Raw genomic sequence first — 238,009 nt, 5'->3', positions numbered from 1 at the left:
TGATCAATATGTCCGTAATTTTTTACACTTCCATTTTTTCAGATTTGTTATGGGTTTCCACATCAAGAAGGGAAATAAGATGGTGGTTTAATAGAATTATTCCTGTTAAAATTGGATTGTGTTTTGTTTTAACAATGAAGTATAACCCTTTAAAACGTCTATGTTTATCGGCTTCGTGACTATTATAATATAATATATCCTGCTGGCAATTCTGTGGCAACACTTTTAAGGATACCATTTGAAAGCCTTCAGAAGATAATTACATCTCACTGTAGCCTAGTTTTTTAATGACAACAATCATGCCAATAATATCAAAACATTTTAGACAGATGGGTGATTCACTTTAAAATATTGTTTTACACAGAGACATTTTATGGAAACAAATTGTGTATCAACATGTTTTGCAAACAATTTTGCAATATAATAAATCGGAAATAGGGTAAACAGTGGCCGACTACAATCACAGTCGATAAACAGAGACATCTAGTGGTATCTGTGTGGATTGCAGCCAGATTACAGGTTTGATGAGGGACACAGGATCAGTCACGTGAACACGCCACATGTATGTGGCTTACTCTGCCCCACGATGGCGCTACCATCCTGCTGAATCCAATAAAAGACGACAAGGAGTGGTATCAAAGTAAAGGTAAACGTCGGTTTAAGTGTGTGTTACTTGTTTTATGACTATAAACTGACTCATGCAAAGAATGGTTAACAAAACAACAGAATCACAATGCAGTTTTTACCCCTCAGTGATATATGGAAATGACATGAACTAGTTACTTTGCTTTTAACATAAATAAGGGTTTCCATATATATATATATATATATTTACTTGTTGGGGAAAAAATCCACTCAAAAAACATATTAAATTGTGAAATGCCATCATCTTGATAAGTTGTATTGCATCACTGTTACAGTAGCAGATTATGGGTTTATCATGAGGAGATAAGGAATGAATAAAACAAATGTTACATGATTTCATTTTTATAGGGATGGTAATGATTGTGCTGGGTTTCCCCTTCAGTAACCTTAAGGTTACAAGATATGTATTCATTTTACATTGAAACAAACTTAAATTAGATCTGCCAACAGCTCATATGAAATCAATGGTCAAACACTAATTTTCTTTCTCTTACACACACACAAACAAATATTGCTATATTCATACAGCATGTACATATTACTAAATTTACCATGTGTTAAAAAGAATAAAAAAGTCAGTATTAAAAATGGCAGACAAATTGTACACATGTACAATAAGGATTGCTAGACAAGGACAGTATCAGCTGAAAATCAGTTTCTAAAGATGGCCTAAAATTCAGCTAATGAAGCAGAACCCACCAAACAGACTCTCTGTGTAACTAACATCATTAAAAATACAGATATTTGCTCTGTGATGAAGGGATATATATTCTCTTAATCTGACTGTCTGTAAATATAAAAATTGAACTTTGCCTGGTTTGTCAAACAATCTTATTTACATTCATCCATTGAAATAAACAGCTTGAGATTTTTAATGAGCTGATGGATAAGATTTAAACTTACTGGTATTTTTTTTTTGTGTGACAGTTGGCAAACACTATTTTTTTTTAACAGTGATCAATATCTATTATAGGATTAGGTTTCACTGATAGATATAGTTTAATGGCCTCTTAACTAAAGTGAACTGACCAAATGTGGTGATATAAAACAACATCTATTATCTTTTTATGTTAAACCTTTAGACCCATTTAACTGAAAACGACAGTGTCACAACCATGTGCTATTACTCACTGCCCCACTCCCATGTATATGGCCCTAACTGCTGACTGAAAAAAGACTGCAACAGAAAGTAAAATAGTGAGGACAAAAAGGACCTGGGATTAATGGCATCCACCTCTGATCTGTGTTTGAAAAACAAAGTTTGACATGTTTATATCATCACTGACTATTCGTAACTTCAAACCGAAAGTATATTGGCATCAGATCAATGTTTCTTTGTCTTCGGCATTCTCAATGCCCATTCATCCAGAGATAAACACACACATACACACACACACACACACACACATATGCACGCACCCACACACACACCTGATGTTTGACATTATCATCTTGGAATATTTCTGTTGAAATAAAACAGATCACCACTGAGCATCACGTGATGCTCAGTGGTAACAGCAGTCAGATGTAAGTTATTTGGTTATGATCCAGAACAATTCCCTTCCAAGTAAAAGGGCAAAGGCCAAAAGTGTTGGCTACACGCAAAACTACATAAAGCAATAATGAAAATAAATACTTTTTCCCCCTAAAACTGTTTAACTAATCTACAGTACTATAATTATAGTATTAACTTTGTATGGATGTACTCAATTGAAAACATTTTAAATTTAAAGAATGACTTGCTTTCTTTTAAACTTCCCTCCTCCCTTTTGATATGTAACCTAAGAAAAATTATGAAGTCTTTAAAATAAAGAAATACTGGATTCAGGTTCTACATAAAAAGTGACCAAAGTGATCTTCTTTTACGAAGAAAAAGAATATTCTTTATTAATTGCTAACGGGGAAATTACTTTTATCACTCACATTACACACACAGGTTGATATACATACATGAACACATACACAAACAGAACTACATGCAGGATGGGAGAGGGAGAGTGAAGGGGCAGATAGGGGGCTGTGCCTTGCTCAAGGGTACCTTGGAAGCACCCAGAAGGTGAAATGGGTACTGCCTCTCCAGGTACCAGTCCAGGCTCAGTATTTGGCAAGTCATGAACGCTACTTCAATCACAAAGCGTTCATGGCAAATAAATATGAAATGGTTAGATAACTGTTGGTCAATGAACAAAAAAAGTTTGGAAGGTGCAGAAATCTCTAGAGAGGAACCTATGATATGTTTGATTGTATTTATTCTTTTACATTTGATGTAGAACTAAAACATAAAGACGTTAGCAAAGGGCCAGTGTTACTGCTAGAGATGACACTTAGGTTATCTCTACTATTTGTCCTGTTTCAAAACTGCAGACATTACAGCAATTGATGACAACATAGCGTAATCTCAGGATGTATTAATCTGATTTACAACCGTTGAAGGTATGCTACAGTTTGATCATAATCTGTATATGATGCAACAGTGTGTTTTTAAAAAAAGTAAGTGTTAATAAGCACATGCCAGAATGTGATCAAATAACATGAATGTGTAGCACCGTTGTTACTCAATTCACATTTTACACACAGTAAGTAAAACATGTTTATTAATATGTTGCACATGGACAAATCTTTTGTGCAAAAATATAATGTTTGTTCTGGGAAAAGTTGAAGATGTATAGCTGGAGAGATTTTCTGACCACTTATTAAGGGTCTTTCATAAAAAAAGATACTTTTAACATTCTAATGAATTTGATATTGTCGCCAATGTATGCTGGCGCTAATAATACCAGTTTACTGAGAATAAATGGCTAAAAATCTCCTGTTTCCTCCCTTAATGTTTCTCCTTGTCTCTCATCCCCTATTTACTGCTTACACTGAATTGTTGTCTTATTATGTCCAGGTGTTTGTAAATTTCCCGTTAAAATCGTTATGTCATACTGATTTCTCAGGAACCGGTGAGTTGGATTCCAATTAAATTCAATATGTTCAACAGAAAATTCCTCTATGACACCTTTCTTCTTTACCGTTTTGTGAGGTTTCAGAAATGTGGAAATTAGCAACGCAACACCATGGATCAATGATGTCACTGGATCCGTTTTATGTTGTAGCAGTAAAATAGAGGGGTGAGGGTTCAGTCCTAATGAAGTGTAATTTGCTCCAGGGGATAGTGATAGCTTCTTGGAAGTCAATGTGAAAGCAATACAGATCAGGTTGCGGCTAGACTGGTATTACAAACTAAAATTATGAAAGCAGTCTAGCAGCACTGTTCTGCACTTTGAGTAACATTTTAAGTTAATGGTGTGAATGTCTTTTGCCAAGAAGGAATATTGAAACAAAGGAAAAGACTGCATTGTTTTGTATCACTGACGATGATTCCTGAAAAGTATCCAGAGAAAAAAACTAAATACAGACAGACTTCGGCAATAAGTCCCCTCTACTGCATCTGGTGCCAGAGAAACTGGAAACTTTTCAGCCATCGGACTCTGGAAGTCAGATCTACTTAGTTTCAGGAGAAAAAGAAAAAAATTCAAGTGAGATGTTATCGTAGCCGAGTTTACTTCAATGCAAATTATCACTGGTATCCTGTTGTGTGTACTGAAGAAAACGTCCTTGTGATGAATGCACTAGATTAACAGAAGGTGACTGCAAGACTTTATTTTACTTTCAGTGTTACCTGATCATGATCCTGTAGAGATAACATCAACATTTTGATATTAACTTGATTGTGACAATGTGTTCTGTTGTTATTCTGAGTGGCTGTATGCATTTATACAGCTTGCTAGCATCAGAGGAAAAAATGAAGTGTGTGTTTTCGAAGAATACGAAGACGAAATTGTAAACTGGATTTCGACTTCACCTGAGTCCTGTCCCCTCAGCCAGTAGCATTGCCAATAACATGTTTGTTGAAAAACTTACAATGTTTAAAATACATATCCCATTTGGATCTTTTATACCTGATGTATACAGTATATACAGTTTAAGGTCAATATAAATGAGTTGACTGAGTGTATTTCTATCGTGCTGTACAATGTAAAGTACTTTGGCCATATTCTAAACTGCAGATAGTAGACAGTTTAAAAATATTTTGGCCGAGTTCATGTTTGGTTAGGATAAATTGGCCAATTTGGTGTCTCGGTAGACCCTGAGTTAACAGTCCCACAAGCAGTTTATATGTTTGTACTTATGCGGTACATTATTTTTTTCATCACCGAATTTAAACGGGTTACACAAAAAACCTAGTGGTTATTTTCACATAGAGACAAGTTTTTCTTTTTTTATATTCACAGCGAATAACTGCCATATTTGACGAATATTTGTTGTGTAGCAATAACCAACTGATAAAGCTAATGTTAGCTTTGGTGTAAACCCATATAGAGTTAAGGGTAAAAGACAAAATAGGATATAGTTGATAATTGATATCTAACCGGACAGTTAAAATGAGTAATTAGGATTTAACTAAATGTCTTAAATAATAATCATCTTAAATAAAATGAGGTTTTATGACCCAAAATTGTAATTTATGTTAGCCTAAACAGATATTTCCCGCTCATTTTGAACTTCATGAATATAACAAAAACATGTACGTCTTTTTAATATTTGTTATCCATATTTTACTGGATGTTACCATGGTGTGTATTTCTCTTCTCTCTAACATAACAGCATACAGGTATTGTACATGCTTTTGATTCTGACTGTGGCTTCTGCTTTTATTCTATTGTGCAATGGGTAGATGTGTGGCTGGAAGTGCCAGCCAGCAGAAAAAAAGGATTTCCTGTCACCACTGCAGTCTGACAGCACATGTTAACATAGTTTGATATGTTTTCATTCTGATCAGTGGTGTGTAGGTGTTTGCTATGGGGTTCTCCCCCAAAATACTATAGAAGGAGATATTGTTGCACAGCAAAAAGAAAGTGGTTACCCACCACAAAGAGAGAGGAAGACTGCTGAATAATTACTGTAAAGGTCACACTATGCTTACAGTAACTTTGCTAGATTTTGTAAATTGAAACTGTGCCTCACTGCCATGGGATGTCAATGATCACGTCAGATCATTCACATTTGTTTAAGTGTGATTGCTGTGCCCATGAATACATCACACTATGGATGTCTTGAGGAAGGCAGAGTATGGCAGTGTTAAAAAGATGGGCATGTTTCTAGAGGCAATTACCTGTCATAATAAGGTTTCTGTCAAGTTACTTGACAATTATCAACTTAATCCTTATGCAATATAAAAATGGTGATGTCCTGTAAGCAGTGTATTTTCTGAGTTACTAAGGAGTTTAATTTCCTATATTCTTTAGGAAATATATATAATAGACAATGAAAAGTAAACATTTCAAGGGACTCTAGTGTGGGATTTCCTAGAGTTTATTGCTATCAGGAAAGGGTTATATGATGTTCAAATGGCGTTGTATTTTGTGTCAATACCCAGCCCGAGGAACTACGTCGTCACAGCTTTCAGTTCATAGAAAAAGACTACTTTGATATGGTCTCTTTTGAAATACAGTATGGTTCCCTATTGCTTTAATTCTTTTTGGATTCTCCGTTAACTGGGAAGATAAAAACCTTTTTTTTCTATATTTCAAGTTAAAGAAAAAGGAGTAAATAACATTGAAACTGGTGATGTATTCTTTTAACGGAACTACGTTTTATTTTAGTTTAACCATGAAAAAACCCTTAAAGATTTTTCTTTTTTTTGTTCCTAAACGTAACCATTGCATTATCACACCATGAACAATTTTTTCACAAGGGATTAGGGAAGAAATCATGGTCTTAATGATTGATTAAGTGATCGGTGATTATAAAAGCTCAACTATTGTTTATTAGCTTTGTCTTAGGGAAGTCAATTGAACAATGAAATACAAATTCCTTATTAATCATGGGACTCATAAAAAATGTCTTTATGCCCTCAATGTTGCTGCATTATTCCACTTTTCAATCGTATACTAGTATGAAAAGACTTGCAAAACACTATAAATTATAGAAACAATATCTTTAATATGCTACATCATGTAAATATAAAAGTATCATCAAAATAGTCTCTCACATATAAATTCTCAACATCTTGTTTCCAAAAATAAACTACAAAGACAAATATATTGTACAAAAAAAGAAAAACACTACAAACAGGATAAAAAGAAATACATTTTTAACACAGTTGGTACAATTTGCAAGGACAGTACCTGTCTGCTGGTTTTGTATCACAACCAAAAGAACACAGATCGAGTTGCATTTTTATTCCAGTGCTAATTGACAAAAACCTTAACAACTTTAGATTAATGTACTTCTGTGTTGTACAGTATGTTTTGGTTGTCAAAAACATTTACTGCAAAGGTTTGTACGTAAGAAATATCAGAAACATTCAAGCAAAATAGCGATTTATGGTCTTTTAGTGGCCTTTGGCTTGGTTTAGCACATTGTGTCTTTGAGGTTGCTAAATTATCAAGAAAAAAGGTTCATTATATAAGAATGAATTGAGTAATGATCCAAAAACGGTGCTACACATTCAAGTTCTTTGATCGAATTTTGGCAATTGCTTATTACACACAGTTTCAAGAAACCTGATTTTCCCTTTTTTGTATTACAAATAAATAAAATAATTCAAACAGTTAAAGAGCAGGAGTGGTTTGTGCCCTGTTGTTCATACAGTGTTTACTTCCACTCGCTATACACAAGCACCCAGAAGCTCAAACATGCTTTCACACAAAGTACAACCTCGCTCAAAACAACAAGTGAAGACACATTCACAGGTTTGTGCCACGGTATTGATCCTGAGTCCATTTCTCATTTTACTAAGAGATCAAATTTCTTTTGAAACACACACACAAAACACTAACAGAAAAAACATACTAAGATACAACTAAATAAATAAAGATGACTTAAATTTCCAAAAAGGTAATAAGTTAAAGCACAACAAAAAGTAATCACTTCTCTACCTGAGTGAAAAGAGTTTTGTATAATTCACAGCTTATCAACATCCTCCTTCATATTCATTTTTGAAACTAAGTTTTAGGAGGAAGTACAATCACTGAATACCCTCGCCCAGTCTTTGGAATGCTCTTCTTTTGGTGCTGTGCTCATTGGATAATATACGTTTTTATTCCCTTTAATGCCCTTCATGGACTTTATGTAGGGAATTTTATTTGGCTATTTTTTTTGTTGATTAATGGTAATGATGCTGTATGTCCCCTCTCAATCTTTTCTCACTGTCCTTCTGTCTTCACTGTTGGCCATTGGTGGAGATGAACAACGCTGGCCCTCTCCTGATAGGCTCGTGGAGGTGAGTGGTGTGATGTAGTTATGGCTGATTTGGTGATGGGCATTGCTGGAGCGTTTATAGCTGCGGTCAGAGCTTTCAGCAGTAAGGTGGCTTCCTTCTTGTCTTCTTTCCCCTCACCCTCCAGGGTACGAGCCAACCAGTGCTCCACCGCTTCCTCCACCTGCATTGCCGATGCCGACTCAGTGAGCATGTCCGCCTCTTGGCTGGCATCAAACTGCTCCACCATCTGCTTCATGTTGACATTGACGGGTGCGCTGGAGTTCGCCATGCAGCAGCTGCACTGGTGGATGCGTAGAGAGAAGCGGTTGAAGAAGGCCTGGTCGCAGAGCTGGCAACGGTAGGGCCGGTCGCCGCTGCTGTGGAGGCGACGGTGCAGTTTGAGGTGGATGTACTGGGTGAACTTGGTGCCGCACAGCTTGCACTGGTATGGCCTTTCCCCGGAGTGGAGGCGCAGGTGTGTTTTCAAGTTGCTGGTGCTGCTGAAACGTTTGTGACACACCTGGAAACACAAAAAGAACATTAAGGCTTTTGTGAGCAACAATCACGTGAGTTATTAACACCTTAAAAAAGTAATTGATTGTGTTTGGAAATGTTCTGGATAAACTAATCAGTGCAGAATGATTGTCATATAGAGTCAGGGCTGACCATGTAATTCCAGTTCTTGTATAAAAGGACTGCTTTTCTCTTTTTGTTAGTATCAGTTTATCCTCACCCTCAACTCTCACACCCACATAGTCACACTTTTTAACAATAGCATGACAAAGCGGGTAATGGCTCATTGAAAATTAAGCACACTGCCTTACCAGAAAGTTAGGTGAGTCAGAGAGCATTTACGTTTGTTTCCTGGTGAGGTTTTCACACTATCGCTTTTACATCAACTGGTATGATCAGCTTGTAAGAAGCATGTAGAGAGAGAGAAGAAAACACACTCCTTAGATCAACATACCTGACATTCATGTGGCTTCTCCCCCGTGTGGACCAGGTGATGTTTCTGGAGGTGGGCCAGCTGAGTGAAGCTCTTTTTACATAGGTTACACTGGAACGGTCTCTCACCACTGTGCACTCGAAGATGGACCTACAGAAAATCGAAAAAGTAATTAGCACTGGTGTCAACTGGTGTCCAGAATTTGGAATACATTCAATTTGAATATAAACTCTAGCAGAGGAATGGAAGTTACCTTGAGGTTTGACAGCTGTCCAAAAGTCTTTGAGCAGATATTACATTCATACTTGATCTTTCCATTCTGCTTCTGCAGGGGGTAGGGCAGAGATTTATGACCATGGCTGTTGCGCGTTGGTTCACTTTTGCCCGTGGCTAGGCTTAGATTCATGGCTTCTTCGCAGCTGGAGGAGGACTGCTCAGTACACTGATGCTGACTGTCAGGCTTGGGGAGTGGGGAGAGCTCTGGAGTGGCTGGGGCACCTCTTGGTGGAGATATATTTGGTTTAAGTTCTTTCAGACCACCCTGTGAAGACATAGGGTACGGGATGGACACTGGCAGCAGATTAGGTGGGCCGATAGGTGGATAGGGGATTCCGTCTGTGCCCGGATAGCGGCTGTATCGAAGCGATCCTCTTGAAGACAACATCCCAGGAAAGGGAGGCGAGTACGAGGGGAGGAGGAGTCGAGGATAGTGTGGGCTGTAGGGAGGAAAGAGCTGGTAATTGGGTTGGATGGGTCTCGATTCGGGGTAAAGAGGGTAAGATGAAACACCTTCCCTGTAGAGGCCATGGAGGTGTAGAGGGAGACTTCTGTGCTGAGATGGCAGCGCAGGATGGGGCTCTGGTAAGAACGGGTGATTTAAGACCTGGCTAGGCTCTCTGTGATCGGGCTCGGGGGAAGGAATTATCCCCTGGTCTTCTGAATCTCTCTCATACCCCTCCATCTCAACCTTTTTGCTAAAGTCCATGATCTGGTCATCAGGAGTGACTGGCGGAGTGTCTCTCTCCAAAATCTCCACGTCGATCTTCTCCTCTTCATCTTCTTCCCTCTCTTTTTTCACTTCTCCCTTTGTTCTTTCTGTGAGCCAGGTCTTCTGAGGTAGGTGCTGTTTGGTATACTCCGACTCATGGTCTTCTTCAGAACTCCAGTTTTCTGTAAAATAATAAAATCAAAATTTAGTATTCTGACAGAATTGGATACGACATCAATAAATACATAGTGAGTTTAACACACGAGCACACACACACACATCCGCCCACACACTCTGCCCACAGAATGCACTCCCTCTTATGGTAAATGATAGTAGTTTCAATCTGAGTTGTAAATCATACGGTTATCACTGGTTTCTATTTGTCTATTACAGTAGGGATTTTAGTGGGAGAATGGGTTGGCGGTAAAGTGTGTGGGAGTCCATGTGTCATGTCATGCGGCTTGAGTTTCTTTTGCGAAACCATTTCTGGGTATAGCTGTCTTACTACTGGCCTTTCTTCTTTTCTTTCTTCATGAGAATGTCTCACTATCCATTCTGTGGTGTTCATTATGAGAATTGCATTTAGGGTCATGTAGCTCTATTTTTACATGGTTTGGCCAATTTACAAAAAATTATTTGTTTATTAAAGCGCTATTGACATCTTTTCTAATTATACCATACTGTTTCAAATGTTTGCTCCTTGTTTCCTTTTGATTTTCGCTGAATATGAAAATAAGCATTGCTGTCCGAAACTTCAACAACCAGTACCCGAGCTTTCAAAACTAAATTGCATTCAAAATAAATATAACAAAAGTTAAAACCCTGGACTTGAAAGGAAGGTGAAAGCTTTTAAGAGCCTATAAATGTATTAAACAACGTAATCATACTACCTTAGAATTAGTCATTGCAATGAAAAGGAACCCATCTGGTGTATCCAGTTGGCATTAGTCACCAGACTTTGTGGTAACAGACAATCATTCTGGATGATGAGGGTATGACTTGCCATTCTACTTATAGCTGAAACCAAGTGACTCACAAAGGTACTTTGACCAAACACTTTTCCCACTAGATATCGCACTGCTGCATCTATGTTTGTGTGCGTTACCATTATCTTAAATATTGGCCTGAGGTCTTAACAGAAAGGTATAAAATCTCCTCTCACATGAATTCACATTCAAGTGATATAGATATCATCTCCTCACACAGCCCTTGTGCTTTGCGTTTAGTCACGGCCACAGATCTAAATCTGTCTTTTTGTCGTAACAAGAAACATAACATTATTTTTGGTGTGTCATTGTGCTGACTTGCCATCAAAACAGTTGATGAACAGCTGTCATTCATTCCCTCTCACTGAATCATTCCTCAGCAAAGCATGGTTCTCAAAAGCATTAATCACAACACTTACTAAACACTTACATAAAGAAGCTCTTTTATTTTCTGTTCCTACATATATTTGTAAATCTATCGCAGAATACCATCACATCCTAATCCTAAAATTAGAAATTCTTCTCTTGCTCACTTTTTTTGATGTCTTCATGCTGGCCGCAGAGCCTCTGGGCAAACTCTTGGCTGTACCACACCAGCAGCTCCTGATTGGGCTCTACCGGCCTGATGGTATAGAAGTAGATGTCTCTGCCATTTTGGCATGCCACCAGGTTTTGTTCCGGCGAAGAGTGGGCCGGGTTGACATAACGCATCCAGTTGCTCCTGTGGACGTCATAGCCATCAATGAAGTTTTGAAGCTGCCCACTGCTGTAAATCTGAAGGAGAAGAAAAAGAAGATGTGATTAAAACATGGACGCAAAACACTTAAAGCAACTGATTTGTCTTCTTCATTATGACAATTGGTTGTGTATTAAAATATTAATGTAGCAATTGATTAAAATAATGATTTCATTTCATCTGTCGTATGATGATGCTATAATTCCTTGAGTTTAGAAATTAGATTTGACAAATTTGATTAAAATCCACAAAATGTGAAAAACATTTATAAAAAACTATTTGAATACATTTGTTTAATAAAGAAAATAATCACCTCTGCCATGTACAGTTAAATATCCTATAACTATCAGTCACAATATCTGTTTCTCCTTTGCGTATTGCTCCGCTCTGTGTGTCCTCAGTGTGTGTGTGTTTGTGTCTGTGTCACTGTGTCTATTTGTAGTAGACGAGCATGGAGGTGTGGCCGGTGTCTTAATAACGTTGTTCTCTCACGCTCCCTCTTTCCTCATTTTCTCTTTTCGTTTCTCACTGTTCAGTATTGATATGTCCTTTTGTTTCAGTGAAGGTAATGGATAATTGCCATTGGCGCAGTTTATCATGGCTTTCTGTGGAAAAAAACCATGCATTGGCATATGAAAACAAGCAAGATAAAGTTGGCTGACAGGCAGGTCTTGGCAGACAGCCAGAGACACGCACACTCAGGCTTGCCTTAGGCAGCACGTCCGCTGCCGCCCTCCACCTGTGTCACAAGGTTGATAATATAATCACGCCTAGAGTATGTCAAACTTTCACTATTGCAGTAGTGAAACACCCCTTGCAAGGCTTTACACGAAATAAAGCCGGAAGGAAAACACGTAGGGTGGTAACAAAAAGTCCTTATGGGAATTGACTCAGCAGAATAGAAAATTTCCTAAGTGACATAACCTGGATGAGAGACAGAAAAGAAACATGGGACCTCAAGACTAAAGGGGACGAAACAAAAGGATTTTCTGAGTGTGTACGTGTATATTGAACAATAGTCCCTTCCTTTGTGTCACACTGGTGACAGCGCAGAGTGCCGGTAAAGCTGTGTGAGAATGGATCCATTGTTACGTTTACCAGCGCACAACTTCCTCTAAAAGTTTTCAGCAAAACCACTGTACATGAGAGCAATGTGTGTGAAAGCATGTTTCGTTTCTTTATTGAGGCACTGACTGGGACTTGGTGTGAAACTTCTGTTTCTGAGCAACCAACGTCACTTTTTTTGTGAATAACAGAGGAAGAAGAATCCATTTCACCAGCTACTCTAGACTTTCCCCTTTCTGACCAGTATCACACTTAGCCAGGGTTGCAGTATTTATGTGATTTTATGTGTTTATTGCATAGATTCATGTTTATGTCTATGCATTTCCCTTACCCTCCAGAAGTATTTCCTGTTGGCCTGTTTGGGAACGTTGTCTTTGGTGTAGATGACTCCTTGCAGAGGGCCAAAGCGAGTCCCCTGAGGAATGTATTCTTTGCTGAACACGCCCATTACCTGGAACACATACCAAATACATGATTAGATTGAAGTATATTTCTCATTATAATATACACAGCAATTCAATGCCACAGGGGCAAAACATTCCATGCATTATTTTTTACATTTCTATACCTATAAATAAAATAAAGTGCAAAACATGTATTTCTCAATTGTTTACATCTATCACGTTGTTGGCATGACTTGCAGTTCTGTTGGCTTTGCCACGTTGATCCAGACAGCTCTAGAGCCAAATTCAAACCCACAAGGTGACACATTTTCAACACTTACAAGCTAATCGAATGAAGAGAATTACACTTTCTCTGACCTACTCCACTGATCTCTGACCTGTTCTCCTTATAAACACGTGTGAGGAACACGAGACAGAGAAAGCACTGTCACCTGTTGTTTTTCTTGTGAACTTTATCAACACTTGTCTCATTTATAGAGCATTTTAAAATTCAAAGTAGACAACACCACACTTTTGATAAGTCACAAAGACAAACCAATCAATTTAAAAGATCATTCTGACTATTCTTGCTCTTTAGATAGGTTGTTTCATTGTCAAAAAGCTTGATTGCAAAATGTATACCTATAGATGTAGAAACACCTTTGCCTATAGGGGGATAGATTCTCAGGAACATGCCTGTCATAACTTATTGCAAAATTGAAATGTGCAGTGGATTTTCTTTACTATGATGAAGCAACTTTTTTCCTAGAAACACTTAATCTTCTCTGTCTTGAGGTCATTTTTGAGAGAGTTGGATAAGAAAGATTGTGTGTTTAAACATATTTAATCATAGCGATGAGTTAAAGGATATGTCAGTGTCCTCTTTGTTGTGCAGAGTAGCGTTATGAGTCAAAGTGCACAGGCTTGGGGTCAGCCCTTCTCAAAATGAACCCAAACATGCACACACATACGCCATCAGGCAGCAGCATCTGCGGCATACACACAGCCTTCGTGTCTTGAGGAGCTTTGTATTCAACCCCCCCCCCCCCCCCCCTTACCCTCCTTTCCTGAACCCCGCGTAGATAAACACACACTCTTGTTCCTGCAAATAAGGAATTCTAATTCAAACTGGTCCTAAAACTTATAAAGCAAAAACATTTTTTTTAAATGGCAAACACATGAACTGAAGGGTTGGATTTAGTAAATTATGCTTTGGCAGTCAATTAAAAGAACAATAGGTCGATGAGGTCACTTTGTGTGTGTGTCTGTGTGTGTGGGTCAAGCAACTGTGGTAGGCAAGTGAGGTGATTCCTAGATGCGATGAACCAGTGTGACAGGGACATTGTGCTTTGCTGGCGTTGCGTGACTAACGAATCACTGTGGCCACTGCTGCTGCTAACCGCTCAGTACAGCCAGGTTGGGAGGAAAGGGGGGGGGGGGGGGGGTGTTGAAGAACGGAAGAAAAGAGGATGGGCATTCATAAATGGACCCACGCTATCACACTCCTGATCGCCCTCCTTTTCCCCTGCCTTCCCTGTTCTTTTCTTAACCCTCTTTAAATAGCTTGTGCGCCTGCCAGGTTGTGGCCTGGTGGACGCACACGCTGCCTGGCCGGCTGCCTGTCCCCAACGAAAGTTAATCATCTGGTTTTAACCTAAATCCCCCAACACACCCTCCTCTCCCCACCTTCTCCCTCCCCATCCATCCCCTTTGCTGCCTCTGCCAAGGCTCACTGGCACCCGTTGCTAACGCCCCATCTGCCACGTGCCCCCTCCGCCCTTGTGTGAATTTCCTGGCACGCTTCGAAACAAATATGGGAAGAAAAAAAGGCTTAAAAAAGTGTGAGGAAATGCAAACAAGTTAACCACATTTTCAGTTTTTATCCAGAATCTTTAGGTTTGACTGCCAAACTGAAACAAATACAATTCGCTCACCTCCAAAGTAAAATCCCCTCCAAAGTTGCCTTACGTTAAAGGTGATACATGCATGTGCTACTACCCACTAACCCACACAAAGGAGGGACTGTGTTTTAACATTACAGGAAATTCACTTGCTAGCTTAAGCTTTTGCGAGTCAATGAAAAAGATTCACATGACAACATCTTTAGGAACGGAAACTACTCAATTAACAAGGGACAAGTTTAAGCACGCAGATTACTGGCAAACATGTGAATGTGCACACATGCTTGTTTTCAGGTTTTCACTCTTATCTGATATCTTTCTGACTCGCCCTTTACATATGCATTGAAATACAAGAGGACACAACTATCTGGCAGGTAGTGTTTGATGGGGGTACGGTAAGGGTTAGGGTTAGGGTATTATATAAAATACAATTAAAATAAATTAATTCTTAGATAGCACTGCAACACATGAGCACAATCAAATGACAAATCATGTTGGGCTGCAACAAGTGTGAGCGTGTGAAGTGTTTTGGATAAGTGTTTGTCCCAAGAAGGGCTTGGGATTTGAAATGAACCCTCAAAGTGATTTTTATCAGATTGCCCTGCATGCCTTGTCCTTGCAGAAGTAAGAAAGATGAGAGTCTGAGTACTTGAAAAAAGGAACAACAGCAGAAAGTGTTGCTGGGTTTATAGAGAAAGCGGAAGGGGACAAACGGAGACAACCACAAGCATTAAGTGTTGAACTTAACACCAAGTACAAAACAAGTGACTGCGTGACATCTTTCTCTCTTCCTTTCTGAGATGATGATTCTCTCTCTATGTATAGTAAAAAAAATCCCTTGCTTTGAGACATGTCCAGGCAGCCAAACAGCTGACTCTAATAGTTCAAGGGGTTTTATTTGTATTTGCTGACTCACTTGAGTGGGAGGGACGTGAGAGGTAAATAGGACAGGCATGGTTGTCAAAAAGAAAAACAAGGGCGGATGGAAGTCTTGATCCAATATAAGATCTCTTCGTAGAAGCCATCCTTGATAACTTTCTCTGTGGGCATGTGTTAGTGTCCTCAGTAAGGGAGTTTTTTCAAATGCAACAATATGTGCATGACACAGAGGTGCACAGAAGCAGACATAAGGGTGACATCAAGAAGTTAAGGTGGTCGGAAGACCTCAAATGCCCCCTGACCTCAAGCTGCGAGTAGCCTCATGTTCACAGCAACTTATCCAACACACACACACAGACACACACACACACACACACATTGTGCACTGTACTGTATGTGCCAAGAACTCATTTGTCAGCAGATCTTTTGTTCAAGTTATCCTAATGCAGATGGGCCAACAGAATATTATGTAACACAGAATTCCTATTTTGAATTATAAAACTTGAATCAAGCAAAACTGAGCATTTAGGACCGACAACCATAATCTTGCATCCAGTTTAAAAAATAAAATATATATATTTTTTAATATGCTGGTTAAATAATTTAAAGAAGTTGCTGCTCTTACCTCATTGTCTGTGCTGTACTCGAAGGTGAGGTTGCGTGGGATGGAGGTCATGGCTTTGGGCAGGCTAAAGCTAGGGTCCGAAACCTGGTCCGGCACAATGTAGGTGCAGTTGAGGACAAAGTCCAATTCCCTCCACCTGCTCATGTCTCCTGCAGTGCTCTCCAATTTCATCTTGACAATATAGAATCTGCTGTAGTCGATGGATTCAGGCTTTAAAGCTTCAATTTGGTCTTTTTGGTTGAGGTTGCTTTGGTATAAAAGTACTTTGTTTTGGTTGGGAAGAAGCCTTGTCTTAGGTACGCTGGTTAAAGATCAGGATCTGGAAAAGAAAGAGAGAGAAAAACAATTTAGTGCCATGGAAATCAACTCTTGTCATTAAGTTTGAATACAAAGTACAAGTTTAGATCAAACAAAAATATGCAGTACAAAATAAAACCTCTTGTATAGCGTGTTATTGTGACTTGCCTTTTCTTTGAAGTCTTAACCCAACAAAAACTGACAGCAACATTATAAAAGTAAAACAAAACAACAGCAGGTAAACCTGAAGTTTAATAGAACTTATCTGAATATTTTAAGTCAATTCAATCTATGGCAATCCATGAAATCCATGTGTTTTTTCCAATATTTAAAAATGACTTATTCATTATTCAGGCAGCCAGTTCCATTCATAAGGAGCCAAAGTCCTTGACACTTGGTCAACTTCCCAATGCACGGCATTCAGTTTGACCAGTCATTTCTTATGAGGCCAGTAGGTCAGTTTGTTCTTTTATAATTATACTATAAATAACTTAGCTATTTATAGTATAATTATGCCTTTTCTTTCCAAGGCTATCCTTGCAAGCAAAAAATAAATAAGAAGATATGACTTACTTTCACACATTCATTCAGCTGTAGGATCCTCATTTCTATGGCTATGTCATCCCTTGATTGTTATTTATCTGCTGTCCCCTCGTTGTACTCTCTTCTTTCTCCAGTGTAGTCTTGGGGGATTCCTGTGAGTTAGATCCTTTGGGTATCCGCTCTTGAGATGTGACCCCTCTGTCACTGTCACCAGAAACTCATGAGCCTGGATTGCGCCAAGCTTTATTAGCCCGGCACTCCGGCCAATCACAAGCCACTGCGGTCATGTGATTGAGCCATCTGACACACAACTGTTGGTTTCGGACAACAACATCAGTGACGTGGTACACTTGACCAGCAAAGGGCTGTTGTGATGAATGCTCGCTCACACACACACACACACACACACACACACACACACACACACACACACACACACACACACACACACACACACACACACACACACACACACACACACACAAAGAAGACATGTTAATGAATGAATAAAGGAAGAGCAGATGGCTGGCCTGTTGCCACTGAAAAACACACTCATAGACTTTTGCTTGGTTTGGCACTTAATGAGCAATCTGCTGCCACTGTATCTCCTTGACCTACATCTCACTGTAGAACATATTTAACTAAGACCTATAAGACCCCTGCCACACACACACACACACACACACACACACACACACACACACACACACACACACACACACACACACACACACACACACACACACACACACACACACACACACACACACACACACACACACACACACACAACTATTTAATTTCTGAACTTTTACAAACACATGAGCACATTTGTTTTTCTATATTTATTTAAGAAGGTATGCATATATTTTCAAAAGTAAAAGTCCCATAGAGATAGATGCCCTGTGCTGATTTGTGCGCTTCACTCATCACAGGTACAAATGTAGGGCAGGTCATACCAGCATTCTACAAAGATACTAAGTCACCTGTCTGGCATTCCCTTTACTTTCAAACACGCGCACACATACACAGTCTAAATATATGCAGTGCCGGTTCATCTTACATGGAGCTGAGCATAAAGATAGCAAAGATAGGAGAAAGCTGTTAAACCAACATATGGAGGATAAAAATAAAGGACGTGACTCTACTATTTGTGGAGATGTTGCCTGTGTTAGAAAGCATATGTGTAATGTTTGCATAATTGAAATTCCCAGAGAAACCCATGTGCTTTTGTGAATTTATTAACGTAACGTGAAATAAGATAACATAATTTGTACTTTATTTATCCCAAATCAGGAAATGTTTTCATTGCAGCAACATATAAAGAAATTATTGCACATAATTTGAAAAAAAAGAGTAGAAAATAAACAAAAATGTCAAAAAAGAAATGTCAGGCGCATTGCTGGACTCATTTCCTAAATTATTTGATTTTGGTTAGAGTGCGCTGATTTTCAGTTTTATAGTTCAACAAACCATTATTAACACTTTTTACAATAAAAAAAAACTATTCCCTGTAAAGCCATGGAGAAAATATTTAGAAGCTTAGACAATAGCAAATCCTAGAATTATTCGTCCTTTGGTTTCTTGAAAGCAGTTTAAAATCCAAGTTATTAGTATTATTATTAAGATTCCAGGCTTCAAATAATAGAAAAAAAAAAAAAAAAAACGTTCCATGGGAATGTAATTTTTTTTTTCCCATTCCCATTTGTTAAAGCCATGTCATAATTTCAAACTTTAAAACTGTGTTTGTGTACAAAACAAATACCCTTCCTTTTCTCCCCCTTTCTTTCCTAACTTGACTGGTGAAATACTAAATTGGCTGCCATATGGCAAGACCGCTTTTCCAAAAGTGGAGCTTTGCTGCCCAGTGTGGCGTGGGGGTTTATGGTGGTGGTAGAAGGAGTGTGTATGTGTGTTGAGAGGGAGGGGAGGTTAGGATTTGGGCTCTTTCACTGGCCTGGCTGAGCTAATTTCTCTAATTTGCAGACAGTCTGGGCTCAGGCTCAGGGCTCAGAGGCTAAAGAGATGACACTCCAGGATAGCAGGCTTGCCGACTCATCCCACTCCTGGACACACATCACATCCGGGATGTCAGATAGATCCAGACACAAGTTTTTTTCGTTACACTCTGGGCAAAGGGGACTTGGTGTACAAAGGGGGAGGGAGGGTTGTTATGCTCCCAGACCAGCCTAAAAGGATAAGTGGAGGTGAGACCTGAGGTCAGCCATAATGAAGCTGTCTGAGACAGAAAATCAGACAAAATAATGTAACCTACCTTAGACATGCTAAGACTAAGTTAATGGTACCTGGGTGTTTTGTAATTGTCAAGAAGTTAAATGGACACCTGTTGCCAATCAATTGCCAAGCCAAGTCTCTACTACTCTGGTGTCAGCAACAGTGCAGAGAAAGCTGCCACCTGTTCTACCAAAGGCTAATTATGAAAGAGAGTTGAATTGACTGCTAGTAAGAACTTACTGTGTCGATGAAGAGACCCAGTGCAGTATAACATGGGGCTTAAGGTGTGGGAAGTGCACTAAATTGTCATCAACACTGTGGACACTTTGGACATGTATCGGTTTTGGCCCTATAATTTTGTTAAAACTGTTCTTAAATAGCTCATCCCAGAAAAAGCTAAGAAAGAAAAAAGTTATAGGAGTTTAGCTGTGCAATAAGAAAACACCCAATTCATTGCTAATGTAGACAAAACAATGCATATTGTCCAAAAAGTAACTAAGACCTAGGCTGAACATGAATACAGTATATAAATGAATATATAATTACCACCTAGCCTTCTAAGCCTTCTATGTGGTCGACTCAGCAGTAGCTTGGCCTATACCTTTTTGATAAGACCAGTATACAATTTTTTCTTAGACCTGTTGATTCCTAAAATCGCATATGTTGAGAAATGTTAATTCATGATTTTCCATTAGCCCTTACTGTATGTCCTCAACAGTTTTTGAAATAGTAGGTTTCCAACCAATACCCTTGGAAGTGTAACACTTAAGGGTGATCGGGTCATCCAACAAGCACAAATTAAATGTATTGTGACGCATGCCAATGGGCATATCTTTGCAATTAAATTCAGTAAAAAACAATAAAAGGCATAAGGTGGTAAATAGTTCTAACATGTTCCCTATAATATCACTTACCCCTTTAACAAAAAAACAACAACAACCTTAGACTACATTCAATCTATCATGTTCGGCCAACCCACATAATGTTTATGATAGTTCAGCGAACCTTTAATGTAAAAAGAAATACATGACATAACATGTGAAAGAATTTAATCATTAGCATAGTACAACAAAGAATGAATGGGCTTTGCACGTAGTAGATCTGTCTCCCTATGCTCCAGGAAAACAAATAGGGCAATTAGGAGAATAAAGTAAATAATCCTATTGTTTACCCATCAATAACCACTGATTCCTACAACTAGCAGCACCCCAAGCCCTATTTAGCTACACATGTAACCCAACCAATGGGCAATCAGCTCATGAAATGTGTGCAACTGCACCTTAGCCTAATTAAATCCAAGTTTGATGGTGAATTCACCATAGAAAATCAAGGCTAAATAAAGAGAGTTATGAGGAAAACAGCATAAATGAAAAACTTGTATTATTTTTGGATAAAGACTTCAACAATATAAATATATTGTGACATTTGTAAATAAATGAAGCAATTTGAAGTTATATTATTATTTTACAGACACACACATACTACCATTAGCTTTTTTTTTTTTTTTCCATGAATCTTAATTTAAACATATGAATAGGTAGCACTATGATTTATTACAACGCTTAAAGACAATACAATGCCTTTTATAGAACCTCCAACCAAAAGCAAGGTAACACAATGTGATAAAAACGTGTTTTGCTGTGCTGTATTTCTGTGGAAGTACTCACTAAAGACTTCAGATCCAGTGACAACAATAGAAACATGTGACAGCTCACATGTTTGTTTACACATTCTTGATCATGAATCACTATCTGAGTACACTTTTCCTATGTGGTGGAAACATGCCACTCCCCGAAAAATATGAAACTCATGGCAGTGTTTACATCAGCCACTCTATCCTTCTAGGTTTCTGGGTGCCCCCAATCCCTTTTATTCTATTGGTGCTCCACTGACTTGGTGTTTTCCAGCTCTGCCTTGGTAAACAGTAAACAGCTGAGCTGCTGATCGTAAAACAAGAAAAAGAGGATTATTTGGCGGGTAAGACATTGTTACTGTGGTACTGTAATTGTTGTCACAAGCAACAACCACGTTCACTTGATCAGGAAGAAGATGGCCTATAGGAAGTAGCCATAGAAACATCACTTTTCAGGGGTTGTTGTTTACTGAGCTTCAACAGCTTAGTTTTCCATAAGATCCCTTTAACCAAAGGGATAATCCCTGCTGGCTGAACCTTAAATATGTAAGATTACATTATTGCATTTCAATAAAAACAACCATGGGCAATTGTTTTCTTTTCCTGGAAGCATATTTGCTTTGTTAGGGTCTTTTTCTGATTGAGTACAGCTGTTTGGTAGATGGTCCACCAATTGCTATCAGTGGGAAATCCTTAAGTCATAGTTGGTCCATGGCTTACTTTTTTTTACATTTTTCAAAAATGATTTCTCACCATTTTCCTTTAAACTATTTTGGTCAACCAGAGGTTTTTTTGTTTGTTTGTATCTCTTTATTCTGTGTCAACTCGTAAATACGATGCAATTCCAGTTTAATTTTCAGTTATACACATCATGTGACGTGGCAGACACAGTCTTTGTTAAACAATTTGGAACTTGTTCAACCGGCTAACTTGCTACTGGTAAATCCCTGGAAGATGCCTTTGTGTGTCAAACACAAGTTAAAGGCAGATAAGAACTGCTTTCAAGCTTATTGAAGCAATCATGTTTACATATGGTCTGGGAAAAAATGTGGTATCTATAGGTCAAGGGGTGAACATATATAATCCAGGTATGATTTGAAACACAAAGCATATATTAAATTTTAATGTAACATTTGCTTTAATCCTTGGAAGAGGGCAACACTGGGGTCATGATATGTGCTGTCAAATGTTTGTTTCCATAGGGAGGTAAAAAGAAATCAACGGACCTAAATCTTTTCTCCATCTGTCTGAGATTGGCTCAATGTTGTTTATGTTTGTCCTTTTGCATCTCCTCCTTCCTTCTTTTCCCTTTTTTTAAGTGTTAAACAACATCACATTTTAAGAAGGTGCTGTTTAGATTTGTGAGTGACGTTCATTCTTCTGCAGTGCAAGTTAGTTTTCAGCAAAGTGTGAAATACAAAAAAGGGGTTACATCTTCATTTCAATAAAGTTAATACATTATTACATGTGAAGTGTGAACTGCAACAACCCATTAACATAATCTTCAAATGTACTTTTCTTACAAAATCCCATGCAGAAAAGGACAAACATGTTTTAAACAAAGTCAAACTGGTTTTTGACCGTACAATGACTTAAAGACATGCTGTATTACATTTTGGCTGGCTTTTTGGTATTGTGATCAAAGAGATGGTAGGCACATATTAAAGTTAGAATTGACTTTCATCTTATGCCAGGCATTTGTATTAGCTCTAATAACCATTACATAACTCCTGCAGATATATTACATTGAAAAAACGGGTTGTAGGCAGCACACATGGGCAGATCTATTGGAGGGAAAAGCCACAAAAGTATTCAGAGCATGCATTTCTGTCCTTGTCCCTCCGCCTTCAAGGTTAAAAGTTGCAATGAGGAATGACACTGCAAAACTATAACAATTGTATTGGAACTGTGCATGAAAAGCACAAGTCAGACACATTGCAATCCTGTGTATACAAAACAAATGTGTAACATGGGAAATTCAAAACATATTTTAAAACTGACACTTTATCAGACCTCTGCATGTCTGCGTTTCCTTATAAGGTTAACAAAAAGAGCTTACACTTTCTCACCATCATTTCTTACAAAATGCCATAGTTTCTCAGATGTTGATTGCCACAACCCAAAATAAACCTCTAATTTTCACACCTCCTCTCGGTTGCATGCCATCATCACAAAGGAGGAAGGAAGAATATGTGCAAGCCTGAAGCCTCAACAAACAACATCCTTCTCTGCAATCAGTCTGTTTACCATGCATAACATAGCTTTTAAACCACAAAAGTCCCTTCTATGGTATAGAAGGGACTTTTGTGGTTTTTGAACAATTCAAATTTCATCTGAGATGATGAGAGTATGTATGCTTTTTGGAAAAGGTGTTATGAGTTGTTTTTTTACTTAATCGCCCACATTTAACAAACAACCGTTGACTCCTTAAATCCAGCACTGTACATTTACATGTCACTCTTCCACAAATGCATGCATTTTCCGAGTATTGATGTTCATCTTGCTGTTACTCGCAACTTCTGCTCTTTTAAGTCTCTGCCGCAATGTCTCTTCTTCTTTTTATGAAAAGCATTTTAGCACTTATGTGACAAATATGTGCGAAATAAGATGGCCTCTTATGAGACGTATCTGAAACTTAATGCTGTGATTCTCTCAGTTTAGACATGTTATTTTTCGCACTTGTAATTGCAGAAGAGTTTGGATGCACCTGCATGGATGGTGCAGCATAGGGCCAGTTGGGGTTATTTTCATACTATTTTCACAATTTATTTCTCTTACAATATATATATTTTTGCAGATTGCATTGTGCCTTGTATGCTTCAATTTGTATTCCTTAGTTCTGCAGTCTTATAATTGAAATTTAAATAGATTAAATCATAGTGTGATCTCTTGTTCCTCCAAAAAAAGATGCAGACAGGCTGAAAAATGATAAGTTTCAACATTTCAACATTGTAATTAACCCCCAAATTTAAAATGCAAATTTTTCCTCATACCTGAAGTGCTATTTATGAATACAGATTATTTTTGGCTGAGTTGCAGTGTTGGGGATATGAGACTTAGAGATGCCGACTTCTGTCTGTGAACCTTTGTCCTTGCTGAGGGCAGATTCACCTCAGAACTAGTTTATTTCTTATGTAACACCACACAGTGAGGGTTCTTGCCAAACTAACAGCTCAGTCAAGAAGTAAGCCATTTTTGTTTACCATAGCAGACATCTCAATAGCCAATATATCCAACACTGGGTATCTCACACCAAAACCATCTAGATTAATAAACAGCACATTAGACGAAGAATAATCATATTTGATTTTCAGGTGAACTTTCTCTTTGAAGCTGAGAATAAAGGCTAGTTCTGTGACACAGGTCTGTATTTTATTTAATGTAAAACCCTCACAATGTTAAGTACAGTATTGAGGTAAATGTATATTGCTTTCCCAACTACTATGATGATTGGTCATTGGAAAAGAAGGATAGTATATAATATATCTTACACCAGTAGATACATATTGGATTAATTGGTAAATATTTTAGCTTGATGCAGATGTTATCTATATCTGCTACTACATCATTTTACATTATGTAGCATGCGCGTACAAATTATGATTTATTAGCAAGTGCATATGGCTAATTTGTGTTTTATAATTCTTCCTTAATCCTTCCATGCCATTCAATTATCTGAGGGTGTTTATCTCAATCCCCTAATTTCTGAAGTAATGAGACTCCTACAGCCTAAAACCCTAATTATTGTTAAATCTATCCATCCCCATGCAGCACATGCAATTATTTTTGGCAGTCCAAATCATATGCTCCAACAACACTAAAGTGAGGGGCCTCAGAGGGTATTGGGAGACTTAAAGACAGTGTGATGGGTAGAACAGGGCCAGGAAAGGGGTGATGTTAGGGTGTAGCAAAGTCTGCACGCTTTTGGCTTGTGGTTAACAGGTGGGCCCATGCGACACAGCCCCCACCACAATCTTACAGACCAACAGCTAATGAGAGAGACTTTAGCCAAGATCTGTCTGGCAGACAGAGAAGGGGATTTCAGCACCAAATCCAGCGGATCAATAAAAATGTCTGCTAATTAGGCTTTCCAGAAAACTAGGGGGGATGGGAGGGGTTGAGAGTGAGACAAACAAGTAGGAGAAGATGAAGAAAGGAAATAAAAATCATCATCGAGGCTGATTCAAATGTCTGGACAGGTAAGGAAAAACATGAGAAAGGCGTGCCTTCTGCGGATAATCAGGTGAAGCACACTCAGTGACAGCTCACCTCGCTCTTTGGTTCAAAACAACGTTCATTTGGGAATCTCCCTCCGTCCCTCCGTCCCTCCGTCCTCCCTCCCTCCAACACTCTCTTCCCCAGTCAGAGGCCTCCTCCCTTGCCACAGCGATCAGTTTCTCTGACCCCAATCCTTCTCCTCCTCCTCCTCCTCCTCCTCCTCCTCCTCCCATCTTTTTTTGCCCTCCTCCTTTTCCCTGCCCCTCCTCCTTCCTTCCTTTGGACATCACCACTTTGACCTGAATCTCCACATTTAATCTTCATCTTCTTCTCGTCTTTTGGATAACAATCAACCCCCTAATTGTCTTAATCTCACTGGTCTTTTATTGTCCCCGGGGCGTCATGCATGCTGCAGAACAAAAACATTAACCACAGATCAATACTTGGCATCAGGCCGCAACTAGCACCACGGTCTTTATCGATTATCACTTATTCAAGGTCAGGCTACGCTGCTCATAGATTTAATTAAAATAAAAAGAGATTGGGGTGTGACAGTTAGATATACAAAAAAATATCTTTGTTGTTTATCGAAGAAAGATGTATCATATTACATTGAGAGGGGGTATTATTATAGTCCTATCATTAATTCAATATCTTTTTTTAATAGCGGACTATATTCATAGTGAACAAGAGATGTATAGTAGAAGGGATAATATATTAGGAAATGTGAGAAAAATATTCATATGTTCAGCCTATTTGGATTAAGTCCAACGCAGCCGCACAAACCAGCAACTGTAAACACATTCTTCTCCAAATCTCACCCAAGCCTCTTGTTATGCTCTCTATAAAACAAATCTTTACATCGTCAATTTCTAAAATGAGAAGCTTATGGACTAGCACTCTCAGTTATATTACAATACGACTTTGGACCCTGAGCCAAAGATATTAGCTGCACAGCGATGTTAAGCCCAGGATCAAGCTAAGGTTAGGCCCTGATTTGTGTATGATTTTGAAATGACAACCGGGACGATAATCAAAATATTCAGAACAATAACGGATTATCTATTCCAGTGGCTGCACTCTGTGCCATCTGCTGCGGAAGGCAGGGGGTGAATAATGTTGTTCACGTGTGTATATGTGTTTACATAGCGGCACATATTCATATACTATTTCTATTTGCAATATAAAGATGTGTGTATTTGTGGCTTTGATACTATATTTTCTAACATCAGAATATGACATCTGAAATCCCCTTTTTCCTAATTTCTACATTTAATTAAGCCAATGCTTTTATCTAAAGCCACTTACATACACATTTTTACCCTAGACTTGGCTATGGCAGCAGTTTGGTGTTCAGTATCTTGCTCAAGGACACTCGGACATGTTGAATGCAGGGGCAGGGTATCGAAACCAGGGGCCTTCCCATTGGTAGACGCCAATTAACCCATTTATTTCTTTGTTTTAACTTACTTTTTGTCTTTAAGACAAATAGACTCAACTTTGTCATTACCATCCTCTTTTCCACTTTTACATCATCAACATATCAGCCCCTCCACTCCCTTCCTCTCTCCTCTGTGCCTCTCTCTCAGTGGGTGAGTCTGGGGCTGCATCACAGTCAGAAGACACTGTCTGACTCGGCTCTGCTGTAATCTGACATGGCTAATCTAATCTCTCTGTCTTCGCAGATTGGCAAACTACCTGGGTATTTCCAGCCAATTAAGGCCCATCTGTACAGCACGCCATGCCCAGCCAGCATGGTTGGGCTGCTGCAGGGCTCAGGCTGTCTGAAGCTCAATATATCTGCTTCCATAACAGCCCATCTGCCTGTCGCTTGGCCTGGTCCACTTTCATCCCCCATGGCCCCAATAATTAGGGATCCTCTGCCTTTACTGCCAATTAAAGCACTTGTTGCCATACAGTTGTTAGATTATCAACAATGTAATGATTCATCATTAAGTGAGTTTCTTTGGCAGCAACATTTGTATCATCATTTTTTTGGCAATTCAAAGAAGGTTCCTTTTTTACATAGCACCATGACAAGATATTTTATAACTTACATTTTTGTTCAAGCATTTGCAGTGGTAAATGTAGCAAAGAAAAATGACAATATTGCTTTTCTTTAAACAGCCACTTTAAAAACAATAGCAATTTAATCACAATTCATCATAACATTAATTAGGTGTGGCTTTTATTAGTGTTGATTATCGTTTTTGCAACGGAAATGAAGAACTGGATACTTTTGCACTGTCAGTGCACTTTAAACTCTATGACCTATCAAACATGTCAAATGAATTACATTTTTTCAGACAAAGACTGTTTTCCTTTTTCTAAATACAGTACAAACAATTTGAACTTATCATTGTTGAGATTTAAACAGATAAAATGTGTTTTATTGTCCTGCATACACTACAAAAGTTGCTCTTTGTGTATCCGCTGACTGCCATATAATGAGAAACATAACTATCAAGACTGAGAGGTAAATACACTGAAACAAGGTCAGAGGCCTTCTAACAGCTTATTTTCTCATCGAGCCAGTCTCACTTAATCACCTTAACTAAATTAGTTTGAAAATTAGCCATCTTTCTAACTCCCTGTCCCACCATCTCTCCCCTCCTGTCCGCCCCCTTTTCTCCCCAGTCGTTTTCACAGCTTTGTGGATTAGACAGATTACACGTCTGAAACTCTGTTTTTCCTCTTTTCTCTGTTTCAGTCCCTGTCCCTACATTTTGAAGGGGTGTTAATCCAGGATGCATATTATCTCAACATTTTGCTCTACCTTCATTTATTTATCACCATAACACAAAAACAGATCCAGTGATGGAATGTTATAGGATCATTATGTGAGGCAAAACCACAGTTACACTCATTACCCATGATGTATTGGAACAGCAGTTGGGGAATAAAGCGAAGCCCTGTAAAAACAGAACGTGCAATAAGTTTTGGAATTATGTGGTGTGACATTTAGGTGTGGCAAAGAAATAACGTGGAAATGCCTTCAAGTCCGGACAGCACTCTGCTTTGTACTGAAAATGTGGATGTTCCCCAACAGAGGAACACATACTACTTTTGGTTTTAAAGTTAATTGGCAGCCTTCGCTCTGGCATATCTCCAGATGCATGTGCATGTGTGCAACCTACAGGTCAAAACTGTATAGTGTGTATAAATTGTGTGTGTACTTAAAAATGCATGTGCATGTGTGCACCTACCTGTGTACTGTGCGTGGTTAATGTATATATGCATATAAAAACAGAGTGAAAACTGAATTTCCCCCTAGGGGGATTAATAAAGGTTCATCTTCTTCTTAATGCAGGTGTATTTGATGACAAAACAAAGGCTTTTGTTGTTCAATGATTCACTTTTACCAAGGAATTACAAGAGTGTGTTAAAAACGTTGAATCAATTATTATGACAGATAAATCATTCAAGTCACATGAGAAGAACATGTGCCAATGATATGCAAGCAGCTTCTCAAATGTGAAGTTTGCCGACTTTTTGTATGAATTTAATTGAACATTGTTTAGGTTTCATGTAGGGATTTGAAACTCACAGTATTAAGTTGTAGCTTAGTAGAGTCCAGTATATTATCTTATATTATAGCACTTGTTTTAGCCATAAACTGTATCAAAGTGATCACGTGCATATGCTGTCATATACTGCATTTTGCACTAAAGAACATCTTGCACTACCGTCAAACTGTGTTGATTGTGTCTAACATATGTATATATTACTTAGTTTTTGTTTTGTATACCCCTTTTTACCCACCCTTTTTTTTTCTAGGCTCTTATCTTTTTATGTTATATGTTCTTGTTATATTTGCACTGTGGGACTGCCAGAAACGGTATTTCAATTTTCTGTATAACACGTGGAAACTTTGACAATAAAGTGGACTTTGACTTTGATACTGTCATCAACCAGAGCATGCATGCATACACGCCTCCTTTTCTGTTTCATTATTAGCCTACAGTGGTTATTGAAGCGTTTTGCTTTGAGGTTTTTGTATTATTATTTGTGTTATGATACCAAATGACAATTTTAATAGTTATAAATTGCGCAAGTGGTATACATTAAAATAATAATAGATGCGCGCACTAACGGTTTTGGTCTTTTTGGCTTTCCATATTTCATGACACATCACTTCCTGTATGAAGAGCAAACGCACACGGTTTGTTAAAACGTGTGTGTGGTGTCTGTTTTAAAAAAATGCTTTCACTTTCACTTAAAGGCTCCATTGATTCGGTGAAGACGGTGCATCTAGAACACACTTAAGGAAACAGGAAAACTTTAGGAAACTCTGCAATGGCGTTTAAGTACCCGACTGCTCGAAGAGATGAGAGTAAGGTCAGTGTCGAAAGTCCTGCGGTGAACTTTCTTTCTGTCTGTTTCCTACTCACAAGTAGGAAAAGCGAGTCCAGGAAGAGAAAGACACGTTATATCGGTGGTGGTGGAGGGTTAGAGAAAGGCAAATGGCTACTCAGTGAAGAAACAAAAACAAAACGGTGTAACCAAAATAAAAACGTTCTTCGTGTAATAACTGGTTTCGAAATGTGTTGATTCATGCAGGTGAGGTAAAAGCAACATTGACACCCCACGAGGCAATTCCTCAGTGGAACCACATGTTTTGCACTAAAAGTAACATGTTTTGTAATGTGTAACTCAGGCCTTTCAAAACCCAACATGCGTCACTTCCTTTAATGGTATCACAAGTAGATGAGGACGTGACCTTGCACAGAGAGTATATTTTTATAATGTTTGAAACTTGCACCTTTGCCATCCTACACAATTCTGCTGTGTTTGCATGTGAAACATCAGTATCACCACTTCATTGACTGAGTTATTGCCAGAATTGTTCACGCAGCGGTTGAAGAAACTACACAATTATGTTACAAAACACTGGGAAATAAGCAATGACAGCAGTAAGGCAAATGTGCTTGCGAATGAACAATCAGTTATCCATTTTACTGCTTTATGGAAAATTACAAGTATTCATTACATATTTTAAAGATACACATTTTAGTACGAATGATAAACTATATACTTTACCCAAATGTCATTACATTGCCAACACCAATTTTGTTATTCTCAGACTTAACAGATTGAGTTTTTTAAATAAAATAAAAATGATCATACTGTTTTTCTAACATAACTCATATCAACCCCGATACATGACTGTGATTTGTGACAGAGTTTAGTGTACCAATTGTCACCATACATTTTTTAAGTAGTATTATTTGCCCAGACATTTACAGCTTTAAACATCTGTATCAAAATCGTGGAATTAAAATTCTGAACGTCATATACGGAATTGAACAGATCTTTTCTGCTGTGTCTTACACATGGTTGTCATTTTAAACTTTAAGGGATGGACCCTAGATTAGATTTGATTCAAATGTTGTCTTCACAAAGTGTACAGGTACTACAACTAAAAACAGTGTATCAAAATTAACAAAAACACCTGCTAACATGATGACAAGTAAGGTGAAATTCTCAGAAATTATGCAATGCTTCTCAACTAATGGGGATTACCTGATGCAATTGCTGGAAACCTAACAAGAACATTGACAAAGAACCTTCCCACCTGTGAAGCAGCACCCTACATTCCTGTGCTGACAAGCAACACGTTTAAAGGGCAAATATAATATGTTTTTGTTGTTTTTACCTTGCAGGTGGATGACTATCATGGTACAAAGATCTGTGATCCCTACACATGGCTGGAAGACCCTGATAGTGCAGAAACCATGGTATGTATTAATCTCTTTCAGAAAGTTGAAGCAGTGTCATTACCAAAAACATCCACGGAAATTCCAATCCCTCCTCACTCTTTCCGTCTGTTCAGGCTTTCGTTGAGGAGCAGAACAAACTGACCATGCCATACCTTGAGCAGTGCGCTGTCCGGGCTCAATTCCACCAGCGTCTTACTGAGCTCTATGACCATCCCAAATACAGCTGCCCTTTCAAGAGAGGGAAGAGGTACTTGTAAAAAAAATAAGCATTGGTCAGACGGAAAAACACTTACAGGGCAACTACTTTTTATACTGCAGATGTGAAGTTAATAAAACTATACAAAAATGACAATCACCTTTTTATTTCAAGGTACTTTTACTTTCATAACACGGGTCTCCAAAACCAGCAAGTGCTGTATGTGCAGGACTCTCTGGATAAAGCTGCCACTGTATTCTTTGACCCAAATAAACTCTCAGAAGATGGCACTGTGGCTCTGAGAAGTGAGTCAAACTCCAGGCAAATATTTTGCATGTTATTATAATGAAAAAGATGTGTGGGCTGAATCCATCTTTCTTTTCTTTGTCCCTCTCTCTATCCAGTGGGCCGCCTGTCAGAGGACTGTGAATATTTTGCATATGGTTTGAGCAGCAGTGGTTCAGACTGGGTAACAGTGAACTTCCTGAAGGCTGACGACCTCACCGTACTGCCTGATGCACTGGAGAGGGTGAAGTTCAGCTGCTTGGCATGGACCCATGATGCCAAGGGCATCTTTTACAACTGCTACCCGCGGCAGGAAGGCAAAACTGATGGTTAGGAACACAAACTGCTTTATCCGGAACAAAACCTATTCCAAAATAATTCAAGACTAAACCCCTCTGTTTTTTTTTTCCTCACTAAAGGCACAGAGACTACATGCAACATCAATCAAAAGCTGTACTACCACGTCATCGGCACCAAACAGTCAGAAGATATTCTGGTTGCAGAATTCCCCGAACATCCCAAGTGGCACAGTTCAGTCACCGTAAGTCCATGCTCATATAGAACCACTTTTTATAATTTCTTATTTGCAATCGGGACCGTGGTGAAAGAAACAAGCAGATCCTTTATTAGTGTAAAAGTAAGTTCCTTTTATCTTTCTTACCTTTTTTCCTCCCTTTCTCCTTCCAGATATCAGATGATGGCAGATACGCTGTTCTGTCCATCACTGAAGGCTGTGAACCTGTCAACCAGCTGTGGTACTGCGACCTTCAGCAGCTCCCCAATGGCATCACAGGTCTGTATCTGAGTGAAAAATTCCCAGCAGACATTTAAGCGTTTCATTAATACAACAACGCATATATTTAATTGAGAATTAAGAACAGTCTGTTTTGTTTGTTAGAATCTGATGCTGGACAAGATGCAAATTATGTCTTGGAGGTATATAAGCATTCATTAATATTATTGATCCCAAAAGTGATCTGAACTGGTGGTAGACAGCAACTACTTCTTATTTTTGAACAACATTTTTATATGATACCTGCTCAAGTATTTTGATGATGATATTGAAATCATGCCACAGCAGAAACGTAACTTTTAGTCAAAACAACAGGATGTAAATATAGCGAATTGAATACTGAAGAACATGAGACATAAAGTGTTTGTTTTTGCTTTTGGGTGGAAAATAAACTAAAAATGTCTCTTGCCACCTGTCTCGAGAAAAGTCGGGGAAAGTACTAAACCTTGATCTGCCATGCTGTGTTAGTTTCTTGAACTTGGAGAATTGGACTTAGGAAGTCCTTGAACAATTATTGAATTTTTATATTTAAGAATTTGGAAACCTTGCTTAAAATATCTTGTTTCGTTTGACCATAAGTCCAAAACCCAAACATATTCATCTACCGAAAAAATCTTCTTTTTTACCTGTCCAGTTTAAACCTTCTCAATTTCATATTGTTTAACTGGGAAGTTTTAGCAAACTGTCCTCTATTTGATCAAACGCTGCTTTTTCAAACATGGATTGATTGAAACCCAGGCCTGCTTTCGAGTGTACATTTTATAGCAGCAATAGATATTTCTACAGCTTCCTGGAACAAAATAAATGTGCTGTGTTAGCAGAAACGTGGTTAATGCTGTTGACTCATCAGTTACCTCACCAGAAGGGGATGTTTCAATATTCACTTAGCCACTTATTTTCTGCTTCAGAAAGTTGTCTCACAGGGGAATTTTGACCCATTCTAGTTTAAGCCAATTGGGAAAATGTACTATTGGACATTACAATCCATTTTATTTCAGGTGTTTTTGTTTGCTGCGCTAGAGATTTAGTTATTAAAACTCCCAATGGTCAATGCAATAGATGATAAACAAACACGATGCACCTTTTTTATTTCACATTTTTAGTCATTTTATTTATCTTCTCCTCTAGGCCTGCTTCCATGGGTCAAACTTGTGGACAACTTTGAAGCCCAGTACTCCTATATCACCAACGAGGGAACCGTGTTCACCTTCCACTCCAACTTTGACGCTCCTCGCTACTGTCTCATCAACATTGATATCCAGAAAGCAGACAGGCAGCACTGGACTGCCCTCCTTCCACAGCACGACAAAGATGTCTTGGGTGAGCGAAAAGGCAAAGTCTGCTATGAAGTCCACCTGTTCAGTATCAGTTTTCTACAGAAGAAGTCCAACACAATGCAAAGTTCACACAGCAGTTTGAGTGACGATGTGTAAAACTAATCTTTGTTGTTTGTTAAACAGCTGTGGGTTTGTGTAAGAGCATGTGAAAACTCCATCAAACTTAGAAATGCGTAAATGGCATACACGTGGTGACAAAGTTCCACAATTGAGCTCCTATAATGTTGCACAAAAGTTTTTCACAGACTATCTGTCCTAATGTTTCGATGACAGTCCAACCACAAAAACTGGGAAGTTCTGCTGCTGTGGTGGAATATGTCCGTCAGAGGGAACTCTGCTAAAAAGTGAAACTTGGCCCAGAAGCATTTTGTTTAAATTTGTTTTGGTGTGAGTCATAAATGACGGTAACTGCACCTAGAGACTACTAACACAGCAAAATAATGAATACAAATATAGTAAACCCTTGTTATCATATAAATTAGGTCTTCATAGTGTTGTGTAAAAGCACTTAATTCGAGCTTGTGGCTGCATACAAATACTAAATGAAATTTTATAAAGCTTTTATTTAATTAGATGTTTTTATACTGCTTGAATTCTGAATATGGTAAGATGTAGCTTAAGTGAAATGATACCGAATGCTGCTAATATCACATAATACATATTTAAGAATATCATAAATCATATCAATACAACATGTTTTTTAAATATGTTTCAATGAATTAGTTATGTTTGTACAGTATGCATGTCCTGTCTGGATAAAGCAGAACTAATACACTTGTTGCCATGGTATCAAGCAGTTGTGTGTATGCATTCGACAAGTTTTACTGTAACAAGTTGAGTTACATCTGACAATACGTTTTTTATGGCTCTTAAACAGATCTTTTAAATAGCCTCATTAAAGGTCAAGTATTAGTTCACTTATACAGTGGGGAGAACAAGTATTTGATACCCTACCGATTTTGCAGGTTTTCCCACTTACAAAGCATGTAGAGGTCTGTATTTTTTATCATAGGTACACTTCAACTGTGAGAGACGGAATCTAAAACAAAAATCCAGAAAATCACATTGTATGATTTCTAAATAATTAATTTGCATTTTATTGGATGACCTAAGTATTTGATCACCTACCAACCAGTAAGAATTCCGGCTCTCACAGACCTGTTAGTGTTTCTTTAAGAAGCCCTCCTGTTCTCCACTCATTACCTGTATTAACTGCATCTGTTTGAACTCGTTACCTGTATAAAAGACACCTGTCCACACACTCAATCGAACAGACTCCAACCTCTCCATAATGGCCAAAACCAGAGAGCTGTGTAAGGACATCAGGGATAAAATTGTAGACCTGCACAAGGCTGGGATGGGCTACAGGACAATAGGCAAGCAGCTTGGTGAGAAGGCAACAACTGTTGGCGCAATTATTAGAAAAATGGAAGAAGTTCAAGATGACGGTCAATCTTCCTCGGTCTGGGGCTCCATGCAAGATCTCACCTCGTGGGGCATGAATGATCATGAGGAAGGTGAGGGATCAGCCCAGAACTACACGGCAGGACCTGGTCAATGACCTGAAGAGAGCTGGGACCACACTCTCAAAGAAAACCATTAGTAACACACTACGCCGTCATGGATTAAAATCCTGCAGCGCATGCAAGGTTCCCCTTCTCAAGCCAGCGCATATCTGAAGTTTGCCAATGACCATCTGGATGATCCAGAGGAGGAATGGGAGAACGTCATGTGATGAGACAAAAATAGAGCTTTTTGGTCTAAACTCCACTCGCCGTGTTTGGAGGAAGAAGATGAGTACAACCCCAAGAACACCATCCCAACCGTGAAGCATGGAGGTGGAAACATCATTCTTTGGGGATGCTTTTCTGCAAAGGGGACAGGACGACTGCACCGTATTGAGGGGAGGATGGATGGGGCCATGTATCGCGAGATCTTGGCCAAAAACCTCCTTCCCTCAGTAAGAGCAGTGAAGATGGGTCGTGGCTGGGTCTTCCAGCATGACAGCGACCGGAAACACACAGCCAGGGCAACTAAGGAGTGGCTCCGTAAGAAGCATCTCAAGGTCCAGGAGTAGCCTAGCCAGTCTCCAGACCTGAACCCAATAGAAAATCTTTGGAAGGAGCTGAAAGTCTGTATTGCCTAGTGACAGCCCCGCAACCTGAAGGATCTGGAGAAGATCTGTATGGAGGAGTGGGCCAAAATCCCTGCTGCAGTGTGTGCAAACCTGGTCAAGAACTACAGGAAACATCTGATCTCTGTAATTGCAAACAAAGGTTTCTGTGCCAAATATTAAGTTCTGTTTTTCTGATGTATCAAATACTTATGTCATGCAATAAAACAAAAATTAAAACAAATTAATTACTTAAAAATCATACAATGTGATTTTCTGGAGTTTAGATTCCGTCTCTCACAGTTGAAGTGTACCTATGATACAAAGTACAGACCTCTACATGCTTTGTAAGTTTGAAAACCTGCAAAATCAGCAGTGAATCAAATACTTGTTCTCCCCACTGTACTTCTTATAATATTGTTCTATATCTTGGTAACCATAGGTCGTTATAGGGATGGTGGTGGTTGTGGGCATCAGGCTGTTGAAAAGTATTGTACCAAATTTAAAGTAAAAAGTCACTTATTCATCCGTTTATTCTGTGTTGTCCTTGCCTTGACAGTAAAAATGCAGTGTTTTTAGCACCATGGACATCTGCTGAGTGGCCTCCTGCACTCACAGACTTAACACTTATCATAGATTAGACTGCCCCCTGCTGGCTGTTGATGATATCTCATATTGTTACAGTGAAAGAATACATGGTGCATACATGTATGAAGTCTTTGCTCTACCTATCTTTGATAAGCATCTTTACATGTGACATATCATGTAATGTCGCTAATCAATAAGGTTGTGTGCAATCCAAAGCCATTGTATTTGGCTTCATCCCAGGATGAGATTAGTTATTATTAGTAAGATAAATAGCAGAAAGGAAGTCGACAGAGATAAAAACATTTTAAAAAAAGGAAGCAAGTGAACATTTTCTGTGGGATTAACACCAGCTGAGGGATGAATAAAGGATATCTGATTCACATGTTGTTATGTTCACTCTCTAACACTTCTTTTGAAATCCCTCTTCAGGCCTCGTCTCCTGTCTGAACCAGCGCCACCTGCTGGTCAACTATGTGCATGATGTGAAAGACATCCTGCAGGTGTACGAGCTGTCCACAGGCCGGCTGGTCATGGATCTGCCGCTGGGCGTCGGCGCAGTGTTAGGAGTGAGCTGCAAGAAGAAGCACTCAGAGTTCTTCTACAAGTTCACCTCCTTCACTACTCCAGGTAACCATAGCGTTTTAGTGTCACAAGTTATTGAAACTAGTGCTATAAAATCCAAACGTAAAACTATACACCGCAAAGAAGAATTGCCAACAAAGCTCTTAAAAAAACTGTTAAACTATTAGCCTTAAATCCAACATGTTCATTGTTTAAATAGCTTTTTTATATTTTCACAAGTTTTTAACTTTTTCTTTGAAATAGTGAAAAATGCAGTTGGTCTTCTTAATATCCAAAAGTAAAATAAGGGATGTTTCAATCGATTTTTTAAAAGAAATATGTGCTTTGGAAATTTCAGAATTACCTAGCAGCAAATTATCCACTACAGAATGACACTTTGTAGTGTAAGCCTTTTAAAAAAAATAAATATTTTTGTTCTTTACCAGCCGCCATAATTCATTTGAACTATTGCGATTTGTTAGTGTCCTTATATTTTATGCATGAACATGGCGTATTAATACATGATTCACTTCATAACATAGATATACTTTCATTATTAATAATAAATAAATGTATATATATTTTTACTTTCCTTCCTAAATGAACTTACTCCATTTGTCTCACTTGTAATATTTGTTTTGTATTAAGGGGAACGGCCAAGATGGTTTGAATCCAGGAATTCCCTTATCGTATACCATAGCATATTATCTGACTTATCTAATTATAACAGGGAGGAGGCAGCTTCTTCCATAGTTACTGTAAGAGGCTCATTAGGGCGAGGCATGCCAGGGAGTTTTATTGCAAATTAAGATTTGAGATCCCAGCAAGCATGTAGCTGGACTTAGTGATACATCTGTATTCAGGATTTCAGCAAGGGTGTCTCCAAGTAAATCCCAAAGAGATTTTAAAGCCGGACAAATCATTTAAAAGTCATTTAGAAATGCTGGTTGAAAAAACAATCCTTACATTTAAAACGAAACACGATACTACATAACGTGTCAGCGTTAACTTAATGATGATTGTGATGGTGTTCTTGCTCGTCATCAGATACGTCAATAGTCCCGGGAAAGGGTTGACCCCTGCATTACAAAACAACTGTCATGCACTACTCCACCATGGTTTTAGAAGTAAAATCTGCATAATTATAAGCAACCTCAAGCTTATGCATTCTCGCATCTGTAAACTTGACCCTCATAGCCAGCAGCATATACAGATGTTTAAATGCTCTCGATTGACCTATCTTGACATGTAAAATGTTCTCGTTAGCTTGAGTACATAAATGTCACCGTCATCAGACATTCAATCTGTAATCAAGTGCCCAAGATATTTAGTTTTATCATAAACACATGGCAAAAATCCAGGGATAAAACATTTATTTAAATGGTCGGTCGTTCTTGTCCTCTTAATCTATAAATCCTGACAGCACTGTATAGCATTTTATTGCACGTCTTAGTCGACCTTCTGAGCACGTAATCAGCTGCTATTTAAATACTGCAGGAGAGGGAACATGGCGGATCGTTTGCATTCATAAAATAGTTTATCTGGGTGTGACTAATCATACAGACACTTTTACAGGCTCTTAGTTAGTCAAATAAATCATGCATGTAGAGAAGGCTGGTGAAAGTAGCTCCCTATATAAGTAAGGTTGTGTAATTTGGAATGTATGTCAAATTGTTTTACTTAATATGAAAAATGTGTTACAAAAACTGGTCCATGCAATTAGTTATACACAGTCCCCTCTTATTGATGTGACCTCTGTTCTGTGCTGCCAGGTATCATTTACCACTGTGATCTGAGTGACGAAAACCCCCAGCCCAAGGTGTTCAGGGAGGTGGAGGTAAAAGGCGTCAAGCAAGAGGAATATGAGACCAGCCAGGTAACTTCCTTCATTTAAATGTTTTATTTATGTAGATCATATGTCACCATGCTCAAACTTCCTCATTACTATTTCTTACTGCTGTTATGTCTTCCCGTCAGCTCACAGTTAACTCAAGTTCATGTTGTCTTTATTGCATCTAGTGAGGGCATATTCATGCTATGATGCAGACTTCCCAGAATCTGAATTACTATGAATGAGGAAGTGGTGAAAGCTGTTTGTGTCACTTATCAGAAACATAGTTGATGTGCCATTCACTAACACAGACATTTATGGTAAAATACAGATAAAAGTACATAAATAAAACAGATTTATTTTACCCTCTCTTATGTATCGGCAGGTATTCTATCCCAGTAAGGATGGAACCAAGATCCCCATGTTCTTAGTTCACACCAAGGGCCTGAAGAAGGACGGGACTCATCCTGTCTTCCTTTATGGCTACGGAGGCTTTGAGGCTTCCATCCAGCCACACTATAAGTAAGTACACCCATGAATAAACTGAGGGTAACAAAACAGAGCTGCCATGTTTCTTCTAAAACAAATCCTCTGCTCTCAAAGTGATGTCTCTGCTGCCCTCCTGTGCATTATAATATCACATTAACCAGCGAGGTTATACATGATTGCAGAGAGGATGTCTGATTGCCTAGCCCGGCTGTGAGAGTGAGCTGATTGTTGGATGTTGCCACGCTTGCAAATGTACCTGCCATTGTTGGCTACTTCAGAACAGGGACACGCATATGAGGGTCTACTTTGTGTCTGATTTCTCTGTAAATAACAGGCAAATATATGTATCAGTGGTGCTTTAGAAACACCATATGAATACCTAATGCCCAATGATAAAAAACAACGCTTTGCGTACCCTACACAATCAGCACAAATGTACCATGCTTAACTATAGATTAAACACAAAGGTGGTGTGTTATTATAATTTACATGTTGAGATTGTCGAAAAAATTGAATATGAAATTAATTTACTCTTTCTGTGCCGTACTTACTCTGTTTTTGCTAATTCAAATAATAAAACATCCTTTTATGTTCAGTTTTTTGACACCATTGTATGCATTTCTTTGTACATGGCTTTATTTTCTCTGTCTGTGATCAGTGTTGCTTACCTGCTGTTTGTGCGCCACCTGGGAGGGATCCTGGCAGTGGCCAACATCAGAGGGGGTGGCGAGTACGGCCTCACCTGGCACAAAGGTACAGACATCTATGGAATGCACTTAAAGAGACAGAACTGTGCTTATGAGTGTGTCAGAACGTGTTCATTAGAAAACATTAGTGGGTGTGGTTTAATGCTACATGTTCTGTTGTGTGTATGTGTTTGCAGCTGGCACATTGGGGAACAAGCAGAACTGCTTCGATGACTTCCAGTGTGCAGCAGAGTATCTGATCCAGGAGAAGTACACCACGGCCAGCCGCATCGCCATCAACGGAGCCTCTAATGGAGGACTGCTAGTGGGTGAGTGCAGGATTCACGGTGTGTGTTTAGTCTGACAGCCAGAGACAGAGAACAAGAAAAGGTATGTGGATTTTAAATATATACCCTGGAAACTAGTATATATCAGCCCATTATTTGTTACATTAAGGTGTTAAAATCTTAAAGGTGGGGAAACCCTCTGCCTACATTTTTGGTGTAGCTTTACATCTTTTAATGAAGCTTTACCCAATCTCCACTATTGAATTGCAAACTAGAGGCCTCACAATTTGGGATTTAGCCAAAAATATTTATATTTATCATGTTTTTAAGGTGACTTATACAAATAGCAAACTCCCTTTTAAATAATAACTTGTGCATAGGTGTTGCGTGTACTATTAGTGTGTGTGGTTGAGAGTGAAAGCAAAAGAAAGGAAAAAGAGGTTTGTGTGAGTACAAAGTCAGAAGTGGAACTATAGCTTGTTCAGTGTGTGTACAGTTTATTTTTTGGAGGAATAAATGCTACAACTCAGGACCCATTTTGATTGCAACCTGCTGCTTAAAGTAAAGGGGGTTAGCTTCAACGTTAGCGGCAAAAATTTGGGAGACTCACTGGTCTGTTTCTAGTCCCAGTTACATTCATCAAAATGCTTTCTTTATATTACATCTTTGGCATAATTGCTAATATCAAATTCATCTAACAGCAGTTAGCTGCTTAGCTTCGATTAATCTTCTATTAAACAGCACATTAAGCAGTGCTTAGTCACATCATTTACCAAAGGCGGAGCCGCCATATGGCATCCCACAAACTAAGCTAATGCCTTCCTCCCTGGTGTGTAAGCAGCCATTTAGGAGTGATTGTGTCCTACAGTGGGAAGTTACGGGGAGGTATGTGTGTGCTTGAGTGTGTATATTTGAAGGGATTTGTAATACATATTTAAATGCACACACAGCTGCATGCGTGAACCAGCGTCCAGACCTGTTTGGTTGTGCTGTGGCAGAGGTGGGGGTGATGGATATGCTGAAGTTCCACAAATTCACCATCGGCCACGCCTGGACCACCGACTACGGCTGTGCTGACGACCCGGATGAATTCAAGTGGCTAATCAAGTAGGAAACACACAAAGCAAATCACTTACTTTATATTCATGAGGACGTGTTGCAGTTACTGATCAGTCAGACCAACGAGGAGTAGATGTAGCCCTCTTTATGCTAGACACAACATTTATATTTAAATATTAAAAGTAAAATAATATAGATAAATAAGTCAATACAAGGAAATAAATGCTTTAAAGCAGCACGTAAGGAAGAAATAAAAAAGGGAATCACATTATAATAGTATGTGATGTTTAATGATTTGAATAATTCCTATGCCGATCATCTTCCTGTTATTGGAGATTAGTTTTGAACACCTAACTTAAGAGCAAGTTATCTCCATGTGTCCATCTGTTCTTCCCAGGTTTACACTCACCCACATATGCCCAGAAATAACTACAGAGCAACTGCTTCACACTTAAGTCCTCCCCATCCCCTCTCTTCTCTCTGAATCTCTCACATGTTCCTCGCGTTTCTCACCTCCTCTCTCCAGGTATTCTCCTCTGCATAATCTGCCTCAGCCACCTTACTCTGGCCCCCCCTACCCTGCCGTCCTGCTTCTGACGGGAGACCACGATGATCGCGTGGTGCCCCTCCACACCCTGAAGTACTGCGCCGCGCTGCAGCACGTAGTGGGCAGCAGCCCCGGGCAGCGCCAGCCTCTGATGGTGAGGGTAGACACCCGCAGTGGGCACGGCGCAGGGAAACCCACCGCCAAGGCCATCCTGGAGGATACGCACATCTACTCCTTCATCGCTGAGACACTGGGGCTCAGCTGGAAGGATTAAAGAGGGCGGTAAAACATTTTCGTAATAAGGGATGCTTTTTAAGGGATTAATGGTTTTTAAATTATTTTTTAAGAATACATACTTTTACTTTTAGTCAAAGTCAGAAAATTATACCAGTTCATTGAACGTGAATCATTAAAGGAAGAAAAAATAACCAATTACTAAAGTGTGATAAAATATCTGAGATACTTACCATAATGCTTTTTTTGAAATAACTCTTGACAGTAATCTTAGCCAATGAAATACACAAAAAGATTAGGCATTTGTTTGGAATGCATATTGTAGATCTGGAATAAATTGTATATTTAAACTAAAGCATTTAAATAAAATCATTATGTTCACTATGATATGAAACATGTGTTTTAATTTGTGCGTCCCAGTTTTAAATATTTTTCTTAACAAAGAAATATAATAAGATCTGAATTGTTCAGCGTCGTTGGTGAAATAATAACTTGTATGGAGTAGAATTTGCACTATCCCACTGTTTGAATTAGCTGAAGTTGTCAGACATATTCGTACAAAAAAAACTTGTTTAACTTTACAAAATGTTAAACTATTTTAACAAGGATCTTTCCCCCCCATGAACCCTTCTGTTAAACCACAATTTTCTTTAATATTTTATAATATTGTCAAGTTTAGTAAATACCATATTTATCTCTAAAGTGTATCCTCCTAAATGTAATAAGAGGAGAGGTATCATATAATAGAACACGTTAAAATTACGTGGAAGCAAAATACGAGTAGATGACCTAAGTACATGTATTGCCTCAACACAGTTCTGAACACAGCAGTCGTTTCTGTAGGGTGCAGTTTAAACATATTTCACCAAGTGGCAGTATTGGACTACAAAGAGAAAACCCTGCAATAGAGAGGCTGTACCTGACGCCTCAAGGTCAAAGGCTGGGTGTCATTTTAGTGTCAACTGCTGTTGCTTCATTTAGGGGGATTGTGTTGAAAAGAAAAGCACGAACAGCAGGATACACTTGGGTAAATCCTTAATTTTGTCTATTTGTTGGTATATCTGCATAGCAAGTGGGAAATTAAATCACTGGCAGATAGATAAAGTAGGATACATGTGTATAGAACAGCAGATGTGGAATGTGGATGTTTATGAGGGGGTGTAGTTGTAAAGGAAGATGCAAGTAAAACTCTTTAAAGTTTGTGCAGAAAGGATAGGGAGTGATGATAGACGGCAGATATGTGTGGAGGCAGCGAGAGGCAACATGCAGACAAGCGGAGAGAGACTGAAAGTGCACTTATGGAGAGACTCAGGAGGCGCCCAGACAGACGGGTGTTTAAACTGTCAAAGGAAAAAAAACAGAGATAGAAACTCTCTGCCAGCCAACCGCAGAGAGTGAGAGAACTTGTCCGCTCGGTCACTCAGAGTTTAATCTCTGCTCAGTGGGAAGTTCTGATTTCGTCAGACTGAACCCCCGGCCTTATCTAAGTACCCTCTCAGTGGAGAGATATGATGGGAAAAGGAGAGGGGAAGGCTGCTGCTGCTGCAGGAGGATTTGCAGACAATGACTCGTAGCCACAGGGGCAGAGTGGTTGAATGAAGACAGGGAAGACAAAGCCAGTAATAAGCCGGACATATGAGAGACAGAGACAGCGGTTTAAGACCAAGCAGGAGAAAGAGCTGAGATGCTCTTCTCCACGGAGTGTCCCCAAGGATCGAGGAGGCTTTTGCTGCTTCATTTCCTTCATTCTCCCCCTCCATCACCTCTTGAGCTCACTTCCTTCTCATTGTACCGGCACACACAGCCTTCACAGCTCTGTTCCTCTGGAGAAAAACAAGCTTTTACCTACAAAAGCCTCACCGTCTCACACTCTCGCAGGTCCCCATCCTGTTCTCCGTTTGTTTACTTTACTCCCTCCATAATGCAGGGATTAATTTCTCAAAGCCGATTTGAGCTGCGGCACGCTTTGGAAAAAGAGCGGAGAGCACAACTTTTGTGCTGGGGGGAAGTTTCCCCTTCACACTAGCTTAGAGGTGGACTGCGCTCCCCTTTATGCCACTTGCTTTAATCTTCACATGGAGCAGAGGGAGCGAGGGATAGAGGGAGGACAAGAAGGGGAGAAGGCTCTCAACACACAGCCGGGAATCACTAATGTCTTTAGGTGTCGTCTGCTTTCCCATGTGCCCCTTTGAATCCTTTTGCTCCTTTTGCTACCTCTCTGGGCTTTTTATTCCTCCTACATCACGGACTTATTTGTAGTCTTTTTCCAACTGCAATAGTTTCTTTTGTTATGAAGTTGTATCTCCCAGTGATGAAGTAGATCAGAATGTCTGGTTTGGGTAAAAAGCTGTGTGATGATTGGGCCGCTATGTTTACAGTTAAATTGGGTTTATTTATGAACCAGCCTACTATTTTTTTTAACAAGGAACTGTTGATTTAGTTCTCACTATCTGTTCCTTACCGGCATCTTTAAATCACATGTTGGCCCAATGAACAGTCCAAAATGTATGTATTCATTTCATGATGATATAAAATGGAAAGAAGCTGAAAGACTGATGGCAACGGATCATCATTTTCATCAAATTTTTTAAAACATGAAATTTAAATGATATAAACTAGAGACACCTAGAAAAAAAAAGAATCTGGAACAAAAAGTTTGCATCTTCGCTTGAGAATTTACTCAAAGATGAAATCTAAACTGGAACTGATACATTTTCCCATCGATCAACTGATGATTTTAGGTTTACCACAATTTAGAACAACTATCTATACAATTGTCGTTGATAACGATTTCCAATTATTGATTCATTGTCTAATCGGTTCAGCATTAGAGGTCTTAGTCCTGCTGTGGTTTTTGTTTTATTGTTTCAAGTCAAATCATTAAAGCAAATCTGCCACTTGATGATATACTTCAACCTATGTGATTCATATTAAATGTATTTGAATGTCCTCAAAGTTATTTGAAGGCCTTAAACATGTCTTGATTTAGATAAGTGATGGGTTTCAGGTACCACGGTCTACATTTTGCATTTCAAAAGAATCCCTCCCGTCTCTCTGTCCCAGTCTCATTTACAGTGAATAAACAGGCATATCTGATTGAAGATTTATGCTCGAACCGTGAGAAGCCTGACAAAATACCAACCAACACAAGCCACCGAGGAGAGTTACTGTGGGATGTGTTGTTTGCATACTAAGACATCACACCCATGCTAATAGCATGTATTATATTGTATAGCAGCTGCTAAGATGGCTCATGACCCTGAACAGCCAGGAGTCAAGTGTTAACGCTGTTAGGGTTTCATAATTTATTTTATGTAGATTTCAGCCGGCGGCTATTTCTCAGATTGGGTTTTTGTATTTTATGTCCAAATACAGTAGACTGCTTAGAATGTCAAGTTGCAACTACACGTTTTAATTATAATTCTGAAATTTGTCCCTTCAAATAAATGATAGCACATTTAATTAGAGCTGCCTGGTCACATTCTTTTGTGTTATAATCTTGATCAGCCAGACCTGTAAATAAGGTTTTTAGGGTTTTATTCACCACATTTCTTGTCGAAAACAAGCAAGAGATTCACAATAAGTGTCATATAATGAATTATCCAAATCCAGTGTTACTGCAGCAGGAGTTCAGATGCCGCTCAGCCAAGGTGTGCTAAGCAGCATCTGAAGGAGGTGGTGTTTGAACGCGGGGGAGGTTTATAAAGCTGCAGCCAGCGATGGCTCCAAGATGAAACTCATTAAGTCTCAAACTCCAATCCTCTACTCCAATAAGAATTTAATATAAAAAGTATGGATTGCTGCTGCAACTGTATAATAAATGAAAAAGATCTCACTCTCAAATGTATGCCTGTGTACCGCCATCGCACAACACACATATGCACATACACACACTGACCCATGCGAGCGGGCAGCTCATTGACTTCTACACACCCACAGTTCACTCCAACGCTAACTGAATTTGCATTTACAATCATTTCCCATACGCAGTGCTTCTAAAGGTGGGCGTTTTGTAATAAAAAGTAAGTAATATAACCTTAGTAGAGAGAAACTCAATAAGTTCACATGGTAGAGGAGAGAGAAAACCATGACCATGAAGTAGGCCAGGAGAGGCGACTGCAAGCTGAAGTTGTGGTAAGAGGATACAGGGTAATAACCCCATAGCACCTCGATAAGCAAGTAGCACGAGGCCTATGTAGAGTGAGCTCTAAAGAATCAATGCAGAGGTGAAGTCGAAGGTTAGACAAAGTTTTTCATTTTGACCCCTTACAACTAAAGTGTTCAACTGTTTAATGCATTTCCCCCGTTACCTTAGGCAAGATGCAGAAACAAAAGTTATTCTAAAGAGTCGATTGATACAGATCGTAAAAAAAAATGTTCCTCACTTTTAGTTTAGATTTTGGCTAGTTTTTTTATGGATATCAAAGAAGTTTGTCACCAATCCAAAATCAACGTTGTAACATCTTTACAATTAAACAAATCTGTCGTTCCAGAACAAAAATCCCTCTAAACACTCCTTAAACCTTGTGGGACTGGAAACAGGTTTTTCTGATGGATCTTCTTTAGTTTAAATTCAAGGTTTTGTATAGCACAAGTTGAAATGTTGTTAACTGCAATTTTATTGAGATGGAAGCATACATCAAGGACATCTCAAAACCTGGCAAAAGGAAATGGTAGAAAGCAAAGAAAGTTTATCAACATTCAGTTTTTCTCACTAAAACGTATTTTGTTTATCTTGATGAATAAAAGGTAAATGCAGTCCATATATAAATCTAAATCTACACATCCAACTGTTATTCAAGTCCTGAAGATTTCAGTGTGGTGGCTCAGAAATAAATCACAATATGTGCAGCAGAAACAAATTGTGCACATGAAGGCATATCATATTCTCCTTTATCTGCATACTGTCTATTAATGGTATATATTTTAAAACACTTTATGGAAGTAAAGCTGATGAAGACATTTGTAATTGCACAATGACCTACCTGCTGTTTTTGTAGTTACTCTGATAGGATGAGCATTACTCTCAGACAGCAGGTTGGAGTTTCCTGAAACATAAAGTAACATAGTAGTACATCGAAAAAATTCACAATAATGTTGTTTTTTGTTTTAACACCCTAAAATATTGGTATCAACAGTCCAGTATCAGTCTTATCAAATGTAGAATGAGACATAGTAGAAAAGGAGCAAAAACAATTGTTTGTATTGGAGATTTTTTATTTTTTAATAACACGTTTCAATATTGCAACAGCCATCCGATTTTCTTCTAACAGGTAAAAATCATCAAAAAACTAACAAAAAAACATTTTTTTTAAAATTTTATATTCCAAACAGCTTTTCTTGGCTATGGCCCTAAATTCAACAAATAGAACCCTTACACAGTGAGCAGATATTATATTCAACACATCGTTTCTCAAACAAATTATAAAAATAGATTTAGCATTTTCAAGTACATATTTACAGTATTAAACATATATCATAATGGTCACAGTAACAGAAAGAGGGACAGAGGGAAAGTCTCATTCATCGTGTTGAGAGGTCCAGTTTGTGTGAAAGCTTCTGTATGTGTGTGTGTGGATGTAGTCTTGTGTGTCAAAAGGGACCATAAGTGTTTGTTCTGATATTTTATGTGTGATTTGATCTATAAAGATTTAATTTGACAAAACGGATACAGAGAAAGTAGCGTACAAGGAGAAAAAACTAATTTTGTTCCAAATACAAACCAGTTACAATATTTCAGTCAGAAATGAAGGTACAGTGGGGCAAAAAAGTATTTAGTCAGCCACCAATTGTGCAAGTTCTCCCATTTAAAAAGATGAGAGAGGCCTGTAATTTTCATCATAGGTACACTTCAACTATGAGAGACAGAATGGGGGAAACAATCCAGGAAATCACATTGTAGGATTTTTAATGAATTAATTGGTAAATTCCTCGGTAAAATAAGTATTTGGTCACCTACAAACAAGCAAGATTTCTGGCTCTCACAGACCTGTAACTTCTTCTTTAAGAGGCTCCTCTGTCCTCCACTCGTTACCTGTATTAATGGCACCTTTTTGAACTCGTTATCAGTATAAAAGACACCTGTCCACAACCTCAAACAGTCATACTCCAAACTCCACTATGGCCAAGACCAAAGAGCTGTCAGAGGAGACCAGAGACAAAATTGTAGACCTGCACCAGGCTGGGAAAACTGAATCTGCAATAGGTTAGCAGCTTGGTGTGAAGAAATCAACTGTGGGAGCAATTATTAGAAAATGGAAGACATACAAGACCACTGCTAATCTCCCTCGATCTGGGGCTCCACGCAAGATCTCACCCCGTGGGGTCAAAATGATCACAAGAACGGTGAGCAAAAATCCCAGAACCACACGGGGGGACCTAGTGAATGACCTGCAGAGAGCTGGGACCAAAGTAACCGAGGCTACCATCAGTAACACACTACGCCGCCAGGGACTTAAATCCTGCAGTTCCAGACGTGTCCCCCTGCTTAAGCCAGTACATGTCCAGGCCCGTCTGAAGTTTGCTAGAGGGCATTTGGATGATCCAGAAGAGGATTGGGAGAATGTCATATGGTCAGATGAAACCAAAATAGAACTTTTTGGTAAAAACTCAACTCGTCGTGTTTGGAGGAGAAAGAATGCAGAGTTGCATCCAAAGAACACCATACCTACTGTGAAGCATGGGGGTGGAAACATCATGCTTTGGGGCTGTTTTTCTGCAAAGGGACCAGGACGACTGATCCGTGTAAAGGAAAGAATGAATGGGGCCATGTATCGTCAGATTTTGAGTGAAAACCTCCTTCCATCAGCAAGGGCACTGAAGATGAAGCGTGGCTGGGTCTTTCAGCATGACCATGATCCCAAACACACCGCCAGGGCAACGAAGGAGTGGCTTCGTAAGAAGCATTTCAAGGTCCTGGAGTGGCCTAGCCAGTCTCCAGATCTCAACCCCATAGAAAATCTTTGGAGGGAGTTGAAAGTCCGTGTTGCCCAGCGACAGCCCCAAAACATCACTGCTTTAGAGGAGATCTGCATGGAGGAATGGGCCAAAATACCAGCAACAGTGTGTGAAAACCTTGTGAAGACTTACAGAAAACGTTTGACCTCTGTCATTGCCAACAAAGGGTATATAACAAAGTATTGAGATGAACTTTTGTTATTGACCAAATACTTATTTTCCACAATAATTTGAAAATAAATTCTTTAAAAATCCTACAATGTGATTTCCTGGATTTTTTTTTTCTCATTTTGTCTCTCATAGTTGAGGTATACCTATGATAAAAATTACAGGCCTCTCTCATCTTTTTAAATGGGAGAACTTGCACAATTGGTGGCTGACTAAATACTTTTTTGCCCCACTGTACCTTCTCTTGTGAAAATCTTTGATAATCAAATAATGCCCCAATAAACTTCCTCCCTCAAGTCTCCGGTATTGAAAAAAAAGGGGAGATCGCTGTACAGGGAGATTTCTGGGATGTATCTGGGAAAAAAGTGCAACCACGTAGCATGGCAGAGCCCGATATTAACAGCAACGCAAAATTCAACATGATAATCCAACATTTACATAGAGAAAAAAAAGTCCATATGACATTCCTTAATACTGTATTCATACTGCAACACACACACTGTAATGTATACAGAGAATCCAAAGATAATGGACCTAAATTTTAACCGTACCAGCTCCAGTGTTCAAGAATACACAGATACTGTGTGCTGACAGTAAAAACCCTCCAGTGTACAAAACTACTCATTTGTTCAGTTATAAACTCAGCAGTAAAATGAAGAAACAAAACAAGAACACAACTGCTTCTTTTTTTTAAATACTATAAGTTAAATAACCCCTCTTAACCTCTTCTTTACAGCGGCTTGTGGTACAGTCTGTAAACATAAATAAATATGGATAAATATCTGAATCTGGCCATCTTCCAGAATTAGCCCGTGCTCTATACAGAGTAGTGAGAGGAGGATCACGGTATGGAGTAGGCATCCAGCAGGGTAAAGGGAGAGTTAAGGCCGATATATGGTTCGACGTAACGCAACAGCCGTGAACATTTATAGTTCTGCATCAGATTTACGTGACGCAATGCAATTCATCGCTACTACGATATGGGGCGCAATGTTTTTTGTAAAGACTGACCAAGATTCTTTTGATGTCTATCGTCGGCGCTCGTTGTATTTGTTTACCAGACGTTCACCAGACACTCTTCTGCTTGGTCTTTATGGATTGTAGGAAAACGGGGAAAAGCAAAATGACGTTTGTCGTTTTAGCGGACCAATCACAGCACTTACGGCTACGTCGCCTCAACGCAAGGTTACCATTTTTGGGAGGTGCACGCAACGACGCAAGGAGGGCCCGAAACGATGCAATGGGTCCGTAAGGTACCTTGCGTTGCGTCGACGTTGAACCATAAATAAGCCTTTAGATGTTTTAAATGCACAAAGTAAACAACTGGAAAGAAGAGAAATTTAAAAAAACGATGAAAGTGAAACAGACAGTGACGCGCAACAAATTAATGAACAATCAAACACACTTTTTCAACCTTTACAATTATATCCTGCAGCTTTTGTTTGACCATCAGTAGCCCCAAGGGAGACAAAAAAAACAGTTTGACGTTCCTGAACGTCCTCGGACCTGCTGTAGCTGTGTTCATCCCGTCTGCACACTGTATATACCACTAATTCATTGTATGCTATGCTAGCCTTTTTGAGGCATCATCTAACCTCACTCTTACTGGATCCTTGAGATGGGACAGCACAGTCTTCTTAAGCTACTGCAGCCATGTTGGGTCATCAGAAACCTCTGAAATCAGCTCTGACATACATTGATATGATTCTTTATCAGAGCAGTTGATCCAAGGCCAAGGAAATAGTTCCTGTTTTTAGTCAATCAATGTTGTGTTAAAGGGAAATTCTACCCTTATATTTTTCCTTTAAGCACTAGTCGGCAGTCCGACATCTTGGAGGTCAGTTTCACACAGAGAGCGTCCTGCTCAGGTAATATATCATCTGCCTTTACGCACTGATCCAGAAGCAGCATGATTGAGCTGACATTGTTATTGAAGTGCAGATAGAGGTCACAAAAAAAAGTCAAGTGCCATCAATCCTCTGCTGTCCCCTACGGCAACAGGAACTCATCTCTGAGAGGTTTCATAAAAATAAGGAAGAAAGGAATCAAGGAAGGCATGAGGACGTGTGGGAAGGAGGAGTAGATAGAGTGCAGCTAGCTGAAAGATCTGCTCTTCTTTCCTTCAGACAGGAAGAGTGCTCTCTCCTTTTTCTCCTGTTCTCTCCCCCATCATCCATCTGCACACACGTGGGTCTGCAGGTGCAGGTTGAGAGCAGGCGCGTCCCCCTGTTAGTTAGACCTGCACACCGCGCCCGTGCATTTGAATGACCTGCGCTCTGAGGGTCTGGATGGCGGCCAGTATCAGCTTCTGGTGCTCAAGGGAAGTGATGCCAAGACTCAGCACATCTCTGTGGACACACACATCGAGATGTACCAACAATGTTATTCAAATGTATTTCACTGGATTACATAAGAAAAACATGTTTCTAATGATAATTTATCCCCTGAGAAAATATTTCCCCAACACTAAGAACTGTTAGACCTTTTTGCAAAGACAAAAAATGGAATACTGTTGTAGCAGAATTACCATGAAAAGACCCTAAAAACATTGTGTATTTAAGAGTAACCTAAGAGCAGCATAGTAACAATGTTTTCTTTTAGAAACTATAATTTCCTAAAGCCCAAGTCAAATTCATAACATCTGTATCACATAAGACAAAAAATGCAGCAAATCTGCACAATTAAGAAACCAGAACATTTAATTTGTTCATGCAGTTTTGTTTTTACAGATCTGTTCTATATTATCTCAGTGAGCCACCCAACAGGAAATGAAAGTGTCAGTGAGAACGTAGAATAGAGTCACTCACTGGACAGTCATCCGTGCCACAGACTCCAGGTAGCAGTATCCCGCAGCGGTGAAGTTGTCCTTGTATCGGCCCATGTCCACCGCATCCAGCCACTCCCCCACAGAGTTAAAGGCTGGGAAGGAGTGCAGCGGCCTCTCTGCGAGCGTGATGGAGGAACTCAGGGTTCTGGAGAAGAATACATTTGTTGTTGATTGGGAAGATAGGAAAACAGACTGTACCCTAGTGACTTTTTTTGCCACACCTTACTGACATCCTGTTTTTTTTCTATACTTTTGTTTTTTTGTTCATGATTTTCTGTGCATACTAAGCTGATCTTTTTTTATGGCATTCTATCGTATTCCGTGTAAATGATATTTGGGGCATACTATGTTTGGCCATTTATTAATAAAACAATTCTGGCATACTAAGATGACTTTTGGTCTTTTTATGACAAACGGTCATTCTATAAAATGCATTTTAGTGATTTCTTTTATACAACAAACTATGGCTTATTTTATGGGTTAAACTATACATTTTTTATGTTGGCATCTAAAGCTGATTTCTTCAATTTCTACACACTATAGTCCAACCAGAATGCAGCCCAATCATCAAAAGCATCTCAAAGTATCAAGGATTATAGGTCCTTGTGCACATACTCTCTTTACTAGGAGATTTGAGCCTTTTTTTTTTGACAGTAATTGATCATTGATATTGGGTAAAAAAAGATATGATCCCACAACTAATCAGCTACTGTTTGACAGTAAGCATAGACAGTTATTAATGCCCCAGTACCTGCGTGACAACGTGGAGGACCCAATGCCATCGGGGGAGCGAATGCTCTTGCTGAGGGCTGAGTGGATCTGGCTGAAGCTGGGCCTCTCCGTTCTCTCCTTCTGCCAACAGTCCAGCATCAGCTGGTGGAGATGTGGGGGGCAGTTTACTGGAGCCGGCAGCCTGAAACCATCCTCGATCGCCTTGATCACCTACAGCAAATGCAGAAAAATACAAAAATATATACAGTATGAGGTAAGAACATTTAGAAGTAGTTTTGCATGTTTGTGAATGGTTAGGAAGAAAGGGGGATGTTTTGTCATACTTAAAAAACAACAGTAAGGTATTTAAAACCTTTTTTGTTCCTTTACAGTGACTAAGTTGCCAAGAATAAAGTCTTTTGAAAGTAGAGGTCATACTCTGTGTAGAAAAATGCTGGTGTTTTCATTTTCTTGTCACTAATTACACCACCATATATTGCATCTTTTTTCTTTTTTTTGTAATTGAGCAAATTGAGGCAGCATCCTTTAAGGTCATCTTGCAAATCAGCAGCATATGCAAAATAAACAGATTTCAGCAGAGAGATATTGCTGGCCTCAACAATATGAATTGAAAACAAATCTGCTTTTATGTCCCGACTTAAACTACAACAAAAAAGGGAATACAAATACATAGTAACGAGTTTAAAGGGATGTGCAGAAAGTGAACAATGCTGAATTCAACAGGGCTGCATGACTGTGTGTGGATTTAAAGGTCAGGATATTCAATGTCACTTCACAGGATATTTGATGGGGTATTACAATCAAATCAATCCTATCAAGAAAATATTTGAACATTTTAATAATAATAATAATAATAATAATAAATTAATTTTATATAGCGCCTTTCAGGACTCTCAAGGTCGCTTTACAAAGAGTGTGTGTGTGTGTGTGTGTGTGTGTGTGTGAGTGCGTGTGTGAGAGTGAGTGAGGGTGCAAGTGCGCAGGGCGCCAGGTGGGGTTGTGAAGCGGTTAAAGTCCATAGGCCTCAGAGAAAAGGTGTGCCTTGAGGTGCTTTTTAAATGAATCAACTGAGGGGGCACAGCGGATGTGTGGGGGGAGTTGGTTCCACATGGTAGGGGCAGACACACAAAAGGCCCTGTCCCCAAAAGTCTTAAGTCGGGTGCGGGGTACTGCCAGCTGGTCCTTGACAGAGGACCTGAGGGACCGCAGGGGGGTGTAGGGGTGTAGGAGGTCGGAGAGGTAACGGGGGGCAAGGGCGTGGAGGGACTTGTAGGTGAGTAATAGGATTTTGAATTTGATGCGGAATTTGACAGGTAACCAGTGGAGCTGCATGAGGGTGGGGGTGATGTGCTGCCAGGGCTTAATGCCAGTTAAGACCCTAGCAGCAGAGTTCTGTACATATTGCAGTCTGTCCAGGGTTTTTGAGGGGAGACCTGTGAGGATGGCATTGCAATAATCCAGGCGGGTGGAGATGAAGCAGTGAATGAGGGTTTCGGTTACTGAGGCTGAAAGTGAGGGTCGGAGTCTTGAGATGTTTTTCAGGTGGTAGAATGCAGATTTAGTGATGTTGTTAATGTGGGACTGGAATGATAGAGTGGGGTCGAGAATGACACCCAGGTTGCGGACAACGGGTGATGGGGTGATGTAGCAGCCATCCACTTCCAGGAGAAGATCCCCAACCTTCCTGAGCAGTGGCTTGGGCGCCACAACCATGAGCTCAGTTTTATTGCTGTTGAGTTTGAGGAGGTTAGAGGTCATCCAGGTTTTTAGTTCTTGCAGACAGTTGATGAGTGGGCCAGGTGGGAGCAGAGTGGAGGGTTTGGTGCTGATGTACAGTTGAGTGTCGTCGGCGTAGCAGTGGAAACTGAGGCCGTGGTGACGAATAATTTGGCCGAGGGGGAGCATGTAGATGGTGAAGAGGAGAGGGCCGAGCACAGATCCCTGGGGTACGCCATGATTGACTGGGGCCAGGATGGAGTTGGCATCTTTCAGGGTGACATATTGTTTGCGGTTGGAAAGGTAGGACTGAAACCAGGAGAGAGCTGAGCCCCTGAGGCCGATGAGCTCAGTGAGACGGGAGAGGAGGATGGAGTGGGACACTGTGTCAAAGGCTGCAGAGAGGTCGAGGAGGATGAGGATGGAGATGAGGCCATTGTCGGCGGCAGTGAGCAGGTCGTTAGTGATTTTAATGAGGGCGGTCTCGGTGCTGTGTTGAGTTCTGAAGCCAGATTGGAGGGGTTCAAAGAGCTCATGGTGTGACATGTGATGTTGAAGCTGGGAAGCCACTGCTCTTTCCAGAATTTTACTTAGGAAAGGAAGGTTGGAGATTGGACGATAGTTGTTAGGGTCGTCAGGGTCCAGACCGGGCTTTTTCAAGGTGGGAATGACTGCAGCTGTTTTGAAGCCTGAGGGCACCACACCAGAGTCCAGTGAGCAGTTTATGATGGCGGCAATAGAGGCAGAGATGACAGGGAGGCAGGTCTTCACCAGGGTGGTAGGCATGGGGTCCAGCTGGCTGGAGGAGGTCTTCGCTTTGGACACCAAGTCATGCACCTGGTCAGTGTCCAACATGGTGAAGGAGGAGAGGCAACACTGCAGTGGGCAGGCAGTAGGGGTGTCGGCACCAGGATGGTGGGGAGAAGGGGGGGGTGGCGTAGAATATTGCAGAAGGTGATTATGAATAGTTTCCACTTTTTTCTGAAAGAAGTCCAGGAACCTGGAACACAGATCAGCTGCATCAGAGGGTTGGGGGGAATCAGGAGGGCGCAGTAGTCGGTTGATTGTTATGAAAAGCTTTTTAGGGTGGTTTTGTTGGTTATTAATAAGTATGGAGTAGTAGAGTGTCTTCGCCTTCAAGAGAGCCTCCTTGTAGTCCCTGATGTGGTCTTTGTAGGCCTCATGGTGTACGGTGAGGCCAGATGTCCTGTAGCGCCTCTCAAGCTGGCGGCCGGCTGCTTTCATGAGGCGGAGCTCAGGAGTAAACCAGGGAGCGGGGCGTGCAAATGAGACCAACCGGGTTATGGGAGGGGCAACTGAGTCCAGACTGAGGGAGAGAGCAGTATTGTAGTGTTCCACCAGACCATCCACGGTGGTGTTAAGAGGGGGAGTGGCCAGGTGGGTCACAAGGGTGGAAGACAACAGGGATGTGCAGACCTGTTTGGTTTTCCGAAATGTGATGGTTCGTTTACTGGGCTGACTGGGAAGGGGCACAGAAACAGAGAATGAGATGGCGAGATGGTCCGAAATAGCCAGGTCATCACACTGGAGATGACAGGGGGTGATTCCAGTGGAGCACACAAGGTCAAGGGTGTGCCCCTTGGTGTGTGTTGGAACATGCACATGTTGCGCAATACTAAAACAGTCCAATAGTGACAAAAAGTCAGAGGCAAAGGGGCAGTTAGCCGAGTCCACATGAATGTTAAAGTCACCCATTAAAATAGTAGATGGGTACATGGGGCAGATGGTGGCAAGCAACCCGGAGAGCTCTGACAAGAAGTGGGTGGAGGCTTTAGGCGGCCGGTAGATAAGCAGCACTTGGAGCTGTGTAGCGCCTGCCAATGCAAAATGGAGACTTTCGAAGGAAGTGGAGCTGACTGGAAATTCTTTGACCAGTATATTAGATCGATGAATAACAGCTAGCCCACCACCACGGCCAAGGCTACGGGCCTTATGAAGATACACATAGTCTGGGGGAGTGGCTTGGTTAAGAGTTACGAAGTCCTGCTGGCTCTGCCATGTCTCTGTCAGACATAGGAAGTCCAGCTTTTTATCCAGAATAACTTCATAAATTAGTGGGGCTTTGTTATTTAGTGAGCGAGTGTTTAATAACATAAATGTGGCAGCCCTATTCATGGAGGCAGCAGCAGGGGTCACAGTGCAATTGATGGGGAGCAGAGGACACCGGTTGACAGCAAGTGGGCGTGGTTTGTTATGATGACGTTGCAGCAGAGAAGCGGTGCACCTAACTGAGGGGACAGCAAGAGTATTATCCATGTAAACAAACTTGTGCCTGGCAGCCCTATGCACGTAGCGGGGGCGACGAAGTAGGCAGAGAGATCTGATGACCTCAAGACAGTTCGGAGAAGAGAGAGTGCTGAGTTTTAGAAGTTCAGCCGCAGAGTAGAGAGTCATGGCAGCGAGACAGCGCATCCTAGCTATCCAGCTAAGAGCACCAGAAAGTGTTAGCCTGCTAGCGCGGCGGCTAACTACGAACAGGAAAACTTCAGCAAGACTATTATGGAGGAGGCAGTCCGGGTGAACCAGGTCAGTTGCAGCACTGTTGATCTGTGTCAAGCAGGGTATCCGTAACACGAACACTCTCGTTGGTGGTAGTCCACAGATCGTCTTGAAATGAATGAAAAGTATACGCAGATTACACAGGCTGACGAGAATGTAGCGACGCGAGATTGATGCCTACTAGTAAGCAGATCAACTCGTAAACAACAGCGATTTGCAAATCCCTGTAGCAGCAACCTGTAGACCCGCGATTCAGAGGTAGGAATCCAAGTTTGGAGTCTGATAATTTTAGCGAGTTGGAGAACTTTGGAGAACTGAGAAGCGGCGACATTCACGCCAGCGTCCTCTCAGCCGCCATTGACTTCCTTCAATATGCTGTTTAATTTCCTTTAATACAATATGTTGCAGGGCTATGAATAAAACAAAATAAGGAAACATTACAGATGAAACAAATAGACCACCTGAGCCACTCTTAGAGATAAGCTACAACATACAATGAATCCTTTTTCTACCATCCCTTGTGAAACCTCACTGTCTTCAAATAGCAGAGCATAAAAGCATCCCTCCAGACTCCCTCAATGATCCTCGCTTCTCCATCAAACTAATGTTGTCCCCCATTCAAAATCCATTCAACAACACCTGATGAGAGATTTACTCTGGGAGTAGGATGAGATATGTCCTACTCCTGTATCACTCAACGAAACACAATCTCCTGAAAGCAGGAAATAGTAGCATGATCACAATAATGACCTCCATCAGCGGCATTATTTCCTAAAACACTCTTTCTTTTCTCTCCACTGCCCACCCCACCCTCCTCTCAGCCCCTTAAGCTCCTATCTCACTAAAGAGCATTCAGAAAATGCTTTTCAGAATTTGACATTTCCATTTAATCAAAGCGGGGAGGTAAAGGTTACGATGGATCACAGGTGGACAGGCCGAGCAACAATTATGTCATGATATAATGTATCAATTTAAAGTGGACTAATGTGCCTGCCGCTCTACAAGCTTGAACTTTGCCCTCTCTATTGGCAAGTTTGATAATATGAACCGGGTTAAGAGGAAACGTCCTCTTGCTTTGTGAAAGGGCACCACAAAGGAATCTATTTATGTGCCTGCTTAATAACTCGAAAGTCGAAAATGGAACATGTTAAAAACGTGTTGCTTTTTAACTATGACATAATGACCTTTCATGCAGATCAGCATCACTCATTCACTGAAACTTGAGAAGCATTTCTTCCTTCAAAAAGTGAAATAAAAACAACATATTTTTTGAAGGACAAATACCAATAGAAAAACTGAGCACCCGCCCACATTGACTTGTAAAGTACAGGTTTGTGGCAACAAGCAGTGGTGTCCTGTTGACTGGACAATCTCTTCAACCCTCAAATAGCAAGAGCTTTACATTTCCTGAAAGAGGAATTTTTCCAAAAGGATTTTTGAACACTTTTAAGAGCGGGATGGCACTCTAGGACAGGCGGAGGGCCACTAGAAAGGGGTCAATGCGTCCTTAAGAGAAAACAGGATTGGTCATGGAGCTGATGCAGACTTAAAGAGGGGGGCTTAGGCATGGCCAAAGCTTTCAGAGGTACTGTGGCTTTCTTTTAATAAGATCCAAGCTAGGCATGGATACAGAGTTCATTGATAGAGGGAGGTGAAAGAGAGAGGGAGATTGGTAAAGTGCAGATAATCTAAAAAAAAATGGAGGGTGGAATATAAAGGACATGACTGGGGAGCTTAATAAAAAGCACCACACACACACACACACACACACACACACACACACACACACACACACACACACACACACACACACACACACACACACACACACACACACACACACACACACACACACACACACACACACACACACACACACTTACATCCTGGTTGCCCATATCCCAGTAGGGTCTCTCTCCATAGGACATGACCTCCCACATGACGATGCCGAAGCTCCAGACATCCGAGGCGGAGGAGAAGCGGTGGTACTGGATGGCTTCCGGAGCGGTCCACAGCACTACACTTTTGCCTCCATGCTGCAGGGGGGGGGGGGCAGAGGTGAGACGTGGAGGAAAAGGGTGTGGAGAGTTCGTAGAAGTAAAGCTTTAATATTCTCTTTGAACAGCTTTGAACATATTTTTAGTAGATCAAAAGAATCGTTAGAGGTTCACCTTGAGTGGAACCCAAAAATATCCAGGGAAATAAAAGCCCTGGAATATATATTTTTTCATCTGAAAGCTTAATTATATGAACTCAACTGAACCTGACATGACGTGTTAACTCGTTTAAAAGTACACCGGTACATGTGTGAACTTTTTACCTTGGTCATTAATAGGGAAAGTAGAATGTAAAATAAAACTTCCTGGCTGCACGTGTTTTAGTTCTTTCCTTACCAGTGTGGTGTAGATGGCCTCTATCTTGTCCTCCTGAAGAGGTCTGAAGCCAGAGACCTTGCAGCCCAGGTTGGAGTTAACCAGGACCTAAGAGAGCATTGGTTACATTTAGAGAGGAAACAAACCCCGTGTGAGCTCACAACACCCTGGTGGGTAAAGCTTTTATCGCACCAGTTTACAAATTGATGTTTACAAAAGCAAAGTGCCCTGTTTTTCCCGCAACGTGCCCACTGCATTTACAGTTTGAGAGACAGTCTCACACAGTGAAATCTAAATATGACAAAAAGATCTTGACAGTATTGGTAGTTTCAATTTCACAAATCAGGCGAGGGATTGTCAAAGATGCTTGCCGCTTCATTTGAAAGACCTGAAAAAGCCTGAGCCATACATCATCCATCTGGTCTCCTCCCACCTTACCTTGTGTGCGGCCAGCCTTTTGTGGATGAAACCCATTTCGGTGAGGTACTTCATCCCCGATGCCACGCCGGTCAGCATATCCATCAGCTGCATTACACTCATCTGGCCCTCATGTTTCTGGGGTTCAACAGAGACAGAAATACGTGAAAAAGAACAGGGAGCAGGTGAATTGGAAGAGAAATGAAAGAAAAGAGAAGGAAAACACAAGTCGACTGTATATGTTATTTGTGTCCAAAGAAAGGGTACATTTGCTACTATAGTACAATGTAGGGCTCACTGAGCTGAATCCCTTTATTTGGAGAATAAATAACAAACTTGTATCATTATAAACCATGCCACAGTGGTTCACAGAGCAGAGGGGCACGATAACAGTTCACAGAGGTTTACAGCATATTTAGGCAGAAACACTCCATTTGTGCTGTTAATTATGGTGCGTTTCCCTTATTACTGTAATAAGCACGAGTACTGCTGCCCTAGGACTGCGCTGTAATAATAGAGGATTTAAGATCATTAGAACAAAATGCCTTGTTTGTGAAACGGCTGGGAAACACATGATAATGATGAGGCTACGTTTTGCTATTAAACATGGAGCGTTTAGGTTACACTCAGACAAATTGCACAAAAAACTCACCCTGAGGAAGGAATCTAAGGATCCGTTAGTCATGCTCTCCACAATGATCATCATGGTGTTACCTGGAGAAAGACAAAGAGAGTATAGTATTTACATAAGTTAAATTGAGGTAAAAATGGAGAGAATAGAGGGAAGAAGGGAAAGTGAGAGCGGTAATAGAGACGAAGACACACAGAGAGGGAGGGGTGGGGAGAACGAAGTGAGTGTGGTCCACTTGGCAGCACGGCAGGCATTGTGCAAAGCCATTCCTCACCCAGTGAACTGTGGTGAAGCCAGGAGAACCTGTGTGCTTCCCTGGCTGTCTCAGCAAGTTTAACGACCCTCAAACGCTCACACACACAGTGCATGTTCGTATACACTGCACACATGCTCACACACACCCACACACACTTACTGCCCAGGCACAGATGGCAGAGATCCAGCAGTGCTATGAAGTGAACAGAGGAGGAAAATGAGACTGCAGCAGTTGGCGTAGAGAGGAAACCAAGAGAGAGGAGGAGTGGATTATGGGAGGGAGGGAGAGAGAGAGAGAGAGAGAGGGGGAAATTAACCTTCATACTGAAGATATGTAAACAACTAAAAACACAAACACCTAGTTGTGTACAAATGCTTTCAATCCCTGTTTGCAGGTGCATAACACAAATGATAGTTTGGTATTATAATATCCGCAAATCAGGGTGTGCCAGTATTACTGATCTTTCAGGAGGCTATTTGGAAAGGTTGCCAACGACACGGGGGAACAGTGAGTCCGCACAGAGACACTGCCATGATCCGCAGGTCATCTCGTAATTAATGCAAGAGAGGAGGAGTTTAACTGTGTGCTGGGTTACACAGAGCTACAGATACATTCAACTACAAACAAATTGAGTTCAAAAGTTATTAGAATTAATGGTGTTATTAGACCACCTGCTGCATTGTATTTGAGAGAGTATATATAACAGAAATGCAAACGGAGAAAAACTAATTGTTATGATTTGTGTGAAAAATAATTCATCATCCATATACAAAGTCATACACACTTGTCATCGACTATTATTAACAATTTTACGTGAGTATTTCCTTTATAGGTGTCCGTCTATTCCATGACATTTCAGATACTGCACACTACATTTATCTGCCAGCTAGACTTTTCTGGTTTCAAGATTTAACATAAAAAACAGAAATCAACGTGGTTATAAATTATGTTTATTTCACTTTTAAAACTTTTTTTCTATCATAATTCTATTTTTTTATTTTATAATTTACAACTGTTAGTTAGTGTATATATTTACTAAGGATCTCAGTACTTCTTCCACCGCTGCATACAAACCCTGAAACTGCCTGTAGGAAGCTGGATGTTTACTCTTAGATGAAAGAAGGAAGCTTTCCCATGTAATGGGACACACCTACATTTCTATGTTGCCTTGAATTATGGTGAGAGGACGGGATGATTAATGAGGTGGGCCAGGTTTGGTAGAGGGACTGGAAAAGAGTTAGAATCTAGGGGGGGGGTAAGTGATGTAAAGCAGGTGATTTGTACTCTAACACTATGTGGGTGTTTGTGCTGTTTGTGTGCATGTGTGTGTGATTCCATGCCAAGTGATGCGGCAGGCAGGTGTGTGTTTGTGTGTGTCTGTGTGTGTGTGTCTGTGTGTGTGTGTGTGTGTGTGTGTGTGTGTGTGTGTGTGTGTCAATGAAAGCAAAAGACAAAATGAGCATATGGGACTACCTTTGTACGTGTGTGAGAGCATGCATTGGAGTATGTGTGTGTGTGTGTGTGTGTGTGTTTGAGAGTGCACGTGATGGTGGGAGAGATTGGAGTGGATCTCAGTGCCCCGCTGGGTCTCTAGCACCAATTACTGTACCCTGCACATCTGCTGCCATCCTACTGAGCGCAGTGTGTTTGGGCACCTTGCCCACACACACACACACACACACACACACACACACACACACACACACACACACACACACACACACACACACACACACACACACACACACACACACACACACACACACACACACACACACACACACACACACACACACACACACACACCATGCTGAGCATCACTGCGGCAGTAAAAAAAACTTCACAAACTCTTTAAAGCTTCTCCCTTCACCTGCCATTCCTATTAACCTCTACCTCATGTTCTCCGTCGCTCATGTCTCTCCTCCCCTCAAGTTTTTCTCCCCCTCTCGGTCCTTCCATCCTGCTTTCGCTCTAGGACCTCAATTGCTATCTGTCAGTGTAAAATGGGCCTTGATGTAGCTCAGCTGCTGCTAGCGTTGGAATCTATCTTGCGTCCTGCTCTCTAGTCTTCAACCTTTTCTTCTTTTCCACAGTTTGTCCCGCCCTCCTCGCTGAAGGTGTTGACCCCCCCAATGTGTGTAATATTGAAGCAGTCAGGTTCTGCTCTTCCCAATCATCTCTCCTTCTCCTGCATATGCTCGTCTCCCAGTTTTCTTCCCATCTCGCTTCATAGTTGCCAACAGTGGTGACCCCCTCTGCACGTGTGATATTGGAATCCAGCTCCATTGTTTACCCCTACAGCCTCTGCTTCCTTTTCCCTTCCTCCAAGGCGATGGAGGCGACGAACCCACTTTATGATACTAGAGATGGTCAAACTCTCCCATTTCTCCTTGATCCTCGGAGTATTTCCTCCACTTCTATGCTTCTTTTCATCTTCTCCCGCTCACCTTCCTCCCAAACTGCCTTTAACCTCCTGCTTTCTGCTTGATCTCCCTCCCCACCCTGCTTACCCGTGGTGATGACACCCTCCAGCCGGATGATGTTGGCGTGGTCAAACTGCCCCAGGATGCCGGCCTCGCTTAAAAAGGATCGCCGCTGTTTTTCAGAGCAGCCCGCCCTTAAGGTCTTTATGGCCACGGGCAGCTCCCTCTTACTGGGCAGCTTCAGGCAGCCGCGACACACCTCCCCAAAGTCACCTATAGGGGGAGACAGACAATCAGAGCTCATGATCCCTGTTGATCACTGAGAAACCAGAGATAGCAGGGAAAAGAAAAGGGCATGGTGATGATATGGAGTAATATCTGTGTAAAGATTAAACAAAAGAGGGATGAAGAAGAGGGAGTTACACAGTGGTGGGAATACGGAGTAGAATCAAATGGAGAAAGACAAGGAGGAGCAGAGATGACGCAAATGAACAGACACTGTTGAGGGAGAGCGAGACATGAAATACAAAGGGATCAAAGAGACATCAAAGATTGGCTAGGGTGCAGGTGAAACAGCAGAACATCGAGTACAGAGAACACAAACAGGCAAGCTTGATTTTGGCAGATCATTAAGTTGCAAAACTGCTTGAACTGGTTACTTCGATTTTTCTCATGGCAGGTAAAGGGAAAATGCAAAAAAACCTGAGTTACCTCAAGATTACAGCAGGTGTGCTAATGGCTCAAATTCTGTTTGCCTGCCTTCTTCATGACTTAGCCTACTTTTTCTTGCAATGGGAGCAAGGTTATAAATAATTTTACTTTGGTTGAAAAGGAGAAGAATTGCATCACTCTATTGCCAGTGTGCCACTCATACTTATGATATATGTTTCCCAGCGAAGTGCTCAGGTACAAATGTAGACGATTTTTTGACTAAAGTCAGCTTGTAAAACGGATGTAAAATGTCTTCTGTAGCTCTGTAAAGGGCTTTCTAAAGTCTTTAAAAAATTACGATATCATTAGAGTTTTCTTAGATTGGTTATAAGGCTTATGACATATGCCCTCAGGATGCAGAGTTTGAAAGACGGGCATTTACTAGGCAGGCGTTTGACCCATACTGAAAAATTCAACTTATGATATATCAGCTTTTACTTCTTTGAATTACAGAAGTACCCCTTTTTTAGGAGCAAATTCAAAGAATTGAAACAATCCTACTTTGTTCCTACACAGTAAAAAATGGGTTGTTAATTTTTCAGAGTTAAGTTATTTAAAACTAGATAGTGTATTTCCATTACTGTGAAGAGTAAACTTGACCAAACAGTAGAGTTAAAGATGAGAGTCAAATTCTGTGTACATGCAGTGAAAACATTTACTCTACAGCGTGATGAATTCCCTTCCAATATTCCCGCCACTGTTTCTGAAGTTTTGTAACCTGCACCACGTCAGAAACTGCTCCGACTGGAGAAAGACGCCGTTTGGTAAGTAGCAGTCCTGTGTTTTCAACATCAAACATATGTATTTAATGTAGCATAGCCTTGTTGCGTAGATGTTGATTGGGGTTAGTTAGGCTACTTTTACCCTCTCTACATTGTATTGTAAACTCCGTCGGTAACGTTCGAGTGAGCCGGTTGACTAGGTTAAACGTGGGGTGAGCTTACCATCAGCTGCAACACTATGGCATATTCATTTTAGACAAACGTTTTTTCTCTCAGTTAAATTGACCTGCACATAGAATTTGTAATCTACTTCTGTAAATGCCATTTTGTACATGTAATAGGTTATGTTAACCACAGTATAACAATCAATTTTGGATGAGGGCAAATTGTGTTAGCCTTGACGCTAACTACTACACAATGAGCTTGAGCTGGCACGCTGGAAATCATCTCTCCCTGTAGACCTATCGTGGTAATTCTATTTGAGCATTTGTAGGTTTTCACCATCTAGCTAGATATTTTTCCACTAACGACCAACTTTTTGCAATATATTGACGACGATGGACGATTGTAGGCTTTTAAAATTTTATGTTAGACGTGCATAGATAGATGTAGTTAGCTAATCAGTATCACTGACTTCAAGTTCAGATGCATTTGACTGCAATACCACGTTAAGAACTTGGAAGTAATATAGTTGATAACGAAATTGAAATGACACATTTCAGACTGTAATTGCTTGTTAACACTTTGCGATGTATAGGGTAGTGATGATTTAAGTTGTTCTGCCGGGTTGGTGACGTTAGGTTAATGTACCAAAATGTTAGCAAGTTAGCTTGACAACGTGGTTTCTGCCCAATGTGACTTTAACGTAGCATTACCAAAATGTTAGCAAGTTAGCTTGACAACGTGGTTTCTGCCCAATGTGACTTTAACGTAGCATTACCAAAATGTTAGCAAGTTAGCTTGACAACGTGGTTTCTGCCCAATGTGACTTTAACGTAGCATTACCAAAATGTTAGCAAGTTAGCTTGTGTAAGAAATGTTCGTTTATTTGAAGCCCAGGAGACGGTTTAAAATAAAGAAAGCAAAACTCCCTTAAAAGTTATAAAAGGAGTGTTTAATAAAAGGATGCAGTAGTAGGCCTTACAAAAGCTTCACAGCTGTGGCTCAATAGCCCGGGACACGCGTCCACAGGCCACTGACTGAGCGGAGCTCATCAGTAGTTACTGTCTGGCGGTCCGGAACAAAAGAGAGCTCGATTTCACAATCCTTACATGTTTTATAGAACCACCCCTTTCCGACCATACAATAAACAACTTCAAAATCAGACGCGCCCCGCTGTCGTGCTCTCATTGGTTGGTAGCGGGGGGCTGGATCCTCCTCTATAGGCTGACGTCGTCGGGGGCGGGTCCTCTTATGACGTCACCGTCGCCATCTTGTTAGCGAAGTCCTGGAGCTGTCATCTACGATATTCTATTATGCAATTCTTAGGAGGTTTATCAGTTATTAAACAGGCAACTGTATCATTGCAGCACCAATGAGTGAGAGGTAGAGGCGGTGTGTTTAGTATGCAACTCCACTGGTCCTTCTCCCTCTACTCATATATACAAAACAATATTAGCTTTATGCTATCTGAGGCTAAAAACAACATCCTGTAATACTACCGGAAATGGACAAATATGATCCGTCCAGAAACAGTGAATTATCTTTTAAAGTTCCGCTCTAATATATTGATTATTTCTAACACTTGACAACGTGGTTTCTGCCCAATGTGACTTTAACGTAGCATTACCAAAATGTTAGCAAGTTAGCTTGACAACGTGGTTTCTGCCCAATGTGACTTTAACGTAGCATTACCAAAATGTTAGCAAGTTAGCTTGACAACGTGGTTTCTGCCCAATGTGACTTTAACGTAGCATTACCAAAATGTTAGCAAGTTAGCTTGACAACGTGGTTTCTGCCCAATGTGACTTTAACGTAGCATTACCAAAATGTTAGCAAGTTAGCTTGACAACGTGGTTTCTGCCCAATGTGACTTTAACGTAGCATTACCAAAATGTTAGCAAGTTAGCTTGACAACGTGGTTTCTGCCCAATGTGACTTTAACGTAGCATTACCAAAATGTTAGCAAGTTAGCTTGACAACGTGGTTTCTGCCCAATGTGACTTTAACGTAGCATTACCAAAATGTTAGCAAGTTAGCTTGACAACCTGGTTTCTGCCCAAGGTGCCATCATTTGCAAGATGTTATGTTCTCGTGCTTAATTTGTGCCTGTCTGAAACCAGAAATAGTCTTGAGTTATTTCAACAATTGCTGAATTGCAAAGAAAGTCATTAGGAAGACTGAAGGTCAGCTAACAAGTTTATTTGCACCCCCTAAATTAGCCTATTGGTACCATAACTCCGTGAGTGTTTATTAGACAATTACGTTTTCTAATAACTTTGCTCTGATTCTTCAGAGAATATTTTGATGGATATTAACAGTTATTCAACCTTCCTTAAATTTTACAGAAAATGCTGCTGCGTGTTTCGTTTGGTGGAGAGCAGAAGTACATAAAGCTGCCTGAAGTAACATTTGGTGATTTCTTGAGAGAAGGTAGGCACTTAATTTGGATTGAAAGTAGCCTAATTTGTTCAAGTTGCAATTGCATATTGCAATTATTTCTCATCAGAAATGTTTGTGCACTATTTATTTATTTTACTTAGTGAGTATTAAATTTAACATCGATGAAGATAGACGGTTGGACATCAAGATCCATGACCAGTCCAACACAGAGGTCGACGCTGAGGTTTTTGAGGAGGTCGTTAAAGAGTCTCAAGGACCTTTCCTTGTTTCATTGGCCAATGAAGCACCTGGTAATTGCTGACTACTTGCATATGACTGTACACACACATGGTTGAAGTGGATGTATTGAACTATGAAATTGCATTTATATTTCTCAATGCTCAGGTAACCCTCAGTCCACGTCATCTCCACGCTCTACTGCATCTGAAGACACAGTGATCCTCAACTTCTCTTTGTGTGACCCAGCTGAGGAACCAGTTGCAGCCGGAGGAAGTCAACCTAAAAGGCCTTGCCGCATCAACTATGAAGCAAAAGCTGTGAGTAGTCAGTGTGTGCGTGTGTGGAGTTTGAGTCACATGTTTAATTTGAGGTGCATCGTATTTGTATCGTAATTTCCAAGACATTTTAAAAATACAATACTGCACATTTGATCCCTTAGCTAATTGAAAAAATCTTGACGACAAAGCCTGGAGGTGACCGTATCATGGAGGAGTATGCAAAAACAAAATCCATTACAGATTCAACCAGAAGACAGCTAATCAACATACTTACCGCAGAGATGACAGAAAAACATGGGTAAAATAGATTCAAATACGTTATCATGAGACATTGTTTAAACATTATTGCAATTGTTGTTTAGGTTATGTTGTTCAATGCTATCTATGAATGTTGATTGTTGAATACACCAGGACATCTCCGCCCCGGAGTGTGAGAGTGATGTATGCACAGGGGATTGTCGCTCTGTTTCCATATCTTGAAGACCCATCTTCACAGAATGGCTATGTAAGTAAAGGTTTTGAAATATATTTGCCCTTCGAACTGCTGATATCATATGAATGTATATATCACACTGTGCATACATTATACATAGGATCATTACTACGATCCTGAAAGGGGTTCAGGATACCTTGCATGGCGGTTGAAGACTATTCAAAGAAAAGCTGCAGAGGAAAGAGGTCCAGCAGTTAGTAGATCTCCTAAAGGTAATATTTATCATGAGGTGGAATTATCAACCTGTGAAATGTGTTGACAGGAGGATATAAAACTGTGTAGTTATAAAGAGTAACAACAAAATTGTCTTTTTCTAAAGTTGGTGGTCCAGGCCATGGGCGTACTAGACCCTTTACTGCCGACCAAGTCCTTACTGACGAGGAAGTGGAATCCGCTATCGCTGTGTTGAGACACACTGCTGATGAGTACACCATCCGTGAGAAGATGAAAGTCACTTTCAGTTATCGCCATGCCATGGTCAATGATAATGACAAATCAGCAGAGGTCTTCTCAGTATTTCCACGGTTCCTGGACACACCAGGACTGGTATGGCATCTACATTCATTGAATACTGAGACATATTGTAAAATGTAGCACAAGGTACCAATTCCTCCTTTTCTTCTTTTTTTCTTTTTCAAACTACAGATAGAACAGGATTTCAGACTTATGTTTGGTGAGCAGACTGCCAACAATTTCCTGGAGAGGTGGCCTACCACTTTCAAAGCAAAAGTAATTAAGGAAAGCCATGGACTGGTCCCCTCCACAGACCTTCTTGATTTGATGCGCAACGCTGAGACATCTACTGAAGTCGAAAATGGTATGTCTTTGAATGTTAAGAAGCATGTTGCTAAATATATTGAGGATGGTGGGAAATTATGGCATAATGTTAACCTGCTACTTGTTGGCCTCTAGGCTGGGACAGTGACATGTCAACCATCATACTGCTGCTACATCTGCTACCGCCATCCGCACAGGGACGAAAGAGGCCAGGGAAGATCTCAGCATCTCATGCAGTAGATCACCTCATCAAATTCCAAAAGGTACACTACACTAATATTTAATAATTAATCAAACATCAATTTCTTCTCAAATTCTTGAATCCTTTAATTGTTTGGAGTGATCTCATGTTATTGTTTAATTTCTAATAAATAGTGTTGTTGAATGTGTTTTGTTACAGACGGGAACAAGCGTGCAGCAGCATCTTGACACCATAAGTCAAAGCAGTCAGCCCTACCTCCTTGCTCAGGGACCCACAAAAAGCAGCATTACCTCCTTCTTCATTGCTATCGACAAGCATGCACTTCCATGCAAAGCAACCAGCGCAGTCGGAGCCCTGGATGAACTCTTTAAGGCCCACTACGTCTTTTGTACATCTTACAGTCCTGTGTTGAATAATTTCTTCACTTTTTTGCAAACCACCATTTACAGCATTGATGTGGGGGAAACGAAGGAAACGCCAAGAATCGCAGAGTTGCGAGTGCGAATGGTGCGTTAAACAATGAGGTGCTTTCTTTGCAGCAAAGAACTTGGTGAGGCAAAAAATCTTATAAAGCACCTCAAAGTTATACATGGACTCTGTACAGGAAAGACTCTTCATCTTAAATGTGGCGAAGTGGGATGCTCACGTTTTTTTAATAGTTTTTCGGGTTTTAGGAAGCATCTTAACAAGTCCCATGTGAATAGTGGTTTTAATGTTGTTGTTGAAACTGAACCACCACGTTGTCAAAGTGTTCTAAATAGTGATGAAAGTCCTGCAGAAGAGCCATATGAGGCTGAGGTTGAGTCAGAGCAAGCGTTATCCTCAGAACATCTTGTAAATAGTTGTGCCTCTGTCATTTCAGATCTTAAGGCAGCAGGTGTAGCCCAGTCTGTTATTAATTCAGTTGTGACCTCTATGGAGGATATTGTGCAGGATATACATGAGCATGCTAGAGAGTCAGTCATCCAGGGTGTTTTTCATGATCAAAGAGGAACTGAATCATGCAAGAAAGTTGAGGGATGTTTTGACCAATTAGAGAATCCATTCACAGCTCTAAATTCAGAATACAAACAATCAAAATTTATGACCAGCAAATGGGAAACTGTGGAGCCAGTGGAGCTTGTAATTGGCTCAAGATTTGACTTGAGGCTCAACAAAAAGACAGGAACATATGACCAAGTAGTAGTTAAAGACAAATTTATGTATGTTCCAATTTTATCGACATTAAACTCAATATTTAAAAGTGAACATGCCAGAGAAATGCTCAAAAGCCCAAATATAAGTGATTCAAAACTCAAAGATATTTGTGATGGCTCTTTCTTCAACACTCATCCTCTATTTTCAACAGAGAGACACACTGTACAGATTCAAATGTTTTATGACGATTTCGAGATTGCCAACCCCTTGGGGTCCAAGAAGGGAGTTCATAAAATGGGTGGTATTTATTTTACTTTAAGGAATTTCTCACCGAAGTGGAATTCTATTTTGGCCAATATACATCTTTGTGCCTTGTTTCATGCTCAGGATATAAAGCGTTACGGTTTTAGTGCTATTTTAGATCCTATTGTTTGTGATCTCAAACAGTTAGAGAGTAATGGCATTGATATTCCATTGTATGGTGGTTGTGTTCGTGGCAGTGTTATACAGGTGACTGGAGATAATTTAGGCCTACATAGTTTGTTTGGTCTGGTTGAGAGTTTCAGTGCAAGGTATTGCTGTAGGTTTTGTTTAGCCGAAAAAGAGGACTTCCAAACTGAATTCTCCGAAGAGTCTCCCAAAATAGTGTTGCGTACCAAAGAGGCCCACAGTGCTCACTGCCAAGAAATGGCACATAGGCCTTCTCTTCCTTATGTATTTGGCGTGAAGAGATCATGCTTACTAAATTCACTTACATATTTTCACACAACCGAGAACTACTCAGTTGATGTGATGCATGATCTTTTAGAAGGTGTGGCCCAATTTGAATTAAAGCAGCTGTTTTTTTATTTGAAAGAAAAAATTACACTGACAGAACTGAATTCAAGAATACTATGTTTTGATTATGGATTTACAGAGAGATGTAATAGGCCAGTGGCTGTGAATTTAAGTGCAGAGTCTAATGATTTGGGACTAAACGCAATTCAGTCATGGTGCTTGCTGAGGAATGTTCCCCTTATATTTGGAGATTTGGTAGCCTCTACAGACCAACACTGGACCCTGCTTTTATTGTTGTTACAGATCGTCAACATTGTTTTCTCGCCCATTTTATCTCAAGGCTTATGCGTGTATTTGAAACATTTGATTGTTGAGCATCACACACTGTTCAAGGAGGTATATCCTCATAAAAGACTGTTACCAAAACATCATTTCCTGATTCATTACCCTAGATGCATTCAGAAAATAGGACCTGTACTCCATAGCTGGTGCATGCGATATGAAGGTAAACACAATTTTTTCAAGACACAGCTTAAGTCCTTTAAAAATGTCACCAAAACATTGGCCAAAAAGCACCAGAATCATATGGCACACAAGTGGCGATCCTCAACAACCTTCCTTCGCTTGGACATTGGTCCAGGAAAATGTGTCTCTTTAAATATGATTAAAGGTGGTTCAGTGATTGCTATGCAAATGAAAATGTCCAATTGTGATAAGGTTATTAAAGTGACGTGGGCTAAGCACAATGGATATGTATACCGCCCACACCTGGTCGTTTGTGGTGAAGTTGAATTTGAAATGCCACTGTTTTACCAGGTCGAATCGGTTGTGATTATACATGAGAAACCGGTGCTGCTCACCATTCCTTTATTTACTGTAGCTTTTAATGAACATTATTTTGCTTATGAAGTGACTAAGACAAAAAAAGAATGTGTTGCCTTTAATGTTGATGATCTGCCTTATCAAAGGCCTTTTGACCTAAAAATGTCATGTGGGGAAAATGACACAGCAATGTACATTGTCCCATACTGTTATCTCTAATCAGGCAATAAAAGGTGTGATACAGTACCCGATTGTGTGTATTGCCTTATATATTACAGCAGTTAAGAATTATTACTATTTCATTCATATAAAATAAAAAAATATATACACTTAATACGCACGTAATTTAACCATATTTAGAGTAGAAAACTACTCTATGTAGTGAAATAAATTTACTCTGACAGTGTAAACATCACAGTGTAAAAATATATACACTTGTGTAATTGAACCATATTTAGAGTAGAAAACTACTCTATGTAGTGAAATAAATTTACTCTGACAGTGTAAACAGATCACAGTGTTAAATGTTTTTACACATTTCATTGTTAATTTTGACACAAAATGGAGTAAAATTAACTCTGGAAATCTTACACTGGCTATAGAGTAAAATTTACACTAATTTCGAGTGGGACCAAATGTTATCTGACAGAGAGTTAAATTCAACTCTTAAGGAGTAAAATTAACACTAGGTTTTTTACTGTGTACACGTACCTGTGTGCACAATTCTCTCAATCTTGATGCTCGAGTTGTCCAGCTCCTTGGCGAATGCGTGCACGGCCTGCAGCAGGTCCTCGCAGGTCTCCGGGTCGATGTAGGTCCTCCTTGTCGGGATCTTGACTGAAAAAACACAAAGACATAAGACATACCTCACCAAAAATGGAATTTGGAAGTGTGCTAGTGAAGCAAAACCTTTCTATTGTCCCAATAATCAATAGGCAGCAACACATCATTTACGGTCCACATGCTTGTCTGCACAAAGAAACACATTAAAAGATAAGAGTCTACGGTCCCAGCAGCAAAAAGATAAAAGAGAGCCACAGTCAGATTCAGATACCATTAAACTCTGTATAAGAAAATAAAAACAGATAGCTAAAGAAATGTTTTGTTGCCCTGGCATTACCTTTCTCTCAACACAAGGCACAACAGTTCTGATGTCTGCGCCGCTTTATGCTACAGTCAATGCTGAAATTGGTATCTCTGGCTCCTTCAACAAAGAGTTTCTCGCTGTATGATTGTTGAACATTAGACCAAAATGTTGTGTCTGGGAAAAGGTTCTTACTCTTTGATCCAGCGACTAAAATCAATACCTCAGTTTTATTATTGATGTTTGAGATAGCACAAACATTTTTCTGCTATCAAACCCCACAATAACTGTGGGTCTACAGATTGGTCAAGACTTACCAATCGTCGTCTGATCGTTAAATAATGAATAATAGTTGTTCTCCCTCTGTTTAAGCTTGTTGTGTATTCATAGAAAATAGTGAAAACAATAAAAGTATATAACAGATTCAACGCTGTTTGATGTGTTCAGGGTCTGGGTTGCATCTTACTAAAACAAAGCGGAGGTCGATAAAAAGACGGACATTATTCATAGCATGCTTTAGTTTAAGGTTGTAAAGATGTTCCACGCAATTTCAATGATCCCCCATCGTAACCCGAATAGAATGATCCTTTGTTTTTATAACCATGTTTTCCCGGGAAATGCAGTGATTTGTTGTCTCTGGTTATAATTATCAAATATAACACATAAGGAATAATAGATAGGCAATAGCTCCAAAACAAATTGTATGAATTATTTTTTCAATTAGTACACAACGCTTATGTATTCATAACTCTATTTCTCAGTTTTTTGTTGTGACCTTGCGAACTGCAGAGGCAGAGAGAAAAAGCCGAGATCAAAAGCTCCGACTGCTTAAAATCTGACTTTGGGTTTCCTCCATGCGGCTTTACTCGATCACAGGGCTCTTCCACAGCTTTTTGTCTTCGCTGCTTGCCTCAAAATGTTATCTCACTCAAACACACACACACACATATGCAAAATCACACACACACACACACACACACACACACACACACACACACACACACACACACACACACACACACACACACACACACACACACACACACACACACACACACACACACACACACACACACACACACACACACACACACACACACACACACACAATATAACCATCAGGAAGAAATTGGGACAGGACATAATAGACAATAAAATGCTGAGGCAGGGAAACCTTAAAGTGACAGGGTACTCGTAGTTGGTTTGCTGCTTGGTTGTCAGTTTTAGAGCTGGGGTACTGGTGCTTACCATAAATAAAGACAGCTTAGGCCAAAAATTATACTTTTAACATGACTTTATGTCCTTTTACCAAAATGAGACAATTGATAAATAGCCTAGTGAGTATAAAGTGATGCATGTTGGGCTAAATAACTTGTTAACATCAGTATAATATAAGAATACAATTGAAAAACAAGTTTAAATTCATAATAGATTAAGTATTCAAAGAGAAAAGGTTAATATTAACAATTACTGTGGCTTAGGGGTGGGCGATATGAGGTAAAATTCATATCACGATATTTTTCACTGTCCAGACGATATCGATATTATATCACGATATATGAGGGGAAAAAAATCTGAATCACATTTGAATAACCCTTCCTAGTTAAATGACATTAGTTGAGGCAAAATATGTATTTTAACATCATAAATCGACTTGGCTTACTTCGCCGTAAACTCTCTCCCGACATTCCAAGTAAAGTTGAGGCAGGCATTTCTGGCTGAAGTACTTGTGGCTCGGGATCTCGTACCTTGGGTCCAGAGTTTGAAGTAACTTTTTGAAACCCACTTTCTCCACAGTTTGGATGGGTACCATGTCCTTTGCAATGTGATGGGTTATAGCCTCCGTGATGTCTCTCCATTTCTTGCTTGTCCGCTCATAGCGAGTACCGGCAGCGAATGATGTTTGTAGTGATTGCTGAAGCGATTGAGTGGAAGTCTGGCTTGTCTTTGGTCGAGCTCCTGGGCTGATTGCTTCTCGCATTTTGATGCAATCTGCATATTCTCGTACATGCATCGTTTTAAGGCAGGGGTCACCAACGCGTCGCCCGCGGGCGCCATGGCGCCCTCGAGGACTACTTGAGTCGCCCGCGAAGGCCTGTTCTAAAATAGCCTAGTTCTCACGTGACACACAACTTTATTTTATTCGTTGTTAAACTTTCTATTATTTTTAAATATATTGCATTGCTTGTAAGAAGATAACAATATGCAGTATGCACGCATATAAACATATGCCTACTTATAAAACGTAATTTGTGTAAAATAAAATGCTTCAGATTACGTAGATTGGACCTAGCTGGTCTCCACGACAACCGTTGCGTGGAGACCGAGTCCAGTCAGTGCAGTGAAGCGAAGTCAAGATGAACGGATGATTACAATTTAATCGAAAACATGGCAGAAAAAAGAAAGAGAACGTATTATTTTCACGGTGAATGGGAGCAAGAGTTTTTTTTTACCACTGTAAAAGATGCCTGCGTGTGTCTCATTTGCCGGGCGACTGTGGCGATACCAAAGCGGCACAATGTTGAGAGGCATTTCAAGACCTGTCACGCAAGCTACCATGCTAACTACCCACCGGGCAGCGCACTACGAGTGGAAAAAGTAAGTGAGCTAAAGGCAGGATTGTGCAAGCAACAGTCTTTTTTCACAAGACCAGCTAAAAAATCTCAGAAAGCTACCGAAGCCTCGTTCAGAGCAACAGAACACCTGATAAAGAAGAAGAAGGCATTTACAGATGGAGACCTTTTCAAGGAAACGATGATGATAGTTCTGAACACTGTGCTTAAAGACGAGAAATATGGGAAGGAAGTGCTCTCTTCTGTAGCTGATGTTCAAATGGGGGCAAGCACAATGGTCAGGAGAGTGACAGCAATGTCCGACAACTTGACTGATCAGCTGGACCAGGATCTCAGGGAGTGCAGGTGGTTCAGCATCCAATGTGATGAGTCCATCGACAGCAGCAGCACGGCGCAGCTGATGATGTTTGTTCGGATGGTGTTTCAAGATTTCTCTACAAAAGAGGAACTTCTCACACTACTCCCCCTAAAAACCAGCACAAGGGGGGTTGATATCTACAACGCGGTGAAGGAGTTTTTCAACAACAGAAACATACCACTGGAAAAGCTGGTGTCGATTACCACCGATGGGGCTCCTGCGATGACCGGACGGCATGCAGGGTTCATCGCGCTCTGTAAAAGCGACCCAGCGTTCCCGAAATTCGTACAGTACCACTGCATCATTCACCAGCAGGCCTTATGTGCAAAGGTGCGTTTTCATTTTGTATTTTATTAATTTATGTTATCCTTGTTGTAGGCCTAATATCCTATTTGTAATTATGAGTAGGCCTATTGGGCATATTTTACGCATCTGCTTGTAGACCGGCCCCTACTGCGCTTTTTGGTCGTTAGAGTCAACTTCATAGTTGTGATACGGCGCTATATAAATACATTTTGTTTTGTATTGTATTGTATTGTATTGTATTGTTATTGTTTTTAAGTGCTTTGAGTAAGAGTGATTTTATTTTATTTTTAAGGTGATCGGCTTCGAGCACGTAATGACTCCTGTTGTGAGGATCATAAACAGCATCCGTTCCAAAGCTAAACAACACCGAAGTTTCAAGGTGATGTTGGCGGAGCTGTCGGCTGAATATGGGGACCTGCTTCTCCACACGGACATCCGATGGCTCAGCAGAGGACGGATTCTGCTCCGGTTTTTGTCGCTGTTGAGGGAGATCAAAGATTTTATGAAATCTAGAGACGAAGACACATCGCTGCTGGAGGACGTTGCGTGGCTACTAGACCTGGCATTTCTGACGGACATTACTGGAAAACTGAACAATCTGAACTGTGCGCTGCAAGGCAAAGGTAAGACTGTTGCCGACATGATCAGTGCTTTAAATGCGTTTAAAGCACAGATGAGCATTTTCTCTGCGCATTTACAGAGAAAAAAGGTGCTGCACTTCCCCTCTTTGCAGATGGTGCTGAACGACAATACCTCTGCGTCTGAGATTTTTGGCAACGCTGCCGAAAAATACACTCAAGTCATAAACAGGGTTGGGCAAGAGTTTGAGAATAGGTTTTGTGACATTGATAAACTTGAGCCATGTGTGTCGTTCGTTTCGAATCCATTTATAAACGTGGACACAACGTCCATTGCTGAGCAACTAAGTGCAATGTTCAGCTTGGATGCTGGGCAGGTGGAAATAGAAATAGTGACACTGCAGAATGACATTCGCCTCAAAGCCCACCAGGCTGCAGCAAACTTTTGGGGCCTTGTTGATACTGAAAAGTACAGTGGTCTGTGCACAGCAGCAATGAAGGTTGCCAGTCTGTTTGGGTCTACCTATCTTTGTGAATCAGCCTTTTCTGACATGAATTTCATAAAAAACGAACACAGAACACGGCTCACTGATGCACATCTGCAAGACTCACTCAGACTTGCAGTGTCAAATTACAGCCCAGATTACGAGGCCCTGGTTGCCAGCATGCAATGCCAGGCTTCCCATTAAAACTTATGAAAGATTGTGATGGATTAAATAGGCCTATAAATACTTTTGTTTAATGTTATGTTGTTCTGTTTGATGGTGATTACAGTGAAATAGAAATAAAGTGCTGATTTTGATATTTGTCTGTTTCCTTCCTTTTTAAGCCATTATTGATAATTAGGCCTATTGTGCAAATTTGTTAAAATGAGCAGTGTCCTCAAACAGGTGAATATAACTAATTAGTTTTACTATTAATAATAACATACAATTAAAGGTAAACCGCGCAAATTTGAAGCGTACCAAATTGGTAGCCCTTCACATTAATCGGTACCCAAGAAGTAGCCCTCAGTTCAAAAAAGGTTGGTGACCCCTGTTTTAAGGTGATTTAATAAATTGGTGGTGTTTCCACCTTTCGCTAAAACAGCACGGCGACACAATTTACATAAGACATTTTTTTGTTCGAGGTCGGAGATCTTAAAACCGAACCAGTTCCACACGACAGAGGTGCCCCCTTTCTTTTTCACCAATTCGTCATCCTGCACCTGGGTATTCTTTTCTGCCTGTTGACTCATCTTTAATTTTCAATGTCTGTTTTTTCTTCAATGTCTTCTTCTTCTTCTTCTTCTTCTTCTTCGTCGTCGTTATCTTCTTCTTGTTTTGGATCCACTATTGCAAGCACTACTTCCGCGCAGCAAAAAATGCTTGCAACGTCCGCTCATAAAAATAGGTCTACACCGTAAATCCTCAAATTGTGGCCGAGTGCTTTTATTTACTTAGGCTGCACATCGCACTGGCCTTTATTTGGGGCAGGCTTGTATATGGACCGGGCCTTTATTTGTTGCTTACCTTCTGTTGTATTGTATTACTTAAATCAAATAATGGGCATAATTACAGTAGGCTAATATCATTCACTGCATATGCATTTAGCGTTGTGCGTCTCCTCACTGAAAAACCATTCCGCTCAAGCCAGCCCCTGCTTGCTAGAAGTTACGAAATCAGTCACGGGGGAAAAGATTTCCAAAACTTTGTTCTAAACACGCTATTATGCTTATCGCGAACTAAAAAATTACGTTTCACATCTACATTCATGATTCTACTAGACATCGTGATGTCCTAAAATAATGTCATGATTTTGATCGTTTAAAGTTGCTTTCGCGTTGCCTGTGGAGTCTGGATTGTTCACACGTCTTGCATGCCCTTATAAGGAGCTCGTGGAGCGTTTTTGTATGGAAATTAGGTGCACGAGAACTCTGTGCACAGCTGTTTTAATGCATTCATTAATCCAGCGGAGATCTGTTGTTAGGTTAATCTTCCGAAGCCCGTTTGAATATACTTCAGAAGACAAAGAATGTTCGACAATGCGACCCAACATGAACGCCAATTTATGAATTTATGAATACCGCGGTATCAACGATATCTCAAAATTCATATCATGGCGCAGCACAATACCGATTTTTACTATCATACCGGTATATCGCCCACCCCTACTGTGGCTTATTTTTTTCAATGCCCTGTACAAAATCTTTTCTGTGACATTAATGGGACAAAACAATTGTAAATTTCCGCTGACATTTTAAAACAGCGAGTGAAAGTGACACCAACTGTTTGACTGTACAAAACAAAAAGAAAGGACCTCCAGGTTTCTCAACGGGCCTTTTGCTTACTTTATCTACTGCCAATTGTATTGAGCGAACACCTAGCAAGTAAACTATCCAGCAGATAGCCAATAACCATTTACAAATGGACTTACGTTCTCAATGAGATGACCTTTGACCCTGATTAATACATGTTAGGACCATTTTTCCAGGAAAAAGGTCTGGTAGTTTTCCCATAAGCTGGGTTGAGGCACTGAAATGTGATTACAGCTCTGGATCGACAGGAGAGATCCTATACTGGCTGTCTCATAACGGCATATTGATCACACACACACACACGCACACACACACACACACACACACACACACACACACACACACACACACACACACACACACACACACACACACACACACACACACACACACACACACACACACACACACACACACACACACACACACACACACACACACACACACACACACACGTCAAATAATTGAGCAAATGAAACCTATTCTATTCAAGGCCAGGGCTGAGTGGAAGATCGAAGACTCTTTTCTGTCAAATGGGGTTTTCAAAAACACTTTGTAGCTTACAACCAGCTGTGCAGTACATACGTAGCACACACACATTAATAGGGCGGGCTCACAAAATGAACAATATCATCTGGAAATATCTGTAAAAGCTCAGATATGCATATGACACACACACACACACACACACACACACACACACACACACACACACACACACACACACACACACACACACACACACACACACACACACACACACACACACACACACACACACACACACACACACACACACACACACACACACACACACACTTCATTGGCTCTGTGGGTGATTAGTTTCAGGGTTAACTGTGTCACTGCCATGAGTGATGGAGGGGAAACTGAAGCATATTCACATTTGGCTGCATAATTTTCAATGGACCACAGGTTGAGCATGCCCACCCTCAAATATTTGTATTCTTAACCTCTATCACGCATTTTCTTTCTCCAATTTATTTCCCCCGATACATTCTCTCTCTCTGTAATTGAACTGTGACTGATATCTAAAAGTGGTCTATTAATGGAGATTGCAGATGATCCTCCAACGCCCCCCCCCCTCCCCCCATTTTGCGTTTCTAGGTCACACTCCGACATAAAGCTAATGTTCTGAGCCATGACACTTGTGATGAGTCTCTCCATCTCTGCCAACTCACCTAATACTTCCAACTCTCTACCCTCTCACTGCCCACTCCTGTCTCCCTACTCACACTCTCATTTATCCGCTCATTCTCACTCATCCTTTCCTGCATACGGTCAGGAATGTGTTTTTGAGAGCGTAGTAAGTGAAAACATAGGAGGAAAGAAGAAATTAAATCAGGCTTACATGACACTCATGAGAGCTTCAGTCACAAAACATAAAGTGTTGGAAAAAGAGGACAAAAAAGTGTCTTTCTGCCTATTTATCCTTGTGTCTGTGCAAAAAAGAGAAAAATTGTATGTGTGAAAAGCTGGCCAAATATGTGTGTGTGTGTGTGTGTGTGTGTGTTGCGTGCTTGTCAGCTGTTGGCATGTCTTTGTTTGGGCAGATTTAATTCCTAGCCGCATGGCTTCGGCTCATTATTCATCGGGCGTAGTGCTCCAAACCTCTCCAGAGGGCTCAGCATGCTGGGAGATTAAACAACGCAAATGAGCACGCACACACACACTGAATTTACAGAACTGTGTGTGTACACACACACACACACACACACACACACACACACACACACACACACACACACACACACCACATTAGCAAAACGTTGGCACATGCACTTACACACAAACACGGAAATATATGTCGAAATACTTTCAATCTGCCTCTGTTAAACAACAATGGCTATTGAGAGCTAAAAATGTACAATCCTGTTCTACATATTCTATAATGTTTAACCAGGGTTTTTTGAAATATTTTCTGACGCCTGCCAGGTTCTGGAGCTTTAACCCTCTTTCTCCTCCCCTCCCCCCAGTTTCCATCTCTTTTTATCTTTCCCGTCTTCCTGATTTCAATCTCCCCCCATCAAACTCTGACGCACACACACCACCTAATGGAGTCTGTCCGTGTGGTCCGAGTTGGCTAAGCGTGTACTCAGAATTAAGAATTAGGGCCGTGGTGTTACTCAACGCCTCAAAAGTCATATGTAATGTATGTTCACATGCATTCCAGCACATGGAATCTTAAACACAAAGCATTTAATCGGCAGATTCCTCCCCCTTTAAAAAGAGATTGAACACAAAGTCCCATAGTTGACGCACGCACACACACATCTGTGTACAGTAGGCCCGCCAGTTCAGTATTTTTGCCCTCCCAGGAGAAATCAGCCTTATTGTTCCATTGTCAATGTGTAGGCCATGGATGAATGTAGGAAGAAAGTGTGGCAGGCCCCAACATATTTAAAATGCAAGCTGATGTGAAGAAAAGAAACTCAATGTGCGTGAATGTGAAATAGTGGTCATATTACAGCCTGTCAGAATAATGCAGGTCTTTAAACCAACTAAGTGTGTGTAAATCATAGTCAGCCCTTAGCGACACACGTTTGGGGTGAATTTTTCAAGTTTCATGTTTTGTTTTTTTTGTAAATTAGTAGCCATAAAGCATAAAAAAGCATCAAAATAGAGCAGGTCCGGGTAGCCTAAATGTTTATGTTGTTACAACTACATCCCTTTGCTTGGCCGAAACCGGAAAGTAGCATTTTTATTTCATAAATGTGAATATATGTCTTTAACTATGTTGTTTTAGGTGAATACTGTATGTTACGTATAGATAGGGGGATATGCTTGTTGTTTATCAGCAAGATCACTAAACCGCACCACCTAATTATTACCGTGGGCCCGCCCTCTCTAATGAAATGCCCACCCATGGATTTAGGTCTGCTGCTGGGTCTCGTGTACAGTAATAGAGTTATCAGCGGCGTCACTTACACTGGAAATAAAGTTCCTCGTCGCCCTCTTGAGAAGCCTTGCTGTAGCCGCATTGTCTGTGAAAGGAAACAAAGAAAGCCGTCAGACAGTGTTTTATCCCAGTTGGCAGACACAAAACAAATACAAGCATCAGATACTGTTTATCTTGCATCGTAACAGATTATATGGAATGTGCAAGAACTGTGAGATGAGAGAAAGTGTTGAGGGTGGAAATGGAAAGGATACGGAGATGCATTCAGAGAGACCCCTGATGCGACGGCCCTGATGAGCAGCAGAAGGAGCCTGAATAAGTGGAAATCCTGCCTGATTTGACTGAGCGAGTCACAGATACACACCGATAGGTTGCGAATAGATACTCTATTGTTGTTTCACTCCGATGGAGTTTTTATGAAAAAGATGAAAAGACACACACGAGGGCCACAGTGCTTTGTACACGTATGTGCACACACTGTTATCTCTCATCCTCTGTCGCCACATGGGGTCCAGAGAGGAAAGAGCTCTCTATGATCTGACTGCTGATGGCTTTTCAGCTTAGAGGACAACTTGGCTCTCACAAGCACGCACACACAATCCATAAAAACACACACGGATACTGTAAGTGAGAGATTAACAAGTGATGAACAGACATTCTGGATGGCCATGCTTACTTTGGATTAGAGTGAGGGATGAAAAACAAGACGAGAGGGATAAAGCCAAGGAATAGAAGAAAAGTGTTTTGGTATATCAGAGGTTCATTTCACAAACAATGTTCTAAGACATATTATGTATACAACCCAGACATATATGAAAAATAAAGGTCAAAAACACTTTGGCAGTGGTCTTCCACAATCTGATGAACTCTTTGCAACCTTGAGTTTACATTTCGTGGCGTATACGGCATGTTTTTATATATGCAAGCATCAAATAGGCAAGTGAAAGCAGATCATTATTTTTCTGGCTGGTCACCATGTTTTTCAGGTTTTATAGACAAAGGTGTCTGTACATAGTGAGTTCGATGCGTGACGTTGTGTCAATAGATGTGGATGTGAGTGTGAGAGAAATATTATATCTGCTCAGGGTGCCATGCTTTGATGCAAATGTCAGAACACATCAGCAATTCACACAGCTTCGATGAAGTTCACAGACAGCCTGTAGTGTGGATGTGTGTGTATGTGCACATGTGAGTGCGTACATACATGCGCGGATGTGTGCGTGTGTGCGGGTTTTTGTTTTGTGGTGCTTTTGCATGTGAGTGTTTGCATGGGGAGATGTGATAGAGGCTGAGGCCGACACATCCCTCAGCCTGTGCAGCGGCAGGGTCTGAGACAAGGTTAGGACCCTGTCTGTCAAAACACACCAGCAGACACATGCAGCACAGATCCTCAGGGCAGGAGATATCAGACAGGGGAGAAGAGACAAGAATGGATAGATAAGGGAGCACAACGCAATGGGAGTGAGGGGGGAGAGATGAGGACGGAGGGCATGGCGGGTACCAGGAGAAACAATATGCCAGAGACCTAAGGCGGGGCAAACAGTTAGCATGACAAGAGGACAAGGGCAAAGCAGGAGATAAATCATTGAGAAAGAAATGCGAGGAAGTCGGGAGATGGGGAGGCAGAGGAAGTGACAGGAAAATAGGAGGTTACGGATAAGAGGGTAATTGGGCAGAAGGGTATGCAAGGAAGGAGAAATAGTTGAAGAGGCTCACAGAATAGCCTATAAAGTACGCGGTAGGGGGCAGAGGAAGAAGCATAGAGAGCAAGAAAAGATGCTTGTGTGGAGTGCAGCCGAAAAAAAAGGGTTCTTGAGATTAAGGGAGCAAGGCAGTGGTGGAAAACTGCAGCAAGGACATACAGCAGGATGTAGTGGCAGAATGACAATTGAGCAAAACAGCAAGCAGAAGTACAGAAATAAAAGATTTAAGGGGACAAGTCAAGTTATATGAGAGACGTCAGGAGACAAGGAGGCATTAAGCCTTCGGAAAAAAGGAATAAGGAATAAAGAAATAATTGGCAGAGCTGCATGGGGGCAAAGTCGCATGACTTGATTTCATTTCCATTACGTTTTTTGAAATGTCACAGATGCGACAAAAATGAAATGGCAGATGCAAAGTAGTTCTTTTTGGAGGGCCTCTTCTTTTTGGATATGAATTCAACGGTAACAATCTCCATCACATTATCCATTTCATTTCATATTGTGGTAGAGCACAGAACTGCGGATATATATGGAATTGGGCCAAACAGCTTGGAAAAAGAGGGAAGAAGAGGAAGAAACCTATTGTCATACTCGTGGTAGGAGGAAAAGCTTGAGAAAGAAGAAAGGAAGAGCAGAGGAACAGAAGAGATGGCGGGAAACTGGGAGGAAATGAAAAGAGGAGAAAAAAGGTGGGGCAAGGGGGTAGGGAAGAGGGGAATGCAGGCATGCCAGTGTACCTGGGCATCAGTTGTGTGAAGGGAGGAAGAGGAGAGAGAAGAGGAGGAGGAGGAGGAGAAGAGTGGAGAAGGAGGTCGAAAGCAGCACCACGCTAGCAGGAGTTACATTGGAGGAGCTCGAGCTGCTGGGAAAAAAACAAGGGAGGGCGGGGGGGGGGGGGGGGGGGGGGGGAGTGCCAGTGTCAGTTCTGGCTCTTTTCATTACTTAAAAAAAATTGTCAACGTCAAACACAACTTTGGAGTGATTCATAGATTCCTTCCTTACAAATAGAATCATAGGAATATGATTGATGCTGCCAAGAAAACATGCTTGAATTATTAAATAATTATACATGGCTTACCAAAACTATGACATGCTCTATTTTGAAAATATCGCCTTATGTTTTTTAATCCAATGCTAAATAAGTTCCAACTTTTTGCTTTTGACTACAATGCTTCACCACTATTTTATTTTTAAATGTCAGACTTATTAAGAACCAGATGGCAGAAAGAAATGTTTTGGTGCCAAATACTAAAGATTCTTGCCCAATTCCATCACTGTCAGATTAGCCTCGTCAAATGTTAATTTTGGCACAAAATGTCATGTTTGATTTAGTCGTGGTCCTTTGGAGAATTTCAAAACTGCATTTAATTTGAACGCATAGTGCATAATGATAGAAAGGGAAGCTATAGTATTTTTTCTCCAGCTTTTACATAGCAATGTAAAACTTAATGAGAAAGGCAAGCCATATTCTATATTATCTATAAGATTGAAATAAAAAGTTGTCATAATGATTTGGGCTGACAGCATTAGCACTAGCCTTTTCTACTTGTACAATATGCATTTAAATGGATTTTCTCTGCTTGCCGGCTCTGGTTTTCAGGAAAGAACATTAAAGCAGAAGAAAGGAATGGATGCCATGTAAATGAGGCCTATTCATTGCCTGCTCTTTCAATTCCATATCTGACTCCATCTCTAAAATGAAGTGCCCTTATGGAATAATATGAATAATAGGTGAGACAGCAGGATTAGAATCCTAGATGACAGGTGAAAGTACAGCAGAGAGGAATTAGGCCAGAAAAAAGATTTGTAGGGCAAACATATTAAAAAAGAATGGGGAATTTCATAAAGTTGGATTCATGACTTCAAAGCGGTAGCAACATTGTTTTTTGTTTCATTGCTGGGAGCTGCTCCTTGAAAATTAGGATTACTGTAAAACCTACTGAAGCCTTTCCTCCATTTTCTTGCACAAAAGTTAAAGACATTATAGGTTTGTCTTAAGAATCAATAACCAGATCCTTACTTTCAAATAAAGTACTGATTTATTCATTTGTCACTTATGAATATTAAATGGCGTCCCATTTCCAATACTGATGCAGAGCCCTTTGGAATGACAGGTTTAGCATTTAAATGGAGGATGTCTGTCTGTGCTGGTGGGGTGGGGGGGGGGCTGTGTGAATCACAAGAGCACTGATCTGTACGAGACACGAAGGAAACTACACCACAGCGCTTGGGACCTTTTCTCTTGGCCTGTCCGTCTCTCCCTCGTCTGATTGTTTCCCCTTTCAGATCCCACTTTGTGTCGCCAAGAGTCAACGGCCCTATGAAATGACCCTCTGCTTTACTTCCAGCTTCTTTCTTTTCTCCTTGATCTCCTCTCCGTCTCCCGCTGCTGATAGCTTGCAACCCGCTCCCGAGAGTGAACACACACTCAATCAGAAGACACACACACGCACGCCAGTGAGGCCAGTGAAGGGAAAACAATCCCCACCACTGACCAGTCAAGCCTGGGCTTCCCGGAGAATGTTTGGGCAATGCCCTGGAACTCTGGCTCTATCAAAGTCGGTCAGGCACCAATGGAGTGTGTGTGAGTGTATGTGTGTCTAAGGGATGGTATGAAGTGTCAAGATAAGGTATCAAAGAAAGGAAAATAAAAAGTACTCTTTTTGTCCCATCATAACTCTCCTCACTTTTTATTCCCCACAGTGTTCTACTTGAGAGTTCTGAATAGCGTTTTGACTCTCACTGAGGACACATCCAGCTAGAGAAGTCCAGGACACGCTGTCCATGAAAGCCACATCAGAAGTGCAATGGCATAGCACCTCAACCACGCAAATAATAGTATGAATTTTAATACAGACCCTAACCCTAACCTAAAGAGCAAATCTTGCAAACAATGTGCTAAGAGCAAAATATGTTTGAATACAATCTTGACAATACTAATATTTGTGCATTTTAAAAGGTGTAGACATTTCTATACCATAATAACTTTCCATTGCTCAAGAAAAAGACAGAATGTTAAGAGCTAAGAGGTCAGTAGCTCCAGTTGAGGAAGCATTTCTAAAAAAATGGCAGCTAGTACTTCTTTGATTCATCGATTGGCAGAAATACTGCAAAATAGGACAGTGGTGCGGCATTCAGTACATCACAAACTGTCCCATAGAGAACAAGCGGAAAATAAGCCAGTGTGTTGGATTACATTGAGTCAGACCCAACCTGCCACTGACATGTCCTGCCATGAAACAGCTAGCAGATTTGCTATTCCAATCTGGATATTAACGCATTCAATTTATAATACAGTGAGATACTTGAAAGATTTGTCACAGGTATTGATTGACATTCTCAGTAGCCATTAGCGCTAAGTGCGTGTTACGCCCTCTACACCAAATGTCAACCCAACATTAACTACTTGCACTCTTGTCGAGGACTTATTGTTACCACAATTTCCCTAATGCCAGGAGATTTTATCGTCAAATCGGACAGTGATGAAGACAACCATGAAGAAATTGTATTTGAGACCACTGACTATTCTTAAAAGCTGGCATTATTCTGATGAAGTGTGTTTTAGTAAAAGGTCCAATGCATTCCTTAAGTGAGTGCTGTCGCTTGTGTCCGTTGCCTTCATGTGTGTGCAGTGGGACTCATTTGCATGTGTCTGTATGAGCGGGCAGCTCGATGTAACTGAGACCCCTCCAGCTGTGGCCGGGGTCTGGCTGTCTCTGCAAACAAGAGAGCATGGTAATTGAGGCATCAAGCCATTCCCTCTTTGTCTCTATGCAAAACTCGACAAGCAAGTTAATGGTCCAGCGGCGATGAACAATGGAGACCACTTTCAATGAATGCAGTGATGGAAATAAAAGGGGAAAAATATACATTTTATTATTCATTACTAGGCCATGCTCAAGGGAATGACACTGCTTCCCTTGAAGAAACAATGCAATAAAATACTTATATGTGTGTCGTAAGCACACGTGTGTGTGTGTGTGTGTGTGTGTGTGTGTGTGTGTGTGTGTGTGTGTGTGTGTGTGTGTGTGTGTGTGTGTACGGAACAAGAGAATGCACAGAAACAATGCAAACAAATGATTTCACAATGCTTTCAAAATCTTCTTGGACAGAAATCAATACAGTGCTATCCCAAATGAAGTGAAAAAAAGTTTTCTAGACATGTGTGTAACTGTGTGGGAGGAGATGTGTGCTCCCTGTGTGTGTGCTTGCATGTGTGATGGAGTGTACACTAAAAATTCTGTAAGTGTGCTATCTGTGTGGGCGTGTGTGAGCCGAGCTGGCAGAATATAGACTTGGACAGGAGTCAAAGAGCAAAGCGTTTGCAACAGCAAGTAGAAACGCACTCTCCCAATGTTTATCTGCAAAACTGAATAAAACATGCAAGTGTATGTCAGGAAATACTCAGTGCGGTAAACAAGACGATAAAACATGCATTAATGCACCTGTGATTCAAAGAAATGGCAGCATTGAATTGAGACAGGACTGTATTGAGTATCCTGCCTCACACTGTCTACTGCTTGTAGATATGCTTCTTTTAAGATCTGTTGTTGGAACGGTTTTATTGTTTGTTACTTTAACTGTTTTTATGGTCTTATTTTCAATCATTTTTGATTCTTGTGAAGCACTTTGTGATTTTGTTTAAGATGCTATACTTATTTAAACGTCCTTACTTATTTTACGGTCTAATAGACCGATAAACCTCAAACACCAATTCATTAATGTGAAACCTAATGATAAAATTCAAATAAACTAAAAATAATGCTTAGATTTAATATTTGTATGTATTGTCTTCAGCATTGTATCGAACCACTGCCTAAACTTACTTTCAAGATAGCCCCCAGAAACAAACTTTTAAAGTAGTACAAAATTGGTTAAATGTTTATCTACTTAAATGTATATCAGCCAATGCAACTGCCAGAAAATATCCAATATTTTGTGGCTTCTTCTCTTTCATACAGTAAGTTCTGGCCCGTTCAAAAGAGCTCTCTTAAAAAAACAACCAAAATTCTGGTTTTGACCAATCAGAATTGTAGACAAAATGCATATATTTATTGGAAATGTGTAGCAATATTCTCTCGTGAATTTATTTCTTAATAAATTCCCAAATTAAAGTATACTAAGCTGCCACTTTAAATGAAAACAGTGCTTGCTGCAGTCTAAAACCTCTTTTCCTTCAGCCACATACTGTAGCTCTCCCAACTGAAAGAATCTGGATGTAATTAAACTGAGCTGTATGTTGATAAATCAGTCATTTTGACTATGTCCAACTACTTGTTTCAACTTTCTTTAGATGTTTCTAGGTTTCCAAATAGTCTTATCAAGACATAGTGAAACAATGACTTTGGACCGTCCACTCTTATTATAAAAAGCAAAAACGAGTTTCTGAAAGGCAATCTATGGGTCAAGAGTAAACCGTGTGTCAGCGGTTATGTGTGACACCGCTTTAACCTCTCTCTTGTCTTCTTTGCTGTTTCATAATTCCCCCTTCTCTATGTGAAAACTAATTAGATAGCAAAGAACTATGAAAGCCTGGCCAAAAAATGATCAAAGAAGGTTTTGACCCTACCAGCGTTTCCGCCTCGACGCAGACTCCACCATTATCCGGCTGATTACTTTATGTAGCATATTAAACAATGTGGTTATCATGTCATTTCAGCTATACTCCCGCCAGTGCTGCACACCCCTCTCACAAAGGAACTTCGTCTGTCGCTGGATTACTATAATCTGGATTATCATGGAGTATCGTGTGTCAGTTGACTGAATATGGGATTGAGGCTTTGATTGACTGTTTGAACACATGTGCGTGTGAATGTATGTTTGTGTATCATGCTTAGAGTATTAAAATCTGATGGTTGAGCCATAGGGAGCCTATAGTGAATAATACATGTTTAGCATCTGTGTATACATTCATACCTCCTCCAGATGAGCAGACCAACCCCCATGGAGAGCAGCATGATCAGGGCGGCCACAGACACGACCACGATGATCACCACTGGATTCTGTTCGCTGGACGCCAGTGCCACTAGAGATAATAAAAAAACACTGATTACACACTTGAACAATGATACACAGCTTAACTGGAATGGGAGTGTAGCTAGAACACTAACAGGAGATGAGATTAAATTATAAGGTCATGACCTAAAAGGCCCAATCCATTTCATAAGCAGTTGATTAAAGTGGATTGTAAACTGCTTTTCAGTATTTTCCAAAGCTATGACCTCCCTTCTCCTAACACTAATATCATCTCTTGGTGTATTTTACAGTTTGAAAAGCATTGACAAACAATCTGCTGCTCTAAAAGGCCTGAAAGGAGCATAGATAATATGACACTATGTGTTTCAGTCTTGCTGTTTCAATAATATTACATTATCTTTATTATCTGATGAAGTTTGGAAAGTTTGCAGGCTGTATTATAATTGTAGATTTTCACATTTCCATGTTTTTAATAGTCAATTTGAGGACTTCTAGTCCATGTTGGTGTAAAAGTTTTAAAAAGTTTGTGCAAAGCCAATCCCCCTAGACACAATGATGGTATTATTTATTCATTCAAATTCAGTTTGTTGTTGACTTAGTAATCACTTGTATGATTATTAAATACAGCAATCTCATCTGCTGTTTCCAAGCTCCAAAATGTACTTTGAACTTCAACAGATCTTCTTACTTTACTATCCTGGAACACAGCCAAAAACAAATCTCGAGCACCTGAGTGCAAACACTCACAGAATAACATCTTCCCCTCTGTATTGTAGCATCGCACTTGCCAGTTTTTATTGTTTGCTTACAATCAACCATCAAATACATATCATTGACAGTTAAATGTCACGTAAATGTGATCATAAGTTCATATTCAGTGCGCTGTCAGGTCACTCATTTGACTCTTGATCCAGCCCCAGGCGGATCTGAATAAACTGAATATGCATTGTCTAAAGAAAAGGAGCCCTGCAGCTACGAGCCCTGACCCTGTAGCAAAACAAAGAAGTGCAAGACCCCGTTCGCTTGAAAACAAATGAATAATCTTTAAGAGCTGGTCTTTGGCCAACTATTGAAGATAGTGGTTGTGCAGGGCAGCTCTCGTGTGTGTTACGTGCTGAATGTTCAACAAATCCCCTTTCCTGGATAAATAAAAGGTGAAAGACTTTATGAAAAGCAATAGGGATAAAACCAAATAGACACAACCAGACCCTGAGGTGACCGGGAACATGGTATCTACTCGCACAAAGAAGAATCATTTCACACCTTACTGGTAAACCTGTGCGTGTTCACACATAATCTCAGTCATTCCCCATCTCCGTCTATCTCTCACTCTAGCCTTATAGTGAGGGCTGGCCAAGTACCTTCACAAACCCCCCCAACCCAATCTGCCTGGTGGTGCTGAGACGAGGGGGTGGAGAAAGTGAGGAGGCGTAAAACGGCTACTCACACTCGCCAAGTGTTTGCAGCTCCAGGGGAGCGCTGTACGCTCCGTAGTCAATGGGTGCTGGAGAGGAGGAGGATGACGACGATGAAGAAGATGAGGAAGAAGTTGAGGAGGACGAAGAGGCGGAGGATGACAGAGGGGAGGAGGACAGGGACGAGGAGGGGGCCGGCGTGGAGAAAGGGCGGATGAGGAAGACATATGTGGTGCCGGGTTTGAGGTTGTTGACACTGATCCGTGTGGCGGCTGTCTTCACAGTAGAATAACTCTGATCCTTTTGTTCCTGCGGAGAGACAAAGTGAAGTGAGACACAGAGAAAAACAAAGAGAACGGAAAAAAAGAGGAGTGAGACGAGTAGGTGGAATCCATTTGTGAAATGCCTTGTTCATTTCCATGGCACTGTTTGTAACGCCTGGGGCCGTGCGAGACTATTTTGTAACCAAATCAAGTTCTTTCGAATCGTTTTTCAAAGAGCCAGACAAAAGTTTTCAGACATTTAGCCAAGCCAAGCTGAGAACTTCATTAACCCGCTTTAATAAAGAAGTATGACAGTACGCTTTGAAAATAAATGATGTAAAAACCGAGACATTAATAAAAAACACTATTCCTTAGAGAGGCGTTCAGAAAATAAATCCAAGATGCAGTAATTTCTTTATCTCCATTACAATGACTCACAGTAGGTGACACTCTGGGGGCAGTGCGTAGGTGACACATTAACATAATTACTCCACTTGTTGTCCGATATGTTTGTTTCCCGCCTTCTTTCAACAAATAGTCCTTATTGTGTATCTGCACGCCGTGCCTCTGCATGTCAACGAGATCATTCCAATAGAAACTGAGCCTCTGTAACAGCTTTGATGATAAATCGGATTTAATAGTCACAGTAAAATAAGTGAAAGTGAGTTTTTGAGTGGGAACAATGCCACTTACATTATCTTTATTGCCTTTTCATTTTAATGCACAGGAGTAGCATGGCACATAGAGGGTAGACCGAAGCGGAACTAACGTCAGAGGGAATGAAATAAAGACGGATTAACCGAAGAGAATGGCAGCTCATGTTTAATGTGGAGTGAGCTAATATAGACATAGACAGAGAAGAGGAAAAAGCAGGGAAGATAAGTGGAAGGAAAACAACAGCAGACTCAGCGATGACACTCAAAAATGTCAAATTATGAATAAACTGTTATTTAATCCTTATGAGTCATCACAATTGTTGTTCATTATTGCGGTGTGTAATCCAGATAAAACACTTTTCTAAATAAATTACAGTGCTATCGAATGTTTAACAGCTCCATGAGAATCATTGCTTTGAAACTGCAAAAGAAGGAAGCGACAAAAAGGCTGTATACTGACTAAGCAATGCCATATTTCATACTTTAATAGGATCTTTGCTGCAGTGTAGTTGTATTGCCTTTTCATTTCATGGCCTGCCACCAATTTTCCTGTCCAACTCTTATTCTTCATCTATCCTTCACCCTCTCTCCATTTTTCTGCCTCCCTCAGTGGTATTTTCTTCTGCATCAAGCCCCACAAAGCATCTTCTTTCATTTCTTTCCATCACCATGCTCTGACAAGCATCCTCTCCACCAAGTCATCTTCCCTCATCTGTCCCTAATACGCTCTCTAACCTTTTCTCTCCTTCGGTTATCACACAGGCACATCATTCTTTCCAGATTCTCTCCTGTATCCCTCTTGTTATCTCTTTCTCCAAGTCTCTCCTAACCCATCCCTCCTCTAAATATTTCCCTGTTTTTTTCTAAATCTGTTGGAGTGAAGCAGCGAGAAGCAGGGCTTTATTAAATATGGTGAAGCATAGAGAAGAGAGGAGGTGAGAAAACGGGTGCGAGTGTAACACAGCCCAATACAAAGACCTGGCGATGCCAATAAACGCGGCGTATGAAAATGGAGGAGTGTGAGCGTGACAGCTGTGGTTTACGTGCATGACAGATTTACTGTGAAGACTAAGGCTTGTCGATGGGGCGGCCACAATCTGACTAAGTGCTATGTTTAATGAGCCAGATAAGGCCGATGAAGTTACAGTGTTTATCCATAAAAGCAAAAGAAAATGTGGCAGTAATATGGACTCAGGGTTATACATAATTGGCCCTTGAAGTACACAGAAAATAAATGATTTTTTAACAACATCTCAGTAGTTAGCAATTCAAGAAAATGATTTGATCTCATGGAAAGTGTTGTAAAAATACCACATCTGATTTTTTCTCAGTCCTCATTTCACCATCAAAGCAAGTACATTAAAAATAACCCATAATGGATTTCGCTGGCACACTAGCATGCTGCCCCAAAGCATAAAACATGAAGATGTTGGTGTATGCTGTAGCCATGGATACCAACTGGAACCCAAGTGATACTAGATCCGTGAGGTTGTTTTGGATATTGATAATAAAGGGAGTTAATACTCACATATTGGCTTTTAATTACTTTTTTACAACGACACGTTACATAAAGATAAAACCGTAATGCTATTTAACAAACCATCAGCCTTTGGTTGAAAGAAGCAAACGTTTAGGAGACAATGAGAAGTCTAATCAAAAGGCGGTGGTACGTTGCATTATGGGAAATGTAGGATTTGGTAGATAGAGCTTGACCCACACAGTCAGGGTTACTGAACAGGTTCTTATTACATAGTGACCCCTGTATACAGCGATACGGTTACATCTGCGATAAGACAACACCACTCGGATTAACAATTTGTGTACTTATACAAAATGGATAAAACCCCAACATGTATTCCCTTTATATTACTTTATAGCTTCCCTCTGTTTAGTTGCTGGATTCTAACAAATATGTACGAAGAAAAATTGTTTCCTGAATATAAAAGCCTTGGTTAGTTATTTAGCATAACAGCAGTAGAAAAAGACTTCTAGTTTATTTACCTTCTCGTAGTATTTGACCTCATACTCGGTACGGCTGCTGTTTGGGTAGGAAGGCTGCCTCCACACCAGAGTGATGCCCTTCTGCTCGATCTTTTCCGCTCGCAGCTCGCTGATCAGAGAGGGTGCTACAAAGAGGTAAAAAGAGGGAGAGAAAGAAGAAACATGAAATCGGAGATTTTGGTCTCATTCAATATAAATACAATAGCTTGAAGACTGTTCTCAAGCATATCAGAAGCAGTCTTTACTCGCTTGTATTTCCAGTTTTTTCGTGCAGGCAAAGGTCAAGAGAGGGATACAGTACAGTTCTGAAGATTGCTCGTACTAGGAGGAATCGCCAGAAAGCAGGAATTGATACCTATACAGTGTGCACTATGGTATTCACCGAAGGCGAGACAGCAAAAGAAGAAGAGAGAAAATATAGATTGAGGGCACGAGAGGACAGCTGGGGAAGTCCAACATGATGTAAGGAGAGGGAGTAACAAAACAAAAAGCAGAGAGGTAAGATTATTTATTGAAAAGGAGCTGTGTCAAAGCAGACAGCTTCATCGCAATCCATGGCGTACGTTTCTTTGTCTGAGTGTACACATGGCATTGAACAGTGCTCAGTACATTGGGACTGACAATGGATCAATACAGTTATGGATTGACTGACAAGACCGCATCGACACCAGACTAACGGATGGAGACATTCGCAATCCTGAGTCCCTGTTTCCTCCCTGTGTCTCTCAATTAAACCCTTTCAGACTCAATCCAGGAGAGCCGCAGTGAAATTAATCCTGACAGATATTACATCTCTTATTGATCACAATAGAGGAACAGCATAGAAGATGAATTATACGGGACAAAGATCTCCAAATGTGGACGCAGAGTGTAATGGTTCGCTAAGCAAACAATTTCATTACTGAGGAAAGCCCAGTTCTTTGTTTCACTGTCAATATATGACAGGCGTCTCGTAGGCAAGCAACCCCCACTCTGGCTTAAGTGCTAATTAGGCCATGTATAATAAAGTAGAAAACAGGTTGTCACTCGAAAATACTACGAAAATAAAGTGGTCCAGTTATTTTAGACAAAAAAAGCATGTGGCCATTAGGCTTCCAAGGTTACGTTTCCTGTCATTGTTTTCGTCCTTTATGACAATTATTACTGTTGTTTTACTTACTCGATTTTCAAAAATCATCATCAATCATGGACCCATGATTTTCTCCATCATTGAGGCCATTCTCCTTTTTCTGTCCCTGAGACACATCCTGTTTGTCTTTTTATCCCTTCTCATTCCCCTCTCTATCACCCGATCAGTCAACGGCTCATCTTTTCTAGCTTTTTCTCACTTCCTGCTCATCTCTTTCCTGACCTTTAACCATCAATTCATCTCCTTCCGCGGTGAAAACAGCTACACTAATGAATAAGTTCTGCCTGTCACTCACACACGAACGAAAATGTGTTCACACACACATTTAAACATAGAGCATCTGCAGCTCCTTCAGTCCTACTCTGGAACAGTAGGGGAATAGAGTCATTTTAGGCAGCAGATCAAAGACACACTCAATCCGCCTCTCACTGTCCATCTCCATCTGTCTGTTTTTGATGTCTGAAACACAGTTATTATCCATTATTCATGATGATTTCTGTGAATTTGTGTGGCATTGCTTTTACCATTGCCACCCAATCAGGCTGAATGGAAGAGGAAGAAAGCCAATGTAGTGTGATACACCAGTGTGTGGTTGTCTCTCTGCATGCCTACAGAAGGAATTTGGCTTTTTAATAAAATTAAAATTAAAAACTGACTCCGTTTTTTACTAGAAAAGAAAGTATAAAATTGCAAATTCTGAATAATTGAGTGAAAAACTGTTGAGCAAGTTGAAGAGGCCATTAGTGTTTCTGTGTTTGGTTGATGTATTTGCTTCCTAGGAAAGGGATCAGCCCATCTAAACAGCTAATGTCAGCATTTATAGAAAATAATAAGAAATATCATAAGTGCCTCATAGAGGTTTAGTGATTTTATCTATGCTTATTTGGGGTTTCCCTTTAGTGTGTTACATTGATTTATGTGTATGTAAATGGTCTGCAAAGGCAGTAAAAATACCCACAAAGCCGGCCAGCTAACCAATCAGAGCAGACTGGGCTCTGGTTTCATATAGAGGGGGAAAAGAGGTACTACAGCACAGGCAGTATGAGAAAAATAAAGAGCTTTTTGAACATTAAAGCATGGAGACATGTCACAGTAAATGCAGAAAACACCTATATGAACCTGAGAATGAGCATATATGGCCTCTTTAACAATTCAATATGACATTTTATACATTGCGAATTGATCATTGTGCCATTTCTCTTCAGGCTCATGTTTATACTGGTTATGCAAATAACATAAGAAAAAAACACATTATCAATATAGGCTACTATATATTGGCATACTATGACAAATAAAAATTCCCGAGCGAATCTCACTTTTATTGTCCTTTGTTTGGCATTTCTCTCATCTTTGACAAGGCAAATGAAGAGTAAAGTATAGATGAAATAGATTAAATAAACATGAAGTGAGATTAAAATATATGTTGTAACGAAGCATTAAACATACCCTCAGAAGAAAACTGGCTCGAGGGGTCACTGTAATGTTTGTGCTGCATTACTATTTCCATGCCCGAATGTAAAGATCTTTGAAATACACAAATACATATTCAGTGTGTGTTCAGAAAACTCTAATCATGCCAATTAGTAGCTCTTTGAAAGTCTGACTACTTTGCTTTGAGGAATCAAGTCTTTGTAATTCCTCCACATAATGCAACATAAGCGGCAGATACATACAGTTAGCCGCTGGGGGGGGGTTGTAGAAAGGCATTGAACAAGAAGGAAAGATGCTAATGAACAGTAAACAGGAATGTAAATAAACACTCACAGAAGGATTATTTTTTAGTGAATAATGAATATGTGTTAGACTACAGCACGGCTCATTAGAAACTAAAGCAATCACTGAGAAACAGGGAGAAAAGGAGAACATATAAATTGTACAGAAGAGATGGGACGATAGTTTAGGACAAACACCAAACAAAGTCAATTCAAACAGTGAAAAGAGAAACTCAGTTTAACACTCTAAACCATGAACACAGTGTAAACCTGCTCTCTCCATCTACAACAGCCGGCTGTTTGCTTCTTTTTTTTCTTCCTTGTGCTGAATTATGCATAGGACTGGCGCCTGCCTCCAAACCAAATCACAGCTCAATCTGACACTTAAAAAACAGGTGAGCACAATTTCTCGGACGACACACTCACACACACCCTCCTGAAGGCTAAAATGTATGTCCGTTAAACTGTTTCCAGATGAAGTGCGGAAGTGTCCGAACTGTGAGCACAGTCTGTAAATGGGAGGGATTATTTATAACTGCAGTATGGTGTTGTATTTGTACGTGTAATTGTATATGGTACAATATACTATATACAGTGTGCACTAATAAATACTAGACTTTTATAACTAACCAGTCCTTAGGTCTTACCTGCTCATTTTAAAGCTCTTAAATCGTATTTATGATGAAATTTGGAAGAAATGCCAACCAGAATAATAATTTGTTATCGACATTATCCAAAAATGTATTTGAGGAAAAAAACTGTTGGGGATCAACAGCACAATATCAGTATCTATGAGAAATGTGGACATAACTATGTAGCAATAGTTACTGTGTGGATATAATACTTTCCAAGACATACACACACTCAACTGGCATATTGGCAGATACTGTGCGCCCACTCATGGCACACACAAAAGTGAATGGCAGCAAATGGTCGGTAGTGTTGGTTTTGGCGTTGTATTTGAGAGGAAAAAATCAATGTGAATGCCTTCCGAAAAAGCTTTTACGCTCTCTCGCACGCACACACACACACACACACACACACACACACACACACACACACACACACACACACACACACACACACACACACACACACACACACACACACACACACACACACACACACACACACACACACACACACACACACACACACACACACACAATGATTTTCACAAGTAATATAGAAGATGAGATGGCCTAGTGGGCAATACGCCTTCCCAGCTCTGCTGTGGAAGTACACAGCAGACGTTTTAAAGCCTCATCATACAGCAGAAATCACATGACAGACACACCGATAGGCACTAGTCACAAAGACGGACAGCTTCTGATAGGATCCAGTATGAAAGCTTTGCTGTACACACACCAATCATAGTGAGAGATAATGATCTGTACACTTCAAAGAGACACTGTGATGAGAGCGAAAAGAAGTAAGGCAGGGGGAAGTATGAAGTTTGGCACAAAATTGCAAAAAGGGAAGCACAAAGCTGTACTTCTCAGTGATAACAATTCTATAGGCTGTGAGTAGAAGCTAGGCTGTGTATCATTTAGGTTTTATAGATTCAGACCCGACTCATCAGATAAGTTTTTGTTGAATCGGATTGCATCTCTATATCCTTTGTTGGAATCCCAAGGCCAGACAAGCGGAATTTCTGATCCTTTTTTATGAAGGACAAGGTATTTTAAGATTATTTTTGGTTACGAGAAAAACACCCTACTGCATATGCTATGCACTACTTGCATATGCTATGCAGTAGTTAAGCATAACCAATCTTAAATTATCACCACTACAAATGGTGAAAATTGCTTCATTATAGTAGATGGACTTTTTTTTCCCTTTTAATTAGTCTCAGTGATAAAAGTTATAACAGAATGTTGATACCAATTTCTGTGAATTCCATGATCATAGATCCCTGATTCAATACCACGTTCAAAAAACGAATTCTATGTACTTCAATACTCCTTGTATCTGTTTGTCTCTATCACCAACAAATTTAGAGTCCAATCAACATTCATTTTTCTTATCTCTCTTTTATAAACTCTATTATCACCGTGACTAAAGGATCATTTTCACTGAATTAAGCTTATAAACATCCTAATGTAACTTAATGAAACCTCCATAACGTTAGTTTTAGCTCTTTCACTTAGCCCAGCATGACTGTGCTGCCCATCGGCCGCTAACAATTAACAACTACTGCTAACTAGCTTTCATTGTGCATATTACAACTTGGATATAAAGTTTGCAATGAAGCATTCTCAGGGAAAAACACAACCGACAGAAGCTCAGATGCTTCTAACTTGCTCCAGAAATTAAATACGCTAGATTGAAAAGCATGTTTCTTATGAGTCCTTAGCTTCTCATAAGTTTCAATTCAGAGTCTTCAACTTTTTACTACCCACTCCTGCAGACACTGGTGGCTGTATGGCAGCTTTTTGCTCAGGTCTCTATGGCAGATAAACCCATGAATAGACTACAGCACAAAATGGCAGCCGCAGCTGTAGGCTCTTGCATGCTTGTGTACCGAGGCAGCTGAGGTGCAACTGGCATCTCAGTGTCGTTATCAAAGGAGACAGGCAGAGGAGCTGTTCTCCCCAGGGGCATCCCTGAACATCTCGCAGGCATTCTTCACTTTTTCTCTTTCTCACTTCTTTGGGGCTCTCTTTTTTCTCATAACCAGTCCTCTCTCCATCTTTGTTCTCAGGGGAATCTGCTGTTCCCCGCAGGCTTGTTTGTGCCTCTGATGACATCCATCTTATCAGGAGGGGGTTTCATTGTTCTATTTCTCACCATCTCCACCTCGCGTGTAACTTTACGCTCTCCCGTGTGCCTTCGCATATTAAAGAGAGAGTGGGTGCATGTGTGTTCGGAATGAACATGGTACAGTGAAAGTGAAGCAATAAGTTGTGTAGCCAGGAAATGATTGAGAGAGCTGTTTCTGTCAGGCCTGTTCATGTTCAAAGGGTTAATAGGAAGAAGGGGCGTTGTTCCCTCTGGGCACAGCACCAGTGGCTTCTACCTGGGGTTAAACGGATAGCGCAACGATTTATGTGACTGACAGCGGAGGAGTGGGAACATTTAGTTCCTTGTGGCTTGTCTGTCCCTGGGGCTTTTTATACACCCACTGCCGCAAGCATTTCTGTCAGTAGTTCCTAAATCCCTGTGGAGCGTGCGTTTGCATGTGCATTTCTTTAATAAAGTCATTCAAGTTTCAAAGTTGTTGCCTGGTTAACTTTTCAAGCGATTTTTCTTCTTGTTATTATCTGTCAAAAGTTTTGATTGATGCAAAGTGCTTATACTGTTTGTAGCGGCAAACACACCCTATGAGTTATGCCGCTGAGAGGCTAAAAGTTGCTCTTTGCTGTGACACGCTCCATAGAAGAGTCCATGGTCAGTTTGACTACATCGTGTTTAACAAACAAACAAATCAAACAATATCTTACTCCGGACCACACAGTCATCCACAAAACCGGCATCCAACAGGTGACCTAAATACCAATAAACCACACCCATGTTACAATTGCCGAAAGTTCTTGTGCAGTACCGTATGTTACTGGGTTCACAATAGGAATTTTTTCAAGATTTCTTCAAAGTAGATTGAATAGAAATTATGTAAGAAAAGGAACCTTTATTTCTCTAACAACAATATAGAAATATGGGATGGGGTAGACAGAGAGAGCAAAATAATGCATATATTCATTTGAAAGTAACAAAAAGACTTAACTTTATTATAAACAGAAGCCCAAATCAATCAATCTTCGACACCTTTTTCCTGTTCTGACTCAGGGAAGGCAAAAAAGTGCGACACCCTTGATTTGAAACAGTATGGTGCATCCTCTATATCCAAATCTTAACTGGCATGTATTCACATTTTGGTACAGCGAGTGATGTGGGTTACATAGGATGTCGAACAAGCTAAGTCAAGAGAAGACAGTGCCCTGTGCTATTTTAAAACAGTATCATGATTTATTTTTCCTGTCATGGATTTGAATCTTTAGATATTTGCATTAAGATTTAACCGCCTCAGGATGTATCGTTTCATGCCTATAATGTACCATTGCATTTACTGTAGTTCCTCGCTAGAGTGCAATCCGATTTTCAAATATCCTGCTGATAGACTTCAATCTGATGCCACAATCCTTTTCTACACACTTTCAACTTCCATTTGTGTGTGAAAACTACTGCAATATCTTCCCAGATGGGAACCTAAAAGCAATGCAGTTCTTGTTCTGCCTGGATTATATCAAATAATTACAAACCTGTTCTGGGCAGCTCTTTGATGTAAGAAGAAAGCAGGACATTGAAGAATAACATTTAGCTCTTAAAAACGTCCTTGATTCTGGATCAAACGAGAGACTTAAACTCATGTAATAGTATACTACAACATAATGGTAATGGAAATACACTTGAGAAACAATTTCATAGCTTTGAAGCCTCCCATAAAGGCCTTCAAAAACAGCATTTATAATATTGTTGTACAGAAAGGGTTTTTTGTTTTGACGTGTGAAATGTGGATTGCTGAAATAAATGTTTAAATACTCAGTTTATAATCTCAACATCTTCATTTCTCCATTCCCCAGGTGGTTATATGTGCATGCATGTGATTGCATCCTAATCTAATGATGCTGTATATAAAAACAGCTTCCCCACCCAGGTCTCACTATCTGGCAGCAAGTCTTGCTGTTTTAATCTGTGGCTATCAGCCTGCCCCAGCAGTGGAGCGCTATCTGGCAACCTGTCCTCGCTCACGACTAAATCTAATCTGCCATATCAGCATCCAAGCGCCTGGACGCCTCAACCTCGAATACATAAATGTACACACAATTATTACGCTCGGCTCCAAATAACCAAAGTAGGAGCATATGGTAGAAGAGCAGCAGGAGGAAAGGGAGAGTGATACAGTGTTATCCCGGATCATACCTCAAAGGCGAGGTATGTAGCCACAGACAGGAATTATCTGAGGTTATTATCATTCATATCAGTAGAGGAAGAAATAAGATGTGAGGTGTTTAGAAGGAACGAGTCTAGGTGTAACACACACAGTTGGATTTTTTGTCTGTGACAAGGTCACATTTCCATCTCAACTACAATATTATATGTTGCAGGGACTTGATCCACCTAGGTACATCTGTGTGAATGTGTGTGTGTGTAACGGAAAGGAGCGTCTCACTGATCAAATGATTAAATGTGTCAATGGTTGGTGGGTGGGCGAGAGAAAGACCAGAACAGAGTGTGAACAAGCAAGCGGGACAAAGAGTCTCTCGCTGTATGACATATTCAAAAGGGCCCGATCAACATAATCCTGCTGTGCAACAAATACCAGGATCGAATAAAGCTTACAAAGGAAGGATGATATATTCCTGCACACACATGCCTTCAAAGTCAGATGAGAGGATGTGTGGTCCTATAAGAGGATGCTTTTATGGGAAAAGACAAAATAAGGACCTATTGTATGTCAAAATAACAGCTCCTACCTGTTGACTCTGAGGCTTACAAATATGTCAAATCTGGCATCCCACACTCCCACCATGGGACAGCGACTAGGGCCAACTTGCTTAAACTGCTCCTGACAGCTGCTCACTGACTGATTCTGCAAACTCTTCAGGCCCAGTGTGCTTTAGCCGACAGGCATTGGCATTGGATGATCACGACCCATCCGTCAAGACAGACAGACTCTGCCTGAACCTCTAACAAAAAAAAACACAGGCGACACACACTCGAAACAAACACACACACAGATTGGCTGACACAGGCCAGCTGCAGGTGTTCGGCCGAGGGGGTATGAAGAAAGCTATATCTGCCCCGACAGAATTGCAAGGAAAGCAAATGCAAGCGACCATAAACTCAAATCTCTACAGCTTCTATACTTCTGACATAGTGCAAAGCAAACGTGTTGAGAGAGGTAATCTTAAAAAGTGTAGGCTATTCTGGGTTTGGAGAATGCAGTGCTGGAGAAAATGTTCAGAGCCATTACTTAAATAGCAGTAGTGCAATAAAAAAAGTCCTTCAATAAAATGATCACTGAAGTAAATGTAATTACTATTATTTAAATCTACAACTGAAAGGAAAAGTGGCATTTTGATGTTGTAGTCGATGGAGATGGTGCACATTTGACCTACTTTTTACACAGTACTATGGCCACAGCCACACAGGGTGTTCCATTACACTGCAGCCCCCCCTCCACTAGTTTTACCTCATTTCAGTTGCAGTTAACCACACCAACAATTATCGCCACACATTTGATTGAAATGGTAAACCTTTTATTTCAGCCGTGGCCGAGGCAAAGCAGCGGGTGTGGGAGAAGTTCGGAGAAGCCATGGAGAAGGACTTTCGGTCGGCACCAAAGTTGTTCTGGAAAACCGTCCGACACCTCAGGAGGGGGAAGCAGGGAACCATCCAAGCTGTGTACAGCAAGGATGGGACGCTGTTGACCTCAACTGATAGTGTGTTAGGGCGGTGGAAGGAACACTTTGAGGAACTCCTGAATCCAACAACTCCGCACTCTATTTTAGAGGCGGAGCTGGAGTATGAAGGGGGATCAATTCCAATCACACGGGGGGAAGTCACTGAGGTAGTTAAACAGCTCCACAGTGGCAAAGCCCCGGGGTTGGATGAGATCCGCCCAGAAATGCTGAAGGCTCTGGGTGTTGAGGGACTGTCATGGTTGACACGTCTCATCAACATTGCGTGGAAGTCGGAAACAGTACCGAAGGAGTGGCAGACCGGGGTGGTGGTTCCTCTTTTTTAAAAAGGGGGATCAGAGGGTGTGTGCCAATTACAGAGGCATCACATTAGTCAGCCTCCCCGGGAAAGTTGACTCCAAGGTGCTGGAAAGGAGGGTCCGGCCGATTGTCGAACCTCAGATTGAAAAGGAACAATGCGGTTTTCGTCCTGGTCGTGGAACGATGGACCAGCTTTTCACTCTCGCAAGGATCCTGGAGGGGGCCTGGGAGTACGCTCATCCGGTCTACATGTGCTTTGTGGATTTGGAGAAGGCGTATGACCGGGTTCCCAGGGAGATACTGTGGGAGGTGCTACGGGAGTATGGGGTGAGGGGGTCTCTACTCAGGGCCATCCAATCTCTGTACTCTCAAAGCGAGTCGGACAGCACGTCGGACCGATTTCCGGTGAGGGTTGGCCTCCGCCAGGGCTGCGCTTTGTCACCAATCCTGGTTGTGATATTCATGGACAGGATTTCGAGGTGTAGTCGTGGGGGAGGGGGTCTGCAGTTCGGTGGGCTAAGGATTGCACCACTGCTTTTTGCAGATGATGTGGTTCTAATGGCTTCATCGTTCTGTGACCTTCAGCACTCACTGGATCGGTTCGCGGCCGAGTGTGAAGCGGCTGGGATGAGGATCAGCACCTCCAAATCTGAGGCCATGGTTCTCAGCAGGAAACCGATGGACTGTCCACTCCAGGTAGGGAATGAAGCCTTACCCCAAGTGAAGGAGTTCAAGTATCTCGGGGTCTTGTTCTCGAGTGAGGGAACAATGGAGCGTGAGATGGGCCGGAGAATCGGAGCAGCGGGAGCGGAACTGCAGTCGCTTTACCGCACCGTTGTGACGAAAAGAGAGCTGAGCCAGAAGGCAAAGCTCTCTGTCTACCGGGCCATCTTCGTTCCTACCCTCACCTATGGTCATGAAGGATGGGTCATGACCGAAAGAACGAGATCGCGGATACAAGCGGCCGAAATGGGATTTCTCCACAGGGTGGCTGGCATCTCCCTTAGGGATAAGGTGAGAAGTTCAGTCATCCGGGAGGGACTCGGAGTAGAACCGCTGCTCCTTCGCGTTGAAAGGAGCCAGTTGAGGTGGTTGAGGCACCTAGTGAGGATGCCACCTGGGCGACTCCCTAGGGAGGTGTTCCAGGCACGTCCAGCTGGGAAGAGACCGAGGGGTAGACCTAGGACCAGGTGGAGGGATTATATCTCTTCGCTGGCCTGGGAGCGCCTTGGAATCCCCCAGTCAGAGCTGGTTGATGTGGCCAGGGAAAGGAAAGTTTGGGGCTCTCTGCTGGAGCTGTTACCTCCACGACCCTGATGGAAAAGCGGGAGAAGATGGATGGATGGATGGAACTTTTAGTTGCTTGTAACCTGACATTATTTTGTTTATTTCCCCACATATTAGCACAGCTAACACAAGTATTTGTTTGTGTTGTTAACTTTGTTTGTTAGCCGTGGTCGTTAGGGGAGGCTACTTCAGCAAAAGGTGTGGCTGAGGGCTGATGACTCAAAAATACTGCAAGCAGCTGATTGGGACAAACTGGGACAAACCACATGTCATAGTTCCATGTCAAAGGGGGGGATTTGGGTTTTGTCTGTCTCCTCTTTTCTCATCTTTTAATTGTAATTATCCCCCCTTTTCCATTTGGTTTGGATGAGCCACTATAATGCATTGTGTGTCATTTTTGCAGGTCGGTTAGTTCAGTAAACACTTGTTTAGCTGCTATTAAATGTATTAGAGTTGTTTTCTGTTGACCTCTTTCATAGGCCTAGTTATTAAATATTCTTGGTTTATAATATTTATTTTTGAAAAATTAAAAGGAAAAACAGTTTGTACAACAACTGCTGTGTGCTGTTGCCTTATTACTTGGTCCCTAACATATAGTTTGACAGTTTAATATATAACGACACATTTTATTTCCTAAGCATTTTATATAATTTCCACGTCAAATTTTCATTTATAGAGTTAAATTATAAAGAAAGCTGTCATATAGAACAAAACAACAAAAATAAGTCATTGCCACTGTTATTGTTTTGACCTTGAAGCGGTTTGTAGCAGCATGACATGGAAATACATGGACAATTGAGAACAATTATCTTACATTTTTACTACAGTACAGTACTCAATTCATGCTACTCAAGTAGCAAAACTCATTTTTTTTGTCATCGGTTCTATTTCAAACTACTGAAAAACGCCGGAGTGATTTATTGATCGGCCTCTTTCTGTAAGTGCCAAAACAAAAACGCAGTGTGTTTTGATCTTTTTTTGAAATGCATATAAAAACTTTTATGAATGTCGAAAACGGTATAAATAAAAACACAATGAATGACAAAGAGGTGTGTCTGTTTGTGCGTGATGTTAGTGTGATGAGCTGAACTGTCTTTCACCCACTCAGAGGAGTCCTCTGTCATTCAGAAAGACAGCTGCATGTCTACACAACTTTCTCTCTCCGTTAAAAACAGCAGGACGCCGCCACGCTCCCCTCCCCTCCAGCAACACACCGCACAAAAAAAGAAAGATGGCACACATAAACACTGCCAAGCTCTTTCAACAGAGGCACAATAAAGATCTCAGAGGGTATTATACGAGGAAAATGACAGATGAGATTTTTTTAAAAAGTTTTCTTTCTAGTCTCTTTGTGACGATAAGAGTTTGTGTGTTCTTCCCCTTCTGGGTTCCGCAAAAGAAAAGCATCAAAGACAGCCCTCGAGCCTTGTATAGTACTCTGATTATGAGGATAAGATGTTGAGTGTGTGTTTGTGTCACCAACTACCTTCGAGCTTTGTTTTTTGTTCCGGAGTGAACGCCACAATTCCCCGAACAACAAGTAAGAGCCTGTAAATCCACATACAGAGCACACATACTAAAGACCCTGAGAGTGCCTCTTCATAGACTCCAATTATAAGCCAAGAGGTAGGCAATTAAAATTCCCATCACAGGGTGAAAAAGCATCTTAAGTGGCTGGGCTATAGTCCTGAAAAGTAGCTTGATGACTCTATTCATTTGGTGCCTGCTGAAGCTTCACCTTCCCATCACTTCTAATTAAGGAGGCAAAGAGGATCCAAACGCCTCAATGCAGAGCGCTGGTGGCGGGGGACGAGGGGAGAGAAGGTGGAGCGGTGATGGGGAAATAAAGAGGGTATTGGAAACGAAATGACAAAGGAGTAAAGTTTTGTACGGTGACAGTTGAGGAGCACTCATTCAGAGGAAGGGAAGGGAAAACATTACCTGACACTTTTCCCGTCACGATGCAGGGGGAAGTGCAGTCCCAAATTAATTCAGACTCATATTTATAAATATGCAAACAGTCAAACTGAAATGGTAATCAGAAGTCAATCAGAGTTCTGAGACAAATCATGAAGTGACACGAAGGAAGTGAGAGACAAATCTAACCGTCTTATTATTCAAACATCTATAAATGAATGTTCTCTATTCATTTGACCCTACAGATTTTTTTTGTAGGTCTTAATCTATCAAAGCACTGTTATATAGATGGGTAAAATGTTGACCCTTTATTTTAGGTTTTCCAATTTAATATATGTTATATTTGTACTCCACTACAATTTAAAGCCACATTTTGTATTTTTACTAAAATTAATTTCTAATGGTTTCAAATCTTTATTCCATTCATCATAGCAGTGTCTCTTATCATTGTTTCTAAAGCACACCTCTGCAGTATCCGCCCCCAAAAAAAGAAATTGAGAAATGTGTCACTTTTGCAACATATTATTATAGCAAAAATAAATAAAAAATATGCCAACCTTACTCAACATGAGACCTTTTATTGTTGTTTTATTATATTTTTGCTAGTACATTTAGCTGTACTGGAATAATTAGTTTAACATTTTGCTTTAAAACTTTTACCTAAGCAACTGATCTGAAAACATCTTTCTTTTTTATTCTACCACATTGCCTCCAATGTCTGCCTCCCTCAACTTTACATCTTTATTCCTGTGTATTTTAATGGAATATATACTGTGCATCTCATTTCTTGTTCGCTTGCTCCTATACGTCTCTGAATCTTTATGTTCCTTTTATATTTCCTCGCTTTTATCTCAAGGCCTTACGGCCCTCGTCTCATCGCCTGACTCCTGTACCCACGCACAAGAACTCGTAGATGTACTCTGTATTTGTTGATAGCACCATATTTAAATATATACAGTAGCTCTATAGTTTAGCAAAAGAAATTCAGTTTGCACACCATTTTTGAAGAAAAATACAAAATCTCTTTTGCTTTTTCTCTGCACTGCATGCCTCCTTCCCCCTGCACCCAAAAGGCATTCTACTCACAATGCTAGCGCTCACCTCTCCCCCTCCCATCACTTTTATATATTCATCCCTTTTCCTCTCCTCCTTTTATGCATCCACCTCTCATGTAGCACCGCAGGGACCAGGCATCTAAAGCCCAGCCAGTAATCCTCTCAGGATATTGAAATGCCAATCCTTCCTCCTCCCTGACCCGCACCTCCACCCCATCTCCGCAGCCTTCCTGCATCCCTCTCTTCTCCCCTGCCTCAGCTAAAGCGCTTTGGATGTACCACTGGGGGCCAAGACATTCAACCCAAGGGTGTTATGACCAGACAGACACAGACACAGACACAGACACACACACACACACACACACAAGATGTCATTATGGCATCCTTTCTGGGCCATCCACAAATCAAGCATGAAGCAATGCACAGAGCGTACAGCATGCAAGCATTGTAGAGCACATACATGAAAATGTCGTCACACATGTATGGCATGGCACACACACACACACACACACACACACACACACACACACACACACACACACACACACACACACACACACACACACACACACACACACACACACACACACACACACACACACACACACACACACACACACACACACACACACACACACACACACACACACACACACACACACACAGTATGTGCATCCCTAATCCACATAAGGGGCCCCATGAGCCCAGGGCAAAACTGATCCCCTATTTACCCAGCCCATGCCCCATCTCCTCACGCAACTGCAGCCGTGTTTCTATCCCCCTCTCTCCTCTTCCCTTTTATGCATCAACCCATCCTTGACACACCATGCAAAAACTCCCCCCTTCCCCTTGGTGGCCTGGGGAGTCCTGATAAACCCCATCTGTCTGGAAGAAATCCACTCCTCCACCGTGCATGTGCAGGCATTAAGTTCCAAGAGATGAATTCAATTTGTATTTGGGTTTAATGGAGGGCTTTAATGTCACTAGATTTAATATAGTATTAATCCTCTAAGAAAGAAAATCTAAGTATATGCATGGATGTAAAAGGAGTCCCTTAGTGTCTATCTGTGTGGTAGTTTCCATTTTATTTCTTGGACGTAATGTAGCACCCGTTAGCACCTTACCTCCCCTACTCAGATGGTGCCCTTTAATCCTCAGGCTTTCTTGGCCCCTCAGCTGCCAGCTTAACCACACCAGCCGCTGCTAACAAGCTTACCATGCCCAGAAAAAAAATAAAAAATGGTACAGTAATAGAAGAAAGGGAAAGATTTGAGGAGAAGATAGATAGAAGCACAGGGGTAAGGGCAGCTGTGATTATGTTGGTACAAGCAGACAGGCAAAAGAGAAAGGGAACATGGTGGAATGAGTGGTTGTGGATTATGTGCAGGAGGAGAAGGAAGAGAAATTACCATCTAAGAATAGTGGGTTTATGGGGAGAGCAGGAATGGATAAGGTGGAGGGAAATGAGGGAGGAAATAGGAGGTAAAAAAAGAAGAGATCCGAGCAAAGAGGGAAGGAGGAGGCAAAAAAAAGAAGAAGCAAGAGGTAATAAAGAGATGATGAGGTGGCGAGAGAAGTGAGAGTGTGTGTGTGTGTGTTAGCTTTGTTCCAAATCCCTGCTGCAGTATTCATAAAGGTCAGTGAGTTTTGATGGTGTAAAACCTTAGTGTGGAAGTGCAACCACATGTACAGACAAAGGGTTGGAGTCTTCTTGAGGATGTTTTTATATTCTGTACTGACATGGCTCCACAGGATTTACAGCGATGGCTCCTGAAAGTAAGCTAACCCACTTTAAAGATCACTCCCATCCGCAACAGTGTTCTATGTTATATATCTATGATACGATAATAACAGGTCAAGCCTGAAACTTTTCTGCATCAAAGCTGCTTGCAACATCAACAAAAACAAAGGAAACAGAATTTTAACAAAACAATACAACTACGTTAAAGACCCTTTAACGTATGTCTGATCTGGGATCAAACTCCATATTTTATTTTAGCGTAAGCGGATGCAAGAAAAAAAAAGAGCTTCAAACTTGATACTTGGGGGACGCTGTATTTCAGATTGAATGGTAACAATTCATATTCACTGTTCAGGCCATGGTTTGGGCCAGAGACAATATTGTCCAGCTAAAACATCTTATTATGGTAGATTTATTTATAGAGTTCCTCATTGGGCCTATCCTGTAGCAAATATAATGCAGATGCAGTGAATTCTTATGGGTTTTAATTTAAGCTAAAAGTGAGCAAACACATTTTGGTTCTGTCCCTTTTTCTCTTGCCGGCCTGGAGAGATATTTCAAATGCTGAAAGAGTTATAAATTGAAAGTGCGTATTGTAAATGAATGCGTATTGAGCACATGTAGTACTTGATAGGTTTAGTTCATTCAAAACAAGTTCATTATTGGTTTCCTGCATGGTTTTTGTTTACCGTTGTAAGGATTTTTTTAAAGATAGGGACACCAGCTTGTATATAATAAGGTTTATTACAACAGCATAGTATCATACACCAACACGGGCGATGCGGTGTCCCCAGAGCCAATTGTGGAAGTCCCCCGAACAGTCTTTGTGCATACACTTTATAGGAGAAATGTGTGTGTGTGTCAAAATGCGATGTTCTATGAGAATGTGTACCCAAATAAGGTGATCTATACGTTCGTGCACGATGACTTGCGCGTACCCTAAATAAGGTGAGATATCGGTTGTCTTTGTCTTACTCATCCCTGGAGGTCTTCTGACATAGTCCAGGGGTGTGTTCTACAACCTCCTGTCGTACCACATCACTCTCTATGACCTCAGGGAGTAAACAACTGTATATGAACTGATTTAATATACCACCTAGGCAATAACTCTGTATGCCCCACTAGGTGACCTAGGGCATCTTTAACGTATTCCAGATGTTGTTTTTCACTCTTGTTCCACCCAACCTTCCTCTGACCTCAGGCAGTATCTGCCCTGGTATATCTCCAGATTTAATACACCACAATAGAAATACTGATGAAGCAAGAAGTATTATACTAACCTAAATGCTTGAGCACACACACATTCATGCATTTCAACCTCACTTGAGCATCTTGATGCAACAGGGATGAGGTAACCTTTAGTTTGCTAGCTGTTGATCTGGAGAATGCTTTTCTGGTCTTGTGTCAAAACCACAGGTCTTTAACAAAATCTGACATGCAAAGGGTGAAGTCAGGGCAGGTAAGACAGGATATGTGTAAAGTAATTCAAAAGCACATTTCAAAATCCAATATCAGCCCTGTCTCTCACCCCCCCACACACACACATACACACACATGCAGCATTAAACACCCCTCACCAAATGTCAGTCTAAATCCTCCCTGACACACAAAGTCTACTGAAACCCCTGCAAACACACTCCTCTAACCCCTTGTCCAATCCCTTTGGATGACAGGGTTAGCGGGACAACTCACACCCCAATACCCCATAATAACCACAAATCAGCACCATGGCAACTGCTGACAAGACAGAAAGACAGAGAAGGGGAGATAAAAGGAAGAAAGGTTGAAAGAACTGCGGGGACGGGGAAAGTAATCACCACAGGTTTGTCCTTTTCTGATATAGTGTCCCTAACCTTGGAGCTAGGGGTTTTTACCTATAGCTAAATCCCTTTACACAGCTGGAGCTTGTTAGCCATGTTAGCTTCAGGAGGGCTATCATATATTTCAACTGATATCAGATAAAGGGTCAAGTGTGAGCAGACACAACATATTCTTGTTAACAACTGCACGAAGCATGAGAATAATTTTTGTTTCTCCCTAGTTCTCAAAAAGACTTACACTGTAAAAAAGAAAACTTAAAATTGTTGGCCTGAAAATTGATAGAGTAAGTTAACTCAACTTGAAGTAGTTAACTCAACTATATTTATTAAGTTGCTTGTGTAAAGTTTTTAATTTCCCAAGTTAAGTTGGACATTTAAAATAATGGATTTAAAGTAAGCTTTGACCGGTTTCCTGATACACTTTTGAACTCTGAAATTCTACCACAGTAATTGAATGTACATTTTTCAGTTGGTTGTGAGTTGATTACCAGTTAATATGGCGCAGTGGACACTAAAAACTCTAGTGGAGACAGTCGCCTTTACATTTTGAGTTGTCCTAACTTTTACATTTTTGAACTGCATAAACCACAAACACTAAATTAATTGACAAAAATTCAACTTTTATAAGATGAAAATGATATTCTGTGTCGGTTGGATTTGTAAGAAGGCAAATGTTTGCTAAACGGCTAGCTATAACAACTTAAATTATGTACATTTCCCCACTCTGGGACTAATAACGGGTTTCTGATTATGATTATTGTGTCGTTATTCATTGGTTGTAGGCGCTGTGTTCGTCTTTGTCTTTCTGGCAACCTTATCTTGAAACAACAAGTCACTCATGTTGACAGACCAGAAATAAGATGCAATACAAACACATAAAGCCTTACTCTAGCCTCTCACTCCTCCGGATCTGGATGTCCAGATGTTCCTCTTACATAATATTTACAGTTGGCCAACAAGAGATCTGGGCCATTAAGAAGCACGCGCATTCATTATAAATACCCCCAACAATCTCCTTAAAGCCACCATCTTGACCTCAGTGATGAACCAGAACATCAACAACTCAATGCCTGTTTTTACATGTATTACGCCCTTAAATTAATAAAGTTGGGGTTCATCATAACAATTTGTTTCAGCTAACTAGATTAGAAACTGAAAACCGTACTGCATGCAGCTAGCATCGCAGCACTCACATATGACTAACAGCTTTCCATTCATTATGCAGCTCATTTCTTTAAACCAATTTCCAATCAGTGGCACAAACACTCCTGCCATTCTCACTTTTTCATTGTTTCTCCATCACCTGCTTCCTCGCACATAACTTCCCAGTCCCTCTGCCCTCATATGACATTTAGATCATTATACCATTCCTGTCTTATACCATCTGCATTTGCAAATGAAGGATTTGCAAACAGAATTATGCAAAAAAGTAGAGTGATTGTGAGCCTTCAAGCCAGAGTCTGTTCTTATATTTCCCAGTATGTGGTTGCTCTCTTCACTCTTGAAGTCCTCCAAATAATGCTGTTGCAGAGCAGGGTGACAGGGTTACTTGGCAAAGTGCTTTTCAAGCCTCTGGCTAATGGCCTCCTGAAGGCTTCTGCTGATGAAAATGAGATCACCTCCACCGGGTGAGACTTTTTTGCTCCGTCTGCAATGACTGGCACAGTACGGGGAAGGAGTCTGTGTTGCTAAAAACAAATGAAAACCAGTCTACCAGATGCACATTTGGTTACATAATGCCTTATGTGTTTACAGAACTGTATGTTGATGCATGCATGTGCAGTGTTAACAAAAATTACAAGCGTAATCAAAGGCCACTGAGTGTCTGAGTGTGCATAAATCTATTTATGAACATAGACTTACATAGCACATGCAAGAGTGGCCATGTATCTTCGTCTGTGATTGTGTATGCATGAATTTTGTGCTCGTTTGTAGGAATAGGCAGCCAACCCATGATGAATTAGTAACTATGTCCTCGATTGTTAAGAGAAATGAATATACCTTTATGAAACCTTAACTTTAAGGTGCTTTTTCACAAAGCTAAGGCGATAGATGTATTGTGTGAGGCTGCCTTGTAGTAAATGGATCACAAGAGATTACATTCTGTAAAGAACAAACCCAGAGCGAAGATACTCTTTTCCCCAAAGCCAGGGTTTTAAACATCAGCACAAAGCAAAGGCAAAACACCACTGTTGCATCTTAATCTCCTGAAAAACAAATACTGTCAAATAAGCAAGATCATTGTGGACTTTCTTAAATGTGGCCTTAATAAAAGATATTCAAATTAAGAGACACATGCAGTGCAAGCTCATTTAAAATTCATTTATAGCTGAGCTTCCAAAGTGTTTCCCCTGAAGTACATTCTCTTCATCTTCTTTTTTGGAAATGCAGTGTGACCTCAGTCTTGCTCAGCTGTTTTCCTGACTGTGCAGACATGTCATGTGAGTGAATTTATGTAGCGCATGTGGTTACTCTTAAAGGTCAAAGTGGGACTTACCTGGTAGGCTTGTGGACACGTTGACCTGGGTGTAAAACCGCTTGTTGGGCAGCAGCTCTGACACTCCGTTCAAGGCTTCCACAGTGAAGGTGTAGTTGGTGTTGGGGAGGAGATTGACCAGGGTCACCGTCCTTTCCGTTAGCCCCACCTGCTGAGGGACAAAGCCTACACTCGGCCCACACGGCTCACACTGCCTTCCAACGCATCTCCGGCATCCCACGCTGTAGGTCAGATCCACCCTGCCACCTGTGTCGGATGGTGCGGCCCACTCTAAGATCAGCGTGGACTGCTTCAGGGTGTAGACCAAGTCTCTAGGTGGGGAGGGGGGCCCTGGAGAGTAAGAAAATTGCATTTTGGATCATTGTAACAGTCCTGTAGTCATTTTTTTTTTAACCAAAAAAGACACACAGAGACAGAGAGGGCACTGTATTCTCTCTTTGAAAACATCAATAATTAATCAAACACGTCCTCGCTTCTGAATTTGTTATGCAGCAATTGAAGAGGATTTGACATTTTATTTAATCATGGCATGCCTATTATACGACCCGGAGCGATCAGAGCAGCGGTATTCTGTGCTCTGAAATATTGCCCTCAAAGAATACTTCTTGTTATCGACTTATTGTGATCTCAGAAAATGTAAATGTGGGGAAGGGCATTTATGGAAAAGAGGCTTGATAATAGGATAAATGAAAGCAATAATATGTTTACATGAAACACAGTTACCTGCATGAGAAGAAAATGCTCAAACCTCATTTTGCTGAAGCGTGAACATTTTCACATGACTTATTACGTATTATGATCATCGGCTCAGTTTATACATCATGCGACAATAATCATGTGTTCATCCAGGATATGATATGATATGAAACAATTGGTTTGATAAAAATCATTTGACCTTAATGGGTAACGGCAATTGAACATGTGTAGTTGTTGCTTTGATATTCAATTACTTGGGACATTATTTTTTTTGGGCTGTGAGAATAAAAAGACATAATTTTGGATTTGGATAAAAGAGGGTTTATTGATGATGCAGAAAGAGAAAAACACTTAATAGGACTAGGACACAGTAGATGTGTTTGGATGACCTACTGTGACATTACCTTGTGTGTGAACATGTGCATGGATAACACATTTTCCCATTATGTAGTGATATCGACAGTGCTGCGCGGAACAAATCCTCCACTTACCAGAAGTAAATAAAGGTGAGGTACCATGGAGAAGGTATTTTAACTCTCCTGGAACATCTGTGTGATTTGATGGGAGGGTTGTGATATGTCACATGCATTACGAAAGATAAAACAGAGGACAATAAAAGTGTTTCGCTGGATAGTACCGGAGTTATCAAGGCCAATGAAACCATTTGTGACAAAAAAACGTGTAGTTCTTTTTAATATACAGTCAGTATTAAAAGGTAAGGCTAAACTACTTAATCTCATTACTAAGTCAGTGTCCTGACTGTCCTGTGCCCCTTTCCTCCAGGTCCCGACACATGCATACTGAATAGCGCTAAGGTCCATTAAAGGCCATACATTTTGTATGTGTTCCTGTATGCGTGTGCATGTGCTGTGTAATGAATAAGTGAAGGTGTGCAGTTCTGGTCACACACCACAGCTCCCATACACACTGGCACACAGAGTTGCATAAGCCCGGAGAGCAGTCAGCGTTTGAACACACACACATTTGACGTAGCCACAGCTGGGCCTTTCATTGACGTCTCTATGTTGTTTTGTTCTTGCTCGGCCTTGCGCTCTTTTTTTTCTCTTGAAGTTTTCCCTTTTTCTCTTATCATCCTCAAAATTAGTAATTAAAACCTTACCTCCACAGTTCTCTTGGTTTCTTTTCAACTCTCCATCTGTCTCTGTACCACACTCCCCTGTCTACTTATGACTCAGTGACTCCCTGTCGTTGGCTGCTCCAACATAATGAATCAAAACTTGATGTTGTATTCACAATATTGTCAATAAGTCTGTAAAGAGACTAGATGTATGCCATTCCCTGAGTAAGAAGCAAAGACAAAGTTGAAGATTTCTGTGACTCATGATACAAGTCCACTTTTGGACTCCATTGTCAGTGGGGGAAAGTAAAAATATGGTATCAACTAAGGAAGAGCATTTCAAAGTCTATGGCCAAATGGCATCATGTTGCGGACACTGAAGTTGTAACTCCAGTATTTGACCGCTTTGTCAAATTGGTGTGACAGTCTGGGGCTGTAGCTCAGAGAGGCAATCTCAGGGTTGGAAAAGGGAAGACAGTGTGTGAATCCTCTTAAACCTGCATTCTTTCACAAATCCAGCAGGAGGCGACTCCTCTGGTCACATAAAAAAGACAGTTGTATACAAGTCTATGAGAAAATTACCACACTTCTCAATTAATATTTTACTTCAGTTAGCATTTTAAACATGATTGTTCTCTCAGGTTGTAGTTTAAAGACTTTTTCAACACAGCACAATGTATTTTTTTTACTATTTTTTTAAAATAAGAGATTAAAATAGACAATTAAGCCGTGTTGGTTTTTAAGCGTAGCTACCTTGAGATCGGCAGGTTACTATCACAATGTTGAGTACCCTTTCACATTGTGTTTTGACTTGTTGATAGCTTATTGTTACATTGTGGTTGCCCAGAAATGTATTTTTCTTTTTTTGGTTTGACCTCCTCTACCCTTTATGCCACATCTGGTTGCACCAAACATTATGGCATGGACCAAAAACAAATGAATTGCTAAATCTGCACTCACACACAAACCAGTGGCTTATGTTTAGGTGATTATGTCAACTTTGGGAATTATGTTTATCATTATAAAAGAGTTAAGGATGTTCTAAGGAGATCAGATCTTTTGTTTTACACTGCTGCTCTAAGGCTCACTTAATTCTGCATTCATGCATTTTTTTTTACCTGAGAGGTTATACTGCAACTTCATTATTTTTACTGGTTGTCATCGGCTCTGTCTCAAAAGATCCATTTGCAGATATGCACATTGACAAAGATTATGCATTACTTGAAGATATTTCTTTTCTTATAGTTATTATGCTACAATCATAATTATTAACATTACAGTCCTGTCAGCGGTAGTTCCACTCCGTCAAACAAGAATACAAGACATATTTCTGTACCCCGATTGGGACATTTCTTTCCACTGTTTCCATAGTTTAACTTAGGCTCTTCAATGCCACAACAAAATATTGAATGTTCTATAATGCAATATTTGTGAATATATTACAGGATTAGCAAAGAAATATAGAGTTATAATTTTAAAAAGGACAGCAGTGACTTTTAACTGTGGTAAACAAAGCAGGCCTTCGGTAGTTTAGGAATTAATGACAAATGGAAAGGATAAATGAATTATTTATTGAATTGCTAAGGTATGCATATCAAACTTCATTAATCTTGCTAAATCTCCCTTTGTCTTTCATTTCTACAGTTCTCTCTCCTTCTCCTGCGTACCATGCAGTGGATTAGCTGAATCTGGGGAAGATCATAATTACTGAATCAATAGTGTAATTAAGGTGGTCATTAGGCTGCTATAAATGTTATCACACCAGGATCAGAGAGCTCAGCGATCAATATTGTAATCACAACCCTCCATCTCCGTTACCATAAAAGCTAGTATGACTGCACACACACACACACACACGTTGACACAAGTGAATGTACACAAACATGCAGGCACAGACCTTGTGACCCCACCAGTTTTACTGTCCTGAACACTCACGGGATATAGAGCCCATTATTCCTCCATCTAATTACTAAGCCATATCAATAGGCTGTGTAAAAATCAATAGGGCTTCCCTATATGGTCTTTGTCTTATTGGCCTTGTAGTGCATCTTTATTGGAGGAGAACGGTATTGGTATGTGAGGGTATGTGAGAGGAGGTGAGAAAGGTAATAGGTGAGGGATGAATGGATAATGCGTAGACAGTGGGGATCAGATCATGGGGTTTGTCTCTCGAGGATAAAGGGATCAGATTTCAGCTTGACAAAGGGAAGAAGTGATAGGTGATAACGCGCATGGACAAAGCCGATGAAGAGGAAAGAAAATGTGAAGAGGCAGTTAGTAGAAAGAAGAGTGATGAGTGGCCAAGATAAGAAGAAAGACATAAAGAAAGGAGTGAAATGTTGATCAGGGGTCAAAAGGGAAAAGTGGAGGGGGTAGGAAAAGACTGGTGTGGTCCGGTTCAAAGGTAGATAATGGATGTTTAGCAGAAAATTGATCTGTAATGTCGAGATAAAAGCTGGAGGAAAATGGAGAGAATGTACAAGGTCAAGTGTAAAGGAAAGGGAAATTGGGTTGATGGGCTCTTTGGACGAATACATAATGTTAGGAGAGATAGTTTAAGGGATGAAAGATGGGAAGGGGGTAAAAAAGGATAAAGGTTAAAAGGCAGGAATCATGTCTGCAATGGATCGAGACATAATGTGTGTATATCATTAGACACAGGTGGGGAGAGGGAAAAATCCGACATAAGATAACGTGTATTATTGAAAGGATGCTTTTTTCTCACTTTTAGAACAACAATGTTTGGATTCAACTGACATCCTTAACATTTACAAAGTCTAATACTAAATAAAAAATAAATCCCTCAAAATATATCCCTACTTTTTCACAAACAAGACATCCCATGTGGTGTTTTACTAACACTTTAAATTAGCAATATAATGGAAAAAATATATTTTGGTTGGAAGATACACGTTCTTTGATCTTAAAAAAAAAACATATTAGAAAAAAAACTCAACTTTATAATCAGTAAAGCACCACAACGCACGTCTCTAGCTTTGAGACAGACTTGCTCCTGGGATGATTAAAAGAAACATCTGACATGTTTTTGGATGGATTTTTCTACATGAAAGGAATTCAATTCTAGAGGAGGTGAAGGAGAGGTGAAGGTTTGGGGAGATGAAACATGGAAATGGGGTGATGAGGAGGAGCTTGGGATAGGAGAATGAGGATAGATGTCAAGACAGAAGCAGGGAAAAGGGGTGCAGGTCAGACGGAGAATAGGTGATGAGATGAAAAAAATGGGGAGGTGGATGAAAGGATTTGGGGTGAAGGACGGGTAAAAGTGGTCTTTAAAAGGATAAAGAGGTAAACAGCAAGGGCAGTTGAGTGATAATGATTGGCTCACACACATGAAATTGCTCACTTAAAGCAAAAAAGGAAAGGATATGGTGTGTGAGTGATATGGTTTGGAATTAAGGTCTAAATACACACAAACTAAAATAATCGTATTACTTGTGCATGGGGCTGATGGTGTGTCCAGCGGGGTTCGAAAGTGGTCCTCCTCACACACACACTCTACCGATCCTTCCTCCTCTGCTACACTGTTGGCCGGGCAGGGAAAACACTCCTGCTGCCTGGAGGACATCTTGTAGGATCCACGGGGACAAGCTGGAGAAGAACACACAGGCAGATAATACATTATGTATTATGTATGCATTATATGTCACAGAAATGCAATTGAATACAAGAGTCATATTTTAACATGATGAAGCCAATTCCAACAGTGTTATGTAGAGGAAAATTGAAACCATGATATTCTACTGAGAGACTCATAACAAATTATTCTTATATAACTTTAACTTCTTTACACGGAAACTCCAGCATTTCAGGAAGCACTGCAGTGTTTTAAAGGCAAAATAAAAAGTTGATTTATCTCCCTTTCAGTTTGTGAGAGAGAAAAATACAAAGCAAGTGAGTATGGAGGCAAGTAGAGAAGAGATGACATGTACGATTAGAGGGGTAAAGCAGGGAGTTTGGCTAAATCCGTCTGACAAACACAATCCAAACATTACGTGTGATCAGTGGCCCTGGAAAATCACATCAAAGCCTGCTACTAGATTGAACCAGCAACGAAAACAAGTCCAACCAATGCGCAGGCACGCAACTGCAAAACCCCCTAACTTAATTTTGTTTTCCGCATTTTCAACTTTATTTGCAAGTTTGTAAATATATCTCCCTCTACAGTCAGGGCATCAAGAAAAGGTGGGAATACGGGCGATAGTGGTAAGCAGTCATGACCTTACATGCGCAGTTTATCAATGCATGTGTGACAACGGGAGGCGTGCAGGTTATTTTACACAATGCTTCTATGCAGTTTCATTTTCCACTTGCCATACCTTTGTAGCAGGTGATAATGGGTGTGAAATCAGGCAGCCAGCCACCGCTCGATGCTTTATTCTTCTAAGAGTGTATACTAAACAGAAGATCCACATTAGAAGCTCTGGTATGCTCTATTCGCTACTTGCTTTCTTTCCATTTTTTATCTTGATAATCTCCTTAAATATCGCTTTACACCCAATCAGTTTACTTTTCTTCTCTGCTTTGTATTCTACCTTTCTCCACACAATTCCCATCTCTTTATTTCCTGAATTTAACTCTCTATTCTGCTCCAACCAGCTCCCTTTTCCAAGCATTAACTCAACTGATATTAAAATAGCACTCATAGCTCACTAGTGACTGTATCCACCCAACAGTAGGACTCCATTGGAGTGTACAATTAGCACATAATGCCAAACAGGTTAGCAATTAGTTTTGTTGTTCAGAAAATCAAAATTCTCTGGTTTATTAGGTGACAAGGCACAATGAGGTGTTGTGTTACAAGCAGATGATAATATGAGAAAGGGCTGAAGACTCCTAAAAAGCACAATCCATTTTCTTTCCCTGAGTGAGGACACTCTAGAGAGCCATCTTGCTTTTGGACGCTCACCAAAAATAAGGATGAGACTGTTTAATGAAGTCGAGACAAATAATTGAAAATAATCAATACCAATTAGTTGTCCTTACTGATTGCAACTTAGCCCACTAAAACGCATAAGTTATTAGCTGATGTTAGCAATGTGAGCTATTTCTGCAACTAGCCCTTCAAGAGAGCAACAGCAATATATGAAATGTGTGATATAATTTAAGGTATGAGCACAGATTGAGAGGTTTTGAGAGGCGTGTGTGTAAAGATGCCAGAGCTCCTCTCCCTGCATTGGCACTGTGTCACACTAGAAAACAATTATGCAGAAAGAAGGCGATGGTCCTGTGTGCGAGACAGCCAAGTTGAGGTACACACAGCAGGTGCAAAGACACACACAAAGCTGCTTTCCCCAAATTATTTTGGCTTATGAACTTTCATCAAGACACGAGCCCAAAAATGAAATGACTCTCTGTGATCCCACCTCTTTTACTCAGCCACTTTTACTCCAAACCTGCATGAAAGGCCTGCCATCACATATCGATTAGCAGGCCACATCAGCCTCTCCTGGCTCACACTAGAGTGAGTGTGTTTTCTGCGCCTGTGTACATGTGTGTTTCACTGCGAGTTGCAGGCTGTAAGAACCTTGTAATCGACTTTCTAATGTCTGTCATTACACAGAGAAAAGCCTCTCGCTTTCAGCTCACAGCACAGCCAAGCACGGGGACATAACGGAAACACACACACACACACACTCCCTGTCAGGCAGCAGTGGAGTAGACTCTCTTTGTTCCTGACCGTGCTGCCGCTATCCATTCCTCACCACGCCAAGGACATCAAGCGTGAATAGCAGCCGAATCAAGGCCAAATTATGCATAGATGTATGAGAACAGAAATTGGTTTTGCATTCTTTACCTATCATGCTTAAAAGCAAGCTAGCCATAGTGGTATCTGGCTGCAGATGTGACTTATCTCTTCAATTCAGCGTGGATACACATTTGGCCAGCCCACCTTGGAAATGTGTGTCTAATGATAGGGGTGTATCAAGACAATATGTGTGGCTCAGATAACAAAAGGAGTTGGCTTTGTGCGCTGCCCATCATTCTCCACAGCATGGGATCATTGGAAGGCACGCCAGCAGCCGATGCCAGGGAAGGTCACGTCAGTCAAAATGGGCCAGCAGCCACCAGCCTAAGGGAGAATGTAACAATCTCTAAACTGCATCCAGAAGCAGAAAGGAAAGAATATGCTTGTAAGGGAGACCACTCCAATCATTACAAGACTTTTTTTTTCATCTCTTCTTTCACATTGCCACGGTATACAAGTTAAACAGGAAGTGAGAACGTCAGGGAAAGGGGGGGTGGTTTGAGAAAAAGAGAGACAGAAGGAGACTGCCAGGACAGCTGGCAAACCAACTGATCAATTTGTCCGATGTGCCAACAGGGAGCCTCGATTAAATGGAACATGTTAGGACACACACACACACACACACACACACACACACACACACACACACACACACACACACACACACACACACACACACACACACACACACACACACACACACACACACACACACACACACACACACACACACACACACACATTCTTCAAGGTGCAATAATATAGATATGCAGCGACATGCCAAGTCCTATAAGTAAGAGGGTGTGGGGATTTTGGGAGGGGGTGAGGGATGAGGCAGGAGACCAACTGGTTAGAGAGATATTTAGGAGAGACAGAGACAGACAGATGGTGTGTGAGAGACAGAAATACGGTAGGATACGCAATGTACTGAGAGAGGACATTTCAAACAGGGAGGGAGAATGGACTCATTCAGCTTGACAGAGGCAGTAAACAGATAAGCAGAGACATGCAAGGCATACATATGAGGAAGACAAAAAGAAGCAGTGACAGCAGGAGAGACTAAGGTCATCTAAACCTGGAAATAGTTAAGTGTTGAGCATCTTGGCTAAGAGCCTTTGTTAGGCAGGAGAAAACGACAAATGTGGTGTCAATTTAACGAGATAAATGAAAGGAATATATTCAGGATCCACATGACAGTTACATATATGCCCAACAGTTTCACCTTGTAATGAATAAAACCTAAAAAAGGCCAAATAATCCATATTTCAATGAGCTCACAAATTACTTTAATACACTTTTGTCTTTAGGGGAGAAATCAATTTATAGTTTGCCCTTCTGTTATTTCCCTCCCTTTTCTTTTCTCTAACCTTAAACATACCCATTAATAAATCATGAAGCACTTAATAAAATGAATGTGAGCAATGAAATGATGCTTTCAATCCCTGACAGCACACAATAATTAATATTAATAACACTAAAAGAGGTTCGCTTCAGACATTTGCTCACACACACACACACACACACACACACACACACACACACACACACACACACACACACACACACACACACACACACACACACACACACACACACACACACACACACACACACACACACACACACACACACACACACACACACACACACACACACACAGTCATTGGTTTTTGGGTGCAGTTGTATCCTGGCTCAGGTTTGTAATTTATCAGTTTCACTTGTTTTATTTGCAGAGCTTTATAACGCATGTAGGAAGAAAAAGAGGTGATATCATGAAGGAGGGATACAATGAAGAGAGGATGTGATCCCAGTAGGAGAAAATCAATAATTCAGAGAGCTTTAATTCAGATCGGTGCCCTCTGTGTGGCTGATGCTGATTCAGATGCTAATTTTTTCAGCTGGTAGGCAGCTTTAACATCCACAAGCTGAATTCTCATTACCATCAAATTGTTATGAAGGTCTCTTACACATGCGCACACACACACAGGCACACACACAGGCACACACACAGGCACACACACACACACACACACACACACACACACACACACACACACACACACACACACACACACACACACACACACACACACACAGGTCAGACAAGTAGGTGGGTTGAAGAAAACAAAAGAGTGATTGGTATACTTTGAGAGTTCAAGTTGGGTCAAATTATAAAATGGTGAAATGATGAGGTGCCAAGATGAGTCTGATAGCATTGGACCAGTTGAAATTGGATTGAACTTGGTAGATTTATAACCACTAAAACAAAAGTTTTTAAGACTTGTGTTTGATGCGTTATGGACAAAAAATATATATAATAGTTTTTTCAAGATGTACTTTCCCTTTTTTGCAAACCATCTTTGCAAAATTGTGAATAGATTTGAATCCCTCTATCTGAAATGACCTGCAAGGTCTAACATCACAGGAGACTTTTCTAAATCCTTAAAACAGGGCCAAGTGGAGGGCAGAGGGCAGATTTTTTCTCAGACCACTTAAATTACAATATGCTGAAAGGTTATTAAGGAATATTTAACCAATGACGCCAAAGATATATGGTTGAGCCCAGCTTTAATAACGGGACTTTTGCTGTAGAGAATTGAATTTAGACCATACTGGTCCAGAGCGAAAAGTTTAAAGATACTTACTAAAGTAAGGAGACTGAACAAAAAAGTAAAAGCTGATGCTGATCAGAAGAGGTCATTAGGACACATTTTATAACAAAATATAATATAATATATTAATATAGATTTTAAAACAAAATCTATATTATATTTTGACCTTATGATAATGTTGCTAGAAAAGTCAGGGGATCAATTATTTTTTATATATTCATTCTGAGGGAAAACATTCTTAATAACAATGTTAACCAAGATGAAAAGTCAAGGGATCCTCCTCTGGGGAACATGGATGGCTGTTCAGTTACGAGAGTATAAATTATTGAACTGAGATAACAATTCATTTTTTTTTTCTCTTAAATCCTTCACCCATGCTTCCTTTATAACAAAAAATCCAAGTCAGTTTGCATAATGGTTCAATATCATGTTACAACAGTAACGGGTTTTGGTTTTCCAGTGCTATATGCTCATATTAAGGGACTGATGAAAAAAGCAATTTTGTGACACTTTCCACTGTCTGCTTTTTGAGGACATCAATTTCCCCCTGCGCTACACACAGTGTTATAACCTGTTTGTGCGTCTAGCTGCTTTGAAGATATGACCAAGTCCCTGAATTGCAGCATAAATACCTGTTATCAGCTCAAAGGTAAGACCTCATTCAAGTCAACCCACTGACTGGCTGCTGCCTCACAGTGTAATCGGGGAGAAAGCTCTGAGCCATGCCATTCAGGTCAATGCTTTGCTTTATCATTTTATTCACTGTTCTGCCCTGGTTATCACAGACTGACAACACACAGAGAACACAGGAGTATAACTAGTGAACAATGCTGTCAGGGATATTAATGTCAGCGGCGCTGTGGACGAGCTTTAAGCCGGAGACACGTCTAATTCTGCCAACGCTGAAGGTAGCACGTATGCACAGCGACAGATTTGCACATACAAACAAAAGCCCTTAACTACATGCGCTTGTATGAATGTTATATATCCCTGTTTTTTTCACACAGACACGTTCAGATATTTAACCATGGCTCAGTGGTTACATCACAAAACGGACACAACAAAGAGCAGTTGTGTTACATCACAGCCCCGAAGTGCCAGCTCTGTTCTGTTTGTATCAGACAGAAGGTGCAGAAAGGAACAGACAGGCAACCCAGACAGACAAACACAAATACACCTGAACCAGGAAAGGATCCAACACAAAGGAACTCACACTCAGCAGGACATATAGGAATACATCAGACAAACTCAACTGAGGACAAAAGGTATTTGGTCATAAATCAAAGTATAGGAGAAATCAGAATGTTTTTCTAATGATGGAAGAGGAGAAAGGGTCAGGAAATTGTAAAGATGAATCATTTGGGGATCATGAATGTATGTACGAAATGTCAGGGACACCCATCTCATAGTAGATAATTGGTCCTTGACACAAAACGTGATGTATATTTTATAAATGAACCATTTAGAGTTTAAAAAACAATATTGACCCATGACCTATTTTATTTATATAGTTTAATATGTGGTAACATGGAACAGAAGATATTACAAAGGTATGAAACATAAAAGATAACATAGCATGTAATATATATGAATATAACATTTTTAAAAAGTGTTTTTCTTTCTCTTATGTGTACACATGATTAGAACAGACAGATCAGATTGATGGGGGATGCATATGTGTATTTATGAACACAGAATGACTCACTACTGTCATTATACAAAATGGAACATAAACAATCAAAAACACCTAGGAGTTAATCATTGACTTATTTTCCTGTTGTCTCTATGAAGTTTACCTTTCTCCTATCTCATCATCTCAATTAGCTCTTGACTGCTATCATTTCTGCTCCCTGCCAAACACTGCCCAGTACCCCCTCCAATCCCCCTCCCTCTCATGTGTGCTCTCTGCCATCCTCCCTCCCTTTTTGTCCATTATTCGCCATCCCTTCTTTTGCTCCAGATATAATTTTTGCAGGATTTATCAGAGGCCGTGGAACAAAAGGCTGAGAGCGAACAATTTCAGGATATTATCGCCTCCTCCTCCCTCCTACCCATCTCACAGACACACAAGCACTGTGAATTTCAATTTCAGATATTTAGCTGCTGTTCTTATCTACAGTCAGCTTCAATAAACTCACATATTGTCTTGTGGGAGGTCAGCTCATTATTGTTCATGTTTGTCTCCTGCCCAATAACCTGTTTGATTTTTTGATATGCATTTTACAATTACATACGAAGCTTTGGAAAGCTCCTTGTGCACCAGTTGTGATGCGTTTGCTGAGGCTTTTAGAAAGGGTCAGTCCAAGGAAGTTCATTTTTTGGGTGAATATTAAGGTCTCCTATGAAGCTCTTTAATGGCATATACTATAGGTCTCAAATATATATAAAAAATACCAAAAAGATCATTGATTTTAGCATGTCCGCTATCCCTCTGTTTCAGCCACGTTTTCGAAAATGCTGACTGTGACTGTCGCTTTAAATTTGAGCTGAAGCTGGTCACGCCCCTTTGGAGTGTCGTGACTGTCTGAAGAGAGAAGTTTCTAACAGAGATACTCAGCTAAATGCTGTTCCAAACCACATCCAGCATTATTTCTGAAACACTTCTCAGTGTTAACCACTAGAACAGAGACGTTATTTGTATTATATATACAACTCTAAGTCCCTCCTGCAGACATCCTGCTGAACACACAGACACACAGAGGTGCTGCGGAGGGGATTCAGCTCGCGACTGTATATGGGGGACGATAAGTTTGGACGTGTCACGTGGGCGGGACGTTGCCAGGAGTTCAATGTAAAGCCAGCCCACATTTCGGATATGACGTCATATCGGCAGCAAATCTGGATCAGCCCGTTTGTACCCCCCCTTTTAGAGATGTGGGTAAGGAGGAACAGAGAGAGGGTTGTATTTTCTGACGCTTGTGAGTCTCATTACACACCGGGGACACATACTGTATAAAAGACAGCAAAAAGTGCATTTTGCATAATAGGGGACCTTTAAGTAACTATGTTGTTGTCTTAGTTGTATAAAGTAATTCTTTATAATTTTACAAAATCTCTGAGAATTGTTGACTGCACACCCTTTCAATTTACTTACTTACTGTAGTTGTTAGCCTCAGCAGCTTCTGGGAAATAGTATTTTTAACATTGCTGTTGCCTAGTTGCAGTGTTTTTTTGGTGTACACTACTTCCTGTATCATAACTACTGGCTTATGCATTTCATTTGAAGGCAGAAAAAGTGACTGCCTGTGTTACAAATCACTGCCTTGTTCACTTATTCATTATCGTCACTTCTGAATCTTTTTTCATTATCACTGTTTGGTATCCTTGCAAAATATTTTTTTGCAACCATCACATGCAACACATTACATTGTGGGAGATTGTTTGTGTGGAATTTTTAGCAGAAAATAGTGTACACCCCAGAGAAAGTACACTATTGGTTTGATTGTTTGACATTATTATGAAGTAGGAGCAACACTTCTGCTCCTTAATATAGCACACTGTATAGTAAATAGGGAATGATTTTGGGCCCAAGAAATAACCCTGGTGAGACACAGTTATTGCTTTTCCATATTACTATCAATGCTACCTTGTTATGTGAAATCATTTTGTCCTTGAGGGGTCTGTATTACGTATTCACATGGCCATCAAACCTCACCTCAATTGTAAGACCCTTTTTTGAGGGTTGGGCAACCTTGTCTGTTGGTCACTGTGGAAGTGATTGATGGCTTCAATTTAACTCAACCACACAGGCGTTCATTTATGTCTCTGCCTATCCATGGCACCTGCATGGAAACATCATTTAGTTTGCCGCCAGCACACACACGCACACTATGTCTCAACGTGCTTAACATAAAAACCAGCAGACTACAAAACGAACATCTAATCCAAAGTGGACAGACGAGAAATTAGTCTTCTGCAGGACCCAGAGGAAAAAGGAATGGAAAGCTATTTTGGAGAAAGACAGACAGTAAAAACACAATTTAGCACTGATCGGTCAAGCCTGGCGCTGAGCATTCACGTCCCACTGATAGCCATCATCATCATCACTACGACCATCACATCCAGATGGACGGTCACACTCTTTACTGCACATTCCCAGTCTGCATGGAAAACAGCTTGCGGCAGAAGACTGGTTCAGTAAATGTTAATGTACGGGTAATATACCTTGTATGAAAAGTATCTTTGTGTGTGTGCACAAGAGCAAAAAGCAGGGACCATCATTTACATCATAACCATATCAGCTGCAAGTCGGCAAACATGCTTGAATGTTAATGTCAGAAATTTCAGGTCGAGTGCTCGCAAAATGAGATTCAATGTTCTGCTCCTTTTGAACAGCCATGCTGTTTTGCTGCATGTATTAGAGACCGTGTGTGTGTGTGCATGCGTGCGTGCGTGCGTGCGTGCGTGCGTGGGTGCGTGCGTGTACACGGACTCTGCTGCCTGTCATACCTCACTAAAATACGATTCCTCCCCTCAAACTGAGAAAGAAGATAAGCTTTGGTTGGAGAAGTAATATTGATTTGTAATCCTGCTGAAGGTTATACACACAGCAGACTTTTAGACACTTATTTATATCTCTCCCCATTTGCAATGGCAATATGTAATGTCATTCTTCACTACTTCACATTTTACCAAGTATATAAATTCATGTCTGTATTGTGAGTCTGTCACATATAACAAGCAGAGTCAAATACTAAATGAAAACGCTGTTTATTTGAGTGTTTTTGTAGAAACAACTACAACCCTCAGACAAAGAAAACAGTGAGTAATCTTGAAGAAATGTGTAAGCTGCAGTTGGTCCAAATCATAACTCACCGTGACACGTACTTCTAGACTCTACATTTCCTAAACATTTAATAATATATGCAGCTGAAATCTAATCACAGGAGGGAGGATAGGGAAAGCAGAAAGCAGAAAGCAGTTTTTGTTTTCTTACAGACCCCGTTTTTGCATGACAGTTGTGTGTGGCTTGGCAATGAACAAGTATAATCTTCCGCCTGCAGTCTGTTGTGACTTGCAAATTTCATTTGATTCTCTGAAATCAGCTATTCAAATCGGCGACGTGAACTTGAATTATTCTCGACTACTAATGACATTCCATTTTCATTTGCATCATCCGAATCCGCCATTCTCATAAAGACTGTGACCCAGATAAAGACACAGCGGCCTGATACATTTGATTCCCAAGACTGCAGATGGATGAGCGCTGTTGCATATCCTTGAGTAAAGTGGAGAAGAAGAGGAGAATACTGTAGAGCAGTTCATTTAAACTGGTGTCTTGACGAATTGTGAGATGAGAGCAGGTCAAGGGTAATCAGAAATCTCCTCAACCCTTGAAACCGCAGCAATTAGAGTCAATTAGAGGGGACCAGTATACAAAATATATAATATATAGCTATGGGCTTTTGCAGTGTAATTATGTATATGAGGGCCTATGGTTTGCATCTTTTTCAGCACATTACACCTTTATGTGTGTGAATGGCATGGGCGTGTTGGCCCATGCCTGCAGTTACAGTAGCAAGGGGATAAGGGGTGCTACTAGATCCATCCTCATTCTCCTGACAATCTATCGAAAAGGAAAAACTATCTGCTTAGAATAGAAACTATTGTAGACCATAATACATAATGTTACAGCAGTCTTACAGTACATAAAACCTTAGAACTTTACAAGGTGTTTATGCACATCGGAAGTAATATTTTTACACATCAAGCTGTTCTACTCCTCATTATTTTACAAGTGGTTTATGACATTTTTCTAATTTACACATGTATATGTATCAGTAAAAACGTGAGAAAACACCATTCAATAAAGCACAGCATGGCACTAAAAAAACACCAATGCAGTGCTAGAGTCTTGCATCATGTTACATCATAGAGGTGTTTTATTTTCTCATCACTCAGTTGAAGTTGGCTTGACAATGTGAGCATTTAAGTCACTTCTTTGTCTGCTTTTCTCCCTCTGTCTGTGATCTGTGGTGCACACACTGGCATACACTCTTAAGTCCTTAACTCATGGTGTGTGAACAGCCTGATCACCTGTCACTGAGTCTGTCTCAGTAGTAAGCCCTTCAGACCATGTACAAATTAGATTTTAGGCCTTTGAAATTAATTAGCTTAACTAGAATTTTTCTATTCATGAGATTCAATGTATTATACTCTGTGTTTGCATTTCTATGAATTAAAATTAACAGCATTATAAAAATCCTAAATAATTAGAAGTGGCTTAATGGATCTGTCTTTTGTTATTAAAGCTTTTGTTTTTTAAATCCCTTTGTATTTAATGTTGCACATTGTTAAACTTGATACTACGCTCTTGTGTTTGAATTTTAATGACATTTCTTCCGTAGAAGAATGGCTAATGTTATGGAAGTATGTATATTTATGTATTTTTTTGGCTAACCATTGAAAAGTTTGTAGTTCAGTTTCCTATGGATCCAAACATTAACCACAAACCATTATTAAGGACTGGGATTTTCAGGAAATCAAACTATTATTAAATGGTTTGAGTATATTTCACCAAATACATTTCCTACAAAATTCCAGCACATTAAACATTTTCATGACGTTGACCATCCTTTAACAATCTAGTGAAGCTTCCGCCGGTGGAGCATTTTTACGCCAGCAGTGATAAAACTTCAAAATAGGCTGGCCCTTGTGTCTCCACCATTCCTCCCTTCCTAAAGTCACCTCTCTCCTCCCACCACATTTAAGGAATAGGGAAGTCCTTCTTGAAAGCGAGTCTCGATTGATTTCCAGTTCAAGTAATCCAGGAGGAGGAGATGAAGACGGATGTTGTGATGAGCCCATTATTAATGCCTCACTTATTCACCTGCGTGAACTCATTCGACACATGACCTGTATGTATTAACCAAAGCCATGGGGTTAAACCTCAGAGGTCATAAGCCACAATGGAAAATTGGAAATCACTGTTTACCCTCATGGACACAATAATTATTTCTGCAGGAATTGTGTGAGGTTTCCCAAGTAGAATCAAGTTAACTCTCCAAGCAACAACTCCTCTCCAGAAGTGGTTATCTTGATCGATGTGGAAAAGGCCTGACTGAATAGTACTATTTATTCACATTATTTGATTTGGTTGATAATGATTGCGTTGGTTTGATAATGATTCTATTGCATTGATCCACCCTCTCTATTCCTCACCACATGCGCTGGTCTGCACTATCTGTATAAAAAGGTCTCCGTTGTTCAAAATCTCCAAGGAAACTGGGCAGCGTTGATCCTATCCCCAAGGACATCGAAACATTCCCCATGTGGCTTCATTTGCAGATCATTTGCTAGTGAACCTAAATAGAATGTTGCACATCAACAATTATCCCATTCCTTGAATTTACTTGTATCACCACTGATAAAAATCATTTAAAAAAGTTGTATTATTCCCCAAACTTTTTTTAAATGACAAGTGTTCGGGGAAGGAAACACATGCAGTTATCATAGTTATAATCTTGATACCTTTGTTGGTGCCTACACAGGCTTGTCCTAATATAAATAGGGATCCTTATTTACCAAAACCTGTCAAAAAAATGATCAAAATTGCAGCATAACTTAAAATAACAAATAGGCATTCTTAATATATGAAACTATTATTATTAGATGTTACAGGCAAGTCTCTTTCCTCTGAAAAACATTCATTTCCAACACAGCTATTTTCATTTATTTCAGCACTTAGCCTAAAGTCTTGAGTTCAGCTGACCGTCTAAGTCAAACCTAATCCTTGCTAGTCGCTCATTCCGTGCAACATTTTAGATCCTAATGCAAAGTTATTAGAAAGCTGAGCGGCTGTAAAGATGGATGAAGAGAGTTGTAGGGGGTCACTTGGACCATAAGGCTGATTAAGTGTTTTCACTGGCCGGGGGGAGGGGGGTCACAGTCACAGCACACAACAGTTAAAATGTTTTTGGAGGAGTGTATACACCGTTTGTTTGCATGTCAGTGTGTGTGTGTGTGCACAAGACCCCATGTGATGAGGAGCAGTTGGTCTGTCAACGAGATGGATGAGGTAGGTCGATCCTCCAACCTCTCCCACCCCCCACCAGTTTTAATGGCTTGAGCTACATGATAGGGATCAAAACAGGCACACGCAAAGAGTGGCCAACAGGCATTAAGTGTAGGAGCTAATAGTTTTGGGCAAATGCTATGTTTTTTTTTGTTTAAAGAGCACCAATTTATTTCAATTTCCACAAGGATATTATCTCAGCATCTCTCAGCATCCAAAAACGATTTGATTTCTGGATGAAGAAGCAGTTAACAGTCATCAAGGTCTTCCTGTGGCAGTCACAGCCCAGAAAAATGCTTCATGTAACAGGAAGTGAGAAAAAATGCAAATGAGACCCTGATTAGCTGTGTGCTGAAAATTAGATTTTTTCCAGGAATTTCTTTAATATTTTCAGTTTGTTGATGTGCAATGTTCATCTGTCATGTAATTATTATCAAAACAGATGGATTCTCATGTTCCAAAATACCAAAAGGACCCATAATTATAAGACGTGTTTCAGATTTATAACATGAGCCAATTATGTGCCCATCCTCTCTAAGAAATGTTCTGTGCCCTAACACTGTCAAGGACTGAGTTGATGCATTGCCCAATAAAATGCACTGCCTAAACTCACACACAAACCAGCATAGATGCACAAAGACACACACACACACACGGACAATTAACATAGTTTAGTCTGCCCGCTGCTTGAATTAAAAATGAGGCCTCGCAACACAATCAGGGGCCGCAATTAAGCTGTGAAGGTAAAGCGGGCTTGACCTTGTTGTATAATTAACGGACTCTTCTTTCATTAATCCACCCCAACCCATCCCCCCCCTCCATCACCACTCCACATCCTTTCGTTCACTCAATGCCTCCATCCTTCTAAGCAGTTGTTTAATCAAGACATGCAAGATGGCGTCACGAAGAGTCAGAAGATATAAGATCAAGCAATTAAGGGGGAGGAGAGAAAATGGGAAGAAGGACGGAACTAAGGAGAGGGGGAATTAGAAGACATGAAAAAGTGAAATACTTTCCTCCTTCCATTTTGTTTCCATTTCCATTTTTGTACCTAAGAAGAGCTCTTTGCATCTCGTTATTTTTCCCGGACTGCAACTCGTTTTGAACCAATCTGTCCAAACACCCTCTGTTCTGGACCCTCCAACCAATTCTTTTAAAATGTTTATAATATCAGTCTATGAATGAATGAGTGTTTGTTTGTTGCTGCTTAAGGGTTTTTACTACTCTGAGTGCAATCTTCCTTCTGGCATGTAAGCAACCCCGTACACACACACACACACACACTCAACCACACACCCACAACTCCCATATACCAAGGACTTAGCTGGGAATTAGAGCCCAGACGCTGCAGCATGTGGAGACAGAGTCAACTAGACAGTGAGTCATCGAGCAAAGCGACTCAAAAAGCATCACCTCGCATGTGTGCATTTCTATGTAAGTGCGATTGTGTGAGTGTGGTACTTCCTGCTTTGTGTGTCTGTTTATGTGTGCGTTTTCTTAGTCGACAAAGGTCTCTGGGCGGGCAGAGTGCATCCGGCACAGCAAGCTATTCGTGGAGAGCGATGCTTACAATCTGTGCTAAGAAGAGGCCCCGCTGCCGAAAATCCAACTGTTCAAACAGAGCAGAGAGCAGCTGAAAAGGCTCATGCTGCAAGAGCAGACGCGAAAGACGTTCCGAGACTCACTTTACAGTGCTATTTACTGCCTCGCTTAGTGCTGTCAACTACCATCGCTTAACACAGGCAGAGTGCTGCGTTGAATTTCAGCTTGATACAGGTAGGAGAAGGAGACAAACAAGTGACCTGAGACCGCCTGCACAGTCAGACTGTACATAGAAATGGTGGATGAACAGTCAAAAAGGAAAGCAGTTATACTCTAAAGTTGTTGACCATGAGTGTAGTGATAATACATCAATATTGGAGTTCTATTTCAGTTTTTGGTCTAAAATCCCACAATCTAGCCTTTTGGATCAATACTGTCAGTGTGCAAGGGCAAAACATTAGAGGACCCTTAAAAAGCACTTTCTAACTCATTAGCTTGTTTAAATTTGACAAAACAAACCCTGAAATCAAGGCAAGGAAAAGAGTCACATGCTGTTATCCTACTACAGTTTATTAAATGTGAGTCAAACATAAATCCCTGTTAAATAAGACTTGTCAGACAGCCTGCTGACAAACCAGTCACTTAGAGGCATAATGGCACTTTGAGAATCTACTGACCAGACAGCCACAGTGCTCGTCATCATTTGGGTAGGAAGGGAATACATTCTCACCAGAGTGACCATCAGCTCCGGTTTCAATCAAACACTGAAGCTGGCCCGTTTCACACTGCAGACAAACACACTGCTGTTAATGTTCAGCTGGTCAAGCGTTTTTTTGACTACTTCCATTCATTATGAAGACATGGTCTTTAGGGATGGTTGAATTAATTTAACGTCATCTGGAGGAAAAGTATTCCCTATAATGGTTATGGGCAGAAGTCCAAACTCAAAAAAAATGGCAAACCCTGAAAGTAGACATTAAACCCAAAATATACCAGACTCAGTAAACTGAAATGGTATCCGAGTTTGAGATTTGAGCCATATTTGCTCAACATAACACTTTACAAGTGGAAGAGTCAAGTTCTTCTGCCCCACTCAAGTGCGTCTTATGGCATACCCTAAACCCCATAGCAAAAAACAACCAATCCGAGATGAGGAGTCTCTCACGAACAGTCAACCACTGTTCCTAAAGCAGGCAACCTATTTCTTTCCTCAGATGAGACTATTATCAACATCCTCATGTTGGCCATATTTGGAGAGCCCTTTTGAATGAGACAACATTGTAAACAGCAGCATTGTTATGTATTCAGTATCCAACTGCAGAACTGGAACATTTTAGATGCAGTTGCGGAAAGAATCCAAGTTCTTCTCTCGCTGCCTCGTCACTGGCAATGTGAGGGAAAAGGCCAATTATCTAAATAAATGCTGGCAGACAGTCAAGTTACTTAGCAACAGCCATTTGTCAAGATTGGAGCTAAAACTGTACCATAAAGCATGCATCTTATCTCACTCATAGTGTGTAGTGTTGCTGCATTAGTTATATATATTCTACACCTTTTACCTGACACACCAATGACCAATGTCCCATCATAGTGTAACAAAGGATCTGTTTCTTCAAGCAAACCTTATGCACGTGGAACAGACTGGATTTCAGACAACAGATCCTTTGAAGGCTAATCATATATATAAAATGAGTCCTTCAAGAGATTTGCAACCTAATGAAAAAGCTTTTTAATAATGCAAAAGCAGACAGAAGAAGTTTACTAAACAAATTTACAGAAACTATTGTTGAGAACTGTAATTTTTGCCAAACAAGAATAAACTCTTCCACACAGCTTGTAAAGATGACAGAGGTCACTGAGAGAGAAGGCAAGACAAACTAGCAGCATTATTTTGCTGTTGCGTGGGAGTGTTATGTGTGCGAGTGTATCGATTTGTCCTTCCCCTGGAGCGCTGCAGCACCATCCGCCCCGCTGCATTTGTTGTGCTTTCTTTACTCTCCCTCAATCCTTGTTTCCTGTTGGCTCACACCATCCACACTTGGAGCTCTCGATTGCTGGAAGGCGAGCCGAAGTGGACTGTGAGTGTAGGTGTGTGCGTGTGTGTGTGTGTCTATGTGTGAGTATGAGTGCTTCAATATAACCCTCTCTCTTTATTTCCAGCTAAGCCTCACAGTGGGGGCACCGCTGTAAGAAAAGGCTACAGTAATTACTAAACAGGTCAAGTCCTTGTTCTCCATACAACCAAAACTGCATGCAGTATCGATCCAACACCATGCTTCCCAATGATTTTCTCTGGGATATTTGTGTACTCAGTACGTTAGAACTAGATCATAAATACAGTGCACAAACTCATCATTGAGTTTTTCTATATTGTCATTTTAATGTGAAGGCTAAACTACTCAGGAGCTCAGGCAGGGAAACGCTTGTGTGCGCTTCAAATTATACACAGATGTTCTGACGTAAACGTGGATCTGTTTCCTGCTATTTAGTAACCTTGGAAAGAGCTCACTACTATAGGACAAAACACACATTGATTTTAAAGTAATTTATAGTTTGGGCTTCAAGACTGATCAGACCAAGATCAGGTGAATACCATATTGATTGGTTTTTGACAGTTGTATGTGTTTATAATACTGCTTACATTAAGTGTCAAGAAGTCCAATAAAAAGATCGAAAACCAACATGTTAGTGTGACTGCAGCTTCCATAGCATGTCTGTGGCCCCCACCCATTTGATCCCGCTAAAACTTAAATCTTGGGGCAAGAATACATACTTTAACTAAAACAAAGATACATAGTAATTTGCAGTCAGGCACTTAAGTCTCTAGCAAGCTCTACTCAATAAGGACTGAAATTGTTTTTTGGTAATTACTTTTTTTATCCGCAAACTAATAGTAGTATGGCAGCATGGTGAATATGGGATAGTGGGGGTCTATCTTTAGTAATTTCACAAACAAATGGTGCTCTATGGCACAGATGAAGAAGATAAATTAGGCTTTGGATACAGACAGACCTTTCTTGTTTTAAACTTAAAAGGTTACGCCAATGTGTACATTCAATATGATTAATCACACACACACACATGCGCGCACACACACACACACACACGCACACACACACACACACACAATCCCTTACTCCACCTCTGTCACTTACACACTTATTCTGTCTCAACCACTTCTTTATCTATTCCTCTCCTTCACACATGCAGAGTCCTGCTCCCTGGCCTCTGCTGTGTCTTGTCCTGGTTACAATCCTGCCTTTGGCACGACATCCAGTTGTCCTTACACTCAGGGTCGACTGGGGAGCACAACAACTCGACTGGGGAGCACAACAACTCCAGTTTATGCAGAGGCAACACATACTTGGAACAGAATAAGACAGGGGAGAGGGGCTGATTTTTTAGGATTTCTTCCACTTAGCACAACTAGCTAACGTGTCGTTTTTTAATCGCTGGTAGGGGTCATGTAAGTCTTTAAACAATTGATTAGAAAACAGTGATTTAAGTAAAAGAACAAAAAAGAGCTAGACTGTGCTATTTCCATTTTTTGAGAGAGGCCAGGAAAGATGTAGCAAACAAAGATGCTGTAGAGACAGTGAGTAAGAGGGATTTTATTGGAAAGATGGAACCCCGGTATGATTTCTTTCTAGTTGGGCGGGGGGTCATTATTGGCAGTTTCTGCAGCAGGCTAGTCAGGGGGTTGCTTGCCAAAACGCTTTCCCATTTGGATGGGAGCCTCTCCTCCTCATCTTGCCCGATGTTGATCTGCACGCTCTCTGAGCTGACCTCGTCCACCCACTCCCTTCCATCCATCAATCTCACTCTTTCACCCCCCCCCCATCACCCCCTCCCCATCCATCTCCTCTCATTCCAACATGTTTTCTCTTGTTTGCTCACTCTCTTTCCTCCCACCACTCTCTCCATTAATACCTCTCACCATCTCTTCGCCCGAGGAAAGAGCAGCAAGTGAGTGGGATCACTTTGACTGTGAGAAGCCAAAGCGATCCAAGTTTAAGAATGAAAACATCTACAAACAAAATAACTCCCACATGTACACAACCATCCAGGAACCAAGCAGCAGAAACACCCACCATAGTTCTACTACTTAATAATCTGCAGGCTTTACCCAAGTTTACTTCTAACTTTTTGTTATCAACTTATCAAAATTCACGATTCTGGAAGTTTGCTGAATTGAATTTCCCCTAAGCTAGATTGCAGTCCGTTTATTGCATGCATGTATTACCTATTTAGAAGAAATTGCAATGGAAGTTGAACAATACTAATGATCCCTGTTGAGTCTTTGAGCAGTTACATGGTAATATGGTTGCAGGGCTATGGATAAAACAGCATTTCAATCAAGAAACCAATCCCTGGACTGATAGCCTTAGGAGTTTCCTCTCTTAATCATCAGAGAGGATCATCACTACATGCAAGACATTTCACAAGGGCATTCTTGTGATATGGCATTTACAAGAGTGGAACGGAGTAGTCCCCCAAAAACATAATGATGAGGCCACGGCTTTGCTGGTGCAAAGGCAAAATGAAAAAAAAGGACATTTTTTTCTATACACTTATTTTAATTTGCTTTATAACTTTGTTTTTTTAATTATTTATTTATTTTATTTAACTTTGCCCTTTGACTAACTGAAACTGAAACTTGCACTGATAAGTTTCAAGCTCTAGAACTGTGTTGGAACAATGTGTACCAGCACATTCTGAGTGACAAGCCTTCAGCAGCCTGAAGGACATGCTGGATTAGAAACACAAGATCCAGCTCGGCCCACAGAGATACCCACAGCAGGCAAATACAAAGTTGTACTAGAAGCAGTTATGTGGATGCTGGGGGCTGAACGCTGTAAATAACTCAAAAAGGGATTCTGAGGGAGACAGGTACAGAAATTGTGAGAGTTTTATGCGACAGGACTACAACATGTCTGAAGTGAATTGAGTCACCTGTCTGGACCGAATTCTCTGTGGAGTTTAGCCATTTTTAGAGATGAAGTGGTGTGCTGAGAGAAGAACGAAGGTGGGAGGCTGAAGAGGAATATGGAACAGGAAGAAGGGGTTAATAAGAGGTTGGCTGAGGGAGGAAATGTCAGAGATGTAAGGATACACAATATAAGTGCCTCTAGACAGTTTTATTGTTTAGCTGGCAGGGTTTGTGGCATTTAATGTTCCTTTTCTCTCTCTGCCAGTCTCGCCCTTTGATTTATTTGTCTCTGAGTAACAGAGCAGTGATAACAGAGACAAGTAACCCTCCTACAAGGACAATGCCAACTTTAATATGAAGGCCTTCCCAGTGGATTTCAAATGACAGACCAAATAGATGGAAAAACACACAGTGCTCGATGCGGTATTCAGTTGAGTTGTAGGCACAGATTACCTCCTGCTGTGCACCAGAGGACAAAGTGATTCAACAGTGATATTAGAGCAATGAAATATATGATAGCATGTGGGAGAGTTGAGGAGACACTTAAAATTGACATACAAAAAGTAAACGTGTCCCGGCTTTCTCTTTAATCTTCATCTCTTTCTCCCTTCTCTCCCCCCAAGTTCTTTACCAAAAACAGATACAGCCAAGTAAAACTCATGGAAAAACTTGTAAAACTCCAGGTGAACGAGGGGGAGGTTTAATGAAAATAATTTCACATTAAAATACTTTCTGTTGGCTGCTTTTCACACAAACGTCAATTAATGCTGTGGGAAATAAACTGTGACAATCACATCTCTGGGGAAGTCAGGAAGAAAATGAGATAAAACCTGGTTATATGTTTTCATTGAGCCTTAGAAATGTATATAATTTTGTTATTTTACTAATATAACTTACTTGATCCAGATGGAATGGATCAATCAGTGGGCTTTTATTGGTCGGTCGGTTTGTGAGACTTAACGTTTCATTACAAATCTACTAAAAAGGAACATTCACTTAGTCATGTTGCAATTATTGAAATCAGAGTACAGTTTTTTTGTGTGTCGTACATAGCAGTTTTTTGATTGCAGGTTGAAGAAGCTACAGTATTTTTGTTAGCATTGCTCTGAAAAAATCAATAGCTAGCAGTAATTGCAAGGCAGAATGCTTAAATTGCTGGGCTGTATAGCTTTCACAGTCCCCTAGTTGCCTTAAATACAGTATACCATCTGTTTATTACTCACATACACAATTAAATGATTATCAAATCACTTCTTATTCTAACATTTAAAATTGATTACACCTCCTTAAAGGCTATTCAAAATATGTTTTGTAAGCATCATTCTCATCCATCCTTTTCCTGGATGAACAGATAAAATACATTCAACATGCAAACATTCTGTACACACACACACACACACACACACACACACACACTATCCTTCTCATCCAGACACACGATCTGACAGTGCCAGCTGGGCAGATTAGACGTTATGACAGTTTATTATAGAGGAAGTGACACAAGCGAGACAGGAAACAGTGTAGACATCACATACCCAGCCAAGTCCACTTCTGCTCAATGCAGAACACACACACACACACACACACACACACACACACACACACACACACACACACACACACACACACACACACACACACACACACACACACACACACACACACACACACACACACACACACACACACACACACACACACACACGAAAAGATGCAGATGTCAGCTCTGTTACACCGCTACTAACACACAGACTCACATAGAGATGGACTTCCGAAAACTCTGCAATGTGTCCATCCCCCACAAAGATGCTGAGGCCACCTGACAACTTTTTAGTTTATGAAACACTTCTGGAGTTTTTGAAGCATTCCTTCCGACCAGTTCTTTTCCACGTTACCTCTAATGGCTCTCTATCTTATCTCTGCTTTTATCATATTTTTGTATTTGAAAGAAGGAAAAATGACCATGTGCAATGTGTAAGTAGTCTCAACTAGTTAAAAGCCAACAAAGATTGAAACCCTGTAGCATCCCCATTTCTTTTTAACGTTCCAATGTGTAGGGTATAGGCAAATTGTAGGCACAAATGGAAAAGATTATATATTTATAACATTTTTCAATTGGTTTATTTTATTTAATTATGTCCTGATGGACAAAACAAGTACTGGCTTCATAGAACCTGTTATACATTTTACATTACCTAAACCCCACCATGGTTTCTCAAAACACTTGGAAAGGGAGAGGTGAGCGGAGGGGTTTTCACGCGAGTGCAATCTACAACCTCACCACTAGATTCCACTCCATCACTCACAGGGAAAACGCTCCGATATACCAACTGTACTCTGCCAGCAATGGCCAAAAAGCAATAGAAACAGAAAAAGAAATGAACTCTGTAAACGATGAATTATGACATAATGATTGGAAGTGGGGGTGACTCCGAGGGGCAGAAAGAGGGTTATTCTATTAATGGGAAGGCAGGAAGATCAGAGGGTGTCAGCGTGCATGGGAAGGAGTAGGGGCAGCCAAGCAGCTGGTAGGGGCAGAGCGGAGCTCAAAGGCTGCTGTTCAGGTCGGGGCCTCGGGCCTGGAAGCAAGGAGCTCCGATTTTGAATTCACTCTGACAGGCAGGCAGCAGTGGGACTGAAGCAATGTTGTCCTCCAGCTTCAGCATATTATGTCACAGTTGTGTAAATAGAACTGGCAACAAACACAAACGATTAGCATGAGCAGCGTTGCTAGCAGGACATGTTACCGCAAATCACTTTAGACAACGCAACTGATGAGAGCTGATTACAGACGGCTCAGTGTAATTATAGTCCAAATATTCAAAAAGTCCCACAGAGGAGCCCGTAAAAGCGTACATAATCATTGTGTATACCTGATTAAACTGCTTTTAACAGTTTATGTTGTTATTTTATTGGAGAAATAAATTCCCTAACAGCTGTCGCCATGAAATGAGTTGTTAAGCAGAGCTGCTAATTCATTTTAATGCATTAGTGTGCCGTGCCTGCCCAGCTATTGTTCTCCGTGTACCAAAAATATTTCCTTCTGCTTGGTTGGTTTGCATTTGGGCATCTGTGCGTCACACTGTGTCTTTGAAGAGTCCTCATTAGTTGTACTTGCTCAAGACACTTGTTGTGTTACGGTGATATCTACCACTGAGAGACGCTATAATTGGACTAGAATGGGATCTGATGACTCTAAATGGGCCCCGCACTCGTAGTTACTGAGTTAAGTGGCCACAAAGCCTGCTGGGTAGAGCATCAGACAAAGTGAAAGCATGAGCAGTACCTTTGTCTAAATTATTGTGCTTGTTTTCCAGCTAACACAGAGCCAAGCCCTTCATAATGCTCCTTGCTCACACATAAAATAAACAAACGCACTCACACATAAGGGTATGAGTGCCTAACAAAAACAAAATCAACCATGGAAAAAAAGGGGGAATACATAATTGTAAACACTCCCTGGCACAGACATATAATGCATGACCTTTCCTGAGCTGCGAAACCACCTTTCCCTCACTCACTCTCTCTTTCACACACTCATCCACCAAATGCAGTAGCCAAAATACCACAACATGCTGAGATATAATACACAGCGGTCAATAAATGACAAAAGCCATTCATTCCTACATCCATCTTGCCTTTTATTTATACCTGTCTCTCATTGAGTGAAAGTGATTGGTTGCTGGCGGTGGGAGAAAGCAGAGAAAGAGGGGTGTGTGGGGGGAGGGGGGGGGAGGGGGAGGTCCTGAGTCAGACAGAGCTTGCCAATTAGATTGATCTTGGAAAGACAGGGTAAACAAAGGTTGTCAAGACAACAGTTGGCAGGGGGTTTGACAGAAATGGGGGCACCAAGGAATCTATTTTGTCTTTTTCACTCAGGCTAGAGGTATGACGTAAGAGGACTGGAATACACACACACACAAACCGAGAGCAGTGAATCAATAACGGATTGAGATGCAGACTGCTCTGATCAATGCGGAGACAAGTGTAACCCCAAAGCCAGAGGACAAAGTGAAGGGGTCAGATCTGGAAATGTGAAGGGCTGCAAGGAGACAGAAAAGAATAAGCATGAATAACCAGTCTGCATTTTCTATTATAGAAATGTGCCAACCTGCCTGTTTACAGCAACTGCATTTAATTCATCAGCTCTTGCTACTACCAAGCTTCATCTCAGTGTGATAACACCTCCGAAGTGTATGTGAAGTGTCTGTGTACCTATTGATTTCAGTACGAACACACAAACACACAACAACAGCAGCAGCAGCAGAAGGAGACATGTCGATATACAATCTGGAGAATTCACACCTAATTGTGTTTGATCGCGGGTCGCTGCAGATCAATCTTAGCAGACGACAGCCACACATGTTTACACACATATATTCGACAGGCAGGCATACATTGACAGCCATTATCGAGATGAGATCGAGATTGGAGATTTTTGTTTAATCCATTAACAAAGTGGTCAATACAATTTTAGAAAATATTTTTCGCAATTTAGCAGAGCCCAAATTGACTTCCTCAAATTGTTTCTTTGTTTAACGAACAATCCAAAATCAAATTCACAATGATTTAAATCAGAAAGCATGCAGCAAACACTCTTCTGTTAGAGGCTACCAACAAATGTTTGGCATTCTGGCTTTAGAACATTTAAATCCCACATTTTCTACGAGGATATTTTGTTCAGTAAATGATTCAGTTTTATTTAAGAGACCCTATTATGTTTTTTGGGGTTTCCTGTCCGGTAGTGTGTTATATAGGTGAATGTAAATGGTCTGCAAAGGTGAAATCCCTAACTTCACGCCAATGTGAGTTTCTCTCCCCCCGCCTTTATTGGAGTTGTTTGTTTACTTCGGTAACAGAGTGACATCACTATGTAACACTGGCTCTTCTGTTGGCTAGTGCTCCAACACATTGTGAGTGAAAGGCTGAGGGACGGGTCATCTCTAAGCAGCTGACCAATCACAACATAGCTGGCCAGCTAACCAATCGGAGCAGGCTGTAGTTTCAGACAGAGGGTGTGAAAAATAATAAGCATTTTGAACATTAAAGCATGCAAACATGTCACAGCAGGAGGCACAAAATACAAATATGAACCTGAGGATGAGCATCATAGGGCCTCTTTAAACCAATAAAATACAACTAGCCTTTAAACATGAAAACACTGAATAATAGCAAGATACTAAAGATAACAAGAGAAATTATATCCTAAAAGTTCCTCTCTGACATAGTGTAAGTGTGTGTGCTCTGTACACATACAAGACATCATTTAATGTCATTATATGAGATTTAAGGCTGGGAGTTAACCTTATGCCATATGTTTCTGTAAGACCTACTGACACACTGTCCTCAACCTCCCTCGAAATGCATGATCTCCAAGCATGTACTCACACACAGCAAATATATATACCATAATGTATAGATGCAGTGCACAGTCTTGTGTGTGTGAAACATGCTGACATGGTGTGAGACTGATTGTCAGTTATCACCCGGCAGCAGGGTCAGACAAGGAGAGGGTGAACTCATTGGTATTAAGTGGTATTGGGGTGGGGGGGTTATGCAGTGATAGAAAGTCACAAATGAAAGAACAGGAGTAAAGGAGAAGGAATAAACATGCTTCATGAATAATTCAATCTAGGGCATAGCCTGAGAGACATTGACTTAAACACACACACAAATGCACGCACGCACGCATGCACACACAGAATCTGGGCAGGTCACTTGTAATGGAAGGATTACTGCGCTCTCGTGACAAGTCAGATCTGATCCAGAGAAAGCGCCTTAGGCAGAGCAGAGGAGGCAGAGGGAGGTGAAAGAGCGAGAAGAGAAGGAAGAGAGGAAAACTCTGTTAGGAGGGCAAGTGATTTGGCAGCTGTGGGCGTTATCTCTCATTCCTCATCATCTCAAGCCTTCATTGGCCCCCCACCCACATCACCTTTTTCAATAAGACAAGGAAGAGGGTGTGTGTGTGTGTGTGATGGTTTTTATGACTTGCAACAGGCTTTAGTGTGAACTTGAGGGTACACTGAACATCAGTCACTGAGGATGTTTCACTGATGTCTTGTTGTCCGTCGCTAACCGGCAGTAAATCTGGTATTATGCTAATGCAAGAGCTGAAATAATAAAAAAAAAAAAATCTTTCATCTTCTTTCGGTCCATATAACAGTGAGCGACCCTGGCTCGGTCAGATGTTGTCAGATCTTCGTGGACAGATATTTCATAGTCTTAACAGCTACTTAAAAGTCAGAAGACACTTCCAAAGCATCACCCCTCCCGTGCGCTGCCTCCTTAGGCCCTTCATCTCAAGAGAGTTACATGGGCACTCATGTTCCTCTCTTTCATCTTTCTACTCCTGTTTTCTAATAACAACCACCTTATTTCACATGCAGCTTATGCACAAACAGGGTTGACTGTGTTGGATGAAGAAAGAAGAAGAAGAGTATACAAATGAAGTTTATAGTAAAATCAACGGGTAGCATTTCTCGCTCTGTGGGAGAAAAAATGCACTTTAATCTCAGAGACAGCTCCGGCAGGAAATGCCTAAAACCAACATTGGCAAAAATAAATCAATCTGTCAATTTTCAAAAATCAAAAGTAAGTGTAAGTGGATTGTACCCCACACACACACACACACACACACACACACACACACACACACACACACACACACACACACACACACACACACACACACACACACACACACACACACACACACACACACACACACACACACACACACACACACACACACACACACACACACACAGTACGGTGCTGACACTGACCTTTGACCTCTAGAAATGTGCAAATGGAAATAGAAATCACTCTTTAGGGATCAATAGTGTATCACTTTATGAATATTAACTGTTAAACTACCACTACTAAATAATACATATGTGCTTTTTGCTGAAATGACAGGTTTTTCTTTCTTCTATGGGAAGTCTTTTCCCCCCAGATTTTAAAACCTGGTTGGAGGATTTTTTGCTGTTGAGCCACAAGAGCACGTGTAAGGTCAGAAATTGAAGTTAGGCTATAAAGTCTGACTCATCCCAAAGGTGTAGAGATCAGGGGCTTTGTGCTGTCCAAACTCAAGATATATTTTTCGTGTTAACCTCAGTTTGTGGGGGAATTGTCAAATTGAAACAGGAAAGGGCCTTCTCCAGTTAGACAGTAAAAGAGATAAGTAAAAAAAAACAAGAGCAATGTGACACCACAGGAAAGATAAGTGTTTAAGAGAGAAGGACAAAGAAAACTGATAGAGAGAGGGGGATTAAAGATGACAGTGAGAGCATGAAAAGAGATGGATGGGGAGATGAAGCCAGAGCAAAAGGAGAAAACTAAAATCCATACAGGCGGAGGACAGACGGAGAGATGAGTGTGTCCTTGTGCCACTGTTATCTTCATGCTCTATCAATGCTGTGCTGATCTGTGCTGCAGAGAGCAGACAGACATACAGACAGACAGACATGGCTCACATCCCAGGGACATTTAGCATGGTCTATAAACCTTGCGCTCACACATACACACAGTCAAGCTTATTCATGTACGGAGCCAGCGCTAATGGCACTGCTGTCATTATGACAGCTCTGTGCAATCGCCGAGACGTTTGTTGGTTACTGATAAAATGTGCAACCAGTCACGGGTGTAAAATAAATCACAAAGAAGATGGCATTTCTTTTGTTGTCCCCTTTAGTGGAGAATGGAAGCTCTGAGGGAAATGCTGATAATGCTTCTCCTTTAATCAATTGAGGGAAGATCAGCCAGAGTTATAAGCATGGAATAGAGCCCTCTGGCCACGACGAGAGTCCAGCGATAAGCTTTGATGGTTGCTCCATCCCTCAAATTAAGTGCAATAGGAATTCCAGCTCGTCCACTGTCTAGCAAATGTAAAAGTCTGCTAATTCTCCCCCACAGAGAGCTGCCTTGAGGAGGAGCTAATGATGGTGTTTTTCCTGGGAAAATTTCACTGATGTCTAGGTGAAGGGAATGACAGGCACCATGCGCCGCTCTGAAGAGGCTTCAGCTGAGATAAAGACAGCATGACAACGTTGAGAATGCAAAATGACTGGCTTGGGACTACATGCGTAAAACTGAGATGTCTGTCTTTTTCCACGTGTGGATGAGTGTTTGTGTATAGGTGGGTAATTGGAATATGCAGGGTATACGTGGGAGGAGGTGGGGTTACTCCCTGTGCATGCTTGTATGCTAATCTGTAGAGTGTGGAGCATATACGCCTCATGCCTTTTTGTGTGTACGTGAAAAGTTTGGCTTCTACATGGCGTGTGAAAGGAGTGTGGCGCATATTTGCAATTTTTGCCTTCACACTGTGCCTCAGGGCAGTTTTATGCTATAGGAGGAGATCTAGGAAGACGTTAGATGTTTATGTGTTCACTGGGGACGTAGGGTTGCCAAGGCCTCTTCCTTTCTTCTTCTTTTACAATTCCCAGAATCCCACTTCCACTCCAGGTAGCCTGAAGCAGCATCTACTTCATCGTAATGCATTAAATGCTACATAAGCTCAACCACACAAACACACAGTGATGAATTAAATATGTCATATACTCCAGTAGGGGAACAGGACGTAAAGGGTGGAATGAATTAGTGATGTCCAGTCCTGAGAGGGAAAGCAAGAAAATGAAACATAGAGAGACAAAGAATGGAGGTGGAGAATGAGAGAGAACATGGAACCACTGTCAAGCTTTACTGACATTATGTCCAGGAAACAAATTACAAGAATCTTTTAACTTCTCCTCAAAATATTTCATAGCTTGTACCCTATTAGTTATTTGAGATTGGTACTTACCATAGATGTTGTCATTGTTGATTTGTGATTTTGTAGAGGATGAGTTGAGTCTACTGTTAACAAAGGTTGGCATTGTAGGAAAGATGTCAAAGGCCAATGTGTTGCTAACCCAACACTAAAGTATGTTTCTTTTAATTTACTGTTGGTAAAATTGTTCTATTCCTATACAGGCATTTACTCTTTTGGACACTTTATAAGATTAATTACGATTTGAAGCTCCGATAGGGACTAATTGTATATCTTAACTGGCAAAACATTTTTCTATTTCCTTTCTTCTACAAGGCACACATCCCAAATAGATGTCTTAGTGTTTAATTATCTCGAATATTTTTGTAAATCACTCCATGTGCCACTATATATGTATATCAACTACAACTGTTTTGGACTGGGGGCTGGAATCTCAAGGTTAGTCATTTTAAAATGTGCATAAATAAAAAGTTATTTGCATGGCTAGAAAACACAAAGTAGGTGAGGAAATCCATTAATGTTTTTAATGTTCTTCTTGTTTATGAACTCAAATGATACATTTTTACTTATTCTCTTTACTTCATTCAGTTTATTTAAGTAACTTCAAGTAAACTATTTTTAAGAAGGAAAATAACATATGTAGCATAAATTAGTACGTCAAAGAAGAGGGAGAGAGAAAAGCGGGAGGTAGGGAAAGAGAAGAGGATGGCAGCCCAGAGAGCCAGAAAAGAGTGAAGAGAGGAAGCTGGGGAGATGGCGATTATGTGGAGTTGGGAGGAGAGGAAAGGGGCGAAGTGTGAAGTAATGAGGCCAGAATGAGGGCTGCAGCTGTGCTGTGTCCAGCAGAACACACACACACACACACACACACACACACACACACACACACACACACACACACACACACACACACACACACACACACACACACACACACACACACACACACACACACACACACACACACACACACACACACACACACACACACACACACACACACACACACACACACACACACACACACACACACACACACACACACACAGGAGCCAGCCAGCCGTGGGGTATCCAGAATGACAAATGACCAAGTGACAAACGTGTCTTCGGGGAGCAGGGCAGCTGGAATGGAGAGTTGTGTGGGGTTAGAGGAAAACACAAACCTCCCACCACACGGACACCGATAGACAAGACATGTCGACAGAATGTGTCATACACGGAGAGAGTGATGAAAGGGACTGACTGGTCACGCACACAGTGTGAATATCCCGTTACCTGCATGTCTGTTTGCATTTGTGCATGGTCTACATTTGTCAGACATGTCAGCGGCTGTGATCGAGTAGTGCCAGCACACGTCGCTATGGACACAAACGGTATTTGACAGGCTGCTCTCATTCAGTCTCAAACTCTCCTGAGAGCCCGACCATGTCAGGCTGCTGTGTTCTCTCCTTTATTGATTTGCTCTTTTTCTTTTCTCCCTCTCTTTTACTATGTGTGTTATGTTTGGTTCCAGGGATGTTTATATGGCGTCCTCCGGGTCAGACACACACATGAGTGGAAGTATGGCAGGAAGAGAGACAGAGAGACAGAACGAGAGAGATAAAGAGCGGAAGAGGAGATGAGAGATAAGAGGTTTGCCACTAGGGGTTATTGCCTTTCTCACACTGTGTATTGACTCTCCCAATTGGGGGGTGGGCTTTTCTGGGTCGCAGTGTTGAATACGCACACCCACACACACAAACACATTAATCTTTATGAACTTTTCATGACGGCTTACATTGAGGAACCGATCAAACAGAAACAAAGTCATACAGAGCGCACAGACACAGCAGCTGGCAGCCAGAGGATCCTGTGCCCATGCACTAATTGGCATCTCCCTCTTGCGAGACGCTGGGAGGGGGGCAGACAAACACACAACACAGCTGAAGGACGCGGGGGCACGGGATAAGCTCAGACAAGCGGGGAGAAAAGTGGAGAGGAAGCAGAGGTATCGATCAAAGAGAAGGGGCGAGTGTAAACGAAGGAGAGCACGACACAGAGATTCAGGCAGTATCAGTGTCAGTTAGAGGAATGGAGAAGCAACGGGGAAGAAGGGGAAGACAAGTCAAGGGGAATACAGAGAGGAACGAGGCGTAATCCCCCCATGGGGAGTTTAATGGTTAAGCCCAGCGGTCGAGGACACTGGCGGGAGGTCTGAGGATGGATCGATCCAATCCCTCAGAGAGGGGTGGAAAACTTTCGTCTTTGAGAAAGGACGGCTGAAGGGTGGAGAAGAGCCGTGAAGACAAGAAAAAGTTGGGGTAAGGGTGAGCGAGCAGTTTGGAGAATGGAGAGAGAGAAAAGTTAAAAGGAGAACTGAGGTGAGCAGTTAGGGCGGTAGGAGTAATAGGAATTAGCTCTGTAATGCTGTTTGACCATGCAGAATGCCTGGGCAAAGCCGAGCAGAGAACACGCTGAGTGTGTCACTCGGAGAGCCAGTCAAACTCTAATTAGAGCAGCACAGTTCAAGCATGCAGGAATAACCCTGTAGGTGGACTGAGCCAATCCAAAACACGCTGTTCCAAAACCAAACACAGGGAAACTGTCCTAGAGATTTGCAAAAATACATGCATAACTAGGGGTGTGAATCAAAGTTTCATCACGATATATCGACAAAAGACATTTGCTGTCATTTCAAAGTATTACATCATACAAATTTGACTCACTTCCATTTAGGGGCCTGCTTTTGATAGGTGACAATTGTATTTGCCCATTTTAAACAAGTTAAATATGCTTGTTAAATGTTAAAACAGTATCTTTCAGATATTTAAGAGGAAAAATAAACCTATTCTCTCGTAAAAAACAAGTATTAGAATACATTTCCTGTTGTTGGAAACAGCTGGTGCACCTTAAATGTCAGACCACCTTAAGAGTCGCTTTACTGCTAACCCGCTCCTTTCACTTTACAATCAATTTACAGGCCATGGGAACTCCTAAATAAAAAACTTGCATCCTCAAGATGATGATTTGTATTGATGTTTTCACATTGCATTGATGATATTGGATCCTTGAATCAATATTACAATTCACATCGATGGATCTTACCACCATTATGAATAACTGGACTTTTTCTTATGTTCTGGCAAATAACATAAAGGCTGTATCTTGGAGTAGTTTAGTCATTTCAAAATGTAATGTATGTGATATGTTATATGTGTAGATGAGGTGGTAAGCACTAAATGAGATCACACTTGCTAGCAGTTCACAAAAACGTATACCCAGCCCCACATAACACACAACTGTATGGTATATTCTCTCCCTGAGGTTTTCAGTTACCCCATAATCTTTTATGTACAGACCTTTCCCTTTATTTTCACAGCCTTTTTTCAAAGATGGATAACATTTCCCCTCATCCCTTCCATCTTCCATCACTCACTTTTACCACCACCTCTTCATCCCTCCATCCCTTTCCCTCCCCCTCCTGGTGTAAATCACATCAGTGAGTGGGGCAGAGCAGAGCAATCCCTTCTTTCTGAGGGAATAGATTAGGAATGGGTACAGACAACTGGATTTAAATAAAGATCAGCTTCGCTACGGGGCTCATCCCTAAACTGGGAGTCAGGACGGACCCACTGCGGACATTTAATGTGTGTGTGTGAGGGAATAATAGTAAGATGATCTAGAGTGCAGAATTGCCTGCCAGTCTGTGTGTGTCTGTGTATGAATGTGTGTGTGTGTGTCATGGTGATAACTGCATTATAAAAGCAATCTGCACGGAGCATCTCCACCTGAATATAAAATGAGTTTTTTTTTTAAGCTGACAGAGTTCAGAGGACAATCATACAAGCACAAACACAAGCACACACGTACACCTGCCCGATAACATGCAAATACCGACACCTGAAGGTCAGCTCCTGCTGAACTGTAATGCATTGTGGGAGAAAGCAGAGAATTTACCGTTTGTTCCCTGAGCTGGCCTTATCGGAGGTGTCACATGGAGTGAACCCCACCGCCCCACCCCCCTACACCGCCTTCACTATCGCTGTAAATGTACCGCCTCTTTCGCTATCCCCCACCAACCTGAACACACCGCCTTCCCCGTGGCACACGGCTGGTAAACATAATACTGGACACATTAATAGGATCATAAAGTGTTGGGGATGGAGCTTTGAATCTTAACTGACCATCCCTGTATAGTGATGCGTGGATGCATGCGCCCAAGATCACTCATATGGTGATCCAATTGCATGCAAACACACAATCATAGCAATCAGTGTAGTATCGGATAACTGAAAGGACATGTTATGTTATGTTAGCCTAAGGGGCTGGTTAAAGACCCCCTCCGGACAAAAATGCTCTTAAAAAAACAATATGTTACTGATATGTTTTTGCCAAAACATTGTTCTTTCGAAAAGTATTGCAACAAAAAAGTGTCACCTACTTAATTAAAATGCTGATTTACAAGTGCATAAAAGTGTTTCAAGTGAAGCCCCCAGGCATAATTCAAACCGGGGTCCTCCGGTTGTAAACCTCAGTATATGGGCTGCCAGTTCCAGCAATTGAGTTACAGTATATAGCAGCCCTGTAACTCAGATTTAAGGTATGCACAAAGACACTGTCTGCTCTAAAGGCAATCCTCCCTAAAAACTCAGTAGTAACCAACAATGGAAAAAATCCCATTTTGGGTGGAGGGGGACAGGCAAACAAAAATAAACACACAAATAAACATAAACCTTGTGCAACTGCCAAACACACTCCTGTCTCCCTGCGCACAGAAACAAACAAAATGAAAAGCATCAAAACTTTGTACTCAAGAAAAGAACAAAAGAACAAACCCCAGCTAAAATCAGAGCACTTAGCATGCATTATTAATAACGTACATTGGGTTTCCCTGAATTACAGGCCTGAGCCACAAAAATGAGTCCCAGGCCTGTTTCTTGCGGATTGAATTCAATATTACAAGAGCACTGGTATGTTTTCATAAGCATGCGTCCAAGGGCGACACTAATACCTCCTCAGCGCGGATGTCGTTGTATAAGATTACTCACAGTTTATCCTCGATTTAAGTGGAATCCCTTCCCCGTGTAATCAGAGAGGCAGTTTATGCATTCATTTTGAGCGTCATTGCATATTTTTCTCAATGCCACGCTATTAATTTTTCTCTGTTTTCAGCGCCTTAATGAGACCGAGAGGCAATCTCTCATCTCACAGTGCTCTATGTGGAATTCTTTACTCTAAAATAATGCATGCAGCACACTCACATGGTATGAGAGGGAATCTCCCTAAATCCATCATTTCTGACTTACAGGCTCCTGCACTGGGGCTCTTGGAATATCAAATTATTTTTCATGTCCGCGGGCAAAGCCGGCCTTGTTCCAGCCCTTTTGGCGGTGGCAGTGGTCTGACATTGCATTTGCCGGGGAAAGGGATGCATATTAAAATTTGATGAGACTTTTTCTTCATCTAAAAGTTAATGTGGACCTGAAGGTCTTGGTATTTTTCAAAATGATGCAGGTTAAAGAACAAGAGCTAACCCAAGCTTAAAATATTCATCACATGGAAGGAGTGAAGAAGATAGGAAAGAAGACAATGTAGTGCTTTGAAACTGCAGTTCTGTTATCCATAATGGAGATGGTTGAGAATAAAAGAAAGAAAGAAAGAAAGAGCAACAGGCGAGCATCTTTGTTAAAGGCATACGGCCAGAACATTTTTAGCAGCAGAGAGATAAGCAGACAGCAAAGATTGAGAAAAGAAAAGCATCGGTGAATACACAACTACTCTCTCATGGACTGAAGGCAGTAAACAAAAGTGAGCCACAGAGGTTTTTTCTTTGAGCGTCACGACTGGGAAAATAAAAGGAGGAGAAGGGTTTATGCACCGGAGAAACAGGAAAAAAGTATGTGGTAAGTGAAGAGTCAGAATGAAAAAAAAAGAAAAGAGAACAAGTGGACAGATAGGAGGAGAAGTGTTGTTTTGCTCGCCGGCCCGGTCCTCCTCTGGCCCATGATTCATTGCAAATGAAATGTCACCCTGGCAGGCAGTAATGCAGGCCGGCCCGCTCCCCTGCAGCCTAATTGAATTTTACAGCCATATAAACAACAGTCAGCCAGCAGAGAGAAAGAGAGGGAGGTTATTGATGCTGGTGTTTACAGGTGGAGGCTTCTCATGTGCCATCAGAGAGAGTGTAAGGGCCCCACGGGAGCCATAGCACAAAGCACACAGATGGAGGGGACGCAAAAGCAGGCCTGCCACTAACACGGCTCCCTCAAGACCCACGTACAAATACACGAATAACCATGACAATACAACTGTCTGCGCTTTGAGACGCATATCTGCTAAATACTACAACAAAGTTTTTTCCAAATTTAACAGAGCTTCAGCCAAAGTTCAGCGACAACCAAGTATACAATCTGACTTTCAGCATAATTCACTGCACTTCATGCAACATAACGATCAAAAATCTCTTTGATTATGCTTTATCTCATTGCTCATATAGTTAGTTTCCTTATATGTTTAGAAAATACATGAATGTGTAACTGTGCTAGATTCCTTGACTGAAATATGTCAATTGGTACAAATAAACCCAGAAATCTTTTCCTGAGAACACAGTAAATAAACATGTCAAAACATTTGCTTTAAGCATTACAAAAGAGCATATTATTAAAATAAATGGAGACCGAATGTATAGTTATACAAAACAATCTCTATTTAGTCCCTTTTCCTGGTCATAAAATGTTACTTTTTTTGGCAAACCAGGGTAAGGGTGGGAAGAGAAAAAAAAACTAAACCTTATAACGTTATTGTTTATTAGTTCCTGGATGTTACTTATAATTAAAAAAGAGCTTTATCAATTTTTGGATAGGAAGTAGTTTGTTCAAGTATTAAGAGCCATACATTAGTTACCTACTCTATAATTCCTCTGGAAACCAGCCACATCCTTAATGCTTGTCCCTGACATTTCAGCCTGAACTATGCTTGAGTTTTTTGCTTCCTTGTTGGTTAAGTGAGATGTGCTGGCAGAGCTGTTCCTGCAGTTGACAGCCACTGAAGACGGTATACAGTCGGGAAGAGTCAGCAGTGTCCCCCCAGGCAGCCTCCGGGGGCCAGGTCAATTTGTGCTATTCTGTTAGAGGACCTCAACTCCAACACAGCCGGGCAGGGCAGCCGACAGAGGGAAAGGCATCTGCTGCAGCCGTACACACACACATTCCTGCAGCTGTGGTCAATTTGTATGAAATTAACAAATCAGATTGAGAGAATAAAAAGCATGTTTGCTTTTATAGCATAAATAAATATTGAGTAAATATAAGGCATGCTTAAAATTAAGTATATTACTAAAGCATACACCACTTTAATTCCACTGAAATCTACCCGTTCTTTCGTTCTGAAAATTACCACTCCCTGAGGGTACACAGGATAATCAGTTGAAATATGGGAAAATGTAAAAGCTATAAAAAAATAAAAGGCGCAATAAGCTCAGCAAGCCATGACATTTATCTTTAGGAAAAACACATATTTTCCCAAAAATAAATGACAAATCCTTCTAGTTGTACAGTCGGTACCAGAAGGGATTTCAAATCCTGGGTCAATTTCATCCTGTGGGATATGTGTTCCAGCAGGATGAAGCGAACATAAAGAGGAGAAAGTGAAGGCTTTCAGTTCATTTCTTGCCACTTACAGCTCTGACACTCTGCAGGCCTCCCTGACCACTGCACTTACAGATACCACATACAGAGAAGCCGCCTTTGAAAACGACACTGAAACTCTTAAAAGGTAGCAGGTATTCTATTCAGGAAATCAGGAAGAAACTCTGCCTTTTGTCAGCGCCTGCCAGAATGGGATTTGAGACACACAGGCACACTCACACACACACTTGGCTTGCAAACCCTGCTCTAGTGAACAGGGAATGTTGTATATTATCATGTATTCCATGGACATTGCAAGTGTTCAGTCATGTTCTTCCCAGCTGTAGTTTAGTAGAAACATTTTAATATTATTATAGCACATTTGTAAAGAGGCCCAATTATGCTTTTTAGAGGTCACCCTTTCCTGTAGTGTGTTATATAAGTTTGTTTGCATGTAAATTGCCTGCAAAGACTAAAATCCCAAAGTTCCCTCCAGAGGGAGTTCTCTCCCATACACTCCACCCCCTCCCTGAAATGCCTCCATTGGACTCCTTTGTTTACTTCCGCGACATAGTGACATGACGTCACACTAGCATTTCTTCTTCTTCTATTGGCTAGCACTCCAACATATTGTATGTGATAGGCTGAGGGGCGGGACATCGCTAAGAAATTGACAAATCACAACTAGGCCAACCAGCAAACCAATCAGAGCAGACCGGGCTCTGGTTTTAGACTTAGGGTGAAAAGAAAAACAGGCAGTATGAGAAATATAAATATGTGTTTGAACATCAAAGTATGTAACCATCTTTATTGTTTTATGCTTTTTAAATCTTGCATTAGAGCTTCCATAGCAACCTAGCACAACGAGATCATTTCTTATAGTCTCCCTGGCTGCTTATTCATCTTCCTATACAGGAACCTTGCTCTGTCCTTCCTTTGCTCATCCTTTTCCCTCCTATAGTTCACTAGCTGGTCTATCTTCCTCCATCTGCCTTACAATCGCTGCCTCATAAACTGGGACCAGATTTATCCTTGTGCCAAATGAGAATAACGACGCGGGAATAGATGAGGCAGAGTAGATGAGATAGGGGTAAGGACAAATAAAATACAGCGCAGGGCTAGGCCAAAAGCACGCGCTTGGGTGTCTGTGCATGCATGTGCGTTGCAGTTTATTGGGGAGGCGATAAATATCCCTCACAAACCTGCATAACAAGCTGACACCTCATGTCCTCTTAGTTTTTTCAATGTGTGTTTCATGCTTTAAAAAATGTCAAAAGGTAAATAATGCTCATGTGTGAGAGACTGACTATATGGGACTATTTTCTGACTGAATAAATGACCCAACTGTGTGTATGCGTGTGTGTTTGTGTTAGGTGTCTCTGGCTCAGCATGCCTCCGAGCCTCCCTGCTGACTATGACCTTCCCTCCAAGCAGGTGGTCCTGTCTCCCTCACCCCCCGCCAACCCTATTCTGCTGTCTCCTGCTTCCTTCCCTCCAACCTGCCATCCTCCCTCCTTCCCTTCACCCTTGCCTCTGTCATCCCTTGATCCACCGTCCCTCTCTGCGTCTGACTGGATGATGCTAGCGGTCCTTGATCCAGAGCACGGAAAAGGGGCTTTATAAAATACACGATCCATCACCGCCAGCAGAGCCAGTTAAAACCATATGACACACACGCCATTGATTGTGTGTGTAGGTGTGTCTCCTAAGCGCCAGGATAACACACATTTATACAGTAAAGACAAACAAATATGAGCATCCGACTGTGCTAATGTACACACATCACTTGAATGAGTTTCCATGCGTAATGAGGAGATGTCAACAAACAGGTACACGTGTGTTTGTGAACTTCCATCCAGATGTTATATATGCATAAACACAAAGCCACAGGCCACTGCGCTAAAGATGTACACAAATCCAAGCAAACATAAATAGGACAACCGTGGACCAAACCATGCTTTTGTGTACACATGTATGTTGCGTACAACCAGGTCAACCAGATACCTTGCGCAAGAATTTCTCCGTGAATCGAGTGTGTGTGTTGCCTGGCAAAAATGTACTTTGGCAGGCATGCGAGAACTTGTGTTTTCCCATGTCCGATTTTTCAATCTGTGCAAACATGGCAATGCTTCACTGCACCACGCCGACTGTCACTGTTCCGTACTTCGCCCTCTCAGTGTGTCCTGTGTGATGGATGATAGGGAAGGAAAATAACTAATTCAACAGTAGATTTACATTGTTCTGGATGGTAGGCATCCCAATGCTACAGAGAGAAACGCAGTGAGGGAGAGAACATACAGGAGCAAGTGAAGTGAAGTTCAACCACAGCGGTTACATTTTGGTGTGTGTTTGCATTGCGTGATCCGTAATTGATTAAAAGAAGGGCAGTTAATTAACTAATGATACGACTTTCCATCTTTGGCATCGTCCGTGAATTTACTGGTTTTAAATAGGACCAAGTTGAATTGGGACAAGCAAATGTCAAACATCAAGGCTAACTGTGATAGGCTGAGGCACCCCAAGTCAATCAAGCAAAGAAAACTAAAACCCATACTTCTTTTCAACCCTCAAAGCGAAACTATCCCGCTTTTGCAAGGACTGATTTTCCTCCAACAAATGAAAAATGTATTTCCTTTACAGTAAACCCCCACTCTTCCTCAACTCTGTTCATTAAGGGGTTTTAATGTTGCAGTATTTGCTCTGCTACGAACCCTAGCCTAATTTGGCGAATTTTCGAAAACTTTTGAAATCTTCCTCACCGAGTTTTTGGTAGCATTTACTGCTATGCTAATCTAATCATGTGTTGCCACAGATGGACTTCGAAAGAAACCTTTACTATTTGTGTTATGGACTCAACTATTCCAAAAGAGATTTTTATTAAGCTTCCTAACATTAGAACAGTCTAAATTTCCTTGGATCAACCATCTAACGGCTATTTAATGGACTTTATCTTAATGGACCTTGGCATCAGCCTCCTTATTCATTAAAGTTGCATGTATACACAATCCGAACAAAATTGCAGACATATTTCATCCACCCAAAACAGCTTGGCAAACACCACAGTTGGTAAATTGTCTGTAACAAAGGCTGCTACAAGAAAAGGATTGTGAGTAATCTGTGTGGGCAGTTGCAGTAAAGAGTATAAGCAGTTTGTCATGTGTTTTAATAAGATCCCCACTCAAAATAAAGACAGAGACAGTGGGAGACATACACAGAGAAACACTAGGGAGATTTAGAGTTTTGTTTCACTTTCATTCTTTAGAGACACTGCTGAAAAGAGTTGATCTTGCCTTTACAAGGCCTGTGTTCCTCTTTGTGGCTCAGCACTGTTCATCACATCACAGGAAATTAAAGCGCATAAAGAAAAGACAAGAAAGCCCTGCATCCTCCAAACTGTCATCTCTCAATTTCTGTGTGTGTGTATGTGTTTTCTTTTTCTGGGCAATCCTGCTTTTCTTTTCTTGACGTAACCAGTTTGAGGTAATCCCCTTTCAAGGTAATCTTTAGAATTCACGCAAAGTCATAAGTATTGTGGAACCATCTGAGGAACGTGTAAAAGCACGCTTAGCCTTGGTGTAGGTCCTTCCACATGCATGTACTGTATATGTGGTAACCTATGTCAGACTTCCTCTCCTCTCTATCCCCACCTCCATCCACCTAACGCCCGCAATCCCTCGGTGAGCCAGTGGAGCAGAGACTCTACAGGAAACCTCTATACCACAGCACAGTGGAAATGTCACCCATAACACTCGCCTCAGGATGCCAATCACTTCACACTGCTACCCATAGTGCGAGTGTAAATGTGTGTTTGAGAGGGAAAAACCAAGGATCACGTTCACGTGTATAAAGACATTGTGTAACAATTATTGATATAGTGTGCGCAGAAACTCCCCCTGGTCTGCAGCAGAATATAAAATAAGATTTAGCCTAAGCTTACGTCTAGATTTATGTTTTTGTATTTTCGCTCATCGATGTGGGAGCGTCTGAAGGCCTCCAAGTGCTAATGAGCCTGTCCATCCGAGGGGATTATGGGTTATCTAGTCAGTATTAGGACTGCAGGTGTTTGTAGGACTTTGCGTGATTATACATCAAAACAATGTGTGTGTGTCGAGTGGTAGGCAGAAGACAGAAACAGATGGAATGGGTTATGAACAAATAAGAGCCTGTGAGAGAGTGGGAGTGAGCCCATGTCTGAGCACGCATATGTGGTGTTGTTTGTTTCTGGGATATGTGAGTGTGGGTATGTCAATGGAAGTGTCCAAGAACTCATGGTGTACATTAACACACATATGTGAGGGTGTGTGCAATTACATGACTCCATGTAAGGGGGAGAGTCTGCTGCACAGTGGCGCAGGTGTCGCTGGAAATGCCTTCCACTCTCAATGGGATGTGGATTCTGTGTTGAATGGGTATCAGTGTGCACCAGGGAGGGTGCATGATAGGGAGGTTGATGACAAATGACAACAACATGAGGAAGGCAGGGGGATGGAAAGCAAAGCTGCCAGAGGCTTCCATGCCAGGGGGGCGGGCACTCTGTCCTCACGGTGGGCCCCTCTGCCAAGCTGTGAATACAGAGACGACAGCCGGCGTGTACACACACACTCTTATACACTGAATAGAAACAAACAGGGATGTCATGAAAAAACTAAAATCGTTGAGCAAATTCAGAACAGATTTGTCATACGCAAGGTTTAATTTTAATAAATGACAACTGATTTTTTATTTTTTTTACTACCTTCAACATGTGGACAATACATCATATTGCCAGTGAACGCCTCACCGATAAGAGAGGAGAACTGGCTCAGTGGCTGAGCTGAATGAGCAACAAAAAAGATGTCAGGACTAATTCTGCAAATCCAGTCACCTTTGACTCCGCACTTCGAGATTCATTTAGGATATTATTTCTTCATTTCACTCCTGCGACCACAGTGAGATCTGCATGCTAAAACGTATTACTGCTTTAATGCCATTCCTGTTAAGACTTACTTTTGAATGAGAGCATGTGTGCGTGCTCCGCTGCGCCCGTCGTCTTTTGAGCATTTCAACAGAATAAGTCAGTTCTCTCAGGTTAAGTGGGGGCAGACAGATCTATTGACTGATCCCACATCAATTTCCAACAGATGGAAAGTTATTACTGGAGGGTGAATGGGGATGGAAACAGGTGGTAGTGGTACAGCAGGGCAATTGCTCAACAGTGCCTTTTCAACTATAATATATCATTTTTAACAGAAGAGGAAGGATGCACATGGATGGCAGGCAGTAGGCACATGTGTGTGTAATTTCAAGCCGTGCTACTTTGTTCCCTCGAGCCAAAGTAGGTCCTTTAATGGCTTTTAAAATCTTTCCTTATATGACACCGTTGAATGTGCACATTAACACTGAAACACTTACATCTCGTGCACCAGCGTCCTGCTGCCGTGCCACCTCAGGACAGAATTACGCAGTCTGACATAATCAGGCTCAGATTTTATTTTCAGGTCCGCTTTTCCTCACCCAACCTTTTTTGTGTCAAGTGTGTTTCATAATCTGTTGCTCATCAGCAGCTGTGTCCTAAAGGCATCAGTGCATTAATCTTTGTGGGAAGCAGTTATTTTATGGGACACAGAATTTTCTCTTTATTTTTCTTTTCTCTTGTCTTAATAAACAAATTGTCACGTATTGGCCTCACATTTTTACACCAATATCTATATCTATATTATCTATAATATGATATTTTTATCTTAATATGTTTTTACTGTATATCAAGATGGATAGAAGATCATTGTCACTGTCCCCTAACAAAACACTAATGATTTAATATAGGAATGCATTTTTCTAATGATCTTATAGATGTTAAAATGCTTTATTTGGTTCAGGAATAAGAATCTCATACTACAAACTAAATCACCAAGTTTGGAGATTTTAGTGACACAGTTTCCCCTTATGTCAACATTATGTTAGAGGTTTATATTGTGCTCATTTTCAGGTTTCATATTAGTATTTAGTGCCTCTACTGTGACCTGTTTACATGCTTTAATGTTCAAAAAGGTCTTTCTTTTTCTCATACTGCCTATGCTGCAGCACCTCTTTTCAAACCAGAGCCCAGTCGGCTCTGATTGGTGAGCTGGCTGGCTCTGTGGTGATTGGTCAACTGCTTAGAGATTTCCCGGCCCTTAGGCTATCACGTAAAATGTATTGGAGTGCTGGCCAATAGATACACAAGTGTTACTCAGCGATGTCACTATGTCACAGAAGTTTTAAAAGAATAACACAATTTACCCACAGGGATATATCAAATTGTTGTACCTTAAAAGGTCCATAACCTATTTGAATTCCAACAGTGAGTAATGTTATACTCAATCATATGCATGTGGTTCATTGGGCAATATTAAATGGGTCCTAAAATGATTATGGAAAAATGGGGAGAGAAACCAGCATGATGAGTAACAAAGCAGTCATAATAATCTCTCTATGCCTTGCAGACATCCTCACCCGTCACTCCTTCATATCCAAGAGTTTCTCTTTCAGGATATTTCCCTCCGTAACTGAATGTTGGATTCAGCTCAGCGGTCATGAGTGAGGCAGAGAGAAATGAGGCTGTCATGTTGGTTGAGTTAGCAACATGATTAAGTTGAATGCCAACCTTTTCTAACTTTGATGCATTCATGTCGTCTGTATTTAATTCATGAGTTTGGTGTAAAAGACTGAAAGTGTTACAAGGAGGAAGGGAGGAGAGGGAAGGATGGAAGGAACATGTAATCTGCTGGTTTAGCCTACCGATCCGGCCTGAGGCCAAAGTTTCCTCATCTTTCTCTGTTTTGTTTTTCTTCCATTGTCTTGCCCTTACCATTACCTCCCATGATTTGCACTTATTTCTTTCTTTAACATCTTTCTACTTCCAACCCCCTCATCTTTATTCTCCCTACTCTTCCCTCTTTCAATTTACATCACCCATCCGTTCCCATCTCTCACAGATATATCTCTACGCCACCATTGTGTGCATTTGAAATCATCCTCAGCTTTTACAACTCATATTTTATGCATTCGGATCTCATGCATAGCAACTAACAAATGGCAACCACAAGAATTATCTTTCTCTGCAACACTGTCTCCCTCCATCTTCCTCTCCCCCCTTACATTTTCATTTCTTTCCCTACTCATAATGTCCTCTGATTTCTTTTTGCCTCAACTTCCTTCCTCTCTTTCCTGGCCTCATCCTCCCCCTGCCTGCCTCCACCTAGGGAGGATGAGTGAATGTTGGTTGCTTGGCCTGCCTCCAGCTAACATTTTCAATAACCAAGGGACATTTTTAATGGTCCTTCTGCAAGTGAGCCCACACATAAAGGTGCAAGTAAGTCTGTGTGGGTTTGTTTGGTAATTCTATACAAGTGTGTGCAAGTGTTTGTTGGTCCTAGTGTGTATTTGGGATGTCCGCCCACTTGTTGTATGGCTGACCGGCTTAATAAATACGTCAGATGCTCTGCTCAAAAAGACCCATTAGTCTTTCTCCCAGGAGAATGTGAATTATTTAAAATGAAAGCTGGGGAGAGAGATGACTAGCAGTAGCGGCTGACGTGGCTGGAGCGGATTGAGAAGGATTGAAAGAGAGAGAGAGAAAGAGAGAGAGATAGGGGGCAGGACCAGATGGGCAGAGGTGGCACTGCGCCAGGGAGAGCTGGTATAAAGTAAAGGGGTGAAAAAGTGTGATGAAAGAGAGAAGGAGGGTATGAAAGAGGAGAAAGATCCTGTAGAGGAAAAAAGGGGGCGGTAAGTGATAGCGGCTTAGAGAGGCTTTTGTATAAAAGGCACAAATCTGTCGGAGGGAAGTGAGGAACAGGAAGGTTTAAGGAAATAAAAGTCAATCTGAGGCCAAGAGGAGGATTGATACGGACATGACAAGAAGTGACAAGAGACCAAGGGGACATCATTGCGACAGAGGGAGGGAGACTTCAGAAACATATGATTCGTCACTACTGCCAACATTTTGAGCATACACACAAACACTCCCTCTTTACTACACACACATATTAGATAAATCTCACCCTGCTCACCCCATTTCACCCTGCCACATGGTCTCCACAGGGGCCAGTGAGAGAGGGGGCGGGGAGACAGAAACAGCAGTAGTGTTAGGAAGAAAAAAGGGGAAATGAGGAGAGAAAAGCAAAGCTAGGGGCAGAAAAAAAAGGAGGAAAATTAGGAGGTACATGATGGTTTAGAGGAACCACTGAGATCAGTGGGGTAGAAATTAAGTGCGCACTTGTTTGGCGGTGTAAGGAATGCATGGGGGGGGCGAGGAAAAATAAAGAAGGGGGAAAAAGGGGGAGGAGAAGGAAGGCGTGGAGTAAATTACAGAGGGAATGAGAGCAATAGGAAGGAATAGCAGGGTGGCGAATGTGCCTGGAGCTGGAATTGTGGAGCAGCAAACAACAGAGATAATAAGAGAATCTGCTGAAGGCATGCGCGACACTCGGTAATTATATGGAAAGAGCAGCCTGGCTTAATTAGAACAGGATGGAGCTCATGAGTGTGAAAGAAACACACAAATACACATGAAACATAGCGTTTGCGAGGTGAATTATTACATCATTTATTATTCCCCCGTGGGTTACCACTGGTGGCATTTCATAATGAGATGCATGAACATGCGAGCGCTCAGCACTGCTGCTACATGTATGCAAATGTGCGGTTGCATACAGGGTGGAGATATAAAGGAACAATGCTGTGTGCGCTCATGCAACTTGCTGACCGACAGCTAAAGCAATGGATGATTCCACATGTGTCACTTCTAACTGATCCGTTTATTTAATTGTTTTTCCTGCTCCTACACCTTTATTATTACACAAGAGCAAGCTGTCTGGGCACATATGCTAATTTTCAATAACATCCTCCTTCAAAATTAGAATCTGGTCAAGTGCCACGGCAGTCTCACAGAGCAACTGGGGATTAAGTGTTTCTCATTTGTTTTTTTACACGCTAGAATTTTCTCCATTCATTCATTCTTAATACAGTGTATTTGTGGTAACTCAATTTTAAAGAGATACAGGCAGGGAAACCGAGAGTAATAGAGTTTTAACACTGCGTGAATTTTTTAGACATCCATTTAGTTATTATGCGTAAACAATGGAAAAGGATCTGAAATCTGATGTTCTAATTTAATGGATGCTAATATTTCCCTTTTAGATTTTAATTAAAACCTCTTTTTAATTCAGTTGCATGTGCTGATTTATAATCTGGGCGCTGTGACTACAAATGTGTGCTGGTGCCGTTTTGATTTATTTAAAAAAGTGACAATAAGAATTTGTGGGGGCTTTATGTGGTTAAAAAAACGGCCTCTGGCGGGAAAATTGGGATTTTAGCCTTTGCAGCCCATTTGCATGCACAATAACCACACGCTATAGGAAAGGGAACACCACAAGGAGCATAATAGGGCCCCTTAAAAATGGATCCCACCCCAAATGCAGATGCCATGTCTGCTGTCTGCTGTTGTTATATGTGCTTGGGAATCCTAGCTGTCACAAAGAATTGAAAGAAATGTGTGCTCCACTCTACAGAAATATTCCAAATGGCATAACACCTTGGAAAGAAAACACAAAACAACCAGTAGTGGTGTTTTCATGTTAAATCAAGTTAACAATTACAAATAATGAGAAGATGCATTATGAGAATAGATGCTAAAGTCTGAAGTGATCCAGTGTTGCCCAGGTCTGTTGTGACTGTTCCACTGTGTGTGGCACCAATCTTCCTCTCCACTGCACAACACTATCTGCTTACACCATTATCAGTAGCTACTCACTGGCTACTCAATATTATTGACCTGCACCGGGAGGCTCAGCGCATTTGCACTCACTCAGTTTCACAATTAGACCCAGGAGTAAATAAGACGTAGTTACAATACCTGCATACAGACACACGCGAGGAAATGAGTGTAACATTATTGTTACGTAATGATTGCCAGCCTTGCATTCATTATATCATATCTCCCAGCACTCAGGCATGCATGTCACCCAGAAAACAAGTGTGCTTGCAATACAAAAATCTCACACACACACACACACACACACACACACACACACACACACACACACACACACACACACACACACACACACACACACACACACACACACACACACACACACACACACACACACACACACACACACACACACACACACACACACCACACAGAAACTCAATGTCTCTCTTGTCCACCCGAATGAAATCAACCCAAGTGTGTGTGTGTGTAACTGCAGGTACAGCATGCTAAAGAATGTGTGTCCTGACTATATGTGAGTATGAGCAGTCCCAGCGCAATTCTTCAGTTTAGTGGAGCATTACGGCTGATCAATAGCTCTGGTGCGGTGGGAGATGTCTGAGGTTGGGGCTGCATATTCATACCAGTATGGCTGAGCAGAGAAATGAGACACTGAAGTATGTGTGTATATAGGTTTACGTGAGGGTGGATTGCTCTTAGGGGGGCATGACAGGCCCTGTCACCTAGCAGAACAGACTGTTACCCAACTTACTTTACGGTACCCAGGGAAGGTTGAGCAGCAAAGACACAGTATATCTCTCCCTCTCTGGGCTTCCTGTCTTTATCAGTGCTGTCACCGGGCTTTAACATCCTTGTCTTCTTGCTCCTTTGGCAGCAAGCCCGGCCTGTCCTTTTCTCCCTTTGCTCCTGCTTTTCCTTCAAAAGCTTTTTTATTCTCCCGTTCACTAGTTTCCTATACTCACTTTGCAATGTTTTCAGACTTGGCTCACGGCTCATTATTTTTTCTGCACACTGTTTCTTCGTCTGTCCGTCAGATTTTATTGTCCTCAGCTGAGATTTTATTGTAGACAAAGCATTGTTGGTAATTACAGAGAGCAGGTCAAGCAACACTTACTTTGTTTGCACACAAGCCAACTGCCAATATCAGTGGGCAGTGTTCATCTCCAACTTTTGAACACTTGCTGAAGGAACAGAAATTCTGCAACACAGACAAAGTTGTGATGCGCATAGTTGATTCTACAAACTGTATGACTGTACTTGTTCCATTTTTACTCACATTTCTGTCCTGCCAAGTGTTCTGTTTTTGCTATCTCTTGTTCTAGGTGCTTCTACCCTTCTTTTCTGATTCTTTCCAGGTGTCCTTTTTTTCTTACCCACCTGCCTGTTTGTCACCTGTGTTTTACTTCTAAAACTACTTGTGATTCCTTCCTTATGCCCAAACTTCTTAGGACTGATGCAAAAAAACTAAATGGTCAGAATTCTCTTTAAAATAGCTGCATATATCAGCATGGGATCTCAACAGGGTCAATATCTCAATATGTTGTTATACCTTTATTGTTAGAAAAATCTCACTACACACCAGCTTGAGTTCAAAATCAGGATACAGGTCTTTATCATCCTTGCAAGAATGGAAGTAGTCATCACTTATAGCAAATGGAAAGACTAGTTCCCCCGAACGATATCCTTCACTTGCTAATATAGAAGATGGAGAAATACTGGCTCAAAACAGGATTTTATTCTTTGTCAGATTAGCTGAGGCTCACGTCAGAAATGATCATGCTTGTTATATGCCTATCTCCATGGAGGCTGAATCATTGTGTTAATCGTTGTCACATAGCCATCATATGCCTATAACAGTGTATCACACTTATTTTCTAGGAGGTCAAACATCCTGTCATATCCTTGAATTTCCTTTATCAGGCACACTTGAGTATTACACTTGAGAAAGAGCACATTCAGTATTTTCCCAACACTGGACCTATTTTGAGGTGAAAAACAAGGTTTAAACTTGGATTTCCGAAAGACCGAGCTACAAAATCACACCCATAAAACAACACCATTGTCTAGAGGAGACAAAACTGAACACTATAATACACCCGGTCTGCTGTCCAATGACTACAACACCCACATTGCATTGCACAACAATGCAAGATGGGGTGTGAAAGCCAACAGCCACAGTCTGCGATCAAACTGCTATGAGCAATACGTAGTGACAAAAGATTCCAATACAGTCCCTCTCTGTTTACGTCAGAGTGCGGTAGCCTACGCCTTTACCCAGCTTCATGGAACTGTGCATGTGTGTGTGTGTGCGTGTGCGTGTGCGTGTGCGGTGTGTGTGTGTGTGTGTGTGTGTGTGTAGTATTTCAGGCCACATGCAAATGTTAGAGGCTGTGGTGTTAAACTCAATAGGGCACTGCCAAAGAGCGCATTAGTCACTGTGTTCTCACTTACACACAAAGCATTCACACTGTTCAGGCTTACGGTCCACATACCATGCCTCACATGTCGATAACACTCTCTGGACATACGCATGAAATGAGATTACATCACGGAGCGATCGAGGCCCTCAGCTTTGTTGAACAATAGCTGGCATGGATTAAAACGGAGAGCTTCTGTCCGTCTCTTTATTGCCCTTTTAAAAATAACATTCACTCATTGACATTCCCTTTGTTTCGACACTTGTTAACAGAGATTTCTTTTTTGATTTTATTCCTTTCACATGCAATTATGTCTAATGTTCACCTTCATTCTTACAGTATCTGTTGCATCTTCACAGCTCCAGTGGCCTTTTTCACACATTTCAACCCTTTCTGTCTCATCTGACTTTTTCTACTCTCTGTAACATGAGAAGCCCAGTTTCTCATTTACAACTTCTCTCCATATTCAGCTATCCTTTTTTCCTCACCTTTCTCACTCTCTTCAGTGTAACTCAAACCTCTTATTAAGTCATCCCTGTCAATTATTTGTAAATGCAATAAGAATGTGGAGTTGCGAATGAAGAAGAAGAACAAAGCAGACTAATTATTTATATTTCATTCTTAGACCAAATGTATCATTTGATACCAATGTTTGCATTCTTTTCTGGAAGCGGTAACTTCCAGGTCTGAAAAAGAGAAAATCATTTTAAATCTGATTTTTTTTTAAGGATTCCTACTTTCAGTTTTTACTTATACCAGTGAATTGTTCTCAGTTTCTTGTTGTTTTGACAAATACCTGAATAATACCTCAAGGATTGAAATCTACTCCCTTCTCTGTCATCACATCTGTTTTACCAACATTTCACTTCCTAGTCCTTTGATTCTTTTGTTTGGATCTCCTCACACAATCCTTTTTTGTTCCTTTTGTTTTCTGGCCTCTTTCATCTACCCATGCATCCCGCTGTCTATTTATTTCCTACCTTCACAGCTGCTGTGTCCTTCCTCGTAGCCGGCGCTGCAGCTGCACTTGCCAATGGGCACCAGCCATTCCCCCTCGGCGCTGCAATGCATCCTGGGAGGGCTGTCAGCGTCCACCTCGGAGTTGTTGACACAGTTGCCGCGCACCTCCACCAGCGTGGCGAACGCCGCCTCGGCCACCGTGTCGGGGAACACTGCCAGGTTCTGCACAGTCGCCAGGCAGCGCTTGTAGTACACCCGCACGGCCACCAGGGCCACGCAGGCGCCCACGTCCTGGAACGCCAGGTGGAAACCCTTGCGGTTGAGGTGTCCGATCTCACGCACTTCCGTGTTCAGCTTCATCTTCCTCTCGCCCAGGTCACCCTGCGTGAAGCTCTCATCAGCGGCGATGGTGTCGATCTTTGTGTAGCGGTCTTCCCGGGTCACGCCCCCAAGGTCCCTGTCCGTCTCCACGTACAGGAGGTTGAACGTCTCCTTGCATGTTCCCGCCACACCGGGGATGCTGTTGCAGTCACGTAGTGTGAACTGGAGCTCCACGAAGATGCGCTGGCCGCCACGACGCAGCACCCAGCCTGTCTGCAGCCAGTTGTTCTGCTGCAGGGGCTCCATCACGTTGCACACCTGGTACGTTCGGATAGGTTTGTACTTCTCATCCACACCACTTATCTCCTCCCACTGGAGAGATGGGGACAGGTGGAGAGGGGTAAAGAACAATAGAGGAGTATAACAGTGAGTATTAATGGTGAGAGTGGAGGTGAAGTCAAGAAGATAAAAGAAAAAAGAGGAATGAATAACAACCGGAAGGGAGTCATTGGTATAGTTTTAAAAACTGTGAACAAATCGATAAATGAGCGAGTGATGAGATAGAAAACAAAGTAAAGAGATGTGGGCGGGATGCAACCCAGATAATGAAAGACAAAGTCAAAAGTCAAAAGGACAGAATACATTCAATACCTGTGAAAGGTATAATGACATAATCTGATGAGTGGGTGTCTAAAAAAGCATTGGCACTCAGATTCCTTAATAAAGTCACAGAGAAAATAAACTGCACAACCCCAGTCATTACATCAGCCTTAAGAGGTGTCTCAGAATTGTGGGTCAGACCTTAGTCTTGTTTTGCTGGTTTCCTTTTATCTTCACCGCCTTTCTCACACAGTAATACGTTAAAGAGGAATGTGTTCAACCTAGTGATTCACACCTAATAAATATCTTTAGCAAACATGTAAATGAATGAAATATATAAATTAATTTATGGCATTTTCATGAATATTCTTATATAATTCAACAAGGGAATGGGTTTTATCTTTCATAAATCACTGGTCCATCTTTTGACAGAAGTTGCTTGAATTACAAAGCAACTGTAGCCTTCCTTTCGGATACAACCATAAGTCGAGGGACTGTACACAAGTGACTAGTAGGAGGGGTTCACAGAGGATTACAGTAGTTTTTTGTTTGTTTTTAACAAAGGAAAGGCAGTCCAGATTTAGTATTTCATGATATTTCATTATTTTTCTTTGGTTTTAATTTAGAAAAAAACATGGCTTTTGAATCATAAAAGTGTGTTAATGCAGAGTACAACAATCCTATCTTTGTTTCTTAATGACTTTTCCATTATCATAATAAATATTTAAATACGTTAAGGCCATCCTGAATTGTATATGCATACTGTATATATAATACGTTTGAGTTATTATGTGAGGGTTTTGCAGTTTTTGAATTGGGGTTTCAATTATTTATTTTTGTATTAAATATGGAAGAAAGGTCACCTTGACACCCCCTCTGTAATGACATTGTTTGAGTTAAAGTCAATGTCATGTACAGTGCCTTTATATGTCCAATAGAAGCAGAGTTATTGCTTCTGATTGTTTTTCATTGATTAAGTTTGCAGTGTAAAGTTGGGAAAACATTTTATTCTGACATATAATTAGTGAGTGAATGACTACAGCTCCGTGGGACTATTTGATTTACTGAGAATTAATCTGACGTGACAGAATTCAAAGTAAACTGAGCACCAAATGTGGATCTCTCCCTCTGTCTCTCATACACACAAACTCCAAAGCAAACCAGACATTGAAAAAAGATTATGGAAGATGGCAATGTGATAAACTGCACTTCTTGCATGGTGACTAAATCAAAGTGTGTTCTATTGGGGATTGTAGGCGAGTCACACAAGTCCATTAATCTGAAGATTTAGCTTAGCATGTGGTCCAAAAGCCACCTCACGCAGACAGTGACTCAACACAATCTGCACTAAACAGTACGTGTGTGTTCAACGCTGTTTATATAATAGACACCTCTGCCGTAACGCATAGAAAGGCCAACCTTCAAGTGGGAAGTGGGTGACAAACTGCTTCGGTAGTGAAAGATTCTTTAGAAAAAACAACCTCCTGCTTTTGTCTTGCAGTCATAACTTAGCGCTAAGGTTTTTACAAGCTCCATCGATCGATGTGGAGGGGGACCATTTATCTATGGCGGCATTTCTGTGTGGCTGCTTTGTACGCTGCATCATCCGAGCCTGTATAAGCACCATTGATTCATGACAATAATGAGACAGGGAGAGAAGAACACGGGAAAGGAAGGGAAATATGAGTAAAAGAAGGGAAACAGCATGCACAGAGGTAGGATGAAAACCAGTGGTCTGGGCCAGCTGTTAGGCAAGCAGCTGTTTGAGGAACAAAGCGAGTGAACCAGCACATGTACAAACAAACACCCACAATTAGTGATAAAAAAATTCAAGTAAGCACACTTACTCCATTGGGGGGGTAGGACGTCCAGCCTAGCTCTGCCTGAGTCTCTTTAGAATTCAGCAGCACCACTGCAGGAGAAAACAAACAGAGAAGAACAGAGGTCAATTTAGGAGGGATCAGAGAGGCTACTGCATTTATTTCATCTTGTCAGTAGAAATAAAAACGTCAGTGCGCCATAAGTGCGTATTGACAAAGCATGTTAAAACTCAGAAAGGAAGAGTAGATTTAAATGTACATGTCTGACAATGTAAGCTGTTATATTTGAGGCCAATACCAATTAGAGCAGGCCTGTCAAAATCTGGTGAGGGGGAATGTTTCCTTTAATAAGTGCATTAACACCATCTGTTGAGGACTTAAGCTGGACAAAGAGCTTTCCATCATCCCCTGGCTACAGTAGTAAAAACACAACAGAAGCCGCAAACAGCACTTGAGCATGGAGCTTTCAAAACAAGTCAAGAGACAAAGAGATCCCTCAGTTAGTTCCCCTCAAGCAGCGGAGAGTCCACTGCACTTAACCCAGGTTTGTTCCGTGTGTTTTACTTTCAGCACCACGGACAGGGAGCAAGAGCAAGATGTGAATCTGTTCTCAGCACCTTGGACAGCTCTGCAAAAAATAGTAGGACATGAAGGCAGGGGAAAAACTTCACACTACTGCATGTCTGGTAAGGAGTTAAACAAAGTGAACACATAAGAGTGCATCTGCAAGTATTATTTTTCTCAGTTGAAATGGATCTTCTAACAATCTCAGTTTACATTTGTATTGTATCTACAAGGTTGATATACTTGCACTGTCCTTTGTTTAAGGGGGGATATCATACTTATTTTACAAGACTGCAGTCATTTTACAGCTAGCATCTTAAGCAAATAATGAGCGTTACATTACTAATGAGAGTTTATTTTGGTGCCAACACATCTATATTTTCAAAGGGCCCAGTTATGGCCCAGCTCATTTACTCTGACATGTCTCCATGCTTTAATGTTCAAAACGCTCTTTATTTTTCTCATACTGTCTGTATGTCACCCTCTGTCTGAAACCAGAGCCCAGTCTGCTCTGATTGGTCAGCTGGCCGGCTCTATTGTGATGTGTTAATCACAAAGATCTGTCCCACCCCTTAGCCTATCATGTACATTGTGTTGGAGCACTAGCCAATAGAAGTGTGAGTGTGATATGATGTCATTATGTTACAAAACAAAACAAAAGAGTCCAATGGAGGCATTTCAGGCAGGAGGGAGGGAAAGCCCACAAAAATAATAATAGGGCCCCTTTAACTTCCATTTACCCCACACACAAACACATTTTAGTAATAGACGTAGAGAGGATATTAAATCAGAAGAGCTGCATTTCTAACTGATATTTAATTATTTACATTTAAGCCAAAAACACCAAAGGTTTTCAGAACAGGTTCATTAATGTGAATGTGTTATGCTTTTGTTTCTCACTTATATGACTGTAAACTGAATAAGATCTTGAAAGTATAATTTTCTGAATTTTTACAACTTTTAATTACAAAAAGATGAAATAAATTATAGAAAAAAAAATCATCAAATTAATCAATTCTAAAAACGTTAAGTAAGTCTTTAGTGGCAATTATATTGTTCTTCTCCTTTTTCTGAAGTACGGGACATAAATATGTCCACCATTGACGACTATCCGTGATTACAACAAGAGGCCTGCCAAGTACATAAGCACCCTGTTCAAACCACAGTTGGCATAGCAACCAGTAAACTACAGCTCAGCAGTCAGGGTGTCTGTGAGAATGGCCGTTGTTTCAGATTCAGTAGTATGCAGCAGGAGTACAGGAGAGCCATCATCAGCACATTCATCTTAATCTATAATGTAATATCAACATCTGTAGCGACATATGGCGAGCTGCATTACCGCCCCATTTCTAAAGGATTTTGCTGACATTTAAGTTACCCATGCTTTGAGCGCATCTGCTTAAAAAAAGACCTTCCACCAAATACCCACACACATATACAGACACACGCACTTTTGGGTTTCAGGCTCTCCTGCAGTGTTCCCATCACCTACAGCCATGAAGCAAAAGGAGTCTGACAACCAGAAAAAAACACGTTTTCATTACCAAGGTGAAGAGCACACTCTTTCCTTCTTTAAAAGGGCTACCTTCACTCGTGTACTATATTGTACTTTGACTTTCAACAATCCCAGGCACCTTGTAAAAAAAGAACATGTGCGACAGTCAGAGTAGGAACCAGACTGCTTGAAAGGTAACCATTTTTCCCATTGTTATTTCATAGCCTGTCTATGACAAATATTTGGCTATTTTAACAACTGGGCACATGGACATCCCGGTGAGCAAAGAGCAGAAACCTACACAGTGTGACTCATGCCATGGCCTTGTAAAATGTGACGACTCACAACCTGTTTTTACCTGACTCATGCTCTGATAAGGAGGCTATGGACTACGTTGCATTGTAGATGTTTTACAGTTGCACAGAAGCAAGTGTTGAAATAAACCAGTCGATACATCGGCTGGACGGTACAAACAAAACTGCATATAACTTGCAGCTAAATAAACAAGCTGGGAAACTACTTTCTCAGACGTGTTCTTTTCCATATTTTTTTTCATCCCAAGGCCATGACTCTGTCAGTTCGTGGGAATAATATTCTGGTTATAAAGTTACATAAGTGCTATTTGAGAGTCCTAAAAATAAGACTTCCTCTGAGTGTCACTGCAGTATGGATAGCTTGGAGGCCAATGAGAGGGGAGGTTTTTTTTCCCTTCTTTTTTTAGGTTTGCTTAAAAGTGAGATACTAGTGCTTTGGCTGAAGTGCAGGGAAGTTTGCTGGACCATGGGAGATCCTTTACTAAACACTTAACTTCATTATTTTTTGGGTTAACGCTACCGGGTGCCCTAAAAGTGGTTCTGTGGTAAGCTGATAGCATAGAAGCATTTGGATAAAGATAAGAGAGGGAGAAGGACCGAGGGTGGTGGCGAAACGCTGAGGTGGGAAGCGAAGAAAGACGACAGAAAATAATCACCGGAGGAGGGTGAGGAAAAGGCAAGGACTTGAAAGAGAGAGAAAGACAAAAAAATAGTTGGCAAGAAAGGTAGAAAAAAAGGAGCAAGTGCAAATAAATGAATACTCGGGCAATACACAGAGGGATCAGTGTGCCTTAGTGAGCGTCAGTCAGTCAGATAGAGACTCTGAGGACAAAGTTGGCACTATGATCACACACTGAACACATAAGTCCTGTAATCACAGCCGAGTTAGACAGACTAATGGGCCTTAGGGGGCAGGAGGGAGACACAAAAGTGGAAGATAAAGAAACACAAAGCAGGCAAAAGAAGGGTCACTGAAAGGGAGGAAGGGGGGGGAAAATTAGAGAAAGAACATGTGACAACGAAACAAAAGCTCTGCGTCTGCGCTACCAATGGCTCTGACTAATAGCCATAACACATTAAACACCAATTGCAAAGCTTTTTTTCATAAATAATTGGTCATCATTACAGGGACAATGTGGATCTGTGAGCCAATTCTTTTGGAGGTGGAGTGGTTTTGTCCATATGGCCTCAGCACGATGTAGGACACACAAGATGAGACTGACTTTCATACACAAAAGATAAAACACAGTCCCGGCTTAGTACAGTTGACTCAGATGCATAAAGAGTAACTGTCTACTCTGACATAACTTGGAAAACTTAAGTGAATACAGAATGTTTTATGTTAGGAAAGACAGAAAAGGAGAAGAACTCGGGGGAAGAAAGAAGAGTGTCAAACGGCTTTTAAAAGACAGAGACAACTTTGAAAACATTTTTAACAAGATATTGATCAACTACAACAAGTAGACAGAGACATTTCCCCAGTGATGGAGCAAAAGGTATTTTGAAGCCTGTCTTGAAATTCAAACCTTACATTTTTGCAAAGGTTACGGTCTAGAAAACAAGTTTCAGGTATGCTAAGGCTAGCATAAAACAGCAACAGTCAAACAATAATTTTTGTATTTAGAGTGGAAAACATAATCTGTATTTCATTTCCGAAAAGATCCTTTGTGCAGATTGCAGAATGCATTATGGGAATTTTAGAGTCTGACTCTAAATTGTGGGTTTGAATATGTGTCCACTGTAGGAGGTGTTGCTTTCTTCTCCTTTGTCGCAGTGATGGGTTTCAATAAAAATATATCTAAAGAGTGAGCACCACTTTCTACTCCTTACCCTCGCGTCACCCTCACCTCACCCACTCTTTCATCTTTCCGTGGCTTGTGTGATGTATTAATTGAGCTGTTCAGTCTTGCTGATACACAAGGACAACACACATAGTGACGGATACAAAGTAAGCACTGCCGGAAGAGACAGCTGCGGGAGAAACATCCACTAGCACTCAGGTGAAGTACTCAAAGGAAAGACAGCAGGTTTATGGTGCACCAATTGCTCTCGGGAAGTGGAAACTGTGGCCTTGTCAATGTAGCCTGCTCTCACAAAGCTATTTTGTCTGTATAGCTGTGGAAGACAACATAAATAAATTCAAGAGTTGTCTAATGTTTAGAGCTCTGATTCTTTTTACTTGTGTCTGCACTGTGCATGAACTTAACAGTATACCTCCAAGGCAAAGTACTTGATATGAACCAGGGAGAAAAACAACAACAAATGTAGTAAAGTGCTCTTATACATAAAAGTAAATAGTACAACACTGTCATAATTATGAACATCTAGCTTAAACGCAGCCATATACACTGTCTCCCACAAACGACCATTCTTACATGCACAGACAAGGAGCTCATTTCATTATTCGTCCTGGTTATGTTTGCTCCAGGGCAAGATTAGCATTGGCTGTCCTCACTGCAAACTCAGGCCTGCTCACAAGCCAGCTAACACCAAGGCAGACCAAAAGTCTCTGGAAGCTCAACCTATACCAAAAGAGAGAGAACACCTACACAGGGATAAGCACAGGCCACTGATGCTTCACTGGGATGACCATTTTCAAGCATTATCCTTCTTATACAACAGGAGAGTGGAGGAGAATATTAGACTGCTAAAAGTCTGAAGAGAAGATCTGGGAGTGAAAGACAAAATGTATCATTACAGAGTTTTGTAACTCAGCCTAAGTCACAAAAATGTGAGACTGGAGAAACGACTTTGACTTCTATGGAACTTGAAGACTTGACTCCATCAGGACTTGGTAGAAAGGACTTGAAAGCATCACAGCTTTGATAACATACTTGCAACTTGACTGGCAGCTTGCTAAAGTCATGTGAAGAGACTTGGTTGTTCCCTCAGAAGACTGGCACTTGACCGGATCTCTTCTCAAGTGCTTGATGCTTGACTTTTTACTTGTTTTATTAAAATACAGTTTCCATATGACTTGTCTTTATTGATTAATGATACCTGAATTAGATCCAACTTGGTGACTTAAGATCGGCTTTGGCAGACTTGAGTTCAAACTCATGAATATAGGACTTATCCATATGACTTGAGTGCTGATCAAGTCTTTTCTTTCGGGGATGAGTCCTGTCTAGGACTAATATATGTCTATTCAGTGATGACAAAGACTTATCTATAGGACCTGGGTTCTGACTCATCACATAAAGTGGTCTAAAAAAACTGAGACCTGGCTTAAGACTTGTTGTAACAGACTAGAGAGTCTAGACTTGACTTGGATGTATACTAGATGCAAAAAAAGACAATGAAGGAGGGAAATATGCGATATACAATTTGCAGCAGATGTCAAATACACAGGTATGTACACCTCTAGCTGATAGTGTTTACATTGGGCAGTTTGTTGAGAGGGAAACTGGCTGTCACTTCCCCACTGAACCGAAATATGGAAGCAGAAGCACTCCAGAGGCTGGTTGGGATTTACAGTCTTGCTCGAGGACACTAGAGCAGGGTGGGAACATGGGATTTTGAGGGGCCTAAATCGCAGCACTTCATATGAAAAATGATCTTTCCGTTTGCTGCACCATGCTGCTGCTCACAGACGTGGGCGGGGAGATAATATATAGTTCAACAGAAGCAATACAGTAATGCTTCTGTAGGACAGATAAAAAGGATAAATGGATTGGGATATGAAGTGTCACATAAAAACACAAACAGGCACATAAAAGATAAATGCGGTGTATAAACGGACACACACACAAATCAGGAACAAACGTACACACACTACCTTCTAAGACAAATGATGTCAGGGAACCCTACGTCCCCCCCCCCCACACACACACACACACAGAGCCAGCCAGTGGTGCCTTAATGGCATTTCTAACAGCAGAGCACATTAACTTCAAACAGGGCTCTCCTTTTAACAGAGTCATTAAACTTTCGACTTTAGTAACGAGACTGGGCTGTTCGCTCTCAAAAGCCCACCATGCAAATTACCCACATGATGCATGGCGAAGGGGTGAACGGTTAAACGCCATTACTGCACAGCACATGTTCCTCTTACAGTGTGCTACAATAAGCCTGCAGAGCAGTATGAACTATATGTAAAGTGCTAAATAAAAAAAGTCATAAATATAGTATACAAAACACACCTGCTATTCATGCTCATTTATATCATGGATTCATTTGTTGATATTGTTATTTTTATAAAATACCAGCAGTAAAACATGTCCATTATACATTTCAAAAGGGAATTTGTTTTATTATTTTGTCGAAACAAAGGTTGAAAACCCAAAAAATATATTTAGTTTGTATGTAGAGTGATATATACACATAGTGAAAAGCAACACATTTACATTTTAATAATCAAAATCACACGGCTTTTTTGTAGCACTTGCAGCATCGCACATGCTCTCACCATGTTTTCCTGTGTTGATTTTGGTTGATTTTAGTGAAATGTGCTTTTCTTTTACGTCCCTTTACTTTGACACTGAGTTATGTGACCTACTGTTACAGAAATATATCTATAATACAATAGGAGCTGGGCAAAGAGTTTGCCTGTAATGCACAGGTTAAGGCTGGGTTTCTCACTCTCGTGTGTAAAGAGGTATACGCTGTTGGCTGATGATTATCTATAACCAGGTGCTTATGCTATCACAGCTTTGAATGGTATGGGAACATCCTGAAATTGAGGCTTGCTTGCAGTGTAAAGATGTGATAACAGCTGGTAAATGCCCATAATGCACCCATTTTACTTAAAAAATAAGATTTTCTGTGGCTGGCTTTTTGAGCAATCTAGGAAAAAAAGATTTTGAGTCAAGGTTTCATCATCAGAAACGACTTTCTTAAAGACAATTAGTTTTTTTAAGAAGAGAAGGAGAATCTCCATGGAAATTAAAGTGTAAGATGCTGTATGGCAATTGCTCTTGCTATCAAATTGATACTTTGAGGACAACCTCTTTGTGTTCATCTCTAAAGAACAGGTAAGTACATAACATGGAACATAATGTCCATGCCACTAACACATTATTTCTCCTTCTGCCTCCTCCTACAATCCTAAGCTTTTCCACTTCTCTCTACCTCTCCTGCGGTGGCGGTCTTGAATCTGAATGACCACCTGTTAAGACAAATCGCTTCCAGGGGGAATAAAGCAAGTGTGTGTATGCATGTTTGTGTGTCCTCAAGGGAATGAAAGAAAAGATTCATTGAGTGAGTCAGAGAGACTTGCAAAAGCAAAGAGTGTGTGTTTAAGAAGGAAATAAATGTTGGAGTAGGAAAAATGTAGGCAATGAGTGGTAAGAAAACAGAATAATGAGAAGGACAGGTTGAGTCAGTCACCTGAGGAAGAAACCGCCATGCTATTAAAGTTATCCCTGCTGCTACTGAGTAAACACACACACACCTCCAGGGTGTATTTATGACAATATGTTGCCAAGCTCAAAGGCGTAGATATTCCGTCCTTTTTATTTCCCAGACAGACACGGGAAAAGGAATGATAGAATAATCATGAACTAAGGGAAGAAACATGCCGAAAGCAAGGGACAGAGCAAGACAGAGAAACAGATGAAGAAACCAGAGGCAGAAGGAACTTATTTTCATTTGTAGACTCCTGTAAGACGTTGTAATTGGTTGTCTGAATTGATATAGTGTGAGCTGTGAGAGAGCTGTCAGGTCTTATTGTTACGACAGAGTGGCTCCTACAGACCTGAGAACAGACTGAAAGTCAAACTCCTGCAAAGCAGAACAAGGCGACATACACAGCTAAGACTTGCCTCATAAAAAATGCAAAAGAAAGATTTGGAAAGAGATTGGGTGATATATTAAAGTCAAATTCAACTCTGAAGCAACTGCACTCTTCAAAGAACGCGTCAGGTTACATTTGGGACACAGAAATCCAGAATAATTTTCTTCTCTTCCGTGATTGCTGGCTCAGGTTCAGGAAAGCCACTTAAAAACTGTTTTCTGGTGAAGGAATGAGCCGTTTAAAAAAGGACCGAGTGGATCAAGCAAGTATAATCTATTTAAAGGATGGACAGAATGGTAAGCGAAGGGGCGAATGCAGCAACCACTTTCAGGAATAGTCACAGCACTGAGAGCAAAGTGCTGGAAATAAAAGGCTGAGATATTCCTTGGTATATCAGCCAGGCTAACATGTTGGTGAAAGGGACTCTCGCCGATAGAGAAATAAGAATGAAAGGAGGAAAAATGATGGAAGAGATACCTACGTATATATAGACAAGATGTTACCACCAGGCTGGAATGACTCAGCTGTTTGGGCTCATGGCCTTGCTGCCAATGGAGCCTAATGAGTGCAAAGCAGTCTTTAAGGGTCTGCAGGGCTGAATGCCAGAAAAAATACATCAGAAATAAGCCAAATCTATCAACAGTAAACATTTTGTTGGGTTGATTTAAATTAACAAGAGGAAGAGGAACTGACAGTTCATTCATATCTTTGACTCTTCATCATTTAGGACATTGAATGCGACACAAATAATTTACGTAGGAGAAGAGCACTTTGTGCAACATCAGTGGTTGTAATGGAGGAAGCAGTACGGAGCTCCAATGGGGCTTCATTCACCGAAAGATATCCTATATTAAATTAAACAACTCGCCTGCAGCATTCAAAATGAATTTTTAAGAGACACCATTGCAGTATATGTTCAGTGTAGAGGCGTTGTAGGGAGAGGTCATCTCCGGATAAAAGTGAGATGGTCTAAAATGTATCCCTGAGCTACTACCCACACAGTGAATATCAGTGCCTTGTCAAAACCTGCTGCCATAAAAAGGAAACATTTTTAAATTCAAAAGCTTCTAAGTGACAATGATGTTTTCATTCCACTCTACAACAAGGCCATTAAAAAAGTGGCTATTGGAAAACAATAGAGATGAAGGCCGCCAAATAATACCCCTTCAACACGGAAACGTTCAAAAGAAGTAACCGTTCCAGGTGTTTTCTTATTGCAAAACGAGCATGACTTTCACTCCCTGAGGCTCTTATCAAACCAAATATCCATATGTTATAGCACATACTGCCCTATTTAAAGGATGTTAAGGATATGTACCGTTAGTATGCATATATGTGGTGCTCAGTGAGGCAGCTCTAAATGTGCTTGCATAATATAAGTTCTCCCAGAGTTTATGACTGCACATATTAGAGGAGGAGTGCATATAGGCTACATCTTAGATGGATACAGTCATGTCCTAAGATGGAAACGAGTTAAATGACGTTATTCATACAGAATAAACTCAAGTGGGAACACAGATCGCTGCATTGGTACAGCTGAAACATGTTTTACACATGTGAGATCAGTTAGCATTACAGTAAATAATGTTTATTTACAGCCTTGCATGACAATTCTGAAATATGTCATGCTTATTAGCGCATACATTTCTTGAACATTTGAAAAAAATCCACTGATATGACACACAAACACATCATTATATTCCATAAAGGAGTGACATGCTCCCGTATTAACCTTTTTTTAAATGCTTTAAATGTCATAAAACAATTGGCATCCCTTATGTTACATGCACTTCCACAGTTTATAAGCAGTGTTGGTGGATAGTGCAGCTGCATCAGCATGGCAAGCGTCATTGGCTCCAAACTTTGAATGCCAGCCTTTTTTTGTAATACTGTATGTATGTGTGTGTGTGTGTGTGTGTGTGTGTGTGTGTGTGTGTGTGTGTGTGTGTGTGTGTGTGTGTGTGTGTGTGTGTGTAAGTTTCCTACAAAAACACTGGGCCTTGTATTTAATTATGGGAATGCCTCACTTGAAGCCTTTCAGAAGACTGTTAAATAATAGAAGTCTGTATCTTTGCACTGTGCCACTACTCTCCTCAGTCCAGCAAGAACAGGCTGCCAGCAGACTGCATTATTTAACAAGACGCTCATTCAGGCCTCTGTCTCAAATAGAGCGCTTCTGGGGCCTTATAGCTTGATGTCAGTGCGACAGAGAGAAACATGGTAAGACAGGGACTGATGAGAGAGAATAATTTGCGTCACAAAGATAAGGAACATTTTTTTATTCATCCTTTACAACACCATCATCTGTTTTGTCTTCTAACCTCCATATCACACTTACTAGAAGTCAACACAGAGAATGAAATTAGAACCTGCCACCTGTCTAATGATGGGTAAGTGTTGGCAGTGGCAGGTAAAAATGCAACCTTCCTGCCACCATGGCCTTTCTTCATAAAATAAATACTATGTTTATAAAGCAACACCCATTATTTTACACTTATTGTTTATTCAATATTTCTACTCGCAACACTGACTAAGTGTTTACACTTCTCAAGTGGTTCTACTTAGATTTCAGAAGTTGCAGAAGAGTGTTTAGACAGTGGAAGGAGAGAAAAAAAAACTGAATTCCAGATGCCAAGCCATATTTGTTTAACCTCCTGCTCTCCAATTCTCTCCATTTTTTCATTCACTTTCCTTCCCCCCATTCTCATTCTTTTAGCCCTCTTATTTTTCTATTTACTTTGCAACCTCCATCTTTCTTTTCATACGTAAGAGAGGAGAGGGGAGTTACATAAGTGCAGAAGTGCTGACTTTGTTTTCCCTCTGGTTCAATTTGAAAACCACTTTGGAATTAAATTAGGTCGTCTTCTTCTACATTTAACTCTCTGCGCTCTCCCTCTTTCTGTCCCCCTTTCTGCTTCACTCTTAACCCTTCTTTCTCCTATTCACTGACAGCTTGAAGAAGGGGAAGTTCTTGCAGCATTGCTGATGTACAGGGCTGAATAGGGTCAACGTGCACAAATAACAAGAAACATAAAGAAAAATGTTTGGTACTTTTGAGAAATGCACAGCAGGATCCATATTTTTATTGTTTTCTTCTAAAGTCTTTTTTCTCTTTCGTAGGTACAGCATTCACCTAAGGGTTCAAAGACTCCACAGAACTAAATAAATAAATGAACACACAGCACGGACACTTACAGAAAGGCATTTGTTTTATCTCTCATTTTTCTACATTACAGTGCAAAGCAAACAGCCGTCTGTGCAGAGGGTAAACACTCACGCTGTACTTACTGAGAAGCAAACCAAATTGTTTCATAGAAAATAAGTCTTCAAAAACAGCCGCTAAGATGCAGGAAAGTCTTAAAAACATGTATTGTTTAAGACCTTGGTATGAAATCACCAGAAATTACAATCAAATCATTTTCTTCAATAGAGCAGCAGCCCTACTTACAGAGCACTTCTACTGCTGTTGGAATGTTATTTTCAGAACTGTGGCATTCAGGACATAAGTAATGAAAAAAGCAAGAGGTGACAGGAAAGGGATGTATGGCTTTTACCAGCCTAACAAACCAGACAATCAACAGGTCACAGATCCATAGCTTTTTAAAGGTTTTAATAAAGAAGTTATTATTTAAAGGGGCCCTATTAAGCTTATTTTCAGTCTCATATTTGTATGTTGTTCCTCCACTGTTCCTTGTTTATGTGCTTTAATCTTCAAAAAGTGCAGTGATTTTCTCAAACTACCTGTGCTCTTTTCACCCTCTGTCTGAAACCAGAGCCCAGTCTGCTCTGATTGGTAAGCTGGCCGGCTCTGTTGTGATTGGTCAACCGCTTAGAAATGTTCCACACTTAGCCTTTCACGTACAATCTGTTGGAGCACTAAATGGTAAGTGGACTGTACTTGCAATATATAGTACTTTATCAAGTCTTTACGACCCCTAAAAGTGCTTTACATACTACCAGTCATTCACCCTTTCACACCTCATTCATACAGAGCAGTACCGCTATAGGGAAGCTAACATTCATACACATTCACACACTGTTGGCCATGCCATCGGGAGCAACTCAGGGTTAGGTATGTTGCCCAAGGATACGTCTACATGTTGTATGGGCATGGGCTGGGATCAAAACCAACAACCTTCTGTTTGAAAGACGACCACACTCCCTCGCAGCCACAGCCGCCCTAATGGCCAAAAGAAGTGCAACATAGTGATATCAATATGTTAGGACGAAGGAGTCTGATTTGTTTAAATTAGAAGTCACTACTACATACCTGTTGTAGCTGTGTGAGATTAAACACATTGGGACTGAAAAAAAATGGATAAAAGGTTGGGCTGTGTGTACTACTTTTCCCAAATTATAAAACTGAACTGTTGGTGTTTTGTTGCCCTTTGATCATGACATGCTGATTGGGTTAATCACTGTAAGTGAACGCCGGATGCAATCAATAAATCTATCACCTGCTGAGTTGATTCAGACAAACCTGAAGTATCTCTACTAGGTTTTAACAATCACCTAACCCAATAAACACATGCCTCATAAATAAGCGATGTACTGTCACGGTTTGCTTATACCTTATATAAACATCATTTATTTGTGTTGTTGGGCAGAGGTGCTCTTTATTTCAGGATGGCGAGAGTTCCTCCACTATAAAACGTTGCAGGAAACAGCTATAGTTGTATTACATACACTTTACGAGGCTAAATATAAAGTAAGCAGAGGTAAGGTAAAGTCTGCAGGACCTTTGTAGTATGAACAAACAAGGGATCTGTTTACCTAGCTGAATTATTTCAATTTTTAATGTTTCTATAAATGAATTGTGGACCAGATTGAATCTTTTTTTCTCAAGTGCAACAGCAATCAACACGCATACAATGTCGATTTCTTCTTCTGAACGTGTGTCTTCTCCAGCAAATCATGTTCAGATATGACTGATATATTACCCCTTCTCCATGTGACCATGTCTTGGCGCTGTTGCCGGGTGATCCTATATGGAATAACACCAATCAAACAACCTTTCTCGCCTCAGAAAGCCTCCTTGGGTTGATTGTCATTTGTGCCTCTGCTCAGCCCCTTCAATCTGAAACACTTAGCACCATGATTGACTGCATCCCCGGGGCTGAAGCCATAGGTATACATTTGCATTCATATACACACTGTGTATCATTACCTTGCCCTCTAACTCATATCTTGTCTCACCCTTTACCCTCCCCTCCCTCCATGAGCAGTAATGTAAAAGACATTTGCTTCTATGGGCGGGCTTCAGGGCTGTCTTCCATCCTCTAATAGTCTCGCATCAACTCATTTCAAATAACCTCTATCTAACGGCCACGACAGCAGTATGATGTTTGGAAAATGCAGCAGTTAAACTAGGTTAATACATGTGCATTAGCCATCTGCTGAGTATGTCAGTAAGAATGGATTATTTCACATTCAAGGAGATGATAACCTCATCTTTAAGCCCACTTAGCTATATGCTTAAGCCTTTTTTTAGGATGTGCGCTATAGTGATGTGAACAAATGCACAGAAGACATCCTCTGACCTCTGGGACAATAGAGTTTTTACCCCATTGTATCAACACAATTGAAACATTTTAAAAGGCTCAGTCCATGTCACTAAGGCCCTTCCAATGGAAACATTTTTAGATAATCCTGTTGCTTTTTACTTCATATGCATTTTATTTCCTTTCAGTTCCAATCACTACTATTTATTGTGTTGGCAGCAAACATCTCAGAGAAACATACTTCTGTGCAAACAAAACAAAAGTGAATGTCTACAGATTGGGGGTTCATAATGACTCTTTTTTGATTTGGGTGAGCTAATCCTTTGAACTTTTTAACAATGTTACATGATCCTCAATAAATTCTAAATAGATAAATCACCCAGCTCTACTGGGGGCGCCCATGTCACCAAGTCCAGGCAATGAGCATAGCTTGCTTTTTACTGCAGCCTTTGGGCAGAGTTCTCTCGTGGTGCATTAACCAGTTCTCTGTAACTCAGTGACAGATTCCACAAAATAAAGTCACACTCTACCAGCTTCGGGGATCCTCCAGCTCTCTTTTCTCTCATCGCCTTCTGTCGTGTCTTTTCCCAGAAGCCACCCCATGTGTCTCATAGCTGCCCTCAGGCAGACACTCCTCAGCCTACCTCTCCTCTTTGATTCTCCCTCCTTGTCCTGTTCCCCTCTCTTCCTCCGCTTTACCTTGAGGACCATCCCTACCTCAGTTCATCCCTGCCATCTATTCATCTTTACTCCCTCTTCCTATCATTCGAGTCGTGTCAGAACCACGTCTGTGGACCGGTACAGTCTCCCTCTCAGGCCTAGCGCCCATTATCCTCTGCATCGATCTCTGCTGCATTGATGAGCGATAGCAGCAACGAAGAGATAGAGGGAAAGACGAATGGATAGCTGAATGGACAGATGGATGGAGGGAGAAGAGGGGGACTGGAGATGAAATGAGGTGAGTGATAGATTAAGCAGGGCGGAAAGAGAGGAGAGAAGTAGGAAAATACCAGAGAGGTAAAGAGCAGAGGGAGAGAATGATGGAAGGAGGGAGGCAAGGTATTGTGGGACTATTCGTCAATAGCCAGCCGTGCGACCTTGGGGATCGATGAGGCCGACAGCTAATCAGTCAATAGGCTCCGTAACTAGCTCTGCAAGGCGGGGACGGAGAGGGAGAGGGAGAGACGGCTTGGTCATAGCAGTCAATAGAGCAGAAAAACAGACTACCTGTCCACTCTGACACAACTCCAGTATAAATGGCACAAAAAGACAATGGAGGAGGAGTGAAGGGTAATTGGGAGAGAAAGAGAACACGGGTTTGATTAAATAGAAAGGGACGAGATGGAATGAAGTCAATAGAATAAGATTTGGTTTTGTGTTTGTGGCCATTAATTTAGGGAGTAAATTCAAAGCAATGGTAAAAACTGCAGTTAGATCCACAACGTTTGTAGAGTAAAGTATTTGGAGGTGGTTAGCATGATCACCAACCTCAGACTTCTGTTCCCATTTCCCAAAAGCACTCAAATGGGATTCTTTAAACCATTACAAAGCGTACCATTGTTTTATTGCTGAAACAAAAATGTAAACAAAAAGGTGTTGGATGAGAAACCTTTTTAAGAAAGCACTCCCAAATGACGTTGGGTTAAAAAAAAGGGTAAATGTGTCATTTTTTAAAAGCACATTCCAACGATGTATTCTGAGGGCTTGACTTTATAATTTTGTGTTATTTTCTCAAGGAAAGATCTCCTAGATCATTTATCCGTTGTCCTTAATTTCACTACTTGTCAATGGACAAATGAGGGTTGTGGAGAAGGTGGGCACCAGTTACATATAAGGGAAAACAAAAGTGCGTTGAGTTCACCAGTCAGCTCCTTTCAGACCTGTAACAAAATAATACTAGGGTTATGCAGCTGGTAATATTAGATTCATATGAGATTGGAGCACATCATCAGCTCAAAATCCAGTTGGGTGCTTTGCAAGAGGCCTTCTGCAGTCACTGTATCAAAGACACAAAGAGAAGAAGAAATTGAAGGACCTATACACAGCTGAACATGGAAGTGCTAGAATATATAGAAATGTAAAAGCTCCTCAGCAATTGATCCATTCTTGAAAAACACACACACGCACCAGGACTCCTTGGGAAATGATGGTTATTAATTATCATGCCAAGGCGGTAAATAAATAATGCAGTGGAGCAGCAGCAGTACACTGTGAGTGGTTAGAATGCCAGATTGTGCCAAACCACAGCAGCAGTAGGCCAGTAATTAATGGAATCAAAGAGATGCTCTAATGAGATACAAAGAGCACTTCCCTTACTGATGACTCCCCCCTCGGGTAAACAGGAACCCAATAGAATGCAAAAGCGGGCAACAAGTGCACATTGATAGTCTGTTCTGGAAAATATCTTCATGAACAGACACAAAGTTGTAAAGACGCAGGGGCATAGTTTAACACAGTTTAGTCACAAACCGCTCAAAAATTATCTTAACATTTCCGGTTTTGTGAGAGGACACAGCCAGCCCATGCTCCTCATTTGTACTACTGGCTGTTAATAGCCACGACCCCCTTTTTCACCCCCTCCCCTTCTTCACTTTTCCACCAGCTATTATCCCATTTCATTTCTCCACAGCCAATTGTTTATTTGCTTATCGCCATGCAGATAATAGAACAGAATTAATCTGCTAATTCCCCATTTTTGCACGGACCAATTCTACAGTTTATGTAAATGGAGGGGAAAAAGCGGGACTGGTTGTACAGAGCAGGCTGACTGGCTGACTGGAGGATTTAATTATGAAGGCTAATTACTTGTTTTTTCTCTAACTGTTAACCACAGGGCTGCACCACTGCCGCTGCTACACTTCCCTGGGTGCTAATGCCTGAGGCGGACACTGCTTTCAATCGAAGATGAGTTGGTGAGAGAACACAACAGGAAACAAGGATGTCTTTTCTCAGCTTGACATTTTAAATTATCAGTTTGTTGCGTGTCAGAGAACAGGTTGGTGACTCTGCTGTGAGAGAAAGCATTCATTTGTTTCGGGCTGAAACATAACGGTGTAGGAAACCTGCATAACAAGACCTTTTGTAAGTGTGAGATAACAACTTTGTGCTCCTAATAGACTTGAACAATGGACCAAAGTTCTTTCAGTTCTCTCAACAAATAATAAAGACTCTGTAGCCAATCTACAGTGCTAGTAATAGTAGTGATACCCCTTTAAATCTTTATTTAAAGGCCCTATTAGGATTTATTGGGTTTTCCCTTCCCTGTAGTCTGTTAAATAGGTGTTTTGTGCATGGTTTGAAAGGGCAAAATAACCATAGTTCCCTCCAGAGCGAGTATCTTTCTGACAAACTCCCCCTCCTGCCTGAAATACCTCCACTGGACTCATTTGTTTACTTCTGTAACATGACTTTCACCATGTATCACTCGCACATCTATTGGCTGACACTCCAACACAGGACACATTTAAGTGGGTGAGCAATCACAATAAAGCCGGCCAGCTAACCAATCAGAGCAGACTGGGCTCTGGTTTCAGACAGAGGGTGAAAGAGGTGCTGCATCACAGATATAATGAGGAAAAACAACAACATTTTTTAATGTAAAAGCATGTAAACATTTCAGAGTAAAGTCACAAAATACAAATATGAACCAGAAAATTTGAATAATAGGGCCCCTTTAAAATAACAAGCGATTCAATTTGATACACACTCTAATATGTGATTCAGTAAATACACTATTACTACCCCGATCTACTCACATTTCTGACACGCAGTCACATGTGACACACACATGCTCATGTTTTTCAGAGGACAGCTGTGTCTTTAAATGTGCATCGGCATGCATGTGTTCATTTACAAATGCGTGGGGGTATGTGTGTGGTGATGGAGCCAATGCCTTCTCCTCAGGACAGACTTGAAGTGATGAAGAGCAGCAACATGTTGAGTGAGAAAATCTGCAGATGGGGTCTAAGGTAATTATAGTTCATCAATATGACAACTCAGCTTTCACTAATCATGCCATTAATATGCACACATATATTTTCCCTTAATAACAGCATTTTCCTAATTAGCCCTGACTAATTGTGCAGAGATTAGAAATACCACAAGCTTGTTGTTTTTACAACATTCTGTCATCTACAATATCATGGGATGTCTAAAAGTGATAGTGATATAGAAACACAGGGCCTATCTTTGCTATGGCATTACAGCGTAATAGACTGAAATGAGCTTGAGGTAGATTTTTATACTTAGAATTTTCTGTCAAAAATTGTAGTTAAACTACAAGCTATACACAGGGTGGTTTCTGAGGTCTATTTTTTGTGTATTTTGTAAATTGTGTGCTTCTTGTATAAATGTTTTTTGTATCTTGGGTGTGATATTATTAAGCTGTCTTTGGCTATTTCTGCTGTACAAATGAAAATGTCCCCTCTGTGGGACGAATAAAGGCATTCTGATTAAAAGGGGGCATATTATTCTCCTTTTCAGGTTCATATTTGTATTCAGTGCCCCTACATTTTTACATGCTTTTATGTTCAATAAGTTATTGTACTCATACTGCCTTAGCTGCAGCAGCTCTTTTAACCCTCTGTCTGAAACAAGAGCTCTGTCTGCTCCGATTGGTCAGCTTGCCAATCAAACATTTGACTCTAAACTACAATCCTTCCCTAGTGTGAACTAAGTCATTTTTGAGCATAAACCTCATCCAGCTTTCACCATAGCATTGGCACATTATATAAATTATTTTCCATGAAAAACCTATGTATGGAGACATCATAAAATAAACCTCTATGAAAGCTGTAAAAAATGAAGGACCATACGCAAATACAATTTAAAAAAGCGACAAACTAACATATATAATATTCCTTACAAACTGCAGGTTATTTCGGCACCACTAGATTTTAATCACAGACACATAAAATACCCCACACAGACACTTTTATACCGACATCTTAATGCCCCATGGTTGACTTACTGACCCCTGAAGGTTAAAGGGGAAAGGTCATCTGTCTTGACCTCTAAAGTCCTCCTTGACACCTTGTATAAAATAATCACTACAGCCAGTGAAAGCTCAAAGGTTATGTCCCCAGAGGTCTCTGCCTATCGATAGAGGGGTCGCGTCGACGCGTTTGCACCTGGAGCGGTTTGTAGAGGGATTTGATCAAATGTATGTACACCTTGTTTCACAACCCAGAAAGCCTTCAGGCATTTTATACCCGCATGTGTAAATCATTGATGATGGATTGACGACCGCTTTTGATCACACGGTGCTTTTAGCTCCCTACGCAGATGGCTATAAAGGGGTTTGACATAGGGAGAAAAAACCCAGGCGCAGGCATGTGCAAATGCAAGATATTTAACTAAAAAATCAATTAAAACCCTGCACTGGGGTTTGAACTCGGTCACAGAAGCACTTATAAAAACCTTTGCTCTTTTGCACTGTTCTATTTGTGTCATATGTGATGACTAGTTCGATGTAAACACATTTCCTATGTGTGTACCTTATCAAATTGCTATACTACCAATGCAATACACTTTGGCACAATTTAACGCGTACGCTTTTTACTTCTCAAAGAGTTTGCAGTCACTATTGGGTTAAAAATCCACTGATCTGGACTCAAGGGAGCAGTTAGTTGTGTGAAGGAGGTCCTTCATCTGCCACAGACAGCTTATGGCCATGTTATAGTTGACTAGAGCGGAAAGAGCGGACGGAGGGCGAGAGATATCAAAGGGGGGATGGGATGGGGCGGGATGACAGAGGGTTGAGATGATGAGGGCAGAGCGGGGTCGTGATTCCATGACTGCTGGAGGACTTCAGAGCTGAGCACCGCGGCACATGGCATCGCTAATGAAATCTGTGCTTCCACTCTCCCGGCAATGAGGAAACAGGTTGGGGCGGGATGACAGGAGAAAGGTAGAGAGTGATGTTAGAGGGATACAAAAATGTGCAAAAAATGAGGTTTGTGCAAATTTAGTAAAGAAAAAATAATGAAAGACTGAGGTGATTAAAAAAAAACTAGATAGTTGATTGAGAACAGGCATCAGAAAATGAGTGACAGATGAAAAAAACAGCATAAGAGAAGAAGAAAAAAGAGAGAGGAGGAAACCTCATCTCCATACTCTGTGATAGCAGGCAGATTTGAATTTTAGGGCCCCTCTCTCATGGAGCCCCTATAAATAGGGACGAAGAGCAAACACAAGGCAATTTCGCAGCGCAGCCAAACACAATGCCTGATTGAGGGCAAATTAAAATGCAAATGCAACACTTCCATTTTTCCCAGATATCACCTGCGAGATAAGCAAAGGACCTCTGTTTCTTTCATAAAGTGCACAGCCGTGTGTGTTTGTGTGTTTATGCACAAGCGTGTATATTTTTTGTTTGTCAAGTTTGAAATGAGAGGCGACAGGCGGGAGACTGGAGGTGAGGTTGTATAAACAGATTAGATTCAGTATTGTCCTCTCGGAGCTGCTTTTCAGTCGTCATCCTCGCCGCTTTTCCCTTAGCCCTTGTCTGATAGCGATTTTCAAAAGCCTTTCAATAGACACCAAACTAATTTTTCTTGAGTTATTTTTTCTATTAAGTATATATATTTTATTAGGCAATAGAAAAACAATGTAAAGCATACAGGTGACTACAGAGGCTTGTTTAACAAGACAGATTAAAGTCAACACAAGATTCAAAGAAACAAGTGCATTGTTGGACCTTACATCAAAAATGTCATCAGAGAAATTAAATTTGGAAGCACTATGAGCCATTTCACAATTTAACAAGGCAGCATAAATCTGCTTTAATAACCACAGAGTGTTTGAAGGCTTACACATTCTGGTTCAGCCTGTTAATTGTTGCAAAGCCATCGCTTCACCATATGAATTCAAACCTTTCCAAGTCACGGGTCAGAAACACATGCGCCTGCCGCGGTCACATGGTCTCAGTGAGCAGACGGTTTGCAGTTCAAGTCAAGCGTAGGGCAAATGTTGACCACATAGTGCTGCCCAGTGACCAATGGTCACACTGTTTGAGTCATGGCAGAATTACATAATTTCCATTTGTCTGACAGAGAGAAATATGTTTCAACGATGCAAGGGAGAGGAATAGGTAGAAAGATGGAGAGAGAGATGGAAATGGTAATAAAATGAAGAAATGCAAAAGAGAAACAAAATGAGAGCAGGCAGAGTGACAATCAGAAACAGGAAATGACAGACAGAGAAAGAAGGAAAACTAGAGCGACTAAACCAAACAGGCTTTCCTTTGCAACACTCTTTGACTAACTGAGCTGAATTTTTCATCAGCCTCCATTCTCAAGGAGTAGGCGGCTAAAAGCAAGCTTTCCTTGAACTGAGCATGTGGTTCTGTGTATGTATGTATGTATGAAGCAAGAGTAAGAATAAATAAGAAACTAGCATGACTGTTGAGGCAGCGAGTGTGCATTCATAAGCATGTCACATGTGCACTGTAAATGATGTAATGTGACCTTTCTTGTGGGCCAATGTATTTATAAATCTTACAATATGGGGAAGGGAGAAAAAGAAAAGGAGGACTCAGTGTACACGGACATGCTAATATATTCACTATTAACTTTGACTGGCTTTGTCTGAAGAGCATCTCAGTCCCAGAGCAGGCTTGGTGAGAAATAAAGACAATGAAAGACATAAAATATAAAAGGTGAAAGCAACAAAGAAGGGTAAGAAGTAAGGATCCCATTTGTGACTTTGGTAATTGTAATTAGGATTATTCTAATGTAATCTAAACAGGAGATTTTAATGTGGTTAGTTTTTTTTTTACAAGAGATATTTTTGACCAGAAACGTTATTTGAGATTCAGAGTTGAAAGGAGGATATAGAGGGGAGAAATTGCCTGAAATGCTGGCAGAGTGTTTTTCATCATCGTGGCAGGATAAGTGTTGGTTAGTTTGTTTATTACCTCCAGTCTTGGGCCATTCTGCATCATTACCAACATCACCAAAAAGCCACATGGACAACAAATGAATAAGTGGGAGAGCACAACTTAGCATTATTGAAATACATTTTTTTAAAACCATGCATGGAGGTTGAAGGTTTTAGCGAGAAATTACCCAAAGTGTGTCTTGGCGTCAGTACTGAGAGTTGACTGCCAGCGCTACAGTCTGTATGCTGGAGACTTATTCTTCAGCACGGAAAACAATTACATTCCACAAATGGGTAACCAATTTGCATTCACATGTAAATCCACACAATCCTGGCCAATGAATTACCTTTATTGAGTGCTTTGGTGGCATTTAGTGATTTAGTGGCAGGCTCCTTCAAATGACCTTCCAGCAAAGTCCATTACTTTACCCCCTCCACCCCACCTTCTCTCCAAACACACACATACACATACACACTCAAGACTTCAGAGAGGCAAGTAATTCACCATTAACTCAAGCCATTCAATCTCTGAAACACTGCCAAGTTCAATTGTGTGAGCGAGTTAGATGGAAGTAAGAGAATGTGAAAGAATGAGAGAAAGAGAGAGGGTGAGACAGATGGAAAGAGCAATTGAGAAAGAAGAGTGAGAAAAAGGACGAAAGGGAGTAAGGCACTTCATTCTGCCACTTCCTGTGCAAAAGCATCCCTTCCCATCTGCCCTGCACAGAGTATCCGACTCACCTCTGCCCCGTATTCAGACCGTCTGACCACTTCAGCATTACGCAGAGATAACTCGCTTCTACAGATATGAATTATTGCAATTATAATCCCGTCAAAAAAACATCATGCAGTTAATAACTTCTCAGAACAACCACCACAAAATGGTTTCCTTGTGATGTTTTCAGGAGCAAAAACCGGATGTTTCAGGCTGAACAGCAAGTACACCAACAAAAAAATGCAACCACACAACAGAAAAGAAGGGGAAATTGCCTGCATTGCTATCACCCTCATAATAACCCTTGGTAACCCCATTAAAATCAATTCATCCATGGAAAGTGTAGCTAGAGACACGAACCCACGCATACACACAGAAACAGTGCTGAGACACACTAACCACACACAAAATGTGTTAAATGTGAGGGCAAACCAATTACAGCACATAAACCAATTCTAGCTAAAGAAAAAAAAAAAAACACACACACACACACACACACACGCCAACATACACTTAGTCCTTCTCAGCAGAGCTATAATAACCATAGCTAGCCTTTAGATACAGGAGGGACACTGAACAATTGTGTAGTAATAATTCATAGCTAAGTTGCAGAACTAAAGAAAAGCTTTTAATGGAGTATATGCTTGTGTGTATAACATCAAGGTGTGTGTGTGTGTGTGTGTGTGTGTGTGTGTGTGTGTGTGTGTGTGTGTGTGTGTGTGTGTGTGTGTGTGTGTGTGTGTGTGTGTGTGTGTGTGTGTGTGTGTGTAGTCCTGAGCACAACAAGGCATTGATTCATGCAAGGTGTCTGTGGTGGGTAGTTATGGCCAGACCAATATTAATGCAGGCCTGCATGCAATAATAACAGGTGAAATGTGGAGTAAAAAAAAAAAACAGAAAGCAAACCAATATACAGCCAGTATGACAAATCATATGTCTAAGGTGGCCTTAAAAGTATCCTATTATGCTATATTTCAACAATATATCTTAGGAACATATCTATACAAAACTTGTCTGTGAAGATTTGCTCAAAATACCAAACAGATCATCCATTGTATCATGCCTTATACCCCTCTATTTCAGCCCTGTTCCTGAAGTGCTGAGTGACTGTCACTTTACATTGAGCTGAGCTGAAGCTGGCCACGTCCCTTTGAGCATCATGATCTCTCTCTGAAAAGAAGTTTCTAATGGAGACCCTCAGCTAAACACTGCCGTTATTAAACCCCATATTATGTTGCAAACCACATCAAGCATTATTTCTGAAACACTTCTCAGACATAATACACAGACACACAGATGTGCTGCGGAGGGGATTCAGCTCACGACTGTATATGGGGGACGATAGGTAGGGACGTGTCACGTGGGCGGGACATTGCCAGGAGTTCAATGTAAAGCCAGCCCACATTTCCATTATGACGTCATAACCAAAGCAAATCTGGACCTGCTCGTTTGTAGCCCCCTTTTTAGAGATGTGGGTAAGGAGGAAAAGAGAGAGGGTTGTATTCTCTGACACTTTGTGAGTCTCCTTACACACCGGGGACACATACTGTATAAAAGACAGCAAAAAGTGCATGTTGCATATTAGGGGACCTTTACATCTGTGCAGAATGTGATATACTCTATCCTTTTTTTTAAAATGGAAAAAAACCTCAGGAAGAGCAACTGAGGAGGGATTTCTGTCCTAGGACTGAGGGATGTGCAATTACTCAATGCAATGTGAAAAAGTCGCTGATAGAGCAGCATAGTTGGGTGTTAATTCTCACCAGATTTGGCACTTTGCATATCAAGCCTTTGCAGCTAATTGATTTGGTCCTTAATCTGACACTTGCAGTGTTGGTTGGTTCTCATCTAATCAACTACCAGATTAAAAAAATGCAAGCAATAAGCCCAGACAAGTCAGTAATATACTATCAGTCCTGCACTAACCAGAGAAAACATGGATGGTCTAATAAGTGACCCAGAGTATTTTGCAGAAGCAATGTTTTCATGAACTTAATGACCTGCACGCTGTACATGCAGAGCAGGGGGTTCTCATCTTCAAATCTCAGATCAGAGAATCCCCCAGTTAAAGATGATGCTTTAGGGTGCCAGAACGGGGATAAGTTTCCAGTTGAGGCGCACATTTTGTACTCGCAACAGTTGGTGTAGATTTATTTTTACTTTTGGTTTATGCTTGTGCAGTGCTCTTTTGATAGCTGTTGGTGCTACAACTAGATTTGCATATTTCCTTAGCAAAGACACCCTCTGCAGTCTCACTGTAGATCTGGTTCTGGCACCTGTGGTGCAAAACAAGCCCAGACAAGTCAGTAATATACTATCAGTCCTGCACTAACCAGAGAAAACATGAATGGTCTAATAAGTGACCCAGAGTATTTTGCAGAATTACTGCAATGTTTTCATGAACTTAATGACCTGCACGCTGTACATGCAGAGCAGGGGGTTCTCATCTTCAAATCTCAAATCAGAGAATCCCCCAGTTAAAGATGATGATTTAGGGTGCCAGAACGGGGATAAGTCTTCCAGTTGAGGCGCACATTTTGTACTCGCAACAGTTGGTGTAGATTTATTTTTACTTTTGGTTTATGCTTGTGCAGTGCTCTTTTGATAGCTGTTGGTGCTACAACTAGATTTGCATATTTCCTTAGCAAAGACACCCTCTGCAGTCTCACTGTAGATCTGGTTCTGGCACCTGTGGTGCAAAACAAGCAGGAAACTATTGCTTTACTGTATCAGTATATTGCCTGAGGAACAATATTTCTGTCATTTATATATACCCGGGGGAATGGTTGATGCTTCTGGACTGATTACGCATCACGTAAATTCAGAGATTAGGGTTCAGTGAGTATTAACCTATTGTAGGTACAGCACATGAAGTAATGCCTTGCTCACACTGTTTATAGACAATCAGTGGCTGCTCGCTGAAATGATTATTTAATCAAATGCCATGCTCTGTGATTGGCTGGCTTACTGACAGCCCAGCAGACAAAATGGCATTGGGCATCTGGTTAACCTGTTTATGAGCTGAATAGGTATTTTGACAGCTAGATTAAGCTGCTTCCTGACTCGCTGTTGTAGCTACGGTTTGGTTGCCAGATTACCTGCCTAAATGGCTCGTTGTCCAGCCAGCTGTTTCACTGACTAGACAACTGGCTTGTTGGAGCACTTATTAGCTTACACACTATTTCCATGGCAAACAGGAAAGAAGCATTTGAAGCTGAAAAGCAACAGGAGTTTGCTCCACCCAGCACTGATGACATTTTGATTGCAATCACAAGGGACACAAAGAAATGAATACAACAGTCTATAAACACAAACTCACACACAGACATATGTAATGTAATTATTGACATCATAATAACAAATAGCCAAGAGCCTACATCACTACCCTGTGGAGTACCATAAGGGCTTCATGAGGCACAGGTTTTGTTTGGCTTGCTTATATGGACACACTAGAACTTGAATATGTTGAGGAATAAAATGCACTTATTCTTTTTACAAACATGGTTTTTACTGAGAAACAATGAAGGCAAACAACTTGTGTTGCCGACAAGAAACCTCCAGAGAGTATTTGTATTGTTTAGGGACAATTGTTTGCGGTTTAAGCATGCTCTGGCTGCTTTTCCACTACTCAAATATTCTCAGTATCTGTCTCTGCACAATTACTCATCTATCCCTCCCACACATAGTCTATCTCCATCTTCTGAGGACATTCGACCTCAGAGTTGTGCGGTCTTTAAAATATTGGCTTTGCACTCCGGGCCATGTTAGGGCTTAAATATTTTGCGGTTTTACTGCTTTCCTCGCCACCTCTGCACACTCTTTAAATATTTGTTATCAGTTTCTCCTTTCTGAATAAGTTTCATTCAACCCCGCCCAACCACTTAGCCTATTACAGCCTGTTCTGCTCTCCCATGCACTGTTGATGAATGGACTAGAGCAGGGCCCATGCTGCTATGTTAACTGTCCTTTCCTTTTGCAACACTGCCACCAACATGTACAAAGAACCATCACTCCCGCCCTCGCCTCATGATAAACTGAGAAGAACAGGTAGCACGCTGGCGTGTTAACCTGCTTCACCCACTCACCCCATTACATGCTTTGCCATCTACACTGTTCGCACTCTCTCGCCCGCAAGTCCAGTCACTAACACCCTTTCATTATGGATAGTCTTCTCCACAGGGGGCTATCACTTCAAAGACACCCTGCTTTCCTGTGCCGTGTCTTTGTGGAGTGGGTGCAGATGACGGTGTGTGATGAGGTGCACACAAGGGAAGAATATGGGTAGGGAGGGGTATCATAAAAGTGACTGAGCCGGAGCTACGCGATTTATGTATTTATTCATCACCGACGAAGCTGCGTATTAAAAGGTCGGGTAATTTTCCAGGTCACTGATCAAACCCACACGCTAAGGAAGCAAGGGGATGGAGAGGACAGGAAAGGAGAGACAACACACATAAAGAGAGAGAGTGGGATGGCAAGCTGGTAAAGGCGATATTGGCAGGACACACACGTGTGCGTTCACACCTTACCTGTGTGTGTGTGTGTGTGTGTGTGTGTGTGTGTGTGTGTGTGTGTGCGCAAATGAGCTGAGTTTGCTAGAGCTTCCCTATGTATGTTGTTTGCACCTGAGGGGAAAGTGAATATGAGCGCGTCTGCGTTTTGTGTATGCGTTCACGTCTGTCTACACACCGGCTGTGGCTAATGAGTTTGAAAGGTCAAATGCCTCTCAGAAAGATTAATGGGGTTTCCTAGGCACGGGGTAATGGTTTACGAGGCCCGGCTGGACACATTTCCAACATGACGGTCATTACCACTACAGAGCGGAGATGGAAGGAGCATTCAAAGGCAAAGACAAAGGAGACACACGACAAAAAACACTGTGGATCTGTCCACCTGCTGGACATGTTTCATCATTCTTGTCCCTGCTTGATTGTTAGCATACGACTCTAAGCCTTTGATAAAATATTTCATCAGATATCTTACCTATCATTAAATTGGAGTTGGCAGATTATGGCTTTAAATAGATTTACACTTTTTTTTCGAGTTATGACAAACTGCATCATATAACTGAAAAAACAAAGCTATGTGTAAGAATAAATATAATAGCAGGCTTAAGAATACTTAATCTCCACAAATCCTTCAAAGCCATAAACATACCCTAATTTATATAAAGGACTCAATGTTTGCCTCTAGTTATTGTGTTTGTCAGATGGGATCAACACCAGCATTACATCATTTGGTTAAAAAGTAATTCACAGGTCGCTTTCTGTGAAAAGCAGACACAAATGAATTGTGTTGCTTCTTGGCTACATTTGTTACTACTATCACAACATATTGCATTTTTGGTCCTTTAGGTGGCAGGTATGGACAGTATATAAAATAAAGAGTAATTTTGTCCATCATGAAACCGTAAAATGCTACATTTGTGGAAATGTATTTTGTCAGCGAATGCTTGTCTTTCATATATTCGATATTCAAGTATGCGCATGAAGCATCACACATGCATTGAGTAGCATGCGTTCAGTTTTAGTTTTTTCTTTAAATGTGAATGTGTTACCAAGTGCTGCAGCTTGATTCATAGGAAGTGATTGCCAAAGTAGTCACGCGGCTGCCAGAGAAAGACTCTATATCTATGACTGGTTGGTTTCCCTATAGAGGTGAGTGCATGCAATTGGGTCCGAGAACATGTGAAGATATGATGTTGGAGTTCTAAAGGCATTTATGTTACATTTCATAGAAGTACTTTTTGTATAGAAAGACATTAAACTTTAATTAACACTCTCTATTGTATATTTAGTTTCTCTTCTTCTCCAACACACAAAGTTCTCGTAACATGCGTCATCAGGTCAGACATGGTGGAGGAGGACCAGCAGACATGAAAAGCACATTAGGCAACGTTCACAGGTCGGCCAGCTTCAGCCAGAGCCAGCCAGGCGGACACTGACACAGCAGATGAAGAGGGGAGGCTAATGGCTGAGCAATGAACTGCATCAGCTGTAAAAGTGTGTGGGGTGCCCAAGTATGCCATGCCTGTGTGTGTGTTAGACAGTATGAGAGAAAGCATGAATCTGAGAGCATGACTAGATATGGTTTCTCGTGTGCCTAATGTTTTAAAGACACGATAGTCTGTTCTGACTGCTTACGTAACTGTTACATAACTGGATGTGAACTACTTGACAACATTGACCCAGCTGCGACCAATCCAACATGCTCAAAATGTGATGGATGACCTTGTCCCCGAAACAGCATTGCTCCAAACTGAGAAACGTATTGAATTTGGAAATACGAATACACAAAATGATACTGTCCTTGCAGGAAAAACAAAAGTGTAAATAAGTAAAAGTAATTGACAATAGGGCTGTGCAAATATTATATACCGTCCTAGATACTGTTGCAAGCCTTTCCCCACGGCTACATTACCCTGCAGTCCAGCCGTTAGCCATTGTAATTACGTAACTAATGTAAATGCATAAACATTTTTGTTTCGTAAATACAATGTGAAATAAAAAATGGACAAATGATCAACTCTGATATATTTGCAATATCGATATCTGCGTACCTCCTCCGAAAAATCTTGATATTGTACATATAAATAACAAATATGTGTTTTACAATTCATGGTTCACTCCTTGTTCCGCCAAAAGACGATTTAGAATCTGTGCTATTCTTTAAATAAGCAGGGGTACCTGCATATCAACTGTGTAAATGTGTGTTTGTCTTTTTCTACATTCGTGGACCTCTGTCACCTCCATGATGGTGTGATGGGATGGCCTAAACCAGGCCCAATTGAGGCGGATGGCCTCTAAGCCAACATCTGAAAGGAAGGGCAACACATTTAACCTCTGGAGAACACACACACACACACACACACACACACACACACACACACACACACACACACACACACACACACACACACACACACACACACACACACACACACACACACACACACACACACACACACACACACACACACACACACACACACACACACACACACACACACACACACACACACACACACACGATCAGGTAAACAAAGAAATAAGAAAAACTGGTCAATCATGAGGTCTCTGGAGAGTCAAATGTTTCTACAGAACGATAAAGGAACTAGACACTTCAGGTTTATCAGATTTCTTCCAGTGGAATCTAGACTGTAGCTCCTGTATTTTTGTTCGCAGTGATGAAAAAAATCGCCTCAATACAATTTTGAATACCATTAATCTTCCTTTTTTTAAAACTGGACATGAGTGGGTTATTCTGTTTTCACAACGAAATGAAATACTGGAAATGTGAAGGTGGTAGACTGACTGAGCTCGGCCAAGTTGTCAGTTCAATTCCCAACATGCCCACCCACATCGAGCCTCGCATTAATGCAGTAAGTTACTCTCCATGCAAAACACCCTGAGCACAAATTCCTACTTAAAGCACAACTCTGCATTAATCCACACCAATGACATCTATCAACTTTTGATACCTTTAGGACTGAAAGCAAGCCAAAGAGAACCCATCTAATCCATGAGTGTCCCAAAATAAGTGATAAATAATGTGTTTTAGACATCCATATAAGAATCTGGCAAACCAGGATGCTGGTGGATGGTGTGGGTGGTGGGAGACATATTTTATATATTTTTCAGTTGTATTTATTTGACTTTTTTTGCATATAACCTTTGAAGAACCTTTAGAAAGCAGGCCCTTGAGATGTTACAAAGGACTCTTGCATAAAAGCACATGTTCTTTTGCCAAAGCAGCACTGGTTCATTCTTTATTACAGACTTCTTTTCTCTCCGCTTAACGTACTGCGTGCAAACTTGCTCTTGTCTACCTCCTTATATGATATGTCTGAACTCCTTATTACAAAGACCTAAGGAAAAGGAATATAACATTCATACTTATGTTTCTATTAGTATATAATCAGCTGAAACAAAGAACTGCGCTGGCTTAGAATGAGATCGGACATTTTGGCAATCAAATATGAGATTCTGGAACCAGTGAATATATGTCAATTAGCTTGACATGTGATACTTTTTTTAAAAAATCTGTTTCGTAAGCATTATCACGCTTTTTAAATGTAATTTAATTTTCTGTCCAACCATTGCCAATTTGAAGCTATATTCTCTGCTTCCTCTTCCATTACAAATTACTCTGGAGCTGCAATAATTTAATTATCACCTGCACAAATGAACAACCTCCATTCATTTTCATATAATTCACCATAACAACAAGTTTGTTAAGATTCACTGAACAGAACACAATTCGTTTTCACTCCCCAAAGCTTTATTTTGTAGGGATGCCTTGCAGATAAAATATCTTCCAAATGCCTAGATGAAAACACAGATGCACACTGACTGCTGTTCAAAATTTTTCAGCACAGGTCCATCAATACAACTAATATCTAAATGCCCAGTATGTCCGCAGCTTAAGGGTTCCATCTATCACAGGCAGCTGCACATAGGCCCGTCCTCACTGTCCAATATGGCTGAAACACCTGCTAAAACCCCATCTTTCCTCCCACATGTGCACAAAGACGGCTCTCTTTCTACCACTCTCGAATATCCCTCCCACCCTTTCCATTGGCACATTCTTGCCGATCCAGCAGAATAGCCCCAATGCTGTAGTAATGTCCTGACCCTGAACAAAAGAAAATCAGGTGACCCTATTGAGATCCAATACACACAAACACACACACACACACACACACACACACACACACACACACACACACACACACACACACACACACACACACACACACACACACACTTCATCCATCATTCTCAATGTGTTCCTGCGGAGTGGGAGGTAAATAAGGATGTGGCTGAGCTGCTGCATTGCCTTTTCATGGGAAACCTTGGTCCGTTTGATTACATGTAACATACAAGTGGCTGCGGAACAAAGCAGTGGTGGCAGCTTACAATTCCCTCATCACCTGCTGCCTCCCACACGCGTTTACTCCCTTCCAATTTTATTTATGCGACTACGACATCCACCGTTTCTTGGCTTTTGCTTTGATTCTTTCCTCCCTCTTTCCTCACCCTTCGACCTAACACACCTCCTCTTCCATTTTCCGCCTGTAATGCATCATCTTTTGGATGGGACTCCTCCTGCCTCCCACCGTTCACTTATTTCACCAAACCTGTGCCTCTACCCTTCCTCCTGTCTTCGCCCTCCTCTTGAAAAGAGTCCCACAGGGCTCAAAGAGAGAATGTCGCCGCACTATGCCTGCCATCTTCGGAAATCACTCTGACCTTTCATACCCGCAGAGGTCACCAGTCATCTCATCCAACACGCACGGGTCCAAGGCTGTCCTCGCCCAGCCAAAGATGGGCCGATGTATCGGGCCCAGCAGCCGCAGCAGAGCAGAAATAAGCCGGCATCAATCACATACAATTAGTCACAATTGATGCCTGGGAGGGTGGAGCTCGATGGCTCTGCCGAGCTGGCAATTGCTGGTAGACCCAATATTAGTCAGCTAATTAGACTGCTAAGTATTAATTTTCAGTATTACTGACTCAGTAATCATATGATATATGAGGGGTTCAATAATGAATAGTGACTTTAATTAGGTTGCACTCAATTTAACAGTAAACAGAGAAAAAAAAAAATAGATGACTTATCACTCGAAGTATAAGAATAGTGAATATAATATATTCTATTAAAAGATAAAAACAATTGTTCAAATTGCAGTGACTCAAATGCCGGACCAATACTTGACTGTGCCTCAAATTCCTAATTAAATAGTTTTGGAAAGTCTCAGAGGGGTTAAGATGGATAGGGGTTAGACTCCTAAAACGCCAGGTAATGATCAAGAGAACATTGAAGCTTTGGACCAAACACAATGGAAGCTTTAGAGGTGGAGGCCTCCATAAAATGCACCTCTTCCAGGACAAAGACAGGTGAGGCATGTATGCTTCATGCCACTTGTTAAAAGCCTTTGCTACTTTCAAACTTTCTGTTGCAAACTCATGCTCAATCTATGCTCAGCCAGAAGCCTCCTCTCGCCTCAAGCTGTATTTGAGGGATTGGAAGATCCTCCATCATGCCGGAGGGGGAAGATTTTAGGGTCATGGGAGGATTGAAGACACGGGGAAGCATAAGCTCCCATAATGAAAAATCCTCAATGAGAGACGCAAGTGGAAGCAAAATCCTCTTGGTCAGTGCAAATTGAGGTAGAGAAGCAGCTTGAACGAAACATTTTAACTCATGTGAAGAGCTTATGACTCTATATCATAAACGTGCAGAGACAACAGGCAAAAGATAGGTACTGGAGAGAAGTTATAAGAATCAGAGTTCGTTGTGAGCTCATGTTAAGCCCCGCACGCACGCACGCACGCACGCACGCACGCACGCACGCACGCACGCACGCACGCACGCACGCACGCACGCACACACACACACACACACACACACACACACACACACACACACACACACACACACACACACACACACACACACACACACACACACACACACACACACACACACACACACACACACACACACACACACAGGGTCAATGGGGACATTGGAATTAAGACTGCAGTTGGTCGTCAAAGTAAAAAACTGTGCCTACCCTTCCACCATACTCTTTAACTTTGTGCTTCGCTACATTAAAGCCTTTCTTTAATCCTAAAATGTGTGCTACAGAATCAAATATGCTGGATTACAATCAGAGATGTCTTTAAAAAAAAAATTCAAAAAGGTCTTCAGAGTTCTTCACAGCACTTTTAACTTTTAAGATAAAAATAGAGAATAACGTAATGGTACATTTATTTTAGAGGGACTATATAAGGTTTTTGACTTCCAGCAACAGTTCACTGCTGTGAGAGGACCGGCTTTTATTCACATTGTTGGTGCCAGAAAAACTGCATTTTAGCATAACTACTCAAGACTTTATCCCAAACTAACCTCGCTTCAATAAGCATCATGGTGGAAAAGGTCAGCAGTAAACTTGAAATTACACATGACATTAGCGGTTTTTCGGGGCACAGAGGCGTAATAATGCTGCAGGTAAACAATGGGCTGAATGTCTGCCAAGAAAAGAGTCACCCCGGCAATTCTGACACGGCAAGGCATAAAACAAAACTACAGCCGCACAAACAGGATGATCCCACAGGTTACACCGAGACTCTCTCAATCACTCCGCCGCTCTCCATCACTCTGCTGCTCTCCATCACTCTGCCTCTATTGTTCTGTACCTAACTGTGCCCTCTCTCGGCTTGCAGCAGAATGGATGGATGCAGGGGGGGAGGGAGGGAGGGAGGGAGGGAGAGGGAGGAGTGGGGAAGTAAATGAGATCCCGATGAGATGCCAAGGTGTGTTAGCGTTGAGGCGTGGGGAATGAGAAAAGCGGCCTGGAGGGAGGGGGAGTGGTTAGATTGAGAGTATGTGAGGTGCCGGTGCGGGATAGTGGACACACCATTTCTGCCTGCACGGAGCCCCCCGGTCATATTAGTGTTTGCCAAGTCAGCTGAGGATGCAAGATGTGTGTACAGGAGAGGAAGAGAAGAGAGAAAAGAGGAAGTAAAAGAGGGAAGGATGACATATGAGAAGATAGTGGAAGAACAAAGGAAAACAGGAACCCAGAAAGAAGGGTAAAGCACGAAGAATAAATAACTATATAGATGCATCCCACTAAAATAAGAAGGAGCACAGATGAACACAAAGGGGCGTTTAAACTAGTAAAGGAATATAACAAAACACTAAAGAACAACATAAATGCTGTTATAGGGTTTTTTGTGTTTTCAGACACTTCCTTTTTTTTTTTATCACAGCTAGCATGGCGTTTCACACTAGAACAGAACACACGCACAGGAAGGTAAAATAGCTCGTTTAATATATACAATGGAAGCAAATTTGGAAAAGAGGTGAACTTCTCTCCAGTGTTTTCTCAATCTTCCAAATCTGAACCAACAGAAAGAAAAATAGCTGCCAATACCAGCCTTCAGGAGCACATTGCTTTCACAGCAATTAATCGCTGTCACAACAGCAATTAAACAAAAGCTAGCATCCAAATCCAACTACCCAGCATTCCAGGGAAGCAAATCAATCTGGCAATGACTTTGCGTGTGTTGCATCTAATGCTCGAGAGGAGGGGAATGTTAGCTTGAATAAAAAAAAAAATGTGTGTGTAAATTAAAGCATATAAATGTGTGCGATTAATTTAAAGAGTATATATGTGAGCGTGCGAGCGCTCATTTCGTGCAAGAGTATCTGCACACACAAAAGGGCCCTTAAGTGCCACAAAATGTTACACCATGCATATGTGCACAAGTGCGTATGTTTTATGAGAACGCTTGCATGCAAGCGCAGCATATAAGTGTCAAGTGAGTGTGTGTGCATCTGATCCTGAGTTGCATGTGTGCATTAATGTGCGTCAATGATGTATGGCTGTGAAGTGGGCCAAATGTACACACTCTGGAGTGCTTATAGGTTACTGTTTACAAGTGTGTGTTTGGCTTATGAAGAGTGTGTTTGCATGCACCTGCCTGTGTGTGTATCCAAAATCAACTCAGCTCAACAGTGCCTGCCAATAAAAGCCCCTCTTTAGAAAGAGCCTAGGGGTCTGAAGCCATTATGTTCTTTTTCCACTTCACAATCTCTGAAATGATTAGCCATACTTTCCTGACTTCACCTGAGCCAGCCTTTCAGATACACACAAATTCAATCAGTGCTGGGGTTTAGTTTCAAGCAATACACGTTATAGATTTGCGATATTTTGGGGACTGCAGAAAGTATTTATCTGTGGCAATCGGCCAGGCTGGGGGAAGATTGCTGGACCACAGCAGCTCCCTCTCTCTGATACACTTCAGATGCACAGGGGCAATTAAACAAGCCAGTAATCCAAATCCCACATCAGCATTTCATCTTGATAAAACCCCCTCAGTGAATCGTTCCCCTGCATTACTGTTGTGATAATGATTCTTAGTTTAATGCTGATGGGAAGACAAAGAGAGTAAGTGAGACCAATAAAACTGTGCTGAGAGATGGAGGAGAGTTGCATGCAGTGGGATAAGCATCAGACTCTAATGCATGCTGTCGTCCTTGCCACAGCACTCAGGCTGTCACAGTATGAAAAGACAAAGAAACCAGTTGCACAAAGAAGCCCTGACAAAAACCCACCGCACAATTTTTAAATCTTGTGACAACAGACTCACGATGTGTTCCCCAGAAGGACGGTTGCCTGAAGGAAACTGACTTTTCCTTTCTGAATAAATCAGAAACGGTATATTGAAGAAGACAAGGGCTCTACTATTTGGCCAAACAGATAAAACAACCGTTCTTGTCTTAAAAAAAGCAAGTATAATAATACAAAGCTTATCCAAAATCAGTCTTGGTTTACAACGTGCAATACTGGAGTAAATTCATTTTAATCAATTGTACGTTTTTTTAATAAGTTATTGTACTGAAGTGTTTCTATACTTTGTGATACAAGTTATTCAGTGACAAAACAATCTAAATATACAGTATTTGTTTACAACATTGTGTTATTCGGGGCTTAACGCATTGAGTTCGCTGAACACAAACGCGTAAATCTGTCAGCTTTTTGAAACGCGTCTCTCCACAATCAGGCACAAGACCTCTTTGACGTGAGTTGTGTGTTTGAAAGCAAATTAAAGACTGTTTCCAGAACTGTTCATGTCCTGCCGTCAGCAGACAGAATGCACTTGCTTCCTCTCAAAGGTAAAACACCAAACTATCTCCACCGCGGACATCTGTCCGTAAGCACTGCCTGCTGCAACGAGCGGTTTGGGTAAAAAAAAAAAATTTTTAAAAAAGAACGAAACGACGAACAACGTTTTCACATACCTTCTTCGGCATGACAGTTTTCTTCTATGTTCAGCAATAATATCCAAAGCACCGAAACCAGCGTTTTACAGAGATCCATGTTTGTGTGTCCAGTTCCGCGGGGCTCTTGTCATCTCTCTCCAGTCTGCGCGCAACGCACCGCAGCAGAGACGCACTCGGTGTTTGAATGGAGCGGATGCCGTCTGGGCAAATAGTGCAGGATCTGGAGAGCCACGCGGCTTATTTGATATCTCGGGGGAGGGTTTTACAGACGAGATTGACAACTGGCGAGCGCAATGAAGTGGGACGTGCTGTTCAGGGTATGGGAGGACCGACCTATCATGAAGCTGCAACCTGAAATCTCCGTGGCCAGGTGTTTCAACTATCACCAACAGAGTGAAGCCCTTTCTACTGAATGTCATTTTATAGGAACCGGAGGGGGTGTTGCTAGATCAGGAAATAGGCACACCGTTAAGGTGTTTATTGACAATTATATTCCTCAATTCACAGTTTGCACTGAGGTATAATTTGCAATATGAAGATAACAAGCAGGTGACCTCACCACCACCACAATTTAAACAAATATGGAGAAAAATAAGCAATTGGTTTAATCCAGTGAAATGCAGATTTGGAATTATCATCAGTTGACAACAAATACAAATCAAATACGTTATCTATTAGTAATAGTTAATTATATGAACAAAAATGTAAAATGATATGACATTTAAGCGAGTATGTATAGAAACTTTACTATCACTTGATCAGAGAATAACATATTATTGTATCGTATCGTGAACACAGATCTTTTGTCATTGGTACCTCCTTGTTAAAAACCAGCAATAGCAATAGACCGCTACCCCTAAGAGATAACCTGAACTTTATTAGGTCATTTTTCAAAAGGGACACAACATGGAGCAATGCCAGATACTACAGCAGGTTGTTTGCCCATCGTTTGACAACTCAAATCAACGCATATAAAAGAGAATACCAATAATACAAAACAAATACCGGAAACCACTTCATTTAAAGAACTTGGTCCTTTGTGACTACATCTGACCACGTTCTCTTCGATAAATGCGCTGCAGAGGGCACAACTTTCCCCCCAGACTTATTCTTCTACAAACAAACTTTCCAAATTAACTTGCAAAGATGATATACTGTAGTGAAATAGCAGTATGACATTTTTTTTTTTTTTAAATGGCAGTACTACATCAAATAAATTAAACTCTAAACCGAAAAAAAAAACATATATATATATAAATCCATCTCCATGGAACCCCATTAATATATATATATATATATATATATATATATATATATTAATGGGGTTCCATGGAGATGGATTGCTGTCATGGTTCCTAATGTCTTTTCACATGGATACATAGTAACTTAGACAAGCCAATGCGGCCAAAACTTCCCACCTCATGCAGTAACACAGCAGAATTCAATCAGCATAATTGATATAGTTTAGCATTGCATACTCTTTTCTTTTCACACCTACTCGCAAATTGACTCAAGACAATTTCTATAATGGAAATCACTTCCTCTCTCTGGGGACTATTGATTTGATGCGACTCAGAGTGATGAGCCGTTCATAGTATTCTGCACAAAGCAAATATTATCCAGGATGTTTGTTGGTGCTTGTTCAGATGGCAGTAGAGCAGGATGATTTGGAACAAGGAGGTGGTGTTTTAAAGGTTGGCCTCATTGTGAAACATATACTCCACTTAAAGCTCCCTTATCTTTATCTTTCAATGCCACACACGCTCAGAGAGCATTGACCATTCTCACAGTTTAGCTTGGAAAGCAATACAGTTTATTGCTGATTGACAACCAAGATACCCTTTTTTGCAGAGAGAATCACTGATGTAAATAAAGCTTGTATTGCCGAACAATTCTGTCTTTTCTGAGAGCTGAATGGACAAGGCTGGAGGAGATTCAGATCCAGATTGTGGGTCTTGTCGACGAAGCTTATCAAAAACCTTAAAACACTGTTCAGTAACGACCAGTGTCTTTAATTAAACTCAGTTGTATTCAGAAATGTGTTCTCATTCTCTCGTTTAAAAGAACAAATCAGGCTCAAGTGGCTGTACCAATTATAATTACCCAATATCCTGTAATTATGTCCTCCAAAAAGTTCACTCATCAGTCAATTGATTGTAGGAAATCAGCCTTCCTTTTTTAACTGAAAGTGAACCCTGAATGAAGAGTTCAGGTTTCATTCATATTTCAGCTTTTGATTAAAGCGATGAGTAGAAAGCTTAGGGCTGAGACTTCCTCAAAAACATAAACTGACCATAGAAATTGCTTTAATGATATTGAGCCTGTACTTGGCAGCTCTTCAATATGTATCGCCAGCCTCGGCTATTTAGCTACTTTTCAAACTTTAATGATATGCTAATGAAAAGGCTAGTCAGCACACCCAATTTTCCCCTCAAGCAATCCCTGAAAATGCCGGACATAAAATAGCTTTGTAATAAATGTGATAAGTGCTTTTAATAGGGCACACACTCCTCTTCCTCCTCTGCATGCAACGGTACACACACACACTACGTACTGTATGCTTCATGATCAGCAGTGAGAGTCATTATCACTGTCGTCACCCAGCCCCCTCTCCATCCCTCTGCTCAACCACAGGCTCACACACACACATAACCGCATGCTCACACACAGATTATGGGCCATCAGCCTGACTGATCCTCCCCAGCGGGGGGGCTGGTAGCCTCGGTTCTGGGAGCTGATGAACATGATCATCTGTCCTCCTCTGTGGTCATTACTCACCGAGGACAGAGGCCAACAGCCCCACTCCCTCACTCTGCGCCTCTCCCCTCACGGCCCATTATGTATCCTGCAACAGTCCCTTTTGTGCTTTTAGGCTCGCATGACATATCCGCCACCAGCATATGTGGTTCATTTAAAAATATATATATATTTGGCCATTTGTAAAGTTACATTTAAAAAGCAAGCTTTTTTCTGGTAAGCTTTTGGGTGTTTAGAACCCATTACAACACCAAAACTGTCCCATGTCAGACAAGAGCGTGTCTGAACTATATTTTCTCACTTCACTTCCTGTCTCTTGTGCTTAACCTTAAGCCATTGCTTCTGAAATCATTACTCATTAACAAAGATATGAAATACAATATTTTCTTTATCCAAAAAAATAAAATAAGCTGGGGATTGTAGTTGTTTTTAAATCATCACTAAATAGTTCATTTGCCAGGGATTATTTGTAACTGTGCATTAATACATACTTCTGAGACTTTATCCCAGAAGGACTGTAATAATACAATACTTTTTATTTACACTACAATGCCCACATTTATGGTTATTCACCGCACTTTATATTTGTATTTCATTTAAAATTCCTTCCTTACACACATGTATATGATATTCTGCTTTATTTTGTGTATACTGTAACACCCCTTCAATAGTGTTTAATTGTATTGGTCTGATAGTTTATAGAAGTTTTATCTTCACAGTCAATTTGTATATTTTCTACTCCCAAATGCTGTTTTATTTCTATTTTCAGATGTTTAAATGTTTTAATTGTTTATTGCTACTCATGTGCAATGCCCTGTTTTTTTATGCTGCTGCAACAAACATTTGTTTTTCCTAAATTGGGATCAATAAAGTACATCTTGTCTTTATCCTATTATATAGGGATATAAGGAATATGTCAGCAGGTGCAACAGTGCGAGTCACTGATGTGTTTTTAATTGTTTTTGAACTGTTTTATTAGCTCAGCTTCACTTTAAAACCGGCTGCTTTTAGTTTTAGTTAAAAATAAGTAATGGAAAAAGAGGTTCAGCCCTAAGAGTCTAAGAAAACATCCTGTTCCATTTTACTTGATTGCTTTCCCATTGCACACATACAACCCTTTTTTCATCCGCCCTTTTTCGCCACGCGCCCACGCACAATGGCTAAATCTGCCGCAACGTCCCCCCAGCCATGTGTTGCTTACGTTATTGATCAGGAACACAATGACCAGGAAAAACAGAAGATGTGACTCAAAGCCTGATAGTGTTCAGAGGGGATGGGGGGACAGGGGGTGCGAGAGGGTTCAAGCAGTAGGTATATCTCAATGTCTGCACACGTCTCACACACATACTTGTTCATGCAGCTCAGTTTAGTGGGTCCATCACTATGCGACAATTTCATGCTGATGCTCTCTGCTGGCCCCAACCTCTCTTCCACACTTACACATTAGAGAGAGGAGGCGACGAGAGGAGGAGAAGAGGGAGCAGAGTCACTTGACCTTTTCTGTTGCTCGGCCAATTCCCGCGGGATTCAAAGACATAATGGGACAGGAGGTGTGTGCATGAGTAGACCTGTTCACACTCCTACACCTGTGACTGTTACAACATCCAGTCTGAAAATGCTTTTCACAAAAACTACCTCAAACTGTGTCACTTTTGTAGGGATATACTAATAGTTCCCCTCTTTGTTTCTGTTTTCGTTAACGACAATACTGTGATTGAGAGTCAATCAGTTAAACTTCTGTTCTAGAGATTCACAGGGTCAGAGAGGCCTAGTTAGAGACTACATTTTCAGTTTTCTTATATTTTCCTGCCACATAGACACTGTTTGAGCAGGCTCACATATTGCTTTCAAAAAGTTATGTTTTTTACCATCCATATTTAAACATAAAATTGGCATTTTTACAGATGTATCTGATCTGTAGAGTTCTCAAAAGTTCACCTATGTATAACATGACAATTGTGGGCTGGCTCGATTGAGCTTACTTGTACCCTGGCCTACATATTGAGATACATCCAATTACTGTATGTCTAGACCCTTTCAGGGAGCACATACAAAATAAATAAAAAGACCACTAATGTCTGACTTATCATGAAAGGTTCAAATCAGCATTCATCCTGTAACAAATGACTCTGCAGTGGCCACAGATGGTTATCTGCTCCAGCTCAAATGGGCATTGATGGATAAATGACATCTGGGTTGACACAGCAATTATTGCCCTTATTTAGGACATGCTTTTACGTGTGTTGAAGTTAATTAATGATAAATAAAATCCACAATGATTTGGACATTTATTCACATTAAATGTATGAATGTTTAAATCCTAAAATGTGTATGCTGTCCTCAAAGCCGCCAGACCCCAGAAGTTCTACTTTGCTGATCATCACAAAATGGACTTAAAAATATAGTTTATCAAAGCTAAACCAGTCAGGATGGTCTGCGACGTCCAACTGACTGAAACTCAAATGCCTTCTTATGCGTGTACAATGGGAAAGAAGTCTATTGGCTATCTTTAGAAGGTTACTACTGTTCCCCTCGACCAGGTTTGGAAATGGGTTGGGTGTCGATTGGCTTTATTAAACCATCGTGTAAGATTTGAATCCATGTTCAAACACCTTTGAACTCTCTGAGAGAACAATAACAGATCAATATATAATAGAGGAGAAAGAGAGACATAGACGTGGGTTAGAAACTGATGCTTAAGCTTTTTTTCTGATGATTATTGCCTGTAATTTATTGTGTAATACTCTGGTTTATCTGGTACTGTACTGCTCACTGCAGTCTCGGGTATGTTGAGAATTCCCGTAATGTGTGTGTTTGCTATGAAAAGCATATTAGTGCGGACATGGTGTAAGTAACATAATGAGGGTGAGCAGTTTAAAGTTTGTCCTCTGCTGCCCTTCTTTTTTATCCCCCTTCTGCATAATGTCATAGCCTTTCTTTGCCCCTATTTGGGATTCAAGAGAAGTGAAGACGTGAGAAAGGGATTTTGGTAGGAGGTGAGAAATGGAGGGAAGAAGGAGGAGAGAAGAGGAAATGGGGCGATGGAAGGAGGTGTTTGAGAGAGCGGATGTTTAATAACAGTAGCCTGCTAGTCCCTGATGTATTGTACCATAGCTGCATTATTCCCAAGACAGGACCCTGAAAACGCTGCCAAGTGAAAAGGTGTTAATGTGTCTTTGAAAGAGATATAGGCCCACACACATATACAGTACTCACACACAAATACACAAAACTGTGTGGACGATAATAGATACGGAGTGTTTTAAATGGGCACAGGGGAGCTGGCGTCCGTCCTTTGCATTATTTAGATGGGCGTGCAAGTATTGTCATTCCCTTTATGAGATGATTAGCTGCTAGTCCTTAATCACCCTAACATCTCACAATGAAAATAGATTACAGATACATCCTAACAATATCTCCGGACAGATTGTGTTATATTGCCTTCGTTAGTATTTCTTTAATAGCCTGTTTGTGATTTGTTAGTGGATTTATTACAATCATACTTTTCTTTTATTAATGCAAATGAGATAATAACCTTTACGCACGGTTGGACCATAAATCAAAGTTGGAATAATTGCGGGACTTCAAGAGTTAGAACAGAGGGAGAAAAAGGTCAAAGTTCTTAAACTGGAATGAAATTAGTGACATTAAGACTTTAACGGGATGTCGCAGAGTCACTTGCTCTCTTCTGAGAAGCAGGTCACATTGGTGTCTGTGCGGCGTGTCCAGGGAAAATGGGTAAAGCAGCCCAAGGGAGGAGTACCGTCATTGGCTAATGAGTCCTTGTGTTGCAATTAGATCCAAAGTTTGTGTCGTCGTCAAGGTCCCCTTTAAAGTTTTTGAGTCGCATCAGCTCAGTGGTGGAAGGATTCTTTACCAAACAAGTATCAATACAAAATAAAAACAACTTAAAGTCCTACACTCAAACTTCAAAAGAGATAAACTAGATTAGTATTATCAGCAAAGGAAAAATACTTGATCTGGAGGATTTCCAACAAATCATTTAATCATCACAGAAATGAACACAGCTCCTCACACAGGGATATTTAGTCCTTGCACATAACCCATCCCATAAGCAACAGTGGGCAGCTACTATACAGCCCCTAAAGGACAGTATGGGGGTCAAGTGCCTTGCTCAAGAGCCCATTAGCAGTAAACTGGAACCACTCAAAGTGCCAGTCCACTCTCTGTACACGCTCCATTTAGGGACTTGAACTTAGGGGGAAAAAACAGTCAATTCTCAAGCTAAATCTCTACAGACTGAGATACAGCCGCCCACATATTCAGTTAATGTTAAAAATGAGGGGATACTTGGATACTCCATTCCTTTAAAAAATCCTTTTGACGATACATTTTTTTTTTTAACAGATTTTTATTGGTTTTCAACAGAAACACAAAATATACATTTTGCCATCATATCAGTAACAGAGATAAATAAAATAAAATAAAATGTTGCCATCCATCTATCCTTAGCAGGCAAATCTTCCAGTTAACTGCCCCCCATCTGCCCCCGCAGTGCAAGCAGGCACCCTCCTCATATTGCTCTATATACACACACATCTCCCATTAATGTAGTCCCAGTCACATCAGCATCCCACAATAAACAGTGATACATCAAGTAAACAGTAAACAGTGATACATCAAGCAGTAAGTGCCACACTGTAAGAAAAGACCCTTATGGATTTATATCAGGTGGGCATGGCCATTGTAAGGAAGACTGGCCCCTCATCACTAGATGAGTCAATTCGTCAGGTAGATAGTTGAGCAGAGGAGCCCACACTTCACCAAAGGACCCCTCATAACCCTTCACAACTGCACTAAGTCGTTCATGGGGGAGGACCCGGAATATTTCCCTATACCATAAGGTGACAGTAGGTGGTTTATCATTGATCCAGTTAATTAAAATACATTTTCTGGCCAATAGTAGTAATTTGTCGCATAGTTTGAACTTCAAACGGGTTAGAGTCCCCTCCTTTGAGGGGAGGCCGAGGATGAAAAGGCCAGGGTCCCTCTTCACCATTGCTTGAAAGATGCCACTCCGTTCCTGTGAGATCGTTCCCCAAAATCTTTTTATCAATTTGCATTGCCAGAAGTAATGGTAATATGTTCCTACCCCTCTATGACACTTGTTACACAGAGGTGAAACCTGACGGCCCATCTTATTTAGTATGTAAGGAGTCAGGTGTAGACGGTGTAATATTTTATACTGTGTCTCTCTCAATCTATGACATGTAAAGGTGGATTTAAATACTACAATGGCCTCCTACCAGTCATCCTCAATATACTCTGTGTCAAGATCTTTCTCCCATTTCTGTGCAATGCTTGTGATATCACCTGGACTAAGAGAGTATAGCAGTGCATAGAAGGAAGAGATAAAACGGGTGAGACCTTTACGGGAAATAAGGAACCTCTCAACATCACTGTACATGACTGGGTCAAGAGAGAGTAAGGTCCTGGATCCAACAAAGTGCCTGACCTGGAGAAAGCCAAAATGATGTTTTGTGGGAATACTGAATTTGGACTGCAGTTGTTGGAAAGTCATTAACATCCTATTGTCGTATAGGTTTCCAATCACATGCGCCCCATTGCCATGCCACATGTCAAAAATATTGGGAAGGAGACCTGGGGGGAAATCCTGGTTCCTTGTAAGAGGGGTCAGGAATGAGGTATGACCTCCTCTGCCTATACATTTACAGATTTCCTGCCACACTCTAATTGTGTTGTATATAATTGGGTTATTCTTGACATCCCTATGTAGCTTTTTCTTATCACCCATGACCAAGCTCCAAAGTGAGGAAGGCAAAGCGGACCACGAATCTAGACAGGGCTTGGATTCGAGATGAGCATGTAACCATTCCCATAGGAAGCAAGCGTGACATGCCCAGTTATAGAGAGTTATGTTCGGCAGGCCCAGGCCTCCCCTGTCTGAGGGTAGCTGTAATGTTTTCATTTTCTGTCTGGGCCTCTTGCCATGCCATATGAACCTAGAGAATGCCCTCTCTATATCAAGAGCAACCTTCTTGGAGATCCACAGGGGTAGCATTTGTAGGGGATATAATAACCTGGGGAATACATTCATTTTGATTAGGCTAATGCGCCCCATAAGGGATAAGGGTAGATCGTGCCATCTATCTAGGTCCTTCTTTATTTTACTTGATATGGGCTAGATTAAGTGTTGGGGGGAGATGACCAATCCTCAAAGAATCCAAATACATGTCAGTAAGCGGTCCTGCTATCTGGTGACTCAATTTCTTGTAGAACTCCGGACAAAACCCATCAGGTCCCGGTGCCTTTCCAACCTTGAGGGATGCTATGGCTGCACGGACCTCCTCCTCAGTCACTGGTGCAGTTAATTTTTCCTTTTGTTCCTCTGACAGGGATGGGAGGGACACCCTATCAAGAAATTCCCTCCTCTTCCCCCCAGATAACTCACATTCAGATGAGTAAAGCTTCTGATAAAATTGCCTCATTATTTTATTAATGTCTTTGGTTTTGTAATGTCTGACCTGATTGTCATCTAGCAATGACGGTATCGTATTTGCCTCCATTCTACCTTTAGCCAATCTTGCTAAAAGACGACCAGGTTTGTTTCCTGACTCATAAAGCCTATGTTTTGCAAAAAAGATGGCTGACTCAGCCTTTCTAGTTAACAGCTGATTTAGGGCTGAACAAGCTGCTTCCAATTTTTCAGACAGAAATCTAGAGGGTGCACTCTTAAATTGTACCTCCAGCTGTTGTATTGTATTTTCTAAGCTAAGTTGTTTCTTCATAGCAGCCCTTCTCTGAGCTGTGGTATACGATATAATACTCCCCCTAAGATAGGCTTTAGCTGTTTCCTACAGCAGAGAAGGGCTGACGTCTGGAGTCTTATTAGTAGCAATGAAAACATTCCACTGTTCAGTAATATATTCAATGAATGGTGGACTGCTCAATAGAGAGGGTTTCATCCTCCAATGGCGAGAGGAGGGATCAGTGTAAGGAGGACATATGCTCAAACTTACATGAGAGTGGTCAGAGAGTGAACATATGCCAATTGAGCACTCCCTCACCCTATCTAGAACCATTCTGGATGACAGGAAGAAATCAATTCTTGAAAATGTCTGATGGGGATTGGAAAAGAAGGTGTAATCTCTCTCCCTGGAATTGGTCATTCTCCAAGTGTCAAACAGTTTTAAGTCATGGCAGGACTCTTTTAGCCTGAGGCTCTTCCGAGGGATTGGGCTGGATTTAGGTGGGGACTGGTCAAGGCGTGGGTCAGGCACACAGTTAAAATCACCCCCCAATACAACATATGGGGTCGATACTGATGAGACCTCAGATAAAAGCTTAGGGAAAAAGGCAGAGTCATATGAATTTGGGCCATATATGCAACCTATGAGAATCTGTTCCCCATAAAGATAGCCTGAAATGAGGACATAGCGGCCATCATTATCTTTTATGGTTTTCTCTAAAGTAAATGGGAGACTACGGTGGATCAATATGGCTACTGTTCTGCCCTCCATAAGCTTTTGGGAGCCCCCACATCTTCACGCTGCTGGAGCCCGACGCAGACACTGAGATCCGACCTGAGGTCACTGCTCTAGCTACCAGGGCCTCCGACACTCAGCTGGGCTCACAGCGGTTTGAAAGATTCTCAAGCTGGAGAAACCTCTGCAATGCTACAGCCAGACTCATCCACGTCGCTGCATCTTTCAAGGGAAATCCAGCCAGCGCAGATCGCAGAGGCTGGAGCAGGTTCAAAGACACACTCACCACAACCGAGCTGGCACTGGCAAAGTGCCTGATCCTTCGCGCTATTCAGCATGAGGCCTTTGCAGACGAAATTAAATGCCTGAAAGAGGGTAAGACACTTCCAAAGCAAAGTCCACTCAAGAAGCTCAACCCCGTGACTGATGAAGATGGCCTACTACGGGTTGGAGGTCGTATCTCGTCCGCACCTGACCTGTCAAAAGAAGAGAAACACCCTATCATTGTCCCACGCACCCACCACATCACCACACTCCTGGTCAGATTCTACCACGAGCAGGTGGTGCATCAGGGGCGGTACATAACAGAGGGAGCAGTCAGAGCAGCAGGCTACTGGATCATTGGCGGTAAGCGTCTGGTGTCTTCTGTCATCCACAGGTGTGTAACCTGCCGCAAGCTATGCGGGCAGCTGCAGAACTAGAAGATGGCAGACCTGCCTGCCGACAGACTCACACCAGAACCTCCATTCACCAACGTGGGCCTTGATGTTTTCGGGCCATGGGCCATCATGACACGGAGAACAAGAGGAGGAAGTGCAGACAGTAAACGCTGGGCGGTGATCTTTACCGGCATGTCAACCAGAGCTGTCCACCTCGAGCTCATTGAATCCATGTCAACCGACAGCTTCATCAATGCACTCAGAAGATTTTTCGCCATCCGTGGTCCAGCAAGACTTCTCCGCTCTGACAGGGGGACTAACTTTGTTGGAGCCTGTAAAGAGCTGGGCATTAACACGGAAGACACAACCATAACAACTTACCTCCAAAGCAAGGGGTGCTCATGGGTATTCAACCCACCACACTCATCACATATGGGGGGTGCATGGGAGAGGCTTATCGGCATCGCCAGGCGCATTCTGGATGCCATGCTGCTTCAGACTGGACACACCCGCCTCACACACGAGGTACTGAGCACTCTCATGGCTGAGGTAATGGCCATCATAAATGCCAGACCCCTGGTGCCTGTGTCCTCTGACCCCGACATGCCGACAGTCCTCACCCCAGCGACGCTGCTTACCCAGAAGATGAGCACTGTCTCCGCTCCCTCTGGGAGCTTTCAGATGGCTGACCTGCATGGTAAACAATGGAAACACGTGCAGTGCCTTGCAGACACCTTTTGGAAGAGATGGAGAAGGGACTACCTATCCACGCTGCAGGGCCGCAGAAAGTGGACCGAGGAAAGGCCAAGCGTCAAGGCCGGCGACGTCGTCCTGCTCAAGGGCAGCCAAGCCCACAGAAATGACTGGCCTGTGGGAGTGGTTGTCAACACTCTGCCAAGCAGGGACAAGAGGATCCGGAAGGTGGAGGTCAAAATAGTAAAAGAAGGGACTGTTAAAGTGCTTTTGAGACCTATCTCAGAAATAGTTGCACCTAGTGGACAGTATTATTTACAAAGTCACGCAGGTTTAGTTTCTTTTTCATTGACGAGTTGACCTCATTTAGAAGAGCACACGGATTCAGCCACTGCCGAAATTCCTCCTCGAAGAGCTACCTTTTCACGCGTGAGCTTTGGACATTATTAGTCTGTAAGTGTCTATCATTTGTTAGTACATTCAATGCCATGTAAATAATTAGGAATATACGATGAATATTAGTTTCTACATGCTCTATGATAATGTCACTTAGCTATGCTAGCTCTCGTGGTATCATGCTACCTGCTATGTACTGTGATATTATCTTCGTGAAATTTATGTATCCTTTGTTTCTGTTTGTTTTCAGTTTTACAAAAACTAATGTCCTGTATAAATACTTGCTTGGTGAACAAAGTAAACGGAAGAAAACCAACACTTCTTGCCTCGCTTGAGTTCATCAACTTTATTTATTAGACGACAAATTGTTAGCTAGCTGTCTAGTTCTGCAAGCTAGAGAACGCAGCACGAGGACAGCATAGCTACACCTCTGCTTTTTGTGTTATAGGATGAGTAAAACACCTGACCCACCCAGGACCTCCTCAATTTGAGATGTTCCAAATCATTTAAGTGAGTTTCGGACAATAAAGCTATTTGTGTTTTCTCCTTTTTTATAAAAGCTAGGATCTTTTGCCTTTTAATGACATTATTGAACCCCTTAACATTAAGGGAAACTATCTTAAGATCGCTCATAACATGATAAAAGTAAAAAATAAAATGTTGTGTAATCTAGCAGAGAGCTTTGTGACATGGCAGAGGGGCGCAATATTTCCACCACAGACAGGCAGAGAAATGGACAGCTCTGTGAAATATCTTATGGATGACTTCAGATATATGATGGCATGAGTAAATAAAGATGGCAGAACAACATGAACAGAGTATTCATCCCCAAACGATGAAATCCCAGCAAACACCCAGTTAAAGTATCCCCAGAACACCCCCCCCTCCCCCAACACCCCTTATCCCAGAATGAGCCAGCAGTGTGGCCCATTGAGAAACTAGTGGGGCACGTGAAACCGAGCAAGAACATCACTGAAAGAGAAAGAAAGAAGAAAAGAAAAGAAAAACAAGTCCTCTCCATTCCCCCGCTCACCACGAGGTAGGAAGATCACAACCATATGAACTAACATGGTTATATTTTAGCAACCAGCTTAACATGAGTCCTTCATCAACGTTAATTGTTGCAAAGTGCAGCAAGAAGGGAAAATATTTAAAAACAAAAACAAAGAGAGCAACCAAGAATTAACTTAACCACACAGAGTTTATCTTGCTTTTACGTTGCTTAACTTTTCATAAGTTATAAAAGGTCTGATAGTGTCTGCAATGAGTAAAATATACGTTTTCTTTCGTTTTGTTTCTTAATGTTACATCACCTCTAGCTCAGCTCAGTCCGTCCAGGTAGGCAAGTGCATCTTTCGGTGAGTGAAAAGAGTGACTTTTCCCTCGGTGAGAGAAGCTCAGAGTAGCGGGGAAGCGCATGGAGAACCGTATGTCCATGACAGTAAGTCGTTGGCACACTCCGTTAAACGCACGTCTTATTTCTTTGACTCCACTGGCCAGATCCTGTCGGATGAATATGGTCTGTCCCTCATGTATTAGCGGTCCTTTCTCCCTGGCCGCGGCGAGGATCCTCATCTTATCCCTCGGGTTGTGCAGCTTGATAATCACTGCGCGGGACCGGTTGGGCTTTGGCGGGGCCAGGGACCTGTGGGCACGGTCAATTTTAATGATGCCCCGCTTGGTCTGCAGGTTCAGCAGTGTGGGTAGCCATTTCTCAAAGAACGTAACCGGCTGTCGGCCCTCCGCATTTTCAGTGAGGTTGTAGATTAAAATGTTGTCCCTGCGGCTACGTCCCTCGATATCAATGCTCCTCTCCGTCAGGGCGCACACTCTGGTCTCCAAGACCTTTAACCTGGACTCCATGGCCGACATGTTGTCCTCGGCTTCCGACACACGGCTCTCAGCCTCGGTGATGTGCTTTGTGTTGGACTCCAGTCGTGTTGTAATATTGTCCAATGTGGCTGAGAGATCTCCAAACCTCTTGTCCATCATCGTAGTTATTTTCTCAGCGACGTATTCTGATATTTCCATAGCGAGAGCTTCTGTATCCACACCAGGTGGTGTAGCATCCATGCTAGCTGGCACGGTCGGCTTCGCTACTGGTTCTTCAGCAGACTTGTTTACTGCGAGTTTGGAGGTTTTAGTATTAGGCATGTTATCTGGATGCTGTTAAGCAAAACATTTTAAGGTTGTAACTTTTTTAAAGTGAGGTGAATAGTTAGATATGGCTCAGTAGCAGCGGGAGCTCAGCAACGGTCGACTGCTCAGGGTGATGACATCACGTGACCCCCGACGATACATTTTTATGCATTGTTTAAACCGATGCAACAATGTCTAAGTATAAATGTGTTGCTGTAGCTTGGGATGTAACTCTTATATTCACTTTAGCTGCAGTAAGAGGTCACACGATACATGTATGTGGCAATGATTATCAGCATTTTATTTTATTTTCCAGATATGGTGGATGATTGAATAAGTCTTTTTCTCTAGACTGTTATGACTGAATTTAATGAATTAGAGTAGGTGGCTAATATCTCACCTTTGAATTAGGCTTTTCAATTAGCTCAATCACTCAAGGATGCTGTGGCCGAAAATGAATAATACAATGTAATTGAAATGGTGTTGCTTTTGAAGTGGAAGTGTTTCCAGATGAGTTTTTGTATGTTTTGCTTCCAACCTGACATATCTGGTTGAGCACTTTGGCAATTAGGATAACAAAGAAGCACAGCTGGGCACAAACAATACTGTTGACAAGACTTTTTGGAGAATCACTAAATTGTATGTGTAGGAAGTTTTCCTTAAAGGTATTAGAGCAATTTTGGCAGAAAACGAGAGAAAGATGAGAAACTACATTGGCTTTGTTGTCACTAACCAACTTGTTATCTTTCCACTTTGAAACTCATCTTTTAATTATGTTACCAGAGGGTGAAAATAGAGAGAAGTAGCTAAGAAAGAAAAGGTGAGGTGTAAAATATAAATGTTTAAAAATAAAAAGTGGGATGTTGAGGTAGAAAGGAGGACACAGTGGAATCAGGGACAAGTCAGCTGTCAAGTAGCCATGTGGCAGTTTGCAGATAAGGCCCATGACTAAGCAATCAGAAATATACAGTGTGATCTACTGCTCGCCGACAAACTCCCCGGATACGACATCTGCCCGGAAACTCATTTCTGTACCGCAGCAGGCGGGTTCCCAGGCGACTCACTCGGCAGGTACTGAATCCGATATCCTTTTTCCAAAGAATTGTTATTCCAGCCACCACAGCTACTGCGCCAGTATTTTAAAATATCAACACAGATAGCGCAAACCTATTGTGACTTCGGATAAAGTTCAATTACACAGTTTACACAAACGGCCATGGTTGGTATGGAGTTGTGTGTGTGACGGTTCCTCCTTAGCTGGCTGATCCTTTTTATATTTAAATCTGTGAGTGTGTTTGGTAGTTCAGGGTTGTATGGTGGTTTATCAGGCAGTGATACGCCCTGTGCAGGTGATGGGAGATTAAGGAACGCCACTGTTTCCAATTTTTAGAGCAGGCTTCAGACAGCCAGGAAAATGAAACAACTGTGACTTATTTTGCTTTTGCCTTTGCTTAACCTCTATCTTTCTTCTAACTCTATATCTCTTGCCCTCACTAGTCTACGGCAGTGACATTGAAGGCAAAGTGATGATTTTTTTCTGCTTTCTAAAGTTTCATTGTTCTGGATGATTAGAAACTAAAGACTTGCAAATAAAAATGTAACGCAACCATTTTTTTACAGGCCAACCTTTGCAGTAAAACAGAAATTGTGCATATTTTATATTGACAAAACAGCAGGGGGCAATGCTGGCAAATGTGCCTAACCTGTGAACTTTCATTAGCTAAACATTTTTAAACAACAACTAAGCTGGTTTCACATGAGAAAACAAATCACAGTATATGCAGCAATCAGATCATGCTTAAAATGTCGTTGCTAATAACCAGAGTGATCCCAGCAGCCATTTCTTTTAGGGTTATGGTATGTGCATTTATGTTCTCCTCAGGGAGGAAAGGTGAGAGAAAGAAGGGCATAAAAAATCAATTGAGTCAAGTATGAGGGGAATAGAGAGAGAGAGGAAGCGGTGGACTGAGAATGAAAAATGTGTTGGTTTGTCAGCATGGGCTGGATGTCTCAGGAGACACTGGTGGGAATTCATCACGAGAGACACATTATATTGCAGTGGTATCCCTCTTGCCTTAGCGCATGTATGTATGTGTGTGTGTGTGTTTTATTTCATGATATTCTGTTTGAAAACTCATAAACCATATGGTCCAAGTCATACATGGCTACCTCCGTGCCTGCGCTGCAATGAGAGTAATTACATTATTGACTGTTTAACCTTTTATATGATACAATAAAACGCATCATTGACGGATGTGAGCGGTGTGTGATGAAACTTTTTTTTCACATTTGTTTGGATTTGTACGCTGAGGTTGGAATTGTATTGCAAGTTGTTTAGTGCTGGACAAGATCCAATCCAGTGTATTCCATTAACTCACAAACACAAATATTATCTACTGGAAACTGCATTATCAATATCTCTATATTACTTAATATATCATACACACCAGTTTCAAACAGTTGTGTGTGTAGCCCACTATCATATTGGGATGGTATTGTAAAGTGTTTTTCAAGTGACAGCTCATCATAGTTTAAGGTTCAGTCGCACTACAACAATACAAAATGTGCAGTTGCATGTAAGGCACACTGCGTAATTAACCAGCTTACCTAATAGAGGGTACGGGGTGTCATATTAGATTACAGTGGTGCAAATCAAATGTGGTTTAATAATATCTTCACTGCAACCATTAAGAAATACAACTTTGTGTAGTCACAGAGACACGACGTAGAAGGAAACGGCTCTTGAGCCTCCTACTGCTCTCCATAATGAGTATCAGTGGAAAATAATGCGCCCTCAAACACAGCAAATACAAATGTCCTGTCTTAATGCCAGCCCCATTATATCTGCATACTGTGCTAATCTTTCAGAAACACTATATTGATAGTAATATTACATATAGAAATATTGGACTGAATCGTGCTGAAAAGAGGAGATTCTTAGCTTTCCGAAAATAACTTTCGTTTTTGTATTAAAAATGATGAGCAAAATGTGTGTCAAAGAGCCAGGGATATGAAATGCATTTCAAGTGTGTCTTTTTTTTTTTAAGGCTAATTGCTTAAGATTATGGGGCACAGTACCGCTCAACACCTCGTGAATATAAAACCGAATACTTTCTTTGTTTAAAATCAACAAAAACTGACCATTACACCAACTTTGTTGAACCCACTTGCCCATGACTTGACAAGGCAAACTTAATGGCAAAACAAGATAATGTGTATATAGAGTTTATAAATCTAAACAAAACAAAAAAAGATATATGGAAAGAGATTTGACTAGCAGGCCTCAATTTGTCCGACCATTGCTGGATAGTTGGCAGACATTAGGGTTACTACGGGACTATTGGAGGGACAATAAAGAGAGAAATATTCATGACAGAGGGCAGAAGGAGACAGCTTCACAGCCAGACTCCTGCGTAGATGCGTGGCTTTATAGAGGTCTGTGACCAGGGTCAAACTGTTTTTATCACCCCTGTTTACTCCTTGGTGCCAGATGATGAAGACTTTAAATTGCACAAAGATTGGATCTTACAAAAATGAATATGAATATAATGGTTGGAGGCTGGTAATAACATCATTATACTTACAGTACAAACCAATCTCATATCAATACCCTGCCATAGATTGGGTTGCAGCGGGAACTGAGGCGTTCATCGTTGTTATCTTGAGGCTTAACAGACAGCAGGGCCTTCTATTTTTCTGGCCACTCTCTAAGAAACATTCAGCAGAGGTAGATTACAGTTGATAGCTATATGATTACAGCAGAAAGTGTTTGGATCGTCTCTTTGAAAATAATGCCCCAGTATCTGTCCACAGCAATGATAAGGGAATTTGGATTTTTTTTTAAGAAAATGAAAAGCCTAAAGGTTACCAAAACACAGTAAAATGTGGCATTGGGTGAGCACTACATTTTTAGGTAAAATTATGTTTTCATCATGATTAATTATGTTTCGGCTCTACCCAGTCTTACATCTGCTTACGCTAACCCATAATGGAATGACTACCTAGCTCATTTCAGTGTCATTCTATCTGTCTACTTATCTTATTATTAAAAGGGCAATTATTATATCCTAGAGCTGCCCTCCTAAGGAGATGTTCTTTGAACATTTTGAAATACCATTGGAACATTTTTTTGCAATGTTTCTGGGACTCACAATTACCAGTTAGGTGTCATGTCCATTTTGCTGCTTTGCACTGGTAAATCAGAGTGGTCATGGTGCCTAGACAGAGTTGGGTAGGATATGGTAATATTGTTATCTCCCATGAATTCATACCCTTGTATGAGCACTGTGTAGGCAGGTGAAAAGAAAAGTCTGGTAACTTGCAAAGCACATGGCCATGGAGGTGGCAGTGACATAAAAAAAACACTTTTAACTGTGGGGTAAAAGCATTATCACTACCATTTAAAGAAGATGGTGTCCAAAACATGCCCAATGTGTTGCATCTTTATGGCTAGTTTGAAAATTCCAGAAGCAAAAGGCTAAAAGCAATTTCAAGTCCATTGAGACTTTGCTAACTGCTATGACTTCTTAATTTACAAAACTTTGATTACTGCTTGTAGAGGAAAGCTGACAAATGACTTCTTCAGTGCCACTTCAGCAAACCGCTGTTGTACATCATGTTTGGGGCTTAAAAGGAAGTTGTTGAGTCATTATCCATCATTGTATTGACATTAACAGACAACTTCCAAACATGCTGGGTGTTTGAAGCTTTGCTTTATTTACTAGTGCAGGATAAGATGGTGTGTCAACACGCTACAGCTCCTCTCCACGACATCTCCACTGTGCGCTGACAGTGCTCAATTTTGCTAGGACAACATCGCTATTTGCATAATTGATTGCACCTACAGCCTATGGAGCAAGGTACAAACAGGCTAAAGGATGAGGAGCTAAGCATATGGAAATATAAAGCAGATTATTCATGCATCCGATTGCGGTCCCTCTCCCCGAATTTCTCCAGGCATGTGAAGGAAAAATTGTTCCTCTAACTTTGGCTGAACTTTCTATACCCTCCATTGGCATTAAATATGTAATATTTTGTTGCATAAAGCAAACTTTTTGGGATGTGTAGACAGAGATAATAAAACGGTATCTTTCTGAAAATATTATACGCTTTATTTGGCATAATCCTTTGTTTATATTTGCTTGTGTGGCATGTGCTTTTACCTGCCAATGTTTCTTTTCAAGAGGGTCCAAGATCTAACGTGTGTGTTATGCGAGCGCATGGTTGTGTGTATACTGTATATGCATTCCAGTGTGTGTTTTGAGATAAGATCTGTTTTATAAATTGCTTTGTCTATGCCACTTCCGCTCACAGAGAAATTCAATTGCATTTGAACAGTTTCTTTAAAGCTGAGTAAAAGTCACCTCTAAAAGTATAAATTGAAAAAGAGTGAGTGAGGGAGTTATTGTGCAGATCAGGTAAATCATTCTCTCCTTCTCGGACCTAAATGATGAGATGAGTCCAAATATTGGCACCAGTGGCCTTGGGGAATTATTCCGCAATCTCAAGACAGTTGGTGACAAATTAATTAGACCCAGAAAGTGGATGTCCTTGTTGTAAAACTCTGTGTGTGAACCAGGAAATGTTGTGCTAGAAAGCTGCCGTATTCACAGCTCTGGAGTATTGCCATGCTGCTAGATGAGATGCTTTATAAATCACACACAGATTGCAAGGCCACGGTATTGAGGCATTTTGTTCTCCTAGTTTTCCTTGACAGCACTGACATCAGACAACTCAAACTACACTGAAAGTGAAGCTCCTTATTTAAACAACGAGATCACAGAGAAAACGCTTATGGAAATATCGGCTGACACGCTGCTGACATTTTACTTACATCAGTCTCTCTAATTGTGCCTTCGAGTAAAAATAAATCAGATGTATTCACACACATACATGCATACTGTGTACACACACAAACAAATATAGACAAACACACAAACATGCACATACACAATAATTGAGCACACTAGCATGCTTACAGTACCTTACATAATGTTATTGAATAGAGACATTTTGCAAGTAATAAGAACATTTTTCACTCAATCATATTAAGAAACAAAATCATATCTTAAATGATGAAAGTTTTGGGATATGAAACAAAGATTAGGGCCTTGTTAAGCTAATTTTCAGGTTTCATGGTTGTGCTTCTATTGTGACATTTTGACCTCCTTTAATGTCCAAAAAGCTCTTTTTCTTTTATTTCTCATACTGCCTATGCTGTAGCACCTCTTTTCACCCTCTATCTGAAACCAGAGCACAGTCTGCTCTGACTGGTCTTCTGGCTGGCTCTGTTGTGATTGGTCAACCGCTTAGCCTATCACAGACAATGTGTTGCAGCGCTAGTCAATTGAAGTGCTAGTGTAACATATTGATATCATTATGTTACGGAAGTAAACAAAGGACTGCAATGGAGGCGATTGTGGGAGAGAAACTCCTTCTGGAGGGAAAGTTGGTATTTTAACCTTTGCAGACCATTTACAGGCATCAAAGCCAATAGAGCTGACAGGTCTTGCATCAATTGTGATTGGCACCATTTCAATGTCTGTGTATTATAACACTATAAATGTCATTGATAAACTGTTGGGAGGAATTTTTTTGTTTCATTTGTTTAACACACAGAAAGTAATTTTGGATCTACTTTTTCTCTGGCATTCTTATTTCAACCCTTTGCAACACATTCACACTCAGACACACAAACAAAAGCATCTACCTATGTGTGTGTGTGTGTGTGTGTGTGTGTGTGTGTGTGTGTGTGTGTGTGTGTGTGTGTGTGTGTGTGTGTGTGTGTGTGTGTGTGTGTGTGTGTGTGTGTGTATGTATGTACCTGCTTATCATCAATTTAACCAGGTGCTTGTCATTATGTTGTGCTTTTGTATTACAGCACAGCAGTGAAGCTTCTGTGTTCTGGTATTGGTTTCCCAGGCAGGAGGCTGGTAAGGACGCATGCATGTCCCAACGCACCACTGGTAACAGAGCAATGTGCTGAGGAGAGGAGAGGAGAGGAGAGGAGAGGAGAGGAGAGGAGAGGAGAGGAGAGGAGAGGAGAGGAGAGGAGAGGAGAGGAGAGGAGAGGAGAGGAGAGGAGAGGAGAGGAGAGGAGAGGATGTTAAACCATCACATTTTATACTGAAAGGAAAACCCTGCTGCAGCTTGCAATTTACACCCTCTTCAGGATCGGCCAAAACATATGACACCAGCAGTGTCTCTGATAGATGTTGGGAAGCTAGCATCCCCCTGCCAGGATGGATAGAGACATTTTCTAAATGTCACTTTCATATAGTACCACATACCTACTTACCTCGCCATATTGCCGGTCTACATCATTATTATGTAGATTAGACAGAAAAAGCTCTTTTTCTGAGCTGCCTGATTGTTCCATGAAGGGTGCTATCCTTCACTTTGGGGCCTCGAGAGCATAAACATCTCTGTAATTAAGCTCCAAAGACACTCAACTACTGGGGTTATCTATAAACACAGTTATTTGTACTTGATTAGCTTCATTCATGATGTATTGCAAGAGAAACTCAAATTAATGCTGCATTATACTTTTCAAAAGAAAAGTACATCCCTCCCTTTTTAAAGCCGACGGTGAAAAACAAACTAGAAAAAAGGATAACTACCGTACTCAATCGATGGCCTGCTTTATGAGTATTAATAATACAATATCATCAGTTAGAGGTTATGTATTGGATTGGTAAACATTTTGATGAACCATTTACCTTTTAGAAAGAGAGCAAACAAGCATATTCCACAAATATTTAATGATGTTTTAATACATTCAAAGTGATCTAAATATTAACAGTAACTCATTTGTAATTTAAAATATATACATTTTAAACATGTCAGTAGAATTTGATTGATTGAACCATGTATCAGGAGGAAGTATGTAATTCTAGACACACACACACACACACACACACACACACACACACACACACACACACACACACACACACACACACACACACACACACACACACACACACACACACACACACAGTTAATGAAGTTGGTGAATGGGAAAAGCAGAACCAGGACAACTGAACTAGCAGCCCACCAAACCAAACCTCCTGTCTGCCTGTGTATGTGAGTGCTGGGGGGGGGTGGGGGTCAGCTTCATAGATGTTGTACACCTGCAAACAAACAAACACGCTCATGCTGTCTCACTCAGAGCCTGCTTCTCTATCACATTACTCTTCCTCCCACAGGCCAGAGCATGAATCTTCATCGGGCGGTACGGACAGAGACGGAGAACGGGAGCGAGGCTACGCGTCGACTGCAGTGAGTCAGTGCTTGTAATGTGATTTGTCACTCCCTCTACTCTGTCTCTGATATGGTTACGGTACGCGCTCTCGGCCAGCTGTGTCATATGAGATGGTGGCCTCTGATAGGACCAACAGAGCACAAACCAGGAAGTGCTCAGCTCCATTGCAATCTGTCACTCCGAGCCCGGGAATACCAGATTTGAGAACATGACGACTACGAGATGTCAGGGGATTGTGGGGGAGTGTTTACTTCTGAGTTGTGTGTGTATGAATTAAATGGACTTGACAGCCTTTGCTGAATATACTCTCCTTCTTCTCTCTTACAAACAAAGGCACACATAAATCTGTCTGCATCAGATACTCTATGCATTATCGAAGTGTCACACAACTCCCATCACTTTGTGTGTTTGGCCATGTGGTTCCTCTTAGGAAAAGAATTGAGCTTATCTTTAATATCTAGGGTATTTTATACTGTATATGACACTCTCCTGTCTGTGTGTACCAAAGTAGGTCCCATTCTTACTTGTGTTGTATAAGCAATTGAATTGCCTCGATCCAATATAAAAATAAATATTATAGCAACTCCACACCACATATTGTTTAAAACTAAGAAAGTATTAGTGGCTGTTTTGAGGGGAATTTCAGTTTTGCATTTACTCAACAACATCATGACACTACATGAGATCCTTTTGCAAAGCTGTCTAATACAGGTTGGATAAACAGGACTTGTACACAACTCTTAAAATGTGTATTTGACATGTGGTGGTAAACACACAACCAATTATAGCTGATGCAAGACAAATGATTGACTGGCTTTGAGAGCTGAACTGAGTTTTTCCAATGTCAATTTTATGTTCAGTGGAAAATGGGATCAGTCTTTTAAACAAATTAAGTTCCTTCATTATTTTGCATGCCACAAACTTATAATAAGTAGTAATCTTTACATTTTCAACAACAACAACAAAAAAATGCTCAGAGGAAGTCATTTCGTTTTCTCCATTATACAGTCTTCTCATCATATAGTAATTGCCCAACGGGAAACTTGGCATTTCACTTCTTTGTCTTTTCCTTCTGTTTTCTGCCTGCAGCCGATCGTGACCAGTGTAATATTTGAGACAATCTATTGTTTGCATTTTTCCAGCTGGCAATTAGCACACATGAAGAAATGCATCAATGGCTGCCAATGAGACACAACGAGATGGCCCTGGATGCATGCTTTCCAGAAATCCACTATAAGGCTGAAGCTCTCCCTCTCCCTCCCCTCTGGCCCCTCTCACTAGAACACATCCTCCCTGATTTAACCTATTTTCTCCTTCAATCCTCTCCCTTTTTGTCTCAATCTCCCCCTCCATCACTTCCAGCCTGCCATCTCTCAGCTCTCCTTTCATTTTGTCTGTAAACCCTCATTATTGCCAATCTCTCTTTTTGTTGCCTCTCTCACACGCTCAACACTCCCTCCCCCACTTCATCTCTCTATCATTCTGACTGGTAGCTTAGGGGGTAGTTGGCAGCTGCTGGCACGGTATATTGTAGGGGGGAGGAGGAGGAGGGGGCTGGTTATGGCTGGCATGGCTGTACCACTTGGCAGGGGGAGGCATGGGTAAATTGGAAAGGTAACCCGCACCCAATGCCAGTGTTCAAGGTTAGGCTGGCTCTGCATGGGTGCTTCCAATTGACCCCCATCTGTTCGGCAGGGGTAAACTGATCCAATCTCAAGTGCTAGCACCTGACCAGAGGGTATAGAGACCGCCACACACACACACACGCCACCACCGCACGCAATAATGCACACATGCCCTCATTTTCTGCCACACACGACTATCCATACATGCCTACAGTCCACTCGCACATGAAACCCACTGACACAAATCCTCATCATATCATGCAATCTTCTCCGCCCCCCTCACTCATTTTCTACATCCCTTACATGCCACTGCATCACGCACATTCCCTCTTTAAGTTAATCCTCCTCTGCTTGATTTATTTCACTTTGTTTGCAGCATCACGCCACATAGAACATATTCCACCACTGTCAAACACATAAAGCTTATAAACTCCTTGGTTACCCATTGTGGCCATATTTCAACCCGACACACAGGCCTCCTGCAGTTTGCTTCAAGATAAGTTACGTCTTCATTTGTAGAGATGTAATTGCATTGCACTCACCCACAGGGAATGTAAGTGGTGTGGTGGAGTTAGGTGGAAGTGGATGAATAAATAATGAATCTACTTGAACGCTATCTTTAATCCCTGCAGCACCCCGGTGAGCTGACCTCAGGGGGTGAAGGCACGCATAGCGGTCCGAGCTAAATATAAACATCAAATCTGCCGCTCACTCACGCTGTATCTATGGGCTTCTCACACACACCCTTTAGTATAAGCCTCATACCTGAAACACTGGGTGTGTTTGCCCACCTAAGTGCTCGGAAGCACACACTTCTATGGAGAACAACATTTTGGTATCCCAGTGTCTTTGCCAGGCTAACACGAGGCTAATATTCCACATTATCTCCTGTTCTCTGCGGTGGGGAGATAACGCTGTGGCCAAACATTACCATTCACAAGCCAGAGAGGTCATAGCCTCGCCTAGGATAACAACTGCAGAAAAATGTTTATCTTTCACTATCAGCATGTCAGCCACCCTCACCTCCGCCCCTTCCTCCTCTCCCACCTTGCCCTCCGCCACCTTCATCCCAGTTTCTTTGCCATTGCCGACACAACCTCCATGAATGAGCTCAGGAAAATTGTTCTCGATCCATCCAAGAAAAGAATAGAGGTGGGGGGGAATCCAATAAAATAACAGAGCAGAGGGAGGAATCCCATTTTCCACCTGCCATTCCCTGTGTTGGCAGGATAATAGCAGGGATCCCGGTGTTGGGATAAGCTGTGATAACAAATAGCTCAATCTGCTCCGTGTCTTCATCTGCTGTTCTATCCATCTCACACACACAAAGCCACAGAATTATGATTAATGGACGGAGCAGAGGCCTGTATCTGTGCAGGTATTTGAAACATGTTCCTCTTTAGATCCTCGTTCAGAATACCACACTGAGGTCATGTGCTCTTTTGATTTCTAAGAAATTGCAGCAAAAGATGAGAGAGTATATTTCGTGGATGTCAGCAGGGGGGGCGGGGGACTCACTGCTGTTGGTTTTGAGAGTAAGTGAAATGGTCTTTAAACATGAGAAAATTAAAAAAGCAAAGGTCTTTTTTAAGTCCCATTATGACGGATATAGATCCAGCGCCTGGTGTGACACAGGCTGTTCTCCAGACTATGAGCGGAGAAAACGGTAATAAAATTCCTCTAACAAGGCTTTTTTATTGCCTTCCCACTGTTTTCATCTCATTTCAGTCTCTCGCGTCACGCTCCTTAACGGTCTCAGATTCGAATTCACTGTAATGAGGCGAGGATGGAGGAGAGTGAAAGAAGGGGGGGAAGAGAGGCTGAGAGGAGGTACCAGTTTGGATTAAAAGGTCAAGACTTTCTTAAATGTGAGTCATGTCACGAAGGACACATCAGGTCATTGAGACACATAAGGACCAGTGTTGGGTGTAACGCGTTACGAAAGAGTTAACGGAGTTATAGTAATGTATTACTTTTTGATGTAACACATTACTTCTGAAATGTGGGTAATATAATACCCGTTACAATTCTCAGTAATGCAGTTACAACACATTTTAACCCGAAATGATGTGGTGTTTTGTTTTTTAAGAATTCACAAACATCGCGAGACATTCCGACACCAGAGGAACAATTGTGCAGGTAGAAAAATAACTCAGTAAGCCTATGCCTGTTTACTATTGGTTAAGAGCACTGCAGAAACAGATTCGCTATTGAGAGCTGCAGGCTCACAATGCATTGCTGCAGGCTCGGAAAAAAGACAAGAAAAAGACAGGAGTGTGCGCGCAGGCCGAAGCAGCAGAAGGTAACTTTCTCTGGGTCTGCTGTGCTTGTTGAACCCCGATAAATTGAGAGACTCGTGGCAGAGTGTTGAAGATCTGCAGCCTCTGTCCTCTGTGGAATCGCCGGCTTTTAGAAAGCTTGTCAGCCAAATCCCCGTTAACACACCAATGACAAGGTGAGCTAACGTTGCCATAGAGACTCGTTCATATACAGCAGGTCACAGGGCCGTGCAGAGGCTCCACTAACATGTTAATAATAACACACAGTGACGTAATGTTACCGGTATCACATATTATTCAGCCCACTTAAACGGAGCATGAGTTTTTTAATTTATTTTATTTTTATTTATCGTTTATTTGGTAGGGACAGATACAATATACATTGACAGACTGAAGTTTAATTTCAACATGTACTGCCAGATAGATAGCTTTAATTAATGAGCTGCAATAAACTACATTTTAGCATTTAAAGCCCTACTTTTGCAGTTATTTTGGTGAGAGTAACTCAAAATAACACAACAGTAGTGTTTACGCATTACAGTTCAGAGACAGCCATAATGTAATGTAACCTATTACTTTAAAAAGACAGTAATAAGCAATATGTACTGTATTACATTTTGGAATTAACTTGCCCAACACTGATAAGGACTCATCATAAAGAAAATTGCTATCATGGTCCATTTGGTGAAGTTTTGGAACATCAGTAAAATGTCAAAATACAATGTCCTTTCTGGTTTTTGGTGTCAACTTTTTTGCTTGAAATTGCAAATATTCACAAATTCAAAGCATCTTTTGAAGGGACTCCAAGCCCCCAGGAAGAGCCTTGGCAGTAGAAGCAAATGCTATGTAATGGCCAAACGGTGGTACCACACTAACGTTTAAGTCCGTTTATGTCATTTGGGTTAGGGTAACTAAAACCCTAACCCCCCAAAAACTTTTTTCCCATTGACTAACATTGGGAAGAAGGTATTTAATTTAATTTTTATATTTTTAGCTAAATAAACCACCGAGTACAAACACTTTTATAACCCTTATTTAAATCATTAGGTTCTTAAAAACTCTAACAAGCTGAATTCTGAGTTATTTTACTTCTCCATTCATTTGACTGAGCCAAGAGTCATAGATTGGAGGCAGAGCTTAATGAAAACTCAAGTGTGCATTTTTTATGAGTCAAGATATGGGTTCTTTTTTGAATCTACAGTCACTACATTATTTGGGTTTCATGTGCCACTGAGAAACTCCGGAATGGACCAGGTCCGGCCTCTGATGCTGTATCCAGTTCTTTTATACATCCATGGTTTACCCCTGCCAGGTGAAAACAATTCCAATACGGTTCAGTCAGGGCTCTGCACAAAAATCAATGTCCAACTAACCCTATTTTTTCTACTACCAATGATGACTTTATAACATCAGTCATCACTGATCCACATGTCACACACATTATCTGTGGAAGAAATTGTCAGTGACAAAGTTAATTAAAGCCAAATGGCCACATTTCCTATTTAACTTGCCATATTGACAGAGATGGGCGGGAACTCTGATAGACACGGACACAGAACATTTGTCATCCATCAACGAGTGTGGACAGCCTGCTGTCATCACCTCATGAGACCTGTCAATTTCATTATTTCTCTCTCTGTCCGTCTCTCACTCCGCCTGTCTTTTATCTCATCTTGTGTGTGGTGTCCCACACTGACCTAAATATCCTCTGCAGCAGCGCGATGACTTTACATTAAGGGGAGAGAGAGAGGGGTCACAGAGGGGTGTAGACAAGCACAGAAAACAACATACCCACAAACATGAATGTCTTTGACAGCATTCACGCACGCACACACACACACACACACACACACACACACACACACACACACACACACACACACACACACACACACACACACACACACACACACACACACACACACACTAACACACACACACACACACACACACACACACACACACACACACACACACACACACACACACACACACACACACACACACACACACACACACACACACACACAGAAGTGCAGGGATGTTTGAGGGTGGAAGTAATCTCCCATGAATATTCCATCCCAGCAGCAGCAAGCCATTTTAATTATCAGCCCCTCCCAGGCCCTCTGTGAGGTCTGGCCCGGGTAAATTAGGCTCAGCAAACACCGTCTTCAACCCCACCAAATTCAATATGATGTCAAATAGAGCACAGCGGTCTCCGAGCACACACAAAGCACACCTTCTGCTGTGCACGCGTAAACTGGTGGTGGCGCGTACACATATATGCGTGTGACAGATGGGAAGAGAGCAAAAAATAGAAGGATATATATGTGTCGGTGTATAGGTATTAATGCTACACATATTTTCCATACAAATGAATGTGACAGATAGTGTTGCCATGGCAGTACAACTAATCTCATCACACATTCTCGAGCTCAGATCTAATCGTTGCTCTAAACAGTTTGAACTGCATGTAATCTCTATTTATCATTCCTATAATGTGACACATATCAATAGCTTTTTTGTGCAATTATTCATAAAAATGCAAATTAGTTTTCCAAAAGTACATCTCATTATGACTTCTGCTTGTGGTTAGATTTCCTTAAGCCCTGCCTCCGATCTTCTGCTCTCGGATCAGTCAAATGAATGGAGAGGGAAAATAAATCTGGATCAGGCTTTCAGGGGATTTTACAACTAGACTTTAATGATTCCATTAAGGGCATTAAATGTGTTCATTCTTTAAACCTTCCTATCCACTAAATGCAGATCCACATATTTGAAAATTACCTTTAAATAATACCTACACATCATTTCAGTGTTTTTATTTTCGACTGCGTGTGTTGCAGACTGTTTGAAGAACATTGACTAAACAAAAATACTGTTACCTATATACCCGGGTTTTTAGAAGTACTTGTATTTGGTCCTAAGTGAAAGTATAAATTATTTTTAACTGCCTCTGTCTTTCCCAATAATTTCCCAAAAAAACACCGTCATCTTCTCTCATATGGAGATACCTGGCAGAGAAGCTAGCAGAATGACTGTGTTTGTAAAATATATATATATAAAACAGGAAACATCGTTCAACAAAAGAAGGTGTCATATAATACATAAAAAGAGCAGAACATCCCTTTCAAAAGACATTAGTATAAAATAAATCCTCAAAAATGTGATTACCTACATATTAGGGGTTCTAAAATACAATATCAACAAAGCATTATAACATTATGTTGTTGCCCTATTTTGTACAAGATCCGTACATCAAATTGAAGTTTTAACACCATTATTGCTTATGTTTTTTTTGTACTGAATGTCAGGTAATGTTATTCCTGCATAGGTGTGACGCTTGTTTGGAAGTCATAACAAAGCCAGTGTAATGGATAACTTTGTGAGTGAATTTAATGAAAAACATGGAGGAGATATGGTACATGCTGTACGCACCGTTAGAAGCAAAAATGCTGCCCCGGGAAACACAACAGTTAATGAGGCATTGTTGTGTCTTTTGGTACATTGTTTGGCAGTGATCTAATTCAAATATTGAAGGATAATATAAGAAATAAGATAAGATAAAAATTACTTTATTGATCCCAAACTGGGAAATGTTTGTTGCAGCAGCATAACGCAGCGTACACGGTTCCGTTGCGTTGACGCTTGCCGGTGGGCGTGTCTGGCGCTTGGGGTTAACGCGACCAACAACCAATCACATTAATCTTCCACCCCGGACACACATACACGCAGTTGGATTGGCTAGCGCTTGTACTGGCATATTTGCATACGCGGGATATGATTGGCTGGTGCTTCCGTCGACGCTTGAAAAGTTGAACTTTTCTCACCTTTCACTGCGAGTAACGCAGCCAAAGTGAAGCAACAGAACCACAATGCAGTTCGGCAAAACTTGATGTCACCCCATTCAAAGAGAATGGGAACGTGCATCAAGAGTCAACGCAATGGAACGGTGTGGACGAGCCATAATACAATACAAGGCAGAGCAAATAATTGGAAATAAAAAGAAGAAATAAACTTACTTGAAATTTAAAGCAGCCTGTTCATGCTGTATACTTTGAGCTCCCAGCTTCATCCAGGTATCTCAGTTGGGCATCAGATCAGGTGAGACTCAGGTAAAAACATCTACCATTTCATATCTTCTTGATATTTAATCTACCCCAAACCTTTCCTCATTCTCATGCTGGCCTATGGAACAGAATTGAGAGGAACACAATCTTCAATCTCCCTTCCCCTCTCTCTGTGCTCCCCCCTCTCAGGAGTGATCACAGGGCCCCCTGAGTGGTGCTTCCACATTTAGACCTACTAATGATCTGCTCCCTGGTCCTCTCCAGCGCTGCTACACTTCTAATCACAAGGACATCCACCGACTGATCTACAGAGACCTGCCTGCTTGGCAGTCGATTACCATAATCAGGACTCATAAGACAGGTATTTAATTAGCCACTCTGAAAAACACATCAGTACACACAGGGGCCTGGCAAGTGCCTACGGTTCGCTTGGAGAAAGATTTACCACTGCGTTTAATCTGCCTGCTTTCAAAAGTGGGAAGCCTTTTTTTTTCATGAAGCAATGTTGAATAATTCCAGGAAGTAAAGCTTTGACAAGTGCTGAAGCTTTGAGGGTCTAATGAATTCAAAAATTGGCTAATAAAAGACAGTGACGATCCAGATGTCCTTTAGGAATAAATGTCCATTTACAGGTTTGCAAGAAGAGAGTGGTAAAGTGTTGAGTGGAGAAAGGAAGGTTTTAGAGGCATTTTACAATTGTCATTCATCATAACTAAGTCAATCTTTTGAAGCAGTCAGGAAGTATATTATTGTTTACTTCATTCTGTTCCATGGTGGGAATTTATTTGGTGATGTCTGGTCACAGGGAAGATTTCCTTTGAAAACAGGAAAATGGTTGTAAAAATGCGGCATGCGTTTATTTGTTTATTTTTGCAAACTTTTGAAGCTTTAATACTTCATGTAGTACTTGCATTTTATTGAAACCTTCACTTCAAACACTTGGGATCGTTAGGACACTTAACATCTGAAACAACAGGAAAAAAACGTTATAATAACATA

The 238,009-nt window shown here is 41.0% G+C and overlaps 4 protein-coding genes and 2 long non-coding RNA genes across 9 annotated transcripts; 4 read left to right on the top strand and 2 right to left on the bottom strand.

The window, feature by feature from the left end:
• Positions 1 to 6,613: 6,613 nt before the first annotated feature.
• prdm1b (PR domain containing 1b, with ZNF domain) lies at positions 6,614 to 17,454 on the bottom strand. Of its 2 annotated transcripts, XM_063899780.1 has the most exons (7): positions 17,274 to 17,454; positions 16,404 to 16,722; positions 12,947 to 13,066; positions 11,348 to 11,588; positions 9,094 to 10,010; positions 8,862 to 8,990; positions 6,614 to 8,414 (listed from the first exon to the last, which is right to left on the bottom strand). In XM_063899780.1, exons 2-7 carry the CDS (start codon positions 16,572 to 16,574, stop codon positions 7,839 to 7,841), a joined length of 2,154 nt encoding a protein of 717 aa, XP_063755850.1. In that variant the 5' UTR covers positions 16,575 to 16,722; positions 17,274 to 17,454; the 3' UTR covers positions 6,614 to 7,838. The 2 variants fall into 2 exon arrangements, with proteins under 2 accessions (XP_063755850.1, XP_063755849.1); XM_063899779.1 differs by lacking the exons at positions 12,947 to 13,066; positions 16,404 to 16,722; positions 17,274 to 17,454 and adding an exon at positions 11,864 to 12,008.
• Positions 17,455 to 29,458: 12,004 nt separating this feature from the next.
• LOC134875416 (prolyl endopeptidase-like) lies at positions 29,459 to 42,449 on the top strand. 2 transcript variants are annotated; one of them, XM_063899989.1, is made up of 15 exons: positions 29,459 to 29,667; positions 30,993 to 31,067; positions 31,163 to 31,296; positions 31,420 to 31,550; positions 31,650 to 31,859; positions 31,950 to 32,071; positions 32,218 to 32,323; positions 33,452 to 33,643; positions 36,791 to 36,988; positions 38,695 to 38,798; positions 39,139 to 39,275; positions 39,901 to 39,995; positions 40,126 to 40,257; positions 41,166 to 41,322; positions 41,801 to 42,449. In XM_063899989.1, the coding sequence occupies exons 1-15, from the start codon at positions 29,626 to 29,628 to the stop codon at positions 42,093 to 42,095; spliced, it is 2,130 nt and encodes a 709-aa protein (XP_063756059.1). In that variant the 5' UTR covers positions 29,459 to 29,625; the 3' UTR covers positions 42,096 to 42,449. The 2 variants fall into 2 exon arrangements, with proteins under 2 accessions (XP_063756059.1, XP_063756060.1); XM_063899990.1 differs by having other exon boundaries at positions 29,502 to 29,662.
• Positions 42,450 to 49,414: 6,965 nt separating this feature from the next.
• LOC134875047 (ephrin type-A receptor 7-like) lies at positions 49,415 to 206,856 on the bottom strand. Its single transcript, XM_063899447.1, is given in 20 exon segments — positions 49,415 to 51,528; positions 51,988 to 52,152; positions 52,759 to 52,949; positions 58,859 to 59,011; positions 59,369 to 59,455; positions 59,786 to 59,902; positions 60,417 to 60,478; positions 63,162 to 63,347; positions 72,486 to 72,611; positions 81,916 to 81,971; positions 84,327 to 84,382; positions 84,385 to 84,451; positions 89,506 to 89,614; positions 91,013 to 91,289; positions 93,901 to 94,025; positions 113,781 to 114,110; positions 119,008 to 119,163; positions 167,945 to 168,617; positions 170,693 to 170,757; positions 206,682 to 206,856. Coding segments are annotated over 20 exon segments (3,195 nt in total). The 5' UTR covers positions 206,761 to 206,856; the 3' UTR covers positions 49,415 to 51,413.
• On the top strand, positions 64,468 to 68,425 carry LOC134875052 (uncharacterized). Of its 2 annotated transcripts, XR_010167159.1 has the most exons (8): positions 64,468 to 64,549; positions 67,015 to 67,099; positions 67,210 to 67,359; positions 67,454 to 67,605; positions 67,728 to 67,864; positions 67,978 to 68,071; positions 68,160 to 68,271; positions 68,379 to 68,425. It is a non-coding gene; the product is annotated as an uncharacterized LOC134875052 (long non-coding RNA). The 2 variants fall into 2 exon arrangements; XR_010167158.1 differs by lacking the exon at positions 64,468 to 64,549 and having other exon boundaries at positions 65,524 to 67,099.
• LOC134875053 (uncharacterized) lies at positions 68,444 to 71,037 on the top strand. The gene is made up of 4 exons (XR_010167160.1): positions 68,444 to 68,605; positions 68,705 to 68,876; positions 68,972 to 69,099; positions 69,237 to 71,037. It is a non-coding gene; the product is annotated as an uncharacterized LOC134875053 (long non-coding RNA).
• LOC134875048 (general transcription factor II-I repeat domain-containing protein 2A-like) lies at positions 74,899 to 77,475 on the top strand. The gene is made up of 2 exons (XM_063899448.1): positions 74,899 to 76,119; positions 76,388 to 77,475. The coding sequence occupies exons 1-2, from the start codon at positions 75,247 to 75,249 to the stop codon at positions 77,360 to 77,362; spliced, it is 1,848 nt and encodes a 615-aa protein (XP_063755518.1). The 5' UTR covers positions 74,899 to 75,246; the 3' UTR covers positions 77,363 to 77,475.
• Positions 206,857 to 238,009: the final 31,153 nt, after the last annotated feature.

This window comes from Eleginops maclovinus, chromosome 13, assembly GCF_036324505.1.
Source record: "Eleginops maclovinus isolate JMC-PN-2008 ecotype Puerto Natales chromosome 13, JC_Emac_rtc_rv5, whole genome shotgun sequence".
In the NCBI taxonomy this organism is placed as follows: domain Eukaryota; kingdom Metazoa; phylum Chordata; class Actinopteri; order Perciformes; family Eleginopidae; genus Eleginops; species Eleginops maclovinus.
The sequence above is the reverse complement of the archived record's forward strand: the minus strand, read 5'-3'. Positions and strand labels throughout refer to the sequence as shown.

Bases quoted from the DNA above. Each gene is read 5' to 3' on its own strand.
- prdm1b (XM_063899780.1), bottom strand. From the start codon at position 16,574: ATGAAATTGGAGAGCACTGCAGGAGACATGAGCAGGTGGAGGGAATTG. The intron at 13,067-16,403 runs GTAAGAGCAGCA...TATGTGTTCCAG, and splicing joins AGTACAGCACAGACAATGAG to GTAATGGGCGTGTTCAGCAA. The intron at 10,011-11,347 runs GTGAGCAAGAGA...ATTATTTTACAG, and splicing joins GCATGAAGACATCAAAAAAA to AAAACTGGAGTTCTGAAGAA.
- LOC134875416 (XM_063899989.1), top strand. From the start codon at position 29,626: ATGGCGTTTAAGTACCCGACTGCTCGAAGAGATGAGAGTAAG. The intron at 31,860-31,949 runs GTTAGGAACACA...TCCTCACTAAAG, and splicing joins GCAGGAAGGCAAAACTGATG to GCACAGAGACTACATGCAAC. The intron at 33,644-36,790 runs GTGAGCGAAAAG...ATCCCTCTTCAG, and splicing joins GCACGACAAAGATGTCTTGG to GCCTCGTCTCCTGTCTGAAC.
- LOC134875048 (XM_063899448.1), top strand. From the start codon at position 75,247: ATGGCAGAAAAAAGAAAGAGAACGTATTATTTTCACGGTGAATGGGAG. The intron at 76,120-76,387 runs GTGCGTTTTCAT...TTTATTTTTAAG, and splicing joins AGCAGGCCTTATGTGCAAAG to GTGATCGGCTTCGAGCACGT.